This window comes from Spermophilus citellus (assembly GCF_964194105.1).
Source record: "Spermophilus citellus genome assembly, chromosome: 10".
Classification (NCBI taxonomy): Eukaryota; Metazoa; Chordata; class Mammalia; order Rodentia; family Sciuridae; genus Spermophilus; species Spermophilus citellus.
Window position 1 is genome coordinate 25,089,532 of NC_138197.1, and position 241,247 is coordinate 25,330,778.

The window sequence follows — 241,247 nt, forward strand, 5'->3', positions numbered from 1 at the left end:
CTGTTGGTTCCCTCTGTCTTCCCCCAGCCCACGCGTCCTTCCTAGGCCTCTCTGTACCCAGGGGTAGTTAATATGCATTTCAACCCCGTCAGATCCAATCAACTCTGGTTACTTCACCGAGCAAACAACCCAGAGGGAAGTCACATAGGCTCGGTCACCAGGGAACAGGGCATGTGAGGATAGAGGGCAGCAGGGACAGAGGCAACCAGATCTCACCTGCCTCTGAGCAAGGAGAAGAGGATAAATGGGGTTCAGGAGAGGGCTCTGGAGGGGCCAGAGGAGACAGAGATAAGGAGAAGGGCAAAAGGCTTGAGGACCAGAAGAGCAGGGGGAGTCATTCCTCTTCCCAGTGTGCTCAGAGACCCTCAGATAAGGGGCCATGCCTGCCCCTCAAAGTGGTAGCCTCTTGTACCCTGGAAGCCAAGGACAATGTTAGTTATTTACTGCTGCTTAACCAATTAGTCCAAAACATTGTGGCTTAAAACCACAGTACACATTTCTGATCCTTCACTATGGACGGGGGCCCTCCTGGCTGGGTGTTTGTAGCACAGGGCTTCTCATGAGGTCTCAGGCCCTATGTCAGCCAGCTACAGTCCCCCGAAGGCTTGCCTGGGACCGGAGGATCAACTTTCACAGTAGTCCGTCCAACTGGTCCACAAGTTGGTGATGGCCATTGCCAGGAGGCCTCACTTCCCTCCTCATGAACCTCTTTATTGGGTTCCATGAGTGTGCACATGGATGCTCCACTCTGAGTCCACTCCACCATATGGGAGCTGCTGTGGTCTGATACTTCCAATCTATCTTTGAAATTAAAGTTGGCCACCAGCCTTCTCTGGGAAAGGGAAGAGTCTGGGCAAGAAAGGGACTCTTTCCAGGGTAGATGATCAACATCGGAGGATCTGCAGAGTCCACATACCAGACATCCAGGGACCACCACTCCTGAGCCTCCTGTGGCCACTGCCCTCTGCTTTTCCCCTCCTGCTCAAGCCAGGGTCTAGCTTCCTCCACTGCCCAAAGTTCCACCCAGGTTAGGAATTCAGATCCACTCAAACATGAATGTGTGAAAAGGTCAAGAATGGCAGGGGGTGGTGGAGCCTGTGGCAAACCAGAGAGTGACTAAAGGCATTTGCTTAAAAACATTTTTCTAGGGCTGGGACTGTAGTTCAGTGGTAGAGTGCTTGCCTAGCACCATGTGTGAGGCACTGGGTTTGAGTCTCAGCACCACATAAAAATAAATAAGGTGAATGTACTGTGTCCATCTACAACATATATATTTTTTTTTTCTAAAAAATAATTTTTTTTCCTAAATGTTACACTAGGCCAAATAAACCACAGCTGACAGACTCAAACAGCCCTAGGAGATGAGATGAAAAGAGACCCCAAATCACAACTCACAGCTGGTCCTTATGCACACATGTGTATGTGCACACATGTATACACACACACGCACACACGCACGCACGCACGCACGCACGCACGCACACACACACACACACACACACACACCCCTGTACCAGTGCTCTGGCTGCTTGAAAGAGTAAAGTTGTTAGCCGGTCATAATGGCGTATGCCCGTAATCCCAGCGGCTCAGGACCCTGAAGCAGGAGGATTGTGAGTTCAAAGCCAGCCTCAGCAACAGTAAGATGCTAAGCAACTCAGTGAGAACCTGTCCCCAAATAAAATACAAAATAGGGCTGGGGATGTGGGCACAGGCGGGATGCAACCCTGCTCTCCTGGGCCACCAGGCGGCAATAGAGAGCACCCTGCCAGCTCCACAGTTGGTTTTCACATGGACCCTGGACTCAGCTATGGAGACCCTTTCTGTACCCTTCTCTTGGACCTCTTTCTTTCCCCACTACCCCGTCTAATAAGGGCAAGTACAGGTGTACAGAGCAGTCCAGAGGAATGCAGATGGGAGCTTCCGGAAGCCAGGAGCTGGGGCATCTGGTGTGCCCACTATACCAATGGACTCACCCTCTTGAATGGAAAAGCCCTCACAAGCCTGGGTGGAGAGTGGGAGACGCTCTGGGGATGGCTGGGGGCTCAGGGATGGAACTCGCCCTGGCCAGACTATAGATGATTATTCTGGCCACTGAACAGTGGCTCTGGGTGACATCTGTCTGCACACTGTTCCCCCCAGGGTGGCCTCCTGTGCCCCAGGACACTATCCTGAAGTGTCCCACCCCACTCTCTCCTCCTTTCCTTTCTGAACACAGGGACACCAACTTATCCACACCCTGCCCTCCTCCTCCTGGAAGCCTCCCCGCCAGGGAAGGAGCAGGTGTGGCTTGGTAGGGTTGTGGGGAGAGCAGGGAAAGGGGTGAGGAAGGGAAGCAACTGTGTGGGAGCAAACAAGAGGCCACCTCACATGCCCCTGTCTCAGTGAGACCCATGGCACCCCCAGGGCAGAGAACGTGGAAAGCAGCAAGATGCCCGGAAAGGAAATCCGTCAGTGGGTATGGGCTGGACGAGGGGATCCCAGGCAGGACGCAGTCTGGGGAGAGCCCCCACCCCACCCCTCCACAGAAGGGACCTCCCTTCCTCCCTCCCACCCCAAGACAGTGTGACTGGGCAGATATGGAGCAAGGCAAAGAACACCAGCAGGTGGCAAAGGTGGTCCACACGTGGTTGTTAATTAAGGCAGGGCATGGAGGGAGGGACACGGGCCTGAGCACAGGGACACCAGGTCTGAGTCATGACTCTGGCTCTAAGAAGCCAAACGAACTTGAAAGTCACTTTGCCTCTGGTCTTCGGTCTCCTCATCCGTGAAGTCAGGGGGTTGGGTCAGAAGTAGCTGACAGATACAGCCACGTGGCGCACTGCCAGGAGGACAGTGGGTAGCCTCCGGGTGCAGGTGCCCAGGGTTCCTTCCAAGGTTCTCAGCAGGACGGCGGCAGGGGTCAGAGGAGAGGGCTGTTCCCTCAGGGCGGAGGGTGGACACTTCCTACAAGGGGGTCTCCTTCTCCCCAGCAATCAGCCCTTCCTTCGTTAGGGGGAGCCTGTAGCCCCCGTTGGTGCCTCTGTCCGGATGTGTGTGCTGCTTGGGCTGTGGCAGGCTGGAGTCGGGGGTGACGAGCTGTCGCAGGCGCTGCGGAGAGGAGAGGCGGTGAGTGCCCACTTTTGGTGAGGGAGGAAAGGATGGCTCCTCGTGTGTGAGCCTGGGCTCAGCTCAGAGCAGGGCATACAGGGACAAAGAGTGTTTCAAGAGAAGAGTCAAGAGCACTGCCTGGCTTCCGGTGCAGGTCCTGCTCCCAACCACCTGCACACCCCTAGCAGCTCACTCAACTCCTCTGTTCATGTGATTGCCTCAGTTTCCTCATCTATAAAATGAGGATAACAGTAGAACACACTACACTGTTTAGTGATCAATAAGTGCATATTTCTGTTATTACTGTCACTACCATTCTTTTTATTACTCTTGGCATGTGCTCAAAAGTATCTGTTGTTTTTCCTGTTATCAGTGATACAACTATTACTATTGCTATTGACACTGGTCCTATCTCCTTCCCTTTTCTCTCTTTGAATGCAGATGTAACGACTGGAATCATAACTGCTTTTGTGTGACTATGGAGGGATAAGCATGATGAAATGACATTGTGTTCAGGATGGAAGCACAGAAATAAAGGAAGAGTCTGGTCTCTAAAGTCCCTTTTAAGCAGCCAAACCAAATGCTAGCAGCCCCTGATTGATTTCCTTGATATGTCAAAGAACAAATAAACCTATTTGCTTAAACTGTGATAGGGTGGATTTTCTATTACTTGTAGGCCAGACAGACTTTAACAGATGGAATGTCTTTGTGGGTCATTAGCCATAGCCTCCTCCAGGAAGGCATGTCCCAAACTCCCAAAAGGGAGCCTTTTTCAGTGTCTCCAAGCAGGCTTAAGATGAAAGGAAGTCAGGAGCCTGTGTGTGGAGTGAACCATGCTTACCAGTTTTCCAAGAGCAAGGTATCGATGCTCTTTAAGCTTCTGTGTCTAGGTCTCTCTATGTTCTTGTAACTTGGCTTCCCTTAACCCTTTACAGTTTACCCTTGATGATCTACCAGAGGTCAAGAAGGTTTCTGAAAGTAAAGCCATTGGACCGGTCAAAGCCCTTCTCTTTGAGATTCTGTGAGGCCACAGGCCCCCCCACCCCACCCCACGCAGAGCCTGTGTGTGCAACCAGCCCATCCTCTCTTGCGCCCGGAACCTACCTTCTTGAAGGAACCCTGGGTTCTCAGGAGGGTGATGACAATGAAGAGTGGGACACAGGCCATGGAGGAGAAAGCCAAGAACCAGCCGATGGAGTACCCCCAGGGAGGGTACACGTAGACGTTGTTGTATTTGAGAGGCGTGTACTTGGTCAAGGAGAAGACGAAAGTGGCCTGGGAAGAGGAAAGGGCAGATGCGGATGAGACAGAGGGACATTCAAAGTCCCTCCCTGGCCACTTGAACAGCCCAAGACAGAAGACAAGCAGGATGCACTTTTCCAGGTGGGACAGGAAAAGCCACCTGCAAATCGTGACCCAAGGCATCACTCACAAGAACTGAGGCAGGAGGAGACAGAGGTGGGGCAGGGGGAAGTGGGTGTCCATAAGTCAGGCATTGCCCCTCACCCCACAAGCCTTCTGGGGGCAGGAGGGAGGAAGGGGAAGTAGACTGGGCACATACCAGGCAAAGCCCTGGGGTCAGGAAGAGCCAGGAGATCTTCACCAGTGGCCAAGGCCGGTAGCCAATCATGTCCTCAATGTTGTCATAGAAACGGTCCGCCCCTGACCAGGTCCACCATGGGGAAAGAGGGTGAGAAGAACTTCATGGGTCTTTGGGAAAGACTGGCCTGGCTTCTTCCCCACCCACCCACCCACCCTGGGATGGGAGACAGGAACAGCTGTAAATGAGATGTGCCCCTGGAACCCCCGTCAGAGAGCAGGGAGCAGGGGCGGGTACCATCTCTGACTTCCTGTGTAAGGATGGAGTGGAGATCCCCACTGTCCTCATCACACAGGAAAGTGTGAGCCTGAAACGGGGCCCAGTGGCAGAGCAGGTGCTTGTTTACCTGTGCCGCAGACATGGATCTGACTGAGGTCGGAGCAGCGAGGAGCCCCGTGCTCACACATACTATACCAAACTCAGGGTTAGAAAATTACAGGACAAGGGTCAGGATCCCAGACTCCAGGGGAACTACCTCTGTGTTCCAAAGGAAGCGTGATAAGGTTGATTTCTGCTTTGGGAAAACACTGGTTTGGGTTTTGTTTTGTTTTAATGTCCATAGGTTTCTACATTTGCTTAGGCAGAGCTGGTCTTCTCGCAGTGAAGAACCAACTACTCCTTGGAAAAGCCACGTGGGGGACTCATCTCCCTGCACCCCTAGGACCTCCCCACTGATAACTGCCACGTGACATCCCACCATGAAAGAATCACAGCTTTCACTTCTAAAAGCCAAAGTTAAAAGCCAGATGTTGCCAGGTGGGTATCACAGTTTAAGACCTCACTGTGATTGAGTTTATCAGATCCTCTCTGAGAACAAGATTTGGAAAGGGGTAGAAGAAAAAACCAGAAAACATCAGAAGCTTCAAGGGAGAAGGTGAAGAGAGGAAAGGACACCAAGCAGGAAGACTTAGGGCAGCAAAATAATCAGCCCTCCTACTTGTAGCTTCACCTTGAGTCTTTTGACATTGGTACTGTGACCCCAACCTGGTGCAGTGGAGCTAGCAGACCTGGGGTATGACAATGGCCCTCCTACTTTCTAGCTGTGTGAGGTTAGGCAAGAGATGCAACCTCTCTGAACCTCCCTTTCCCCTGCAAAAGACTGTCATAGAGATTCTGAGATTGTGAGAGAGAAAGTGACCAGTACAGTGCCTGACAGAGAGCACACGGCTCAATAAAAAAGGTTTCTTTTCCTGGTAGTCAGGCATAGGGATGGCAGGGCATTAAGGCATTCCACAGCACTGTTAAAGGGCCCCCAGATGTTGGTGGAAATGCATGGAAGGCAGAATTCACTGCAGTGTGAGAAAGAAATGTGTAGCAGCCGCGACGGAAGAGGTTGCTTCAAAACCACGAGAATGAGCTTCCAGCCTGTGGAAGTATTCAAACAAAATCAGGTGACAACCTGGTTGTTTGAAAGGGAACACGGGAATTCGTGAAGGGTCAGACCAAGTGACCCTGACAGTCCCTTCCGACTGGGGTTCTATTGGCGAAGGGCCTCAGGCTGCCTCTGCGTCAAGAGCACCCTGCATGGCTATTGATCACTCCTCTCTCTGGTCAAGGAAATCTGTCTTGTCATTGTCCCAGCTCTCACTGCCCTCAGGAGAGATGCCAGGCTGTCTGGCCATGGCTCACCTTCCCAGGAAACAGGAACAGGACGGTGATGCAAAGGTTCTCGGGAAACACTCGCCTCTTGGTCCAAGCAGACCCTGTCCTTCGCCGGGGCCTCCCCTGCCCCAATCTCCTCCCACTCGGTCCTCAACCTCTCTGCCTCCTTACCGTACACCCAGCTGATGCAGATAACTTCGAACACGGAAAGGAAGAGCAGGCATATGCCACTGGAGGCATAGTAGTCAAACAGCTGGAAGATATACATCCCGCCCTGTGGAGCAGGGAGCAGGGCTGAGGCCTGGGGCCAGGGTGCTGGCTGCATGCTCCTCCAGGGTGGCAAATCCCCACCAGGGGTGCCATCCTGCCCTGCCCAGGGAAGTTACTCCTTGCATCTAAGAGGATGCTGGCCCTACCTTAGGTCCTTCGGTCAACATCCCAGCATCCCAGCATCCCATCCTCTGGGAATGGACACCCACCTCCCTCTGTTCCTTTTGGGTTGGGGTATGCCACTCCCTGCAGCAGGCCTGAGTTAAGTCATGACCCTGACTCCTGCCACACTCCGGAGAAAGCCCATTCTTTCCACTGGGGTTGGTTGGATGGGAAAAGGTCAGCTGGAAGTGGTACCAGCCTTCCTGGATATCACAGGAAGAAAACCTGCCTGAGGACAAAGTTACCAGAGGAAAGGGGAGCCAGGAGAAGGGACCGTGTCATTAATGCAGCTGGATCCAACTATGCCTAAAATCCAACTATCTCTAGACTTTGCAGCCACCCAACCCCCATTAATTCCCCTTTCTGCTTAACCCAGCTTGTATTTGGTTTCTTTGAGACCTAACTAATGTAGACAGATCCCATCAAGCAAGGCTGGTACCACTGCCAGCTTACCTTTTCCCATCCACCCAAGCCCTGCTAGAGAAACTGAGCAGGTGTCAATGCCCCTCTTAGCAGATAAGGAAAGAGTGGTTCTGAGAGGGGCCAGCAGTGACCCCAAGTCACCCTGTGATGAGCCTCAAAGCAGGCTAACCACCCCGCTCACCTCTGTGACCAGCAGGAGCCCTAACAGGTAGCACACCACAGCAATGGTGAGGATCAGCAGCTCGCGCCGCCTGCTCTTCCGAAGCTGCCTGGGGAACATGTCCATGGAGGCTGTCACCAGGCACTCCATACAGACAAACTGTGGGCCAGGAGGGGAGCTGGGGTGAGGGGAATGTGTGGGAGGCCGCCAGTCCCTGCCCAGCGCTGTCCCCGCCCGGCTCTGCCCTGGCCCTTCTCATCCCATTTGTCACGAGAAGGAGTCGGGGGTCTGGGTGAGGCCAGCCCTGCCCTTGTCCACAAGAACGGGTCCCAACAGGGAGGATGGAAGGGGAGATCTATCCTGCCCAAGGCAGGAGGCTGGCACTGTGCTGGTCCTGAGCATCTGGGAGAGGCTGGAGGGCGTTGGGGGACACCTGTGGATGTGGAAGGCTCAAGCCTGGAGAACAAAATGGGCACCCCCTCCCCCACCAACACAAACACAGAAGAGGGTCTCGAGGCCTGGGGCCACCGACCAACCACAAGAATGAGCCCCAGACTGTAGAGAAGGGCTCAGATTGATGGGTAGGAGGAAAGGAGTGAGAACAGTGAGGCCAAGACAAGCAGAAGCCCGACAGAAGGTCACCCGGGCAGGGCTGGGCTGGGTGACGTACCTGGCTGTCCAGCCCCAGGAATATGAGCATGAGGAAGAAAAGGCAGGACCATAGCTGGGACAAGGGCATCATGGTCACAGCCTTGGGGAACGCGATGAAGGCCAGACCGGGACCTGCCAGGCACACAGCATGCTCAGCTGATCCAGGGTCTCGCTACCCTCAGCAGAGCGCTGATCCCCTGCCCTGTCCTGTCTGTGTCATGTGCACGGCTAGCTCAAGACAGCAGGGTGAGTCCGCTATTCTACTCCCTGGGGACAAAGCCATTCCTTCATCCATGCACACACGCAGTCAGTCCATCCACTCCGCTCTTCCCCTCTCCCTCCTCCTTCCCGCGGTTCCGAAAGCCTTGCTTTGTGCCAAGCGCTGTCCTTCCAAGGCTAAAAGGTTCATGCCACTCAGTTTCTAGGGCTCCGGTCCTCTCTCCCTCCCCTCAGGTCCCAGGCAGACCGGGGCACCTACCTGACTCGGCCACTTCAGAAATGGGCACCCCCTGCTCTTGGGACATGAAGCCCAAGACGGAGAAGACGACAAACCCCGCCACAAAGCTGGTGGCGCTGTTGAGGAAGCAGAGGGCGATGGAGTCCCTGTGGGAGGAGATTGATGCAGACAAAGGTGGGGAGCAAGAGAGGAAGAGTCCCATCAGGGAGGAGAGGAGGGTAAAGAGGAAAGAAGAAGGCAGGAGGGGAAGCCCAGAGATGAGCCCGGGAGGGAGAAGGGAGAGAGAGACAAAAGTCAGGTGTCAGAGGAAGAGGAAAGGAAAGGAAGAGAGAAGGTGGGGAGAAAGAAAGTTAGCCTGGCAGAGTGTCAACTGGCACAATGTGCCCCTCCCTGGGCCCAGGACGGTGGGTCTTGGTCTCGGAGCCCACCTCCAGGACTGTGACCCTCTTCGGCTCCCAGAGAGGCAGGAGTCACTTCCGCCCTCCCCTGCCCCTGCCCCAGCCCTGCCAGTTCTCACTTGTAGCAGTTGTTGTGATACTTGTTGTAGCTGCCCAGGGCCGTGAGGCAGCCCTGGCAGATGGCAAAGGAGAAGAAGATCTGGGTGCCAGCGTCCATCCACACCTGCACGAGACCCCAAGAAAGTGCCAGGGTTAGGAGGGGGTGGCCACGGCCTAGAACCAGGGAAAACAGACCCCTGGCCACAGCATAGGTCCACCCCTCACTGTCCCCAAGACTGTCACACCCATGTAACATTAGTCCATGTGACATACTTCCCCTAGTGTCCTCCCTTCTCTCCACAGTGGACTTCTCACAGGCAGGGCCCATTTTCAGTCCTATAGACACTTAGGAAGCACCAAAGACATGTGTGTCCCTTGACTACCTCAGGTGTAGTCTGCAAACTCAAGCTGTACCCAAGATGGTGAGGCCCACCTGCAGGGCAGAGCTAAGAGTCACCTGCATTCATTCAAACAGTGTATTTACATCAAGCCTTAGGCAGCTGTGACCTGGGGCGAAGAGACTGCTTCATGAAAATAGAAAGAAAAACCACCAAGACTTCATGGGCATGCAAAAATGTGCTCAGACAAGTCCTAGAGGAGGAAATGCAGTTGGCCAGCAACCATGTGGGAGATGCCCAACCTTGCCCAGAGTTTAAAAAAAAAAAAAGCTAAATTAAAATCATAAAGTGACACTGCTTGGACCTTTCAAGTTATAAAAGATTAAAATAAATATTAATCAAATCTTGCAAAGGCCCTATAGGAAGAAGGGTATCCTCAAATACTGGTAGTAGAAATCTATATTTTTCTAAAGCCAGAACCAGCTGGGTGCAGTGGCACACACCTATAACCCTAGAGGCTCAGAAGGCTGAGGCAGGAGGATCACAAGTTCAAAGCCAGCCTCAGCAACTTAGCAAGGCCCTAAGCAACCCAGCAAGACTGTCTCTAAATAAAATATTAAAAAGGGATGGGGATGTGGCTCAGGGGTTAAACACCCTGGATTCAATCCCCAATACCAAAAAAAAAAAAAAAAAAAAAAAGGCTCTTTAAAGCCAGTACCAACCACAGGTTCAACCAACCACAGCAAAAACATTCACCCCAAAAATGTACCTCTACTGAACATGAACAGATTTTTTTCTTAAATAATACAGTATAACAACTAATTTTATAGCATTTATATTATAGTAACTACTGTAAATTATCTAGATATTATTTAAAGTATACAGAAAAATTGCATTGGATTATATGCAAACATTATGCCATTTTATATGCAACTTAAGCATCCAAAAAATTGGTATCTGTGGGGGCCATAGAACAAATCTCCCATGGATACTGAGGGATAACCCTATATTTAAAAATAGATATCACCACCAAGTGCAGTGGCACATGTCTAAAATCTCAGCAACTTGGAAGGCCAAGGCAGGAAGATCACAGGTTTGAGGCCAGCCTCAGCAACTTAGTGAAACCTTGTCTCAAAATCAAAAATGAAAAGAACTGGGGATGTAACTCAGTAGTAGAGTTTCTCTGGGCTCAATCCCCAGGAGTGGGGGAAAAAATAGATATCACCTAAATGTCCAAGGGCAGGATATGAGCTCTAAGAGGGCAGAGAGACTGCCCTCTATCCACTGACCTATCCCTGGCACTAGAACAGTACTTAGCACTTAATGGGTCCTCAGTATATTTTGTTGAATAAATAAACGACTAATGAATGGATGAGATATTATGCAGGTGTTAAAAATTACATTTACAGGTGAATTTGACAGCACGGAAAAGTCTCATAAGTGAGACAAGGATAGATGTGTCTTTATATATATATATGTCAAAACACACACATACGCCAACCACATAGTGAAAATGGTTGGAAGGAAATATACTAAAATGCTGACAGAAATTGTACCTGAATGGTGGGATTATAAGAGATTTTAAATCTTTTTCAATTTTCTTCCATGTTATCTAATTTTTCTCCAGTGGGCATCTCTTGCTTTTTTACCAAAAGAAAAGAAATAGAAGACTTTCAAATGCAGACTGGGTTTGGGGCAGGACCCTCCACCTCAAAGGTAAAAGGTCCCACATGGTGCCCACCTGGGGGTCCTTGAGGCGGAGCAGGTCTGGTCTCAAGTAGTAGATGATGCCCTCATAGGCTCCAGGGAGGGTGACACCTCGGATCAGTAGGATGACCAGCATCAGGTAGGGAAAAGTGGCTGTGAAATAAACAACCTGGAAGAGAAATAGGCCAAGCTCACTCCCGGTAAAGACCTGGCAGCCAGGCAGCCAGGACCCGGCAGAGAGTCTCCAGCGGTCCCCCCCACCCTCAGGTACCACCAGTCACACAGAGCTCACCACCAGGTTCCAACATCATAGAAACAGCCTGGGGGGAGAGCACAGGAAACTTTCCACACCTCCCCTACACATTCCAGTGGCTCTGCTCCCCAGCCCAGTGTGAGATACACATCAGCAGGGCAGGGGGAGGGGCAGGGAGGAGGGGGGGACAGGCACGGGTGAGAGTTTCTTGCCCACAACCCTTCAAAGACTCATCTGAAACCCAGAAACTGATTAGCCTTAATCCTTCAACCTGGCTGCTTTCCCCATGGCCATGGTGAGGGTGGGACCGTCCCTCACAGAAAAAGTGGCCAGATTTGGGCAGTGATTTGCAGGAAGATTCAGACTGTACTTTTCCAGGCTTAGGGTTGGGGAAGCAGCAGTGGCCTGAGCTCAGCAATCCTAGGGACTCACAAAAGGTGTTCCACTCTGTCCCTGACCACACTCAGCTCCTTACCAAGGGAGCGAGCGGCCTCATCTGTGTGGTTAGGACTACTATTATTCTTATCATTAGTATTGCTTTTATTTTTACAACAACCCAAAGAAGAGGAGGCTGCTAGGGGAACAGCCTAACTGTAGGGCTGATCAGAACAGTCAGCATCCTGCCATTCCTGGCTTTCAAAAACACGAAGCAGCATCTTAGGCTCTCTGTGTTGGAAATCAAGCTCAAACCCTAATTCTCTCTATATAATAAACCCACTGTTACCCAGTTTTGGCTTGAACCCCATCAGCAACTGGCAACTCACCACCCCAAAGACATTTCTGTTTGTGACTTGTGCTAAAAATATTCTCCGTATGTATTAAATTCAACAAGCAGTTGAGTTGATGTAAGAGTGTGTGTTCCTAATTTGTGCAATATATACACATAATGGCTACAGACACACACCTACATACCTATTAAAGGAACTAGGAGGCAACACAGAGAAAGTCAACAGGGATTAGCAGATCCAGCTGCCATCATGCTTGTGGCCTGTACAGTGATTAGCTCCAACAGTGGAACTTTTATGGTTCTTATTTTGTTCTGAATATTGCTTACATAAACAGGTCTTTTAAAGTCTGTTGAAAACATAAAGTGTTTCCTTGTATTGAGCTAAACTTTGCCTTCCTACAACTTCCCTCATCCTCACCATGCATCTCCCCTCTACCACTCTCTCAGTTCTCCTGAGGGCCCTCCAAGGGTCTCCATGGACTTTGGGGGCCACAGAGAGCCCAAGAGGAGCCTGAACACCTCACCTTGCCCGTGGACTTGACCCCCTTCCAGATGCAGAAGTAGCAGACGATCCAGGCAAGCAAGAGGCACAGGGCCAACTCCCAGCGCAGGGTCCCCAGGTCATGGATGCCCGAGGTGATGCCCAGAACCCGTCTCCTAATGGATTGGGAAAAATTAAAAACCAGGTGAAAAGCTAAAAAGGATGATTGTCTATCACCACGTGTCCTGATTCTTAGAGCTGACACCACAGGCCTCATATTCCAGGGCTTCCTCCGCTCCCAGCCCTGCTCACCTTCCCTGAGGTCATGCCATGTTCCCACCTGTGGTCTGTATGGCCCTGGCTGTTAGAAGACCAAATCATCATAATCCCATAGGTATCTGTGTCTTTCTAACTCATCCAGATTTCTCTGTTGTACAGATAGAGAAAGAGAGAGTGAGGATGGTGAGGAACGTAGAAACAACACGTCCATGGAGAGTAGATATTTGTATATGCAGGGTGATGGGCAAGAATGCGAGTATCTCAGGGAGGGGCTGAACCCTAAAGCGTTGGGCTCTAGAGATGTGTATGTGGAGACGGAGATGTGGGTATGACTGAGAGAGAACTTTAGGTAATCAAGGGCCTGCATGCGCGAGGGTGTGGGCAGACACAGGGTGTTGGTGAGCATGTGTGGGGACCTGTGAGAGAAGGGACGTGTGGCGTGGCGGAGGTGGAAGTGTGCGTAATCCCATGGTAAGGTGAACGTGTGAGCGGAGGGCCTGCCCATCTCTGTGGTATAAATACTCCCACATTGGCAGTGTCAGGTTGCCAATGTGACATCACTGAATACAGAGTTTGGAAGAGATGGTACAGTGGGCTCTCCTGGAGCTGTGGAGGCTGTTTCCAGCACACCATTGGACATGTGTGGGGTGGATGTGAGGGTGTAGGTGGATATTCGTGAGACTGTAAATGATGTGGAGAGAAAAATGTGAGTCTATGTGGACTCATGTGGGTTTAGGGTGAGTGTAAGGGGACAGGTGGACAAGCGTGGGTGGATGCGAGATTGTTCTCTCATCCTTCAGTGATGGGGGGTAGAAGGTGCATGAGTGCTAGAAAGCATGCACAGAGAGTCTTAAACTTGCACCCCAGACTTTCAAATTCGCACAATTCAGACATGCAGACTGTCTCTGCTTAGGGGCCCCTGGCATGTGACAACCAGGCCCAGCACCTACTCCCAGAATTCCATGACAGGTGAGGTGAAGTTCGCAGAATGGGTCACTTTGCTGGCTCCAGAGTGGTTCAGAAAGTCCATGCAATGCTCTGTTGGGGACAAGGTAGAGTGCATGTCAGTTAGGGACATGATGGGGAGAGATGTCCCCACATCCAATCCCCCCCAGCCTAGGGGTCCCCTAACATTCTAGTCGACCTTTGGACTCCCCACTTTCAGAGTATCAGAAGTGAACTTCTGAGGAGGTTCTTGGGACCAGCTTCTCCTCCTCATGTGGCCTGTGCTCACTGCTCTTGTTCTCAGTGAGTCTGGCCACTCAGCTGGCCACCCTACCAACCTCTGGCACCATCCAGACTGAAGATGATACAGCCCCAATATGAGTAGTTCACAAGGATAACTATCACCCCCATCTACAGACAAGGGACAAAGGCCAGGTGCAGCTCTTTCTGGCTTGATGCTGCTCACATGCTTCTCCCTCCCACTGTTACATAGTTAATTGTCTGTTTCTTCTACCCATAATGCTTTGTTCTTGTTGAACTATTTCTACAGCTCTACAGTAAGCTCAGAAGAGGGCTGGGTCCAGGTTGCCCTTGCTTGGCCTTGGAGCGGTGTTTGGCACAAAATAGGTGCCCAGTAAATATCGTTAAATGATGAATGATAACCTCTTGCTACAGGCCCACTGGGTTCTCACAACTGTACTTCATTCTCCCAGGGGCTGGTCTAAGGGTCCCCAGAAGGGTCAGCCAGCAGAATGGCACCAAAGCCCACATGGGGTGGCTTTGAGGCCAATTCTGACATATGCTGACCATCACCAGCCACCATGGCCCAACCTCAAGGGACAGACACCATCCCAGGGGCTGAAAGAATGGATACCTGTGTTCCAGTAATTGGTGCAGGTTGTCCAGGGTAGCTCAGAGGTGAAGGAGCTGAACAGGTAGAAGAGGGCCCAAGCGAGGATGATGATGTAGTAGATATTCAAATAGGACTCGATGACCACAGATGCCAGTCCAATGCCTTCCAGAGTGAACGGTGGGGGGGCAGGGAGAATCCAAGAGATAAACATTAGCAAAAAAGTCACAAAAAGCTGCCAGGTGTGGCTACAAGGGTCTTCTTAGAGTTGGGTTTATTCATTGACATGAGAAGCCATTTATAGCCTTTTTTCCAAGTAAGAAAAGCAGGTTATAAATCATCATCCTATATATTCTTCCATTTTTGTAAAACATATTTGAGAGTGTCTATTTTTTTTTATTTTAATTTGTTATATATGACAACAGAATGAGAGTGTCTATTTTTGTTTATGAGAAAACTCTGGAAAGATTTCCACCCAAAAGTTAAGCAAGAAGTTCTTGAAGTGATAGGATTTTGGATTTTAGTTTATTTTTTCAAGCTTTTTTTTTTTATTTTGCTTGTTGCATTTTCTGATGTAATTGTGTATTATTTGCAAAATGAAAAAAAAAAAAACAGGAAGGATAAAGGAGTAAGAAGAGGGAAATGGTAAAAATCTATCTCAGGATAAGAAAAAGAAAGCAGCCAGGAAGAGAGAAGTGGCCCTTGACATGATGTGCCTGGCCCAGCGTCCAGAGCCCCTGGCTGCAAAAGTTGAGCTTCCATTTTAACACTTATCAGGCAGGCTCTGGTTGGTGGGGTACACTTGGTCTCTTTAATGGAAACATGTGCTATAAAAGTGGAATCTTGCCAGGCGTGATGGTGCACACCTCTAATTCCAGCCACTCCAGAGGCTGAGTCAGGAGGATCACAAGTTCAAGGGCAGCCTCAGCAATTTAGCAAGGTTCTAAACAATTTAAGGAGACCCTGTCTCAAAAAAAAAAAAAAAAAAAAAAAAAAAAACATAAAGTGCTGGAGATGTGGCTAAATGGCTGAGCACCCCTGGGTTCAATTTCTGGTACCTAAAAAAATACCAAATTAATTAAATAAAAGTGGAATCTCCTCACAGTCATTTTAGAAGCAGCATTTTGCCAGGCTGAATGAAAGCCAGCTAGGAGGGGTGTGGGTGGCGCTCCCCCAGGCCAAAACCCACCCGGACTTTGTCCACCGGGACTGCGTTCTGGAGAACAGAGGACACAGGCTAATCAATGCTGTTTAACGAAGGCTGTGGCCTGTGTGGAACAACCCGTTAGCCTCAGGGCTGGCTCAGAAATCAATGCTGACCGTGAACCAAACTGCGCCTTTGCGGGAAGAACCCACTAGCGACTGTTCTGTCCCATCCTGGCAAAGGGCGGTCTGCAGGCGTCGTGGTCTCCCCGCGTCTGCGGCCAGGCTGGGGCGCTGCGGGGGCTGAAGAGCCAGGGCTGCCGTGGCCGAGGGCTCCCCCGGGAGCGGTGGGCCAGCCTGGGGGATATTTCCGGGCCACACAGACTCCCACTCAGACCACGAAAGCACAAACAAGCGGCCTCTGTGCCAGCCTCCTGAACGCTGTGCTCCCCGTGGCTTGGCGGGACCTGACAGGGCGAGGATCAGCGGGTCAACACCGAGGACCGGCGGGGGTACGGGGGCTCTGGTGGCGCCTGCAGAGCGAGGACGCGGGAGTGTGGGAGCGACCTGCGGTGATTCAGAAGCTTGAGTGAGTGCAGACTGGGGAGGGGGGGTGTGGGTGAGCACAGGGTGCGTTTCCTGTGCGTCCTTTTGTGCACAGGCTGCTGGGAGCTTGGGGGAGGAGGGGACAGTTAGGCAGGGAATGGGCAGGCAGTGAGCAGCTGGCACTCCCACCGCGCGCGGGGAGGGGCACACACCTTGAGCCAGCCTCTTCCGGAGCACCCAGGCCAGGGGAAGCCCAGTAACGTGGAAGAGGAAAGGAGCCGCAGTCTCACAGTCTCTTCCCCTACCCATCCAATGTCCACCTGCCAGGTACCCCTATAAGGGTGTTCTGCAGAGGCCAGGCTCTACTGCTGCTGCCCAGGAGCTTGCTTGGACCTGGGGTTAGAACTCAGCTGAATGGGACTTTTACACTACTGCTGAGTTCAGAGCAGAACACCCAGAAACTCCTGCAGTGCCCAGAACTTATTAGTAGAAACTGGTAGGCCAAGCTTTGCTCTGCTCTGCCCCTCACTGCTACCTCCACAAGGACCCCCCTGGATGTTCCAGAAGCACAGCATGAAACAGGCTTCAGTCTTCCCCAATGTGGTCAGGCACCCAGCCTACCCAGTAACCAAGATGTTCCTCATGACACCTCTATCCAATTTGAACTGTGCCCAGGAAACCCAAGAATGCCTAGTCCCCAGGGCTCCCTTAGTTACTGACATGAGGGGAAGAGTCCTCTCTGCATTTCAAAATGTGCAAAGAACCTTTGAAGGACAGGAAGACCCCTTGGGCATCCCACTATCCCCCAGGGGACTGGCCAATCAACTAAAGAGGGGTTGGGGCAGGATGCTCCAGGCCGCTCACATTAGTGCCAACAGATTCATTGAGAGAGGAACAGAAGCTGCCCCTGGTATAGTCAAGAGGGGAAGGGTTCAGGTAGATCTGGACTCAAATCCTTTGTGAATGACCCCATTTTCCTCATCTACAAAATGAAACCAATAGTTATCAGAGAATTCGGTGAGAAAGGTGCTTACAAGAGACCTGACACAGGGTAGTGCTCCATAGATGCTAGATATCCCCATCAGCATCATTCCTGTCACTACATGTGTTGTAGGCCCATCTGGGACCATGACATCAACTCAGAAACGCTTTCCATGAGGGCTGATGAAGCTTGAACTGTAGGGTTCCTCCCTTGCAGGGACCCCTCCCAAGCTCTGTACCTGATTTGGTCTTTGTCGTTTTGTCTGTTTTTCTTGAAGTGTACCCTCCTTCCCAAGCTTTGTAAGCTTGGGCCCTGAAAAGCCTGGTTCTCACTCAGTGCAGGAGGAGAGTGGATAAGCAAAGGGGACAGTGAGCACGGAGAGGATGATGACAGTGAAGGGAGGGACGCTGGAAGGAGGTGGGCATGAGGACCTCCCCATGTATTGGAAGGAGGAGGCAGAATACTCACCCTGGAAGAGGGGGCAGATCTTCCTCCAGGCAGTGACACTCCCTTGGCTGGTGTACTGGCCCAGGGCCACCTCTAGGAAGAACACGGGGACTCCACAGCTGAAGAAGAAGATGAAGTAGGGAACAAAGAAGGCCCCTGCAGGAGAGGAGAGGCAGAGGCTGAGCCACACCTTTCTGCTCTCAGCCCGGGGACCCTCCCAGACCTCCAGCACCTTCCTCCTTAGTGCCTTCCTCACCCCTCCCCAGAGCCCAAGATGGCCTCCTCCTTTCTCATGCTGTCAGGGGTGATGGGTGGAAATGTTCCAGACTAAACCCTGCGTGAGGTGGGCAAGGCCTTTGAAAGGAAATGAATGAATTAGGATTAGGAAATAGTATGTGCACTATTTATTTTCTTAGTGTGCTTCACGAATTTCATCAGTGTATTATTTTTGGAACCAAAACATGTGTTCTGTATAATTTGATATGCTCATTAAATTATCAAATTTGGAACATTTTAGAGAAAAACAAACAAACAAAAAAAAACACCTTGGAAACATTATTTTCACACTAATAATTTTTGGAGTGTTCCCCCACCCCATCAGGCTCTGGTCTGCAGGGGACTCGCAGCAGAGAAAGCTATCACATAATTAGGCACTGACCAGCAGCTACTGAGGGGAGGCCAGGCTAAGAGACGTTCAGCAAATGATGTGAAGGAATTGAAGACACCCTTCAGCCAGTGCCCACTTTGGTAGAAATCACCAAGGCCGCAACCTCACCTCAGAGGTTCAAATTGGGCAAGTGGCTTCTGGTTCATCACCTAATAATAACACCTGGCATTATTTGGTGCTGTGTGTCAGACCCTCTTCTAAATGCTTCACCAACATCAAAATCCTCACAAAACAACCTCCCATGTGGTAAGTACTATTGCTATCCCCTTTCACAGAAGAGAAAACTGAGGCTGGGTTTAAAAATGCAAAAAAACGGAGGCATAAATGAGGAAACAGAGGCACCAACCCGGGGGTTTTGATCCTGATCTTAACCACTACATCAAAATGCCTCTAAAGTCATCTCTCTCATGTGTAGAAAAAAATGGGAGGTATAAAGGAAAAAGCTCTGTGAATCCTTCTAGTTTTCTTATAAAGACACACATTCATTTCTCTTTTGCAAAATGAGAACCTACTATAGATTATTTGATAACCATTTTAAAAATCTTCATCATGAACCTGTTCATATCAACCAAAGAATCTATACCTATATCATTTATTGGCTGTATAGTATTCCACTATATGGAATTTTAGCATATTTCAAGTACCTTGTTGTTGGGTTTTCCAGTGTACATTAGAAACACCACCACGGTGAAGACCATTGTCCATAGCCTCATGCACTTGTCTAATTTTCTTCTTAATACAAATTTCCAGTAGAGGAATTGCTGAGTCCAAAGATAAACTTTTTTTGTTTTGTTTTGTTTTACATGCATGTGTATGTGTGTTAAAATACATACCACATGAATCATTCTAACCATTTCCAAGTGCACAGTTCAGGGGCACTAAGTCCATTCGAAGTGTTGTGTAACTATCACCCCATCCACCTCCTGAAACTTTTTCATCATCACAAACTGAAACTCTGTTCGTATTGAACAGCAACTCCCTATTCCTGTTCCTCCCCAGCCCCTGGCAACCACAGTTCTACTTTCTGTTTCTATGAACGTGCTTACTCTAGGTTCCTCATGAACGTGGGATCAGGGAGTATTTCTCCTGATGGATTTCATTTAACGTATCTTCAAGATGCATCATGTTGCAGCATATATCACGATTTCCTTCTCTATTAAGGCTAAATAATGTCCTTTGTGTGTATATGTCACACTTGGTTTATCCATTCATCCACTGTAGGACATCTGGGTTCTTTCCACCTTTGGGGATATACCTTGCCTAAAGGTCTTTGGCATGCATTTCACATTGCCCTCCATAACTCTTATACCAACACGTCCCCCCTAGTAACATGTGAGAGTGAAGAAGGATTTATGTCCTCTGGACCAGAGTGCCGCCTAACTCTCACCGAGCTACAGTCCTGTTGCCTCACGTTGGCCTCCCCAGCCTGAGTGCTACTAGAGCATTGGCGAGCACACTGCAATGACAGAACTGGCTCAGGTTTGGGTTTCGTGGATGATTGCCATGCCAGGGCTGAGGGCAGGATTCAGGAGAAAGGACGTAGCTCCAGGGTTCTCCCACGGGGCACTTTCTAGGAGAGCTATGGGGCATGTGGTCCACAGGCCCCTTCTGCCAGCTGTCAGATGTCCTTCTCTCTAATAAAGGAGACGGCTTCCATTCTGACTTTAAAATGTGGGCTTTGGTCCCACAGAAGCTGGGGACCTCAGAAGAGCCTCACCTCAGGCTGGTCACACGTTTAGACCTTGCAGCACAGAGGAGGACGTTGATTCCTCCATGTTTGGATTTCTCTCTGAGTTTCCAACACACCAGTTCTATAAATTAGCTTATCAAACCCTTACTTGGGTGGTTTAGCAACAGAGCTAAAGTGATACAGATATAATGTCTTTCTTTGATCCTGCCATCTTGGAGGTGACCTGGGCTCAGCTACCAGAGCCTGGGGCCCTGCCTCCTGCCCTCAGGCTCCCTCTTCCAGGTAGTAGGACAAGAATGTAAACAGTGAATTGAGGGCAGTCACCCAACCATAAGCATCGCACTAGCTGTGTTCTGGGGCAAGGCCTCCTCTGGGACTTGATAACCCTCAGCTCTGGCTCTCGCAACCTAGATTCATCCACAACACTATGTCCTGGGACAAAGAAAGAAAGCACACCTCTGCTGCTCCTAACTGTCTCCCCTAACTTCTGGCCGGTGTCAGTCTCCCACCATCATCCTGATCCACCCAAGAAATTCCATTTCCATTTCTTTGGAGTCATTAGTTTAAACAGTTCATGAAAACAACTGTAAGTTTTAAAACACATAGCAATTGGGGCTGGGGATGTGGCTCAAGCAGTAGCATGCTCGCCTGGCATGTGTGTAGCCCGGGTTCGATCCTCAGCACCACATACAAACAAACATGTTGTGTCCGAATAATTATTAAAAATTCTCTCTCTCTCTCTTTAAAAAAAATTAAAATAAAAATAAAACACATAGCAACATGTGTAGTGAATACTCAGTAAACATTTGTCAAATTACATATAAATAGTATTTAGAAGGATTTCCTAAACCATGGTTATCTCTCTATGTATTTCTTCTTTTTACCCACCTACAGTATTTCTAGCATTTATAATAAACATATATAATTTCTACCAAAAAAAAAAAAAAAAGGTGCCGGCCTTGGTGGTGCATGCCTGTAAACCCAGCAACTTGAGAGGCTAAGATGGGAGGATAGCAAGTTCAAGATCAGCTTAGAGAGACCCTGTCTCAAAATAAAAAATAAAAAAGGCTGACAATGTAGCTCAGTGGTAAAGTGCCCCTGGGTTCAACCTCCAGTATGACAAGAAAAAATATGAAAGAAAAAGGTAATTTCAAGAGGAAAAAAAATAATCAGATCGATCACAAAGGACTACATATTGAAGGGTTCCATTTACATGAAATACCCCAAGTAGGTAGATCCTTAGAGACAGCAGATAATGGTTTCCCAGGGCTGAAAGTGGGGAGGGGGTGAGGGAATGGGGAGTGACAGCTAGTAGACATGACTTTCTTTTTGAGACAATGAATATATTCTAAAATTGATTTTGGTGATGGTTGCACTATTCTGTGAATATACTAAAATCACTGAATGGCACACTTAAAAAAATAAATCTGGCCCTTCCCCACTGTGACCTTGTTAACTTTTACTACCGATGCCAAAAAAACAACCAAATACCTTTTCTTCATCTGAAAAAAATATATAGACAAGTTATTATTTCTCCAATCAAAATACTTCAATGGCTCCCATTTCACTTGGAACAAAGAATTCAAGATCTAAACCCATTACTTCTCTGAGCTCATCTCCTGTTATTCTCCTCTCTCATTCAGCTCCACACTGCCTCCTCAGTGTTCCTCAAACAGGTCATTGCTCTTTCACTCCAGGACCTTTGCACTCACCATTCCCAGTGTTGGGAATGTTCTTGATCCCGCATGCAACCATGGATTCACACTTTCACCTTCACATCTTTGCTCAAATATGGCCTTCTTGGCAAAACCTTTCCTGGTCTCCCATATCAAATCCCTCTACCTGTCCCAGTGATCCAGCACTTCCTGTCCCTTATCCCTGCTTTACTTCTTGCCACTCTGCTTATCACCACTTGACATAGTACACATTTTCTTGTCTGTAATCTGTCAGCCTTTGTCAAAATATAACACTCAGAGCGGGCTCTGTTTTGTATCGAGAACAGAGCCTGGCACAAGATAGACCTGTAGTGATATTAGTTGAATGAATGAATGGAGTGTGCATGGAGTAATGGAGGACCCAGATTTCTTGGTCCTGCGGTGGCCTCATTTAAAAGTCACCGGATCCCTGTGAGGTATCATCCCCATTTCGTAGAGGGAAACAATGAGGCTGGAGGTGGAGCTGGAGCTCTACCACAGGCCTCCAACTCGATGACAGCCCCCCTTCCATGTTACCGCACTGCCCGGGAAGGAGGGGCCCAGGTAGGCACTGCTCAGCCACAGTGCACGGCTCTCCCCACCACGCCTACCTCAGTGTGAACTCACCACCTCCATTTTTGTAGCAGAGATAGGGAAACCTCCAGACATTGCCTAGCCCAATGATCTCCCCGGCCACTGACAGCACAAACTCCATCTTGTTGTTCCATTGGCCCCGATCCTTCACCTGGTCCTCGCCTTCCTGGTCCGACGTCTCTCCCTCCTCCGGGACCCAGGAGACCATAGGAGGCCCATCCTCATGGACTGCCACTTTTTTGTCCATAGCCAGATAGTGAGTTGGGAGTCCCCGTGGGATGGAGCAAGATGTCAGAGAGGCAAAGTCTGGTGGGAGGAGGAGTGAACTATAAAACCCTGGCACAGACCCCACCGTCCTGCCCTCCCCAGCCTGGTCTTTGCTGTTGGAGTGTTGCTTTTCTTCTCCATGGCACCTCTCCATAGAGTTACACTTTGCTCTCAGAGTCATGAGACTAAACAAATGGGGAGCAAATCTCAGTTTGCAGATGTGCTGACAGGAAAGTCAAGCCTCCACAGATAAAGACCATGCAGGAGCAGAGCTGCCGTGAAAGTCCAAGCCTGGGGCATTATAGACCAAGTGGCTCTTGATCTCTATCACCAGTCACCATCACAGCTGGCCCGTGTGCCCAGATCCTCAGTATTTAGTGGGTGACACTAGCCTGGCCTCTGACCTCCGACCTCCAGGGCAGAAGGAATCAAAGGCTGCCAGAGGTGATGGGGGTCAAAGGGCAGTTTGTCCAAGGAGGCTGTATTGTCCCCCCCAGTTTTGTGCTCGTTCCTGTGCCAAGGTGATGGATCAACTCTGGGTAAACATGGGGCCAGCTAGCCCTGGGTGTCTGATTGGAAGGGCAGGAGAAGGTGGGACCTCAGAACAAAGCAGGATGGGGACTAGAACTGGCACCAGGGCCAAGTATAGGCCTTCAAAGGAACCCCATTTCTCTTCTCTCAGTTGCATTTCTGTCATGAGAAAACTTAGGAGGCTGTGTGCCAGGAGGGGTCACCAGAGCAATTGTTACTTGGGTAGTGATCATCTCCAGATGACTCCAAGATGACCAAATGGTCTCCTTAAGAGGGAAGCCAGGACTGGGGTTGTAGCTCAGTGGTAGAGCACTTGCCTTGCACGAGTGAGGTACTGGGGTCGATCCTCAGCACCACATAAAAATAAATAAATAAAAGTACTTATTTAAAAGGGTGATGACAAGCCTGGTAAGAACTGCCCATCATGGCAGATCACTGACCATCCTTTAATCCTTCCCCTCTTAAAGATCCCCAACTCCCTGGACCTCCAAAAGAATAATGTGGGCCCCTATCAGTTTTATTTTCCAATCCTCTCATCTGTCAATCACCAAGAGACAGATTGCAGCAGAGTTGTTTCTGCAGCCCATGTTTGCCTTCTCCTCTCTCCACCCATACAAACAATCAGCCTGAAGCCACTTGTGCCTTTATTCCCAGGCAAGTGCCAGGAGACATTGTCCCAGCCTACAGAGAGAAGCACCCATCCTGCCACCCCTCACCTCGGAGGGGTGTTGGGGGAATCAAAGTGACCAGGACTACCAAGTGCTCCATGCTCCTCCGAAGCTCTAGAGAAACACAAGGGAGTCTTTTTATTAAGGAAAAGTCTGTGTTTATTTGTTGGTCCTTTTAACCCAGGCAACAGCCCAAGCCCAAGTCAGTTAGAAAGGCGTGGGCAGGAGCCATTTGAGGTTATGGAAATTTTTGAAGGTGACTTGGAGGGTACAGGTTATCCCAGGAGCAGAAAGCATGTCAGGGTAAAATGCTGGGATTGGGTAATGCAAGCTCAATCCAGGAGGGAGAACAAGGAGTCACCTGGGAATTCAGAGGCCTTGAACCTCAGGTACAAGAGAGAAGGAGGAAAGAAGAGAAGAAAAGAGGGTTCCAGGTTGGGAGGAAGTGGCCAGTCCCAGGGGAACTTAAAGAACCAGAGCTTCAGGTTGAAAGAACAGGGGAGCTCGACCCAGGGGAAAGTCCATGACACCTGAACCCCAAAATGACCATTGCTGATGAGTTAGAACTGGAGCACCCTAAGGAACGGCCCTTGAATCATTATCAAACTAATGAACAAATAAGTGAATGAAAACTTGGAAACACAGACTCAAAAGCATCAGAGAGGAAACCCGAGATCTCATCCACATTTTGCTAATTACAATAACAGTAGAAGGTTAACATTTGAGGAAGCACTGAGTTAAAAACATACTAATCTCTATGTACATTATTGAATCTCTTCCTCATAAGTCTCTGAAGTAGGTGTTACTATTAGCTCCATCTTATGTATGAGGAAGTGAAGCTCAGAGATTAGAGAACAGTACCTGGCACCTAGCAGGTGCTCAGTAAAACTTTCTTGGAAGGGCGGAATACACTTACCAAGACAATAAGTGGTGGAGCTGGGTCTTGTGGTGTGACCTTAGTCAACTCACACTTCCTCTCTGAACTTTAAATCCTCCTGGAAGAGAGAAGGACCCCTGCTCAACAGGAATATTGCAAGAGTGGGAGAATGACAGTAAGATCCATAATAAGCAATCACTGTCTTTTTTAAATATTTGTTTTAGTTGTAGTTGGACACAATACCTTTATTTTATTTATTTTTTTAATGTGATGGTGCTGAGGATTGAACCCAGGGCCTGGCACATGCTAGGCGAGCACTCTACCACTGAGCCACAATCCCAGCCCCAGCAACTACTGTCTTTGCTTGCCAAGCCATAGGGTAGCTGAGCTCAGGGCAAGCCCAAGCACAAGGTCCCCAAGGGAATGGTCAGCAGAAAAGCCTGACTATTTCCAGACCAGAGGTGACTATTTTAAGACCATGGTGTTCTCAATAGGTGTAGGAGGGCAGACCTGATGGATAAAAGGAGTAACTGAAGGGATGAATGAAGGGAAAGCTGAAGGAGAGCAAGGACAGAACTCAGTTTGTGCCAAGGATTTGGGTTGTATCGAGGATGGGGGAGGAGACAGAAGAGAACATGAACTGACATGGGGTAATTCATTTTTTTGAAACAAAAATATTATTGGAAGAAGCATAACTTACAGGTAAGAATGAAAAACTGGAATGGCAGAATGAAAGCAAGAGCAAGTGAAAGGAAAAGTTGGCTCAGAGCCCTGGTAAGTTAAGGGGAAACAGACTGGAATTGAAGCAAGAGAGAGTTAAGTTAGACTAGGGGGAGAAATATCCTGGAGGACATTAGACGTAAAAACAAACCATATGTGGCTATCCTTTTGGGGTTATTTTTAAAAGCCAAAAGGACAGCATAGCCTACCCCCACTGCACCTTTCTACTTCTCATCTGTTAAGAATGGTTTAACATAAGTGTTGTCCACAGCAAAGATGACTTCTGGAAATCTTCCCAAGAATTCGCCCCAGCTCTGTCCCCTTGGCAGCCCCCAGCATCTCCTCCCCAGATTGTCTCCCTGCTTTATTAAAATGGGGCAGAAGATGGAGATAGGGGATGGTCCTCCCCGCCCCCAGAAGCAAAGACACCAATGCACACACTGGGCTCTAGTCTTTCAGAGATTAGAAAGTACAAAGCTACTTTCTGTTTGGGGTGCTGGGTGTGTAGACAGAAGGCTGGCCGGGCTCTAGCAGGTGAAGTCCAGAAATGCCGCTGCCTGCCAGTGGCCAGGTCCGGGCTCAGTCTCCTTGGCAGCCTATCCAGCGTGAGAGCTGCCTGACCACTGCTGCAGCCCACACCCACATACCAATACCCATTCCTACACGCACACTGGTGCCTTCCGTCACGTCTCTTTGCACACACATACCTGTGTGCATGGCACCAAAGCCTGGCTCTGTCTGTAGTCCTTCACACCCCGTGGGCGGCCTGGCTCTGCTGGTGGCTGCCCACGCCTTCCCTCACACCACCCCCAACCTTAGACACAAGAGCCAGGCTGCTTCCTTCTTTTGGGAGCCACTTGGCTTCCGGCTCACCAGTGACCCTGAAGGGAAGGACTGTCACCCCTCACCTGTGATTGTTAGTTCCCACCTCACTGGGCACTGCCTGCCTCCCCCCACCATCCGAGTCAGCTGACTGCCCCTCTTTTATCCACTGCCCAGGGCCAGCTCCGGTAATAGACTCTCCTGCTACACAGGTTTGTTCCTGAGCACCCAGTGCTGTGGATGTTGAGGGGCACTTGGTGGCACCCATTGTCCCAGCATTCCCAATACCAGACTTTCTCTTTGGCGTGGGGAATTGCAGTTGCCTACCCCCGCACCCCAAGCCCCCCCCCCATAGTTCTGTGAAGTCCAGCCCCACATCTTATCCCTCCAGCCCCAAGACCAAGCCAGCCCCTCGGCTTCCTACTCACCTCAGTGCCCTGCAGTCAGCTCAGCTCCATACATGGGTCGTTCCAGGGACCTGAAAGGGGAATGTTCTCCACCTTCACTCCTGTTCCTCTCAGCACGGACTCCCATCCAAGTTGTCCTGGGACTCCCAGACAGAAAGCCACTCTCTCTGTGTGTGTGAGACAAAGAGAGACAGAGTATTGGGAAGTGAAGGGACAGAAATACCACAAGTAACAGGAGGGATTGAGGCCAAAAGTCTACGAATCAGGATTACAACATCCAACCTCAGGAAGCCAAGCCCTCTGTCCCTGCCCCCAACCCATTACACTCGCGCTGTAGCCCCCTCCCTCCTGGCCTTTGCCCTCCCAGAGGCACTGTCCCAAGACGTCCTGTCCCCTCCGTAGCTGGGCTGAGCAGGGGAAGGGGCTTAGACCCTCACATCCTGCCCTCATCTCCCCTCTTGTTCTTTGCCCCTTCCCTTTCTCCCTCTGCCCCCCACCACAGTACCGTCCCCTTCTTAGGCGAGGGACAGCCCTCTCTTACCAGAGCAGCAGATGGAAGCCACCAACTCCCAGGCTGAAGACTGAAAACTCAGGAGGGGAGTTGGCCTCCCTGATGAGGGCATGGGAGGAGGGTGAATCACACACTGGAGTTTTCCACCAAGTACCTGCCCTCTGTGGCTTCCAGGCAGAGCTCTAGAACCACTACCTTCTCCTTGGGATTTTCCTAGAGAAAGCACCCAGAGCGTATGTATCTCAAGGTACATGATACAGAGAGGACTCGGGTCTGCAGCCAGACAGGGCTGGCTTTCCTCCTCTCCTCTAGCACCTACCAGTCTGGTCGGTTAGGTGAGGAGCCGAGCCTCAGTTTCCCACACTGGAAAAGTTAATAATCCATAGTTTGCAGGGATTATTACAGACAAGTTGGTCATTGCCTAGGCTAGCCCAAGAGCTCAAGGGAAGCTGTTGGTGTTCGTTATGATGCCTCTGGAAGCAGGGGCTCGGAACATGGAGGGTCTGGTCCTAAGCAGCACCTCTTGGCACTGATGTACACAGCTAGGATTTCTCTGGAATAGCCTGGCAGCCGGCAGTGCTGAAGGGCCTGTGTGGAGTATGTGCCTTGTGCTGCATGCCCCATGAGCTTCTCCAGAACGAGTCCCTCGTCATCTCTCTTGAGCATGCCCTCAAGGCACTGGGGACAAGACTGTCCCATGTCCCTTCATTCAGAAGGGACAGTGCCTTCTTCCAGACAAAGCTGTTTCTTCAGCTTCAGGTGGTGTGGGGGGAGGGGAAGTTGTGGGGAGAAGGGGAAATTTCCCTTTACATGTGCTTCCTCTTTGTCTTTTAGAACTTCCCAGCAGCAGAGGGGTGTGAAGTGAGAATCTTGGTTTGTAATTTTCCATCCAGCACCCCTACTCAACATCCCTCCAGCCCCTCTCAGCCTCTTCTGTGAGGTCCCTCATCAAAGGAAAGCTAGAGTGAGTCTAAGTTCTCGTGCCCTTTGCCTCTGTGATACTAGAAGTCAGGCTGAAGGTTGGCTCTGGCAGAGGAGGACCCGGTCCAGCCAGAATCCACACTTGTGTTACCCCCATGCCCAACTGTCATGGTGCCATCTGCATTGCTGTGCCTGCCCTGTCTCTGAATATTGGGTCCAACATGTATTGATCATAGTTTATCGCAAAGGGGTTACTGGAGTCCAGGAGACTACCTAGTTACCGTTATTAGAAAACAAAATATCCAGCTGCTCCAAACTCACCCTCTTGCCTAGCCTGACTCTCTTTCCCTCTCTCCCCAGGGAGTGGAGCTTGATTTTTCCCCCAAAGAGAAAGCCCTCTCTGCCTCATTCCTCCCTGCCCTTACCTGGATGCCTCTGGTCTGGGTCTCGTTGGCTTAACTTTGAGCCATCCTTTTCCCCTGGGTATTCAGACCAACTGGAAAATTCTGGAGGCCAGAAACCCTGTCTTTGCAAAAAGAAGGAATCCTAGAAATTCTAGCTAAGACTGGACTGTTTCCATACTGAGAAGAGTCCTGGATTGAGGGGAAATATGACCCAGTGAACAGTGATCTCACTGCAGTAAAAACTACTGTACCCCCTAGAATGTCCTCAACACCATCATCTTCTAACTCCAGGCATGCTTTTAGAGGACCCGGGGTGGAGCTTGTTTCATCAGCATCTAACTCAGGCTCAGTGCTTTACATGTTACCTCATGAAATCCCCTTAGAAATCTTGAAATGTAGGCATTATTAGCCCCATTTTACAGAAGAGAATGCTAGGGAGAATATATGCTAAGTGATTTGTCGCTTATCATTAGTCAACAATAGAACTGGGATTTGAATCTGGGTCTCTTGGTTCCAAAAATCTATGCAGTATGCAGCATACTATTTACCAGACCATACATATATAAATGTCAGGGGTTTCATTTCATGATTCTTTGTTTCTGCTGCTAGCATTTAATACAATACTGCCTCACAGTAGGCACTTGGTTTTTACTGATTACATGGATGTATGGATGAACTGACAGACAGATGGACAGATGAATGCAACTTGATGGGGAAAACATGATCCCCACCTTTCCTATCCTGGGAAGGCTTTGCTCTCCCAGGACCGGGGAATAAGCTAAAGCAGGGAGGCTCAGGTCCTGCTTTTCTTGGACAATACTACTGTGATGAGCAGGGCTGCTGGGCCACAGGCTGAATACTTTTTTAGGACTGCCTCTCCCTTGCCTCCTAACAAATAAGTTTAACTCAATAAATATGTATTCTCCTTCATGGAGCCCAATGCAACGTAATGTCTGGGGCGGGTGAAGCTAGTGGACAGCAAGGATGTCTCATTTCATCCTGGGCTTTTCTGTTATACTGACAGTCCAATGTGGGGTAAATACAAGGGATTTGCTTGAGTGTCCCCAGGGCAGCTGCCACTATTCTCTCTACTGGACGACAGTGACTTCTATGACATAAACAGTATTATCCTCATTTTTCAGAGGAGAAAACTAAGGATCCAAGAGGTTATCTTGCCCAAGGTCTTACAGCTAATAAGATCTAAGTCAGGACCGCAAGTCTCAGTAAAGGAGTGTGCTCAGCTGACTGTGGGGCCTCTAACTTTGTGCACGTGTGGACATTTGTCTAAGGATAGTGAGAAACTGTGTGTACACACATGTATGAATCAGAGACCTAAATATATCTGTTTGTAAGGTCTAAGGCATGAGGTCTGAGGCCCCAAGGCAGCTTGGTGAGCCAAGTGTCCAACAAGTGCTTGCTACCGCACTAAGCCTCAGTTTGGAAATCTCCAGTTATTCATGCTTCTGCTGTTTGCTATCACCTGCCCAAGACTCTCCCCACCTGCTTCTCTAACAGGTGTAGCCTTTGGACAAGGGAGGTTCCCCATCCTGTGGTGCTCTCTTCCTCTGGAAATTGTCTCTGCCATTCCAGGCAAGGAAAGCAGATGGGGACAAAAACAGCCCTCCTCCACCCCCACTCTCGTCTTGTCCCCTCCCTTGGCCTAAACCAAGTGCAGGAACTGCTGCTCTCAACTCTGACCTCAAACCAGCAGCATTTCTCACAGTAGTACCTGTCAGCTCCCCACTCCTGGATGGCCAGAGAACCTCCCCTCACCCATCTCCCCAAATGTTTAGTGACCTCACACTCATTGGCATCAAAAGACTGAAAGGACTCTCACACCCATGGCCTCATCTGAGCCCTACAACAGACAGATGCACAGATGAATGCAACTGGATGGGGTTGTAGGTGCAGTGCATGGTGCATCTGAAAAATGAACATGAAGTCCAAGGAGCTTCCACACAGACAAACGGCAAGTTAGAGGCAAGTCAGGACCAGAACCCTAGCTCCTGATTCTTGAGCCAGGCAGTGATTTTCACGCCATATTTTACCATTTGTGAATCTCCTGAAAGGGACTCAAATCACCATGACTGGACTTTGCCTTCCACCTGGACCCTCTTTGCAGCCTAACCCTAGGGGTTCATCTCTACAACTTAGGCTCTGACAGTGAAGTGGAGGTCATGGCAGTGCCACCCCCTTGTGGCCACATTTAATGGTGACAGCATCCTTTTGCAAAACATAAAAGGAGCAAGGCCATCCTGGGGCGGTGGGATCCCTCTACTGGCAGAGCTGGGGGAGTGCCCTCCTCTGCCAAGGCTCTCCCTTCCCTCCTCCCATGGGCAATGGCAAGGCCTGCTGGCCCTCTCTTAGTCCCCAGCACCAGGTCTTGGGTGGGCACGCACAGACCAACTTCAAGGGCAGGCAAGGACACAGCAAAGGGAATGCAGGCAAGAAGCTGCAACCAGGCTTTTACTTTCCTGTAGCTAGTGCCCAGGGCTCCCCTATCCTTGCCTCCATCTCCTTTCTTATCCTGCAAAGCAAAGGAGGAGAGAAGGGAAGCATGGGGGAGGTGTGGAAGCTTCCTCTCGTCCAAATGTCTGATAATGAAGGGTTGTGGCTTGGCCCTGTCACCCTCCCACCACAGCAATACCCTCTGCTATGTGGTCCACAAGGAGAACTCACCGAGGGAAGGTGAGGGAAGGGAGAGGAAGGGTCCAACAGCCCCAGATTCAAAGTGGGAAGGTGGCCAAGGCACAAGGCAGAGGGCAGAAACCAGACAGAACTGCGAGAGTCAGTGGGAAGATGGGTTTAATGGAATAAAGGGTAGAAGGCCGGACGCCAGCCATGCTCCCACCCCGCCAGCCCGCACCCAGCTAGCTTCCCAAGCTGCCTCATAGGGGTCCTCTTGGTACTGGCATCTCACAACTGTTCAGACCACCCCTGGAGCAGGGAAGTTGGAGTGGAAGGCCCCTAGTGCAGGAGCCAGATTCCCAAATATCTTTTGGGCTCTTTGGCAAATCTCTTTTGTCTTGTCTGCCCCAGGTGGGGAGCAGAGAAGCAGAGAAGGACTACATTTGCCCCCTGCTCCTGCAGTTGGCCCCACACCCCAGCTCACAGGCACCATCTGAGAGTCTGGACCCTAGCAGTGAGACTCAGGTTCTTTGAGTGACGTTCTGAGAAGTGACGTTGTGTGTGTGGCAGGGGCAGGGGGTCCTCCTTGGTTCCATTTGGGCAGGTCCTCAGCTGCACATGTGAGCTGGCGGATTCTCTGCAAGGACAGTGGAGGTAGTTGTCACATGGTGGAGTGGGGGGCTGTCTGCCAGAACCCCTGATCATCCAAGTCTGCCTGCAGCCCCATAAACTTACCTCCAGGTACCAGGCCTATCATCATAGTCTTGCACCCACACCAGCCACTGGCTCCTCTGTGCACCAGCTCCTACCCCTGCAGGCAGCCCACCGTCATCCAGGGGCCTTCCTCACCCAACAAGGTGCCGAGCTCTGACTGCTTTCCTCCATACCTCTCTGAAGGGGCCCTTGAGAGTGCTGAGTTTGTAGAAGCTCCAGGCAGGAATGCAGACCATGGAGGACAGAGCCAGGAGCCAGCCCAGGGCATCACCCCACCATGGGTATGTGTACTTCTTGTTGTAGGTCAGTGGAGTGTACTTGACCAGGGAGAACAGGAAGGTGGCCTTGGGGTGGAAGAGGAAAAGAAAGAGGATGTGGTGGAGGAGAAACCGTGTCTTCAGTCCTCATTCCCCTCTCCCCACAGCTGGCCTGTAGGATTTGCATCCAGGTTTATCTGGACCAGTCTCCAATCTCCACCCATATTCTGCTCAAAATCCACGTCCCCAATCTGTACTTCCAGGGCACACACCATGTCACTCCAGGGAGCTTGTGTCCCTGGGCACCTTTAGGACATGACTGTATGTCTGCTGGGTGCTTTAAGGTGTTTATATCTCCTACTCAGGAGTTTGGGCGATGAGTACCTCCTGGTAGTGATCATACCTCCCTCTCCCTCTTTCCTCATTTATATTGTACACACAGTGGGGGCTCTGGGGACTCCTGACAGAAGCAGATGAAGCCAGAGCACATCACATCATAGTTTAAGGCTCAAACTCTGGAGCAAGTTTGAGTCCTTGCTTTCTATGACTTTCTGGCTGAGTAAGGTGCTTCACCTCTTTAGCTTCAATTTCATCTGTAAAATGAGTGTCATTGGTAGTCAGGGTTCTTGTGCGAAACTCTTTGTGCCAGGCACAAAGTTCATGCTCTGTAACTACTGCTATTATGACCGCCATGGTTATCAACATTATTCCGAGTAGCCCAACCCTTGGGCTTCAGTTCTGACTGTGACTTGAGACTCGCACTGGGCTGTTGATCAAACTGTCTAACAGCCTGTACCTCAGTGTATCCCTCCTTGAAATGAAAAGGAAGAATCTATCTTGCTGTAGTTTTCTAAGCTCCAACAGGGGGGAGGAGTGAAAAATCTAAGGTGATTGTCAACTCCTAGGGAGAAGTCCACTCAAGAGCTAATGACCTCCACCCTGCAGCCACCACCATCTCTCGCTTCCTTCATCTGTCTTTACCTCTTGAGGACTACCTTACCGTGCACACAGCTGGCGTGAAAAAGAGCCAACCATATTTGATAAGAGGCCATGGCCTGTACCCAATCATATCTTCAATGTTGTCATAGAAGCGCCTGGCTCCTACCACGGAGAAGAGAAGAAGGAAGGGGGAGAAAGGACATTCTCCAGCATCTGAAGAGTCAGGAAAGGGGCCACAGACTAGGATGGGCCAGGACCAGTAAATAAAAGATATTATGGGAGCAGCCAGTAGTACTTGGCTCAGGGAGAGGCGACACTTCCTGGTTATTAAAGGTGGTTACAAGATGAGAAGGCTGGGATGAGACAGGATGTGGACCCATCTGAAATGGTCCAGGTGTGCTATGACAGGTGTGTGGGCAAGGTCCTTCCAAAGGCAGACTCTGGGGATTGAGACTTGAGGTTGGGTAGGGTGGAGTCTGGGGAAAGGTGGTGAGAGCTATAAATATCTCCCCTTGGTCTAAGGGCCCTGGGGTGAAGGAGAGCACTGGAGTTAGAGTTGGGACCCAGCGGGGAAAGCCACTCACCATAAACCCAAGCCACACAAAGAGACTCAAAGATGGCCACAAACAGGAGGCACATGCCACTGGCTGCGTAGTAGTCAAAGAGCTGAAACACGTACATGCCACCCTGGAAGGAAGGAGATTAGCCAGAGGAAACAATGGATTTACCCCCGGACGCCTCATCATACCCTCTTGCTAGAGAGGCCACTCTAGAGGACTTCCTGTCCATCCCTTCCATAAGTTTTCACCATGGAGCCAAGTTACCCTTCAGCCATCTCTTCTGGGTGGGGAGTGGGGGAGGGGGAAGAGGTGCCCTGACTCCCTTAAGAAGGCCTGTCCTGTGACCTGGAACCCTAGCAGCCTGCCCCACCTGACAGAAACGGTCCTCTTGGCTCCTCCTCCTCACCAGGTCCCCCCTCCCGGCCTTCCAGACCCTCACCTCTGTGAGCATGACCAGCCCAACCAGGAAGGAGACGACAGACACCGCAAGGATGAGGATCTCCCTTCGGTTCTTCTTGCGGAACATCCGGGGATACATGTCCACCAGCGCCGTCACCAGGCTCTCTACGCACACAAACTGGATGAGAGGGCAAAAGAATTGGAGGGAAAGAGAGCTCCCACAATAAGCCTGTCAGCCAGCTCTGGCTTCTTACTTCCTAGGGTCAGGCCTGCCAGCCTTCCTGTCACCAGTCCCCAGAGCTGCAGTCTTTGCGTGGTCAGTGTGGACCTACTCTACAAGCTCCTCTGGGTCCACTTCTGACATTTGCCCAGTCCCCAACTATCTTAAGGATCCTTGGGGAATAAAGCTCAACCTCATACTCTCTGTGCCCCCTGCCCCAGCGCCCCCATACCCACTCATCTCTCAGGCTCTGGGTGACCACCTCTTGATACCTGGCTATCTAGTCCCAGAAGAACGACCATGAAGAAGAAACAGCAGGCCCAGAGGGGAGAGAAGGGCAGCATCACCACAGCCCGAGGGTAGGCGATGAAGGCCAAGCCAGGGCCTACAACAGAAGCAGAGCGACATAGCTCCAGGCCTCAGTGTCCCAGGGCCTCCCAGTAGGGGACCTTGGAATAACAGAGTTGGAGGAAACCCCAAAGTTACCATCATCACCACCTTCCTGGCCCAGGACAAGCCACCCAAACCTCCACCGGAGCCCTGAATTTCCAGAGCACCACCCGTCACATTCTCACTGGCAAGAATAGAACCTAGAGACCCTAGATACAAAGGACTTTTTGTAAAAGAGTGATGGGCCTCCAGATCTACTGCTCCAAACCAGAGGTTCCAAACTTGGAGTGAGTTCAGGAACCAGCAGGCCATATAACTATGTGAAGCTAATTCACTGTAAAATAAGAGGAAGTTGTAGGTAGGGCCTGGTGAGAAAGGGAACAATCATGGTCCAGCTGAGGGCAATCACAATGTGTTTAGGAAGTAGATGGTACCAAAGAAAATACCTCTAGAGCTATATTTGGCCTGGGGCTTCTCACCCTACAGTAAGTAAACTGGCATTAATTTTAGAATACCATTGACACACATGGTATTCTCAAAATATGAATGTTGTTCTCAGTTGACTCAAATGGCAAAGAACAAATGCACATGCCAGAGCCTGGTTTGTCCATAAGAAACTTCCTCTGAAAAATAAAAAGTACCACTGTGATCTTGGACCATCATCTGCTTCTTCAAGTGTCAGTTCCCATACTGGGAACAGGTTTATATCACATGCTTCATGCAAATGCCTCACACCGTGCTTGACACATTCAGGTTGAGCATCCCTCAGATGAAATGCTAGGAACCAGAAGTGTTGGGATTTGGGGGATATTTGCATAAGCTTGACCAGTTGAATATCCCTAATTTGAATATCTAAAATCTAAAATGCTCCAAAATCTGAAACTTCTTGGCCATCACCTCTGGATCCTGATTGCCAAAGTTTCAAACCAGGCTCACAGAATCCAGTGCCTTCAGCGCTTCCCAGCAATACTCACCTGACTCAGCAACCTCAGAAATAGGCACCCCCTGCTCCTGAGACATGAATCCCAGGATGGAGAAGATGGCAAACCCGGCCACAAAGCTGGTGCCACTGTTGAGGAAGCAGAGGGCAATGCAGTCCCTGTGTGGGGGCAGATGGGAGAAGAAGGCAACAGGCCAGGTCAGAAAGGGGCTCTCAGAGTCTCAGTCTGCAACAGGATCCCCCGGGAAACACAACCCCTCCTGGCAGATACTCATCCTGGCATCTTCGCAGAGGCCTAGCAGAATTCAGATGACTATTCAAAGGGTCAGCTCTGCCCCACTCCCCTGGCCCCCCAAAGCTTGCTCAAATGTAGAGTAAATCAAGGTGGTCTGTTATCATTTGTACATGAAGTATCCCCCACAGACTCATGTGTTTAAAACCTTGGTTCCCAGTGCAGCAATGCTCAGAGGAGGGGTTTGGGGCAAGTGACTGCATCATGAGGGCTCTGACCTCACCAGTGGATTAATCCATTGATAGCTGAATGGACTACTGGGGACATGCCCTTGGTGTCTATATCTTGTCCCTAGTCGTTCCTCTCGTCCCCACACTCCTGCTCTCTCGGCTTCCTGGCTGCCACGTGCTGACAGCTTTCCTCTGCCATGCCTTTCCGCCATGATGCTCTGCTTCACCTCAGACACAAAGCAATGGAGCCTGCAAACCACCAACTGAAACCTCTGAAACCACAAACCAAAATAAATCTATCTTCCTCTGAGTTGTTTTTCTTAGGTGTTTGCCACAGCAACAAAAAGCTGACTAACACATCATCCTAAAAGAATGGTGCTCAGAGGAAGTAAAATGTAAATCTAAATATTACCAACTGCCACACAGCCTCCCCTCCCTGTCATACTGCTTCCACGCTTCTTGAAGTCATTGCAACTCTGATATAATTCCTTCTGACATGGACATGGATCATTTAAAACAAAGAAACAAACAAATAATTCTTGGGCATCTAGGTTTGATTTTGAAATGCATGATAGGATTTTTTTTCCTGCTATATTTCAGCTAAACTAAAATTGGCTTAGATTCTCTGAGCATGAACCAGGGAGGCAGGAAGGAATACTGGGGAGAGGACAGAAAGTGAGGGAGGGGCCTAGGGGAAGAATGCCCAAGAGATGAAGTGAAAATGGGTATTGATTCAGTGTCTGCTGGGGCAAACTAAGCAGGCAAGACCAGGGCTCCACTGTGTGATATTGCTTCTCAGTCTGGCTTAACTATAACTCCAGATCCCACTGACCTCTGAATCAGCCAGGATGGGCTAGGTCCCTCTTTTGGTCTCCCACTACTATTCCACCTTTTTCAGAAGCAATCCCTCTACACCTTCTAAACCCCCCCCCCATAGCTCTGTGGTATTGGAAACTGGGGGGTACAGATAGGGGGCAATGCAGGAGCTGGTGCAGCTCAACCCTGGTCTAGCATGGCTAGGGAGACATCAGAGATATAGGCGTGTGGTTCAGGTCCCACTCTCCCAATCACCTGTAGCAGTTGTTGTGATACTTGTTGTAGCTGCCCAGGGCTGTGAGGCAGCCCAAACAGATGGCAAAGGAGAAGAAGATCTGGGTGCCAGCGTCCATCCACACCTGCAAAGGCAGAAGAAAGCTGAACTCCAGGGAGCCAGGCCACTGGGCCTCCAAGGGAAGACACAGGCATGAGCCAGATGCTGCCTAGGGATGGTGAGAACCTGCTCTCAGTCATTGCCGGCACTTTCTGCCAACCCCACAGACCCAGTGGCTCTTCTCTCTGGGCCCCTGGATGGAGTATCTTGGGAACCACCAAGATGAAACAGGCACTAGGCATTCAAAGAACAAGACCACAGGACCCTGGTGGAAGGCCTAGGAGGATAGGGCAAAGCTCTAGAACAAAGCTAGGTTTGAGGTCAAGTGTTCTATAATGGGAAACAAAACCTGGGTTCTGCCCCCACTCTCTCCTATTCCAGGTTCTCATAGCACTGTGACCAGCAGGGAAGGGATCCAGGTACAGGCTCCCTAGGGCTGTGGGTCCTGGATATCAGGGCCATCTCAAGCATGTAGCTTTGTTCCTCCTTCTCAAAATCCTCTGTCTGAAAAGCAGGGAGAGTGATCCTCCACTCACAAGAAGTCTCAAGGAAGAACAGAAATGCATATGGAAAATACCTATCCAGCTAAGCCGAGGCATGGTTATTGCTGTTGTTATTGCAGCTGGCTGACCCCGCTTTGCATGTTGTGATTTAGTTCTAACAGCTAGAATAACATCCCGATGAGAAAGAATATCAAGGCAACAGGAGTAAGCAACTCTTCAGAGCTGCAGGAGATGGGGTCCTGTGGCTCCAGACCCTCCCCAGGCACCCTCCCTTCAGGAAACAGTGCACCACCAGGGAGCACCAACTGTGGATGCAGACATTGCCCAGGCAGGTGTCCTTACAGAGGGACACTGAACAGTCTTATCTGTGCCTTCTGCTTAGCCTACTCAGGACCCCCAAATCCTCCAGCCCCCATGGTTTTCTTCCACTAAAAGCAGCCTCCAGTTCCCCCATAAACCAATGCTCCACAGCCTTGGAGTTTCCCTGCCCTCTAACCATCACCACCACCCTCCATCTCTTTGCCTGTTGCTTCCCACATCATACTCAGCCATACCCAAGTGCCCATTTTCCTTCACATTGTAAGGTCGGGGGACCCATAGGCAAGTGAACTACCTCAGAGTCAGCATCCCCAATTGAGACAGAATATCAAGGGCTGGAGGAGAACCCAGAAACAGTACCATTTTCAAAGCTTCCTGGTGGTCCTAATGAACAGCAACCAGGTGTGGGAATCACAGCCCTTTAGCCCTGAGAACTGATATCAGGGAAACACCTAGGACATTCCTCTTGTTAGACATCCATTTCTGCAGGAATGGGGATCAAGCACAGAAAGATGGAGGAAAGGAGAGAATGTTTCCCATCTTCTGTGCTTTCACTCACTGGGAATCCTATCCCTGGTGTTCCCTGAGGCAGGAGTTGCCACCAAGGAAAAAGGATCATGTAAGAAGCACAAAAGAAGTACTAAGGGAAATCGTGACTTGGCTGTTCATCTCACCCCGCAGGGGTGGGAGGTGTAGGGGGCAGGCTGAGAAGGAGTTGGGAATACAGATTAATGAGAACAGAGAAACCTGCAGGAGGTTGCAGCCTTTAGAGCTCAAGGTCCAGTGGAGCCTTTGACCAAAGCCCTCTCCCCCGGGGGCTTGGCAGGCCCAGCTCTTCACAGAGCCACTGCCTGACAAGCCTGCTGGGATGGGAGATGGGAATGGGGTCAAAAGGAAGCTGAAGGAACACACAGAGCAAACTGTTCCATTCCCCACCACAGGCGATCTCCTCCCATCTGCCCATTCCAGGAGCCCCAGGTTCCAGAACAAAACTCTGATGTGTCTTTGGCTGGGGCAGAAGACAGATCAAGAAAAAACCAAGATTGAAAAACACTTGTAAGAATGTGGACGAAATGAGGCTGTTCACAGGAAAGAGGAAGAGAGAAACCTGTAGAAAAATCCAGGAAAGACGTTTTCAACCTTGAGTTCAGCCCCCAGGATTATGATTATCTATTAGTGTGAAATGGAAAAGCGTGGTCAGGACAATCCAGCTTTAATTTCCAACTCTATTAATTACTGGTTGTGTGATCTTAGACAAGTCACTTAACCTCTCAGAATGTCCCTTTCCTCATCAGAAAAATGGGTATAAATAAAATAATGTGTAAAAATGCCTAACACAGAAATAAATTAAATTAGTTTCCTATTGCCTCCTTTAGAAAACAGCTTTTTTTTTCTTTTTTTTTGGTACTGGGGATTGAACTCAGTGGGTGCTTACCCACTAAGCCACATCCCCAGCCCCCTTTTTTATTTTTACTTTGAGACAAGGTCTCACTAAGCTGCTTAGGGCCTTGCTAAATTGCTGAGGCTGGCCTTGAACTTGCAAATCCTCCTGAGTTGCTGGGATTACAGGCATGCACTACTGTGCTCAGGTTAGAAAACAGCATTTAAAACTTTTAAATAATTCATATCCTTTGGAAAAGATGTATCACATGATTAAGATAGCAGACTCCAAAAAGACTATTTGAGAGGAAACCCAAGCTCCCCAACATGCTAGTTTTGTGATTTTGGGCAAGTGTCTTTGAGTTTTCTAAGCATGTCTCTATCTGTAAAATGAGGCTAACCTCTGACTCACAGGGCTGGTGTGAATATTAAATTTTGTCAAGCACTCATGCAAGCTTTTGCTGCTGTTTATTGCTGCTACCATCTTACAGAGCAACTCACCTTTCAGTGATAATGAGATAGCATGGATTTCAATGTACCACGCTAAATAAGACTAGTTCTAATCTGTGGTTTCAACCTCCTCCCTAGATAAAACCTTCATCAGAATTACTTAACACAGAAATGTAAAAGATTCAACAGGGCTCTTTGGACACCCCACTGCCATCCCCCTGTCCCCATCCATGGACCAAAGTTCAGGAGAATGAAAGACAGGATGAGGGAAAGCATCATGCCACCTAAATGAAGCACACATCAGGTGGGGGGGGCGGGGGCCATTCCCTAGTATGAAAGGGAGGTGCCCTGGAGACCAGAAAAGGTAGCAACTCGCCCAAAGCACAGCAAGCCTGGCAGAGAAAAAGGCGGAAACAGGAGGGGAACCCAGCAGTGTCTCTGCCTGGCTCCCAGCCCCCAGCCTCCGTGCTTGGCAGAGGGAGATGTCTTTGGTCTTTGTGTTGGCTAACAGGGATTTTTGCACCTTTCTCAAGTGCCAGGCAAATGCCAGTTGGAATTATCACACTTCCTGGGGAGTGCCAACTAGATTCAATTAGGGCTCTGGCAGGGCATCCCACCCTGCAGGTGCTTCTCTGCTCACTGATGACAAAGGCCTGGCTTCAGCATGGGACCAGGACCAGGCTGCTCTTGAAACAGTTCCCTCCCTACAGCCTCAAAACACTTGGAAGACATATGCTCCCTGAACAGCCCACAGCTGGCTGGGGTTGGAAGGATGGTGTCCAGAGTGCAGATTAAAATAAGTCTTATTCCCTGCAGTAACCCAGACACAGACTCGTGGCCTTGTTAATTCTCAGAGTTGAAGGCTACCTGGCCCACTTTCAAGTTGGCTGGAAGCTATTATACACCAAATATGGTACCTAGAACAGGCCTGACACATAATAGATGCTCAACACATTTTTTGCTGAATGAGTGAGCTTGTGAAAGAAACAAATATGAGCAGACAGGAGCCTTGCCTTCAAGAGGAGATCACAAAAGTATATGGTATTTATCATCATTCAGACCTGGGTCCAGTTGCAGGTGTGAAGATGGAAAATCCTTTAAGCTCTCTAGGCCTCAATTTCGTTGTCTATAAAATGGAGATACCTCATTGATCTGCTGTGAGGATTATCTGAAACAATGCATTTAAACCTCTCAACAGTGCCAGGGACATAGTAAGCCCTCACCAATTGTTAGCTATAAATAGCTGATCAAGACAAAGCCCTCTTTCCTTTTCCTCTTTCAGCCTACCTGCATGTCTCCCTGCCCATTTCCCCTTTCTCTCAACCCAGCCCTATCTGCAAGGAAAGCTGAGTTTTAGCCACTGGTTCACAGCTCTGCAGCTCCAGAACCACAGTGCTTCCTCTTGCATGGCAGACCCACACCAGACTCTTTGCTTGACCTTCAAAGCCTTTCTCAAATATACTGCCCCCACAACCTCCTGCTTACTGCCTACTCTCTATCACAGCCCTTGGTTTCATATAAGTCAAAAGGGCTTATGATTTAGGAAACAAAATACACCTTTACATTGCTTTTTTTTTTTTTTTTTTTTTGCCCTGAGCTCACAGTTTACTCATTTGTGCAGCGAGGAGGCTGCACTAGATGATCTCCAGAATCCTTTTAGCTTCAACACATTTGTCTCTGTAATCTGGCTCCACAACCTTATTGCAGCCTGCATAAAATGAGGAATTAGCAATCTGCATTTCTATAATGTGTAAGAAATGGGAGAAGCCAGAATATGGTGGTGCACACCTGTAACCCCAGTGACTGGGGAGGTGAAGGCAGGAGGATTCCGAGTTTGAGGTCACACTGTCAAAAGGGAGAAAGGAGGGAGGAAGGAAAAATAAAGAAAAGAAATGGAAGAGCAAAAAGATAAGTTCTTCCCACTGGAAGACCATTGAGAAACACCCAGGACAAAGATCACTGGATTCTGTGGGGAGATTTCTGAGTAGGGCTGGTCTGGCTGCTTCTGGGAGCCACAACAGTACCAGGAGAAGTCAAGAGGGAAGCCTCACAATTCTGCCAGGGGGCTAGGAGATGAGAGTGGTTTAGCTTCTAGATCACCCCCAAATTCTTCCCAACAGAGAGCTGTTGCTTCTGGGGTAAACTGAGTTCCCGGGTCTTGAGGAGGAACTCTGGAGCTGCATGCCTGTCCTCGTCTCTTTCTCCCGCTGGGTGTCTTCAGTGACTGTGCTGGCGCTGTGCTATCAGAAAGGTCTGGAAGGCCATCTTACTGTCTCGTAAGCCTGGAAAGTCATCTGCCCTTGAGTCTCCTGGGGCCCCTTGCACAGTCACAGGGAACCTTGGATAATCCAGAGGAGCAGCTCTGAATTATACAATACTCCCCTCTGTGCCAGGGAGGCAGAGGCAGAGACATGGTTCTGAACTGGATAATACCACCTGGGAGGCTCTGGGGTGGAGCTTACCCATACTCCCATTGGCTTTGGCAGCTTTCAAAATGGCTCTCAAAGAGGAGAAAATAAGACAAGCAGCACCACCCCCTCCCTCCCTGTGGAGCTGTAAGGAAGCTGACTGTCTCTGAGGGAGTGTGGGCAACCAAGGAAGGGCGGAGGGGAGGGGAAAAGACCCAGCCAACTGACAGGAAACGTCACACCATCCCAGCTAGTGTGGGGAGGGGCTGGGAACTGCCCCCCCCCCCCCCCGCAAAGGGTCACATGGTGGAAGGAAGACACCAGACAAGAACTAGAGAGGAATTTTTGGAGAAGGAAATGGAGAAGAAGAAAAAAATGCAAACATGAGAAAAATGGGTAGACAAGAGGAAAGGAGCTCAGCTCATAAGAAAGCTGTTCAGTGACTGACATATTTTCAGTCCCTGAGAAATATAGCTAGGGCTTCAGGCCCCCTGGGTTCTCTGGAAGCTGTGGACCAAGAAGGGGCAGTGTCAGACACCTTATAACCACAAACCACTGCTAACACATGTCTGCAGAAGGAAGGGTGAACCCCACCATCTCCAGGGATGCCCTGGGATGAGCCAGGAACCAAGACTCTCCCAGAGCAAAGCCTCCAGAGCCCCTGCCTGTGGCTTCTTACCTGGGGATCCCACAGACGTGTGAGGTTGGGGTACAGATAAAACTGAATTCCTTGGGCGGCACCAGGTAGTGTCACTCCTCGAATTAACAGGACTACCAGCATGAGGTAAGGGAATGTGGCTGTGAAGTACACCACCTGGTCAAGAGCAGATGAGTGACAAGGAACTTGTGAGTTAGGAAGGAGGGACCCCAAGACTCAGCAGCAGAGACAAGAGGCAGAAGCTCCCACCCCACCAAAAAGGGCATGGGAGTTCCTCTCCTGCTCCCTCCCTCCACCATGCAGCTGTTCAGCTCAATCTCCCTGAAACCTTGGGTCACTACCTCTCTCACCCCTCCTCCCTCCAGTTTAAGTATTTACCCTCCCCAGCACATATTCAGTAAATATTTGTCAAGTGACTGAATGAATTTAGGCATTCTTCCAACAAGAGTGCTTGGAATTCTGGCAAGAGTTGTCAGGTATGAAAAGATCTGTAACATGTGATCTCTTCCTCACAAGAGTTTACGAGCTTAGCACAACCAGGCAGCCAAATTAGAAAAGAAGTCTTGTTAAAGCCTCCAGTGCGAGAGTCCAGCTTAGCATATCCTCTAGCACCTCAGACTCCCAAATTCTTGAGTTGGTTGGAAATCATTTGGAGGGGAACAGTCTTAATGGAATTCCTTATCCACAGAAATGTTGTATATGAAATAAGAAGCCACAAACAGTGTTCGGTATGCAGTGTGCTCACACACATGGAAAATTCCAAGATGAAACTCCTGGAAGTATTCTTCCTGCCTTTGTTTCTCCTGTTTCACTTCCCAGAAGCACATGGGATTGATTCCAGGAGAGGCACAGAATCAAGGAAGGGAAGCACATAAAATCTTCGCTGGATCATTCCCTCCCATTCCAGACTAGACCACAACTGGGTGACAGTCCCCAAACTAGGGCAGGGAGTCCCAGGATGGGGGGGGGGCTGTCTAATACAGACCTTGCCTGTGGACTTGACCCCCTTCCAGATGCAGAAGTAGCAGATGACCCATGCGAGCAGGAGACATAAGACCAACTCCCAGCGCAGGGCCCCCAGGTGCTGGATGCCATCAGAGATCTTCAGGACCCGCCTCCTGGGGAGAAAAGAGTGAGCCTGGTTCCACTTTGGATGTCAGCCTCAGGTCTCTCTCTGTTATGGTTTGGATATGAGGTGTCCCCCAAAAGCTCACGTGTGAGACAATGCAACAAGGTTTGGAGGAGAAATGATTGGGTCAGAACCTTAACCTAATCAGTGACTTGTTTCCCCCCCTGATGGGATTAACCGGGTTGTGGCTAGAGGAGGGAGGGGTGTGACTGGAAGAGGTGGTTCATGGGGGCTGTGGCTGAGGGGTATATATTTTGTATCTGGAGAGTGGAGTCTCTCTCTGCTTTCTCATCATCATGAGAGCTGCTTCCCTCTGCCACATTCTTCTGCCATGATGTCCTGCCTCACCCAGAGCCCTGAAAAATGGAGCCAGCCTTCTTTGGACTGAGACCTCTGAAACCAGGAGCTCCTAAGTAAACCTTCCCTCCTCTACCGTTGTTCTGGTCGGGTCTTTCGGTTGCAACAGTGAAAAAGTTGACTAAAATTCTCATTCTCTCTCTGTCTCTCTCTCTCTCTCTCTCTCTCCTTTCTTTCCTTCCTTCCTTCTTTTCTTCCTTCACTCCTTCCTTCCCTCTTTTCTTTCCTTCTTTCTTTTTTTGCAACATTGCATTCGGGGTGGAATCCAGGGCTTCACACATGCTAGTCAAGCACCCCGCCACTGAGCTGCACCCCAGCCCTGATTCTCAGTTTTATAGCCCTGTGGGTCTTGCAGAGCCACGCCTCCAGGCTCTCTCTGAAGGTAGGTCAACTCTTTTGACTGGGATTGTGAGGCTCTTCTTTGCCTGGAGATGGAGCTAGATTTAAAGGGTGGCAAGTAAAAATTGTGCCCAGGGAAGTTTGCTCTGAGTACTAACTTAACACAGGGAAAGAGGCGCAAGCATGCATTTTCTCAACCAGGATTTTAGGTTGTTTTGTTATCAGGGATCACACACTGGGTGAATATCAACATTTGGAGGAATGGGCTGGATAAGAGGCAACATAAAAGAGTCAAAGAGAGGAGGGTGTTAGCAGACTGAATACACATGTATGTTCCCTCTCTGACAAGAGGAGAAGGCCAGCACAGCCTGAGAAGAACTACAAAATTCTCATCTCTGAAACCAGTTCTGCATAACCACAAATACAGACACCACAGAAAAAGGCCACATAGGTGACAGGACCAGGAAAGAAGAAACTCTTCCTTGCTATCCAGTGAGAACTATACCCTCTACCCTTCTGTGGAACACACCTCCCACGTTCACATGGGGAAAGGGCCTCACTTACTCCCAGAACTCGATGACAGGGGACGTGGCATTCTCAGTGGTCACATTCAGGGATCCATTGGTCTTCTGGAACTCTACACAGTTCTCTACCCGTGGGTCCCAGGGAAGGAAGAAAGAGAAAGTTCATCAGCCAAAATTTGGCAAAACTAGAGAGAACGGTATGGAATTTTAGGAGAATGAAAGTAAGGTATCTGGAAAGAACTGGGCTATAGTTCTACAAAACCTCCTCATCCTCAACAAACCCACCTCACCTCCCCCCTGCACATTTACTGTGGGCTTATAGATGTTTGCCTGCATATTATCCTTAAAGCACGATCAGACAGCATTAGGTAAGATGCTCTGCATGCTAGCTGCTTCAAAAGATACACTAATTCCCAGGAAACCATCCTATGTAAAGTCACAGCCTTTGAGGAATAGTATAAATGCCTTCTAGAAAGTAATGTAGCACAGAGGCCAAGACCTCAGATACCAAGGCAAGGTCAGAAAGCTCTGGGTTGGATCCCAATGCTCTGGATATCTGCTGTGTGACCTTGTGAAAACTCTCTGCTCTAAGCGTCATTTCCCTGATCTCCAAAATGTAGACATTAATGTCTCTCTAGTAGGATTGATAGGGGGATTAAATTAAAATGTAAATCTAAAGTGCTCAATAAAGTGTTCTTTATTATTTGTTTGTCACTTTGGAGTTTCACATAGAGAGTTGACATTCTTTTTAATATTTTATCAGTATAATAATCCGAGGAAATATTAAGACAGAGACTGTTTTCCCCATTGTATATATGAAGAAAATCAATCTTCTTAGAAATTGCCTGTCAGAGTTCATAAATGATCAAGTGTGGGCTGGAATCCAGGTCAACAAACTGCCCGGGTTCTACTTTCAAAATACTTAGACTCTGACCTTTCTTGTTATCTCCACTACCACCTGGTACAGGTCACCATCACCTCACAGCTCCTAACTGGTTTCTACCTTCGCTTCCCTTGTCAAATCTCCATACAGCAGCCAAGATGATTATGTTAAATCCCACCTCCAACCCTATAATGGGTATCTTATCCCACTCCAAAAAAAAAACAAAACTGCTTCAGCTGCCTTCAACATCTTTCTCTAGCTCTCAACATCTCTGCCCGCATCTCCTAACACCCCTCCACTCTCCCTGTTCCAGCCACACTGGCTCCAGGCTCGTCCCTGGGCGTTTTGGGCACCACGCACCTCAGAGCCTTTGCATTTACTGTCCCACTAACTAGAATGGTTGTCCCCCTATCTTAACAGCTTATTCTCTCTCCTCCTTCAAATGAAAGTACAACCTCAGGAAGGCCTTTCCTGATTGTCCTATTAAAGTCCCCTACCCCTAAACTCCCAAACCCATTCCCTGTTTTATTTTTCTCCATAGCATTTCTTCTAACATAATGCACGGCCTTATTTCTCTCATAATACATACTACTTATTTATTTTGTTCATGGTCTGTCTTCCCTTGCTAGAATGACAATTCCAGGAAATACATTACCATATCCCCAGTGCTTAGAAGAGAGCCTGTTAAATGGTAGGTGCTCATGGAAGGCTCTCTCCACTGAACCATATCATTCTCCTTGAAGAAAAGCATTACTTCATATTGATGACAGGATGGCCTATGCCATTCAAGATGCCAGGCTCTGATTGAAACCAGACCCACTAAGAGAGGGGACAAAAAATGTCTGAAAACAAAAGACTCAGGTATTCAGCTTGCCTCAGACTTACCTCAGAGACTCAAAGACAGATAGGCCTACTCATGTCCTGAAACAAAAACTCTAGACAAAATTTCACCAAAATTCTTTCAAGAGACACTCTGCTAGGATCTGGATGAAATGGTTACTATCTGATAAGCTGGTTGTCAAAGATGATTCATGTGCAAAGATACAAAAAAAAAAGGAAATATTAGAATAAAAAAGATTTTTAAATCTTGCCTTCAACAACTCTTTCTTGAAAGCTAGTCAGCCCCATGCTAGACACAAAGGCTATGGAGAGAGAGTCTTTTCTGCCTTGAGATCCTGCCAACTAGTGGAAAAATGGAGCCAAGAAACACAAAAAATAAGGTAAGTGCCACAATAGGGCCAGGTCTCAATATACATACCAGTAGATACATCTGAGAAAAATCTAATCCAATCTTGGGGTGTCGGGGGAGATAACCTGACAATGGACAAATGACAGTAGAATAAAAGTAGTGAAAGAGATGGGCAAGGAATTGCCTGAAAGGAAATGTGAAGTATGAGAATGGTAATGGTGGGCTAGGGGTAGCTCAGCGGAAGAACACTTGCCTAGCATATGCAAGACCTCGCTTCATTCCCCAGCACTGAAAAAAAAAAAAAAAAAAAGGCAGGGGCAACATCATAAGGACATGAAGAATACCATGTTAACCCTGAAAAAATTTTTTCCTTGGTAAGTAAAGGATTTAAACTGAGTAACTTACCTGCACAAGAAAGAACTGATTGTGTCTGTTATGGTTTGGACCTGGAATGTCCCCTAAGGTTCATGTGTTGAAGTCTTGGTCCCCAAAGAAATGATGTTAAAAAGAGGTGGGGCTTTTGGGAGGTGATTGGATCATGAGGGCTCTGACCTCATCAGTGGATTAATACATTGAGGTAAAATTATTCAGAGCTGAATGGACTATTGGGAGGTGATGGAAACTTTAGAAAGCTGGGCCAGGTTGGAGGAAGTAGGTTACTGGAAGTGTGCCCTGGGGGACTATATCTTGTCCCTGGTACCTTCCTTGCTCTTTCTCTTCATCCTGGCTGCCATGAGCTGAGCATCTTTTCCATACCATGCCCTACTGCATGATATTCTGCCTCACCTCAGGCCCAAAGCAATAGAGCCAGCCTACCATGGACTGAAACCTCGGAAACCATGCACCCACAGTTTTAATTTTTAAGTTGTTTTTCTCAGGTATTTTGTCACAGTGATGAAAAGCTAACACAATGGCCATTCCCACTTCAAAAGCAGAGGTCTCACAGACAAGCTCTGAAAAATTTTTGGACAATCAAAGCAAGTTGTGTGATAAGAATCCAAGCAGAACAGTGGTCAACATGCTCCCCATCTGTACTCTCCAAAAGGATAGCTATTAGTCCACATAGGTATTTAAATTAAAATTAAGTAAAATAATTTAAAATTCTGTTCCTCAGAAGCTCTAGGCACATTTCAGATGCTCAATAGACACATGTAGCTGGTGCTACTGTATTGGACATGTGGAGAACATTTTCATCCTCATAGACAATTCCTTTGGACATCCTTACCCTAGATTTTTGTTGTTGCTGTTACTTTCAATATGCTAGATTCAGTGATTCTATTGCCATAGGTGGCTCACCTTGTGTTAGAAGCACAGGAGTTAATTGCTATTATAAATTTTATTGATGACATACAAAACAGCTCATTCCCTAGTTAAGTCCAGATAAATTATAATTTGAGAGATCTAAAGTAGTGTCAGAAAGAAGACATGAAAAACAAGTACATAAACAAATAATATATATATATATATATATATATATATATATATATCAAACACTATTTTTCACCTTGAAACAAATAAATGGATAAACTATATTTAAAAAGAAGTCAGTTCTATTTGCATAAAACATTAATCAAATACATGAATTTATTTTTTAAGCCTATGACATTTTTCTTGTGACATTGGTGAATTCTCAGTATTTAATTTAATTTTATTTTATTATTTATTTATTTACTTATTTATTGGCAGTGCTGGGACTGCATTGCCTGAATGTGGCAAATGCTTTTCCACTGAGCTACATCCTCAGCCCCTTGCAATCATTCTTTTTTTTTTAATTTTTTATTCATTCTTTTTAGTTATAAATGTAGAATGTATTTTCACTTATCATACATACATGGAGTTTAACTTCGCATTCTTGTGCTTGTACATGATGTGGATATATGAATACATGATGTGGTCATGTATTCATAAATGAACATAGAAAAGTTATGTCCCATTCATTCTACTGTCTTTCCTGTTCCCATCCTCCCTCCTGTCCCTTCATTCCCCTTTGTCTACTCCAGCCCTTGCACTTATTCTTTTTTTTTTAAAGAGAGAGAGAGAGAGGAGAGAGAGAGAGAGAGAGAGAGAATTTATATATATATATATATATATATATATATATATATATATATATATATATATATATATATATTAGTCTTTTTTTCGGCGGACACAACATCTTTGTTTGTATGTGGTGCTGAGGATCGAACCTGGGCCACACGCATGCCAGGGGAGCGCGCTACCGCTTGAGCCACATCCCCAGCCCCCTTGCACTTATTCTTGATGTGAGTTTTTCATGAACTAATTGGCTGATTTCTGTGAGTCCTGAGTTAAGACTGGGGATTGGGTTGCCTGGATATTGGGACAATCCCTTTCCTGGTTCATGTGGCAGAGCCAGAGAAGGAAGGGGACTCTCCAGTGGTGACCTTACCTGTATTCCACTCATGGTGGCAGCTTCCCCAGGGGAGGTCGGTGGTGAAGCTGCTGAAGAGGTAGAAGAGGGCCCAGGCCAGGACGATGATATAATAGATGTTAAGGAGGATGACGATCATCTGGGAGGCATAGCCAATACCTGGGGAGTAGGGGCTGCAGATTAGGCTGGGGATGGTACCCAGATTCTTCACATATCATCCACCCCTGTACAGGAAAGTGCTTGCACCCCACTGTCAGTCCCCTAAAGCAAACAGTGTTGGAGTAGAGACTCCTGATCCAGCTCTCCCACTCTGGCACCAAAAAGTGAAACTTCTGGGCTCCCACAGCCCTCCAGGGCAGACTAGGACCTTTCTCCTGTCTTCTGCTGCAATAGGTATGCTTCCTATGCACTTTAACTTCATCCTCCACCTTTTTTTGCTTTTGTTTTTGTTTTGTTTTTCTGTATTGAGGATTGAACCCAGGGTATTCAGTATACCAGACAAGTGCTCTATCACTGAGCTACATCCCCAGCCCTTTTTAATTTTCTTTTGAGACAAGCTCTTGCTAAGTTGCCCAGGCTAGCCTCAAACTTGTGATCCTCTTGCCTCAACCTCCTGAGTCACTGAGTCTACAGGCTTGTGCCATCACATCTGGTCAATTTTACCACATTCTCAAAGTTCATGAAGTCAGTTAGTTTTAAAATGTGTAAGATCAGCTTCATTCATGATCCTAATAGTTAATGTTCCCCAGAATTAAACTGATATGTTTCTTAAAAATAAAAGCACAAGAGCAGGAACATATGATTTTCATAAGGAGAAACACAGATAGTGAATGAACACTTTTATAATGTGTCCATTCTTTCTAATAATCACATGTGTGTAAAATGAAACACTAAATGAGGTACCGTTCTGCAGCTATAATCTTACTGCAAGTTTCTACAAATGATGTTAACTCAGTGTTTTCCATACTCGTCTGAGTATTAGAATGACCTTAGAATAGTTACAAAATTCCAAAGCCCAGGACAAAGCTCAGACTATTGAAATCACAACCTCTAGAAATGGGGCACAGCCACAGATAGGTTGAAGGGGCTCAGGAGATCCCAGTGTGCAGACAAGTTTGGGAACCGCTGATAGAACTCAGAGTTGTTCAAGATATGGAGAAAGATGCCTACTCACATCTAGTGACACTGTCAGTGATCATTTTCCTAGGACAATTTAATGAATCATATCAAGAAATATCAACCTAAATACCCGTTTGATCCAGTTATCCTAATCCTGGGAATTTATCCCCAGGAAATAATTCTGAAGTGGGGAACTATCTAAACAAATGTGTGAAGTATAAGAATATAAATTTTATGAGTACTTAAAAATAAGCAAAAAAGCCCCAGAGAACTGTTAATTAGGATATACCCACTTGATAGAATTTTATAAATCATTAAGTGATTATTGTGTAAAAAAATGGAAAATAAGAGTCTTGGTTGTAGCTCAGTGGTAGAGCACTTGCCTAGCATGTGTGAGGCCCTGGATTCAATTCTCAGCACTGCGTATAAATAGAAATAAAGGCCCATCGACAACTAAAAACAAATTTAAGAAAAAACCAGAAGCTGATTTTTTAAAAAATGAAAAATAAAATGAATTGAAGAGAGCATATGTGTGTACATTCCATGTTAATAAATTATAAAATATAGAAAGAGAAAGAAACTTTGAAATAAAGCCACAAAACTGTAAATGAACCAAATGCTTTCAGTAAATTAATGATTAAACAAACTGTGGTATATCCATACCAAGGAATACCACTCAGCAATGAAAAGGAAAGAACAAGTGATCCAGGATGTGAAGGGTATCGTGCTTAGTGTAAAAAACCACTCACAAAGGTTACATACTGCATCAGCCCATTCATATGAAATTCTCAAAATGACAAAATTATAGAGATAGAAAAAAGAATAGGGGAAGCCAGAAGTTAGGGATGGGGTGAGTCTGACCATAAGGGGGTGGCATAGAGACCACAGTGGTGATAGAACAGTGGGTGTCCTGATGGTGGTCACATAAACCTCCACATGTGATAAAATCACACAGACATACACAAAAGAAGTATGGAAAACTGCTGGAATACGAATAAGCTCTGTACCAGATTTTGCTATTATACTGTTCTTATAATAGTACACAGACCCCTCGGTACTATTTTTGTAACTTCCTGTGAATATATATAATCATTTCAAAATAAAAACTTAAAGAAAATCCTATACAGAGAGAAAATTCTTAAAACACTTTTTTTTTTTTTTGATACTAGGGATTGAACCTAGGGGTTCTTTACCAATGAGTTACATCCCCAGCCCTTTTTATTTTTTATTTTGAAGCAAGATCTCACTAAGTTGCTTAGTGCCTCACTAATTTACTAAGGCTAGCCTCAAACTTGCAATCCTCCTGCCTCAGCCTTCCGAGCAGCTGGAATTATAGGTGTGCACCACCACAGCCAACACAAAACATCCTAAGTTTTAAACTTATTATGTCAAGATGATAGAACTATTACTGAAAGAACTTTTCTCATTTTAAATTTTTTTAAAATGCTTTAATTAATTAAATGTCTTTTAAAATACAAAATTATGGCTATATATTTAAAAAATAATTATTGTTACATATGTAAAATATTCATAACTAAAATAACTTTGTACTCATTTAACCTAAAACCTTTGTCCCATCTTATCCTTATTTTTCCCTCATCCTCTAATGAACCAGGTGACCAGCTCAGTATTCAGTCCACAAACCAAAGGTTTAACATGGAGAATTAAAGTCTTATCTTAATCCCAGAACTGCTGCTCTTTACTCAGTCATCCCAAGTACGGTTTATAACCAACTAGAGCAGACACCTGGGAATCAGGCACAGAGTTACTCACCCTCGAAGATGGGGCAGATCTTCCTCCAGGCTGTGATACCTCCCTGGCTTGTGTACTGACCCAGCGCTGTCTCCAAGAGGAAGACAGGAATGCCACAGGTAAAGAGGAAAATGAGGTAGGGGATAAAGAAAGCACCTGTGGGTAGAAAACAGGCTGTTCATGATCTGTCCATATCCTCTCCATGAGTCACATTTGTGTCCTCCCGCTACCAGCCACACTGCCAGTCAGAATCCTGGGGGTTAGGAGCATGCACACTGCAGGAGAGACATCTGCCTCGATGTCTGCAGACACAACAGGAATCAAGAATGACCAAGTTACCTAGGATCTACAGTGTCCCAGGCCTTTTCATTGTGAGGTTTCAATCTATACCTGTACTCTGCCGAACACCAATCGCTCCCTAACATAAGTTGTGACAACAGCAAGGAGTTCATTGAATAATAAATATCCAGGAACATTAGCACAGCTCACAGTCTATAATTCTTTTCAAAAAAAAAATGGCTCTTAATGTCAGGTAGGGACTTTAAGCAGGCTGAATTCAGATTTCCCTTTAGTAATATTTCTACTTCCGTTTCTATTACCATTAACTAAGACCAACTATGAATGTCAAAAATGCTGGTATTTTTTTTTTTCTATCATGGACTTTAATCCACTACCAAAATGAACAGGGAACTTCAAAGGAAAGAGTACCAAGATAGGAGAATTGCACAGAGAAGGGAACCCTAATATCGTCATAGGGTTCCCTCAATCCCTTAACTCAGTCCTGGTCAGAACATATGTGTGAAGACACTAACTGAGACAAGGGAAAGAATTATCAAAAAGGTTAAAAGTGCCGGGCCAGGAGCAGTGGCGCACGTCTATAATCCCAGTGGTTCAGGAGGCTGAGATAGGAGGACCATGAGCTCAAAGCCAGCTTCAGCAAGGTAGTGAGGACCTAAGAAACTCAGTGAGGATCCTGTCTCTAAATAAAATACAAAAAAAAGGGGCTGGGGATGTGCCTCGGTGGTTAAGTGTCCCTGGGTTCAATCCTCGTTACAAAAAAAAAAAAAAGTGAAAGTAATGGTGCTCATATGGTACCTCTTCTCCCCAGCCATGCTGAATAATCTCAAGAATCACCTGGTATTAATAGAGTATGCAGAAGACCATTTCCTCATTCATGGGGAATAATCAGCCCTGGACTGAACACAACTCCCAGGCCTACCTAACAGATAAGCAAGATGCAAAAGGATCAAGAGAGGCTTTGCTGCTCACAGAACAGAGCTCAAGAATCTTTGTAGAAATCGTTTTCTATCTAGCAACCAATAAAGCAAAATTTTCACCAGGCTTGGAATCCAATTTCTTTGCCTCAGAGCAAAGAAGTGAAAAAATGTAACTCATAATAAGTAGATAAATCAATCAATTGAACCTTATCCATATTTAAGCAGATATTAGAATTAGCAGATGAGGGCATTTAAAAAGTTATCCTTCCAGATGTGGTGATGTATGCCTGTAATCCCAGAAACTTGGGAGGCTAGGGCAGGAGGATCACAAGTTCAAGGCCAGCCTCAGCAATTTAGTGAGGCCAGGAGTAGCTTAGCAAGACCTATCTCAAAAATATAAAGGACTAGGGATGTCGCTCAGTGGTTAAGCAGCCCTGGGTTTAATCGACAGTACCAAATAAATACATAAATAATACCATAACTATATTGCATATGTTTTTTAAATATTTATTTTTTAGCTTTAGGTGGACATAATATCTTTATTTTATTTTTATGTGGTGCTGAGAATCGAACCCAGTGCCTCACGCATGTCAAGCGAGCATGCTACTACTTGAGCCATATCCCCAGCCCCCTATTGCGTATGTTTTTAAAAGTTAAAGACATGAAAGAGAGGAAGGGAAGTTCCCTCCCTGGGGCCTGTTGTCCCTATCCTTCACTGTCTGCCAGACTTTAACCATCGTCCACGATCCAGGAGCCATCTTGGGACTACAACATGGCAGAGCCTACAGAAACTGAAACCTGGACTGGCAAGGTACTGGAAACCTTTAGGGGCACTACAAGTCTACAGAGTAGAAACTGCACTGCCTCAGATCCATGGCTAGGTGGGAAGACCACAAACAACGTGAAAAAACAAGGGAATAAAGTGCTCCAAATAAACCAAAATGCTCCAATCATAGAATCTGTTGAAAAAACAGTAGAAGAAATATCAGAGAAGGAGTTCAGAATCTACTTAGTAAAACTGCTCCTTAACTTATTAAATGAGTATATAAGGAGTGAAATCAGAGATATGTTTCAGGAAGTGAAAGATCACTTCAATAAAGAGGTAGAGATACTAAAAAAGAAATCAAGAAGAAATCCTTGAAATGAAGGACTCAAAAAACCAAATAAAAAATTCAGTGGAAAGTATCACCAACAGATGCGGCCACTTGGAAGACAGAACCTCAGGCAATGAAGACAAAAATATATAATCTTGAAAATAAAGTTGACCACACAGAGATGATAAATTGTGTGACATTCCCTCACCCAGACACCATGCCTGAACAGCAACTGCTAAAGCCAACAGAGTGGAGCTACTGTGACTACTTCTGGGCTGATAAGAAGGACCACCAAAGCAACGGCACCGTGGCTGGGTTCGAACTGGTACTCCAAAAGCAACTGAAAGGCAAACAAATGCAGAAAGAAATGTCTGAATTCGTCCAAGAGAGGACAAAGTTTGAAGAAGAACATGCAAAGAACTTGGCTAAGCTCTCTCAGAATTCCTTGGCTGCATAGGAGGAAGGCTCCCTGGGAGAAGTATGGGCCCAGGTGAAGCAGAGCCTGGCAGGTAAAGCCGAAGTTTATCTCAAGTTCTCTGCCAAGCTTCACAGTGAGATGGAGAAGCCCCTAATGAACTCTCATGAGAACTTCGAGAAAGACATGAAAAAGTATGACCACCATATTGCTGACCCCCACAAGCAACTCGCCAGTCTCTATGCGTCAGTGGAGAAGGCCCAGAACGCCCTCACAGAGTGGCAGAGAGACCTGGAGATGAAGGCTCAGCAGCTGGAGATCAAGCTGAGCAACAAGACAGAGGAGGACTTCAAGAAGGCACGGAGAAGTCCACACAGGCTGGCGTTGACCTCATGCCAGGCCCAGTCCAAGCGGTTTGAAGAGATGGTGGCCACCACTTTGAAGCTGGAGCAGCTGGAGGTGGAGAGGGTGGAGATGATCCGGCAACATCTGTGCCAATACACACAGCTACAGCATGAGACGGACATGTTCAACCAAAGCACAGTTGAGCATGTGGACCAACTGCTTCAAAAAGTAGACCTGGCCAAAGACAGAGAGCTGTGGGTCAGAGAGCACAAAATAGGCAACATTCACCCTGCGGACATGGAGATCTAAACACACTTGTGCGGCCCCAGGGGTCCTGCCCAGGAGACGGGTTGGGGGTCCCACAGAGAGGAGGTAGTGGCTCCTGCTGGGTGAAGTCGCCCTCCCACCCATTCTCCTGTTCACAGGGGAGAGAGGAAAGAACTAATTATTCCAGAAGGGGATCCCAAATGTTCCCAGGCCAAGAAGACAGACCTGCAACCCTGCCCTTGTCCAAGACCGAAGCCCCCCAAACCCCGAGCCATGCTTATTGCTCTGAAAACAAACTGAGGCTGGAACTTTGTGGTCCCTGATGAGTTCCATAGGAGTGGCCGTCACACTTGTGCCTCTGGATGCCCAAGGCCCATCCTCCAGCTGGTCCCTTTATCTGTGGGGCTTTGAAAGATCAGGAAAGGGCCATCTCTGCCTCAAAGCCAATATCAGGATCAGAATCATGAATAAAAGGTGTCATCAGCTCAGCCTGCACCTAGTAACCTTTACAGCCCTCTCTCTCTATTTTTCTCATTGCATTCTGGAAGCCCAAATCTAGCTTTTCTTGGCCACTTTTCATCCCTATGGGTCTTGGGAAGGCCTGTCTTCCCAGACCAACCCTGCCTACAGAGGTCAGGATGGAACGACCTCATTCGACAAATTAATCCCAAATCAGAGCATTGAACCATGGTTCCTATCAGACCAGACATCATCTCTGAAGTCTCTGGAAATCCCAATCCATCCATTCCTCAGCTGCTTTCTCAAGGCAGTCCCACCCCCACACTGCCACCCCTGCCTTGTCTCACCAGAGGGATCTTTCCAAAGTTCTCAGCCAGCAAGACTTCATTCAGCTGTGTGCATATACAAAAGCACACAGCTGAATGAATGGAGATGAATCAAAAACCAGATGGGGTCTGTCTACCATGGTATGCTGTCCAACACTGGGCTCCCCTGACCCCCATTCTCCCAGGCTGCCTGCCATGGGCTTAATAGGGCTGGGTCAGTCCCACATGGGAGACAGGTTAGGGCAAGTCTTTGTCATCCTCCATATGGCTCCATCTGCTTATGCATGATAGGGTTTGGGCTGCTGTCCCTTGTATGGGTATTGCAGACTCTTGTGGCCATAGGAGCTCGCTGCTACCCAGGCGTGTCCTGCCACCTGGGCCTCCAGCTCCTCTGAACTTTCCAGAGCCCTGTGCCAAGCCCCTACTTGGTGCCAGCACCTCTCTTCCCTCTGTCCATCTTCCCTGGAGAAGCCTGAGCCAAGTGTGACCCAGGAAGCTTTTCAGCACTGCCACTGGGTTCAGCCTGTCACTTCCTTTCCTTATTATAACAAACATGATCTCCACCATATCAACCTAGAGAATCAGCCTAAGGGGGCTGAGAGAGGGGAAAAAAAGACACAGTGAGCAAGGAATAGATTCTAGCCAGAAACTCATGCTCTCAGAGTCAATATTTCTTCATCTCTCCCATTAGCAACTTTGGACTTGACCCTTCCATCTCCCATGGGGTCAGAATTCTACAAGCACAATTCACTGATCTTTCCCTCAGTTTTACATGTTAATAATGGATATTAATCTTGAATCATTCGGCATCTCTTCCACTGAATCAGAATTTCTTAGCTGGGCGCAGTTTCACATGCCTGTAAGCCCAATGGCTCTGGAGGCTGAGGCCTGAGGATTGCAAGTTCAAAGCCAGCCTCAACAAAAGCAAGTCACTAAGCAATTAGTGAGACCCTGTCTCTAAATAAAATACAAAATAGGGTTAATGATGTGGCTCAGTGAGTTCAACCCCCAGTACCAAAAAAAAAAAAAAAAAAAAAAGATAATTGACTAGTTCAGCAAAAATAACAATAATGGAATGAGTTTATAACATATGAAAAAATAAAATGTATAACAAGAGGTCAAAAGGATAGAAATTTAGTTGTAGTATAAAGTTCTTATATATAAAGTGGTACAAAATAACTTGAAGATAAACTGTGGTAAGTTAAAGATGTATACTACAAAGTCTAAAGTAATACAACAAAGAATTTTAACTAATAAGCCAATAAGGGAAAAACCTAATAATGGAGTATTTTAAAAATCCAATTAATCTAAAAGAAGTCAGGAAAGGAAGAATGAACAAAGAAAGGAAAATAGGAGAAGAACAAAGAAGAATGAATAGGACAAATATAAAATGTGGAAAAGATGATGGATTTAAATCTAATCATATAGATAACTGTATTAAATGTAAATGGCCTAAATATCACAGTTAAAAGAGATCGTTAGATTGATTTTTTAAAAAAACTAGCAAGACTCAACTATATGCTGCCTAAAAAATGCACTTCAAATAAGAAAGACATGAAGAGGTTAAAAGTAAAAGGATATAAAAATATTTATCAAGGATGGGGATATAGCTCAGTTGGCAGAGTGCTTGCCTCGAATGCACAAGGCCCTGGGTTCAATCCCTAGCACCACAAAAACAAACAAACAAAAAAAGATTTGTCATGCTAGCTGGATGTGTCGGCTCAAGCCTGTAATTCTAGCAAGTCAGGAGGCTGAAGCAGGAGGATTGCAAGTTCAAGACAGCCTCAGCAACTTAGTAAAACCCTGTCTCAAAAAGGGGTGGGGATGTGGCTCAGTGGTAAAGATCCCTCGGTTAAATCCCCAGTACCCTCCTCCAAAAAAAGAAGATATGTCATGCTAATAATAATCAAAAGAAAGATGGAATGTTTACCTTAATTATCACATGAAGTAATTTCAGAACAAAGAATATTGCCAGGGGTAAAGAAGGTCATCTCGGTAATGACAAAGGAGTCAATTCATCAAGAGGACAGCATGTCTTAAACTCACATTCTCCTAAAAACAGAACTTTAAAATACATGAAGCAATCACTAATAGAACTGCAAGGAGAAATAATTTACTCATCAAAGTCAAAGATTTTAATATCCTCCTCTCAATAGTTTACATATACAAGGAGACAAAAAATCAATATGATATAAAAGATTTGAAAACCGTATCAACCAAATTGACTTACACAACATTTACAGAACATTCTAGCCAACAACAGTAGAATATAAATTATTTTCAAGTGTACATGAAATACTTACCAAGATAGACCACATCCTACTCCACAAAATGAATCTCAACAAGGTAAAAAGGATTCAAGTCATACAAAGTATGTTCTCTGACTAAATTAGAAATGGATAAGACAGGGGCTAGGGCTGTAGCTCAGTGGTAGAGCACCTGCAGAGCATGCATGAGGCACTGGGTTCAATCCTCAGCACATATAAATATAAATCAAATCAAATAAAGGTATAAAAAATATAATAATATTATTTTAAAAAATCAATAAGACAAATACCTCAGAAACTTTCCACGTATTTAGAAATTATGTAACACACTTCTAAATAACACAAGGGTCGAATAAAAAATGAAAAGAGAAATTAGAAAATATTTTGAGTGGGCTAAGTGTGGTGGTGCACGCCTGTAAGCCCAGTAGCTCAGGAGGCTGAGGCAGGAGGATTGCAAGTTCAAAGCCAGCCTCAGCAAAAGTGAGGCACTAAGCAATTCAGTGAGACCCTGTCTCTAAATAAAATACAAAATAGGCCTGGGGATGTGGCTCAGTAGTTGAGTGCCCCTGAGTTCAATCCCTGGTTACCACCCCTGGCCCCCCAAAAGAAGAAAGTATCTCAAGTGGAATTAAATAAAACACAACATATCCAAATTTGTAGATGCTGCTAAAGCAGATTTACAGAGAAAATTATAGTATTAAATGACTATTTCTACAAAAGAAGACAAATTTCAAATCAATTACCTCAGCTTCCACCTTAAGAAGTGAGAAAAATAAGGACAAATGAAACCCAAAATAAGTCAGAGGAAATAGTGAAAATCAATAAAATAGAAAATAATAGAGAAAATCAATAAACCAAAAGCTGAATCCTTGAAAAAACACAGTTTATAAACTCTGAGATGACATAAATTACCAGTCTGACAAGTGAGAGTCACGTCATCAATACAGATTCTATAGATATTAAAAGGATAATATGAACAACATGCATAAACAACTTTATGCCAATAACTGCAACAATTTAGGTAAAGTAAACAAATTCCTTGAAAAACACAAACTACCAAAGCTCACTCAATAAGAAACAACCTCAGTCTGAATTGCTGTATAACAATTAAAGAAATTGATTTTGTTGGGGGAGGGAGTAAAAAACATGAAGACAACTGTAGGCCCAAATGACTTCACTGTTGAATTTTCCAAACAAAGAAATAATTCCAATTCTACAAAAACTGTTAAGCTGTTTTAGAACATTGGGGAAGCAGGAAGGAAAGCTTTCCAGCTCATTCTATGAAGCCAACATTATTATAGATAACAAAAGCAGACTGAGACAGTAAAGGAAAAGAAAATAAAGACCAATATATTTCGTGAACATAGAACCAAAATTTTTACATCTAATATTAGCAAATCAAATCTAAAAAAGTATGTAAAAAGGACAATATATTACATAATGGAGTTTATCAGAGGAAAATAAGATAGGTTTAACATTTTTTTAAAATTTATGTAGGCCTGGGGTGTAGCTCAGTAATGAAGTGCTTGCCTAGTATGGTCCAATCCCCAACACCACAAAAAAACAAATCAATGTAATTTTTCATATTAACAAATTAAAAAGAAAGAATCATATGATCATTATATAGATGAAGAAAAAGTATTTGACTGAATACAACAGTCATTCCTGATTAAAAAAAAAAAAACTCTCAGCAAATGAAAAAAAAGAGAATTCCCTTCAACAATAGCATGCTTAATATTGAAAAACTGCTAAGACAGAAAAAGACAAGGGTGTCTTTTTCATTTGTACTAGGGATTAAACCCAGGAGTGCTTTACATCTGAGCCACATCCCCAATCCTTTTTATTTTGTATTTGGAGACAGGCTTTTACTAAGTTGTTGAGGCTGGTCTTGAACTTGTGATTCTCCTGCCTCTGCCTTGAATCACTGGGATTGCATATGTACGCCAACATACCCAGAAAGGGTGTCTATTTTTACCACTTCTATTCAACACTGTGCCAAAGACTTTAGTCAGGGAAATAAGACAAGATAAAGAACTAAAAGCTATTCAGATTGAAAAAGAAAAAATAAAACTGCTTTATTTGTAGATGACATGATATTATAGGCTGAAAATCCTCTGGAATGTGAAAAAATAAACCTACTAATTCGCCAATAAGTGAATTCAGTAAGGTTGCAGGATTACAAGATCAGAATACAAAAATCAATTGTACTCATATATTAGAAAAAAAAATCACAAGTTCAGAAATAACACATTCACAACAGCATCAAAAATATGAAAAATTTAATAAATCTGACAAAAGTCATAAAAGATTTGCGCAGTCACAACTACAAAACATTGCTAAGAAAAATTAAAGACCTAAATAAATGGAGTGACATATCACGTTCATGGTTCAGAAGAGTCAATTATTATCATTAACATGTCATTTCTTCCTAAATTGATCTATATCATAATCTGAGTGGGCTTTCTGATAGAAATTGACAAAACAATTCTAAAATTCTAGCCAAACAACTTTGAAAAAGAAGAAATTATAGTCTTAATTCAACTTTAGTATTTATATTATTATAAAGCTTCAGAAATTAAGATGATATGTTATTGGTATTAAACAAAGAGATAAATGGCACAAAAGAGAGCTCAACCTCAGGCTCACACATATAGAGACAATTTATTTTTCACAAAGACATAAAGGAATTCAATGGAAAGAGGATAACCTTTTCAACAAATGGTGCAGGGACAAGCAAACATCCATATACCAAAACAAAACTTCAATCCACAGCTTCACTGTACTACAGAAATCAATTCAAAATAAATCACAGACCAAAATGTAAAACCTTAAACTGTAAAACTTTTAGAATGAAATATAAGTTGGACAAAGATTTTTTTTTTAACATGACACCAAAAGTAGTTCATAAAAGAACAGTGATAAAATGGACCTCATGAAACTTAGAAGAACTGCTCTTCAAAAGACTATCAAGAAAAGGAAAAATTTGGCCAAGTGTGGTGGCACATGCCTGTAATCTCAGCTGAGACAGGAGGATCACGAGTTTAAAGCCAGCCTCAGCAACATAATGAGGCCCTAAGCAACTCAGGGAGACGATGTCTTCAAATAAAAAACAATAAAGGGCTGGGAATGTGGCTCAGTGGCTAAAGGCCCCTGGACTCACTCCCCAGTACCTAAATAAATAAATAATACACGACTCAGAATGAGTAAAAGTATTTGCAAAAGATATATTTGATAAAAGACTGTGCCTCAAATATATAAAGAAGTCTCAAAAGCAAGGGATGAACTACTGTCACAAAGAAACTATGGATGGATCTCAAAATGATTATGCTGAGCAAGAGAAACCAAATAAAGAAAAGTACACAGTTAATGATTACATTTATACAAAATTCCAAGCAAAACAAACTAATGTGTGATGATAGAAAACAAATCAGTGGTTGCATTGGGATGCCATAGCAGTGGGTGGTGGTGGGAGGAAGGGGTTAGAAAGAGATAGAAAAAAACTTCTGAGGGTGATGGATATGTTCATTATTTTTATTGTGGCCGTGGTTCTATGAGTACATATGTATGTCAAAATTTAACAAATTATACACTTTAAATATATTTTATATATTTATAGTTTATATTAAGTTAAAGGGAAACAGACTTCTCAAATTCTTCATCTTCTAAGTCTCCTTCCAAATCTCTAGTTTGTAGTCTACACATCCATGATTCAGATACCCAGGGGGCACTTGATTACTTTACTGGGCAAAGAAATAAAGGTTGTAAACACTTCATCCTAATAAGTCCATATATCAATCTAAGATGTATTGGATAAGAGGGAGAAATTAGGGAAGACAGAACCCAGTAGCTGATATGAACATATTCACTGAGAGACCTAATCCCTCCAGAAAGACTTATCAGCTCATCTCAAGCCCTTGCTCACATCTCTGCTCGCTGCTCTTTCCCAATAAACCAAGACAATGTTTAACTGCCTGGTCCCATGGTCAGCCCCGCTCCCCTCCTCCTCTGCCTCATTCAGCATCAGGGCAGCCTGCCACAAGGAACACACCTGCTAGGAAGAGCTATTGGCTCTAGAAGTATAGAAGGGACCAGGGGTGGGATGGAGCCTAAGAGGGATCCACCTGCAGACCAGGGAGCCCTGAAGCGCATTTTGCGTCTTTCATTCCCTCAGGTTTCACCATCAAAAGACGTAGTTAGTCCTGGAGATGGCAAATAGAGTTCACTTTACCTGTACTCTCTTATCACCAAGCTAATCTCATCAAAATTCTAAAATGTGCTGGCTTTTCCCCCCATGAGATAGGACAGACCACATTCCCATCCTAGGAAGGAATTGTTCAGCTGGCTACCCTTCTCAAAAGGAGTATCACTGCAATGTCCTAGGTACTTTTTAAAGATAAAACTGATATCCTACATGAGCAACAAAACATCGAGCCTACTTGAATGTTTATGTGCTATAATCAACATTAGCCTGACCAATAGTGGTCACTGAACAATCCACTAAAAATGGTAACAATTGTCAAGTACTGCTAAAATATTGACTATTGCTTCTCCAAGAAGAAAAGTCTCCCTTCTCTTTATTCTTTGGTATCTATAAACAGCATCAAGGCTAATGGTTTTCACTTAGTCCTCTTTACATTGCTGCCCATATTCATCTTCTCCTCTATTTCTTTATAGTCTAGAGCTAAGATTCATTTTATTACTGCCCTTCCCCTCTAAGATGTCTATTTCTGAGAAGTCTAGTTGTCACTCATTCTGCTGCGGCCTCACATGGCCAGGTCATGGCCCCAGGTATTCTGCTGAAGAGGTCCCAGCTAAAGGCCAAAGGCTGACAATGGCCAGCAAGGCCCTACCTGGTGTGCACCCCACACCCCACTTACTTCCCAATGGCACCTTCTATTCACTCCTCCTGCTCCAGGCTCCCTGGCCTCTTTGGGGCTTCTCAAATAAGACCTTCAACCTCTTCTTTAAGACCATTAAACCTTTATTTTCCTTTGTCTGAAAATTTTCATCCCCTACATCCTAAGGCCAACTCTCTCCTGGTGGCAAGGCTTTGCCCAGACACTCTCAATGAAGCTTCCCCGCCCACAACCAAGCTTTTTAAAATTTCCACCACCCACACCCACACTTCTGATCCCTTTTATCTAACTCTTTTTGTTCTTTTCCCATAGCACTCTTTGACTTCTGATATAATGTCTATTTTACTTGTTTACTTTGCTTATTGTTTATTTCCTGTCTCCCTCCTCTATTATGTAAGCCCCAAGGGCTGGGCCTTGGTCTGTTGTTTATAGATGTATCCCCTAGAACAATTCCTGCCTCAGGGAATATTTGTTGTTTAATGACTGTGAAAGTCAGGGCTTGGTTAGTTTTGTGCTGATCCAAGTGACAGACTGAAGACCTCAGAAAGCCTTTAGGGCCAGGCAGGCATGTGGGGATAAATGGGCCACAGGTCCTGGACACTGGGGGAGGGTCGCTCCAACCATGTCCCTGAAAATCCTACTGGTTGCTTTTTGTCTGAGATGGGCTTCATTATAGTACTCTCTCAGTCTCCCCGTTTTTCAGCTATACTTTTCAACTGTTCACCCATTCTTTTCTCTCTCTTGCCTTAGCTTCTTCCCTGCTCTGGAACTCATTTCAAATTAGATCTACCAAATGTTAAAGCTGAAATAAACCAAAGAAGACATCACTTATATGTTTAGTGTGGAACTAAAACTTGCTTTGGGGGACTTTTTCATCCCTGACCTTCTCACTGAACAAATACTATTACTAATAAAGTTCCTCCAAGTACAAAAGTGGTCGTGTGAATCTGTTAGTTCAAGATCTCAGAAGCAGGCTGATAGGATACATTAGCTGGGCTTGGTACATCCATGGAATATCCCAGCATCTTTCTCCAGGACTTGTTCAGAACATCCCTGTCATCCCCTGAACCCAAGCCACAATCTAGGAACCATGAATTTAAATAAAATCACTAAACCAGGAGTAAAGGGGTCAAACCAATCTGATGGTGTCCATTCTCTGAACACTCCTTCCCCAAATCAGCAGCAAAAGATTCTTTCAGGAAGAGGACTTAGTCTCTTCTTTGACAAAAAGATGACATGTTGAAGTTCTTGGGTCCATCCTCTGTAGAAGATTGTTTTCCTTGGGAGATGAGGGGAGTTAATTGGTGACTAAAAGGAACATAAAAAATCAGAAAAATAGGCAGGTGTAATTTCCTTTAATGACCATACATATTTTGATCAATCTTTGGCAAAGGAAACTTTTCATTAATTCACCCAATGGCCCTGGATGACTCATGCCCTTCTGAGCAAACTTGAGCATTAGCCTGTAGCTCCAAAGTCCTCATAACACTCCTCTCCAGTTGCTGTCATCCATCAGCAAATAGAGAGGAGGCGTGCTAAGACCTCATGCTGGATCAGGGGATAAAATTGTGAGAGGTTGCCTAAGGGTTAAATAAAGAACTTGACTAATCTGAGGACCCCTAAAAATGTCTCAACTATCTGTTGGGATCAGTGTGTGGAAGACAGGCTCTATTCATGGAAGGAAGAAGCCTCAGCAGCCACCCTACTGCCTGCCTCCACCTCCCCACACAGGCACCCACATGAGAAACCAAGGGCCATAGGTAATCTTTTCTTCCTGTGCCTGAATTTCAATACAAGACAGAGCCAGCATATTCTCAGGTCTACACAAACTTACCAAGAGACCCTTTTGCAGAACTTGGACCCAAAAGTTTCCAGACAAATGAAGCTGCTCCTGTCACTGCTCCCTTTTACTGCCCCTTCTTCAGCTTAGTGGTTTTTGCTTTAAACCTGTACATCACTATTTCCCATCTCTTCATGCCATTTCTACTAATTCCCAGGCCAATCCTTACCCAATTCCAGAGAGGCTTGGGGAAAGCTGCTCACCTCCTAATCTTTCTGCCACGTGAAGTGCTAAGCTGGTTATTAAGTTCCAGATACCAAGTCCCAGTGCCCAGCGTGGTCACCAACTTCTGCGTGTGCCCTGGGCCAACCTCATCCTTCCACTAAATTCTCTAAAGGGAAGGTGCTCTGGCCCAAATTCCTCAACAAACATGGGGAGTGTCCAGGGTTACAGAAGAAGTTGGAAGACCTTCCCTCCTTCCCTCACAATGCAGACTGAACAAAGTCCTGTGATTTCAGGCCACTGGCCAGAAATTCCTGTGGAGAAAGGACATTTTAGCTCATTCCCACCACTCTGGAAAAATACAAGTTAACTTTCAATCCCAGGGTCAATCCCCAATTGCCACAAACCTGGGAATAAGACTACGGATCCAGAACATACCTCTTGTGTTCTCCCTCAGACCTTCCACCTCCACTCTGGAATGGTGCTTTCTTTCTCTAAAATCACTGGGACCATCAAGCTTGATGGGTTTGGAGGCCCCTCCTCCCCTGAGAAAGGGTAGGTGTTTCGGTACAGTACCCTCTAATCCTTGTGGTCTGTGAAATGCCAGCTCCTCTAGGCTGCAGCCCCTCTATAAAACCAGATCCAGAATTCCCAACCCCTTCCTGTAAGGTTTGCACACCAACTAACCCACACTGATTATCCAAAACTCCAAAACTCTTACATACCTGGGAAATCCCTCTGGGGCTTCCCACAGGAATGAGGTGGGATTCCCTGAAAGTTAGCAGTAACAGAATGACCTCCACTGCTGTGGGGATGGCAGAGTTACTCCAAGAGGATGCAATGGAAGTCAGTGAAGATCCAACACACACACACACACACACACACACACACACACACGTTTGTAGTGAGAAAATTTTTAAAAAGCCTCTAAGGTCAAAGGTTATGTACTAGTGGCAGTTGAGCTTCAGGAATATATGATACCAGCTGAGTAGGGGGAAGAGACAAGGCCAAGACTGAGGAATCTCAAGACCACAGGTCAGTTTGGTATCAACATCACCATCAATGTAGCTACTATTTATTAAGCACTTTACATACATTAACTCTAGTCCTTACAATAACCTTGAAAAGCAGGTATTTACTGTAGCAGCCATTTGAGGTTCTGAGAGCTTAAGCAATTGCCCAAGATCACACAGAGAGTAAGTAACACAGCCAGAATCCAAACCCTGATCCATCTGGTTCCAAGCCTGTCTTCATACTTCTATGAGGCCATGCTATAATAAAAGAGCCCTAGAACATTCACATAACTTTTCTAGGTTTGTTTCCTGCAGAGTGTCCTCAATGACCTCTCAGGGTCCTTCCAATTCCAGCATTCTATGCATCTATGGGACTCCCCAGAGGGGCAGGGAATGCAGGAAATGGAATCATCCTCCTTCTGGGAGTGGGTGGGGTGGTGCAGTGGCTCTCACCTCCCCCATTTTTGTAGCAGAGATAGGGAAACCTCCAGACGTTGCCTAAGCCAACGATCTCCCCAGCCACTGACAGCACAAACTCCGTCTTGTTGTTCCAGTGCCCTCGCTCCAGGGTGCCATCTTCCTCCGCTTTTTCCATGACTGGATACACAGGTTTTGTCTCTCCATTACTGGTTGTGCCTGAGACCTTGCTATCCATCCCACCTGGAAAACAAGTGGGTGCTCTGTTACTGTTGGGAACCCCAAAAGAAAAGCCTCCTCTCTGCACCAGAAAATGTCCAAGAGCATAAATTGGAAGTAGACCCATGTCCTCCTTAGCATCTCTCATTGGTAGAACTAGGTAACAGCTACTGAGATATTATATTCCTTTCCCATTTTAGCAAACAAGCACTGAAGGAGAGCTGCTTCTTCCCCTACACAGGCTCTCTCAGGTTTAGGCTTTGGAGCACAGAAGGAATCACAGCCTCTGGATATTTCAGTTCTCCCCACCACCTACCCTTGGCCTCAGCTGGATCAGCTTGTGCTTCAGTTTTTTTACTCTATATTCTGGGAACCATTGAAAAGATGAGATTTTACATACCCTCAAAGCCACTGATTTGTGACTGTGGGAAAAAGATTTGGTATTATGTTTATTTTCTGTAACAGCAAAAAAATTATAAAGTATGTAAATGTTCAAAAATGGGCAGATGGGTTAATAAATCGATAGATATATACAACAAACTATAGTTATTAAAGACTTTGCTGCAAAAAAAGAATATTGAACCAAAGTGGTATTTATACTATATGAAGTAAAAACAGTATATATAATATAATTATTTTTGACAAATATTTTATAAAGTATTTACATGAATTGAAAGATTAGGATATACACAAAAATGTTTGTCTCTTAGGGGCTGGATTATAGTAATATTTTGCTTATATTTTATACTTTCATCAAATAATATGTTTTATTGAGTGAGACCAGTGACTGTGAATAAGATAAGCTGAGCTATCTAGGTACCGATTCCTCCGTTTCTCTCTGAAAGATAAACTAAGGACTTATTTTTGTTTTGTTTTCATGATGACAAATGTTACAGTAGAGAAGAGAGCAAAAATGAATAAAGAGTCATAGTTCTAAGTTTACACTGCCCAAAATGCTCTAGATTGCTATTGGGATCAAGGATAAGATTGGATATGACTCACTTTATTGAGCAATTACTATGGATTAGGCACTTTACCTATTTCTCGGGGTAGCATGCTATAATTGAAAGGTCATAGAGCCTGGGGAGCCTGGTTTCAACCTTTAGTTTTTAGTCTCATACCACTGCCTGGCTTCAGAAAAGTTAATTAATGACTCAGCCTTAGTCTACTCATCTGTGAAAGTGGGAATGATGTGACATGCATAGTTGTAAGGATTAAATAAGGATGCTTTTCACTGAATAGTAATTTCATTCAACAACCTGAGATGTAAGTATTATTACTGCCACTTTATAAATAAGGAAGCTGCTCAGAGAAGTTAAATGTGCCAAGCACAGTGGCGCACACCTGTAATCCCAGCAACTGGGTAGGCTGAGGAAGGAGAATGGCAAGTTCAAAGCCAGTCTCAGCAACTTAGCAAGGCCCTGAACAACTTAGGAAGATCTCAAAATAAAAAATAAAAAGGGATGGGGATGTGGCTCAATGGTTAAGCACCCCTGGGTTCAATCCCTAGTAGAGAGAGAGAGAGAGGAAGGGAGGGAGAATAATGTGACTGTTGCCACATAGCTAGCCAATTGCACAGCTAAGACTTGAACCCACTCTGTCCCTCCCGCTTTTCCAATTCCATCTCTTGAATTACACTGGCTGCCTAGGTTTATCAGCATGTCTGATGTGTCTTCTAATTACTTCCCGACCCTGATTTGATACATTGGCCCCTTCAGTAGAGAAGTGGACAGGTGGACTTTTTCATAAGCCTCAAAAAAGAGTTCATGTTAACAGAACTTTCTCAGCAGGAGCTCCTTCAGGCCACAGCTCTGCTCAGCCTTTTCCTCCCCAGTTGAGTTACCCAAGGGATCCAAAATGTCAGTGAGAAAGTCAGGGAACACAACATACATTTGCTCATTTGATAAATTAGGAATGGGCTTCAAGATTATTTGTGGGCTAAGAAGGAGAAATTCCAGCAACTGTCCCTAAGAGAGTTCCTCAGTCCTTTTGAGACAGTTGACAAAAGCCTTGTGCTGATTCTGGGCCTCCCTGACAGATGTCTTCCAGTGATAGAAAGCCATCTCCCTTTACTTCTTCACCTTCCCAGGCCCTAGGAGAAACAGTAGTCCCTTCCCCTGGCCTCAGTATAGTTTTCCTCAGGGGTAGCATGCTACAGTTGAAAGGACATGAGCATAGAATCAGAGGAGCCTGGTTTCAACTCTTAGTTTTTTCTCACACCACTGCCTGGCTTCAGAGAAGTTAATGAATAACTCAGCCTTAGTCTGCTCATCTGCAGAAGTGGGAATGATGTGACATATGTAGGTATAAGGATTAAATAAGGAGATACTTCTTCATGCAGTAAAATATCAGGCTCTCTCTTTTTAAAAAAATTTTAGTTTCTCTCAATTCTGTTGAAGAGTTGATCATTTTCTCATTTCACAAAGAATTAAACCTTCATTTTCTGGGAATTGAACCCACATGTATTTCCTCTCATTCTAGTATTCTTTTTCTCCAACTCGCATTATCCCTTTTAAGTTATCAGCCATGCGGATTTCAGAAAATCAAGAAAATAGCATTCAGTCTTTGCATATGCACACCTAAGTGTCAGAAACATTTTCTAGAAGATCAAAAACCCTTTGGTCATAGTTTCTATGGATCCCACCAACCTGCAGTCTGAGACCCAGAAACAGAAAAAAAAAAAAAAAAAGAAGAAGAAAATATTCCGAACCTTAGTGAAGTTTCTGCCAGAAGTCCAGTCAGGGGAGAAGAATTATCTAGAGGGAAGGGGAAGGTGCTGGCTATTTAAAGTGTGGCTGGAGAATGCCTCTGTGGCACTTGTAATCCTAAACTTGGCCCAGCCCACATTCCGCCCTCCTGCCTCCCGCCCTCCTGTTCTCCCCTCCCCTAGGCCACCAGACAATCCACACATGAGTGATTTCACAGCCTGGGGACTGTGTACACACCCTGGCAGGTCAAGCCAGTTGCTTGTGAGCTCATCACACATCATGTCTCTTCCGTAGCTCACAGGCCCTCCCCTTTTAGTGACTTCGGAATCTCTCTAGAGGGATCTGGCCTTCCACGCCCCTCCCCAACTCAAGAATAGGTGCTTTTTTTTTTGGCCAGGTACAGCACAGATTGATTTAAAAGTACATTTATCTTACCATTTTGCATCTAACAATCTGGAATGGTGAATGATTTAGAAAAAAGATACACCAACTACAGAACTCTGAAAAGTCACAAAAACTTCCCAAACACACACATACACACACACACACACACATTTAAATACATATAGAAAAAGTCGGAAAAAAATTCACTCAATGGTTAACAGTAGTTATATTCAGAGTAAGATTGGGATCAAGCGATGACAATAATGCTAGTATATTGTGTGAATTTTTACATAGTGTACTAGAATTTTTTTTTTCTTTTTGATACTTGGAATTGAACCCAGGGGTGCTCAGCCACTGAGCCACATCCCCAGACCTTTTTATTTTACTTAAAGACAGGGTCTTTTCATCAACTAAGTTGATGAAGCTGGCTTTGAACTCAGGTCCTCCTGCCTCAGCTTCCTACCTGGCAATATATATACTAGAATTCTTTTTGTTTGTTTTTTCCTGTGGTGCTGGGGATCAAACCCAGGGCTTTGTGCATGCAAGGCAAGCACTCTACCAACTGAGAGCTATATCCCCAGCCCACTAGAATTCTTTTTTTTAAGTTGTTTTTTTTTTTTTTTTTGTACTTGTAGATGGACAGCATGCCTTTATTTGTTTATTTTTTATGTGATACTAAGGATCAAACCCTTACTCATGCTAGGCAAGCACTCTGCCCCTGGGCTACAGCCCCAGCCCCTATATGCTAGAATTTTTTAAAAAATGTTTTTGAAAAATAGGGCTGGAGCTGGGGCTCAGTGGCAGAGTACTTGCCTATCATGTGTGAGGCACTGGCTTCGATCCTCAGCAGAACCAAATAAATAAATAAACAAACAAACAAATAAATAAAATGTATCCTGTCCATCTACACCAAGAAAATTTTTTTAATATTTAAAAAAAAACAAACACAGAAAAGGAAATGCCAAGATTTAAAACCAAAGCAAAATCCTGTCCCAAAAGGAGTTGGTGGCAAGCATAAGGTAGACAGAGTTAACCACAGGAACTTCAATTTTAGGCAGGAATGACCCAAGGAAGCCACCATAGAGAGTAAGCATCATTCTCTAGGCATGGGGCTGAACTTTGGTTGGGAAACTGCTTAGGCTTCCACACCAGCCAAGTACAGGGCCCGAGAGCTGATTCTATCACTTTGTAAGTCAGGGTCTTAAGCAAGGTACCCAACTTCCTTTTTGTTTTGTTTTGTTTTTATTATGGGGTATCCAACTTCTCTTTTTTTTCTCATCTATAAATGGGGAGTATATTCCTTATCTTGAAAAATTGTGTGACATTTCAGGAAATAATGATTATTAGCAAGTTGCTAAGCAGTAGCCATTATTGATGCTTGAGGAATTATTGAGCAGAAAATGCTTCTTGAAGCCAATGGAATCGCGAGACCTCTGAGCAAAACTGGGATCTGGTCAGACTGTTAGGATGAGGGATCGCAGTGGATGACTGCCTGAGGTCATAGAAATATGACTGCCATGACAGACAGCAGTGAAAAGGAAGCAAAATCAGAGGCTCTAAGGGTCTTTCTAGATTGCTGAGGCTGGCTTTGAACTTGCAATCTTCCTGCCTCAGCCTCCCAAACTGCTGGGATTACAAATGAGTGCCACCACACCCAGCTGGTTCTTGATTTCTGACCCATCTATAGGGTATGGGATGGGCAGGGAAGCAGGCCAGGATAATCCTTCATTGGAGCTTCAATGCAGCTTAACATAATCTTATGTTTTAGCTGTCCCTTTTCTCTTCCCTTCCCTTTCCATCTATCTCTCTGATTAACTGTATAAAGCAAAAGACCAAAAGAGTTCTTCAAGAAGGGCTGTAAACTCAAGATGAAAAAGCTTACCTTTATAACAATGCTATTGACTTCTGTTTTTACTTATCATCGAGTGGTAGTTACTAATGGCCTACTAATTGAACTCTTCAGCATTATAAACTTGGAGTTCACTTAGGACTCAAATTCACTACTTTAAGACTCCAGAATACCATATAGCCTTGGGCAATGTTACTCAACCCTCTGTGTTGGCAGTGTGCAAGTGATTGGAACTTTCAGGAAAGACTCCCAGAGATCAAGTCATCATCCGAGTTATCTAGAGTTGGTCTTGAGTTACTGTCCTATCTTTTGGTGTTTATGTAACTTCTGCTTTATTACTATTTTGATTGTTATTTTGTTTCTTTCCAAATTTTTGTTACCCATAATTTCTTCTTTTGCTCTATGGAGTGAAATGAATATGATAGATATTTTTCCCTGCTTAGGTTAACCAAAATGAAAGAATAAAGAAGAAATAGTTTGAGAACCATTGGTAGATAGGTGTTGGTGACAGACCCTCACCACTGCCTGGCTGGGGTTCAGCACATATCAGTCAGGATAAGCCTTGCATTTATCTCATGTTTCTATCATCCTCTGGTCTCCTGGGTATAAGGTCAAGAAACATGGAAAGAGATAATACCAGAATCAGTATTCAAGAGTTCTTACTCAAGAGGCTGCATCCCAGGGGCTCAGGGACTGAGGCAGGAGGATCCCAAGTTCAAACAGCAACAATAACTAGGTGAGGCTCCAAGCAATTTAGCGAGACCCTGTCTCAAAATAAAAAATAGAGCTGGGATGTGACTCAGTAGTAGTGGTTAAATACCCCTGAATTTAATCCTTGGTACCAAGAGACAGAGAGAGAGAGAGAGAGAGAGAGAGAGAGAGAGAGAGAGAGAGAGACTGCCATCAGAGATTGATGTTGAGGATGACTGAAGGCTGTACTTCCCTAAACATGGCTTACATGACAGATGTCATCAGTGCTTCTTGTGGGTCAGGAGCAACAACAACCAGGCATGAACTGGAAAGAAGTTTTGACTCCTGTTTAACCTCACAACCCTGTACCAAGATGACCCTTTCTGCAATGCAATCTATAATCTATTTGAAACAAAGTGAGCCATGGAAAAAGCAGGCCTGGGAGATCTTGGTTTGTATTAAATTGATCCTGGGCATATTTAAATGCCAGTATGCCCTGATACACTCTTAAAAATATTTTGTGTCCACTAAGAATAGAACAAGAACAAATAAATTTTAAAAGAAGAACAATTTGTTTCAAAAGTTACATTTCTAAGCAACATCAGTTTCAACTCTGGAATGGAGGATGGAATGGCAGTAAAGGAAGTGGTGGTTATATTCTTTGGAGACCTTTAAATTAAAAGGTACAGTTCTTTTTAACAATAGAAGTGAGGAACCTGTTGGCTTTTTAGATCCCTTTTCAAATATCACACTGAAAGAAAAGAAAGAAGCAAGCGGAATAAACTAAAAAATTATGACTTGGAAGAACTGAAACAATTTGAGCAACAAAATGAATAATTAGAGTATTGGACTATAACTCAATAAAATACATGCTAACATAAATAATAAATTAAATAAATAAATGGTGGAAAGTAGGATAGCTGTTCCTTACAGAATTCCAATTAATAAATGTAGAAGAAAAAATAAAACTAAAAAAAATCACCATTAGATAAACAGTGCTATAACAATAGTTGCAGATAAAATCCACCAATGAATATTAAAAATCAGGGAATTTTTTGAGGAGGAACAGAATGTAAGAGTTACAAAGCATCTCTCCCAAGATATTAATAACTACAAAGGGAAAGATAATAACTTTATAATAGAGAAACCTGATCAACATTCCTAGTAATAAGACAACACCAGTAATAAGACATATCAAGATCCATAACATTAACCATGTAATATGATGTACAAAGGATACAGCAACATTTATGTGGTATCCTTGCCAAAAATGCAGTTCAATCATAAGAAAACATGACAAACCCAAAGTGAGGGACATTCAGCAAATAACTAATCATTGTTTCTCATTGTCCAAGTTATGAATGACAATGGAAAACTGAGGATCTGTTCGGACTTCAGGAGACTAAGGAAAATTAACAACTGAAGGCAACATGGGATCCTAGATAAGATGGTATACAGGAGTGTGGAATAGAAAGGGCATCCATGTAAAAACTGGTGAAATATGAATAAGATCTTTAATGGTACTCTACCAATATTAATATTCTAGTTCTGATAGTGCAACTATGATTATATGAAATGTTAACATTAGGGAAAGCTGGATAAAGCATATGTGGAAACTATCAGTTTTGCAAGTTTTCTGTAAGTCCAAAATTAGTTTAGAATTTAAGGTTGAGGGTGTTGCTGTTCTTAAGATTGTTTCACTGGGTTATGTTTTACTATTATGACCATCTCTTAGTCATAGAGATGACTTACAGAGGCTTGGAGAGAATTAAATGACATGTTCAACATCACACAAGAATCAGAATTTGAGAGACAGAAGCTGTTGGGGTCCTTGAAGACAGTCCCCCTATGCCCTTCCCCCAAGTCCTTGGGACCACTTGGGTCCCCATAGCTGGGGAGATAGTTTGAGGAGGCTTTGCCTGCTCCAAGAATGTGCTGTGTGGAGCTGGGGTTGTGGATCAGAGGAAGAGCGCTGGCCCAGCTTGCATGAGGCACTGGGTTCGATCCTCAGCACCACATAAAAATAAAGGTATTGTGTCCACCTACAACTAAAAAAAAAAAAAAAAGAATGTGCTGTGCACTCTCAACATGGTCTACATGACAGATGTCATCAGTGCTTCTTGTGGGTCAGGAGCAACAACAACCAGGCATGAACTGGAAAGAAGTTTTGACTCTTGTGGCTTGTTTAACTTCACAACCCTGTACCAAGATGACCCTTTCTGCAATGCAATCTATAAGAAGAAGAGGTCTACATGCCAGGTATGCAGAGAAAAATGTCTTAAGCATTCAGGTGAAGCCCTGAAAATCCTAGCGAGTGTTGTATTATTCCTTAGTTTGACTTGGTGTTTGGGATAGCGATGAAATTTCAGAATCAGAAAGATCCTCACACCAAACCCGGTGCCTTTCTATGAGCCTATGGATCTTTCTGACTTTTCCCTGTTCTCTCTCAGCTTTTTATTCCTCCCTTTGGGAATACCTAGGGTCTATAGACCTTTTTGTTTAAGAAAAAGGAAAGGCCCTGTGCCACATTCCCTAAAGCTAATTGAGTGACTAGGCTTTATATCCTGACAGGTTTTGGAGCAAGATTAAGTAAGGAAGAGCAAAACTCCTTGTCTCTCCAGGTGGACATAGACAGAGCCTGGGAATGCATGGATGTGGGGTAGAGTCATCCACAGGTGTTTCCCTTTTTCACTCTTCTACATGCTGGACTACCTCAACACGCCTTGGCCTGGCTCCAAGACTAAATCGGAGAAAACCAAGGAGAAAACCAAAAACCCTTATAATATGCAAGACCCAGTTTGGAAAAGCTTAGTGAACATAAGCCACCTTAACCTCCAGTCAAAGGGCTCCATAGACAGCATAGGCCCTATGTAACTTAAGGAACGAGCATTTATGGTTGTGCAGGAAAGTTCCTTTTTTCAAGTGGTTTTTCAAATCACCTAGTGGGAAAGCTAATCGGAGTAAGAAACATTTTTAAAAAAAAAAAAAACATAAAAAATTAATTCAAGTTTGTAAGATTTTCTAGAGTCCATGGTTTATAAATACCATGCTACCTTTAACTCAAGTGGAGGAAAATATGAGAAAAAAACTAAAACTCTAGTGCTGTGTTTACTTTGGGAAAGAGGCAAGTAGAGAAAATGACAAGAAAAAAAAATGTTTCTTTTACTAAAAATTTCATCAGGCTTGAAGAAGAGTTTAAAAATCGAACTAGAAGGCTCTTTCCTATCCCAATGTATTCTACTATCATCCTTTGCTACCACTCTGCCCTCTTCAGTAAAGGAGGAAAATCAGCCCTTTCTCTTTAACTCCAGAAAAGTAACTGTAGTTATTTTCCAATCTTATCTAGTTTTTTCCAATCCCTGTTTCCCTGATTTCTTGTATGATTCTCAAAGTACAGAATTTGCAACATCTATGTAATTAGTCTCAGCAGGAAGCTCTTGGCTGATTAACAGTGAGCAGGGGCTCTGAGTAAATGGGGAGATCTCAGTACAGCTCCCACACTCTGTACTACTGAGCCAGGGTGAAGGATTAGGGCAGGATGACAACATTGCAAAAGAGCAACTTCAATCGTTGGACAGCCTTTTATCCTCAACATTTTTGAACATCACCTCAGGAGTTCATTTGTGATGACTAAGAAAATATATAGATGTGCTGATCCCTTAGCTGACTGATGTGGAACACAAAGTGTGGCCTGAGTCTCATCTCTCACTGCTCATGGGTCTTTTCCAGTCCAGAGGGAGAGGAGACCTAGAAGTAGGAACATGAATACTTCACTCTGTGTTAATCAGATTTCTGTTGCTGTGACAAAATACCAGAGAAAATCAACTTTAAAGGCTCACAGTTTCAGAGGTTTCAGTCCATGGTCACTTGGCCACTTGGCTTTGGGTCTGTGACAGCAGAATATCATGGTGGAAAGCAAATGGCAGAACAAAACTGCTCACCTCATGACAGCTGGAAGCAGAGAGAGAGGAAGGAGCTGGAATCTTAATATGCCCTTCAAGGGCCCACTCCCCATGACCTACTTCCTCCAACTTGTCCCCATCTTGTAAAGTTTCCACCACCTCTCAATATCGCCATCAACTAGGGACTAAGCCTTTAACACATGAGCCTTTAGGGACATTTACGATTCAAACCATAACAGGCTCTCATCTGCCCTGGTTTCTCCAAACAAGAGAAAAATAGGGCACATTCAAACTGTATGGTGCCAATGTCCACCAGCTAAAGACCACAAGGACATGCCTACAGTTAATCAAGTTGAGTTTATCACTCATTGCCATAAGGGAGAAAGAATGTACAAGAAAGGAACCATGCAGTAAGAGGGTATTGGTATGGATTTATTACAGGATGAGCTTATGTTAGGCAATTCCAAGGAGGGTTCAGTAAGCAGGGTTTTGCTCTAGATTGAATGTTTTTAGGAAGCAGAGCTAGTTTTATGATTTGCTTTGTTGTTGTTATGTTTTGGTACCAGGGATTGAACCCAGAGGTGTTTAATCACTGAGCTACATCCCTAGCCCTTTTTATTTTTTATTTTGAGACAGGGTCTCACTCCCTAAGTTGCTGAAGCTGGCTTTGAACTTGCAATTCTCCTGCCTCAGAGATGCAAAGGAGCCTCTGGAGCCAAAAGGATTATAGGCATGCACCACTGCACCCAGTGGGTTTTTAAATGAATCTTATCCAGAAGCAAGAAAAATAAAATAAAGTTAAAAGCTATAGTTGGTTAAAAAAAAAAAGTAGCAGTCACCTGTGTTAGCACAAGGTGGTGTTTGGTCATTTTTTGTGGTTTGAACAATGTTCATTTTTTGTCTCTGTTCAGACATGATCACAGAGTAGTGTTATTTGTGTCTTGATCTATCCTGCTCACAAAGTGGCCTGTCTGATGTTTGTGTCCAACAGAGCACAAGACCCAGCTGTGTGGGCCCAGCTGTTGGCAGTACCAAGGCCTAACTGATAGTATCCAGGTCTCAGCTGTCAGGGACTTCTATTTCTCAGCCATAGTAGACACACACCGAGAGAAATTAAATATAAAGAAGGGATGTAGCTCAGTAGTTAAGTGCCCCTGGGTTCAATCCCCAATACAAGAATGTGTGTATGTATGTGTGGGTGTGTGTGTGTGAGAGAGAGGGAGAGAGAGAGAGAGGAATATGAACTGAGATAATAGAAGATAATGACCCTAGGAAGAAGAAGGATCCTTAAGCTTACTTATTCTCAAGGCCTTGGCCATAGGCCCACTTCATTTTCCCTATATTTTCTATCCTTCAAAGTAAGCCCAACCCCAACTTTCTTTACTCTTATATTTTACCCCTATTACTTCAATTTTTAAAAAAGTATATATATATATATATATATATATATATATATATATGCCTAGATTGAAATCATTGGGCCATTTTCCTCCCCATTCTTTCAATTTTTTAATGTTCAGAATCAGAAGTCCCAAAGCATTAACTGGAAGTCTGAAGGAAGCTTGTTTCAGTGGGCCTTTACCAAATGGGAATGAAAGATTTCAGTGAAGTGTTGCTGACCCTTCTTTTACACTACCTCACCTGTCCCAGTGAATCGCCTGTTTTATTAAGAATTTTAGATTATGAATGACCCAGCATAATAACCTGGCTTTTGGCCCCTTCCACCCCACTGGACTTGACTTCTTTTTACTCTCCCACATGTTCTTTCTCTCTAGCCAAACTCTTTTCCTCAGGGTTTCCCAAAGATATCCTATTTGTTCCAGTCTCACCTGGCGTGGCTCCTTCACTCACTCTCATTTTGAATCCTACTGTTCCTCAAGACCCAGCTCAAACCCACACTTTCCATGAAGTCATCACGAGTCATTTCAGCCCTTGCTGACTTCCCTTTCAACGGAATTTCTGTGGAGATTAGTACAAAACACACACAAACACACACACACACACACACACACACACACACACTTAGTCTTTCTTGTGTAGTTCCCTAATTGGTCTCAATGCAGGAGTTTGTGAACTCCTTAAGAAGAAGAGGAGGAGAAGGAGGAGGAGGAGGAAGGAATCTCAGTATTATGTATTTCCAAGGGATACAATAGTATTAAACAAATAAAAAGGTGCTTAATACATGTTTGCTGATTGATTGGTGTTAGGCTTCTGCCTCAAGTTAGTACATGAGTGTGTTTACTAGGAAGGTAGAAAAATAAAGGTGAAGGTACATTTCTTCCTAAGCATTCTACTCATAATGTTTTTCAAGACAAAGTTAACCCTGTCAAATCTGCAAGGCTGGCAGGAGTGGGGAGGAATGGGAATAGGAAAGACAGTAGAATGAATTGGACATAAGTTTCCTATGTTCATGTATGAATACACCACCAGTGAAACTCCGCATCTTGTACAACCACAAGAATGGGATCCTAATTAGAATAAGTTATACTCCATGTGCATATAATATGTCAAAATGCACTCTACTCTAATGTATCTCTAAAAAGAACAAATAAAAAAGGAAGAAAAAAAATCTGCAATGCCTTTCAGAGTGGATGTTAGTGAGAGGAACAGCTTACCTAGGAAATCAGTATATGATCTTTCCCTACTCATGATTCTCAACACTAACAGTGTGTCAGAATCACATCTAAAGCTATATATAAAGAGATATGGATAGATTTATATCTAACTATATCTATTTATACATATTACATATAATTTAAGTATACATTTGTTAAAAATGTGTATTAAATGTACATTAAGTGGGTCTGGGCCCCACCTAAGAGATTTGGATTCTGTATCTTTGGGTGGGATCCAGAAAACTATGTTTTTAAAGTTCCACAGGTGATTCTGATGTATAGCCAGGACTAAGAACTATTGCACCTAAAGAAGTCTACCATACGAAAATCTGCCTCTAAAGAAAATCCTAAATACCCCCAAGAAGCTAAGAGTTGAGGATGTACTTCAACCATTTCCAAGTAGGAAGATCATACATCCCACTCAGTGACTGCTGTAGCTTGGCTCCTGTGTGTTTCCCAAATGCCCATGTGTTGAAGGCTTGGTGCCCAGCCCATAGTGAGAGCAGGAGCCAGAAATATATGCTAGACAGAGCAGAGACCTCCATTGCAATAATTCCATATTTCTTATCCTGGCATGCCCAATGTCAAGTACAAAGTATCTGATGAGCCAGAGAGCACATGATGAGGCACTTGATCAACATCCTGATTAGACCAGGGACACTTGATTTCCAAATGTCTCATTCTGATGGGATGTAGAAATTCCCTGCACAGTGTGGGTTCTCTGGCTTGCAGATGGGAAGAATGAGACCCATGGACAATGGATGGTGACAGCAAAAAGTCACAGAATTTATTTTTGAAACAGAAAGAAAGTGAGCTGCCACAAGAGAGAACCCACATCTCAATGGAACCTTGAAACCTGCATCTCAATGGCAATCTTGGGAGGTGGTAGAACCTGTAGGAAGTGGGGCCTGACGAAAGGGAGTGAAGCAAGTGCGGGGGGGGGGGGGATGTGTATTTGAGATGCTATTGGAATCTCTGCCCCTCCTCTTTTTCTGTTTCCAGGTCACCATGATGTGGCAGATGCTGCCATGTGCTGCCTCACCACCAGAGCAAAGCCACAAGGCCAGCTGATCATGGACTGAAAACCTCTGAGTAAAAATAAAACTTTCCTTTTTTTGATTATCTTAGATATTTTGTTAATGGAAAACTGACCAACACAGTGACTCTTTCCCAAATCACATAAACCTCACCAATTAAAGAGCTTTTATCTTCACCTTTGGTTCAAGGGTTCTCAGTCTTGGCTACTCTTCAAAACCACCTGGGAAACATTAAATGACTTTTGTTTGGCTCCCACTCTGAAAGATTCTGATGTAGTTATCCTGAGTTGCAGCTTGGACACTGAGACGTTTTTATAAAGCTCCCTGGATAGCTCTAACAGGTGGCTAAGTTTGAAAACCTCTGTACCCTAAAGTTTCTTGCTGCTGTTAGCTAAATTTTCACTGTAGCCTCAGGAAGATGTTCTACAGCTGGTTTCTTTCTCAAAGCCACCTCAGCCATCTCTTCTCCAAAATAAATACTCCCAAATCCTTTCATCTTTCCTAAGAGTTTTTATTTCTCACCCCACCCACTGTTTTCATAGCTCTTCTCTGGATGCTCTCCAGGTTCTTAACATCTCTGTCCAGCTGCAGCGTCCAAAGTTTCCCCATGCTTCTCTCATGCTGCTTTCTTGTTGACTGGCTAATGGGGTCTTGGCTTTAACAATGCCCTGCATTGCCAACTTAATTCTTAGTTTCCACTAGTCAAGAAGTTCAGCAACTGAGAGAACTCTACCTACACACTAGGAGGCTAAGAGAAACCTAAAGAAGGTCTAATAGCTGACTATTAGAATAGGGTGGCCTTCCATAGAGTTTTGCAAGGTGGCCAAAGCAGGGTGGGGAGTAAAAGAAAAGGGCATGGAGAATAATATCAAAGTAAATTTCAAGTGTGAAAAAATAAAGGACAATTGGGAAGCAATTCCAAATTTCCCTTCAACTCTGGGTCTTCCATAGCTGATCTCAGGCTCTGAGAGAGAAGAGAGACAGCTGATCTAATCCTTCTCCTTTCTACTTCCTCTACCCACAATTCTTTCTCCAAGCAACACCAGTCATTCCAAGAGTTCTTATTTTCCCAATTCCCATAATCAATAGTTACAGCTCAGATCCACCACCACAATATTATAAGCTTCTTGAAGACAGTATAATGTTATCTTGTGAATATAGATAAATTGAGGAGCACTCAGAAGATAGTTGAAAGATTTAATCAAGTTAAAGTTTTTTGTTTTCCCCTGGGCTGGGGTTGTAGCTGAGTGGCAGAGCGCTTGCCTAGCATGTGTGAGGCACTGGGTTCAATTCTAAGTAACACATATAAATAAATAAAGTAAAGGTCTATCAACAACAACAACAAAAAAGAAAAACATTTTAAAAAAGTGTTTTTCCCTTGACCTCTGTCATGCAGGGACCCTCCTGACACAGGAAAGAGATTCGGGGTTCAGCAGGTGCAAGAAGACCAAAGGCACAGTGAGAATATTGGTCATGCTTTATTCATAGGCAGCCATAGCCATTAGCCAACCCCCCAAGTCATTTTCATAGGCCCTTTTTATATACAGCTCAAACAAAAAAAGCATACTGCCAACAGGTAGCATAAGGGGAGAGGCACATGCTCACTAGTTAATGTTTATGACCTTGAGTCTATATGCTGAGTCACAGTGTTTCTGGCCTTGACTAACCGTAACATAGTTAGTTCTCAGCCCTGGCTACACACTGAAAACATAACATAGAAGTCTTAATAAGGGAATCTAGCTATAGCCATTTGGGGCCTGCCCCCAACAACCTCCTAAATTAGAAGCTATAAACAATAATGACCAAGATGATCAATATTTACCTCTCTTCAACATCCATACTTACCAAAATTCAGCACCACATAGTTTCAATACTAACAGTATGACACTGTGCAAGGCAACTTCACATACATTCTCTCACTTTTAGTCTTCAGTGACAACCCAGAAATATTGGCATTATCCATCCCTACTTCATAGGTAAGAACTTGAGCTTCAGATAGGAAAAATAAATTGCCCAAGATTTCAAAGCTATTAAGAAACACAGGGGGCTGGGGATGTGGCTCAAGCGGTAGCGCGCTTGCCTGGCATATGTGCGGCCCGGGTTCAATCCTCAGCACCACATACCAACAAAGATGTTGTGTCCGCCAAAAACTAAACAATAAATATTAAAAACACTCTCTCTTGAAGATGTGAGGGAAGGGGAGGGGGGATAGTAGGGGATAGGAAAGGTAGCAGAATACAACAATTACTAATAGGGCATCATGTAAAATTGTGGATGTGTAACTGACATGATTCTGCAATCTGCATTTGGGGTAAAATTGGGAGTTCATAACCCACTTCAATCTAATGTATGAAATATGATATGTCAAGAGCTTTGTAATGTTGTGAACAACCAATAAAAAAAAAAACACTCTCTCTCTTTAAAAAAAAAGAAACACAGTATTTAGCAGATCCTTCTACTTCACCCAACAGAGGTCCCATTTACCTTGAAGTTAATAAAGCATAAACTCCAAGGCCCCTTACTCACATGTGTGCCTTCTAGTCTACTGTTCCTAGTTTCAAATTCTTCAGTTTGTGCTATTTTTCATAGAGAGCCCCCACAATTGTCTAAACTTCAAGGCTTATGAAGCCTAGATCCACTCCTGAACTCAGCTTCCCAGGTTAACATAAACACTACTATCTTGTTTAGTAATTTCAGTCTGAAGATCTATTTCCAACATGAAGTTAAGAAGAATCCTCTAGCTTTCTGCTCTGGGAACCTATGCCGGTACTTTAAAGAAATAGCAGAGTATGGTTTTGCCTTGCGCCATGTGAACATGGGTCACTTATTATCCATTCCTTCCCCACTTACTTTGTACTCTTCTCCCAAGTCAGACCATGGAGTGTCCCCTCCCTCATGACAGGCCTTGCTGATCTAGTTTCATCCTGTACCTTGTGTTTCCATTCTGGTTCTCAGATCACCTCACTTTGCATGAATGTGTGGTGATGGCTCTGTTCTATCCCTCCTGCTGCCTCTTTCACAGTCTGCTCTTTGGACCAGAGCCTGAAGCTGCTCTGGTACAGGCCCCAGCTGCCTTTTGCAGCCAACAAAGCAGTGCTGTTGTTCACTTGGAAAGGAATGACCTGAAAAGAGGGGGTGAAAGAGGGAGTCTTTTTTAAAAAATATTTATTCCTAAGTTTTAGGTGGACACAATATCTTTATTTTACATTTATGTGGTGTTGAGGACCGAAATAGTGCCTCATGCATGCTAGGCGAGCACTCTACCACTGAGCCACAACCCCAGCCCGAGGGAGTCTTTTATACCTCGATTTCTGTTAGATAGGCCCTAATACCAGAATTCACATTTCATTCTAGCTTCTTCCTATAACTCTTCATTTTCATCCATCAAAATATTCTAACACCATTTTTTACCTACTATTTCTTCCCTTCATCTTCACCTTAGTTACTGGATCCCTGTTCTTTAGTTTTGTTTTAAATAAATCATAGTGTGTGTGAGTGTGTGTGTGTGTGTGTGTATGTGTACGTGTGTGTGTTATACAAAATGTTATGAGATATGGAGAGAAAATAAAATGGCTTATATAGTGAAGCAGATTAACATCTATCATCTCACATCTTTAGATTTTATATATATAAAGTATCTTTTTTTCCCTCCTCTACAAACTAGAGAGGATGCAGGTACAGCTTTAGAAAAACACAGCAAAGAAATAAATACCTGGGAAGTTGGGAATTTCAGTGAACTTAGCACATCATTTCTTCTCCCTCTAGTCTGTCCATTAGCCATCTCCCAGTCTCAATACCACCCATATAGCAGCAACCATCTCACAAATGAGAAAAATCTGCTCAGTAAACAAATATTTTATCGTGCAGTTGTAGATTAATTAATAATATTAGAAAAAATGGAGTTGGAACTAGCTGTTATTCATAATATTTCCCAGACACACTTTTTCCATGCAGATATTAGGCATCTTTTAGGAATGGTTTAATTATATTCCTAAATGTGGATAGTTTAGATCCTAGACATAGCAGAAGCATAGGAAAGTTCATACATTAAAATACCATGAACCTAGATCAGTTAGAATATTAAATATGCCCCAGAAAAGAACTGTAGGGCCAGGTGTAGTGGCACACTCCTGTAATCCCAGAGGCTGGGGAAGCAGAGGCAGGAGGATCACAAGTTCAAAGCCAGCCTCAGCAAATTAGCAAGGTGCCAAGCAACTCAGTGAGACCCTGTCTCTAATAAAATACAAAATAGGGCTAGGGATGTGGCTTGGTGGTTGTGTGCCCTGAGTTTGATCCCCAGTATTTGCCCCCCGCCCCTCCCCCCCAAAAAAGAACTGCAAAGCAAACATACAAAGCCAAACATACAAACCCATGCCTTTGCTGAGGTATAAATGAGTCTGTTGGCAAATGGATACACACAGGAATTACTTATCACTAGCAGAACTGGCAATTTTATCTTGTAAAGGTATTAATTATTAACATACAAACTTGGGATGAGACAATTTAAAACTCTGAAATTTGCTCTTGGTTTCTCTTGCCTCCTATACCAAATATCCTATTCATTAAGAAATCAATTTTCTAAAGCTTCAATTGACTCGTCCCTTAGGAACAAAACAGATACACAGGAAAGATAAGAAGAGATTAATATCAACTCTGAGAGAATCCTCACATTTCTGTATTTGTGAATGGAAAATAGAACGATTTTTGCTGACAGATCCCAAAACACTAGGCTGCAGAAGGGGGTTGGGGGAAACCCTGTATGGAGAGGAAACAAACTTGCAAATACTTATCACCATGCATACTGTGAATGTTATAAATTTTTAAAGCCAAGGAGGTAAGATTCCTTCATCTACAGTTGTAGTTTGAAGACTAAAATAATACTTTGATTTGATATTAAAAAAGGATATGAACAATCTGGTGTTCAGAAGAGAACAACCAGTGAAATTAAGGATCTCAGAACATGTAGAAATAGACTTGAGATTTGGAGACTTCTTTTTTTTTTTTAAAGTAGACTTTTAAAAATCAGACTTTTCCAATCTAATGTATGAAATATGATATGTCAAGAGCTTTGTAATGTTGTGAACAACCAATAAAAAAATTAAAAAAAATCAGACTTTTCTACTGAGTGCAGGTACTGACCAAAGGGCAGTTATAAATGGCCCAAATTGTAATAGTATTATACAATTTTAGCACCTTGAAAAAGCTACTGCTTTTCTTCTTACAAACATTAGAAAAAGAAAGACATGCCAGGCATGGTGGCTCATACTTATAATTCCAGCAACTTGGGAGACTGAAGTAGGAGGAGGATCGGAAGTTTGAGGTCAACCTCAGCAACTTAAGGAGACTCTGTCCCAAAAGTGTAGCTCAGTAGTAAAACACCCCTGGATTCAATCCCCAATAAAAAATGCATTACACTTTTCCTTTTCAATCCAACTTCAATAGGAAAGTATGAATAGAGAGTGTTTTAAGTCTAAGGAAGTTAATTTCTTTTTTTCAGGCACTTGTTTTAATGTGGTATGGTGTATTTCTCATACTATGAATGTGGCAGAAAAAGTTTAAGTTGGCCTCCCATGACCTCTGCCTCCTGGTATTTACCACCTTCTGTGAACTCCTCCTAGTATTAACTAACACAGTTGGATATACTGAATGTCTACACATGTGTTAAGTGTTTGCTTTACAGGTTTTGGAATTACTTTATGTACACATGCATACAAATGCAAAGCATGGGGCTGGGGATATAGCTCAGTTAGTAGAGTGCTTGCCTAGCATTCACAAGGTTCTGGATTCAATCCCTAGCACCACTAAATAAATAAACAAACAAATAAATGCAAAGCATATGCCAAATACTGTAAAGGGTAAATAAGTATGCTGGAAGAAATGTAAAAAGTGTAGCAAGAAGAGAAACAGTCTAAAGAAATTTGGCATTCTTCACACCTTAATTCAAGATAGAACAAAAATTTAATGTAAAGAATAAAACTGTAAAAATATTAAGCAACTACCATGTAGTACTTTTATTATCTTGTAATGGGCAGGACATTTCTAAGCATGTCAGGAAAACCAGGAATTACAATGGAATTTTACTCAGCATTAAAAGAGAATAAAATCATGGCAAAATCAGGTAAATGGATGGCATTGGAGAAGATAATGCTAAGTGAAGTTAGCCAATCCCCAAAAAACAAATGCTGAATGTTTTCTCTGCTATAAGGAGGATGACTCATAGTGGGGTAGGGAGGGGGAGCATGGGAGGATTAGATGAATTCTAGATAGGGAAGAGAGGTGGGAGGGGAAGGGAGGGGGCAGGAGATTAGCAAGGATGGTGGGATGTGATGGACATCATTATCCAAAGTACATATATGAAGACTCAAATTGGATGTCAACATACTTTATAAACAGAGATATGAAAAATTGTGGTATATATGTGTAATAAGAATTGTAATGCAAAACAAAACAAAAAAGTACATGTATAAAGGCATGAATGGGTGTGAACATACTCTATATACAAAGATATGAAAAACTGTATTCTATATGTGTATTGTAATGCATTCTGCTGTCATGTATTTAAAAAAATAATAAAACTAAAAAATTGGAATTGGAAAACTAAAGAAATTTATATTCTAAAACTTAATAATTTCTATAAAGAAACCAATATAAATAACATTGAAAGATGTGAAATAAGATGATCAAAATTTGCAACACAACACAAGGAAATAATGTCCTCAATATATGTAGCTCTTAAAAATCATTAAGATTCCATATAATGCAAACCTTCATAGCCATTAAAATGATACAAGTTGGGTTGAGGCTGTAGCTCAGTGGTAGAGCACTTGCCTAGCACATGTGAGGCCCTGGGTTGGATCTTTAGCACCGAATAAAAATAAATAGAATAAAGGTATTGTGAAAAAAATTCTTTAAAAAAATGATGCAAGCATATTATGATATTGTGAAAAGTTGGAGTAGGAGAATCCCCTCTTCATCACTGGACAAATTATTTTATTTCTCTATGTGTCAATTTCTTCCTTTGTAAAATAGGAATAAAAATAATTCTAATGGACAAAAAAATGATACAAATTGGTGTTTATGGTCATGTTTTCAATATTAACAAAGGAAAGGAAGTTACAAAGCAGTTCACAGAGTGTGATCTCACTTAGGTAAAGGTTTACAAATTTTCATATATGCATAAGTATGCACAGAAAGTTGCCTCAAAATAAATTCAGTTAAATCTTAACAGTAGTCATTTTGGGGTGAAAGATGATTTTTCCATTATTTTAGTTTTTTTAAAAACAAATATGCATGCATAAAACAAAGAAATATATTTTTAAAGTTTTGAAAATATTAGCATATCTATGAAGCAAATCTATTATTTGACACAGAAGTTAATCAGGTAGCAATGAAACAGAGAAATACAGAGCTTTGGGGCTGGGGATGTGGCTCAAGCGGTAGCATGCTCGCCTGGCATGCGTGCGGCCCGGGTTGGATCCTCAGCACCACATACAAACAAAGATGTTGTGTCCGCCGAGAACTAAGAAAAAATAAATATTAAAATTCTCTCTCTCTCTCTCTTAAAAAAAAAAAGAAATACAGAGCTTTGGCTTATCTTTGGTTTCCACTGTATACCTCCAACTATACAAATGGAATGCTAACCATGTTCTTTTGTGAATTCTGTCTTGTTGGGGGTGATTATGCTGACAGATAGTACTTCTATTCAGAATTGTAGTTTGAAAGCCAATATGATGCCATGAATATATATTTAAGATGGATATAAAGTTGTAATCTGCTCAATGAGTAAAGTGAAGGGATTCAATCATAGCACATGAGGAAGAATAATGATTATAATTAATGATATTAATCCAAGAGTTGAGGATGAGGGCTGGGGTGGGGCAGAGACAATGGAATATTCAAAATGGATAATTTGAGGATAAAGATATCCTCAAATGTGAAAAGGCTGTCAGGAACTTGAATTAGTTGTTCACATCCTCACAAGAACTTGGATGGATGAGGCTTCAAGACAATGGATTTCAGGTCTTTGTAATAATCTTGTTCTAGGTATTTTCCTGGAAACATACGGTTACTATACTCTTGTGGTTCTCAAACTTTACCGGCAGGTATCACAATCACCTGGAGGGCTTGTTAAAATGCAGTTTGTTGGCACCACTCCCAGTTTTTGAGTTAAGATGTCTTGGGTCAGGTCCAATAATGTGATTTTTCTAACAAACTACCCTGTTGTGCTGGTGCTGCTGATTCAGAAACCACACTTTGAGAACCATTATATATTCTAAATGGTGTCAGAGTGCCAGGAAAAAACATTTAAATCAGATTAAGAAAAGAGTAACCTAGAAAACTTAAGTTTGTGGATAAGCTGAATTTTGAAAAATGAGGAGGTAGTAGTTGAGGGTGTAGCAGTTTGCAGAAAGGACCAGGTAAAATGGCACCCGCCTGTAATCCAAGCCATTCAGGAGGCTAGGGCAGGAGGATCACAACTTCAAGGCCAGCTTGGCAATTTAGTGAGACCCTCAGCAACTTAGGGAGACCTTGTATCAAAATAGAAATAAATAAGTAGAAAGGACTTGAGTAGCCCAGTGGTAAAGTGTTCAATTCCTAATACCAAATGAAAAACAAACAAAAATTAGAAAGGGATAATGATATTTAGGGAGGAACAAGCACAAACCAACGTTCATTCAGTATTTATTTATTAAATGTCTACTATATGCATAGTATTGTTCTAGTTGCTAGGTATAGAGAGATAAAGGAAGGTAAGGCCCCTGCTCTCATAAATATATCACATATTACATAGTCCTACAAAAGAACAGAACAGGTTATTGTGAGAGAATAAGAGGGCCTTTGAAGAGAGCATTTAAGTGAGTATCTCTCAAAGAATAAAGCTACAGGGCTGAGGTTGTGGTTCAGTGGTAGAGTGCTCACCTAGTATATGTGAGGCACTGGGTTTGATCCTCAGCATCACATAGAAATAAATAAAATAACGCCATTGTATCCACCTACAACTAAAGAAAATATTTTTTTTTTAAAAAAAGAATAAAACTAGAAGGCATTACAGAAAGTAAGCCTGGTAGCCTGGTACATGTAAAGTGAAAATCCAATAAGGCTGAAGCACAGTAACAGAAGGTGTTAGGTGGAAAATGAACCTAGAAGACAGGTAAACAGGGCAGATCGCATAGGATAAAGAACGTAATGAATAGATTGGCTCTTTGGGCAATTTGTTCTGGTAGTAATTTGAAAAATAAACTAGAGTCACAAGACTGAAGGCTGGTTTATGAAAGTCATGTGAAAAGCGATGGCAACAGAGGAGATGGAGATGAAAGGTAAGTGAATAAAAAGAATTTAGTTGCATCTAATTGCATATGAAAAATGAGTAGTAAGAAATAATAGGATGGTTCAAAGTATATTGCCTGGCAAATAGCCATTCTTTTGAACAAAGAATAAAGAACTGGTTTGGGGGCAGGAAGGAGGTAAGTTTGGTTTTTGACAATGATTTGGATTGAATAAAACAAATAAAAGTGGAAATGTCTCCTACTGTTGAGTAAAGAACTTATTTTAAAAAGCATGGGCCGGTGATAGAGACATGGGAATCATCTGAATAAAAGTGGTAATTGGAAGAAGACTAGGGTAGCCACAGTGTATAAAGAAGGGTCCCTGATGACATTACTTTAAGCATTAAAGAAGAAAAAAAAGTTTTAGAATGACCAAGAAGCCAATAAAGAAGAGAGTGAACAGTGTCAAATGCTGAAGAGAGGTGAGAAAAGCATCCACTAGCCTTAGTAATATGGAGTTCATTGGTGACTTTAGTAGGAATAATTTGAATGAAATGTTGAAAATCCAGATTACCATCAACTGAGTGATGTGAAAGTGAAATAGAACAGATGGGCTTGGCTATAATGGAAAGATAAAGAGCAAGAAAAAGAGGGAAAAAGGTTAAAAGGAGAGTACCAATATAGGAGAGAACTGAGCATGTTTATATGCTAAAGTGAGACACTGACTAGCTCATTCACATACATATTCCTAGTGTTGATACCTTTTCTGGGATAGATGAAGATGCTTATGGTATTTATAATTAAGGAAGCTTAGAGTTCTCATTAGTTCAACTTCTGCTGTGTTAGGTGGGCCTAGCAGGCCTCTGCTGAGGGAGGAGAAATGTTTGTGTATTTGACAAGAAGTGAAAGTCTGAAATGCCCTTTAAAAATGGGAGAGGTTTCAGGTTCCTTAAAGGCCCCCTTGCCCAATGGCTTTGAGAGTATTACCCACCTGAGTCAATGTGTGGTGCCACCAATCAATGGTGTGTTGTAAGCAGACACAGCAACCCACGAAAGCGAAGTCATATGGCTACACCTATCCAAGGATAAGGTTCTGCAGAGCCAGACTGAAGGAAAAACAACAGACCATGAGTGAGTGACAGGTCATAATCTAAACTAAGTGGAGGAATGAAGCCTGAGTGAACTAAACGGATTGGAAGAAAAAAAGTGATTAAGGAATTGGAGGTTGCTTGAAGTCAAATGCCTTGTGAAAGGGATCAAAGGACAAAGCATTAAAATCAGTTTTATGAAGAGGATCCTACAATTTAATATTTCAGAAATAAGTTTTTGACAAGAATCTAAGGTGTGGCCTGATTGGTTTACTAAATGGAGTGAAAACGCTATTGGAGATGGAGATCTAGAAACTTAAGGTCATCCATGATGAATGAAATTGCCCAAAATGATGGCAGAGCTGGAGATAAAGGGTTCAACAAACCATCGAAGTCCTTCAATGGACGTAGAGGAGGAACAAGAGATGACAGCAATGAGGACAGATGATACAGATGGGTAGCAGAGGCCTCACAGTGAAAAACAAAACCCAATGGTTTTATAATGGCAGTCAAGAACAGGGGTAAAAGACCCTGTACCCTATCCATGCTCACCTACTTATTCACAGTCAAGTGAATGAGCACTTTCCATGTGAAATAGCCCTAAAGTAAATGTAGCTCAGGAAGACCCAATTTCCAGTTAGGAAGTAGATAAATCTAGTCTCTACTTCTTAGAATAGCAAAGGAAGAGCTTTTTAATGCAAAGAATTGGCAGGAAGGATAGCAATGGTAAATTGAGGAAAGCAGTAACAGTCCTAGAATATGACCAAGTATTGATGACTGGATGGGCTTCTATTTTAGAAGACAGCAATACATACAGTGATGAGAAGCAGAGTGAATTAAACCAGCCTTAATGTTCCAACTGGAACTCTACAATGAAGATGCTTCTATGACAAACAGAAGCCTGGGGCACTGACCAAGACTAGGGGTGCTTGAATTGTTGTGCTGGATTCCCAAGAAACTACTAGAGATAAGTTATTTTTCATCTCAACAAAGCTTAGCGCCAGAGAGGGTTGCAGGACAAGGTCAGAAAGACTAAAGTTGTTCAGTGCCCAAGTGCCTACTGGTTTCAGCACAGCAGTACAGTATGCAGAAGGGAGCCAAGTCCTGATTTGGAGTGGGGGAAGGAGTGGGAATTACTTACTAGGGTTAGGTACCAATTCAGAATTGGCAAAGACATGGTTAGGTTTCTCAAAATGTCTTTCACTTTCACCGTACCTCCACAGAGATACAGAACATGCTGGTTTGGGAATATACATGGAAGTGCTTGATGAACTCTGCAAAACTCAGACCTAAGCGGAGGTAAAACTACACCGTAAGCTTGAGGATGGTTTTGTGACTCAAGGTTTTGTTTGTGTGTGTGTGTTTGTGTACTGGAAATTGAAACTAGGGACATTCTACCACTAAGTTATATCCCATAGTCCGTTTTTTTTGTTTGTTTGTTTGTTGTTTTACTTTGATACAGGGGCTCACTACCTTATCCAGATTGTACTCAAACTTGCAATCTTACTGCCTCAACCTTTCAAGTTGCTGGGATTACAGGCACCCAAGCAACAGATCTTATGAAAACAGGATAGTCAAGTATAGGTTATAGGTCATATGTTCCCTCCTCAGGAATACTGAGTAAATTTTTTTAATCATTAAGTGGGGACTTGGACTACATAACCTCTACTATTTTGTTAAATTCTATGAACTATTAATAAGGAAAATCCTTAAAAATTGTCCTTTAAGGCCCCCAAATCCAGTGTTCTTCACATTATGTAATTCTAGGGTTCTTGTCTGGATTTCTGGAAAGAAAAAAAAAAACTTTTCTAATATACATTAGATTTTTACTTCATCTTTCTTACTTCATTCCTGACAACTCAAAAAGTTTTCTTTAAGTTCTCCAGCAGGAACCAACTATCCACTTCAAGGCTTCTTGTGATGGTCTTTTCCCCCTACTGACAAGATTCACAGGCCAGTTTTAAAGATAAGGTCAGAGAAAAGTCTTCCTAGTAAATTTCATAGAATACTATGTAGAAATATTTTCTTTCTTCCTGCCAGAGTATGAGTGGAAATACACCTTAAAGAGCAAACAGGTGAGAAGAGTCAAGAAATTCCAAAATCAAACTGAAGTTTATTCATACAATATGCTACTCAGATGCATTCTTTTGTATTGTTCTCTCCTTTTATCATGTATGATCTCCCAATGAATGGCCCATAAAGGAAATCTGGATCTTCTATTTATTGGTATCAACCATAATGTCAAGGCCCCAAGAAATATTTGATATAAATTGTGAGGATTTTACAGTTTTACATAGGAAAGTATTTGTCATTTTATGAAATTTCAGACATCTTTTTTTGTTGGCAAGAAAATTATCTTCTAAGTTAAAAGATAACCAGATTTTTTCTTCCCTTTTCCTACCAACTTTCTTCCCAACCTATACATATGAATCATACACTTCATGAAACCAGGACTAAATTCACTATAAGCAAAACTTTACTATTTTCAGCAATTATCTGTCCTTCATGTTTGCAAAACCTGGTGACCTTGGCAATCTGGATAAAGTGCCATTTACTTTTCTGAAGTAACTTGGGGTTTGAACTAGTTCTGAGCATTAGGAGGCCAAAAGAAAAAGGAGAATATTTCTTCTTGTCCCTACCACTGGTTGGCAGCAAAAGTATACAGTTCTCAAAATCTAAAGGTGAGGACATGTCTAAGTTGATCATCACTGGTTGGTTTCTTGCTTAAAAATAAAGGACAAGGGGCTAGGGTTGTGGTTCAGAGGTAGAACACTCACCCAGCATGTGTGAGGCACTGGGTTCAGCCTCAGCACCACATAAAAATAAAACAAAGATACTGTATCCACCTATAACTAAAAAATAAATATTTTTTAAAAATAGAGGACAGGTGAAATCTTCAGGAATTAATCTCACACTTTCCCCCAAATGCTACTGTCAGCATAATAGGCTAATCACTTCACTCATAAAATTATTTGAGCCCAGTTCTTTTATTTTATAGTTAGAGGGCAAATAAAATACTAGGAACTGCTTTGGCACAGATTAAAAGTGGCTCCCATATACTTGCTAAATTTCCTCAGAATTGTCAAAACTCATCACTAATATTTACCTTTACTTTGTTACTATTTAAAGTTCTACCAATGTAAATGACAGGAGTTGGGTTGGGAGTGGAGATTGGGAACTGAGTGCACACACTTTTATTATTTTTTAGATGTGATGCAATTAGCCATATGTAATATGCTTTCAGAAAGCAAAAAAAATGTAAAACATACTTAAAATCAGGGAATTAATTTATACTTTCCATAAGGCACCACCAATAACCCTGGTAAATTGTAAATAAATACGTAAGGGAATAATAATAGGGGGCCTTGAGGTTTACAAAAGAGTAAGAGCAAGCAGGATACATCTTTCAAAACCTATCATATCATTTTCCAGTGCATATCCTCTGTTGCATAGTGGTGACTAGATATGATCCAGGCCAAGAGAAGACTGCAATTCCAAAAATATACTAACACCCATTCCTTCCCTCTCAGGCTGTAAATACCACTTGGCACATTCAGAGGCAAAGAAGTAACTATGCTTTAATTAAACAGAGGGGGGATTTCAAAAGGAATTATACTTAAGGACCTACCGCAAAAGCAACTTTCTCCACACATATGAAGCTAATTCACATGTGAAATTTTATTGAACCTAATTATGTGTGGAACTTCAACAGCTCCATTTTTCCACAATTTACAATTTTCAAATCCCACTCCAAACTGTCACTTTCTCCTTTTAAAAAATGTATAATCCCACCCTTTTAAAGAGGGGTTTTTAATTTTTCTTTTTATCCTCCTACTTTAAGTACTGGCTGATAATGTATACAAATGTACTATAGAATTAAAATAGTGGAAAGCAGGGAGTTTGTTCACATGCACTGAACTACATCCAGAATCCAACAATTAAGAAAAACAAATTGACAATTCCTGGACACATGGTAAAGACAAAAGTAGAGAAGAACAGAAGTGAAACACAGGTAAAATCATGCAGATCTTAAAGTTCTGTCAGCATTTGCCATGTTTCTGATTACTAGATTGTGGGCAATCATAGATTTAATGTTTGCCTTTTCAAAGTACGACATGCAGTATAATTTATAATTGTATTGAGGCACAAGTTTGAACCATGCAGGCAAAGATGGTTTGCAACAGCTTAGTAAGCCCAGCATCTATATCAACATGGCTTTTTGCAGTAACAATAGAAAGTAAAATAAACATTTGTAAGGAAAAGTCCCTCTTCTTTCCCCAACTAGAAAGCTAACTACTAATGCTATTTGGGAATTTGCACAGTTCTAATGACTTTACCCTTTTAAGAATTATCAAAGACCTACCATTTCCCCCCCATGTTTCTTTTCTACTACCTTTGTCAAAATATTTGAAATGAAGGCAATGAGAAAAACTTTAGAAAGAATTAAACACAAGTTAAAATATGGTGAAGAATGGCAAATTTGAGGAGCCAGGAAGGATACAGAAACATTTTAAATAAAGTTTTAATACAAAATGTTAACACAGAAGTATGAAGTAAGTTGTAAATGAGTAATTTTCTTGAAGTGGCATTAAAGCTTTATATCAGAATACCAACATTTCTTTAACTAGATGAATCTTACTTAGTGAATTCCAAAACTTTAGATTTGTACATTTGGGTGAGGGAAGAGGGCACTAATTTTTCTCTTCTGTTCTCCTCAGTTTAAATCTGTGGTCAACGCAGACCAAATCTTTCAAATAAATTCAGAAATCCCACAGTTCTCAATTAAATAATATTTTTAAGCTTTAAAATGTCAGAAGGACAGGCAACTTATTCATGGGTAGAAAACTGCCTTGTATTTTCCCTAGGTCTCCAACAAGCAAATACAATTATCACACACACAAATTATTCCCAAACAGCCAACTTTATCCACTATACACTTCAAGAAGCCAAGCACCCGAACGGCCACTCTTCTCAGCATTCTTATGATTCTCCATTGTTAATGACATAATTAACAGATGATTTGGAAGGAGAAATCAAATCTTAAAACGTATTCTAGGCATCCATTGCTTACATCTCGAATTTTTGAAAAACTGAATTACATTCAATTTTTAACCACAAGTACTGGAAGACTTTTACAAAGACCAAAAGGCAAAAAATATTGTGCTTTCTTCTATAATATACCCAGATGAACTTCTTAACCGATGGTCTTTAGTTTGGCAAAATGAAAACATAAAATTGGATAATTAGTTACCTTGCAATGTCCACTGAAATCTTAAATCATACATACACTTGAAATCTTAAGACACACACAAAGCAACATTTACAAATCTAACAGGTTGAAACACTCAAAATATTGTCAAGTACTATGGAAAGAGTGACCAAAAAGTAGGTAGTATGAACCATACAGAAAGCATTTATAGAAACTGGATTTTATAAGAAAGCTTTTGCTGTTTTTAAGTAAGATGACTTTTGAGTTAAATCTCATACCCACTCAAACTGTAACTGGACAGTACATTTCACTTCTAGTTACTAGAAGACATTTCTTTAAAAGAGACTGGGGCAAAAAGGGAAAAGGAGACTATAAGCTGTTTCTAGGCCCACCCCACCCGCTTTTAAAAGGACAACTGATGAATTTAAGTCAAACCACAGATTTGTAAATCAAAATGAAGGACACAAGATAGTGAAGACAAAACGCTATTTTTTGTAATTATTTCGTCCTTTTAAAAATTTTAGTCCCCTTCTAGTAAGAGCTTACACACTGCTCACCTAACCCTTTAACAAGAACAGAGAATGCAACAGCAGGGAAGAGGACACAGCACCATAGTTTCAAACATTTACAAACAAAAGAAAAAACAGCCAGCACAGACTAGAGTAAGACCAAATTTCCCAAAAGACAGGAATAAATCCCAACACAAAAAGGAAATACATCTCATTGGAACAAAAGCAAAATGGAAGATCTGGTCAAGCTAGGATAGAGAAGGGAGTGATAACTCCTTGTACTACAAGGAAGGAACTGGGATTTATCAAAAAGCAACAAAGAAAAAGCAAGTTCCCAAATGGATTTTTGATGTTGAAACTGTCATATGCTGCTGGTAACAGTAAATATATATATTTATATATTCATATATGTATATTAAAAAAGGAAAAATAATCTATTTATAGAACAGTAAGTAGTCAGAGACATTTAGAAAAAAGTAAAAACAAGTCCTTTTTTTCTTTTTAAAAATGGATTTACTAAAACAACTTCATCACCCAGAAGTACTATAACCCCACATCCTCTGATGAAGCCATGGTGTTATTCAACAGCATCCTGCTGTAGGCTATGTTCAGAGTTGCCATGTTCAGAGTTGCCATGTTGGAGACAGCAGACAACATTGGGGTCAGAGCTGCAAGGCAAAAAGCTGTTATTTGCTGGTCTTGCTCATGGCCATGCCTGAAGCCTGGTGGTGTCTGGAATACTTGTAAATGAAGGTTTTCCCGAAAAGCATGCATCACTGTGGCTCAGTTAAGACATTCTGACTGATTGTCCTTGTCGTCGTCATCATTTTCATCATCATCATCATCTTTTTTTTTTTTTTTTTTTGGGTGGTGGTGGGGGGTGCAGAAGCCTGGATCCATGTACCTGCTCTTCTCTAAAATGTAGATCCAGAATCCAATCTAACTAGATGACATCCTCCTCCTTAGGAAGGTAAGGTGATCTGCCTCAGATGGTGCAAGGTTCTCTTATTTGGGTTTCCTTCTTGGTTCAAACAAGCACAAGTGGCTGAGGCCTACAGACTGGGCTATAATCCCAAGACTTCTAACAGGAGTAACTCTAGCCTGTACCTCCTCGTTATATTGGTAGAGCATTAAATGCCAGGTGATAGAAGGAAAATGGTTCTCTAACTTCAATTACCCCAACTAAGAAGATTCAAGCAATCAACACCTTCTCATGGTGCTTGCCCCTAGGTTGTAAGCCTCTAACTAATATCAACTGGCTATAAGCCACATCCTACATGCCTTACTAGCGCACCAATGTATTAATGCCAACCAGCCGCCTAAGAGCTCCATCAAGTGTCTGACTTAAGTGCAGTAAACCATACTCAAAGGAGACATGAGTTGAAATACTGGCTACTGTGCCAAGAAGACATTCTTTGCACAAATGTGTAGACAGGGAATGTAGCCCACACAATCCATGCAAAGAGGAAGCCAGAACTCAGAGGACTGTCTCTGAAGGCCATCTTTGGAAGCAACATTACGAGTGGATCTAAACCACTCTACTTGATGACTAAGGTCTCAATGTGGTCCATTTCCCCCCATGTCCCAAACTAAGCAAGCATTTGCTAACTGGTCTCTTTAAGATCCTCCACTGGTAGTTTGTAGCTCATTATGTAGGAAGGAGGTGGTAATTGACCTGGGCTATCTGGCCCCTGCTTCTTTGCACAGTTTATACAGATGTAATCTTCATTTTCAGCCATCTCTGGAGATACACCCACACAAACTTGATGAAACCACTCATCACAGCCACCATCACATTGTACCCAGTCTACCTGTAGAAGACAAGATTGGGGAATGTTTAGGTTACACAACATTAAGCCCAGAATAAAAGCAAACCAAAGAGCTTTCTTGGCTTAAATGATAGCAAACAACTGGAATGTCCAGAGATAGACAATGACTTCTTATGGGGTTATTTTTCAAAGAAAGAAGCTGAGAAGTTAATACCCCCAAATTACATTTTACCACAGTATGTTCACAAAATTAGGCCTCTTAGGTACTTCATTACCTCATGAATACCTGGGGCTCCTTGTGAGGCAGAAACATGTTTGGGAAAAACTTGACAAAAAAGAAACTTCTACTAGAGCAGCCAAGTAGTTTAGCTAATATTAACAATGTCTAGGCTCTAAGACAATGCAATTAACAATCAAGAAAGGAAGAGTACAACAATGTGAAGGCAATCCTGTGTATTAGCTTTATTTCAAAGAGATAAGCCAAAGTACTAAGAGCATTAAATACCTTTTTAGAAAAGCAGTCACATAGGCCACTTTTAAAACTAATATTTTTTATTCTTCTCTTCTTCCGTTACAAATACAACTCCCTATAAAAAGTTAGCAAATATCAGAGGTCAAATCTTACAAATTAACCAATTATAACAGTCAAAGACATAGGTAAATAGGATCACTCTGGTGTTTAAAATTAAGTCTGGAAAACTGATAAGTGTCAGTGGCAAATGCCAAGCAAACTACAACTCTACAGGGAAAATTCTGTGATTACGGGAGGCTGGAGAAACACTGTAGTTTGGCAACATTTTAAGCCTTAGACCTACAGTTAACAATAAAGTGACTTTTATATTTGGAGGGTGATTGTGGTAGTTTTTATGTTAAGGCAGATGAGAACCTTTAAGATCAAAAGAGCTTATTCTCCCATACAAACACTGATCATTTCATTGGCAATATAGGAAGCCACTTAAACCATGAGCTTCATCATTTATCAGAGCAAAGTAAGGAATACAAAGGGATCAAAGAAGCACTTCAGCATAGCTTATGAGAAAGAACAATGGAAGTTTTGGCTAGATAAATGAGTTTCATTCTGGGAAAGTGAGAAATTTTCAAAATTAGTTTCCATGTCCTATAAAAATTACCAAAACCATGATAGTCGTGTCTGTAATATTAGACTTATAACAAAGGATAGAGAAGATAATTTGTACAATAATTTTTTTGGTCTTTATTATTCCTATTTTAGAGTTCTAGATCTTAAGAGACAATATTAAAAGTATAAAGATTACTGCACTCAGAAGTTCTGAACTCTGGTATATATAATTTTAGTCTAGCCATTTAACCTCACTCAATTTCCCTGCCTATAAAACTGCCTGTAGCATTGAGTCACCTCTTCCATCAGAATCACTTGATTGTTCATTAAAAATGTAGCTGGGAGGCTGGAGTTGTAGGTCAGTGGTGGAACACTTTCCTTGCATGTGTGAGGAATTAGGATTTATCCTCCGCATCACATAAGCAAATAATATAAAATAAAAATATTGTGTCCATCTACAACTTAAAAAAAAAAAAGTAGCTGGGACCCATCCCAGACTCAAAGTATATGGGCATTATGAATCAGAAGCCTACATTTTTAATAAGTTCCCCACCTGATTCTTTGTTTGCTTGTCTGCTTTTGTGACACAGTCTTGCTATATTGTCCAGGCTAGTCTTAAAACTTCTGATATGCCTGCCTCAGCCTCCTAAGTAGCTGAAACTGCAAGTATATAACACTGCACCTGGCTTCCAAGTGGTTCTTATATATTCTAAATTTGACTATCACTATTGCCTCTTTGTAATACCTTCTTCCTGTAAATTGAAACATCAATTACTTCCTAAATCCATTTTTACTGTATAACTGTATAATGTTTCACTTCTGAAGTCTGTTCAATAAATAAATTAATCATAATATTCTTTTTGGAGCACACTAATCAAAGACAAACTAGGGAAATAATGGCTCAAATACAGCAAAGTAGAAATAAAGATACTGCAAGCAGGTAAAGGCTTACAAAGTGCTCACTGTATAAAAGGTGAACTCAGGATAAGTGTTTTGTTTGGAACTGGTAAAGGGGATTGAAAAGATGAGTTGTTTTTCTTTAGATGCTTAGATCTGAGATACTATGCTGTTTCATAATGCTACCCCTAAACCAATAGATAATTCAATTATAATTCATGCTAATCCAAAAAAAAGTTACCGATTTATCTATCAGTATTCATTATCAAGAAAAATGTCCTGTGTCCTTTTTTTCTGGTACCAGGGGTTGAACCCAGAAGCATTTTACCACTGAGTTGCATCCAAAGCCCTTTTCATTTTTTATTTTGGGAAAGAGTCTCATTAAGTTGCTTAGGGCCTCATTAAGTTGCAAAGGCTGGCTTTGAACTTGTGATCCTTTTCCTCATCCTCCCAAGTAGCTGTGATTATAGGCATGTGCCAGTGTGCCCAGCTTTCTCATGTCTTTTTAAATCTACTTTTGCATTACAGTCATTGGTCAATAAAACCATTCTTTTTCAAGAATGAAGATGTTATTTTCCCTTTTGTGATATGGACTGCAAGTTCCCTCCTAAGCCTAGCTCTCCCATGATTTCAAAAGAAAATATATGTACACAATTTTCTACCTGTACACAAAAACCTATTTATAATGTAATATAAAGTCTGTGATCTGTAAATTGAACACATCCCAGACATTTTTTATGTTGTTGTTATTTTAAGAGATGGGGTCTTGCTATATGCCCAGGCTGGATAAAGTGATCCTCCTATGTCAGCCTCCCAAACAGTTGGGACTATAGGCATGGCCACCACATCAGGCTTTCTGTTAAGTTTTTTTTTATAATTATTTTGTGACTCACTAAGCACCTTTTCTAGTGAAGGGGAAAATGACTATTAGAACTCACATGCAGTTACCCAAATTATAATTATTATTTTGGTTTTTATGGTGCTGGGGATTGAACTCAGGGCCTTATACATGCTAGGCAAGCACTCTTAACAACTGAGCTATATCCCCAAACCCCAGTTAGCCAAACTGTGTGTTTTTGAGTTTTCAAGTTACTAAGTAATCTGTTGCCCCTGTGTCAAAATCTTCTGTGGATTCAGTTGACATTCCAAACTTTAGTGTGCTTTATGATTCTATAGGCTTTTTCAAACAAAAGTGAAACTCAAGTTTGATTAATAGATTGTTATGATAAAAATATTGAGAAGAGAAGGACTATTTTTTGTTTCTTTCCTTGCTTTATCATCAAGAAAAATTATTATACAACCTAGTGTCTGGGGTAGATTCCCAGTTGCCCAGGAATGATAAATTTGCCAGTAGGTGGAATAACAGTGTTTATCTGGTAAAGTCCCTGGTGAATTAGAATAGTTAATAACCCTATCTCAAATGTGTGTGTGTGTGTGTGTGTGTGTGTGTGTGTGTGTTAGTTACACATTTACTTAATCCAGGCTTTGATAATCTATGCTATCAGAGTTATGAACAGGTCAAGTCACTAAAAATGCAAATACTTTGGTTAAGGAAACACCCCATGAAAATCTTCTTTAAAATCTGAGTGGCTAACAAACAGTAAATGTGAGGGGCACAAATTAATAAATTTAAATCTTTTAACTTACCATAACAAACTTGTTATGGAAGGAAGTAGTAATGGGTAAAGAAAAACACCACAGTAAGAGAATAAAAAAGTAGAAGAGGAGGGAAAATCTATTTGTATATATAAAATGATTAAGTATTTAACACTAAAAAAAAGTGCTACTTAAGGATCAGCCCCAAAGAAGTTGTTCTCTCAATGTCAATTTGTTTTATTCTTTGTACCAATAAGATTGAAGAAGTAGCAGATTTCGGGGAGAAAATACTTGCTTTTTAAACTAATTTTTTGAAAACAGTTATTGTTTTAAAGTTAATTTCATCTTGAATTTGGTAATTGGTGGAAGAGATAGTTTTAAAAACCATTTTATCATATTCTGGTATTATGTTTTTTTATTCTTTCTAAAACATCTTAAAAATGAGGCTTGGGCTGAGGATGTGGCTCAAGTGGTAATGCGCTCACCTGGCATGCGTGGGGCGCTGAGTTCGATCCTCAGCACCACATAAAAATAAAATAAAGTTGTGTGTCCACCGAAAACTGAAAAATAAATATTAAAAAATTCTCTCTCTCTTTAAAAAAAATGAGGCTAGGTAACCATTCTTGAGTAACCATTCTTCTGATTTTTAAAAGAATATTTCTCAATCTGCAAAATTTTAGGACAAAGTAATAGTAATTACAGGTTAGAAAAATGTCCTAAAAATGAACCCTAGAAGTTATTTCTTGCTGCATGATATTTAAAGAACAGACTTCCCTAAAAAGCATTCTTGTCATCATTTTGTTCTAAAGATGTGTGCTGTGCATTAATTACATTTTCATAGAAAAATGCTACAAACTGAGAAATTTTAAAATTCTTTTTAAAAAATTTAAAAGAAATGTACCAAATATTTAGTGAAGCTAATGTCAAGAATAAACAGAGAACCACAAAAGTTTCTAACTAGCAATGACAGGTGAAACATTTACAATCTGTAATAATCTGTTTAAAATTCAACAGAGAGGGGCTAGGGTTGTAGCTCAGTTAGAGTGCTTACTTAGCATGTGTGAGGCATTGGGTTCAATCCTCAGCACCACATATAAATAAATAAATTAAATAAAGGTACTGTGTCCACCTACAACTTAAAAAAAAAAATTCAACAATCGGGGAGGTGGCACACACCTGTAGCCTCAGCAGCTCAGGAGTCTGAGGCAGAAGGATCAAGAGTTCAAAGCCAGCCTCAGCAAAAGCAAGGTACTATGCAACTCAGTGAGACCCTGTCTCTAAATAAATACAAAAAATAGGGCTGGGGATGTGGCTCAGTGATTGAGTGCCCCTGAGTTCAATCTCTGGTAACCTCCAGCAAAAAAAAAAAAAAATTCAACAGAGAAAAACAACACTAAGTATAATTTATATAAGCTAGTGACATGGCAAGGGTTAGAGTTAAAATAGACATTTTCTCTGAACACTCCACTAAATCTTTGCTCCATCAAAATGTTCCTATAAAAATATCTATAATGTCAAGAATAACTTTCAGGATTTATGGAAAAGTAATGATCACCTCTTAACACACTGCATTTTTTGTTAACAAGTGCATTCACAGAGATAATTTCATGTTTTTCCAGGCATGTGTTAATTTATATTTAATTTTAGAGCAAATGACAACAAAAACTGCCTGTAGTGTTTATATGTTACAGGAAAATGATAGGGATAATAGATGAAAAGAATCATATTTAAGTGTGAGCAGAGAAGAGAGGAAAGATAACTGACAAAGACAAAAAAGAGAAGACAAAGGGTTCATGACGTATATAAAAATTATAGGAAGAATGATTTTAAAAGCTTATAAGAGAAATACCTTATCTCACCACTAGTCCTGAAACTGCCATAAAATTAAATAAAAGAAAAAGGTTCTGCCAACACTGAGCTGTTAATACTTTAGTACCCAAAGAGAAACAGTTGACCCTCTCATCAGTCTTTTAAGTAACAACTCTGGAAGAAAATAGATTCAAAATGAAAGATTAAAATAATTCATACATATATTAACAAATCTAATGAATCTTTAAAATGTTTATAATATAGAAAAATGTTTATGAAATTAATAAAGCAAGGAAGTGAAGAGACAGTATGACAATGATATAAAATAAACTATAGAAAATTGAGGAAGCAAACACATTTAAGTATTTATAGCTGCTATCCTTGAAAAATTAGATTATGGGATAAATATTTTACTCTTAATTCATTTTCCAAAAGTGAATGGAAAGCCCCTAAAATAAAACTAAGTATTAAGTGTCATTTTAGGAATGTGTTGCTGTACTTGCATCTTAGGACTTATCCACAGAGCTGGGATACTAGTGGAAAACCTAGTTTGGGACCAGAGAGGCAGGGTTCTTGCTTTATGACTTTGGTCACAGGATTTATCTTTTCTGAGTTCCCAATTCCATCATTTGTAAAATGAGGAGCCTGAACAAAGTGACCTCTTGGTCCCTTCAGTCTTTAAAAATGTGTAAGTACCTGACTGAGAAGATAAGTTGGGATACAACCTGTAGGGAATAGTGATGCAGTTTTATTTATTCTGCTCAGACTTTAAAATTGAAGAGCTATTAAAATTCTAAATACCAAGAGTATATTGAGCATAATAAATAAAACTATGAATTTGTTAATATTCTTGATGAGAATAATAGATGCCTCTAATCATTTAAAGAACTGAGATTTTTCATAAATTCTGTCCATTTTTCTCATAAGTTCACATCAATATTAACTAAAGAATGCCAATACTGAATTACTATATTAAAATTTAAGACTGAAAAAATTTTAAATAATACCTATAAAGGTCTGAATTATTTGTTACAAAGGATTTTTTTAAAAAATCATATTCTGGGGCTGGGGCTGTAGCTCAATGGTAAAGCACTTGCCTCACATGTGTGATGCACTGGGTTCAATCCTCAGCACCACATAAAAATAAATAAAAATATTGTATGTCCATCCACAACTTAAAAAATATTTTTTAAAAAATCATATTCTATTCAGTCACAAATACACATGAGCCTGAGTGTGGATAAGAAATGAAAAGTTTTAGGTCTTTGGAAAAAAAATATTACTGCAATTTGCTAAAGCTCTTAAAATACTGGCCCGTGATTTTTTTCAGGCTGCCGTAGCTAACCGAAAAGTTCTAAGTTGCCCTACAAGAAAGATATAAGACTTATTTTAAAATTTGTTCTGCCCACTATATGTGAAATGCTCTGTTTCCCAGGAAATGTCATATACCTTCTCTATGTTCCTATCTATTATGTTCACTAAGTATGTAATTTTTTAATAAAAACATTTCTTCTATTAAACACAATGATCTAGGAGCCTCACCATTCAAACATTTTATAGAAATTAAAAAAACACATATGTTGGAAATCCAAATCCTGGATCATAATTATATTATTAACACATCAAACATAAGTCTCTATAACTTGTTTTTGACCTGTCTCACACCTATAAAAAGTTGGAACTCACCTTGTCCTTACAGGGCCTTTGGCAGTTTTGTGCAGCACATACAGCATTCTCATCATCAGATTCCTCTGCTCCTGACCAGTCATACTTTGAGGGGATGTCCAGCACTTTTTTCTCTCTTTTCTTTTCAGTATTCTCTTTAACAAGTTCAACTTTGGCTGCAGCAGCCTTTTCTTTCTTTTTCTTTCTCTCTTCTTCTTTTGCCAGTTTCTTGGCCAGTTTGTTCAGCTCCTTCGATTTGTCTGCATTTAACTTTAATTTCTTCTTTTTAGGTTTGTCCATTTTCTTCAGCTCCTTGGATTTTTGTTTTCCTTCTCCGAAAAGTTGTTCTGCCTTTTCTAGCTTCCGCTTACGTTTCTTCTCTGAAGAGTCCTTCCCTTTCATTTTTAATGGTTTCTCTTCCATGCTATCATCCTTCAAAGATATAAAATCAGAAACAATTTTAAAGCAGGACATTTAAAATCAGTGTCATTCTCTTACATGAGGTACTTAGAACAGGCAAAGTCAGAGACACAAAGTAGAATTGATGTTACTGGGGGTGAGGGAAGAAGAAATGGAAATTTGTTGTTTAATGTGTATAGAGTTTGTTTGCAAAAAGTTCTTTATTAACTCAATAAATTCTTGGTGGTTAAGTATCAAAAATACCAGGAAAATAGATAAGTCTGTCTCCATGATCTCATTACAAAGGGTATTTAGTGACTTCGGCAAGGATTAGAAACTAGTTTATGTGACAATACAAAAAACTGTCACTTTATGCTGGGTATAGTGGCACATGCCTATAATCCCCGTGACTCAGGAGGATAAGGCAGGAGGACTGCAAGTTTGAAACCAGTCTCAGCACCTTACCAAGACCCTATACAACTTAGTGAGATCCTGTCTCAAAAAATAAAAGGGCTGGGGATGTAGCTCAGCAGTTCAGCACCCTTGGGTTTAATCAAGAGTACCAAAACAAAAACAAAAACAAAATTTCAGTTTTCAACTTTCTAATACTGTTGCCATTATTCACCAATGTAATAAACATTAAAAATTTTAACAGGGCTGGGGATGTGGCTCAAGCGGTAGCGCGCTCGCCTGGCATGCGTGCGGCCCGGGTTCGATCCTCAGCACCACATACCAACAAAGATGTTGTGTCTGCCAAGAACTAAAAAAATAAATAAATATTAAAAAAATCTCTCTCTCTCTCTCTCTCTCTCTCTCTCTCTCTCTCTCTCTCTCTCCTCTCTCACTCTCTCTTAAAAAAAAAAAATTTAACAGAAAAAATATGTCTGATAACAGAAAGAACTGCAGGGGTTAGAAAAAGAAATACCTAAAAATGTAAACTTGATTATTCCTAAGGTAAACATTGAGAATTCATTTTTCTGCAGATGTGAGACTTGAGAATCTTTGACAGGAACCTAAGAATTGTAGAATCTGCTGTATTATAAATGCCTCAAGTTTATTACACCTCGAACAACATATGTAACCTCATAATACTTTGAGTTTCCTTGTATGTAATAAAGAAGACCATATGAGATAATGGATGTGAAGAAAATGATCTGTAGACTAGAAAACACTATTTAAATTAGGCTACCTTAGATTTTTCCTCCAAACCAAAACCAAATTATAGTACCCTAAATGCATTTGTATCAACAATTGGTGTCACTATACCACTGACTCCAGTACATGGAAACCAGGAGGCTAATGAAAAGAATATTAGGAGTTAGACACCACAGTTAGAAATTAATTATGTTAATTTTTATTAGATGTGTGATCTTAACTTTCCATCTCTCTGATTGTTAATTTCTCCATATGAAGAATGGGGTTAATACTTTCCCTATTCTTCCCCTGCCTCTTCAGGATTATGGTAAAAATCAAATGAGATCATGCATGTAAAAACACTATATGAATTACAAACTGCTATGAAAGTATATATACAAATATGAACTCTCTCTCCCATCCAATCCAGTTCTGTTTAACCATTCCCTTGATTCTTTTTTTTTTTAACCACTACATTTTCTTGCCTAATATTGGGCATTCCAAAAGTGGAAGGCTGGGCTAAGGAGACTGTTTTAAACTAGTTGTTTTCAATTGCCCTAAGGGGAAAAAAAAGAATTTTTACAAAAATAGCCTTTTATAGAAAATTTTAAAAACCAATAGTAATAAAACAAACACCATAATCACAAAAATTAATATTACATAAAATAGCAATAAAGAAAATCATAAAGCAGAATTATTCTGGCTTAAGTGGGAGAGCATGACAGCCAGATTACTCCCCCTCAGTCATCCTCCAGTTTACTATCTAAGGAATCGGGGCATTTTAATGGTTTTAAAATCATTATTTAAGTTAGCAGTAAATCCGTACCTCCATGATATGTAGGAATCTGTCTTCTGAGGGTGGGTGTGTGGCCTGCAAAATCCTCCATATGTGTTGTGTTTCATCTAGAGATACTTCTAGGAGGTCTCCAACCATCATGAGCTCTTCTAGCTGGGCTTTAGCTCCAGGTGACAACTCCAACACCGGAGGTTCCAAACTTCGAGGAACCAAAGGGCTCTTCCGAGGTTGTTTTCTTGGAGTGCTAGAACCTTTTATAAAAAAGTACCACAAGACAGAAAACTGAGAACCATGGACAAATGTAATTTTTTCAAAGTAAATGTCGAACAAAATGGGTCTCCCCGTCCTCCTACACTGACTTTAGATATCTGGACTCATTATATCAGTACAAGAGTAAAATAAAGTTTGTTTTGTTTTTTATTTTTAAATAACTATTTATTTACTTACATGTGGTGCTGAAGATTGAACCCAGTGCCTCACCCATGCTTAGACAAGTGCTCTATCACTGAGCCACAAACGCAGTCCTTTTTTTGTTGGTACCAGGGCTTGAACTCAATTTAACCACTGAACCACATCCCCAGCCCCTCTGTATTTTATTTAGAGACAGGGTCTCACTGAGTTGCTTAGGGCCTCACTAAATAGCTGAGGCTGGCTTTGAATTTAAGATCCTCCTATCTCAGCCTCCCAAGTCATTGGGATTACAGGCGTGCACAACTGCACCGGGCGTTTTCTTATTTTTTGAGATGAGGTTTTACAATGTTTCTGAGAATGGCCTCAAACTCTTAAGATCAAGTGATCTTTCTGCCTCAGCCTCCCTAGTAGTTGGGATTACAAGCACACACCACTACATCTTAGAAAGTGAAAATGAAATTTAAAACAAATACAAAAAAGATCTACAATGCCAAAGCCCACTTTAAAATTGTTTTTTTATCCTGACTACTGCACAATCTCTTACCCCAGTCTCCATTTTAGACTATACCAAAAGATTAAGCAGTCAGCTGCCCTACATAAATAAATGGTTGGCTAGTCACAGTGGCAGATGCTTGTAATCTCAGATACTCAGGAGGTTAATCTCAGACACTCAGGAGGTGGAGGCAGGAGAATTTCAAGTCTGAGACCAGTTTTGGCAACTTAGTGAGACCCCCATCTCAAAAAATTTTTAAAAAGGGGTGTGTGGGGAGCCAGGGGTAGGGAGGGAGCTCAATGTTAGAGTGCTTGCCTAGCATGCGTGACACCCTATATTCAATCACCAGTGCTGCATATATACAAAAAAATTAAAAATTAAAAATAATTTTAAAAAATGGTTATCTTCCAAATGAATAGACTGTAATATGTTTTTCCATAAAACCTTAAAAATTTATTAGAGAGAGAGACATTTTCCATATTACAGTGTTGTAACACAAAGCAGGATGAATTTATTTTTACTAGGCAAAAGAAAAGCAAACATCATGGAGAAATCATCCACCAAGGAAAGGAAGAACTTTTCTAACAATTAAAGCTACCCAACCCAAAATGAATATTCTTAGAGAGTAGTGAATCTTTCAACAATTGGTAATGATCAAATGGAGGCTAAAATGCCTAACAGCAATTTTATAAAAATGATCATATGGAATTTAAAGTTCTCATTAGAACTCTATAATTCTATATTCATTTTTAGATTATCTAATGATAGAAAATGCAAATAGAGAATAGATTTCCCAAAATAGGATTTTCAGGTTCTATTAGTATTTCATGGTACCCATCATACTCAATTCAAGAGGGATTCACAGTCTTGAATAATACAACCCTTCTTCTCATTTTAGACTTATTTTCTCTGGATTTTTTTTTTTTAAAGGTAATACCTTGAGAACAACTCTTAGAAGCAGAAGAATAAGCATGTTCTGCACAGAATGAAGGTGCAGTCCACATGTGAGTTACTACTTCCTCAGACTTGATGGGAATTTCTTCATCACAAAAAAGATTGGGTTCTAGACTACTAGAGGACTTCACACTGGCTGTGTCCTGAAGAAGAAACAATAAGAGGTGTTCAGAATTAGTTAACCACATAGCTTATCCTAATGCAAGAATCTAAAAATGGCTTTTAGGAAGCTTTTAACATAACATACTAAAAATATGACATTAAAATTAATTATATGACATTAAATAAAATATAAAATGTTCATGGAGTAGTAAAAAAAAGTAAAAATTACAATTCAAACCAAAAGGGAAAGTAAAGCTAAAAAACAATAATCCATAGAGATAATACACCTACAAAAAATATACAATTAAGTAGAAAGTTTAGAGGTGACATTATTTTTTAATTTATTATTTTTTAAATTGTAGATGGACACAATACCTTTGTTTTATGTTTTTCTCTTCTTTTTTTTTGTGGTGGTGGTGGGGGGGTGTGTGTGGCAAGGGATAACCAGGGATTGAACTAAGGGGCACTCAACTATGGAGCCACAGCCTTATTTTGTATTTTCTTTTTTTTAAGACAGGATCTAAGTTGTTTAGCACCTCCCTTTTGCTGAAGGTGGCTTTGAACTCACAATCCTCCTGCATCAGCCTCCCAAGCCACTGGGATTACAGGCATGCGCCACTGCACCTGGCTTATTTATTTGCTTTTATGTGGTGTTGAGGATCGAACTCAGTGCCTCACACATGCTAGGCAAGCGCTCTACCCCTGAGCCACAACCCCAGCCCTAGAGGTGACATCTTAAGACACCATTTAATCCTAAGTTTCCAAACCCTACTACCTTCCAATTTGTTCTTTTTTTTTTCTTTGGGGGGGGGGAGGGAGGGAGAAAGAATTTTTTAATATTTATTTTTTAGTTTTCGGCGGACACAACATCTTTGTATGTGGTGCTGAGGATGGAACCCGGACCGCACGCATGCTAGACGAGCGCGCTACAGCTTGAGCCACATCCCCAGCCCCCCATTTGTTCTTAAGATAATAAAGAGACTGACAATATATAAACTATACAACTCTGACAGCTCTAATTAGGTCTCAGATGATTTTTCACAGAATTTGTTTTCACAAGCTCACCTATATAGCTTAAAGGTCAGAGAGTAGTCAGGAAGACAGAAATCACACTAGGTATTTAGACAGAGGTTTCTGTTTCTTTGTTTATTCAATATACTGGAAATTGAACCCAGGACTGCCCTACCACTGAACTACATCCCTAGCCCTTTTTATTTTTATTTTGAGACAGAGTCTCCCTAAGTTGCTGAGACTGGCCTCAAACTTAAATAAACTATCATCTCTAGGGTTGGTGGAGTTATAAAAACCTAAAGGCTTAAGGAAGCAGCCCTACAGAGTTGGAATGCAGACTTCTGAGGAGGAACTACTGGCCAGTTAAGTTCTGCTACCTCTGACAGAAGACAATAATGTTGGTTTGGGGAAGGGGAAAGACAGGGAAGGGAGGTAAGGGTTAGAAATTTCTATCAGTTGCCTATGCCAGGATTAAAAAATATACACATGCACATACACAAAATGATTATAACAAAAACATGGAATAACATTTTCTAATGTCTCCTACTGTCAAAAGAGTCATCTGGCAAAGGACAAATGTGTAAAGCAAGGGTTGGCAAACTATTGCCTGTGGGCTAGACCCAGTTGGCAGCCTATTTTTGTATGGACTGTCTTTTTGTATGGATCATGAGGTAAAAGTAATTTGAAGATTTTTAAAGAGGAAAAGAAGGAAGGGAGAAAGGGAAAAAAAGGAGGGAGGGAGGAGTGGGAAGCAGCAGCAACAACAGAGACCTTAAAATTTACTATCTAGTCCTTTATAGAAAAAGCTTGGCAATCCCTGGTGTGGATTCCAGTCCCAGAATTATAAATCAGAATATAAAAGAGTGTGTTAGAAGTTCAGCAAAAATAGCTTAATGACTAACCTAAAACCTGATTCTCTTTTAGGGTACACGACAGGAAGATCTATTGTTCATCATGAAGCTATCCTTAAACCAGGATACTTTCTAAAGCCTGTAAGTTTCAAAGTAATGGTTAGTTATGAAAAGGACTACTTAGAATAAATTAAATGGTTCATAAGAGAAATCTGTAAAACAATGCCACTTGCTAAGAATTTAAAAATAGTCCACAGTCTTCTTTCCTACTCAAGAATTTAAAACCTAAAAGACAAAATAGTAAGACTTTCTACTTCTGTTCCCAGATGCTTCTTCTCACTGACTGAAATTATTTTTCTTACTTGGACACTATTCATTTCATTTTAACGCATACAGGAAAGCTTTCAAAATGAAAAGCCAGGCATGTTGGTGCACACCTGTAATTTCAGTAACTTGGGAGGGTAAGGCAGGATGATCACAAGTTCAAGGCCAGCCTCAGCAACTTAAGCCCTAAGCAACATAGCAAGACCCTGTTTCAAAATAAAAAAGGGCTGAGGATGTATAAGTGGTAAAGTGTCCATTAGGTTCAATCCCTAGTACCAAAAAGACAAATAAATAAATAAATAGTGTTTTAGTACCAAAAAGACAAAAAAAAAAAAATAGTGATTAGAAAACAATGAAGAAAACTAATGAAAGGATAAACAAATTTGCTTTCAATTCCTTTCCCAGGGTGAAGTATGAAACATGAGAAGTACCATGTATGTGTGTGTGTGTGTGTGTGTGTGTATCAAAGGATCATATTATATATCATAAATATGTGTAATTTCTGTTGGTCAATTTTAAAATTACTTTTTAAAAAAATTACTCTCCCTAAAAGGAAATTTACAGTTTGGTCCCAATCATGGCAAATCAGCAAGCAAGGCAGAATGGTCTCTCACCAAGAAATTGTTTTACACAAAGATCTGTCACTGCCCTGTAATATTAAGTCAACATCTCAGTCAGGTGTGCCTATAATCTCAGCCACATGGAAAGCTGAGCAGGATAACAGGTTTGAGACCAGCCTCAGCAACTTAGAGACCCTGTCTCAAAAAAAAGCGCATTGCAGGGGGGGGGGGGTGTTATGCAAAGCCAGAGATGTAGCTCACTGGTTAGTGCCCTTGGTTTCAATTCCCTGAAGCCCCCCAAAACAAACTAACTACAATAACAACAACAAAATAACCTCTGGCAAACTCCACTATATTTCCACCCAAGTTCAAGCTACCCCAAAGTATTAACCAGTGTGAAGAAAAAAATGTGAAAGAATCTAAATGCTTAACTTACCTTTCTCTAAAATGAGCAGTTACTAGGATACATTAAAGAACACTCTGGGAGGTAATACCTACTTCTATTCTATATCCTCCTTTCTGATGTGTATTTGCAAAATATAAACTGTAATATGGACAAAGAGTTTCAGTAAAGGTAAATAATATACTTTAAAAGGAAATAATCATGGATAATTTCCAAAAAGGTTACCCAGACACAATTCCAAAAGATCCATGAGACTTTGCTTCAACATTAAATAAATGATTTCCTAAGTAATGATTTTCTTAATGCTGCTCAAAGTATTTTAGTGGTGATTCATTTTACATTCAAATGAAGTAATTAAATAATACAAAGGACAAACCACCTGTTTTAATTTTTAAATGGTAACTAAAATTGAATAACTCATTTTATTTTATAATAATTATTTTACTTTATTCCTAAACTGATAGGGACTCTTCTTCAAGCAAATATATTAAATTCAAAGTATTTTAAGTCTGAATTCATGATCATAGCAGGGGACATCATGCAAAGGGGAAAAACATCAAGCCAAATGCAAATAATTCTGCAAATAAAATTTTCATCACACAAGCCAGTTTGTGACTGGACAACACAGCAGGCATTTGTCTCCAAAAAAAGAGAATGTCATTACACAGTAAGCACATATTCTATGAGAAAATTCTCTGAGAGAATGTCATTACACAGTAAGCACATATTCTATGAGAAAATGAATGATCAAGTGTTTTTTTTCATGTACAGATACCAACATCAATGTAAATTTAATCTTAGATTACTGTAAGTCTTGCCTCTATTCTTCCACTTTTCTAGGTTGTCAAATACATTGTTGACACTACAAAACTCCACAGTATTGTTTTTCTACCCTGCCAATACCCTCTCCAAAGAGACTGTAAACTAACTCTCATATAAATTCTGCAAAAAAATAGAACTAATCGGGGCTGGAGTTGTAACTCAGTGGTAGAGCGCTTGCCTAGCATGTGTGAAGCACTGGGTTTGATTCTCAGCACCACATTAAATAAACAAACAAACAAACAAATAAATAAATAAGCAAGGTCCATAGACAACTAAAAAAATAGAATTATTTCACATAACCACATCAAACCTGTTTTGTTTTGTTTTGGGGGAGGGGACCAGGGATTGAGGGGTACTCGACCACAGAACCACATCTCCAGCCCTATTTTGTATTTTATTTAGAGACAGGGTCTCACTGAGTTCTTAGAGTTCATCATTGCTGAGACTAACTTTGAACTCGCGATCCTCCTGTCTCAGCCTCCCAAGCCACTGGAATTACAGGCATGTGCCACCACGTCAGGTTTCAAACCAGTTTTGATCCATGCAATACTTTTGATGTTTTGTTTTCATAGGTTATTGATGTGCTTCAAAGCAAAGCCCTCCACGTTTCATTCTAGTGCAGTGGCTGATAATTAATGTTCTAGAAAGCAAACAACATAAGTACTGGAGGTCTCTTGTCTATATGACAAACAGTGATTCTAGTATTCAAGTAAAAAGCTAACTTATATATGTGGCATAGGCTGCATTCCCATTCAGCTGCTCCCAGTCATTCTATTCAACTCTGCAAACAAAAATAGTCATTAACTTCTGGATAATAAGGTGCTTTAGAAGCTTAACTGATGAGGCTAACCCAAGTTTCAACTTCTTTCAAGTCTTTAATTCATGCAACTGAAAATTCCCTCATTAAAACATTCCCTGGATCCATTTTTATCTTGAGAAAAATATTTTCCAGTAGATGAATTTACAAGTGTCTCTCATAGATGATTTTAATTTTACATCCTTAAGAGTGTCTTATGCTCATGGGATTCATGCTATAAGAATAAGGAGTACCGACCAGAGCTACATGCTGAAAAGATAAATAAAAGGTAGTCAAGGGTTAGGGATGAAGTTTATGATATCAAAAAGGTAGTCAAGGGGTAGAGATGAAATTCTCTCATGTTCTATGGAAACAGTCTCAGATACAAACTCCCAGGTTACCAACACATATTCTAAACAGAGCAACTGAGTATCATATTAAACAATTCAGGCAAAAAGTAAACGACTTGTACCTAATACTAAGTGACAATACAAGGCCAACTGGATCCAATACAAACTTGCCAAAACCTTCTCTTCACCACCAGTGTGGTGTCATTATCAAAATAATCATACTGATAATAAATAGTTAACTGCTACAACTCTTCAAATTCTAATGATGAGCCCAAGTATTACCTATCTCTGAATTATTATATTTATTACCATCATACTTAGTACTATCCAGACAAGAAAGCAAAAGACTCATAGTATAGCTAGAATAGGATTCTTTTTTTTTTTTTTTTTGAGAGAGAGAGAGAGAGAATTTTAATATTTATTTTTTAGTTATCGGCGGACACAACATCTTTGTTTGTATGTGGTGCTGAGGATCGAACCCAGGCCGCATGCATGCCAGGCAATCGCGCTACCGCTTGAGCCACATCCCTAGCCCTAGAATAGGATTCTTATACATGAATAGGTACACTTTAGTAACTCAAAGAAAAAAATCTTTCAATAACATCCAGGCATATTTCTTCTAGTCCCTCTAGGTCACAAGGAATTATGAAGGAAAAGGAAAAAACCACAGTTTTTAAAAAATTCTTTTTAAAAAGTTGTTTTAGCAATATATCTTTGTTTTCCCCCTTAGAGTTTTAAAGACTGTAATCACCATAAACTCAGGACAAATAAATGACTCACTTTTTCTTCCCCTTTCAGGCCTCATCAGCATTCAATAGCTTTTTTACAGACAAACTTGCCCAGCACAGCAGCACTGCGCCGGTAATCCCAGAAATTCATGAACTGATGCAGGAGGATCACAAACTTGAGGGCCAGCCTCAGCAACTTACAAGCCCCAAGCAATTTAGTGAGATCCTATCCCCAAATAAAAAATGAAAAGGGCTGAGGATGTGGCTCAGTGGTTAAATGCCCCTGGGTTCAGTCCCTGGTATATACATACATACATAAATAAAAATAAAAACAAACTCACTGGACAGGTATGTACTCAGACCGCTTATCTGTATAATTACCTTCATGTCATAGCCATATGTCTCCCGAATGTCTTCATCAGAATCTGTTTCTTCATCATCGTAGTCCATTGTTTGTCGAGGGGAAGATGATACACTGCTTACCGCCCGGTTAAACGCAGACTGCTGGAAACTGGGTAAGTGTCCCTAAATAGCAAAAATTCCAAGATGAACAGAGAGATAGACTAAAAATGGGTAATTAGTAAGTGCTAGAGATAACAAAATGTATTGAACCTGCAAAGCCTAATAGTTCCTCAGTTAGTAGAAATTAGATTATTTGATTATGTTGCTAATGTCTACCTGAATGATATTTCAGATAATATTTCACTAAAAGGACCTAAATAGGTACTCAAAGAAAATACTACGAATGTATGTAGAAGGAAGATGCTAAGAATAATACAATTACTGACAAATTACTGTTATTTCCCAGTCAATTGGTACAATTGATTTACTGTTCACACACTGACAAACACTACCATATAAAATTGAAAAAGAATATAAATGCTAAACTTGCCTGTAAGTCTGGATTGGCGGCTGCTTTTTGGAGTTCTGCACTGATGATCTTTTCAGTTTTTTCCCGAGCTGCCTGTTCCACCATACGCTGGCTTAACACAGAGAGCTTGGCTAAGGCAGAGGATAGTTCATCTGTGGCTAGGGCCTGCCGTGCCCGATCTTGCCAACTCATGGCACGTTCTGTCAAACATTGTAGGGCCTCTCCTTCAGGCAACCGTACAGGCAACTTCTGAAGGGATACAAGCAGTGACAGAATAGTCTCTAGCCTGGGCCTTCGAGAACGCATACAAAGAGGGCAAAGGAATTTTACTTCTTTAGCCTGCCAGCTGGAACCTTTTTTCTGGGAACCTGATTTAGGAAGGGGAACACAGCTGTTATGGAACCAGTCTTTGCAGAGCTCACACTGTAGCATAAACCCACTGGCTGTCTTGCGACAAATGCAAAATTTTACTTCTTCTATGCGGTCCACCATTGTCATCTTGGCTAGGTTGGCTGCTCTGAGAGAATGCATGGCTTCAATCTCTTTTTGTTCTCGTTCTTTGAAAACTGCCACCTGTATATGACAAACATTTCACTGAAAGAAGTCACTACAATACACCCCATAATAACAAATATTTATGGCTGAGGAATCTTCCTCCAAATGTGGCCTCATGATAACAAAGCATATCTTAAAAAAAAAAAATCAGTTGTAAACAATTTCCTGAAATTTGGGTACCCAGCCAGTATCCACACAAACATTCCTCATCTGGGAAATAGGCAAAGTGCAACCAGATTTGACAATTTACTTCAATAGAATACTTTAAATTCTTCTGTAGGGCAGAACAGAAAGAGGGTACTTCTTGCTCAGTGTGATTAGCACATATCTGAAAACCCAGCAACTCCGGAGGCTGAGGCAGGAGAATCACAAGTTTGAGGGCAGCCTCTGCAACTTAGTAAAACCTTGTCTCAAATACATAAAGAACAGGGCTGGGAATGTAGCTAAGAGATAAAGTGCCCTTGGGTTAAATCCCTAGTACCACAAAAGTGAGGAGAAAGAAGTATGCCTTGAAATCAAACATCTTGGGTATGAAGCCAGCAACTCTAGTTATAAGATTAATCAAGAGTAGGAAAATAATTTTTAAAATGTAAGAACTACACAAAGAAGTTCACTTTCTTACTTATAACAGGAAACTTAGTATCAGGTAAATTATTTAATATTAGAAAACTATTCAACAGACTAAGGGTGCAGCTAAGTGGTAGAATACTTGCCTAGCATATGAGAGACATGTCTTGGGTTTGATGCCCAGAGTCCCGAAAAAAATAAGAAAGAAAACAACTTAGCAAATTATGGGCAACTTTGTGAAATATGACACAACTATTAAAATAAAAATAAAGGGGGCTGGGATTGTGTCTCAGTAGTAGAGTGCTCGCCTAGCATGTATGAGGCATTGGGTACGATCCTTAGCACCACATAAATGTAAAATAAAGACACTGTGTCCACCTAAAACTAAAATAACAAAGAATAGAGCTATGGGGACTGGGATTGTGGCTCAGCGGTAGAGCTCTTGCCTAGCAGGTGCAAGGCACTGGGTTCAATCCTCAGTACCACATAAAAATAAAATAAATAAAATAAAGGTGTGTATGTGTGTGTGTGTGTGTGTGTGTGTGTGTGTATATATATGTGTATATATATATATATATATATATATATATATATATATATAGAGAGAGAGAGAGAGAGAGAGAGAGAGAGAGAGAGAGAGAGAGAAAGAGAGAGAGAGATGTGAAAAAGATAAAACAATTTTGGGAAGAAAGCAGAGCACTACCCTTTTCTGTACTACCATTACAAACATATACATACACACACACACACAAAGAGAAAGTATATGAAAGTAAAAATAGTTAAAAACAGTAAACCTGCTAATATCTTCACAGATTTTTGCATTCAGAAAGCAAACTCACTATGTATTACACAGTTTCTTACCACCATAGCTGTGTCTCTGGTTTCTTCCAGTCCTTCCTCCAGATCACTCAAAGGTTCAAGGTCCAGGTCCTTTTCTTTTTCTTTTTCTATTAGTTCTTTTACTTTTTTCCTTCTGTTTTTACCACTCCCATATATACCAATGTCAGTCCGGGGACTTAGCACCTACAAAAATAAAATCAAATATGAACTATCATTTTCAAAACAATGTTAAAAAGTGAAACTAATAGAAGGAACTATTTATAGACAACTCACCATGTCCCAGGCACTTTCTTAAGGACTTAATACAACTTACCTAATTCAATCTTCAGAACAACTTTATGTGGGAGGTATTATATTCCACATTTTACAAATAAGAGAAACTAAGAGTCAGAAAGGAAGCAACTTATCCAAGGACATAGGGTTGGTAATTAGGGAGCCAGTCCTCAAATCTGAAACTCTTATTCCAAAGCCTATGCTCTTAACTACTATGTTCAACTGTGCAAGACAAAAAGGACAGTGAGTTTTAGTTTAAATGTGTGCTTCTGAGAAAGACAACCTTCCAGTGACAGACTTTAATAACAATAGATATATGAGCCAGGTTGGTTGCTTTTTCTGAACACTGCATGAAATTAACCAGAAATGAGTCTTAACAAAGGCTTTAGATTTCAGGTCAACATTCAATATTACTAATAGCAATCACTTGTCATAATGACCAGATACACTGAAAACAACCCTTACCAAATACTATTACCTCCCTTACCAAACACTACTACCTATAGGTATTTATTTATCAGCTGCTGATTATAGTGCTGAAGTGTATATAAAGTATTCTTTACCTGTAACAACGTATGGCTGGAATTCTTCTTAAGAAAGGTCCGCCCAGTCCGTTCTCTCCATGCCCGTGCTGCTGCTACCTGTGATTCCACTTGGGGCAGTGCATCAAGGCGCACAGGGATAGGGCGCCCTTTAGCAGATAAACACTCAAGCTGCTCCAAATAAGCATAGTTGCTGCCACTCTGCAAAACAAAAATAGATTCTCATACAATGTGAGTTCTATTAGGGAGCCTAGCAATATACTATTTGAAGAATTTACAAAAAGTTTACTGTTGATTTTTGTATAAATAAAACTAATTGTATCTCTTGAATTAATATAACTTTCAATGCCCTATTTTTAAAAGTTATACATTAATTTTAAAGTTTTAAATTTTAATTGGTGCATTATAATTATACATAACAGTGGGAATCCTTATGCCATTTTTGTAAATACACGTAATATAATTTGACCAACATCATTCCCTAGTACCTTCCCAATCTGTTTGCTCTATTCTATTAACTGCCTTCTATTATTAAAGTTATCCTTTTTTTTGGCTGGGCAGAGGGGTACTGGGGATTAAACCCAGGACCATACCCCAGCTCATTTTGTATTTTTTGAGACAGTTTTACTAAGCTTCTGAGGCTGGCCTTGAACATGAAATCCTCCTGCCTTGGCCTCCCAAGCCACTGAGATTAATGTTATTTTAATTAGTGTGATATATAATCGTGTGTGAGATATATATATACACACATACACGTGATTCACACATATGTACATATATAACATATATAGAGCATAATTTGTAGGTGTCATTCCTGTATTCAGGCCCTTCCCTCCTCCCTTCCTCTACTCTATTGGTCTTCTATATACTTTTTTTTTTTTTGGTACTGGGTTTTGACTCGGGGGCACTCGACCACTGAGCCACATCCCCAGCCCTATTTTTATTTTATTTAGAGACAGGGTCTCACTGAATTGCTTAGCACCTCACTTTTGCTGAGGCTGGCTTGGAACCTGCGATCCTCTTGCCTTAGCTTCTCGAGCTGCTGATATTACAGGAGTGTACCACTGTGCCTGGCATACATTCATTTTTTAATGACATGTAATCAAAGATCTTATTTACTTTATTAATAAGAGAACAAGATATAAAAATTTATTCAAAGGACAATCTGAGGAACAGATAGCATAAATACAATTAGGAATGAGGAAATGAATTTGCTAATTGATGGAAACAAATATTTAATGTTATCTAGGACAATGGACTCATCATTTCAACAGTGTTGAAATCAAGTGTACCATTATAGACAAATTTAATTTTCTATGAACACAAACCTAAAAGCAGGATTTTAGTTTTAATAACCACTTCCATTTTATGTTATATAATCTGAGTTTTAGAATGAGTACTTTCTTTCTAAGTTAACAATGTTTCTATATTGCCATATAACAAAACCATTATTATCTCTAGAACTTAAATACTACATTCCAGTAAAAAGTTATTTCTCATGTATCTAATGAAGCATTTGCCTGTAAACTCATTTTGAGAAATACACGGAAGCATATGGGTAACAAACAGAAAAAAGACCGATGAATTAAAAAAAAATAACAAAGAGGTTCTAGTCCCATGAGATATTTTAATGACATAATTAAATCATTATGGTACCAAGATAAGGATAGCTAAATGGAATAGATCAAAAAGCTCACATTTTAGGACCGAGAAATAACATTTATATTCAGGCATGGTGGCAAACACCTGTAATCCCAGTGACTCGGAGCTGAGGCAGGAGGATTGTAAGATGAAAGTCAGCCTAAGCAATTCTGTGAGACCTTGTCTCTAAATAAAATATAAGAAGGATTAGGGATGTGGCTCAATGGTTAAGTGCCCAAGTGCAATCCCAGAAGAAAAAGAAAGAAAAGAAGAAAATAAAGAAAAAGAATTACAATTATTACTATTATCCCCCTTGTGCCCAACCATAGCTATTTGTCTATAGAACACCTTCTAGACCCAGCCTACTCCAAACCCAAGTATTTTAAAGAAAAGTCTGCCTATCAACAGAATCTTATACAGAGCCTAAAAATTAATACTCCAATGAAGGGAAGAGCCTAAGAGAAATAATTATTTCAAAATTACAAAGGAGATGCAGGACAGCTTGTCAACTAGGTCTTTCAATCATAAATCATGTTTAAGGATTATCAGATTTTCAGGACAACCAACTGCCTGAGACAGGTCAAAGGCAAAACAAAGAAACTACCCTGATGAAAACAGAGGTAATTTTTAAAAGAAAAAACAAACAAACAAACAAACAAACAAACCAGTGGCAGGTAAGTCAACTGAAAATTCAGATAGTAAAAGAGAAGTCATTAAAACTTAACACCTAGCACATGTTCTTTGTTGGGTTAGCAGTTTACTGAAAGTGATTTGATTCTCCTTTCCTTTGAATATATTTCTACAACTAAGAATATTTACACATATAGTACTGTAGATGCTACTTAATGGTTTTTTACAGTCTAAGCATACTTTTTAGCACTGACTTCACTGTTTTAATATGTCGTTCCACCTAGAAAATTTGCTATTTTGAAGCCAAAGCCCTATATTTCTTTCTTCTCTATTTTTTTTTTTACTCCATCTGCTGTTACTTTTATTTATTTACTTTTATGTGGTGCTAAGGACCAAACCCATGCCTCATATGTGCTAGGTGAGCACTCTACCACTGAGCTACAAAACCCCATCCCCAGAGTCCTATCTTTCTTTTTTTTTTTTTTTTTGCCACTTGAATCTCTTAATCGTTGTTTTTATTTTATTTTATTTTTAATTTTTTTTATTATTAGTTGTTCAAAACATTACAAAGCTCTTGACATATCATATTTTATACATTTGATTCACGCGGATTATGAACTCCCAGAGTCCTATCTTTCTTTATACCCTTCCCAGTATATTCCTGTTCCCAAACACCTTTTTAGGTATTTTAGTACACAAGAGTATTGTGGTAAATGTTAATTTCATTTTATTTTTCTGCCTCTTATTTTAACAGTAATTCATATTTAGACAGCAGGTTAAAAAACAAAAAAACCTACTAGTAAGAGTTGAATAGCTAAGTTTTATCACTTTTCAGAACAAAACTTATTAATGTTTAAGTAGGTAATATTTATTACAAAATCAAACAAAGTAAGTGAATTTTAAGTACCATTATTATTTTACTGTGATTATTCTATTTTAAATAATTAAAGGTATAAAGGTTTCAATTCTGAGATAGGTACTACATGATGGGTAGGTTAATACAAAAGTCTGCTTACCTGAATAGCTTCTACTTTAGCTGTCCATTCTCGAGCCTTTTGTAAGGCTTCTTTCAGGGACAACACATTGGGTAGAAAGGCTGGAATGTTCTTAGCTTCATTCACAATGCTTTCTAAACTTGCCACACTGTGCCTAGGTCTAAAAGAACAATAAAAATAGGGTGAGATGCATGAGGAAAATTTCAAATGATACCAACATTTGAACAGTTCTTTATAATGTATAGACAATGCTGATATACATGATTTCATTTAATCCCTACCACAATTCTATAAAGGAGGCAAATCAGTTATCATCTTTATTTTCACTTTATACATAAGAAAACTTTAACTCAAAGAAGATAAATTGTTTTCTCCAAAGTCATTTAATGTAATAAATGACACACCTGAAGTACTGATTCAGAATGAGTTTCAGCACCAAGCTCCTTTTACTACCCAGCACTGGACTGCCTCTACTCTAGCTCTCTATAATACCTGAAATGGTCAAAGATGCATATTTATTAGCAGTGCAGAAGGCAATAGACTAGAAATCTATTAATGTTAACCATGTACATTTAATTTACTACATTCATTAATAACTAGTTAAACAAGATGAATAAAACATAGACCTTATTCTCAATTAATCAGAATACAAGATAAGAATTATACTAAGAATAAAATTACTATGGACTCACAACTGTAGGAAGTAGTAATTACTTCTGCCCAGAAGAATTAAGAGCTTTGACCAGGCCTTAAAGAAGTATGATTTTATCAAATGAAAGGTTAAAGAAACAAAACCAGGAGAACAAAGGTATGGACAACCATTTAAAAAGAGGTTGAGGTAGTGGCTATGAAGCTGGCCTCATGAAGATAGAACTGTTCACAGATGTGCCTAAGATGGCTGAGAGCTATAGGCAGTTCTGCAGTGGAGAATTCAAAAGAGTCCTTTTGGCTCTACCTATAGGTATTTATAAACTAAAAAGGCTTGTGATTACCTGTCATCATTCCACATCTATTTCTTTTTGAAAATATGGGGTGTCAGTAAGATACAAAGGGATTACATTCCACAGGAAAAATCACTCATGTGATGAGAAAGACCGAGAATGTACCCACAGACCCCAACAATAAGCAATTTGCCTGTGGTAATATCACAGTGTGGGGAAATGTAGTTCAGAACAAAACTGAATCAGATTATCCCTTGCTCTGAGTGATTTTTTTTTTTTGAGTCAAATAAACTGACCTAGCCTCTGTGTTTGCTCTCCTGCCAGCTATGACCCCATTTGATCAAGCGAGACCCTGAAAGTATCACAGATTCAGAACCATGATTATCTGTTTACATTTTCAACTGTAAATAAAGTTTTTTGTGTGTGGAAAACAAAGAAGCTGGTAGTTCAGTTTCAGATGGGGGCAATGTGGTGGATGCAAGGAGGCAGGTGGAGTGAGGGGATTTGGCAAGAAAAAAAGATGCAAGCAGATTAGAAATTTTGAGAGCCATGAATTTCACTATGTAAAGCAACAGACAGCTTCAAAGTCAGAGTGGTTTCATCATTCATGAAACTTTTTAATCTTGTGGTGAGGATTATTCATAAGGAGTTATGATGCACTGTGATACCTGCAATGATAAAGAAAAGTGAAGGTGCTACCAAAACACATAGTAGAAGGATCTAATTGACTTAACAAGTGAAAGAAGCCTTGCTGACATTTAAGCTTTCTCATCCTTTCTGAATAGAAGCAAATCAGAAAAGGTGGGGAAAGGACAGGGCAGGAGTGGTAAGAAGCACACCACAGAGAATGAGCAGAGGTAACAGTGCTCCACAGAAGAAAAAAATAAACACACACAAAGATCTTGAGAAAGAAATAACATGATATGTTTGAGGAACTGGGGTGGGAAGGTACTATATTGGAACATAGAATATGAGGAAGAATGACAAAAGATGAGGCAACATGTAATTAAGCAAGGAGTTAGATAACAAATGGCCTTATAAACTAGGTGGAGGAATTTGGACTGCATCCTGAGGGCATTGGGAAAATAGGGAAAGGCTCTAAACAAGGAAATGAAAAAGGGACACCATTAGCACAACACTAGTGACAATGTAGAGAACAGATCAGAGAGGGTTAGACCACTGGCAGAACCTGATGCTAATGACCTAAACTACTATGACAGCAGTCCAAGGGGAAGGAAAGGTAAAAAAAAAAAAATCCTACAAGCAGCCCAAGCAAAATGATTCTCTTCAAAACAGCAGACAAGATATATTCAAAGGGACTGGAGTTGTGGCCCAGCGGTAGAGCTCTCACCTCGCACGTGTGAGACCCTGAGTTCAATCCTCAGCACCACATAAAAATAAATAAACAAAATAAGATATAAAAAAAAAAGTTAAAAAAAAAGAGATATATTCAAAGTACTGAGACAAAATAATTATCAAGCCGGGCCCAGTGGTATACGCCTGTAGTCCCAACAGCCCCGGAGGCTAAGGCAGGAAGATCTTGAGTTCAAAGCCTGTCTCAGAGGAGGGGAGGAATAGGGGGGATAGGAAGGGCAGCAGAATAGAATAGACATTATGACTGATGTATGTGCATTCCATGTATATATTATATGTCAAAATACATTCTGCTGTCATGTATGACAAAAAAAATAAATAAATAAAACATGAGGGAAAAAAAAAAAGCCAGTCTCAGCAATTTATACCCTGTCTCTAAATCAAATATTTAAAAAAGCTGGGGATGTGGCTCAGTTGTTTAGCATCCCTAAGTGCAATCCCTGTACCAAAAAAAAAAAAAAAGTTATCAACCTAGAATAATTCTACACCTAATGAAGAAAAATATAATTCATATGATTGACTCTAAGGGTAAGGAATAAAAAAGGTAGCTACTAAAGTACTTGCTTGTTCAAATTTGTGCAAGATGTTATAATTCACAGAATAAAGAAACAAAAAAGAGGGCTGGTATGAGGATTTAATCCAATTTGGATACAGGGAATTTGAGGTACCTGCCAGGGACATCTACTGGAATTATCTAAAAAGCAGAGGTTATCTATGAAAGACATTTATATTACTGATGAGAATTTAAGAGTTATTCACTATAAAGATATATAATAGAGCCAATGAAATTTCCAAGGAGATTACAGAGAGTGAAAAAAGAAAAAGATCTAGTTTAGAATCTTGAGGAAAGCCATTATTTGAAAGGCAGAGAGAAGGCCAAAGGCAAAGAATACAAATACCAAGAATGATAAGGACTTAATAACCAATGCTGTGAGATCAAGAATATTAAGGATGTGTTTCAGAAAGATAATTCTAACAGAAGATGGAAAAGATTCTATCTCCAACTATCTCCACTAACCTGTTTCTTCATTAATTTTATTTTCTTCATGACACTTATTATCTGAAATTAACCTATTTATCCCTCTCTCTCTCTCTCTCTCTCTCTCTCTCCACTAGAATGTTAATTCTATGACAGAAGAGAGACTTTATGTGTCTTATTTACTACTGTCTCCACAGAACTTAGAAATAGTGCAGATACATGGTAGGTACTCTATAATATTTACTGAACAGCAAAGATAAAGGGAAAATATAAAAGGACTATAATTAGGTCAGTGACATTGGAGTTAAAAAAGAGAGATGAGATATTTTGTTTGCAAAAACATCAGAACTTGGTGACTAATTAAATACAGGAGATTGGGAAAAGAAAATTTTCAAATATTACTCCCAATAAAACTTTATTTCAGTAGACTACTATCAGTTGCATCAAGTATACCAAATCATAGTTTTATATTCCAAAATCATTTAGATTTACCCAATTAATATGCTTCCATCTAGTTCAGAATAAAGCTATGAATAAACTTTAACACATTCTGCATGGCACCTGAAGAGCAAAGAATCCAGCAACCATGGAGACTCCTCTTAAGAAAGTAGAGCTGTGTTAATTAAGTCACCTAAAGAGTTTCCTACAAATACTTCCAAAGTAAGTGGCTGACAAAGTAGTTAAGTGCATAGATACTTTGGGAGGATTACAAGAGGCTTTAAATTTTAGCTATGTCACTTAATAACCATGTAACTACTCTGAGCACCCATTGTCTTATCCTCATAATAGAAAATTATGTAGCTATTAATCAGCTGCTGGAGAAATGCTTTCACCAAAAAACTCCATGATTAATTACTAGCCAAATTAACTGAAATACAGTCAAATATGATGTCCCCTTTACTTAAGTCCAAAGGGGTACCAATGCTAATGCAACTCTAACCTAATTCCTATCTCTTATTATTTTCCTGCAAAAGTCTTCCACTCTGGTATCATTTATTTTCTGTCATCTGAACATAGTCCTTAAACTTTGCTTACATCATTTCTCATATTTCCCCCTACCTTACTTCAATCCTACTCATTCTTCAAGATTCTCCTCAAATTCTTACTTTTCTCATAAGCTTTTTAACTCACCATCCAAGCTCAGATCTCTCCTTGTTCCTATAAGATTTTTCCAAACCTCTCGATTAATAAAAAGATATTTCAATGAGCTTTATAACTATTATTTCCTAATTATATCATTAATTGTGGCTCTTAACAAAACACTACTTTGTATCATTTAAAGATACCATACAAAGTACTCAACACAATAGTTTGCACATATGTGAAACAGTCTACCTACTTACAGCACCATTTGATAACTCAGTGACTGGTAAAGGAGACACAAAACATTTAAATAAACATGTAATGAAACAGGCCCTTATGTTTCTCCTTCCCATTCTTCCTTCTATCTTGGTTATTAAAGAGGCAGCAGTCACCAAAATATGTGTTCACCTTGCCTGTAGGCAGACCTTAGCCTTTTCTTCCCATCGTTCAGAGACAGTGAGAAGCTCTTGTAGTTCAGCCATGGCTTTCTCCACAGCATGGTGGGGTGCTAACCCTACTCCAGAGTCAATCAGTTTCTTCATGACATCCAAAGTGACTTGTTGTGGATCTGACAGGGTCAGTCTTACTTCATCCAGCCACCGAGCCTGCTGTAGCTCTTGCTTAAGTTGAGGCAATTCAGGTAGCTCCACATAGAGACTAGAACCCATGTCTATCAACATCTGAAGTTTGGAAGAGTCTGGCGTTTCATCCATCATGGCCTCCTGAGCACGTTCGTGAAATTCTTCTACATCATCCAGCAAATTCTGAATAGGTGAAAAAAAATAAAAATGAAAAGAAAATTTTGATTGTGGCTATAGCTCAGTTGGAGAACACTTCCCTAGAATGTACAAGGCCCCGAGTTCCATCCCCACAATGTGAAAAAAAAAAAAGGCAAATTAAAGATACCAAATAAGCATGGAATAGAATAGAGTTCAGATAAGCTATCAATTCTAGACTCTCTTATAAATCTCACCATCATAGCATCAAATATTCAGATATAATAGTTAAAAGCATTATGCTTCTCAGTAATTCTATCCATAATCTTATTTTTAAAATACAATTGATTCGTTTAATAAATACTTAATGACTACTAACTTAGATGTAGCCACTGCTCTAGGCACACAATACTAAAGACATAAAAAAGTCCTTGTCTTCAGGAAACCATATACTCTAATATATGTGGACAGACAATAAACATGAAAAAAAAAGTTTGTTAATATTAGGTATTCTGAAAATAAAATAAGGCAACACAAAACACAGAATGACCAGAGGAGCAGGAGGCACATTTATTAGCAATGGTAGTCACAGAAGACAGTGAACCAAATCTAAAACAAGGGAGTGAGAGTGGGAACTATATGCAGATTCTAGTAGAAAAATAGTTCAGGCAGGACAAATATTATTACAAAAGCTTTTAAAAAGGAATAAGCTTGATGTCCTGTTACAAGTGGATAAGAGAGATGTAAAGAATAAGCAGAGCTCAGATTACATAATGTTTTATGGATTATGAGTTTGGATTTCATTCTAATGGCTTTGGGAAACCACTGGATGATTTTAACCACAAGTGAGTTCTATGATTTGAGTTATATTTTAGATAAACACTCCGGCTTCCAAAACAAATAATAAACTGCCAAGAACAAAAGCAGAAGAGAAAGCAGCTAGGAGGCTATTGCGGTAATACAAGACACAGATGCAACTGCCACAGAGCAATTTCAAGCAATGATGATACTAGAGCAATTTTAATCAGAGATCATGATAAAAACATGGTTCACTGTGGGATATATTTTGGAGGTAATTGCAGCACTTATTTAGAGATTGGACATGGAGTATAGGAATATAAAGGAATCAAGGGTTTTGATTCATTTGACTAATTAAAATGTTTTTCAGATATCTATTAGTCTGCCAAGAAATGTAGAGTATGCATCTGAATATACAAAATCCGTAGAAAAGAAATACAGTGAAAGCTGGAGATCTGGGAATCAACCAGTTGCAGATAACATTTAATGACACTCGACAAAACAAGAAGATATCAGGAGACGTTACACCTAGAGTAAAGAAATGGCTGATGAGGCCCTAAGCAACTCAGTGTTATCCTGTCTCTAAATAAAATACCAAATGCACTGGGGATGTAGCTTAGTGGTTAAGCACCCCGGGGTTCAATCCCTGGTACCAAAAAGAAAAAAAAAACTGAGACTCCTAATACACTCCAACACTTACTAGTGAAAAAAAAAACAACAAAGAGAAGTAAAAGAAGGAATGTGTGGTATCACAATTGATTACAGAAAAAAGCCATTGAAAAAAGAAAGTAGCTAACTACCAAAATGAAAATGTTCTTATGAAATGAAGTAAGATCATAAATTATACTAGATTTTACAAGTTGATGGCCTTCTTAAGAGCTATTTTAAACATCCTAGCCACTTCCCAAACACAAAAACTATCAAAATATTACAAAACATACAAACTAACATACTTTTGAGATTTTACATATTCATTAAATCATTGGAACCTGAATAATTTCAGAGCTCTGTATTTTTAAAAGCTCATGTGTATTAGAAACTTCCTGCTATACTCAAATTTTAAAACCAATTTACTGTGTTTCAGTTACCTTTATTTAAATAAAGTCTCAGCCAGGTGCAGTGGTGCATGTTTGTAATACCAGCAACTCGGGAGACAGAGGCAAAAGGACTGCAAGTTCAAAGCAAGCCTCAGCAACTTAGCAAGGCTCTAAGCAACTTAGAAAGACCCTGTCTCAAAATAGAAATAAAAAGGGCCAGGGATGTGGCTCAGTGGTTAAGCACCCAAGGGTTCACTCCTTGATACCAAAAATAAATAAATACATAAATAAATGTATAGAAGCTCTGACCCAAATTTAATATTAAAATATTTTTTTAGTTTACTTAGTTCCAGAATGTTAAAAGGTATGAAGGCTAAGAATAAAACTAAGAAACTGCCTACTAAATAACCTTAAATAACAGTATATATATAAGAAAAGAAGCCAACAGAACAAAAAAACAGACATACAATTTTGTTAAACCAAAATAGCTGTCCATATTACAAAGGATATTACTCAAGAAAAGAATTTTACACTTCACCTTTACTTGTCGAGCTTGGCTGATGACACATGGAAGACTAAATAGTTGTTGGACAAAGGCTTTCAATTCTTCTACTGTCAGTTTGGTCCTAGTCCTCCCACCATCTGAGCTTTGCCTGTTGTGAAATAATATTGAGCCATAAGTAAGAATAACTCAGTCATTCTGATATAAAATAGGGCTCTTACTCTAATTCAGAACTCAAACCTAAGCAATCTTAGAATCCTGGTGTTAGAATCCATTATAAAGGTAATCACTTCAAAATAAAATTTTAAGCTCTTCAGTTAATGATTCTAAGATTCAACACTCCAAGTCACATTTCTTCCAATCTGTAAGTGCTAAATATCTCCAACATTAAATAAATTCACCCATGTTAAGTTTATTAATAAAACTAAATCCTGTATGTTAAAATGTTTACAATCTGAAACAAGGGCCTTTAACCTACCTTAGAATAACAAATCACCTGAAATTGTTTCAAAATCTTGTGTGTACATGCACTTTTCTAAAAGGTTCCCTAAGCTTTTATTAGATTTCCCAAGGGATTCAATGATCATTTAGTGACAAGGTAAGATCTACTGGGCAATGTCTCTTAAGAGACAGGAACAGTAGTACATTCCTGTGTTCCCAGCAACTTGGAAGGCCAAGGAAGGAGGATCCCAAGTTTGAGGTCAGCCTTAACAACTGAGGCTCTAAGCAATGTAGCAAAACCCTATCTCAAAATCAAAATTTAAAAAAAAGTCTGGGGATGTAGTTCAGTGCGGTAAACACTCTTGGGTTCAATTCCCAGTACCAAAAAAAAAAAAAAAAGTCTCAAAGATTCTCTGATAAATTGGTAGGTTTAAAAAAACAAAACAAAACTTCACAAAGTAATTTAGAACTCAATGTGAAGTATTATAGACAAAAGCTATTCAGATATAAGGAATATGTTGGAATGACTATGAAATAATACTACAGAAAAGTTAATGCATATGAATTGCATTAAATCAGGCATAACCCTTCTATGCTCCTTAACCAACCACAACCTCTTCCACATCCATCAAGGTTACTCTTTGCTGCCACCTGCCTTTAGCCTGTAGTATCATTTATTTATTTACAAATATTTACTGTGCACCTGCTATATGCTGTTTTTGTAAGCACAAGAAATATAGCAATGAAAATCAAAATCTTTGACATTCTGGTGGAGAGAGGGAAGAATGGAGGAGATAGACATGTGTGGTGGCATAGTCTATAATCCCAGCAACTCAGAAGGCTGAGGCAGGAAAATGACAAGTTCAAAGCCAGACCAATAACTTAGCAAGGCTCAAAACAACTTAACAAGACCCTGTCTCAAAAAATAAAAAAGAGCTGGGAGTGCTGAGGTTGTGGCTCAGTGGTAGAGTGCTTTGTAGCATGTGTGAGGCACTGGGTTCAATTCTTAGCACCACTTATAAATAAGTAAATAAAATAAAGGTCCATGAACAAATGGGGATGTGCCTCTGGGTTCAATTCCCAGTGCTCACCACCACCACCCCCCACCCACCTAGAGAGAGAGAGAGAATATGGAAGAAATGACATTAAATAAATAAATTGGTGTATCAAAAGGTGACAGAGTTAGAATAAAAACAAAGTAGGAAAGGATAGGGTTGCAATTTCATAAAGGACTATGAGAAAAGGCCTGTCCAAGAAAGTGATTCTTCTTTTTTGGAGTACTGGGGATTGAACCCAGGGACACTTAACCACTGAGCCACATCCCTAGCTATTTTTTGTGTTGTATTTAGAACAGGGTCTCACTGAGTTGCTTAGGGCCCTGCCAACTTGCTGAGGCTGGCTTTGAACTCACAATCCTTTTGCTTCAGTCTCCCAAGCCACTGGGATTACAGGTGTATGCCACCATACCTGGCCTAAAAGTGATAGTTTTAAAGGACCTAAAAGAAGTACAAAACAAGCACCTGGATATGGTGGAAAGAGAACTCTGAGTGAAGAGAAGTGAGAATGCAAGAGCATGCCTGGTATGTATGAAGAACACCAAGAATGCTCTAGAGTGGAACAAAAATGGAGAGTTTTTGAGGGAAAAAATGTGAAATAATATATATCACCCCCTTTAGTAAAGCTAACAGTTCTTATAAAAAGTAGATTATGAAGTTACCCAAACTCAAAATACTTTATTCAGATCCTGTGTTAGGGAAAAAATGTGAAATAATATATATCACCCCCTTTAGTAAAGCTAACAGTTCTAATAAAAAGTAGATTATGAAGTTACCCAAACTCAAAATACTTTATTCAGATCCTGTGTTATTAAATATTCCTGATCTATGTTGTTAAGAAATTTGAATTTGGGACCTGAATGAATGAATCAATTAGCTACTATCAATTTAGGGTGGATGGTCTTGAACTAAGTATGTTCTTTTCTTCTTCGATAAGTGATATATTTTTTTTCTGGGTTTTCCCTCCACATAAGAAAACAATACTACTGCTTTCCAATTATCCACAGGCATCTGCTTCATCTACCTTTTTTTTTAATATTTATTTTTTAGTTTTAGGTGGACACAATATCTTTATTTTTGTTTTTATGTGATGCTGAGAATTGAACCCAGTGCCTCACGCATGCTAGGCAAGCACGCTACCACTTGAGTCACATCCCCAGCCCCTCATCTACCTTTTTGAAAAAGTAAACTTTCATATTTTCATAAGCTTGTGGACTTGTGGACCATGTTTCACAAATCTCATCTGAAAAGTCATTAAACATGTCTAAGAAGGAAGAGAATGCTAGGTCATAAACTGCACATGCTGTTAATTCCCTCAGATACAAATGAATATAAAATAAACTTAGTGGGTCTTCAAAAATTATTTTCCTGGCTACAGGTAGGTCTTTGTCCCATAGATACTATATAACTTCAGTGCTGATTTCCAGCATTGAACCCAGCAGGTCTGTCTGTTGTCTTCCTGATACAGCTATTTACAACTAACTTATACTATTACAGTTTTAAAAGTTTCTGACAATTTGAGGGAGGGAGAGAAGGAATAGCAGAAGACCCAGGCACTACTGGGTAAGACGTGGCCATAAGAGGTCAGTGATAACATAGGATTTCATAGGCCAGTTAAAACTCTGGCTTTTAATCTGAGAGAAACAGGAAACCACTGGAAAATCAAACTCTTTTTAGGTTTACCTATGTTTTTGTTTTTTGCTCAGAAGCAGCTGAGCCACAGAAGCGCAAGTCTCAGCTTCTTTTACAGCATCCCTGAGTTTTCGAAAGAGATCATTCTCTGGGTATTTTCTATCCTCAGCATCCTCCAGCATTACTCGCAATTCAATCAAATCTGTAAAAATAAATAAAAAGCCATATGCTATGATCACAGACAAAACCATTCTAAAATCCTCACTAATCTCACTCAAGTGAGTCATCAACTTACTAGTAGAAATGTAACTGCAGCTATGAAAATCTCTCCAATGCAATAAAAACTTCTGATCAGAAGCCCATTCCAAATGCCTATAGATGACTTCTCTCAGATAAGGTTACTTCATTTTCAAAAAAGCCTTCGGCGTTGGTCCACTGGTTAGCAAAGGCTCCACCAAATATATATCTACTCCAAGTTATCTGTTCCATTTTGTCAGTTTTTTCATTTAAATGAAGATTCTCAAGTACAAAATTAAGCCTATATTCAACTAACCCATTAGTCTCAAAACAAAAACATCCTTAAAATTTTGCCTCTTTAAAAGTGACAGTGATTTCAGTATATTATACAAAAGAAGAAAACTTAACCTTTTTTGTGGCTGAAGTTAGCAGATAATGCTTCTGTAACTCGACTGACCCAAGTGTCATAGGACTGTGCCCTGACTTTTACACCATAAAGAAGAGAAGGGAGGTCTTCTAGTGGGTAGCGATATCTACAAAAAAACAAGAAAGAAACAGACATACACAAACACACACAAATAAAAACTTCAAAATCCAACAACTTGAAAACAAATTAAATTTTAAGTACAATCAGCTTAAGAAAAGTACAATGGCCAAGGGAATGGAATCTTGGTTCACATTAAGTGAAAACTGAACCAGGTGTGGTGATGCAGGCCTATAATCCCAGTTATTAGGAGACTGAGACAAGAGTATCGAAAGTTCAAGGCCAGCCTGGACAATAAAGGGAGACCTGGGTTTCAAAGAAGAGAGAGGGAAACAATAAAAAAAAAAAAAAAAAGCCCACAGCTTTAACGCAGAGAAAAACAAGGAACATATGGAATTAACTAGTAAAAAAACACTAATTTTAGCTGCCACTTTTAGGGCCAACTTTAAAAGAATGAACCTCAAGTAGGAAAGTGAATACAGAAGTTGTTAACAGCTGGGCACTGCGGCACACGCCTTTAATTCCAGCAGCTTGGGAGGCTGAGGCAGAGGGTCGTGAGTTTAAGGCCAGCCTCAGCAACCTAGTAGCCCTAAGTAACTTAGCGAAACTCTGTCTCTAAATAAAATACAAAAAGGGTGGTGTAAGGTTGTCAGGTCAGTGGTAAAGCGCCCCTGAGTTCAATCCCTGGTACCAAAAAAAAAAAAAAAAATACGAGCAGTTTAGGGTCAGGGAAGGGAATAACTAAGAACAACATTAAGATTTGTTGTTGTTGTTTAAAAGGTAATATAAGTTTTACAAATTCCTTTTGGATACCTAAGACATTTCTTCTGCATGGGGCAGGGACACAAATCGGTTGGATGGTAGAGACATACAAGCCGCTCAGGATTACAGGAGCACGTGAGAGCAGAAAGAAAACATGTAGTTCTGCATGCTGAACACTGTCGCTCATCATCAGGAACAAGTTCAAACACTTCTTCTTCTGACATCAAAACACCCTGAAATATAATTTATGTCACCAGATCAAGTCTTTCTAGTCTTTAAAGCAAAGAACTTAAACTGTGTTTTTCTACAGATAAATCTCCAATTTAAGGCATAAATATGGAAGGTACAATGGTATGACATCAAAATGCTCCCTAAAACATGGCTACTTTTTTTAATGGTACTGGAGATGACTAGATCTTTAAAACTGTGCAAAACTTAAACTTTGCGTGTTGAATAATATATGTTTGAGTGATAAAACTATACAAACATGCAAGGAAATAATTACTATAAAAGTCAAGATAGTTTTTTGAGGGAAGGGAAGTTTGAATTGGGAGGTTAAGAAATGTAAGGTTGTCAGGTCAAGAAATATAAGTTTGTCAGTTTTGGGGGTAGCTGACTTTTCTTTCTTGACCTGAGTGATGATGAAAAGAAGTTTTACCACATAATTCAGAAAGATACACACAGAACACAGGTTTTATGTGGTTTTGTCTTCTCCTTAAAATAATAAAAAGATTAACCTTTTTTTAAATTACTGCTCCAATAACTTGAACCAAATAAATTAGTAATCTGAAAATAACACTGACGTGTACAAACATATGCAAGGACAAGGAAGTATAAAATTACTGAATTATAAAAATCAAAATACTTCAACAAGATGTCAACAGAAAAAAGTTAAATCAAATAGAAAGTAACAGCATATGAAGTGTATTATACAAACACTTGCATTTATTACACAAGAGTTCCCTTTATGGTTTCTGCTTATTTGAGAAAAGCACTTGTAAACCCAATTTTGCTATAAGAGCAATTTTTATTTTCATTTAAACAAGATTGAAACCTGATAATTTGGCAACTAATAAGATTTCTGGCTGCTTCAAAAAATTCTACGCCATTTGGCAAAGTGTATACACAAAGTGTATACTCCAAGGACTACTAATCCTAAAAGACACCCTAAATGCCAAATTCTTTTTTGGATAATGCCATAGATTATGTCCTTAACACTTTAGAGATAAACTGTTAGCACAAGGATATTAAGGGACCAGATAAGTTATGTAGTAAAGAACCCAATGTATCTTCCTAACCCCCATTTCTCCAAATTTTCTAACAAACAATTTTTTCTTGAAATATATTCTAACATACTCCAAAACTTACACTTTCCTGAGAATGTTTTGAAAAATCATAAATTATCAGAAACAAAAAGAGAGAAGAAGCAAGACAGAGATACTAATTAAAAGGCTACTTTGAATAATCCAGATGAGAAACTTATAGAATTGAACCAGAATGACATAGCAATAAGAAAAAAGAGGGGTGAGGAGAGTGATAAGAGACACTGTCAAAGCAACACCAACAAAAAAACCTTAAATAAGATAAGAGAGGGCTGGGGTCATGGCTCAGTGGTAGAGTGCTTGCCTAGCATGTGTGAGGCACTGGGTTCGATTCTCAGCACCATATATAAATAAATAAAATAAAGGTCCATCAACAACTAAAAAAGTATTTAAAAAAACAAAAAGTTATCTCTTAAATACGAACGAAATGGACAAGTCAAATCTATACCAACTTTTTTATTATATTGATCCTGGCACTTAGTGCACAATTAAGAAAGGAAAATAGTTTGTAAAAGGGTGCAAGCAGTGGAGATATAGTATTTTCAGGTGAGAAAAGTGAGATGACAACTATATGCAACAATAAGTATATGGGCCAAGCATGGCAGGGCACATCCATAAACCCAGCAACTCAGGAAGCTGAGGAAGAAGGATTGCAAGTCTGAAGCAAGCCTGGGCAACTTAAACTTAGCCAGACTCCGTCTCAAAAAATAAAGTAAAATAAAAAGGGCTGGGGATGTAAACCAGTGATAAAGCACCCTTGGGTCCAATCCCCAGTAATTATCATGTAGGAAGAGACTACAAATGATGGGCACATGGCCTCTTTTTTTTTCTTTTTCTTTTTTTCTGGTGTGGTACTAGGGACTGAACCCAAGAGTGCTCTACCACTGAGCTACATTCCTAGCCCTTTTTATTTTTTATTTTGAGACAGGGTCTTCCGAGACTCCAGTCCCAAAGCCTGCAGTTTGAGCACACCCGCGACTCCATCTTGGAAAACCTTTCTCGCCATCTTTTGGTGGGCATGGCTACCAGAGCAGATCTGTGACTGAATAGGTGATATATTGTTGATATTGGGAACTGTCAACATTGTCCTTCCCCACAAAGGAGGGATCTTGGAACTATACAAGAGCACTACAAATCTATAGGGTAAAAACAATAACACACCAGTCCCACAGAGCAGGAAAGAAAATTGAGCAATATGAAAAGACAAGGGAAGAAAGTACCACAAACAATTCAAGACAACACATCATTAGAAGAACTAACAGAAACAGCAGAAAAAATGACAGAGAAAGACTTCAGGATTTACATGATTCAGATGTTTTGGAATCTCAAAGAAAACATTAGACAACAAATACAGACAGTGAAAGATCACTTTGACAATGAGCTACATAAACAAATCCAAGAAGGAAGCAAAAAGATCACCTCTATAGGAAGATAGAGGTTATAAAAAAAAATCCTTGAAATGAAAGAAATAATAAAACAAATTAAAAACACAAATGAGAGCATCACCAGCAAACTAGACAACTGAGAAGATAGGACATCATACATCGAAGACAAAGAATATCATCTTGAAAAGAACGTAAACAGCAGAGCAAAAATGATAAGAAACCATGAGCAGAACATCCAAGAAATATGGGATAGCATAAAAAGACCAAATTTAAGAGTTATTGAGATAATGGAGGGCATAGAGATCCAAACCAAAGGAATGAGCAATCTGTTCAATGATATAATATCAGAAAATTTTTCAGACATAAAGAATGAAACAGAAACCCAAATCCAAGAAGCCTACAGGACACCGAATGTGCAAAATCACAACAGATCCATACCAAGACACATTATAATGAAAATGCCCAACACACAGAATAAGGAGAGAATTTTAAAAGCCACAAGAGAAAGGAATCAGATTACATATAGGGGTAAACAAATTAGGATAACGGCGGATTTTTCAACACAGACCCTGAAAGCTAGAAGATCCTAGAACAACATATTTCTCTGAAAGATAATGGGTTCCAACTAAGAATCTTGTATCCAGAAAAACTAAGCTTCAGATTTGAAGATGAAATAAAAACTTTCCACAATAAACAAAAGTTAAAAGAATTTACAGCTAGAAAACCGGCACTACAAAATATCCTTGGCAAATGTATTTCATGAAGAGGAAATGAAAAACAACAATGAAAACCAGCAGAGGGAGGTAGTACACTAAAAGAAAAACTAATCAAAGAAGAAAACCAACAAAATAAATAACAAAAATAAACAAATATGGCGGAAATACAAACCATGACTCAATAGTAACCCTAAATGTTAATGGCTTAAACTCACCAATCAAAAGACATAGGCTAGCAGACTGGATTAAAAAAAGATCCAACAATATGCTGCCTACAGGAGACTTATTTGATAGGAAAAAACATAAACAGACTGAAGGTGAAAGGTTGGGAAAAATCATACCACTCACATGGACTGCAGAAGCAAGCAGGGGTCTCCATACTCATCAAATAAAGTAGACTTCAAGTCAAAGTTAATCAAAAGGGATAAAGATGGACATTACATACTGCTCAAGGGAACCACACACCAATAAGACATAACAATCATAAATATATATGCCCCAAACAATGGTGCAGCTATGTTCACTAAACAAACTCTTCTCAAGTTCAAGAATCAAATTGACCACAACACAATAATCTTGGGTGACTTTAATATACCTCTCTCACTACTGGACAGATCTTCCAAACAAAAGTTGAATAAAGAAACTACAGAGCTCAATAACACAATTAATAACTTAGACTTAAGTGACATATATAGAATATATCAACCAGCATCAAGCGGATACACTTTCTTCTCAGCAGCACATGGATCCTTCTCAAAAATCGACCATATACTATGCCACAGGGCAACTCTTAGCAAATACAAAGGAGTAGAGATACTACCATGCATTTTATCAGATCAAAATGGAATGAAATTAGAAATCAATGACAAAATAAAGAATAAAAAATTCTGCATCACATGGAGACTGAACAATATGCTACTGAATGAACAATGGTTACAGAAGACATAAAGGAGATTAAAAATTTCTTAGAGGTAAATGAGAACACAGACATATGAAATCTCTGGGACACTATGAAAGCAGTACTAAGGAAAATTCACTGCATGGAGTTCATTTCTTAAAAGAAGAAAAAGTCAACAAATAAATGACCTCACACTACATCTCAAAGCCCTAGGAAAAAAAAGAATAAATCAGCAGCAAAAGCAGTAGAAGGCAAGAAATAATTAAAATCAAGAGCTGAAATCAATGAAATTGAAACGAAAGAAACAATTGGAAAAAATAGACAAAACATTAATAAAATTGAGATAGGGTCTTCCTAAATTGATAATATTGACTTTGAATCTGTGATTCTTCTGCCTTAGTCTCCCAAGTGGCTGGGATTACAAGCATGCAATACTGCACCTAGCTTATGTTGCCTCTTTCAAAGTAACAATTCCTGTGTTTTCATAAAATAGGAGGAAACATTACAAGTTAAAACTAAAACCTCAAGTTAATACTTTAAAGAAAGTTAAAATCCTAATGGACAAAGGTGGGCAAAGTGGTTCACACCTATAATTCTGTTGACTCAAGAGGTTGAGGCAGGAGGATCACAAGTTCAAGGCCAACCTCAGCAACTTATCGAGATCCTGTCTCAAAATAAAAAATAAAAAACAGGTTGGGGATGTAGCTCAGTGGTTGAGTGCCTGTGGATTCAATGCTCAGTGCCAAAACAAAAACAAAAACAAATCCTAATGGATGACAATTCCTTGAAAAGTAAGTAGCAAAAAAGGGGAAACAAAAGATCAAAGGTTGAACCCTGCAAACACTGGCAGCTGAGGAGATAAGAAAAAAGATAATTTGAGGAAAACGATAGGCAAGGTGATCAAAAAGTCTGGAGAAAAGAGTAGAGCAAATGTTAGGAAAAACATGTATCTCAAGATAATACATAATGCAATGAAATGGCAGAAGTACCTGGAGCAAAGCTTAAGAGGAAGGTAAATTTAAAGAAAAAGGGTCTATAAAGAAATTTGATGAAAGTGTCACAAATAATATGATAGAGGATCAGGAAATGTGATGTGTATTCAATTTATCATAAAAAATAAAAAATAACGCACCATCAAAACTCAGGTTAGCTGGGCACAGCAGTGCCATGCCTATAATCCCAGAGACTTGGAAGGCTGAAACAGGAGGAACCCAAGTTTGAGGCCATGCTCAGCACCTTAGGCCCTAGGCAACTTCGCGAAACCCTGTCTCAAAATAAAAAATATAAAGAGCTAGGGACATAGCTCAGTGGCAAAGGATCACTGGGTTCAATCCCTAGTACCCAAACAAACACACACAAAAACAAAAAACCTCAGGTTAAATGTGAAATGTGAGAAGATGAGTTTCAACCCAATACCCAATATATTTAAATTTCAAAATTAAGACTCTCATAAATAGAAAAGGAATTCATTTTTTTAAAAAAGTACAATAAAATCAAATTTTAAGAACAAAGGTATAAAGGGAATATTTTAAAGTAGGAATATTAATTACCAAACAAACTGTCATACATCTTCAAAAAAGTAAAGTTTTGTAAAAATCAACTTGTATATTGTGTTTTTCTTATTTCTATCATAGGTAATTCAAACAACTAGAAAAAAGAAATCTAGCCATTTAGTTCTCTAAGCTAATGTAAATTCTTAAAATAATGAGCTTTGAATATTTTGTGGTAATAATATTTTCACTATGTCAGCTTTATATTTTGATTCATTGATATTTTCCCATATATGCCTATTAAAAAAAGTGAAACTATCAGTTTTATTTTTCAGATCCAAATTACTATATCATTTTCCCTTAGCTTAAACCTATACTCAATCCTCTCAAGATCCTTCAAATCGTACAATATATATTATTCATCATTTGAAATAAATTTGGATATACAAACTTCTTAATTTTTTGATTAAACAAACTTCCCAAATTGAAGTGTTACTTTCAAAAAAACTTGATTTCATTCAAAGGAAAACAAATTTCTATTGTTAAGCATCTCAGGTATGTCAAAAAATAAAATGTCTGCATAACATACCAGTTTTTTTGTTTTTGTTTTTGTTTTAGCTATTAAATATCTATCCTTCTAAAAAAAAAAAAAGGAGATCTCAAATTAGTATCCTACACTAAGTGAACTTGAAAGAATAAGTGATGTATACAAGGAAATAAACTTTGATCCATACCTTGCTCCACATACGAAACTAAACTGAAATAAGTCAAATTCCTTAATATGAAAGCTAAAATTATAAAACTTCTAGAAAACATTGGAGAAAATCTTTGTGACTTTGGGTTAGGCAAAGATTGGGGTTTTTTGGGTTGGTTTTTTAGATACAACCAAATGTCCAACCCATAAAAGAAAAACAAAGCTAAACTTCATAAAAATGAAGAATGTTTATTCTTCAAAAAGATACTATTAAGAAAATAAAAGGTCAAAGTACAGACCAGAGGAAAATGTTTTCAAATCACATATCTGACATAGAATGTGTATCTGGAATATATAAAGAACTCTGAAAAATTCAATAAGAAAACACCCTAATTATAAATTCAGCAAAAGATACATACATGGCAAATAAGTATACTTAAAAATGATAAACATCGTTATACATTAGGGAAATTAAAATTAAAATCACAATGAAATACCACTACAAACCTATCAAAATGTCTAAAGTTAAAAAAACTAACCATACCAAGTAACAGTGAGGATGTAAGGCAAGTGGAACTCTCATACACTGCTGGTGGAAATGTAAAATACTACTACTACTTTACGGTTTGGCTGTTGTTTGGAAAAAAAATTAAAACATACACATACTACGTGACTCAACCATTCCACTCTTACTATTTATCCAAGAGAAAATCTTGCACCCAAATGTCTAGAGCAGTTTAAAACATTAATAGCCAAAATCTGGAAACAATTCAAATGGATATTTACAAGTGAATGAATAACCTTCATGGTACATCCACTCAGTGAAAAACTACTCAGCTATATACATATATATGCAACAACATGAATGAATTGCAGAGGAATTAAGCAGAGTGACAGAAGCTAGATAAATGGGCACAATGGCATATGCCTATAGTCCCAGTTACTTGGAAGCCTGAGGTTGGAGGATCATTTGCGCCAATGAGTTCTAGACCAGTATAGGAAACATATTGAGACCCTATTTCAAAAAAACAAACAAACAAAAAAACACAAGACAAAAACACAAATTGTAGGAATTGTGTGATTCAATGTAAGTTAAACTCTAATAAAAACCCAAAGAAAGATTAGTGGGTTTGGGGTAGGATGGCATGTGGCAAGAGAAAAGGAACACAAAGGGACATGAGGAAACTTTTAGAGGTGATAGATATATTCACAATCTTTTTTTTAAATTTTTTTTTTAGTTGTAGATAGACACAATATCTTTATTTCACTTTTATATTGTGCTGAGGATCAAACCTAGTGTCTTCCACATGCAAGGCGAACACTCTACCCTACCACTAAGCTACAACTCCAGCCCTATATTCATGATATTGACAGTGGCAACAGTTTCTTGGACACAGAGAGAATCAAACTTTATCAAATTGTATATATTAAACGTGTAACTTACTGCATATCAATTACACCTCAACAGAACTGTTTTTAAAGTGGGGATAGAATATAAGGCAAAGAGGAAAGAGTGATATTACAAAAGCAGGAGGGAGAGCTGGGATGCAGCTCAGTGACTGAGCACTTCCGTAGCATGTACAAGGCCCTGAATTTGATCCCCAATACTAAGAGGGCGAGGGAGGAGACAGCATAGTAGACGCTAGCTATTTAGGAAAGATTACGGAGAATGGGCCAATATGAGGCTGATGATACAGATTTTTCTCATTTATTTCAATGTTTCAAATGTTTAATTTATTCTAAGCATTCAAAATCTTAATCCTTGCCAAGCATGGTGGCACATGCTTATAATTCTATATACTCGGTAAGCTGAAGCAAGATCCCAACTTTAAGGTCAACCTGCACAATATAGTATAAGATCCTGTCTCAAAATAAAATTTCTAGAAAAGGCTGAATGTAACTCTGTGGTAGAACACTTACCTAGCGTGCAAGAGGCCCTCATTTCAATCACCAGTATTAGGGGGTTGAGGGGAGGATAGGTGACAGACTCTCGGTTTTTCAGTCTTCCCTATTCATTAAATTACTAAATTACTTACAAGGAGGAAAGATAGATTAATGTAATCACTAAAAATGTAACTTTTATCAAATGTAAGGCTAGAGGAAAAAGAATTGAATTTTCTTGTCTAAAAAAATAACACTATATGTGGGATTTTGCTGGGGGGTAACTAGGCATGAACCCAGGGGTGCTTTATCAATGAACTATACTCCCAATCCTTTTTAAAATTTTGAGACATGGTCTCACTAAGTTGCCCAGGCTGACCTTGAACTGTGATCCTCCTACCTTAGCCTCATGAATAGTTGGGATTACAGGCATGTACCACCACAGTCAGCTTAGAAAATTTAAAAAGATAAATACATACCTAAGGAATTCAACCTGATAGAATTCTAATTTTAAAAAGTTAGAGATGATAAAAATATAAAACTTTCAAAATTAGTGACTTCTGTGTTCAACACCTAAAGGGAACTCTTTTCATAGGTTCAGTTTTTTTCTTATTCCATAAGTAATATCAAATACAAGAAATGTAGAAAAAAAGAAAAACTATATAGGATGTGTTCAGGAAACTCACCATTTGTACAACAGATTCCCTTAAACGTGTTTCTTCTTCAGTCATAAGAGTCAATTCTTTGCAGACCATAGCAGCCAGCCCCACATCTAAGCATTCTGGATCTGCTGCCATCTTGAAAATGAGCTCCTCATGTGAAAAGACACAATGACGCCTTAGCCGGCGGTAATGATTTACACACTGACGTCCAATAGGCAACTAAAAACAAGAGATTTCCAAATTAATTACTTACTTATAACATATTCCAATATGGAACCATTACTTATCCTTCAAATCTTCCTTTTTCACATAAATAAGACAGAATAAAAATCCCATCTAAGAGGGGATTATAAATAAGCATGCTATGAACCAGTTAGAATTTCAAAGGCCCATCCCACAGAAAATTTCCATAATTTGAGATGCTAAACTTTGGATCTAACATGCTAATTTTCTTCTTATTGTGTACATCAAGAAGCAGGGTTCCAAACAACAGTAAGTGTTAGCGAGGATATGAGGATATGAAAAGGCACACTCATACATTGCTTGTGGGAATGTAAATGGGTACAACCAATCTGGAAAGCAGTATAGAGGTTCCTTAGAAAACTTGGAATGGAACCACCATTAGACCCAGCTATCCCATTCTTCTTAAAAACAGGATACTACAATGACGCAGTCACTTCAATGTTTATAGCTGTATAATTCACCATAGCTAAACTGAAGAACCAACCTAGATGTTCTTCAATAATGAATGGATAAAGAAACTGTGGTATGTCGCCCTCGGAGCCATCGCTGCCGCCGCCATGTCTTCCGGGACCAGCGTGAGCGCCCTGCAGCGCCTGGTGGAGCAGCTCAAGCTGGAGGCCAGCGTGGAGAGGATCAAGGTCTCTCAGGCTGCAGCAGAGCTTCAGCAGTACTGCATGCAGAATGCCTGTAAGGATGCTCTGCTGGTTGGAGTTCCAGCCGGAAGCAACCCCTTCCGAGAGCCCAGATCCTGCATTTTACTCTGAAATCTTGATCGAACCCAGGGCCTCACACATGCCAGGCAAGCACTCTACCACTGAACCGCGACTCCAGCTCCTTCATTATTATTTTTTAAGAGGAAAAGGACCTAGATTTAGTCTTTTTGGGCTAACATATTTCAAATGATATGTTCTACATGATGTTTATACTGGAAGAAGTTTGTTGAGAAATGCCTTCGAGCACAAAGTAATGAATGACTGACTCCAAGTCTCAAGAAAACACTTTTCTTTAGCCAAATGACTGAGATATTTCAGACCTTTCCAGTGTCCTGATCTTACAGCCAAAATTCTACAGAAATTAATGATTTTCTACTCAAATAAGGAAACTGAGTGAAGAAATAGAATTGTTTTAAGTAATAATGGCTTGGTTCTTCTGAAGAAGTGCTTTGTATTAAGATAAAAACCTTACCACCAAATATACCAAAATACACCTCTTTAATAAGTGAATTACTGGTGTTGCTATACCTAAAATATCATGTATGTTTTATTAACTGGATGTTTACATTTTAGGAAGGAAAACACTTTTGTTTATTAAAAAAAATGGAGTATTTGTAATTTGTTGTTCCTAAGATTTTTATACTATAATAAAATTTGTTCTATCATAAATTTACAATTACTAAATGAAGACAAGAAAGTATAAAATTGTGGGGGAAGAATAGACTTTACTAATCAAATGATGCCTTGATTTTTTCTAAATAAGATTGTTTTATTTAACACAAGAGGTGTTGTTTAGAAAGATTCATGTTATGATATATATTAGGTTGTCCCATTTTATGTATGAAGCAGATTTTATCTCTTTTTAAGTTCCTTTACTTTATAGTTGTGGTTGCACTTTTAAAAAGATACTACATTATTTCATGCCTTTAAAAAAATGTTTAAAGTAGGACCTACATACAGAACATTGCAAAAGATTGAAAACAAAGTAATGTGAAAATATTATGACCTAAAAGAATTCTTCATGTCACAAGGGTTTGACTTTGATGATGTGCCTTTGATTTAATTTGGGATACTTTAGAAGGATACTTAGTGTTTGTAATAATCTTTGAAGATCTTGGAAATAAATTCTGTTTAATTCATCAAAAAAAAAAAAAAGAAACTGTGGTATATATACACAATATATCACTCAGCATAAAAAGAGAATAAGATTGTGGCATTTGCAGGTAAATGGATGAAGTTGGAGAATATCATGCTAAGCAAAGTAAGCCAATCCCAAAAAACCAAAGGCCAAATGTTTTCTCTGGTAAGTGGATGCTGATCCACAATGGGGGTTGTAGAGGGGTGGGGGGAACTTTGGGCCAAGGGGAGGGAGGGAAATGGAGGGGGTATGCGGGTAAGAAAGATTGTGGAATGAGACAAACATCATTACTCTAGGTACATGTATGATTGCACACGTGGTGTGATTCTACATCGTGTTCAACCAGAAAAATAAAAAGTTGTGCTCCATTTGTGTGTAATGAATTGAAAAGCTTTCTGCTGTCATATATAACTGATTAGAACTAATAAAAAATAAAGTTAAAAAAAGAAGCAGGGTTCCTTGGCATATAAATGAAGCAGCAAACTCTATTAGACCAGTGTAACATGGCTACTCTGATAAGAAAATTAAAGTATTGTAAAAATAAGTAAAGAATTGTAAAATTTCAGGCCATAAAGGATTAGATGTCCTAGAACAAAAAGAACAGATGCAATTAGAAGAAAAAAAGAGAAATGGAAAGAAAAAGGGGGTAAGTACTACTAAAGCATTCCACACTAACTTTTTATATTTTTGTAAGAAAAAAAAAAAACGATAGTTTAAATTTTTGCATTTCTAGAAATCCTTTTAAAAACGGCCAGCCTATTCAAGAAAGTGAAATTCAAATTCAAGAAAGTGAAATAATGAGATTAAATACTTTGTTTCCATAATAAAAAGAAATAAATGGCTAAAAGAACAATTTTCATAAATCAAATACTAAGTTTATAGCTCAGCAGAAAAGCGTGGGCTTAACATGCTGGAGGATCTGGGTTAGAACCCCAGCACCACAAAACAAAGAACAACAAAAAAAAAATACACTCTTTAAGGTAATTTCTGCAAATTTCTACAATGATCAAGGTATAAATCAAATTATGATATGAGCCACACACTGCACCATGCACCTGCACACCCACTCTAACTTCAACCTCTTTCTTATAGCTAAAAATTGTTCTGTTTGTATTTTAAAACTATAATATAAAAGAAAGAAAATAAGAAAAAGAATCTTTAAAAACCTTTTCAAATTCACTTCCTTTTTGAGAAAAGCAGAGAGGAATCAGGAAACTCAAAGAGCATGAGGTTATCTCTGAATCAGGCATGCTTTTCAAAGAAACAATTACTTCCAAAAATATGTATTTTTAATGTATGATTAGGAGTCATATTGTCTATTAAAAACATACAACTCTTTCATGTCTTCATTCTTAAATGTTTACTTTTTAAACATTTCTCACACAGTTAAAATACAAGAGCAAATAGGGAAAAAAACAAACTATGAAGACTAGGGATGTAGCTCAGTGGTAGAGTGCTTGCCTACCATGCAGAAGGCCCTGGGCTCAATCCCCAGTATAGAAAAAAACAAAAATTAAAAAATTAAAACTGGAGATTTCAGTTCTTAATTATTATAAGGAATTCACATAAAATAGAACTGCAGCTTATAAAAATTAGTCTCACTGCCTTATTCCAGAGATAAAGCTATTTTAACTTTTCATTGTATCACTATCTTCTTCTAAAGAGTATTAAGGACCCTCACCCACAACATTTGACCTGCTTGAGATTATTCAATGAATTTATTAGCACATTACATATCAGGTAAAAAACTTAGGCCCAGTGAAATTAAGAGCTACTCAAGATCAAATTCAGTTACAGTAAGCATGTTAAAGGCAGAAACAATCCCTAACTCTTGAATCATCCTGCTTCCTACCATACACCTAGCCAAGTACCAGGTGAATAAAAAACAGGCAATAAATATTAGCTGAATTTTTTAAAACAAATAAAGCTCAAACTCAAAGGCAAATCCTAAATTTAGTCTTGTTCATGCTAAATTATGCTGTTTCCAAAGCTCAATAAGAAGTTTAAAATTACTGAACTTAAATACAACTGTTCACAAGGTAGGCATGATGTACACACGTATAGTCCTAGGTACTCTGGAGGCTGAAGCTAAATTGAGCCAAGGAACTTGAGGACAATCTGGGCAACAGACCAAGATCCTGTCTCAAAACCAAATTAAAGCCAGGCATGTGGTCGCACACCTGTAATCCCAGCAGCCAAGGTGCTAAGGAACTCAATGAGACCCTGTCTCTAAATATAATACAAAAAAGGGCCGGGGATATGGCTCAGTGACTGAATGCCCTGAGTACAATTCCCAGTACCCCCTACCCCCAAAAAGGAAAGAAATTTAAATAAATAAGACAAGACTGCTCTTATTTCATCTTATTCATTAGCCAAGAAAACAAAAATTCTCCATGGTTAATCATATAATTTAATAAATTAAGGTACCTACAGAAAACATAAGATTCACTATTACTTAATAATTTTCCCCATAACATTGAGAGGCATCAAAAAACAGCATTACTAAAAGAAAAATGAAGTCAGGGAGTGAGTATTATAAATATGCAGTCTTTTCCCAATTGATATAATGTAACCATAACTAATTATGTTTTGATATCTATCTCATACAAAAGCACAGCAACAATCACTGACATTGTCCTTTACACATTTTAAGATTCCAAAGTGCTCAGATAAAGCAAAGTCTAAAGGAACCATATACTCCCTCAAAAAGGGCTCAGACTGTCCATTTAAAGTTCAACAGAATGGGGGGAAATAGTGAACAGAGAAGTAAAAAATCATAAAATCTTCCAAATAATGTGACAGACTCTCTACTTTTAACTTTCTAAATTACAAGAGCCACTCCAGTTTCTACTGAAATATTCATAGACCTTACTCAGAACCCAGTTAAGCAAATATGACAACTAAGCTACATTTTATAGGGGTGTTAGTGGACGTACAACAGCCACTTGCTATAGAACAGACCCAGTCAGCAGTACAGAAGTTCACAGCTTCAGCAAAGTTGTAGCCCTGGTTAAATCCAGAGTGATAGGCACGAGGAAATGTCACAACAAACTCGCCAGCACACTGATTGGTCCTGTACACCTAAATGCAAATTGAGAACAGGAATACAAAAATGAAAAAAAAAAATAAAACAACAAAAAGAAGACAGATTTTATCAGTCACATAGATCCAGAAGCACTTTCTAACCTAAAAATAATAAAGCATTATCTTAAGGCATATCAAAAATAAAATTAGAGTTTAAGAAAGAGCTAGAATTCTACCTTCTTAAAATAGTCACTGATAATACATTATAATTTATAAAAATTAGCAACCAAAAGAAACTGAAAATGTTACTCTCACTGAATGACTAGTCTTCTAACATAATAAACTTTTTATAATTAATAGAAATTTTTTTATTCATCTATTATAAATACCATGAAAGCATGAAGTTTTCTACTACCTTGAGATAAGTTTTGGGAAACTGATTAACTTATACATTATAAAATAAGCCCCAAATTAGTCTTCCTGAATCTTACTTTGTTTTACAATACTATGGGTATCTTGAAAAGTTACAGATTCAATTAGAAATTTACTCTTTAGGGACAAAGTAACACTATAAATGTTAATCTACTTTTCTCATTAAAGTTATAACAAATATTTAATTTTATGTAACATTTAATTTATATTTTATCAGGTTTTAGTAAGTTGATAATCATTTTTCAAAACAAGTTTAAATGAGAAAATCTATTTAGAATATATTTTTACTTCATTATCTCATATATTAAAAGCTGTTAAATCTTTACATAATAGCACTGGGGTTGTTGCTCAGTAGTAGAGTGCTAGCCTAGTGCATACAAGGCCCTGGGTTCAATCCTTAGCACCACATAAAAAATAAATTAATTAATTAAAAAGGTATTGACAACTACATCTAAAAAATAAATATTTAAAAAAATATTTATGGGCTGGGGATGTGGCTCAAGCGGTAGGGCGCTCGCCTGGCATGCGTGCGGCCCGGGTTCGATCCTCAGCACCACATACCAACAAAGATGTTGTGTCTGCCGAGAACTAAAATAAATAAATAAATAAATATTAAAAATTCTCTCTCTCTCTCTCTCTCTCTCCTCTCTCTCTTTAAAAAAAAATAAAAAATAAAATAAAAAAATAAAAAAATATTTATATATAAAAAAACAAGGATAAGAATTAGTCACTAGAGCTAACACTTCAAATACCTATATCCTAGCTAAACAGGGATAATAAGAAAAAATAAGAAAAAAAAATGGTTACCTGAAACAGAAGGCTGTTTGAATAAGTAGCTATATATAAAGTATGATTCATATCTTAAAATTTTCCTACTGGGTTGAGGATGAAGTTCAGTGGTGGCCTAGCACATGAGGCCTTAGGTTCAATCCCAAGCACCACAAAAAAATTAAAAATAAAAATAAAACACATCCCTTCTTACTCAAATAAGCTGTTCCCTAATTTAGCTAGAAAACAACAGAATCTTTCACTTCCAGGTACAAAAAAAATGTGATTCTTTCCAATCAAGAGCTAAAATAACTTTAAAAATACTGAAGGGAGATACAAAAACTCACAGGTACACCATGCTCCATTAGCACATTGGGGTTCATGATGGTGACTAACTGATGTAGGAGATCAGGCTGGGATTCAAATAACTCAGGTGCCAACTCCCTCATCACCTCCTCCAGTTGTTCTGCAGCATGAGATGGCACACCATACCATGTCTTTGGCTCCCCCCTAGCAAATGAAATAACTTGTTAGCCAGGTAGAGTATAGCTCCCAGGAAGTCAGGGCCTGAATCAACCCACTAAATTATAATCAACTATGTCTCATTCCATGGCCAGATTAAAGCCCTGAATCCTGACAAGCACCTCACAAATATGTTCTATTATTTGTAATAGGAAGTAGTGCAAGTATATGAATAGGTAGGTGCACTACCTCCTATCACCACTATTATAGGAACAACTCTAAGTACATGAACTTTTCAAGGGAGATCGGTAATAGTATCTTTGAACAGGAAAGACACTACATGAAAACCACTGTTCTAAATTATATTGACGAGCTATCTCAAATCACTAGTCCACTGTACATTCCTATTCTCCCCACAATGATCAAAATAAAAAGTCAATGGCTTCTAGAATAACTCTAAGTTTAATTTATTTCTAGGTATTTCTTTAATTTTGTTGTCCAAAGAAAAAGCCAAGATTAGGAATTGTTGAAACCTTGAATATGGTTGTCCATAAATCTATGGACCAAAAACTTGGCATCACTGAAACCCTAGACCACTACTCTCCCCCATAAAACTGAGATGATAAAAATATTTTGTTTGTGATAGCCAATACAGTGACCCCTAGTCATATGATCATAGAGCACAAAAAAGTAGCTACTGCAATTAAGAAAATAAATTTTTAATTTTACTTACTCTTAATTAATTTAAGTAGCCACATGTGGCCAGCAGTTATCACACTATACAGCACAGAAATGGAATAAGAAAATCACTAGTTTTCCACTGTATTCTGTGATCTAAGTACTATCTTCTAAGTGAAGACAAAAATATCACATAGTTAAGATATCAAAATAGTAGGTAAGAAACTAAGTAAATAAATAAAAGCTGTGAGATACAAAAAAAAATTCATCAAATGAACTGAATGACTGCACATGTAACTTGGGCAATTTGAAGGAAAATGTTATCGTAAAGAAAAACATTATTTGAATATTTCAACTACTAAAGGTCAGTCATATCTTCAAATTATATTTGAACTATATATTTGAGCTTTAAACACCATATTTTGCCTATCAAGATATATTAAAACTGGGTTGGTGATATAGCTCAGAGATATGGGACTTGCCTAGCATGTATTAGGTCCTGGGTTTGATCTCCAGCACCACCAAAAAAAAAAAAAAAAAAAAAAAAAAAAAAGATATCAGTAATTTTCATGTATACCAAATAACCATCATTTCAGCTACAACTTTAGATTAAACTATGTGCACATACTTTACAAGGGGACAACCTGAGGCACCTCCCCTTTCCTCCCCAATATGCTATCCTACTTTTGGGTAGAAAATACTTTTGAAGTGAGTTTTCCCTAATATATTAACTACTATTATTAAATCTTAAAAAAATAATTATTATCAGGGCTTGAGATAGAGTTGAATGGTAGAACATTGGTGCTCAGCTTGTGCATGGCCCTGGATTTGATCCCTAGCACATTCCTGCCTCAAAAAAAAAAAATCACTAAGTACATATGCTATACTGAAGACCATACATACCAATGCAAGTAGTTAATGGAATAACTCCAATGATCTTCAATGTGCCAACAAAAAGAAGAGAAACACATTCCTACATAGAGCCATGGCACCTTCATACCAGAAATGTCCACATTAATATGTGCAAGAACAGATTGCTCCAGGACAGGCATGTTATTCAAATTCCAACCACAAAGTGCATATTCCTTAAAAAAGAAAAAAGTTAAATGAAAAATCAGAAATGATGAGAGCTCAATAGAAATCTCAAGAGAATCTTTCCAAGAGAAAGTATGTTATAATATCTACCAAAAATTCTATGCTGTTATCTAACACTTGTAATTAATCTAGCTATATATTTAATCCTGTCTTCTTTTTAGGTACTATTTAGATTTCCCTTTATTTCAGATACCTTGTTTAAAAATATGAGTAAGGATTCAGTCTGCAATTAAAATAGCGTAAGATCCATTTTTATAGATCACTACTATATTTCTACTTTATCTCCAGCAACATAAGTTCCCAAATGTTTATATTATATGTATTGAATGATGCTAGACACAGTGTGAAGACAAAACATAAGATACATAATCATGAATTTGTGGCAAAAACTGAAGGCCAATGATGTAGAAAGTCACCACCATCATCCATCACTACAGACTCATCTATAAATATTAGATGAATTATAACAGTAATAAAGAAACTTGATTCACGGTTAAATTTGAAAAAAAGGGGGGGGGGATTCCTAGTTTTAAAACCAGGTGAAACAATGCCAGAATGGAAAAGAAAGCTACTCTCAGAGTGTCTTGGGGGTTTCCAATGGGACATAACTGCATAACTGAGTTTCAAACACTAACCCCTGCATATAGAGACTTAGAATGCTTATCAACCTTATGCTGAGCAATTCTCAACAGTGAGGATGACAGGATCCATGAAGTCAAAGCATTTTCATAATATTATAAAATGATATTTGCTTTTTTCACTAAAATCCTTACAGCAATGTGTGAGCTTTCCAGAGAAACCATGGTATGTGACAAAACATTGAATGCAAAGGCAGAGATGAGATGATGTTGCTGTTGTTATTATTGAGGCACTTTATCCTCTGACCTTTTCTTTTTTTATTTTGAGACAGGGTCTCACTAAAACTCTTAAGTTAAATAGCCAATGAAAAAGCTAAAGAGAAAATCTGTTAATGAGAAAACAAGATTTGAGGAAATGACTCATAATACAGCACAAGGAAACTACAAAGTGTAGTTAAGAGTCATGAAGGACAGAATAATCAAGTTAACTAGAAACTCCAATAAAAAATAACAAATCAGACATGGTGGCACACACCTGTAATCCCAGTGGCTTGGGAGGCTGAGGCAGGAGGAGTGCAAGTCCAAAGCCAGCCTCACAACAGCAAGGCACTAAGCAACTCAATCTCTAAATAAAATACAAAATAGGGCAAGGGATGTGGCTCAGTGTTCAAGTGCCCATGAGTTCAATCTCTGGTACAAAAAAAAAAAAGAAAAGGAACAACAAGGATCCCCCAACTTCGCCCTCCTTCAGCAGGAAGCATAGAAATGGAATGTAGAAAATTGGCAGTGGGGAAATGTAACAGTCCACTTTATGCTTTGAATATAGCCCTTGCTGCTATACAAAAATAAAAAAATAACAGGGAGATACAATTTCTACCCAATAGGCTAAAATTAGGAAGAAGAAAAAAAGAATGAAAGATAAAAGGATTAACAGATACTATTCGACTACTCGATTTCTTTTTTTTTTTGGGGGGGGGGCGTTGGTTAGTTAGACACCTGGTTGGCTGAAAAAAATAATCTAGTTAAAGACATGAGGTCTACATATAAAAAAGTTACAGGTCAAGGCAATATATATTAAATTCCAAATGTAGACATAAGGGTAAATTATATAGTTCTTCGGGGGACAATAAAATAGTAGTCATCATGAGTTTGAATTACTGAGAAAACATCATGGAAAAGGAAGAACCTGAGTTGAGCTTTCAAGGATAGCTAAGATATGGATATGGATTAAAGTGATAGGATTAAAGCGATTGTTCAGTGATACAGCACATGTTAATCATGTATGAGTCCCTGGGTTCAAGCCATGGCACCAAAGACAACAAAAAAGATTTCAAGAAACATTCTAAGAGGCAGAGCTACAGGAATGTAAAAGTAAATTGCAGAGAGAGAGAATATACTAGTCTGGCTGGTGAAGGGGCAAAGTGAAAGACTAATACTTAGAAATATAGAAAATAAGACTAGAAAGAAGGATTGATCTTAAATTTTGGACTAAAAAGCTCAGATTTCATCCTTTACTCAGTAGGAAAATTTCAAACATAAACAAAAATAGAGTTCCATGGTAAATTCCCAACAGTCTTCTACACTAATATAGAACTTTTCCCAAATGATTCAAAAATGGCTCACAGTGCCCAGACTGTCACTAGCTACCAATAAAAACCTTGGGCACTAAGTCTCTAATGATTTTTCTTGGTAGAAAACACTTCACACTTGTTGCCACATTTTGATTCTGGAGTGATTAAACACTTTTTGCGGGGAGAGAAGGGGCAGTTCTAAGACTTGCATCCAGGGCCTCATATGCTAGATAAGTGCTCTATAACTGAACTACATCCCCAGCTTTTTAATTTCATTTTGAGACAGTCATGCCAATTAACCCAGGCTGGCCTTGAACTTGAGATCCTCTTAGCTCCTGCATTAGCCTCCTGAGTAGCTGGGATTGTAAGTGTATACTAACATACCCAGCCCCATGTACTGGGGATTGAACCCAGGGCACTCTACTACTGAGTTACACCCCTGGCCCTTTTTATTTTGAGACAGGTTCTTGATAAGAAGCTGAAGCTGGCCTCGGACTTGCAATCCTTCTGCCTCAGCCTCCCAAGTAAACAGGATTACAGGTGTGCATTACTGCATCCAGCAGTACATTATTTCAACAAGAGATAAAATTATTAAATTACTACCAATTATAAAGGGAAAGAAAAAGTGGCAAGGACCAAAATAAAGAAAAATGAATGATCACCTCAATTCAGTTTTACATATCTCTGTGACAGGACTTCTCTATATATCACAATTTAAATATCTAGATTGAAAACCAACTTGCCTGGATATAGAAAGAAACATTTCAGGACCCATCAATAAATGTAATTTTTTAAAAATTATAAATCACTTTCTAGTTTTTACAACAGAAAAAGCTAGGCAAATTTTCAGCACAGTTAAAGCTTTAAGCTAATTATTTTGAAATGAAGAACTATATAGTTTTTAAAGATATTTTAAATTCATTGTTTTTAAAACTATGACTAACATTCAAAAATAAATAATAAAAAAAATAAATCCTACATACTTAATATTTTTAAAGAATATGTCCCTTAAAATTAGAGAAGGGGTGGGGTGTGGGGGCAGGAAAGATGACGGAACAAGATGGCCATCCATTACCCAGGTACATGTATGACTGCACATCTGGTGTGATGCTACATCATGTACATTCAGAGAAATGAAAAGTTGTGCTCCATTTATGTACAATGAATTAAAATGCATTCATATACACTTAATTAGAACAAATAAATCCAAAGAAAGAAAAAGTTGTCCCAGAAGGCTGGGGAAATTTGTGGATACTTTGATTGTACCTTTAAAAAAAATTAGAGCAGAGCAGTTTTCTATGAAAAAACTAAATCAGTTTGGGGCTAAGCACAAGTTTAGACAATATTATTTATACCTCTTCTTCTGGCAACATCTTTCTCCGACCATCCTTCACAGGAAATCCACTTCCAAAGTCTTTTGAGGAGATATCAGCTCCATACTCTACAATAACATCTTCTTCAATGCTGCTGACCAGGCGCCAGAATTCCTTTTCTACTAGTTCTGTAGGAACCATCTACAAAAGAAAACAAAGTTAAAAGATTATTAACCCACTGTAACTATAAATCTACTATAACATAATACACAGGCCAAGTGAACACAAACTCATAACTAAAACTTTCTCATTTCCCAAAACAGGAATGACTAGGGTCTTAGCTTTTCCCACAAAGAATGGGGAACTAAGAATAGGGAAAAGTTAAGAAAATTTGGATAGTCAGAAAAAAACATAATGAACTTGGACAGTTTTTTTTCTGAAAGAAGCTACTTCCCAAGAAAGATGAAATTGAACTAGGACATCAAGTAGAAAGAAGAAAATGAAAATGACAACAAAACTGAATTTTTAACAGCTTCGGCAAAATGTTTTAATAGAAACTAAAAAACCCAAGATCCTCCAGGAAAAGCAGCAAACCCCATAATACAAGTAACTAAACAAAAGCAGTAATAACCAAATTGCTTCATATTTTTCTGTAAAGAATTTTTCACATGCACATTAAAACAGATTTCTTAGTAGAAGATGACAAACTGCCACATTAAGAGTTAAAAGTGCTGGGGTTGTGGCTCAGTGGTAACACGCTTGCCTAGCATGCGTGAAGCAATGGGTTCAATACTCAGCACCACATACAAATAAATAAAATAAAGGTCTATCAACAACTAAAAAAAATATATTAAAAAAATTAAAATAAACAGAATAGATGATAGGTCCCTAATTTCTCAAGATTTAGTGTTATCTCATCTTTTTTATTCTGCCCATTTCCCACACAATCTTAAAAGTAAAAAGCAAACCAAAAGCTTTAGACTCAGATAAATCTTTGTAACTCTCCAAACTAACCTACTGTTGCTACTCACATGGACTGGCATATTAAAATAATCAGACTTAAAATTATCTGCCATCTCTCCAAAGCTCTGAAGTGTATATTCTCGTACAGCTTGTTCAAATCCAAAGGCTTCTCGAGGTTTGTTACATTCCTGAAAAGGAAGCAAAAATAAATAAGATTAATTCACTTGAACCACAACTGGAGAAAATATTAAAAACTCATAGATAGGGAAATGATCAAGGAAGGTAGTACCTAAATGAAACATATCCAATTAATCCTAGCCAGCAAAGCAAGTATCAGTTACTTGCAATTGGTATCATAAAATAATATTCTGGAACCTCAACTACATTTTCACAATCTTTCAGCAGGAAGGTGGTAATGAGATAGCTTTAGACTCTGAAGTTGGTGTTATCCTCTGCTACCACAACAAGCACCTGGGACTAACAACTTGGAATCAAGCCCAGGAATGCCTATCATTTTTAAAAGTATATATTTTTAGTTGTAGATGGACACAGTACCTTTATTTTATTTATATACAGTACTAAGAATCGAACCCAGTGCCTTACACATGCAAGGCAAGTGCTCTACCACTGAGCCACAAACCCTAGGCCCTGCCTATCATTCTTAGGATTCAGTGGATCTGGCCAAGGAGAAGATAAATATTCACAGAGGAAGGAAAAGTTATGGATAATGAAATAACCAATAAGTAGTTAAGATATCTGGCTAGGAGAATGATTTGTTCATAATATCAATCACCATAACAAAACTTAAAATATTTATAGTAAAAATGCCATAGAATAGACATTATGATTGATGTATGTATATAGGTGACTCTATGACCAGTGTGATTCTGCAATCTGTACAATTAGAAAAATTATACCCCAATTCATACAAATGTATGAATTGCCAAGATCATTGTAATGTCATGTGTAGATAATAAAAAAAAAGTAAAAATGCCTCTGAGTCTATTAACCTTGAACACAGTAACAAATAAATAATAATTCAAAGGCTATAAAAGATCTTTGAAGTACTTGGATATACCCAGCCAACTCCACTTTAATGCCCTACCATGACATTTTGTTAAAATAAGTAACAGACTATGTATTTCATAATGACACCATTATTTTTTAATAAGAAAAATTTAGTACAATCAAATCAAAATCTGGACAAATAAAAAGATATCATTCTTTATTTAACAGCATAAAAAGTGGATGTATGACACCTAAGCTCTAGAATTTCATGACTAATTACAGTTTTCATTTTTAAAAAAATCCCATAGCTTTTATTCATTTTTATTCCAGCAATATGAATAATCTGAGAAGAAATCTCATTCAACTGTAGCAATAAGTAGAATTACTTAAGGAATAGTCAGAAAAAGAAAATCTGAGAGCAAGCTGCCACAACAAAGCTGTTACATTCCCATTTAACAGAGCTCTTCTCAAAATCGACAAAAATTTTTTACTGAAGAACAAACAGAGCAGGACAAGCTTTCCAGGAATTTTACATATGTATATATGCATGCATTACTGTTTTTAGTTTAAAAAGGGCCCAAAAAGGTTAGGCTTGTACCTCAGCAACACACTTAGGACACCTCCAGTCTCCTTTGGGTACATCAGGTAGTGGTGGAATTAGACAAAATGTATGATAGCTGTCATCACATCCATCACACAAAAGCAATTTATCCTCATTGTTTCCTCGACCACAAAACATACAAACATAGAGATCAACCTGTTAAAATAAATAAATGAAATAAAAGTCTATTTTCTATAATAAAGAATTCTATATTTTTACCAGGAGCTCCATAGTTAAAACACAATAATGTACTCTAAAAAGTAAATGTAGCTTAAGTCCTGCATATCTATTTCAAATTATTTAAATGGCTCTTCATAAAACTTCCTAAATTTCCCTCCAGAGCTTCTACGAGCAAATTAATAAAAGCATATCAAGTTGTTAAAATAAATAAAACCTACAAATCTAGGATATATAAAAATTAACTTTTATTTTTTTAAAAATGTCAGTTTTCCTACATATAAATATACTTTGGTAGAGAACAAATATTGAGAACTGCTTATAATAATACATCTAGGTAATTTACAAGTATTCTTGTTATCTGCCAGGAATTGACTCCAGGATCTACGCCCCCACCCAGTCCCAGGGATACCAAACTCCACAAATACTCAAGACCCTTCTATAAAACAGCTTAGTATTTGCATATCTATGCATATTCTCCCTTATACACTTTATACTTTAATTCCTAGATTACTTATAATACCTAATTACAATGTAAATGCTATGTAGTCGTTATACTATATTGTTAGGGAATAATGTTAGGTCTTGTTTTGTAAAGATACCTTTTTTTTTTTGGCGGTACTGGGTATTGAACCCGGTGATGCTCTATCTCTGAACTACGTACGTCCCCAACCCCTTTTTAAATTTTACTTTTGAGACAGGGTCTCACTAAGTTGTCAGGCTGGCCTCAAATCTTGTGACGTTCCTGCCTCAACCTCCCAAATTGTTGGGGTTATAGGCAAGTGCAACCAAGCCTGTCCACAATTTTTTAAAACTATATTCTGCGCTTTGAAACAAAGAATGTGGAACCTGAGGATATAGAGGGCTGACTGCTCACAGATTCACATTTAATTCTTTCACACAATTACATAGAAAGCATATGATTTAGGGGAAACAGTCTACATACAAAAGACAAAGCAAGGTTAACATTGTATAAACAATAACTGCAACTTTAGATATGTCATCAAGTTTCCTAATCAACAGCAAACCAAGATAAAAAGTGCAAAACTGAAATTAAAATAAATCCTTTCCCTCCTGACACATCCCAAAGCACTTACAAAGTTAACAGAGAGAGTTCCTTTCCGTTGTCTCATTTGCATGTTAAATGCGTCTGACCTGTTGGTAACTTTTCTTCTTCGGGTGACCTCATCTTGAAATAAAAAGTTATATGATAATAGTAAAAACTAATGTTGAGAGCTTACTATGGACCAGACACTATTTAAAATTATTTAAATTAGTAAAAATCTCAAAACACTATGAGGTAGATATCATCTCTGGTTGAAGATAAAGAACCTAAGGTATAGAAAAGTTAGATAACTTGCTCAGAATCACATAGCCAGTCAGTGGCAGATTTGGGATTCTAATCCAGGCAATCAAGCTCCAGAGAGTTTAACCATTAATACTATTCTACCTGATGTAGGACTTATAGGGTCTCTCAAATTAGTCAGGGATTAATTTTTAAGATCATTGCCAGCCAAAACAGTTATAAAGTTTAAAATCACTGCCAGCCAATACAATAATTATAAGAATGACAAAGATGAAGTACTTAATTCTCAAAAGGGTAATTAAAAAACATAATATACATATTTAGTAAATCCTATTACAATGAATCCTTTGAGTGATAGAACAATACTTTCTGATCCTCTACCGTTCAGATGACAATCTGAATTATATGATTTAACTATCATATCATAAAATGAATAATTAATGATATGTGACTGCAACATTTTGTTAAATTCTTATAGAGTAAAACATGTCCAGTCTATTCTTTGTTAAATGTTACATAGGGAGAAGAGTGGGAACTTGATTTTTCTATTAGCAATTCTACTCCCAAAAGTTTCAAACATTCGAAGCCAAAGAAAATTAGGCTTTCTGAAGAAAGCACAAGAGTTTATTTAAATGGTGTTGTAATACATTGAGGGAAATTATTTAAAAAACATCAAATGGTTAGAATGTAAAAGTTCTGAGTTCTTCCCAGTAGATTTTCATACTACAGGTCAGAGAATCCTCTATTTCATTTTAATTTAAAAGTCATAATAAGCTTTAGCTCACTAGGTGAAAACCAATCATTTTACCATTATTGGTAAAACTAAACTATCCTTTAGAAACTGCAATTAATTTCTGTGTAGCATATTAGACATGGAGAAGGAAAAGTCTCTCTTCTAAAATCATAAAAATTCAACATTATATTGTTCCTCACACCTTAAAGATATCTGACAATAAAAAAGGTGATTTGCCTAGAAACCATGTAGCAAGTTTACATTTCTTAAGAAATTCCCAGTACAGGCTGAAATTCAAGTTTCATTTGAATTTTTTTATAACCATATTACTTGCAATTCATTTCTTTTCACAACCAATAACAGATTTTACCTTCTTTATCTTTTGTTCCCATTGCCAGGCCCACAACCTTGGGTCCAGCTCCAAAAATCTGAAGCTTCTTCAGTTCTGTGTTTCTAGTCAGTTCTCCAGATTCTGACTAAAAAATAACAAGAAAAATTCACATTAGCATAAATATACCAATTTAAGCTTCCCCAGACCTCGCCCCCAGTACTGGGGATTGAATTCAGGGGTGCTTTATCACTAAACTACACCCCCAGACCCTTATATTTTGAGAGAGGGTCTTGCTAAGTCATTGAATTTGTGATCCTCCTTCCCCAGCCTCAAGAGTGCTGGAATAATAGGCATTGTGTCCCCATGCCCAGCTCATGCATTTATTTATTTTATTTTTTTAAATATTTTTTAGTTGTCGATATACCTTTATTTAATTTATTTATATGTGGTGCTGAGAATTGAACTCAGTGTCTCACACATGCTTAGGCAAGCACTCTACCACTGACCTACAGCCCCAGCCCAGCCCATGCATTTATTTTCAAGACAGGGTTTTGCTATGTTTTCCAGGCTTGCTACAACTTCTATGCTTGCCTCTCGAAGCAGCTGAGACAACAGGCATGTGCCCACACATCTGGATGGCTTATGTATTTATTTTATTACCCAAGAAAAGTTTCTTGATCCTCTTCAAAGTGAAGGAAAATACTATTTGATTTCTTTTAAATCCACACACCCCTCATTCACCAAAGTACCATGCAACACCCAGATTCCTTTCAACAAAATAAAATTCACCTATGTCTCAGAAAAGCTTAATTATCAATTTGGTTCTGTCTAGAGACACTATTGGTTATCATAAAATAGAAATTCCCACTTCTAACCTTCTAATGAATACCTGTCTTTGAGTAGAGAGTAGTATGACTATCTCAGGTGATGAATCATAACTACCTTAAGATAATCATACAAATCTCATATCTCTTTATTGGTGATGACCTATCTAGGGGTGGGAATGTGTTCCACTTTTGGCCTATTATAGAAAGTTCACCCAACATCACTGGGAAATATTTTTAATCTTCTAATAAAAAAGAAAGTTTCTCAAAGAGTAAATCCTTTTGACCCACCCCCTTCCTGCTAGGAGACTCAGCCTAGCACACTGCTAGACTCTGTAGAAATCACACAACAATTAATAGGGAACTTATCACCCACACATTAAAACAAGCAAGACAGAAAGATGGAAAGACCCTGGATCCTTAATGACAATGTTAACATGCTATACCAATCGTAAAAAGTTTCATGTTGAAATTATGTTCTTATGTGGAAACTTTATTGTTAATGTTTAAGTTTCACATGGCATTCTATTATGTAAGCGCATGCTGACAAATCAATATTAAATCTTGAAGTTAGATAATCATAATCTCCAAATGTAGTCTAATAGCCAAAATTTATTTTAAATGTATAAATAAATAAGAATAAAAATAAATCTGAATAAAATATAGACTACTTGATAGTGTACAGCTTGGTAACAAATGATGTACGCAATAAAGATTAATAAAAATAATCTAAAAACAAAACCAACCTAAAATCGCATTTCAAAATTTTCTTTAAAACTTTAATAAGACTTTTTTTGCAAAGTTAGTTCAATGATAAACAACAATATACATAATTTACCATTATTAAAACAGAGTACATAATAATAAAAGCTAACATGCTAATTATATACTAAGTGCCACAACTAAGTATTTTAATCAATTACTCCAAACAACCATATTATCATACAGGCAATAATGTTCTAAAAAGTAAAATAAAAACAACATTCTCTCATCTTAATGGAATGAAATTATAAGCAACAAAATTATAACTCAAAAGGACCCTTTCACCTGGAAATTTCTACCTCTTAAAAGTAACATTAAAAACTACACATCAAATCTCTGGAACAAATTAAAATAGTGATTGTAGGAAACTTTATACACATCAATAAAACCAAAGAAGAGAAATAAATGATTAGATTCCCAACTCAAAATGCTAGAAAAAGAACTACAAAATAAACTGTGTGGTGCTAGATCAGAATTGGACTTTTCAGTACAAAATCAAAATATGAAGTCACAATTTTTTAAAAAATTACCTACCCCTGACCATTAAACAATGGTCATCAAGCTAGGAAATATTGAAGGAAAGAGATTCAGAAAGGGTGGTAATAAATTGAGATACACTGAATTTGACATACCTGTGCTCTGGCCAAAAGAATTACACATAAATACAAAGATACACACACACCTGGTAAACAGAAAAGCTATGTGGATGTCAACACATATTCAGGAGTCCTGAGTGTATAGGCAGTAACTGAAATCACAGAGTAGATGAGATGACAATAAGGAGAGTGACAATAGGGGAAAAAATTAATAAATATACAAAATAAAGCATAGAAAGAAGAGACAACAAAGATGATAGAGAATGGTCAGAGGGTAGAGATGAATACCAGAAGAGAGATTAAAGAAGCCAAAGAAAAAAAAAGTCAAGCTAAGTGAATTTCAAGGAGAAGTGTCAACAACCATGACAGGAAATCAAATAAGATACAAAATGGAAAGGGGCCTCAGAATTTGACAAAATGTTACAGTTTTTTTTTTTTTTAAATCACCTCAATTGTCACTTGGACAGTGTAATTTAAATGAAATTATTTAGCTCAAAGTCAGATTAGAGTATAAAAACTAAACAGGGTGTTGAGGAAACTGACACAATATAGAGTTTTTCCAAGAAACTTTTCTGTGAAAAAAGATAGGAAATAAATTTTATTTTTTTAAGATGACACAAACTTGAAAACATGTATGTGGTTGCAGAGCAAGATAGAAATTCAGCAGACAGGGCTGGGGATGTGGCTCAAGCGGTAGCACGCTCGCCTGGCATGCGTGCGGCCCGGGTTCGATCCTCAGCACCACATACCAACAAAGATGTTGTGTCCGCCAAGAACTAAAAAATAAATATTAAAAATTCTCTCTCTCTCTCTCCTCTCTCACTCTCTCTTTAAAAAAAAAAAAAAAGAAAAAGAAATTCAGCAGACAAAAGCAGAAAATATTTTTCAACTGATACACTGAAATCACTGAAGAAGCCAAAAGGGGTGGTGATGGAGGGATTATCCCTGGAAAGAAAGGTACACCTTTGCCACCAAAGATAGGCAGAGACTAAGGATGAATGTTAGTAGTTTTGTGCAAAAGAAAAAAAGAAGAAGAAGTTCTACAAAATGTTTTTATTTCCGTTCTGAAATACAACACTAGAATGAGAGGCAAACTGGCAATACAGTAATTAAGTACAAATTTGAGTTAAAAAATTTTTTTTGCTGGGCACCACCAGGCCATATACCTATAATTCCAACTTTGAGGAAGCTGAGGCAGGAAAGATTCCAAGTTTGAGACAAGCTTGGGCAACCTAGCAAGACCCTGTTTAAAAAATAAAGAAGCTGGGATATAGCTCAGTGGTAAAGTGCCTCTGGATTCATTTCCCAGTGATGGAAAAAACAATCTTAATTTCAAATCCTGAATTAACTCTAGTAACTACAAACTGATTTCTATGACAATGACAATTACTACAACAAGCAAGAAAATTCTATATGGTTGTTATTTTTATACATACATAAAGAAAAGGAATTAGAAATAGGCAAAGGGAGGGTGGTGTAACTCAGTGATAGAGCACTTGCCTAGCATGCATAAGGTCCTAAATTCCAGTCCAAGAAAAAAAAAAAAGAACAAATGAATGAATGAGGCAAGCCTTTCATGATTTCAGAAAGAACATCAAAAATAATTTCATCACAACCTGGCAATTGGTTAGAGAGAGTGGGCAACTCTTAAAAGCTGAGTCACTTAAGTCAAAGAGAATAGTCTACAGTGTTCCAGGTCCTAAAATGGAATCATAATTGTATACCCAACAATGATCAGAACTTTTGAAATCAAGCACACTAATAAAAAAATCTCTTAATGACTAAACCAAAGTTTATAAGTTTATAATGGGCTAACAGTTTCCCATGAATTTCTATTAAATCCACATTCCTATCCAGGACACCTAATTTTCTGCGATCAAAGTATCGAAAAGGCAGAATTCCTCAGTGAGCATAAACTCAGAACAAGAAGAGCAGGAATGGCCTGATGGAGAGATAGCCCATAAGCTCTAGAAAAGCAAAAAATATAATTAGCCTACTTATGACAAGACTACATACAACCCTGGATCCAATGTTTCATCTTGCTTCTGATTCCTACTTACAATATCAACCATTCCCATTTTTTGTTTTATTCTTCTAAATATTAAAACAATATATGAAATCCAGTTAAGTTGCTATTCCTCTCTCTTTATAAGTTAATTTAAACATTAGAATTCTAAGGGCACCTCACTCTCTAATCTAAAGACTTATCTTTATTAACAACCTTAAAAAATAAAACCCTTAAGACCTCAAAGAAAATAGGAGAAAAAAAGAAATTATGGAGTTTTTCTTCTTTAGATTATGTGAACACTATAGAAGTTACACTATAATTGCTCAAACATTAAGAAATTTATAACCGGGACTGGGGATGTGGCTCAAGCGCTAGCGCGCTCGCCTGGCATGCGTGCGGCCCGGGTTTGATCCTCAGCACCACATACCAACAAAGATGTTGTGTCCGCCAAGAACTAAAAAATAAATATTAAAAATTCTCTCTCTGTGTCTCTCTCTCTCCTCTCTCTCCTCTCTCACTCTCTCTTAAAAAAAGAAAAAAGAAATTTATAACCTTGTTTTTAAAGGACTAGTGAGTAAAAAATAAAACCATTCTTTTTTACTCCTCTCTGCTAATGATGAAAATAAAATGTACTAGAATTCAACAACATGACTTCCAGATGTAGTGGTGCATGCGCGTAATCCCAGCAGCTCAGGAGGCTGAGGCAGGAGAATCACAAATTCAAAGTCAGCCTCAGCAACTTAGTAAGACCCAGCCTCAAAATATTTCTTCTCTATTCACCTGAAAGGTGAACAGAAGCAGTGATGTAGTTTAGTGGTACAGAGTCTACCTAGCATGCATAAGACCCTGGCTTCTATCTTCAACACCTCTTTGAAAACAAAACAAAAGGGAATAGAAGCTATGTCTCCTCGAGTGTTAAACAACAACTGTAGGCTGGGCATGGTGGTGCACACCTGTAATCCCAGTGGTTTGGGAGACTGGAGGCAAGAGGATAGGAAGTTCAAAGCCAGCTTCAGCAAAAGCAAGGTGCTAAGCAACTCAATGAGACTCTGTCTCTAAATAAAATACAAAATAGGACTGAGAATGTGGCTCAGTGATTGCATGTCTTTGAGTTTAATCTTCAGTACCAAAAAAAAAAAAAAAAAAAAAAAACACAACAGTATATGAATGGCCTCCTATGACCACAGAACTATTCTGTCAATAAATGCACTTGAAATTTCTATTAAAAACAGCCATGGACATTAATACCTGAGACTTGACACGTCTTGTTCTCTTTGGCAGAATGTTCATTCTTGTGCCCGGCTCTGGGGAGGTTTGGATATCACTGCTGAGAACTTCAGACGCCACTTTTTCCTTAAGATCTAAATTGGGCATCTGTACACCCTAAAAGATCAGACACAGAAAGAGAACAGATTCACTGATAAGAAATAAGAGAATCAGTAGAAAAATAAAATAATAAATTTCCAGTAAATCCCTACAATTATACAAAACCATATAGCAATTCTTCCTTCAAATGATCTAAAGAAGGCAATCCTATCAAAATCCCAACATGCAGCTGAGCACGGTGGCAACCTGGGAGACTGAGGCAGGAAGATATCAAGCTCAAGGCTACCCTCAGCAACTTAGCAAGTCTCAAAACTAAAGTAAAAGGGCTGGAGATATAGTTCAGAGGTACAGCACACCTGGGTTCAATTCCCAGTACAACAAAACAAACAAAAAAATCCCAATACACTTTATTTCTGTGCAAACTGAAAGCTGATTCTAAAACTGATGTGGAAACAAATTGTTTCAAAATTCTGAAAAAGAGCCATGAGGTCTTATATAATGAATATCAAAATTTACTATAAAGCTACAACACTCAAGACAGTGTGGTAATAGTGTTAGGGTAGACATTTAGAGTCCATTCCAAGATCCCCAATGGATGCCTGAACTAGAAGATAGTATTAAACCCTATGAATACTATGTTTTTTTCCTGTGACAGTTTAATTTAAAATTAAGCACAGTAAGAGACTAATAACCAAAACAGAGCAATAATAGGCAACACACTGTAATTTTAAGAAGTTAATGGTATTTCTCATTCAAAATAGCTTATTGTACTTTTTCCTTTTCTTCCACCCCCGCCCCTTTCTTGGTACTGAGGAATTAAACCAGGGGAGCATTACCTTTGAGCTATATCCCCATCCCTTTTTATTTTTTTTTATTTTGAGACAGAGTCTCACTAAGTTGCTTAAAGCACACTAAATCACCAAAGCTGGCCTCAAATTTGTAATCCTCCTCCCTCAGCCTCCTGGGTCTCCGGATTACAGGAATGTACTAAAATGTACACCCGCCTAATGTTTGCCTTTTTAACTTTACAGCTTCTCTTTAGCATATCTGAAGGGCGAACAGTATTACTCTTGCTCTTGGGAACCATTATCAAGTAAAACAGAATTACATGAATACACTGTGAAACTGTGACAGGAGAACTAACAACCAAGATGGCTACTAAGTAACTAAGGGGTGGGAACAAAGCAAGAAGGCATGTTATTTCATCATCCTACTAGAAATAGTATAAGCTTTTAAACTTACAAATTATTTCTAGAATTTTTCATTTAATACTTTCAGACAACAATTAAGCACAGACGCTAACTGAAACCACAAAACGTTAAACCACAAAGTAGGGACTACTGTACATCAATGAAACAATACAGAACTCAGAAATAAACTCACACATTTACGGTCAACTGATTTTCAATAAAGTGCCAAGTCAAATCAATGGAATGGATAGTCTTTTCAGAAAAATGATGCTGGTACAACTGAGTATTCATATACCGCTCCCGAAAAATGAATCTACACCTTTACCTCACTTTATACATGGAGGGAAAAAACTGAAAGTGCATCACAAAACTAAATCTAAAAGCTAAAATTATAAAACTTACAGATGAAAAAGAAGAAACATCTTTGTGACCTTGTGTTAGGAAAAGATTTTTTAAATATGATGCTAAACACAATTTTTAAAGGAAAAAAATCATGAATTATTCTTCAAAGAGATACCATTATGAAAATGAAAATAAAAATTACAGGTTAGAAGAAAACATTTGCAAAATATATCTGATGAAGGACTTACATCCAGAATATAGAACGAATTCTTACAAGTATAAGACAAATTACCAATAAAAAAAAATTTCTGAAGGGACATTTTGTTTATATTAACATTTTGTTATATGAGACACTAATATAAACATGATAAGATGCAAAACATCATTAGTCTTTGGAAAATAAATATTAAAACCACAATGAACTATCACTATATACCTAGTAAAATAGCTATAAGCCAAAAAACAGACAATATCAACTGCTGGTAAGGAAATGGACAAACTGGAAGCCTCTCCATTATGGTGGGAATTTATAATAGTTCAGCCAGTTCAGAAAATAATTTGGCAGTTTCTTAAAAAGTTAAGCATAAACTTACCATATAATCCAGCAATTCCATTCCTAGGTATCTACCCAAGAAAAATAAAAACACATGTCCACACAAAGACTTGTACATGAATGGTCATAGTATTATTCATAATAACCATAAAATGGAAAAAATACAGCTGCCCATCAACTGACAAATGGATAAACAAAATGTGGTATATTCATACAACAGAACAGTATTCAGCCATAACACTTAAGTACTAATACATCCTATGATATGGATGAACCTTGAAAACCTTTAGATAAAGAAGCCAGACACAAAACCTTACTGTATGATTTCCTCTATGTGAAATTTCTTAGACAAACCTAGAGCAAGAAAGTAGACGAGAAGTTGCTTGGGTTTGAGGATAGGGAATAGGAACCAATGTGGTGACTGCTGCTTAAACATATAAATTTATTGAAGCTTAATGTAAACTTTTTTTTTATGGGTACTGAGCATTGAATCCATGGGTGCTAAACTACTGAGCCACACCCCCGGCCCTATCTATCTATCTATCTATCTCTCTATCTATTTTGAGGCAAGGTCTTGCTAAATTGCTTAGGACATTATTATTAAGTTCCAAAGCCAACCTCAAACTTAACCTCCTGCCTCAGCCTCCCAAGTTGCTGGGATTATAGGCATGCATCACCACATCTAGCACAATAGGTGAATTCTATAGCATGTATATTATACCTCAATAAAATTATTAAAAGATATATGAGCTAGACATGGTGGTACATGCCTATAATCCCAGCAACTTGGAAGGCTGAGGCAGGGTGATCGCAAGTTCAAGGTTAGCCTCAACAAATTATAGAACTTCCTTTTGTCTCAAAAGAAAGAGTAAAAAAGGTTGGGTATATAGTCAGTGGTAAAGCACCCCTGGGTTAATCCCCGGCACCCCAATACATAAATATGTGGAAAAAAAACAGGAAGAATTTTTCAAAAAGCTTGAAGCATAAAGATTTATTTTAAATAAATAAAAAAACATCCTTTGTACCCATTATCCTTTATCTTATAAATCATTAAGTATAGCTATAATTTTTAAAACTAGGATATACACCTTGCCTTCGCACATTTGAGTGCCTGGAGAAATCTATTACACTTTGTTATGCATAAACAACCACAACCATATAATGAATAAGGTCTAAAGTTTTTAACTGGATTTACCGACTCTAAGAACAATAATTCGGGCTGGGGTTGTGGCTCATCAGTAGAGTTCTCGCCTAGCACGTGTGAAGTCCTGGGTTCGATCCTCAGCACCATGTAAATTAATAAAAACTAGATGCTGTGTCCAAGTACAACAAAAAACAAAATATTAAAAAAAAAAGAACAATAATGCATCTCACCATAAGGCTGACACCGGATTGGAAAAGCTCGTAAGGGTATAGAATCCTTTCATAGTGTGACTTCAAAAGAGACCCAGTTCCTTTTCCTGGCAGATATCCCAAGCGGCTACCCACTTTAGACCATTTCTTCTCTTTGGTGACCATTTCAAAACCTCCTTTGCTGGCCACAATCTAAAAAGAAGGTAAAAATTATTTAGGGAAAGAAGGCAGATTCAAGCATTCTGACTCTGTATTTTGTCCACTAAATATAAAATTTATTCTGGGCTTAGATTATAAATTTCTTTTCAACAAATATAACCAAACTACTTGTCAACATTTAAAAGAATAGAGAAAATTATTTTTGTAGGTTTTAAACTCTAAAATTTAATAAACATTATTGTGCCTACTTTCAAACAAAATTTGTTCAAAAACATTTAATAATTTATACTTTACAATTATGCACTGTAAGAAAACCAAACACACATATATATGCCATACTCTTAGGAACTAACAATATGAAATAAGAATAAAACTAGACATGAGAATAAATACAAGTAATGCAAAACAAAATGAACAAAAAAAGTCCTAAAATTACAAAATGTACCAAGAAATTTACAGAACTTAAAAAAATGTCAACCAAACCACAAATGGAGAGGACAGTTTCAAAAAATGAGGCTATAATTCTTCAAAAAGAAAAAAATGGTTGGGAGTGTACTTCAATGATGAAGCATTTGCCCTGCATGCATGATGCCCTGGGTTCAATCTCCTGCATCACAAAAAAAAAAAGGAAGGGGGGGGCACTTTTATATGGAAGACTATGAAGGGAATGATAGACAAAGATCAGACTGCAGTAGATTTACCAGCACATAACATATACTAATAGCACATAATATATTAAGGTGGGAAGTGATAAGATGAACTGGTAACTTGGCTAAATGCTCACATCAAACCAGATACTTATCATGTCCCTCTATCTTCCTAAAACTGTAAATGAACATTTATCACACCCTAAAATATAGGCAGTTTTCAGCTTCACTGAGAACAAAGAGGACTGTGACACAGTATTTGAAATCAATTTCTCCTCTATAAATATATACTACTATATCTTACTACATGGACAAGGTGAAAAATTAAACATAAAGTTAACATGTGGTCCACAGCAGTATCACTCGTTAAGAGTCAAAAGGTGGAAACAACCCAAATGTCCACCAAGAGATAAATGCACACACAAAACATAGTGTTTATGCACACACACACACAATGGAATTATTATTCAACCTACAAAAAAAGGAGAAGCCAGGCACAGTGGCACATGCCTGTATCCCAGCAACTCAACAGGCTGAGGTACAAAGATCTCAAGTTCAAAGCCAGCCTCAGCAACTCAGTGAGGCCCTAAGTAACTTATCAAGGCCCTGTCTCAAAAGAAAAAATAAAAAGGGCTAGGGATGTAGATCAGTAGTTAAGCATCCCTGGGTTCAATCCCTAGTACCAAAAAAAAAAAAAAAAAAAACCTAAGAGGATGATGATTTCTGAAACCAGATTGTCAATGCTCAAAGTATAACTCTATCACTACACAGTTATATGACATCAAATTATATAAATTGAGGCTCAGTTTCCTCACTATTATGAAAATAGTTACACCTCAATGTAAGAGTTTATAAGGTGTGAAGCAGCATGAGAAGCAGCAATCTCACAATGACATTTAAGAACAATTACAAAGTATAAAACAACTCAAAATTTGTCTTCTTTTGAGCTTTAAATCTCAGTTTTTAAGCATTTTTACAAGTTAGGGAAAACAGACGTCCAATATATCCTTGGATAAACAGATCTAACCTTTAATCACAACCTACTTTTAGTAAGTTTTCTTAAGTATTTAAACAAGGTATACTTTGTTAGTATTCCCATTTTTTCATAATGTTTTTATCTGAACATTAAAGTTACACTTAATACTAGGGTTTATTTTGACATAATCATACATGCATAGAATGCAATTTCAGTCCTCTATTATTAGATTCACAATCTAATATTTTACTTACAGTATAATAGTCACCATTACTACTTCTTTCACTTCCCCACTTCCTGCCCTGTTCTTCTTCCTCTACTCTACTGTCTTCCTTCAATTTACTTATTGGTTGTTTAATTGGTGATTCATAGATACACATAAAGTTGAGATTCACTGCGGTATATTCATATATTTACATAGTATATACTTCCATCAAATTCATTCCACAGCTCTTCAGTATTTCCCTTTTAACAAAAAGGAACTGGTGGTCCTCTTTGGAATTAAACAATACAACTGACAAATATTATATGAACTATATTACAGATATTCTGATTAGGTCTAAAGTCCTTCCTGATTTTGAAATTCTACAACTTTTGAACAGTAATGCACTGGATTCCTTGCCACAGGCCTATAATCCCAGCAACTCGGGAGGCTGAGGCAGGAGGATCACAAGTTTGAGGTCAGCCTCAGTAATTTAGTAAGATCCCTATCTCAAAATAAAAAAGGGATGGGGATACAGCTTGGTAAAGTAGTAAAGCACCCCAGGTTCTATCCCCAGCACCAAAAAAAAAAAAAAAAAAAAAAAAAAAAAACAGGAATGCAATCTAATCTTCAGATTAAGTCCAATGTTGTTTACCTTTGAATTTGAAAAATCTCGGGCTGGGGTTGCAGCTTAGTGGTAGAGTGCTCGCCTAGCATGCATGAGGCACTGAGTTCGAACCTCAGCACCACATAAATGTAAATTAAAATATTGTGTCCACCTAAAGCTAAAAAATAAATATTTGAAAAAAAGAAAAAGAAAAAAGAAAAATCTCTGGAACAGAAAGTTCCAATTTCATAAATTAACTTAATTAGTTATTCTAGAAAATTGTACAAAGTATTTATAAAAATAAAGTAGGTATGTGGAATGAGTTTTGGCTGGAAATCACCACAATAGTGTTGTTATGAATAATAAAATAATTTTTGAAAATATTTTTTGCATTTTATTCACGCTAGGAATCAAGTCACATTTAAAACCTTAAGCATTATATAGCAAAACTTAGATTAAGTTTTGGCTGAATAAAAATGTCAAAAAGATAATTTTTAAAATAATTTTTTATACTAATGGTTCCCTGCAAAATGACAATCTCAACTCTCAAATTTATTATAAAATTCTCTTCAGTATCACAGGTTTTCATATAACTGCACTAGATAATTCTTGACAGTGCTTTACTATTGACTGACAAAAACAACTGAGCCCATAATCTCAGTGGCTCAGGAAGCTAAGGCAGGATGATTTTGAGTTCAAGGCCAGCCTCAGCAACTTAGCAAGACCCTGTCTCTAAATAAAATATAAAAAAGGGCTGGGTATGTGACTCAGTGGTTGAGGATGCTGGTCAATCCCTGCTACCAAAAAAAAAAAACGAAAGTTGTATTTTATCATAAGACTATGGCCAGGTACAGTGGCACACACCTATAATCCTAGAGGCTCAACAGGCTCAGTCAGAAGGATCGAAAATTCAAAGCCAGCCTCAGTTAAAAAAAAAAAAAAAAAAAAAAAGTGAGGTGCTAAGCAACTCAGTGAGACCCTGTCTCTAAATAAAATATGAAATAGGGCTGGGGATGTGGCTCAGTGGTTGAGTGCCCCTGAGTTCAATCCTGGTACCCAAAAACAAAAAGACTATACTTTTTAGAATTTTTAGGGAGAATTCCGGACTGACACTAACTTTAAAATGAAATCATAAAATAATTCAAATATAATTTAAACACAGGCAAGGTGGCACATGAATGCAACTCCAGTGACTCAGGAGGCTGAGGCAGGAGGTTCACAAGTTTGAGGCCAGCCTGGGCAATTCAGCAAGACCTTATCTCAAAAGAAAACATAAAAAGGCTGGGAATGTAGCTCAGCAGTTAAGCGCCCCGGGTTCAAAATCCCCAGTACTAAATAAATAAATAAGGGCTTGGGGTATGGGTCAGTAGTAAAGCTCTTGTCTAGAATGCACAAGGCCCAGGATTCAATCCCCAGTATCAGAAAAAATGATAACAATTTTTATATATATCATTATTCTCACTTTTTTTCTTAGAAGTAAAATCTTCAAAAACTAACTACAATATAAATAAGAATATTATCAATTATTATTTCAAAATAACATAGCAATCTTAAGATATCAAAGGCCACAAAAAGTGCTGCAAAATGTCTCAAATAATAAAGCTATCTTCACTCACAATCAGAGCAGAGATTTTAATTATCATATTAACAAAACATATTTTCAAGGTAATTATTATAATCTGTTGTTGGTCAGTTGGTTATGTTCACTTCAGGAAATGTAATATTAAAACCTAAATGCAAATTTGGGCAAAAAGGAGTCTAAACTTTTCATCTTTAAGTTTCTAAGCTATGATTCATTATACTGGATAAAGCTGGCTTCAGCCTTTAACATTATATTAGTGCTAAACTGATAATTACACTGATTAATGTAATTAATAAAACTGATACATACATCACATACAAGAATGCTCAGTATCATGAATCCCTATAATACACTATATTTTCAGTTAAACGGAAAAGATGACGAGCTCCATACAGAATACTATACACTCAGCACACTCCAATATCAGTAAATAGGTATTTCTTTTGTATATTGTACACCATGGAGCCAATTAATCTGAATCATTAATTCCATAACAAATTATAAGATAGCTTTTTTTGAGCAGTACTAGAGGTTGAATCCAGGGATATGCTACCACTACACTACATCCTCAGTCCTTTATTACTTTTTATTTTGAGACAGGGTCTCACTGGTCTTGAGCTTATGATCCTCCTGCCTCAGGCTCTTGAGTAGCTATAATAAAACAGCTTTTAAAGATAAGTCTGAGGGGCCAGGGTTATGGCTTAGCAGTAGAGCACTAGCCTAGCACGTGCGAGGCCCTAGGTTCGATCCTCAGCACCACATAAAAATAAATAAATAAATAAATAAAGATATTGTGTCTGACTATAACCAAAAAATAAATGTTAAAAAAATAATTTAGGGGCTGGGGATGTGGCTCAAGCGGTAGCGCGCTCGCCTGGTGTGCGTGTGGCCCGGGTTCGATCCTCAGCACCACATACCAACAAAGATGTTGTGTCCGCCGAGAACTAAAAAATAAATATTAAAAATTCTCTCTCTCTCTCCTTTAAAAAAAAAAATAATAATAATTAAAAAAAAAAAAAAAGTCTGAGGCCAGTCATGGTGGCACACACCTCGGGAGGCTAAGGCAGTTACTCAGGAGGCTAAGGCAGGAGGACTGCAAGTTCAAAGTCAGCCTCAGCAACTCAGTGAGGCCCTAAGCATAATATATCATAATACACACACACACACACACATATATATATCTCATAATATACTGTGAGACCCTGTCTCAAAAAATAAAAAGGGCTGGGGATGTAACTCAATGGTAAAATACACCTGGGTTCAATCCCCAGTATTAAAAAAAAAAAAAAAAAAAAAAAAAAAAAAAAATCCCACTAACAAACAAACCTTTGAGATCTGTTTCCATTTATTCATTGCCAAACAAATCCTACATAGAAAGCAATGTTTCCCTCCAAGTTTCTTTGAAATTCTTTATCATAAATTTCCAGACTTGTGCTCAATTTCTTGGTACACGTATATGTATGTAAGGCTTGGGATCAGACCCAGGCCCTTCCACATACTAAGCATGTACTCTATATCCCAGACCCTCTGTTCAATTTCTAAACGAAGTACAAAAATGAATCTAAACTTTTCACTTTTAAGTTTCAAAGCTATTATTCACTGTACTGGATAAAGTTGGCTTCCGCCATTAAATTACATCATAAGTGCCTCACCTTGCTCAAAGCATACAGATCCAGGATTTTTCTCTCCACCACAGGAATTTTCAGAGTAGACCCTTGAAGTTCCCAAAATTTTGCCAGTTGATCCAAGAAGTCCAGTCTCACTCTGGTCATTGCCTAAGATTAATAAAATATAGATATTGGCCATAGGAACTGGTATGGCTGAAAATAAATCAATGTGTCTTAATCTAGAGTAATTTAAAGACTTCTTTACTGTTTAGCTCAACTGTGTTAAAAAAAAAAAAAAGAGCCAATAGTGTAAAGAGGTTAAATACTTCTAATGAGCTTTATTCACCAAGGCAAAAACAAGATACTCTAAAGCAGGGATGGTAGTATATACCTGTAATCCAAAACCTTGGGAGGTGGACAGAGGCAGGAGGATTACAAGTTTGAGGCAGCCTGGGCAATTTAGCAAGATCCTCTCTCAAAATACAATTTACAGATCAGTGGTAGAATGCTTGCTTAGTGTGGGCAAGGCCCTGGGTTCAACCCATAGAGCAACATCAACAAAAAACAAAAAAAAATCATTTTAACATATGTAAAAAGTTCTCACTAGCAACTAAAAGAATTCTTTTAATTTGCTTAACTTTATGCTAACCAAAATATGCAGTAAATTATTTCTAGTCTCTAAGCATCCTAATTCCATCATTTCATCTGTAGGTATTATGCACACTTTTAGTACACCAACTCTACCTCAGTGATATTAAGATGCTTCATCAAGTATTTAATTACAATAGTTTAAAAGAAAAATATGTATTAAAATCTCAGAAAATACATGTTTTGGTTTTTCTTATCTTGAGAGGGGTGGGTGCGTGTGTGGTACTGGGGATTGAACTGAGAGCCTCACCCATGCCAGGAAAACCCTCTTACTACTGACCTGCATCCCCAGGCCATCAAATAATATAAGCACAATCCAAGAGAATTAGTAATATTTAAAGGGAAATCTTATAAATAAAATTAACTGGAGCTCAGTGGTAGACCGCTTGCCTAGCACCTGTGAGGCACTGGGTTCGATTCTCAGCACCACATAAAAAATTTAATAAAATAAAGATATTGTGTCCATCTACAGCTAAAAATGCTTAAAAATAAATAAACAAAATTAATAGTCCCGGAGAAATTCTGCCAAAACAAAACCACTTGAAAACTAGGTTTTCAAATGAAAATTTATAGAATTAAAAAAAAAAACCTATCTTCCAGGCTGGGTTGTGGCTCAGTGGTAGAGTGCTTGCCTAGCATGCATGGGGCACTCGGTTCGATGCCCAGCACCACAATAAATAAATAAATAAATAATAAATAAATATTTTGCGTCCATCTACAACTAAAAAAAAAAAAAAAAAAAAAAAAAAGAACTATCCTCCAAGGACACAAGAGGCAGAAATCTTCTGAGATTAGTCCCTGAAAAAAATTAGAATAGGGCTGGGAATGTGGCTCAAGCAGTAGCGCGCTCGCCTGGCATGCGTGCGGCCCAGGTTCGATCCTCAGCACCACATACCAACAAAGATGTTGTGTCCGCCGAGAACTAAAAAATAAATATTAAAAATTCTCTCTCTCACTCTCTCTCCTCTCTCACTCTCTCTTTAAAAAAAATTAGAATAATAAACATTGGAGAAAGTGGAATTTAAGAATTTCAGATCTCCAAAGCTGGACATTCCCATGATGAAAAATATAGTAAGAAACAATTTCCCATAATCTCAGCTAAATAAAAAAACTCTAACCATAAGCTTTTAAAAATCAGACACTTCTTCCAAACACTAAATAACTATTCTATTCAATCCCAATTAACACAAACTCTGGGCCTCAGTACATAAGCTAATCAAAGTTCTCTACCTAGAGGCCTAACATAAAAAATCAGGAAGGAGAACTGTTAATATAACACTTACCTCAAGTTCATTCAGGCGCTGTACTCTTGGAGTGAATCGAAAGCTTTTTACTTCACACGCAAATGGAGGTTGCCAATCCTAAACAGAAAGGACATGCGTATATGTATATATGTTTGTTTCTATATATACAAAAATATATGTTTTTTTTAACACAGTAATATGGGTTGGGAATGTAGCTCAGTGGTAGAGCACTTGCCTAGCATGTGCAAGGCCCCAGGTTCAATACTCAGCACCAAAAAATAATAATGGTATGTAAGCAAGGAGTGCATTATTCATTACTTTAAGGGGTGAGTTGCCAAAAATCAGTGACAATAGAACTTGTACGTCTTCTTTATTGTAGAAACAGAATAATATTTTTCACATAAAATAATTTTAATTTTAACATCACTTAGAGTGTTCTCAAATCTCACCAGTCTCGCTATTCACATCCCACAGTTATGCTTTCTCAAATTACTCATGCAGAAAGCAATGAGTTCATGTACCACAGAACAGTGTCCAATAAACATACAGGTTTACCAAATTAAAAAAAAAATCAAAAAGGGTAAAACTAAAGATTAGAAGGAAATTTATAGGGCTGGTGATGTAGCTCAGTGATAGAACACTTGGCTAGCATATGCAAGACTTGAGTTTGACTCCCAGCAATGCAAGAAAGAGAAAAGAAATTTTTAAGTATTTATTAACCAGTTATAGTGGCACCTGCCAATAGTTTGTTATTCAGGAGGCTGAGATAGAAAGATCACTTGAGCCAGGAATTCTAGATCAGCCTGGGCAACATAGAGAGACCCGGTTTCCCTCCCACTCCCCCAAAAGTCAATTTTGTCAATAATTTTTTAAAATATTTTTTATTTATGTGTAAATATAAGCACTTTACAGTCTATGTTATATAAATGTTTTGATCAAAGCCCAGCTTCTGGGGACCCAAACATACATATATGTATACATATACACATATATATATATACTTTTTTTTTTAAATAAGTAAATCCACAGAACAAAGACAACTTCCAGACAGATATAACTAATGTGAGGTCAGATATTTCAAGTGGCATTCTAAAGAACATAGTTTGACTTGGCCTAAACAATAGCATTTAAAGATATGAGAAGTTTTAATAAACCTTATTTAATATGCATACTCTTTCAGCCTTTTTAATAAAAATATAACTTTGTTTTACCAAAACAATCCTTCAATAGAATTTCTAATGAATAAATACAACATAAATAGATGAAAATATGGTTTAGAAAAAAACTTCAATGCTTAAATCTTGGTCAGCATTAGATAATTTTGATAAAGAAAAAGTAGAAGCTTTTGGAGGATGGCAATGCATATCATCACAACAATTATTTGTTAATCCTTTGCTTGCAACTGATAATCTTACAGTATTCAGCATAGTGGGAGTAAGACCTGCTTTATAATCAGAAAACTTTAAGTTCAAAATCTACTTTGCTATTTGCCCAAGATAACACATTTGATTGTTTTTTAACTTATTCAGACATGCCTCATCTGTAAAATGAGAAATTTATTTACCTACTAGGTCTTCAAAGATTAAATAAAACATTCTATAGATGCTAAATTAACTACTCCTTTTCCCCCTTTCATCTAAGTTTTTAGTTCACTGTGGTATGAACTATCATGGTAATCCTGGTGAGGGTGGATGATTTCTTAAATGCAACACTGGTAACAGGGCTTAGTTTTATCTTTACTACCTCTAGACAAAACATAAAGCAAAATGTCTTTAAGAAGCAAAGGTTCTATCCACAGCAAAAATTCACAAACTTAATCTGCATTAAGAATCATCTAAGCGGGCTGGGGATGTGGCTCAAGTGGTAGCGAGCTCGCCTGGCATGCGTGCGGCCCGGGTTCCATCCTCAGCACCACATACCAACAAAGATGTTGTGTCCGCCGAGAACTAAAAAATAAATATTAAAAAAAAAATTCTCTCTCTCTCTCTCTCTCCTCTCTCACTCTCTCTTAAAAAAAAAAAAAAAAGAATCATCTAAGCATTTGCTAGAAAAGCAGATTACAAACATTCCAGATCCAGAAACAGATTTCACCCTTTTTTCTTCCCCCCCTTTTTTTTAATCCCCACTCTTTTGGCAGTTTCAGAGATATAGAACCCAAGGCTTACACACACTAGGCAAATGCTATACCACTGAATTACATACTCAGCCTGATTCTAGTCCTTTTTTTTTAACTTTTTTTTTTTTTTAGTTGTTGATGGACCTTTATTTTATTCATTTATACACATGCAGTGTTGAGAATAGAACCCAGAGCCTCACACATGCTAGGCAAGTGCTCTACGATGAGGTACAACCCCAGCCCAGATTCTAGTCTTAATAAGGCCTAGCAATCTGCAGTTTAATAAACATCCAGTCAACCAGGGTACAGGTTGTCCAGCAACAGTATTTGTAAAGCACTGGTGTAATGGGTAAAGTAAAACCCTTTTGACCTTGAGCATATCACTGAAACTCTTGGGGCATTAATTGCACCCATAGGAGTAATATCTGCGATCCTTAAAGATTGAGAATTATAATTATCCAACTTTAGGCAAACCTAATTATTTGCAATCATTGCAATTCTAAAATCTTTGCTCCTTGGTTCCTTATATCAAGGGTTTTCAACGTTTTTTTCCACTTCCACTATTGACCAAGTCTTCCTAAACCTCTGAATTTCAAAAATCACTGATGCTCTTTCTCTTCCCCATGTAAGATTTTTCCATCACAGCAGTAATCGGCCTGAAATTCTTGCCTATTGATACCATTGTGGGAAACAACTAAAGCTCAAATTACCTTTTAAGAAACCCAAGACCTATCCGGGCGATAGAACAAGCCTGTAATCCCAGCGACTCGGGAGGCTGAGGCAGGAGGATCACAAATTTGAAGCCAGCCTCAGCAATTTAGCGAATACCTAAGCAACTTAGCGAGACCCCTTTGAAAATTAAAATATCAAACTCAAAGGGCTGGGGATGTAGCTCAGAGCTAGGGCGACCCTAGGTTCAAACCTCGGCGCTCCCCCCACAAAAGTAAAAAAAGAAAAAAGAAAAAAACCCCACTTAACCCTGAGAGATGACCTGCAAACATTTAACAAACTAAACATTAGCAGGGCTTGGATGCAGCAGAAATAGCCGACGGACAGGTAGTTTCTACTGTAGAAGCATAATGAGGATTGTACATAAGGGGAAGGCACATCAGGTCACAACACTTTAAACACCTTTCCAGACATCAAAAGGCCTGAAGCCTTTTGTTACCCTTTCCCCCAATTCCAGAGAAAAGTATCAGTGCCCAAGTTCTAAATGGAAAAGACCCTAGGAAGACCACTTTCTGGCGTTCACACCCACCGAAATTAAACTGCAGAAGAAACTAAGGTAAAAATATACAGAAACGTAGCCTTCAGTTGTTCAGAAATGAGGAAGAGTATACATGAAAAGACAGAAGAACCTGAGAAGTAAAGCCACACCAAGCGTATCGAATCCCCTATACTCCCTTCTCCCCGTCTCTCCTCACAGACTCCGGTACCTTGGGCGGTCGGATTTTGCAGATGCCAGTTTTCTCGGCCAAAGGCCGGATGCGGCCGATGAAGCTGAGGGGGTCTGTGAACTCCTCCCAGCTGGGCTCAAAGACCGGACACTCCGGGGGTGGCACGAACTCTGCCGCGTAGCCCCCCGGCCCCATGCCCGCCATGGCAATAGCCAGGGGACCCCCTTAGGAGAACAAGTGGAGAAAGGCTGGCTGAAGCCCACCACGCCTTTTCACGTCCCCTGACAGGGGCCGAAGCGCATCTTTTTGAACATGAAGTGCGGGACGCAGAAACCCCAGAATCGCTTCCTCCAGTCGTTTGTTATTGTTTCCTTCAGGGCTTTTCCTCTCAGGGACAGGACCTTTCCGGAAGTTAACGTACTGTCAAATTCCTCCGCCACCGCAGGAAACAGAATTCCTCCGCCGCGACGCCTCGATGTACGACGCTTTTCTTCTTCCTCCCTTTCGGGAGAGTCTGGTGTCGCTATTTCTCTGCTTGCCCGTCGCAGTTTTGGGCAGCTGATGACTCCGGGAGGGTCACCCTCAAGGGTCCTACGGTCTCCTCTAGGCGAGGTAAGAGTGAGGAGAAGTATTCGGGGCGAGGCAGAACGCGCTCTTCCGGCGCGGAGGAATGTGTAATGCCCCAGAGGGCAGAGGTTCTCTTCCGGCGAGGAGGGCGCAGTTCCCCTTTGTGTATTAGTGGACGCGCAAACAAACCCGGCCTAACGGTAGCCACCCAACCTCGCTGCAGGTTCGCCGTCATTTGTTTTATCCTGCTTGTCTACATTTGACCAAGTAACTAACATTTCCGGCGTATTTCTCACACTCTCTTTTTTCATCCTTTGCTAGTATCTTACGAACAATTGTATTTGGTCGTTTTATACCCGCCTCGTTTGCACGATAAGTTCTAAATGGAACCGATCCCCCAAATCCTGCAGAGCGGCTTTAGCCACCACCTAAGAATTCTTTTCACTCTCCTAATCCTTCTTTTCTAGCATTTGTCATTCAACCCTAAATTATCTCATTTTAACAGTAACTAGCTCCCTTTGGCATCACATAATGTATTAAACCTTTTTCAGTTTATTTAAAAAAAAAAAAAAAAACTACGGTAATCGTTTTGAACTTGTCGGAAAATCTCTAAGCCAGGGCTCAGTGGTAGAGTGCATAAGGGACACTCTGAGTTCAATCCCCAGAACCGCAAAAAGAAAAAGAAAAAATCTCTATGCCAGTGTCCATTTCTTACTTCCTCCAAATTGTGGGAAGTTACATAGACAGGATTAATGGAGAAATCGTGAAAATGTGCTTTTTAGTATTAAGTATCAATATGGCTGGACATGTTGGCACACACCTGTTAGCCCAAGGACTCTGAAAGCTGAGGCAGGAACTTAGCAAATTCAAAGCCAACACAGCACTTAGAGAGACCCTGTCTCAAAATAAAAATGGTTGGGGATGTGTCTCATTGCTTAAGTCCAATCTCTTTTACCAAAAAAAAAAAAAAAAATTCAATGACTTCAAATTTTTTTTTTATTTACTGCCACTTTCAAGCTTCATCTCTTCTGCTTTACTGTATAATCTACAAACTTTTTGGTGGCTTTGATGCACCATTCTTTGCCTTAACTCTGAATCTTCACAGATTATTTCCTGTGGAACATTTTTGTAGTCTCCTGACCCAACCTTGTCCCTACAAGTTCATGTATGTCTTTCCAACTTATCTTCCTTCTAATTCAATTAAATATCACTTGCTCTGGAAAGACTTCCATAATCATCAAAGTTAGTCATCAGCAACTAGTACTTCCTTCTCAAATATTTTGTTTATTATAGTTGTTTTTGGTATCAGGGATTGAACTCACAAACCCTCAACCACTGAGCCACATTCCCAGCCCTTTTTATTTTTTTGAGATGGGGTCTTGCTAAGTTCAGGACCTCAATAAATTGCTGAGGCTGGCTTTGAACTTGGGATCTTCCTGCCTCACCTCCTGAGCCACTGAGATTACAGGCTTTTGCCACCATGCTCAGCTCCTTGTCAAAACATTTTGAAATAATTTCCTCCCTTTCTCAGACTGTAAGCTGCACAAAGACAGGGGCATTGTCCATATATTGGCCATTGTTTTCCAGGCTCCTTGAATAGTCTTGGGATATGGGGAGTATGCGATGAGACTGTTAAAATAAATGGATTCACCCAATAAATAAATGAATTGGATCCACAAAACAATTTCCCTTGTGTTTTATTGCCTCATCTTATATTTGCATGCACTAAATTTTGTTTTGAGACTTCCAAGAATGACATTGATAATATCCCTTCATTTTATTTATAGCATCCACAAAGATAATGCCCAATTATTCATATCTACCAGCCTAAACCTCACACAGACACTTTGAGGAGATAGTTCTATTTCAGTTACCCTTTGTTGAATAGCATACTACCTCAAAACTGAAAATAAAAATTATTTATCAATTCTGTGGGTTTGCAATCTGATAGATTCATGGCCTCACCTGGGTTTACTCATGCAGTCACAGTCATCTGACAGCTTGACTGGTTTAATGTTTAAATTTATGTACCAATTTGGCTGGCCCACAGTAGCCAGATATGTGGTCAAACATTCTGGATGTTTGTGCTGGGTGCGGTGGCACATGTGAACCAAAGTTTCCCAGAAGCTATAGAGACTGAAACAGGAGGATTGTGAGTTCAAAGCCAGCCTCAGCAAAAGCAAGGAACTAAGCAACTTAGTGAGACCAGTGTCTCTAAATTAAAAAATAATAAGGCTGGAGATGTGGCTCAGTGGTCCAATTCCCCTGAATTCAATCCCCAGTAAGGCAGGGGCGGCATTCTGGGTGTTTGTGATAGGGCATTTGGGGATGAAATTAACATTTAAATCAGAGCCCTCTGAATAAAGCAGATTGCCCTCTATGAAGCAAGTGAGCTTCATCCAATCAACTGAAGACCTGAATAGAACAAAATACTGACCCCTGAGCAATAAGGAATGTTGCCATTTGTTTTGGACCTCAACTGCAGCATCAGCTTTTTCTTGGTCTCCAGCCTGCCAGCCTTCCCTGCAGATTTTGGACTTGCCAGCCTCTATAATCTTGTAAGCCAATTCCTTAAAGAGAAATCTCATATCCTACTGGTTTATTTTCCAGAAGAAGCTAATACACAATTAGGGTGGGAGAGTGCAAAATGTTCTCATATGTCTAGCAATTGGTACTAGTTGTTGGCTGGGAAACTTTGGTTCACATGGTTTCTAATTTTTTTTTTAAAGAGAGAGAGAGAATTTTAATATTTATTTTTTAGTTTTCGGCGGACACAACATCTTTGTTTGTATGTGGTGCTGAGGATCGAACCCGGGCCGCACGCATGCCAGGCGAGCGCGCCACCGCTTGAGCCACATCCCCAGCCCTGGTTTCTAATTTTAAAATAGTAAACTGGGCTTTTTCACAGCATGGTGGTCTTAGCATTCCAATAGGATAAGACTGGAAGCAAAAGCCTAAGGTCTAGACTCCAAAATGTATCAAACACTCTCTCAAATTCTGTTGGTCAAAGCATGTCAAAAGAAAGGCCCAGAATCAGAAAGGTGGGGAAATAGCTGGGCACATGATGCATGCCTATAATCCCAGTGACTCAGGAAGCTGAGGCAGGAAGATCCCAAATTCCAGTCCAGTCTCAACAATTTAGCAAGACCATGTCTCAAAATTTAAAATAAAAAAGAACCAAGGATTTAACTCAGTGGTAAACCTCCCCTGGGTTCAATCCCAGTATCAGAAAAGGAGCATAGTGAAATAGACTTCATTGTATTTTATTTATTATTTTTCTTTTTTTTCCCCCTCTGTACTGGAAATCAAATTTAGTACCTTGTGTAGACTAGGCAAGCTCTCTACCCAGTAAGCTACATCTTCAGCCTAGACTGCATTTCTTTTTTTTTTTTTTTAAAGAGAGAGTGAGAGAGGAGAGAGAGAGAGAGAGAATTTTTTTTTTAATATTTATTTTTTAGTTCTTGGCGGACACAACATCTTTGTTGGTATGTGGTGCTGAGGATCGAACCCGGGCCGCACGCATGCCAGGCGAGTGCGCTACCGCTTGAGCCACATCCCCAGCCCCTAGACTGCATTTCTTGATGGAAAGTGACAGAATCACATTGCAAAGGGATGTGGACACAGGAAAGCATGACTCATTGTATACAATTATAATGACTTACAGAAGCCTTAGGTTTTCTACTACTTAAATCTGGAAAACCACATGATTCCAAAAAAAGGGAGAAATGCTGAGGCTAGGGCCATAGCTCAGTGGCAGAGCACTTGCCTAGCATGTCTGAGGCACTGGGTTTGACCCTTAGCACCACATAAAAAAATAAACAAAGGCATTCTGTCCATCTACAACTAAAAAAAATTTTTTTTAATTAAAAAAAAGGAAGAAATGGCCAATGAGGTGGCACACTTATGTAATTCCAGAGACTGGAAGGCTGAGGAAGGAGAATTGCAAGTTGAGGCCAGCCACTCTTAGCAATTTAACATGATCCTGACTCAAAAATTTAAAAGGGCTGGGCTCTTGTCTCCCTCTAGAGCTTGTCTACATTCTCCCTTGAATGTATATTCCTTACTTTACCCCAAACGATGGTGTGTGTTGTCTCTCTCTCTCTCTCTCTCTCTCTCACCACTATTCTCCCTTGAATATGTATCTACTTTCCTTAAAAACAAAAACTCTCTTTGGGGAGAAAACAAAGAGTCTGGGGCTGGATCTCCATGGTGGCAGAAGTAGAGCACCCCTGGGTTCAACCCCCCAGTACTGAAAAAAAAGTAGGGGGTGAGGCAATGAAATTCTAACTAAAAAGAGTCAATGAGCCAGGTGTGATGGTGCACACTTGTAATCCCAGTGGTTTGGGAGGTTGAGGCAGGAGGATGGCAAATTCAAAATCAAACCCAGCAATTTAAGGAGGCCCTAAGCAACTTAGCAAGAACTTGTCTCAAAATAAAATATAAAACCAGGGGGGGATTTGGCTCAGTGGTAAGTAAGTGCCTCTGGATTTCATCCAAAGAGTTAATGAGGGGCTGGGGAGGTGGCTCAAGCGGTAGCGCGCTCGCCTGGCATGCGTGCGGCCCGGGTTCGATCCTCAGCACCACATACAAACAAAGATGTTGTGTCCGCCGAAAACTAAAAAATAAATATTAAAATTCTCTCTCTCTTAAAAAAAAAAGTTTAAAAAAAAGAGTTAATGAAATAATTTGTTTTGCCAGGAACAGTGGTGCAAACCTATAATCCCAGTTATTCTGGAGGCTGAGCCAGTAGGATCAGAAGTTCAAAGCCAGCTTCAGCAATTTAGAAAGCCCTAAGCAAATTACCAAGACCTATCTCAAAAAATAAAAGGGGCTGGAGTTAAGCACCCCCAGGTCCAATCCCTGGTACCAAAAATTTTTTTTGTTGTTTTGCCAAACATTAAATTAAAATATAAAATGGGCGTAGTTGGTACATGCCTGTAATCCCCGTGGCTCAGGGAGGCTGAGACAGGAGGATTGCGAGTTCAAAGCCAGCCTCAGCAATTTAGCAAGGCACTAAACAACTCAGTGAGACCCTTCTCTAAATAAAAATACAAAATTGGGCTAGAGATGTGGTTCAGCGGTTGAATGCCCCTGAGTTCAATTCCCAGTGCCTATATATATATGGTTTTGAGGCTGGGGATGTGGTTCAGTGGAAAGTGCTTGCTTAGCATACATGAAGCCCTAGGTTCCATGTCCAGTGCTGCAAAAAAAAATAAAATAAAATTGTTTAACTTTATAATTAATAGACAAATGAGGCCCTGGAAGACTCTCAGTCTAAGCATGAGCCCCTAAATACTTTTTTTGTGTGTGTGGTGCTGGGGACTGAACCCAGAGTCTTGCACATATGAAGCAAGCATTCTACCAATTAAGCTATATCCCCAGCCCCTCTAAAAAGCTTTTATTGTATGGGTTATATATATTGATATTTACTACATATTAGCAATTAAAACTAATAAACATTTATTCATTTAAAATAAAACAAGGGGGATGGGAATAAGAAAGAGTAGAATGAATCAGACATAACTTTCCTATGTTCATATATGAATACAAGACCAATGAAACTCCACACCATGTACAACCACAAGAATGGGATCCTAATTAGAATAATTTATACTCCATGTATATATAAACGTCAAAATATACTCTACTGTCATGTACATCTAAATAGAACAAAATAACAATGAAAAAATAAAATAATAAGCTACAACATGTTTGCATAAATGCATTTTCAGAATAAGAACTATATTTTCCAAAACAAAAAAATATATATGAGAAAAGTGGCAATGGTTTTTTGTTTGAAAATTTCTTAATGTTTCAAACTGGATTCTCATATCTGTTTCTGAATTTAATCTTTTGCGATATGTTATCTTCATTGAAGTACATGAAGAAAATTCAGCTTGACCTAGACACATAGTTGGGAAACAAAGAAGCTTTTTTTTTTTTTTTTAATTTTTGGTAATTGAGCCCTGGGGCACTTGACCGGTGAGCCATGTCCCCAGTCCTTTTTTTTTTTTTTTTTTTTTTTTTGAGACAGGGTCTTACTAAGTTGCTTAGGGCTCCACTAGGCCCCACAGAGTTGGTGAGACTGGCCTTGAACTTGAAATCCTCCTGATTTACCAGATTTAGCCTCCTGAGTTGCCAGGATTATAAGCATGCACCACTATTCCTGGCAATCACTATGATTTCTTAAAGCCTAGTTATTCAAAAACAAAACTTTTATCAATTGACTTTTTTTCTTTTTCTTTTCTTTTTGACACTGGGGATTGAACTTGGGTGTGTTTTACCACTGAGCTCCATCCCTAGCCCTTTTTATTTTTTTTTTAATTTTGCAACAGGGACTCATTAAATTGCACAAACTGGCCCTGAATTTGTAGTCCTTTTACCTCAGCCTTCCAAATTGCTGGGCTTACAGATTTGTCTCCCACACCCAATTCAACTGACTTTTTTTGTGGGGTGGGAGGTTACCAGGGATTGAACTCAGGGACACTTGACCACTGAGCCACATCCCCAGCCTATTTTGTATTTTATTTAGAGACAGGGTCTCACTAAATTACTAAGGCTGGCTTTGAACTAGTGATCCTCTTGCCTCAGCCTCCAGAGCTGCTGGGATTACGGACATATACCACTGCGCCCAGCACAACTCAATTGCTTTTTGTGTACTCTGTTAGAGTAAAATGATAGTTAACTTGTACTTGAATTGATTTTTTAATCCAGTCATGATTTTGTATCATCATGCATTAGTCATTTGGAAAATATTGATTCACTGACTTATACAGATCTTCCAAATTTGGCATGTTATATAATATCAAAATCACAAAAATATCACCATTGATAACATGATACAATTGGAAAGCTGTCAAACTCAAGATGTCAGAAACAAGTTTTCTAAAGTTATAATTTTCACTTGAAAGTTCAAATATTGTCATTGCCAACAAATAGTATCAATTGTTTCCATTTCAACAAAATGACTGTCAAATTCCTAAGTCTGAATAATCATCGATTGTTATACCTCTGTGTTCTATGAAAAAAGTGGCTAGTTCAGCTGGTATGTGCTTTTCCTTGGGAAAAAAAAACTGTATTTCTGTATGCAATAGAAGCACTTTATGTGAATTTCCTATTTCAGCACAAAGGCTATTCAAAGACATAACAGCCAAGCACAGTGGTGGATGCCTATAATCCCAGCAACTCAGGAGGCTGGGGTAGGAGGACTGCAAGTTCCAAGATAGCCTCAGCAATTTAGTGAGGCCCTAAATGACTTAGGGAGACCATTCTCAAAAAATACAATAAAATAAAAAGGATTAGAAATGGAGCTCAGTGGGCTGGGGATGTGGCTCAAGCGATAGCTCGCTCACCTGGCATGCCCGAGGGCGCTGGGTTCCATCCTCGGCACCACATAAAAATAAAAATAAAGATGTTGCACCTAAAACTAAAAAATAAATATTAAAAAATTCTCTCTCCTCCCTCTCTCCCTCTCCCTCTCTCTCTCTCTCTCTCTCTCTCTCTCTCTCTCTCTCTCTCTCTCTTTCTCTCTTTCTCTTAAGAAAAAAAAAAGAAATGGAGCTTAGTGGTAATATGCCCCTTTACCTAGACAATGACTACTAGTTTAGTTTGGTGTCACTACCACATTTATTCTAACTTCACTTAGCATTATCTGAGGGACCAGAATTTTACCCATCGTTGCTTTTGTACCATCAGTTCAAATGTCAACAGTGGAAAAGGCAAGTAACATCTTAGTGTGAACTATTAAAATAATTTTGACCTCAAGACATTCAGAAAATGCTTTGGGGACAAAAAAGTCTGAAATCTCTGGGTCACACTTTAAAAACTATTGTTTATACTATTATTTATTCTTAATTGACAAAGAATTGTGACTCTAGAGTTTGAATTAGCATGATAAAAGATGGGAGAGTTAGAAGAGACCCACTGTAAAGGGAAGAAAGAAAAATTAAATAACCTTGCCAAGGAATAGTCTCAACCACAGATCTTATTTAATAAATATTTAAGCATTTAAATTTCAACAGTGTAGGGTTGTAGCTCAGTGGTTGAGCACTTACCTCGCATGTGAGGCACTGGGTTCAATCCTCAGCACCATGTAAAAATAAATAAATAAATAAAAATATTGTATCCATCTACAACTAAAAAAAAATTTTTGTAAAGAGAGAGAGAGAATTTTTTAATATTTATTTATTTTTCTTTTTTTAGTTTTCGATGGACACAACATCTTTATTTTATTTGTATGTGGTGCTGAGGATCGAACCTAGTGCCCTGCGCATGCCAGGCGAGCACGCTACCGCTTGAGCCACATTCCCAGCCCCCTAAAAATTTTTTTTTTTAAATTTTAATGCTGTAGGGCTGGGGATGTGGCTCAAGCGGTAGTGCGCTCGCCTCGCATGCGTGTGGCATGCTCCCCCTCCCTACCCCACGATGAATCAGCCTCCTTATATCAGAGAAAACATTCAGCATTTGGTTTTTTGGGATTGGGTAACTTCCCTTAGCATTATCTTCTCTAACTCCATCCATTTACCTGCAAATGCATGATTTAATTCTCTTTTGTTGCTGAGTAATATTCCATTGTGTATCCTTCTCCTCAGTCTATATCCAAAGGACTTAAAAACAGCATACTACAGGGACACGGTCACATCAATGTTTGTACAGCACAATTCACAATAGCTAAATTGTGGAACCAACCTAGATGCCCTTCAATAGATGAATGGATAAAAAAAAAGTGGTATATATACACAAGTAGTTCTTTTTAAATGCTACAGTTCCCAGAATACACACACACAATGTTTGTTTGTTTGTTTGTCTTTTAAGTTGGTTCTTTTGTACACTTTATTTTTTTGCAGTCCTGGGAATGGAACTTAGGACCTCAAGCATGCCAAGCACAGGCTTTTATGACTAAGTTCCCTTAGTCCTATGAATTTAACATTGCAAGAAATCAGTATAATTAATAAACTCTAGTGCTGGCCATGTAGCTTCTCTGCCCCACAACCAAGTATGCACACAGACACACAATGAACAAATTTAAAAAAATCCTCTCAACTTTACTTAGGCCAAAATAATGATAGTTTTATTCTGTATCTGATGATCTGATTGAATTTATTCACTTCAAGAATTCAGTTAACATTTAGGGTTTTTATTACTCGGCCATAAAGAAGAATGAAACCATGGCATTTGTTGGTAAATGGATAGAACTGAAGACTGTCATGCTAAGTGAAATAAGCCAATTCCAAAAAACCAAAGTGGGGGCAGTTTCACTGGATTGGACAGGGCAGAGTGGAAGAAGGGAAGGGCTGTGGGGGGGGGGGTGCCACCATGCCTAGCAAACATTCTTATTGAGTGCTCACCCAGTCCAATGTTTGAACAACTCTTTTTTTCTTTTTCTCTTTGATTTATTTTTTGTGCTGCTGGGAAACAAAAGCAGGGCCTCACTCATGCTAGTCAAGTGATACCACTGAGCTACATTTTCAGCCCTGGATTTCACTTTCAATCTGTGTTGTTTGTTGTCAACATGGGTTTGAGGATAGATATTGTTTTGAACTCATATTCAGTGTTCAGAAAACAGAAAATAATTGATATCTGTACTACAAACTAAAAAGTAGGAATACATATACAGTACTTTTGAGATGGATTTTTTGTAGGCAGGGCAGGTACTATGGATTGAATCCCAGGGGCACTCAACCATTGAGCCCCATCCCCAGCCCTATTTTGTAGTTTATTTAGAGACAGGGTCTCACTGAGTTGCTTAGTGCCTCACCATTGCTGAGGCTGGCTTTGAACTCACAATCTTTCTGTCTAGCCTCCCAAACCACTGGGATTACAGGTGTATGCCACTGCATCTGGACTTTTATTTTTCATTTCATTTTTTATGAAATGAAACCAGGGATTGAACCTAGGGGCACTCAACGACTGAGCCACATCCCCAGCCCTTTTTTTGAGACAAGACCTCCCTAGATTGTTTAGGACCTCACTAAGTTGCAGAGGCTGGCTTTGAACTCATAATTCTCCTGCCTCAGCTTCCCAAGCCTCTGGGAATTCAGGCGAACGCCACCATACCTGGCTCAATCTTCTTTTGATTGATTGAGAGAAAGGGATAGACTGAAAATGACCCTATGTTTTTTGCTTTGTTTGGTACTGGAATTGAACCGGCTGAGCCACATCCTCAGCCTTTTAATTTTTTTTTAAGTTGTTGAAGGACCTTTTATTTATTTATATGTGATGCTGAGACTAAAACTCAGTGCCTCATGCATGCTAGGCAAGTGCTCCACCACTGAGTCCCAGCCCCAGTCCCCCAGCCCTTTTTAAATTTTAATTTAGAGACAGGGTCTCACTGAGTTGCTTATGGCCTCGCCAAATTGCTAAGGCTGGATCCTCCTATCTCAGCCTCCCAAGCTACTTGGATTTTAGGCATGCGTGTTGCATTAACTTAGATATAGAATGGAAGAAAAGCAATCTATTAGGGGGTCAGTACACATGTAGGGAGGAGTTATGCATTCATTCAACGTTTATTGAGCATCTGCTATGTGTTAGGTACTCTTCAAAATGATGGATATATGATAGTGAACAAAAAAAAGGATCAAATATCTATTCTCGCAGAGCTCACATTCTAGTAGTGAGGGAAACAAAACAATAAGCACAAGCAAATAAGTATACATTATTTTAGCTGGGTACAATTGTATGTTTCTATAGTCCCAGCTACTTGGGAAGCAGAAAGATGGCTTGAGCCCTGGAGTTCTGGGCTAGATTGCTAAATGAATATTGGATCATAAGGGATTCTTCCAATTAGGGAAATAAATCAATGTTATGTAAGTGATGATATTTGAGTTGGCCTTGGTAGGAACTTTATGGGTGAAGATTTATGGAAAGGACTAACCCAGATCAAAAGAAGAATGTGAGCAAAAGCTGAAAAATGCATGCTATGTTCAGTAAATGTAGTCAGTAATTTATAATAGAGACAAGCAGGGTCCAATTGTGGCAGTCTTTGAATGCCACATTATTACCTGGACTTCATTCTGTATTCCATGGTATCTATGATTAGGAGTATGTAGAGAATTGTGCTTTAAAAAAAAAATCTTTTGAGCTGGTGCATTGGAGCCCACATGTAATACCAGTGACTGGAGAGGCTTAAAGACCCTGTCTCGGGCTGGGGATGTGGCTCAAGCGGTAGTGCACTCACCTGGCATGCGTGCGGCCCGGGTTCGATCCTCAGCACCACATACAAACAAAGATGTTGTGTCCGCCGAAAAACTAAAATAAATAAATAAATACTAAAATTCTCTCTCACTCTCTCTTAAAAAAAAAAAAAAAAAAAGACCCTGTCTCAAAAATGAAATGGATTGGGGATGGAGCTCACTGGCAGAGCTCCCCTGGGTTCAATCCCAGTACTGAAACAAGGAAAAAAATTGCCTTTTTGGAACTGGGGGTGTAGCTCCATTGTGGAACATTAGTCTATTATGTGTTTGATCCATAGCACTGAAAAAAGCACTTTTTGGGCTGAGCATGTAGCTCAGTGATAGAGCTTAGCAAGGCCTACCAAGTGTTAGCATACACAAGATCCTGGGTTACTAACAGAGAAAATTACAAGAGGGGTGGTGAGAAACAGGGTTGGGAGGAGAAGATGGCAAGTGCCATTTAGATATCCTTAGGACTTATACCAGTGAAGTCTCAGCCTTTCCATAGTTGTAACTGTTAAGTCTGGGATTAAACTGTCTTTCCTCTACTCCTCTTTCTGACTCTCCTGGAAAAAAAAAAAAAAAAAGAGAGAGACCATAATTGAGTTTTGAACTTACATGACTTAAGTCCATTTCCCACAACTCTCAAGAAGAGGAAGCAATGGGCTGGGACTGTAGCTCAGTGGCAGAGCTGTGTGAGGGACTGGGTTTGATCCTTAGCACCAAATACAAATAAGCAAATAAAATTATTTTTAAAAAAGAGGAGCTGGGGTTGTGGATCAGTGGTAGAGCACTTGCATAACATGTGTGAGGCACTGGATTCGATTCTTAGTACCACATAAAAATAAAAGTTCATCTACAACCATATATATATATATATATATATATATATATATATATATATATATATATAGGGGAGGGGAGGAAAGGAAACAGCTAAAATGTTCCTAAACAGCATATTCTTTTTTATTTTTTAATATATTTATTTATGTATGTATCTTTAGTTTTAAGTGGATACATTAGTTTGTTTTTATGTGGCGCGAAGGATCAAACCCAGTACCTCATGCATCGTATGCGAGCACTCCACCTCTAAGCCACCACTCCAGCCCCACATATTCATTTTGTAAAAGAAGCAATATCTGCTATCAGACAAACAGTAACATAACATTTAAATATATAATGCCCTGAGTGGAGAAATTGAACTCTAGGTCCTATCCTGGCTCTATGCTACCAGGTTATTGAAGGAGAAACTTTTTAAGAAGATATTTTTAAAAGTTTACTTACTTATTTATATGCGGTGCTGAGAATCGAACCCAGTGCCTCACACAGGCTAGACAAGAGCGCTACCACTGAACCACAATCCTAGCCCTGAGAAACTTCTTTTACTCTTCACATTCTTGAGACAAGCTTGTTAATTACACCATAGTAACAAGACATGATGGCTTTTTCCTGTAAACAATACCATGATTATGCATGGCATTTATGCAACATTCTTCATAAGAGCAAAGTTGTTGGACGAAAGTTTAAACCGGAGCCGGAGGCACGCGCACCTGTACTCCCCGTGACCTGGGAGGCTGAGGTAGGAAAATCGCGAGCTTCAGGCTAGCTCAGGAATTTAGCAAGGCCCCAGGTAATTTAGTGAGACCATTAATGCCCCCCGCCCTCCAACCACCACCAACACCACGAAATAAAAAGGACTGAGGCTGTAGCTCAATGTTTAAATGCCTTGGGTTCAATCCTCCGAACAACAATAGAAGCTTAAACCGATAGCTTCCAGAACTAGCGTTTTGTGACAGGGAATTGCTGTACCGGGGCGCTACATACTCCTGGCCTAGGGCTACGTGCAGAAGCCAAACTACATTTCCCGGCGACTTTGGCGCGGTGAGAGGCCAGACGGGATGAGCTGTGCTTCTGCGTGGGACCAGCCTTCTTATTGGTGCGCAATGCAAAGGGTCGTGTAAACTCGCGGGTGATTGGACGGATTCTTGAACGCTCAGTGGCTCCGCTGTTTTTGACTTTTGTTTTTCAGTTGAGTTCCCACGCGCCGGCTTAGTGTGTGGTGAGTCTGGGGGTTTCGGGTTTAGGAGGAAGAGGGTTTAGATAGGAGGCTTTGAGAAGAAGACCCAGTGAGGAAGAAGTTAACTGTGGAAGCAGTGCGGAAGGGAGGAATAGAATCCTGGAACCTGGGGATACTTAGACGAGCCGGGGGCCGGAAAAGCAGTTAGTATCTGCAAAGGAGAGACCCGCGGCTCGGCCGCCCTGGGAAGCTACGGCAGCGAGGGTCAAGGACGGGATGAAGTGAAAAAGGAATTTTGATTTGAACGTACCGGAAGTGGGTTCCGGTATTCCCTCACCCCAGGCTAGTCCAAATCTGTCTCCTCATTTGTAAAATAAGGAAAAGTAAAACTACCTAACAGAGTTGTGGTGGGTGTAAATAAAATAGTAAGTTTCGGGTTGGGGGGTGTAGTGTTAGAGTGCGCGAGACCCTGGTTGGATCCCCAGCACTGCAAATAATAATTAAGATACGTATACAAAAACTCCGGTGATTTTTTTTTTTTAATTTTAGTTGTAGTTGGACACAATACCTTTATTTTACTTATTTTTATGTGGCGCTGAGGATCGAACCCAGCGCCTTGCACGTGCTAGGCAAACAGTCTACCGCTGAGCCACAGCCCTCCAGTGTTTGTTTGGGTTTGTTTGTTTTTGTTGTTTGTTTTTAAGAATTTCAAGTTAATTTATTTTGCAGTTAGAACATTCTGGATGGAGAAAGTCAGAAAAGAATGAGGAGATAGTATTTAAAATGAATTTTCCAGGATGATCTTAAGTTTGAGGCTACCCTCCACAATTTAGTAAGACCCTAAGCAACTTAGTGTCTCAAAAAATAAAAAGGGATGGAAATGGAGCACAGTGGTAGACTACACCTGGGTTCAATCCCCTGTATCAAGTACAAAAAAAAAAAAAAAGGTTCAGAGGACCTGTACAGGGGTGGGTAGAACAGTTAAACTGTTGTAGTGGTCCTGGTAAGAATGTTTTGAGATTCTAATCAGGTGAAGTGGTGCACTTAGCAACTCTGGAGGCTGAGGCAGGAGGATCAAAAGGCCATCCTGGGCAATTTAGTGAGACCCTGTCTCAAAATAAAAAGAGGGTTGGGGTTTGGGCTCAGTGGTAGGCACTTGTCTACCACATGTGAGGCACTAGGTTCAATCCTTAGCACCATATAAAAATAAATAAAGGTACTGTGTCCATCTACAACTAAAAAAAAGTATTAAATAAATAGCCAGGATTGGTGGCAAGTTCAAAGCCAGCCTCAGCAAAAGCAAGACGCTAAGCAACTCAATGAGACCCTGTCAGTAAATAAAATACAAAATAGGGCTGGGGATGTGGCAAAAAACCCCTGGGTTCAGTACACAGCACTGGAATGAAAAAAAGAATATCTTGATGGTCTGACTTAGCATGATCATTGTAAAGATAAAATATACAAAATTTTCTTTTTTCTTTGTACACAGGGATTGAACCCAAGGGCACTTAACCACTGAGCCACATTCCCATCCTCCTTTTTTTTTTTTTTTTTTTTTTTTTTTTTGAGACAAGATTTCACTAAGTTGTTTAGGGCCTGGCTAAATTTCTGAGGCTGGCTTTGAACTTGTGATCCTCCTGCCTCAGCCTCTCCAGTTGCCCAGAAAAATATACAAAATTTTCATATGGTTCTATGGGAGGTTCAAGATAAGTAGTGATTATGTGAAGTAGCATGAACCTACAGTCCCAGGTACTGACAGGTACTTAGGAGAATTGCTTGAGCCCAAAAGTTTGTGATTGGTTTAAGCAACATAGCAAGACCCCTTCTCAAAAAAAAGAAAGAAAAATAATCAAGTGATGAATTTAAATTGCCAAACCCAGGTTGTTTGGAAATGCTGAATTAGTAACTAATGGGAAAGTCAGAAGGGGCATGATTGGGTGGAAAAGGTTTGGGAAATATGAGCTGAGTGATTTCTGCTTTTAGTTCTTTTTTTTAAGCTCTAATGGGAAATATAGGTGAAAATCTCCAGAACATAATTGAGAATTCAGATCAGGAGTTTGAAAGAGATGTCATTTATTCATATTCAACAGATAGTTGTGAATTATTTGCCAAGTCAGATTTATATATTTATTTTTCAGTCTGGGGATTGAACACAGGGACAGTCTAACTCTGAGCCACGTCCCCAGCCCTTGTTTAAAAATTTAAAAAAAAAAAAATATATAAGCTCTACTGGGAATTACATCCAGGACCTTGTATATGTTAGACAAGTGCTCTACTACTGAGCTACACCCACAGCCCTTTATTAATTTTACTTTGAGACAGGGTCTTACTGAGATGTTGAGGCTTGCCTTGAACTTGCAATCTTCCTTGGCCTCCAGAGTAGCTGGGATTATAGATATGAACCTGCGTCCTGGACCAAGTCAGATTTTAGATGATAGAGAAAAAAGCAGTAGGAATAATGATGTCCTTCAAGAAATGGATGGAGAAATGGTAAATAAAAAAAAAAAAAAACACTTAAAGACAGAACTATTTGAAGCAAGGGAGTAAAATCTTCAGTAATAGTAGGCTGCTTTGAGTTCTCATGTGTCAAACATGGTGCTCAACCCATTTATTTGCTGTTTCATTTAATCCTTACCCTACCTGTGACCTGCAGCTGAGGTTTAGAGATGATCATGTGCCTCCGATACATAACTAATAAGGGGCAAAGCTTTCACTCAAACCTAAGTCTGGGGTCTCGGTATATAGCTCTGTTGGTAGAGTGCTTGCTGCAAATGCACTAGGGCCCTGGATTCAATCACCAGCACCACAAAAACAACAACAACAAAAAAAAAAAAAACACTCTAAGTCTGATTTCAGGGCCCATCCTTGCAATAACAAAGCCATATTTTTAGAAAAGGTGTTCAGCGCTTTCAAATAAACAACTTCTTAGCAAGACCCTGTATTCAAAATAAAAAGGGCTGGGGTGGCTCGGTGATTAAGTGCCCCTGGGTTCTCTAGTACCAATAAATACATACATACATACAAAAGATATCTCCCATAATCCTACCATACCAATTCAATAACTTTTTATTTTCTGGATTTTTTGAGGGGTGGGGGTACCAGGGATTGAACATAGGGGCACTTGGCAGTGAGCCACATCCCCAGCCCTATCTTATATTTTATTTAGAGACAGGGTCTCACTGGGCTACTTAGCGCCTCGCTTTTCCTGAAGCTGGCTTTGAACTCGAGATCCTCTTGCCTCAGCCTGCCAAGCCACTGGGATTACAGGTAAGCACTACCATGCCTGGTTTTCCTGGATTATTTTTTGACAGGAGGCAAATCAACCCAATTTGGAGATGTTGGTGGAAAGAGATGTGTTTAAAGGAAATTAATTAATCATTTCTATTTATTTATTTTTTCATGGTACTAGAGATTGAATCCAGGGATGCTTTACCACTGAGCTATATTATAGCCCTTTTTTATTTTTTATTTTGAGATAGGGTCTCAGTAAAATGCTGAGGCTGGCTTTGAATTTGTAATCCTTCTGCCTCAGCCTCCCAAGCAGCTGGGAATACAGGTGTGTACCACTGTGCCTGATGGGGTTTTGTTTTTTGACTTGTACTTTAAAGAATCCCTAGAACTACTGTATTGAAAATACACTACAAGCCAGGCATAGTGGCATGTACCTGTAATCCCAGTAGTTTGAGAGACTGAGGCAGGAGTATCACAAGTTTGAAGACTGCCTCAACAATTTAGCAAAGCCCTAAGCAACTCAGTGAGACCCTGCCTCTAAATAAAAAATAAAAAGGGCTGGAAAAGTAGTTCACTGGTACAGCACTTACCTAGTATGTGTGAGGGCCTTGGTTTGATCCCCAGTGTCACCAGAAAAAAGAAAGAAAACTTTTCTGCATCTCCCTTATGTAATTTCAGAGAGAGGATTGTAGGGTTTTTGGTTTTTGTTTTCCACTACTGCCAGTAACATTGATAGTAAGGAGACTTTGTGTTTTGTTTCTTTTCCCCAGTACTGGGGATTGAATCCAGGGGCACTATACCTCTGAGCTACATCCTCGTCCCTTTTTATTTTGAGACAGGGTCTTCCTAAATTGCCCACACTAGCTTCAAGCTTGTCTTAGCCTCCTGAGTAGCGTGGATTACAGGTGTGTGCCTCCATGCCTGGCAAGGAGACTTTTCTTGCTATCTCCCAAATATTCAATATCATTTTGATTTTATTTGAAAATAATAATAAGGAAGAGTACTTTATGATACTTCAAAATGCATGAAATTTTAGGAGTTGGAATTACTTTAAAAAATACTACATTTAAAAGCATCACATTCTCTTTAGGAGGCAAATATAATGTTGGAGAGAGGACCAACCTCCATATCCTATAGTATTCTTAATGTCTTCTAATCATGAATTTTTTTGTATTTCATAGGTGTGAATAAGACAGCATGAACTTTACCCCGACACACAGCCCTGTCTGCAGAAAGTAAGATATTTACTTATTTTTGAATTGTTAAAATAAGAATTCAAGACTTCCATAGCCTTAATCCAAGGTAGTATAGGACCTAGAAGGTTTGGGAAATGTACTTCCTAAATTTCAGTTTGAGCTATATTATAGATCTCATTTCACTATTTTGTTCAGAATTTAGATTTAAAACCCTTTTATCTGGTAATACCAGGACTCATTTAGTGTGAAAGAGCTAGGCACATTGCTAGTAGATCCTGGATGACAGGGAACAACCAGTATATAAACATGGAACTTCTAATTCTGGTTCTGCTACCAATTTGCTATATGCCACATCATTGTCATCTTGGTGTGATAGCTCCCATCTGCTGAATCTCAGGAGTACCTTTTAGTTCAATTAACCTATTTCCGGGAGTTGTTATTAGGCAACCACCTTTGAAGATATGAAACATTAAATAAAATAGTATTTCTGTTTCAAGCCCCCCAACTTCTTTTGTGGTGTTACTGTGGATCTAACTCAAGGCCTTGTGCTTACCAAATATATGCTGTGTCTGCCATTGAGCTATAACTCCAGCCCCCTAAAACTTCAGTGGTTGAGAAGATATTAGGTATTTTGTTCATGAAGTTGAGTGTTTTTTGTTTGTTTTTTTGTTAAGAAGGATTGAATCCAGAGACTCAGGTGCATGTCTTTACCACTAAGCTACACTTACACCCCCAGCCAAGAATAAATGTCAATGTCTACTGTATGTGCTTACTTACTTAGATGTGAACATGTATATTAACAACATTTCATTAACTATATAACTGTAGGCTTCTGGTATAAAGTTTATTCACTCTGATGTGCACTTTGTTTTGTTGTAAATTACAGACAATCAAATTGGATTGATTTTTCAAATGAGTGTTTTTCTTCTGTACCATTTGTTTTCTGGCTTTCATTGTATAGCTTAAGTCTCTTGTTTGCTAAAAACAAATAAACAAAAACTTCCTGGACATTCATATTATCTAGTCCTAATCTGCACAATTCAAGTCTCAGATGCTAGTTTAGTTATTTTTTGTGAGTGGTTTTTTGGTTTTTGGTTTTTGGTTTTATGTTTTGGTGCCGCTGATTGAACCCTGGGATGCTTAACTACAAAGCCGCATCAGCCCTTTTTCTTTTTTATTTTGAAACAGTCTCACTAAGTTGCTTAGGGTTTTGCTAAGTTGCTGAGACTGGTCTCAAACTTGAGATCCTCCTGCCTCATCCTCCCAAGCTGTTGGGATTACAAGCAAGTACCACTACACCTGGCTCAGGCTCAGGCTAGAGTTTAGGATCTATGTGGTTGTTCCTGTTGCTGTATGTCTTCATGAATCTTTTGGTGGGCAGTGGTACTGGAATTGAATGCCAGGGTGCTGTACAACTGACCTACATCCCAGTCTCTTTTTATTTTTATTTGAGACAGGGGTCTCACTGAGTTGCTTAGGGCTTTGCCAAGTTGGTGAGGCTGACCTCAAATTTGTGATCCTCCTACCTCAGCCTCCTGAGTCTCTGAGATTACAGGGATGTACCATCGTGTCCAAATATCTTGATAAATTTCTAATTGTTACTAGGTGGTCTTTTTTTTTTTTTTTTTTTTTTTTTTTTTTTTTTTTTTTTTGGTACCAAGGATTGAACTCAGGGCTGCTTAACCACTGAATCTATATCCCCAGACCGCTTTATTCTTTATTTTTGAAACAGGCCCTTGTTAAGTTGCTCAGGGCCTCTATAAGTTGTTGAGGCTGGTTTTGAACTTGCAGTCCTCATGCCTCAGCTTCCCAAGCCACTGGGATTATAGGCATGCACCACTGCACCTGGTCATTAGGTGTTTTTCTAATTTTATGTTCCATTTTTTAAGTGATTTTTTTATAAATATATATATATTTAGTTGTCAGTGGATCTTTTATTTTTTTATATGTGGTGCTGAGGATCGAACCCAGGGCCTCACACATGCCAGGCAAGCTCTGTACCACTGAGCCATAACCCCAGCCCTCTTTATAGTCTTTAATATCTTTTGAATTTAGCTTTAAACCATTGACACTTAGAAGACATTTATAAGTTTATTCACTAACCACTTTCAATATATATAAAAACCTTAATTGTAAGCACTTTTAGAACACAAGTCCCCTTTTATTTAAACATTATAAGACTTTATAAATGTTTAGAGAATTTAACAAATACATCCTTTCTAATTTCATAGACCAAAAATTGCCTCCAAATACAGTGTTGCTTCTGGCATCAATGGTCCCACCAGGAGGAGTAGAATGGCCGATTCAGTGGAGTCTACTCCCTTGCCTTCAATCAGAGATCGTCTGGCTGTCCTGTGCCCTTCTCAGGAGCTTCTGGAATATTATCAAAAGAAGATGGCTGACTGTGATGAAGAAAATGAGGACCTATTGAAGAAGCTGGAGTTCTACAAAGAAGCCTGTGAAGGACAGGTAAAAAAGAGAGAGAGAGATAATGTCTTCATGTGGTGGTGCAGAACTGTACCTAGTTACTTGGATGACTGAGGTGGGAGGGTGGCTGGAGCCTTTCCATTTGACTACTCTGACTACTCTAACTTTTTTGTTCATTCTATAGCTGCTGGTGCTTTTTTTTTTTTTTTAAGTGCTTGGGGAACCTTGTGCCCTCCATAGTTTTCTTAACTTTTCAGTTTTCTAAGTGCTGCATATCAGCTTCTGACATGTCCTTCTCTTCTAACCTAAATCTTGTCATGCATTATTTCCATAGTAACTGTACCACCTACAATTGTGCGATTATTCTTTTGCTCCACCTGCATAGTGAAACCCAACTGCACCTTAATCCATTTCTCTGCAACCTATTCTCCTGGTGCAGGATTTCTCAACTTTGGCATTACTGACATCTGCCCTGGATATTTCTTTGTCCTGGGGGAGGCTATTCTTTGTCCAGTAGGATATTTAGTGTGTTCCCTGGCTTCTATCCACTAGATATCAGTAGCATAATTTCCTTAGTTGTGACAATCAAGAATGTCTATAGCTACATGTGGTGGTACATGCCTGTGACCCCAGCAACTTGCAAGGATGAGGCCAGAGGATTGCGAGTTTGAGACCAGCCTGGGTAACTTAGCAAAAGCTGTCTCAAAATAAAAAAGGACAACTGGGCACATGCCTGTAATCCCAGCAGCTTGGGAGACTAAGGCAGGAGGATTGTGTTTTTTTTTGTTTTGTTTTGTTTTTAAAGAGAGAGTGAGAGAGGAGAGAGAGAGAGAATTTTTAATATTTATTTTTTAGTTCTCGGTGGACACAACATCTTTGTTGGTATGTGGTGCTGAGGATCGAACCCGGGCCGCATGCATGTCAGGCGAGCGCGCTACCGCTTGAGCCACATCCCCAGCCCGGCAGGAGGATTGTTGAATTCAAAGCCAGCCTCAGCAATTTAGTGAGGCCCTAAGCAACTTAGTGAGACCCTGTCTCTAAATAAAATATTTAAAAGGGCTGGGAATGTGGCTCTGTGATTAAAGTGCCCCTGGATTCAATCCTTAGTACCAAATAATAATAATAAAATTATAAAAAGGGTTAGGGATGTAGCACAGTGGTAAAATGTTTGCCTAGCATGTGTGAGGCCCTGAGTTCAATCCCAAAGTACTGTAGGGAAAGGAAAAAAAGGATGTCTCCAGACATTGCCAAATATTTCTGGGGCAGGGGTTGGGGAGTGGAGGTAAAGGTATATGTGCAGAATCCCTCCTGATTGAGAACCATTGTTCTAGAAAGGTCACTAAGCATTACAGAATGAGTTGATGGTAAACAAATTCAGCTGTACCTCAATCATCATACAGAAGTTTTCTTACTCATCTCTCTCTTTCTCCTCTCCCTCACATCTGTGCCATACCTTTACTACTCTCCTGTAGCCCACAACTTGTCTTAGCCTTCTTCCCCCAACAGGTAATTTACTTTCTAGTTCCTGGAGGAATACTAATTTTCATACATGAACTACCTTCTTGCCCGTCTACATAGCTAAAGACATCTAATTCTGTCTTGCCTTTTCTGTTGTTGCAGTGCTGGGGATTAAGTTCAGGACCTCACATATGCTGGGCAACTGCTCTAACCACTGAACCATATCCCTAACCCCATGTCTTATTCTTCAGGAATAAGCATCTTTACCTATTCAAGTTTGCTTAACATGAACTTTTTCTCCTCAGTATATAAACATACTCAAGTCTTTCCCAACCCAAAAGGGGGGAAAAAAAAGCCCTTCTTGACTTGTGCTTTCCCCTCTGGCTACTCTTTTTATCTAGATGGCTGTCTTTTCCCAACAACACTTAGAGTATTTTCACTTTTCCTCTCAGTGACTCCTTCACTGCATCTTCATCTCTGTCCTCACAAGTCCACTCAAATTTTTCTTTCTGTGTTCTCCAGCTACCTATTTGCCAAACTCTTCTCTTTTTGACTTTGCAATATTTGTCATTATTGACCTATCCTTTCCTAAAATTCCCTTCCTGTCTTGATTTCTGTCATTTTTTCCTTCTTGGTTGCTACCTAGCCTCTCTGATCAGGTTTTTTGTTTTGCTTTGCTTTGTTTTTTTTTTTTTTCCAGTCTCTATCAACAACTCCTCTTCCTTAGTCTTAAATGTCAAATTTCCTACTATATGTGATCCTATTTAATCCATGCATTATGCTACTATAGTGATGATACCCAGATAACTAACCTAACTCAATTTTCTCCTGAGCCCAAGTGAAAATATCCATATCTGAACTGACTTTCCTTTATCTATACTACCCGTTCCCCATACATATATACCATATATTTCCCCTCTCTCCATACCTTATCCCTTAACTTTTTCTTCATTTTGATTCTTAGTAAATGGTTTCATTGCCTACAGTTCTGCTCAGCCCCACTTGATCAAGTTCTGTGAATTCTGCTTCTAAAATATTACTTAATCGATTCCCACATCTCCATCACTATTGCCAGAATAGTAGTTCAGACCCTCATAGTTCAATTGAGCTATATATTATAATATTCTTGGCAGTATCTCAGCCTCTCCAACCTGCACCATGCTTTTCACTCTAACAGTGTGAAATACTATAGTTATCCAAACATGTGAGACTTTTTTGGTGTGTGTGGGAGGGGCACATAACTGTCACATAATGCTAGATTTTTTTTTAATAGTCAGAATTGAGCCAAATGCCATAAGCAGGCCACAGTATGACTTAGGGTTGGGTGTGTGCTCCATGGGGGTGGTGAGCATTTTTTGTTTCCTCCCTTGCATGGTTATATCTAGCATGCCCTGACAGATCAACCATGTCCTCAGTTTTGGAAGAGCTACAGGAAGTTACAGAAGAGATGACTATGTTGTGGGAAAAGGTTAGAGAAACATGATGCCTTAAGAGCTGGAAAATACAAGACAGACAGAATCAAGAACATGATGCAGTAGAAATCACAGAAAAAGCAAAATGTCTTTTTTTTTTTTTTTTTGGCCATGGGTGGGGGGCGTTGAATCCAGGTGTCCTTTACCACTGATCTATATCCCAGGTCTTTGTATTTTTTATTTTGAAACAGGGTCTCACTAAGTTGCTTAGGGCCTCACTAAGTTGCTGAGGCTAGTCTTGAACTTGGGATCCTCTTGCCTCAGTCTCCTGAGTCACTAGGATCACAGATGTGTGTCACTATACCTAGCTAGCAGAATTCCTTGGCAAGGAAAAGTCAACCATGGTTGCTTCCATTATAACAGGACGTATAGTGAAGATCAGTTACTTGTGAATGGGATCAGGCAGATATGTTTCTGAAAATCTACATTACCATAACTGAAGCAAATCTGCACTGAGAATGAGCTGATATATTTCACAGAGAGATCATTTGATCTTTTGGTAAACAGTCTAAATGGGATCCGACCCGCCCGCCCGCCAGCGTGGTAGGCAGACACCCGGCCTGGAGACCAGAGGGGGCCCATCCGCCCATCTGCCCGCCCAGCAGGCAGAAGACCCAACCCGGAGGAGGGGCCCAGCAGCCCGTCCGTCCGACCAGGAGGAGGGGCTGGCGTGGGGCATGGGGGTGCAGACCGGAGGAGGCACAAAACGCGGAAGCTTGGCTTGCAGGACACCAGACTGAGCTCTGGACAAACATAAGGTCTCTCCAACACCCCCCACCTCATCAAACACGTGAGAAAAACAGATGGAACTCATCTTGGAAAATCCCACCAACCCTTAAAACCCATCAACCGGTGGGCGTGGCTACCAGCTCAGTTCTGCAATGGATCAGGCACCTGGTTTCCATCTCAGAGACTAAAAGTAGAGAGGCTACAGGTGGAAGCTCAAGTCCTCTCACACTGGCTACCTCCACCACCCTCAACGCAGAGACTCAAGCTAGGAATAGGCAACACCACCTACTGGAAGAAAAAAAAATAAGAGTTCTGAAAGACTTATTTTTTAAATTTTTTTTCTTTTTCCCTCTCTCTTTTTTCTCTTTCTTTCCTTGTTATTTTTTTTCTTTCCTTCTTACTCCCTCTATCCCACTTTCAACCCCCTAAATTTTACTAACTATAAGTAGGTATCTAAATACAGATAGGAGTTTGAATCTATACATTCCTCTATAAATTACCCGTCTATTGGTTAGAGCTCTCCAAAGTTGCTAAGTTGGATTAACCCCATACCCTCACTCTTTTCCCCCTAAACATAGCATCCTACACCTGAAATTCAGTTTTCTTCATGCTACCAGAAATGGTATGCCTTTTATAAAACTAATGACTATATTTTTTAAATGATAATTGAAGCCAACATAGGTAGACATAGAGGCTATCTATAATTGTATTAATAATGAAAACTTGTGCTTAGATGATGTACTATTGATATTGGGAACTGTTAACATTGTCTTTTCTCCACAAAAGAGAGACTTTGGAACTATACAAAAGCAATATAAATATATAGGGGGAAAATCAATAACACAACAGTTTCACAAAGCTGGAAAGAAACGTGAGCAGTATAAAAAGATAAGAGAAGAAAGGACCAAAAACAATGCAGGTCAATTCAACATTAGAAGAGGTAATATCTGCAGCAGATGGAATGTCAGATAAAGAGTTCAGGATATACATGCTACAGATGATCTGGAGTCTCAAGGAAGACCTTAGACATCAAAATTAGACAATGAAAGATCACTTTGACAATGAATTACATAAACAAATCCAAGAAGCAAAAGATCGACTCTACAGGGAGATAGAGGATATATTAAAAAAAAACAACCAGAAATTCTGGAAATGAAGGAAACAATAAACCAAATTAAAAACTCAAATGAGAGTATTACCAGCAGAGTAGAACACTTAGAAGATAGAACATCAGACAACGAAGACAAAGTATTTCAACTTGAAAAGAGCATAGACAGCTCAGTGAGACTGTTAAGAAACCATGAGCAGAACATCCAAGACATATGGGATAACATAAAGAGACCAAACTTAAGAGTCATTGGGATACAGGAAGGTATAGAGGTCCAAACCAAAGGAATGAGCAATCTGTTCAATGAAATAATACTAGAAAACTTCCCAGACTTGAAGAATGAAACAGAATCCCAAATCCTAGAAGCCTACAGGATGCTGAATGTGCAAAATCACAAGAGATCCACACTAAGACACATTATAATGAAGATGCCTAACATAGAGAATAAGGAGAGAATTTTAAAAGCTACAAGAGAAAGGAAGCAGATTACATTTAGGGGTAAACCAATCAGGTTAATGGCTGATCTCTCAACACAGACTCTGAAAGCTAGAAGATCCTGGAACAACATATTTCAAACGCTGAAAGAAAATGGATTCCAACCAAGAATCGTGTATCCAGCGAAATAAAGCTTCACGATTGAAGATGAAGTTAAAACCTTCCACGATAAACAAAAGTTCAAAGAATTTGCAGCTAGAAATCCGGCGCTTCAAAACATCCTTGGCAAAACATTGCATGAAGAAGAAATGAAAAATAACAATGAAAACCAACAGTGGGAGGTAAGTACAGTAAAGGAAAAACTAACCAAAGAGGAAAAACAAATGTTAAGTAGCAAAGACAAACAAATATGGATGGAAGTACAAACCATATCTCAATAGTAACCCTAAATGTTAATGGCTTAAACTCACCAGTCAAGAGACATAGGCTAGTAGAATAGATAAAAAAAAAAAAGATCCAACAATATGCTGCCTACAGGAGACTCATCTGTTAGGAAAAGACATACATAGACTGAAGGTGAAGGGTTGGGGAAAATCATACCACTCACATGGGCCTCGGAAGCAAGCAGTAGTGTCCATACTCATACCAAATAAAATAGACATCAAGCCAAAGTTAATCAAAAGGGATAAAGAAGGACACTACATACTGCTCAAGGGAACCATACACCAACAAGACATAACAATCATTAATATATATGCACCAAACAGTGGTGCAACTATGTTCATCTAACAAACTCTTCTCAAGTTCAAGAGTCAAATAAACCACAATACAATAATTATGGACAAATCTTCCAAACAAAAGTTGAATAAAGAAACTATAAAAATCAATAATACAATTAATAACTTAGACTTAATTGACATATGTAGAATATACCACCCAACATCAAGCAGTTACACTTTTTTCTCAGCAGCACATGGATCCTTCTCAAAAATTGACCATATATTATGTCACAGGGCAACTCTTAGAAATTATAAAGGAGTAGAGATAATACCATGCATCTTATCTGATCATAATGGAATGAAACTGAAAATCAACGATAAAAGAAGGAAGGAAAATCCCTATATCACTTAAAGAATGAACAATATGTTACTGAATGATCAATGGGTTACAGAAGACATCAAGGAGGAAATTAAAAAATTCTTAGAGATAAATGAAAACAGACACGACATATCAGAATCTATGGGACACAATGAAAGCAGTTCTAAGAGGAAAATTCATTGCTTGGAGTTCGTTCCTCAAAAAAAGAAAAAAACAACAACAAATAAATGATCTCACACTTCATCTCAAAACCCTAAAAAAAGAAGAGCAAAACAACAGCAAAAGTAGTAGAAGGCAAGAAATAATTAAAATCAGAGATGAAATCGAAACAGTAGACAAAATTGACAAAACTAAAAGTTGGTTCTTTGAAAAAATAAATAAGATCGACAGACCCTTAGCCATGCTAAAGAAGAGAAGGAGAGAACTCAAATTACTAGCATATGGGATGAAAAAGGCAATATCACAACAGATACTACAGAAATACAGAAGATAATGAAACCTTATACTCCAATAAAATAGAATATAGTGAAGACATCGATAAATTTCTTAAGTCATATGATCTGCCCAGATTGAGTCAGGAGGATATACACAACTTAAACAGACCAATATCAATTGAGGAAATAGAAGAAGCCATCAAAAGACTACCAACCAAGAAAAGCCCAGGACTGGATGTGTATACAGCAGAGTTTTACAAAACCTTTAAAGAAGAACTAATACCAATACTTTTCAAGCTTTTTCAGGAAATTGAAAAAGAAGGAGCACTTCCATATTCATTCTACGAGGCCAACATCACCCTGATTATTAAACCAGACAAAGACACTTCAAAGAAAGAAAACCACAGACCAATATCTCTAATGAACTTAGATGCAAAAATCCTCAATAAAATTCTGGCAAATCAGATACAAAAGCATATTAAAAAGATTGTGCATCATGATCAAGTAGGATTCATCCCTGGTATGCAAGTCTGGTTCAATATACAGAAATCAATAAATGTTATTCACCACATCAATAGACTTAAAGATAAGAACCATATGATCATCTTGATAGATGCAGAAAAAGCATTTGACAAAGTATCGCATCCCTTTATGTTCAAAACGCTAGAAAAACTAGGGATAATGGGAACATACCTCAACATTGTAAAAGCTGTTTATGCTAAGCCTCAAGCTAGTAGCATCATTCTAAACGGAGAAAAATTGAAGGCATTCCCTCTAAAATCTGGAACAAGACAGGGATGCCCTCTCTCACCACTTCTAATCAACATAGTTCTCGAAACACTGGCCAGAGCAATTAGACAAAAGAAATTAAAGGCATAAAGATAGGAAAAGAAGAACTTAAATTAGCACTATTTGCGGATGACATGATCCTATACCTAGCAGACCCAAAAGGTTCTACCAAGAAACTTCTAGAGCTAGTAAATGAATTTAGCAAAGTGGCAGGATATAAAATCAACACACATAAATCAAAGTTGTTCCTATATATCAGTGACAAATCCTCTGAAATGGAAATGAGAACAACCACCCCATTCACAATATCCTCAAAAAAAAAAACTACTTGGGAATTAACCTAACAAAAGAGGTGAAAGAACTCTACAAAGAAAACTACAAAACACCAAAGAGAGAAATAGAAGAAGACCTTAGAAGATGGAAAGATATACCTTGTTCATGGATAGGCAGAACTAACATCATTAAAATGGCCATATTACCAAAAGTACTCTATAGGTTTAAAGCAATGCCAATCAAAATCCCAACGGCATTCCTAGATTAGCAAAAGCAATTCTAAGCAGGAAGAGTGAAACTGGCGGTATAGCGATACCAGATTTTAAACTATACTACAGAGCAATAGTAACAAAAACAACATAGTACTAAAACGGGTAGGTAGACCAATGGTACAGAATAGAGGACACAGACCAATCCACAAAATTACAACTACCTTATATTAGACAAAGGTCCTAAAAGCATGCAATGGAGAAAGGATAGCATCTTCAACAAATGGTGCTGGGAGAGCTGGAAATCCATATGCAACAAAATGAAACTGAATCCCTTTCTCTCACCATGCACAAAAGTTAACTCAAAATGGATCAAGGAGCTTGATATCAAACCAGAGACTCTGCGTCTGATAGAAGAAAAAGTTGGCTCTAATCTCCATCTCATGGGGTCGGGCTCCAAATTTCTTAATAAGACATCTATAGCACAAGAGTTAAAATCAAGAATCAAGGGGCTGGGGATGTGGCTCATCCTGTAGTGCGCTCTCGCCTGGCATGCGTGTGGCCCAGGTTCGATCCTCAGCACCACATACAAAGATGTTGTGTCTGCCGAAAACTAAAAAATAAATATTAAAAAAATTCTCCCTCTCTCTCTCTCTCTTAAAAAGAAAGAAAAAAAAAGAATCAACAAATGGGACATACTTAAACTAAAAAGCTTTCTCTCAGCAGGAGAAACAATAAGAGAGGTAAATAGGGAGCCTACATCCTGGGAACAAATATTTACCCCTCACACTTCAGATAGACCTCTAATCTCCAGAGTATACAAAGAACTCAAAAAATTAAACAACAAGAAAACAAATAACCCAATCAACAAATGGGCCAAGGATCTGAACAGACACTTCTCAGAGGAGGATATACAATCAATCAACAAATATACCAAAAAATGCTCACTATCTCTAGCAATCAGAGAAATGCAAATTAAAACCACTCTAAGATACCATCTCACTCCAGTAAGAATGGCAGCCATTATGAAGTCAAACAATAATAAGTACTGGCGAGGATGTGGGGAAAAGGGTACACTTGTGCATTTCCAATTCTTTGGAAAGCTGGGAATGGAACCATCTTTTGACCAGCTATTCCCCTTTTCAGACTATACCCAAAAGACCTTAAAAGAGCATACTACAGGGACACAGCTACATCAGTGTTCATAGCAGCACAATTCACAATAGCTAGACTGTGGAATCAAACCAGGTGCCCTTCAATAGATGAATGGATAAAAAAAAATGTGGCATTTATACACAATGGAATATTACTCAGCACTAAAAAATAACAAAATCAAGACATTTGCAGGGAAATGGATGGCATTAGAGCAGATTATGCTGAGTGAGCTAGCCAATCCCTAAGGAGCAAATGCCGAATGTCTTCTTTGATATAAGGGGGGCGACTCAAAAAAGAGCAGGGAGGAAGAGCATGAGAAGAAGATTACCATTAAATAGGGCCGAGAGGTGCGTGGGAATGGGGGAGAGAAGGGGAATCGCAAGGAAGATGGAAGGAGACCCTCATTGTTATGCAAAATTACATATAAGATGGTGTGAGGGGGAAGAAAAAAGAGAGAAAAGTGTCACAGTAGAGTGGGTAGAGAGAGGTGATGAGAGTGGAGGGGAAGGGAGGGGGACAGGAAGGGTAGCAGAATACAGTAGACACTAGTATGGCTGTATGTATAAATGTGGCTGTATAACCAATGTGATACTGCAATCTGTACACATGAAAAAATAAGAATTCACACCCCATTTGAATCAAATGTATAATATGTCAAGATCATTGTAATGTTTTGAGCAACTAATTTAAAAAATTGAAAAAAAAAAAGAGTCTAAATGGGAGCTGGTATGGTGGCACATATCTGTAATCCTGCAAATTCAAAGCCAGCCTCAGCAATTTGGACCAGGGATGTAACTCAGTGGTTGAGAACTTCTGGGTTCACTCTCTAGTACCAAGAAAAACTTTAAAAAGAGTCTAAATGGGAAAAGTTAGTCCATGATTGTAAGCAACCTCTTGAAATCCATTTCTCTGTAGGGCAAGACTTGATATAGTTTTTGTTGTTTTGTTACTGGGGATTGATCTCAGGGGCACTTTACCACTAAACTGTATCTCCAGACCTATTTATTTATTTGGTACTGGAGTTTGAACCCAGGGTGCTTAACCATTGAGCCACATCCCCAACCCCCCCTTTTTTTTAATGTTTATTTTATTTTTTATTTTTTTGGTTTTTGTAATTGTAGATGGACAGAATGCCTTTATTTTATTTATTTTTATGTGGTGCTAAGGATTGAACCCAGTACCTCACACATGGTAGGCAGGCACTTTGCCACTGAGCTACAGCCCCAGCCCCAACTCTCGTTTTGAAAAATTTGAGACAGATTCTTGCTTTTCTGAGGCTGGTCTTAAACTTGGGATCCTCCTGCCTCAGCCTCACTAGTTGCTGGGGATTACGCCCAGCTGATGTAGTTATCATGTAGAAACAAAACATACACAAAATACTTGGTAGGACTTCCTGCCTCATTTTGAAGACAGTAAAAAAAAACCCTCCTGTGAAACTGATGCAGACCCTAAAGAGAGATTGATGAGTGTTCTAAAGAACTATGAATAGCCCCAAAAGAGAGATTAATGAGTGTTCTAAAGAAAATTTATGAAGACAGAGGTAATGATATGGAATCATTAATAAAGCATAGGCAGAATCAAGACAAAAGCATGTCAAGAGAGACATTGACACTTTAAGGACTGGGGTTTAGCTCAGTGGTAGGATGCATTCTTTTTTTTTTTTTTTTGATTTTTTAATATTTATTTATTTTTTTTAGTTCTCGGCAGACACAACATCTTTGTTGGTATGTGGTGCTGAGGATCGAACCCGGGCCGCACGCATTCCAGGCGAGCACGCTACCGCTTGAGCCACATCCCCAGCCCAGGATGCATTCTTTGTGTATAGTAGGCCCTGGGTTTGATCCCCATCATTGAAAAAAAAAAAAGAATTGTAACATTTTAAGTTCTTTTTGGAACATTTCTACTATGGAAATGTAGGTAAGCTATACAGATCAATTTGATAACTATTCATGTAGCCTTCTTCTAAGTAAAAGAACAAATTCTCTATTTCCTACTAGAAGATTTATATAAATAAAATATGCTTAGGACTGGGGATATTCTTAAATGGTAGAGAATTAGTATGCATAAGGCCCTGAGTTCAATTCCCCAGCACTGTAAAAATAAATAAATATATTTATTAAACACTGTCTCATAAGATGGTTTTGTTAGTACCTGATCTTTTTTGTTGCTGTTAAAGAAACAGAAATCCATTTGGTAAGTTTTACCAGAGATCATCATGACTTGGAAAAGCAATAATCAAAAAGCAAAAATAATTAATATATTGCTGGGCATGGTGGCACATGCCTGTATTTCACTGGCTTGGGATGCTGAGACAGGAGGATCACAAGTTCAAAGCCAGCTTCAGCAACTGAATGAGGCCCTAAAGCAACTTATTGAGATCCAGTCTTGTAATAAAAAAACAATAAAAAGGGCTGGGGATGTGGCTAAGTGGTTAAGCACCCCTGGGTTCAACTCCCAGTGCCAAAAAAAAAAAAAAGTATTTGCTTGCCTTTTAAGTTACTGATAGAAACTCCTACCAATCAATGTAAGAATAAGTAAAACCTGAATTTTTGCATAAAATGCAAATTTATACCTGTGCTTTAAGATATAGAGTTTAATCTATTTTCTATAAATAGCTTAAATGATGTACTTACCATGCACTAATTGTCCAATTACAAATATTTTCTCTAGATTTAAATGTATTTATTTAAGAATGTATAATTGGCTAAAATTTTGCCAAGAATAAATATGTTTGTATAGTACCATTTACTCATTAAGGTTTTTTTGTTTTTGTTTTGGCACCAGTGACTGAACCCAGGGGTGCTTAGCTATTGAGCCACATCCCCAACCCTTTTTATTTTTTATTTTGAGACAGGGTCTTACTGAGTTGCTTAGGGTCTTGCCAAATTGCTGAGGTTGGCCTTGAACTTACAATCCTCTTGCCCCAGCCTCCCATTGCTGGGATTGCAGGCATGTGGCAGCATGCCCAGCTCCATTTGGTATGTTTTACCAGAGATCATCATGACTTGGAAAAGCAATAATCAAAAAGCAAAAATAATTAATTTGAAAATCCATCTATTCTGTGTTCAATAAAATTAGATTTTTATTCAAAAAGAACCATCTTAAGTGAGCTGTGGTAGTGATGTCTATAATCCTAGTGACTCAGGAAGCTAAGACAGGAGGATCACAAGTTCAAAACCAGCCCCCAAGTTAGCAAGAACTTTAGTAACTTAGTTCTAAAACAAAATTGCTGATGTTGTAGCTCAGTGGTAAAGTAACCCTGGGTTCAGTCCCCAGTACCAAAAAAAAAAAAAAAAAAGTAATAACTTCTTTTAGACCCAATATCTTTCTGATTACCTTATTATTTGTTGTTTTCTTTCCTTTTTGCAGCATAGACTTGAATGGGATTTACAGCAGAAGGATGAAGAGATTGCTGAATTGCAGAAAGCTCTGAGTGATATGCAGGTCTGTCTCTTCCAAGAACGGGAACATGTTTTACGCCTGTACTCTGAAAATGACCGACTAAGAATCAGGTACCAAGTAGCTTAAGGGGAATTGTTGGAGTTGTAACTCTAAATTACATTTAAAATGATAAATGTATCTGCAATTATTCTCTTAGGTTATATTCCTTAGGAAACAAACTGAGATGGAGATTTGCCTGCAGACCAGTTATTGGGGAAATTCTCAGGAGTAATATCTCTTAGCAGATATTTTGACATATACTATCTATGAGAGAATTTGAACTGTGATATATTGATAAAAAAGCCATCCCAACAGGGAGCTCTAAGGCTAGGGTGGCCTTTCAGAGGCAGAGGATTCAGACTTTTATGTCTCCCTATTGACCAGTCATTGAATGCAGGTTGCCTTAAGGAGAGAGAATAAACTTGGGAGAAGCAGCCCCCTTCTCCCAAGCACAGTTCTTGAGAAGGAGTTGGCTCCTGGGAGATGGTTATCGTGATTCTAAAAGGTACATTTAAGCAGTGTACTATGGCATCTTCTACAGTGTACTTCTCTCCTCCCCACCCCCGATAAAATTTACCATTTCAAGCAGGGCATGGTGGCACACACCTGTTATGATCCTAGTGGCTGGGGAGGCTGAGACAGAAGAATCACAAGTTCAAAGCCAGTCTTAGCAACTTAGCAATTCTTCAAGACCCTGCTTTCAGTGCTTATGGGTATATATCCAGAAATGGCATTACAGAATTATTTGGTAATTCTGTTTTACATTTTTTGAGGAACTGCCATTCTGTTCTCCATAGTGGCTATGCCAGTTTACATTCCTACTAATAATACACATGGGTTCTAATTTCTTTACATCCTTGCCTACATTTGTTAATATTTGTCTTGTTTTGTTTTTTGGTACCAGGGATTGAACCTAGGGGTTCTTAACCACTGAGCCACATCCCCAATGCCCCCTCCCTTTTTTTTTAAATTTTGAGATAGGATCTTGCTAAGTTGCTTAGGGCCTCACTCAGTTGCTGAGGCTTACTTTGAACTTGCCATCCTCCAGCCTCAGCCTCCTGAATTGCTAGGATTATAGGCATGTGAAACCATGCTTGGCAATATTTTCTGATATTTTTAGTTATAGATATACACAATATCTTTATTTTATTTTATTTATTTGTTTGTTTGTTTGATTTTTATGTGGTGCTGAGGCTTGAATCCAGTGCCTCACATAATGCTAGGCAAGCGCTCTATCACTGAGCTCCAGCCCCATCCCTAGCCCCATTTTCTAATATTTTTGACAGTTGCCATCTTAATGGATATGAGTAAGTATTTCATTATGATTTTGTTTTCACTTCCTTAATGACAATGTTGAGCATTTTTTCATGTGTTTATTGGCTATTTTTGTATCTCTGAAGAGATGTCAGTTCATGTCCTTAGCCCATTTTTTTGGGGGGGGGGGGTTACTGGGGATTGAACTCAGGGGCACTCAACCACTGAGCCACATTCTCAGCCCTATTTTGTATTAGAGACAGAATCTGACTGTGCTGCTTAGCACCTCGGTAAATTGCTGAGGCTAGCTTTAAACTTGCAATCCTCTTGCCTCTACTTCCTAAGCTGCTGGGATTATAGTCGTGTGCACCCAGCCACTGTCCATTTTTTAATTGGGTGGTTTTGTTGTCATTGTTGGGTTGTAGAAGTTCTTTATATGTTCTGGATATCAAACCCTTATTGGATTCATAATTTGCTAATATTTTCTCCAATTCTGTAGATTGCCTTTTTACTCTCTTATTGGCATCCTTTGATGCACAAGTTTTAAATTTGTTGTAGTCCAATTTATTTATTTATTTTTTAGTTATTTCTGCTTTTGGTTTCTACAAGAAACCACTGCCAAATCCAATATCAAAAGCTTTTCCTCTAGATTTTCTTCTAGGAATTTCATAGCCTTAACACTTAAATTTGGATGTTTGATCCATTTTGAGTAAAATTTACTCTTTTATTTTATTGATTTTTTAAAAATTTTTTTGGCATTAGAGATTGAACCCGGGAGCTCCTAACCGCTGAGCCACATCTCCAGCCTTTTTTTTTTTTTTTTTTTTTTTTTTTGGTATCTGGGATTGAACTCAAAAGCACTTAACCACTGAGCACATCCCCAGTCCTTTTTCTATTTTATTTAGAGTCAAGGTCTCACCAAGTTATTGAAGCTGGCTTTGAACTCGTAATCCTCCTGCCTCAGCTTCCCAAGCCACTGGGATTATAGGCGTGCATCACTGTGCCCAGCTTTGAATAAATTTTATAGATTATATTGAGAGTCCAGTATCATTCTTTGCATGTAGATATCCAGTCCCCGTCTCCACCATCATTATCATCATTATTTTAGTACTAGGGCTTGAACCCAGGGGCACTTTATCACTGATATGTATATGCAGTTCTGACAATGAAACCCAGTACCTCACACATGCTAGGCAAATGCTCTACCACTGAGCTACAACCCCAGCCGCCTTTTTATTTTTTGTTTGTGACAGGGTCTCACTAAATTGCTGAGGGTCTCCTTAAGTTGCTGAGGCTGGCTTTGAACTTGAAATCCTTCTGCCTGGGCCTCCCAATTTGCTGGGAATTATAGGTGTGCATTACCATGCCTAGCTCCTACCATCTTTTGTGGGTCTGTATGTGGTACTAGAGATTGAACCCATGGCCTCATGCATTCTAGGCAGGTACTCTACCACTGAACCTCATCCCCAGCCCCAGCATCATTTTAAAAGGAGTTAGCTGTGTGGTTTCTGGATATCTCATAGTTAAGCACTTCATCTTGGCAGGATCTAGCAGCATGACAAAAGCTGCTTTTCAAAATGTTCTAATTCTTACTTCTAGATGGTATGGTTTTGCTCCAGATTCTGAGAGGATCTATTGTGATTCTTATAATAAGGTCAACCAAAACTCCTCATGATTCCTGTTCTAACCACAGGTACTATAAGATCTTTCAGGTCATATGACCTGAGTTGCTTGTACCAAAGTTTTGACCCAATGCAGAACCTCCTTTCTGCCCTGGCCATACTGAAAGCTCACTTTTCATGTTACTTTATACATGGGTTACTTTATACAGTATCCCAAAGTACAGAATATGTGTCTCCAAGGCCTTTCAGGCATTCCATTTCCTTCTTGATGGCAGTAGCTATAAGGTTCAATAATTTTGTCTTTTACTTTGAAGGGATTGTTCTGGCATGTGAGATCAGATCCCTAAAATCTTTACTAATGTCTTTGTCAGGTTTATCTCCAATCCTCTAGAACACACTTATCTTACTAGGGATTTCAGTGCATTTGCTATCTCTTTTCCATGCTTTCTAACTTAATATATTATCCATAGTGAAAAAAAATGTGATCTGTGGAATGACCATAACCAGATCCTTTTATACTGTACTGACAAAGATCAAAGGAGTTAACATGGCACTAGGGAAAGACTATAAAAGTATACTCTTGCCCACCTCACATGAATGTGAACTGCTTTTGGTCGTTGGAGGGATGAAAAAAATGCATTCACCTTTATCAGTGGCCACATTCCATGTACCTCAGATCACATTAATCTGCTCTAGCAAAGATACTACATCTGGCACAGTGATTGAAATTGGAAGTTACCTGGTTAGAATTTGCTATTTATTCTCCAGAATCCATACTTCTTTTGTATAAGTCATACTAATGAATGAAATGAGGGGTTGATAAGGCTCTCCTCGTTGCATTGTTTAAGTCTTTTTACCATCTTGACTGAGTATGGTGTCAAAGGCTTCTGACCCCAGAGGCCAAGAAACAAATTTGGAGGTTCTACCAACTACCAAGGATGTGCATTCTATTTATATATTTGGTAACTGGGAAAGTGTCTGTTGATTGGATCTGTGAATCTATTAGAACCACTGTAAGCTGCACCAAAATTCTATTTATCCCATGGTCCCCATATGCCTTGTGCTATGGTGATGTTTCACATTAACCAGGTATCAGTGTCACCTCAGATCATGTATACAGCAATCCCTGAAGTGCCAGGGTATTCTTTTTACCCTGGTGTAACTACTTGAATGAATGACTGCAGGCCTTGTGGTGAAGAATTAGGGGCAATCATTTACCTTGTACACTTGCTGTAGTGTCACAGGTCTTTGCCTTCTAGGAGATCCAGCCTCTTCTTCAGCTAATAGTCTGGAAAAAAGCACCCAAGGTTATGACTTCTTATGGAGCACAGCCCTTGGCCTCTTCTCCATCTTTGGTTATTTTGATTATTTAAGCTGTACCTTGTTAACTCCCCATCTATCTTGCTCTTTTTCCTAGGAACACTTTGTTCTATGAACTGTCTCCATATCACTAGCTCTGAAGTTCCTCTTTAGAGTTTGCTTCCTTGGCAGATCTGCTATCAGCTGTCTGGTATCAGTTTGGGTTCCCTGGGAAACAAATTGCACAATGAAGATTTGCTTGCAGGAAGTTTTTGGGGGAGTGCTCTAAGGAATAGCCACCTCTGAGGAAATAAGGAAAAAGCCTAATTGGACAGATGGAGAATTTCCACTGTGATTCAGTTACAGCACATCTCAGCCAACACCACACAGGGCTCCAAGGCAAGGAGATTGGGTGTTTATACTCCCTCATTGACCAGGTATTGGATGTGGGCCGTCCCTGAGGAATGGGAGGCATGAGTCAGTGAAGTAGTTCCCCTTGGCTGAGGGCAGTTCTGGAGAGATTCTACTGTAAATCATCTGTGGGCAACATTCCTGGCAGTCGGGGAATGAGCCCATCAGTACTGAAGAAAAGGATCTAGGCAGTGCACCTCTCCATCCACAAGTTACTGTCTAAGACCAGCTGAGAAATGATTTTCTATCCCTTATCTCTGACTTCCTTGATAAAAATACCTGATGTCTTAACTATAGCTGAGGTCTAGGTAAGTCTTATTTAATTTTAATTTGAGATTACTGTTTTAAAAACAAGTCAGAGGGAAGATCCTTGAAACAGAAAAGGTTACTTACTTGGGATCCATGATGTGTGCTAATTTTCTGTGACAATTGCAGAGAACTAGAAGACAAGAAAAAGATTCAGAATCTCTTGGCTCTTGTGGAAACGGACACTGGAGAAGTGACCTATTTTTATAAGGAGCCTCCCCACAAAGTAAGTAATCTTTGGGTATTGAATGGGGGTCAGTAATTCAGCCCTTGCTAAAGAAAACTTATGGAGAGTAGTTAACCAGTACAGTACCGTGTTGACCTAAGTTTGCAAAGCATTTTCCTTCAGAAACCTTGGGAAGTAGTGTTGTTTACTCCATTTCCCCATTTAGAAACCTAAAGCCATTGTAGAATGCTTGATTAGCATGCATGCATGAGGCCCTGGGTTCTATCCCCAGCATCACAAAAAAGAGAAAGAAACATAAAGCCCAGAGGGGTAGATATTTTAGATATTTTAAAGAGGAAAATGGGCAGACTGTGGAAAGAAAGTTTCAGTATTTAAGATTTTTAAAAATCTTGATTTATACTGATTAAAAATGTAATACATGGTATTTATTAAAAAAACAGTACAGAGGGCTGGGACTGGGGCACTTGGCCTGGTATGTGTGAGGCACGGGGTTCGATTCTCAGCACCACATGTAGATAATAAAGATCTATCAACAACTAAAAAAAATTAAAAAAAAAAAAACAATACAGAGATCTATCATATAAAAATGACAGTTTCCCCTAATCCTCTAACCCAGAAATGAACCATTATTAATAGTTTTGTTTGTTTGTTGTGCTGGGGATTAAACCCAGGACCTTGTGCATGTGAGGCAAGCATGCTACCAACTGAGCTATATCCCCAGCCCCCATTATTAATAGTTTAATATAGCAGGGCATGGTGGAGCACACCTGTAATTTCTACAACTCAGGAGGCTAAGCCAAGAGGATTGCAAGTTGAAGGCCAGCCAAAGCAACTTAGCAAGACCCTGTCTCAAAATATAAAGAGCTGGGGATGCAGCTTGAGTTTAAGTTCCCCTGGGTTCAATCCCCAGTACCAAAAAAAAAAAAAAAAAAAGTTTGGTATATATGCTTCCAGTTCTTTTTTCCATTTTTATAGAAATGTTTATGTGGGAGCCTGGATGGTGGCACATGCCTATAATCCCAGTGGTTTGGGAAGCTGAGGCAGGAGGATCGAAAGTTCAAAGCCAGCCTTAGCAGCTTACCGAGGTCCTAAGCAATTTAGTGAGACCTGTTTCAAAATAAAAAAATTTTTAAAAGGCTGGGATGTAGCTCAGTTTTAAAGCGTCCCTGGGTTCAAACTCCAGTACCAAAAAACAAAATTAAAAAAAAAAAAAGTATTTATATAGGACTGGACTGGAGATAGATCTCAGTGATAAAGTACTTGCCTTGCATGCAGGAGGCTCCGAGTTCTCAGCACTGCAAAAAAAAAAAAAGAAAGAAAGAAAGAAAGAAATGTTTACATGTATGTATATACTATTTACTATTTCTATTTTTTCACTTTTTTTTTCCCCCTATACTGGGGATTGAACCCAGGGATGTTTTGCCACTCAACTACAACCCCAGTTCTTTTTATTTTATTTTGAAACAGGGTCTCCCTAAGTTGCCTAACTGGCTTTGAACCTGATCTGCTGCTTTTGCCTCCCAAGTCACTGGAACCACTGTGCCCAGTTCCTTTTTTTCACTTTTCATAGGTAATTTTTCATTAGCGTTTTTACTTATATTTACATATGAATATTTCTGTAATATATAATATTTCTATTACTTTCTTTAAAGGCCCTTGTAAAAGAGCACTTTTTTTAAGCATGTTTTGTGAAATATCCCTATAATTTTATTTTTTAGTTTATATCAACACTAGGTTTTATCTAAAAAAAAACTTTGTGTTGCCTCTCACATGCATAACATCCTTATTACATAATTATTCAGTTTTGACAAATTTAATATAAAAATAGTGTGGAATCGGCAGAATTAAGGCTAAAAAGTAAAATTTCACACTTACAGGAAAGCTACTTAACCTTTTTTGGTTCTTTAGGTCAGCATTTTTCAAAACACTATTCAGGCTGCTGGTGTATGTGAACAGAATGATTCTTCAGCTCCTAAACCAGGTAACAACCATGTTATTAGAAAGTCTCATTGATGCAGAATTAAAAATCACAGCACAAATAATTTGAAATTTCTCCTACTAAACAAGTGATAATTGATGTTCATAATGATGCCTCTGGTGGTCTAAGATCTTACCGAGCTTCTTGAATCATCTAAGAATCTGCACTTTATTCAGTACATATTTTCTTTTATTCTTTGTTTTAATATTTTTTAAATTGATACATAACAATCATATATATTTATGGAGCACAGGGTGGCATTTCAGTAGTGTATATGATGTATAGTGATCAGATCAGAAAAAATGAACATATAAATCACCTATCATTTCTTAGTTTGGGGAACATTTAAAATCTTCTGCATTGGCTGTTTTGAAATATACAATTGATTGCCATCAACCATAGTTATCCCACTTTGCTTTTGAACATTAGAAATCATCCTCTGATCCAGCAATACCCCTGCATCTGTTTTCCTTTCTATATACTTCCCAGGCTCCGGCAACCTCAGTGTAATTTTTTTTTAAATACCTTTACTTTTTTATTTTTTATGTGGTGCTGAGGATCGAACCCAGGGCCTCGCACGTGCCAGGTGAGCACTCTACCTCTGAGCCACAATCCCAGCCCCCTCAGTATAATTTTCAGTGTTGCTTATTTTATTTTTAAATTTTTTATTATTTTTAGTTATGCATGACAGTAGGATGTATTTTGATATACACACATGGAATATAACTTCCCATGTTTGTGGTTGTAACTACATGATGTGGATTTACATTGGTTGTATATTCATGTAAGAACATAAGAAAGTTATGTCCAGTTCATTCTACTGTCTCTCCTTATCCCATCCTTCCTCCTTCCCTTCATTCCCCTTTGTCTAATTCAGTGAATTTCTATTCTCCCCCAACCCCACCTTATTGTGAGTTAGCATCCACATATCAGAGAGAATATTCAGCCTTTGGTTTTTTTGGAATTGGCCCATTTCACTTACCATAATAGTCTCCAGTTCCATCCATTTACTGGCAAATGCCATAATTTCATCCTTCTTTATGGCTGAGTGATCTTCCATTGTGTGTATGTACTAATGTTGCTTTTATTTGGTTGTCAATGGACCTTTATTCATTTATTTATTTATCTATCTATTTATTTATCTACAGTACTGAGAATGGAACCCAGTTCCTTGCACATGCTAGGCAAGCACTCTACCACTGAGCTACAACCCTAGCCCATAGTGTTGCTTATTTTAAAAATAACTTGGAGCTGGGGTTGCAGCTCAGTGATAGAGCACTGGCGTAGCATGCGTGAGGCACTAGGTTTAATCCTCAGCACCTCATAACAATAAAATAAAGGTATTGTGTCCATCTACAACTAAAAAAATATATAATTAAAAAATTAAAACAATAACTTTGTGTTTTGAAGATTGTTTAATATGTCATAACCAAAATATTTGAATTTAGTTTTTCTTATTCCTTATGCATTCTGATTAAGTAAGATCTCACTAAGAAAATAGACAGCTGAGCCTGGTGGTATATGCCTGTAATCCCAGCAACTTTGGAGGCTGAGGCAATTCAAGGACAGCCTCAGGAATTTAGTGAGGCCCTACGCAACTTAGTGAGACCCTGTCTTTTTTTTTTTTAAGAAAGAGTGAGAGACAGAGAATTTTTAAAATATTTATTTTTTAGTTTTCAGCGGGCACAACATCTTTGTTTGTATGTGGTGCTGAGGATCGAACCCGGGCCGCACGCATGCCAGGCGAGCGCGCTACCGCTTGAGCCACATCCCCAGCCCGAGACCCTGTCTTGAAATAAAAAATAAAAAAGGTCTGAGGATGTGGCTCAGTGGTTAAGTGCCTCTGGTTTCAATTTCTAGTACAATCAATCAGTCAATCAATAATATTAATGAACAAAATAGGGATGTAGCTCAGTGGTAGAACATGCCTGGGTTCAATCCCTAGTACCAAAAATAAAAGAAAGTAGACGCAATGCAAAGGAACATTAGTAGTTGATTCTGCTGAAAGGTAAATCTGATTATCTAGGAGAACTCCTATAGAGTTTACTTACAGAAATTCCCACTTGAAAAAATAAGCATTATAAGTATTGTGTGTTTGCCTTCCTTTCCTTCTGTCATAGGTTAAAGAAACTGAACTCCTCTGCATGGATAATGCTGAAACTTTTTCTTTTTGTAATGTTGAAAATTAAATAGCAGAAAGAAAAGTTGAGTAGTCTTGTTGATGGATATTTGTTTTCTAATTTAGATTCTAAAGAAGAAAAAAAAAGATCATCAATAAGAGAGAAGGAATATGGTTCTAAGCATTACCAAGGAGACATAGAAACACTCATCCTACAGGTAATGGATTTATTTTGGCAGACCAAGATGATTTCTGTCCACACGTTTAGCTTTGTAAAATGTTCCTTCAGTATCATGCAAGTATTTCATTTCACATGGGTTTTATTTAGGCATCGTGTGATTTTAAAAATTGAGGTTTTCCTAATTTCTAAGTGCTTATTGGCGGGTACCAGGGATTAAACTCAGGAGCACTTGACTACTGAGCCACATCCCCAGCCCTATTTCATATTTTATTTAGAGACAGGGTCTCACTGAGTTGCTCAATACCTTGCTTTTGCTGAGGCTAGCTTTGAACTCATGATCCTCCTGCCTAAGCCTCCCGAGCCTCTGGGATTACAGGCATGTGCCACTGCGCCCGGCTCTTCTAAGTGTTTATAGTTTAAAACCATTATTCTCTATTTGAACATTCTAGAAGTACTTTTCTAAACCTTCAGTTCATATTGCTAAGCTCTACCCAACAAAACCATCTTAAAGTAAGAATTCAGTTTGTGGTTGGCCTAGGAGGAACACAAGAGAATTATAGAGGGAAGTTTTTCTGTGCTGACAGATCAACATTTGCAGTTATATCCATTTATTTAGTTCATGAGTTCTAAAGTCTAGGAAAGTAATAAATCATTTTCTTGTTACCTGGTAATTATATGTCCTTTGGTGTCATCTTTTATCTTATTGCACTGAAGTTTCTATCCTTCTCCCATTGATTTAAATGACAGTTTCTACCTTTGGCCGGTATTTTCAGAATCAGAGAAGGAAATTACATTACATTCCTTTTGCTCTATTTTTTTAAATCAAAAACTCAGAGTCATTCTGTTTCTATGCATGCAGTACCTCTTAAAAGGGAGACAGTGAAAAGGCAAGATAGGGTTGGGGAAATAAAATTTTGTTGCCTTCTCTGTGTGATGTAGATATGGGCTTTAGTGTAGACAAAGAGTCTGCTCTTCTGTAGCCTAACCTCACATGAATAAAGAGATTAGAGTTGAGACTTTTCTCCTGTTTGTTTTGCTGCTGTGCTTTAGGTTTGTTTTACTTTAGCTTTCTTTATGGGAAAGGCTTTTTTTTTTTTTTTTTAGTGTTATGAACTAAGTGCACACAGGAGTGGATCCCTCACCCCTGTCGCCTGTCTAGGTGGAAGCACTGCAGGTGCAGCTAAAAGAGCAGTCCAAGTTTTCTAGAGAACAAGTCGAAGGGCTCATGGAGGACAGACGGATTCGCATCGAGGAGATACAAGTTCAGCACCAGAGAAATCAGGACAAAATTAAAGAACTAACGAAAAGGTGAATGCTCAAGAAACATGTACCTAACAGGTGTCCTGTTTTTCTGAGTAGCTTAAAAGTTAACAATTCTTGGGCTGGAGACATAACTAAGTGGTAATGTGCTTGCCTGACATGCACAAGGCCCTGGTTTTATGATCCCAGCACTCAAAAAAAGCCAACATTTCTGTACTGTAGCATCTGTACTGGGGATTGAGCCCAGAGGAGCTTTGCCACTGAGGTACATCCTCAGCCCTATTAATTTTTTACTTTGACACAGGGTCTCACTAAGTTGCTTAGGGCTTTGCTAAATTGCTAAGGCTGGCCTAGAACTTGGGATCCTCCTGCTTCAGCCTTCTAAGCCTCTGGAATTACAGATGTACACCACCAAATCCACACCCAGCTCTCTTGTTCTTTGATTTAACCATCTTTAGTCTTTTGTTTAGTTCCAGTGGCCAGATTTGTGCCATAGAGATATCCTTTGGGGGCCAAGGTTGTGGCTCAGTGGTCGAGCACTTGCCTAGCATGTGTGAGGCACTGGGTTCGATCCCTGGCACCACATAAAAATAAAATAAAGGGTAAAATAAAAGCGGGGGAGAAATTTTTAAAAATTAGGCCTGGGGTTGTGGCTCGGTGGTAGAGTACTTGCATTGCATGTGTGAGCCACTGAGTTCAATTCCCAGCACCACATAAAAAAATAAAGATATTGTGTCCATCTACAACTAAAAGTATTAAAAAAAAAAAAAAAGACATCCTTTGTTGAATATGTTTTTTTTTTGAGAGAGAATTTCTTTTAATATTTTTTTTTTTTTTAATTTTCAGCGGACACAACATCTTTGTTTGTATGTGGTGCTGAGGATCGAACCCGGGCCGCTCGCATGCTAGGCGAGCGCACTACCGCTTGAGCCACATCCCCAGCCCTGTTGAATATGTTTGAACACCTCAAATTTACCACTACTGAAACCAAACTATTTATGTCTCTCCATAAATCCTCCCTCCCCCAACCTCAAACTTACTAATTCACTCTTTTTCCCATTTAATTTCATATCATTATATCCATCTAGTTTGCCGACCTTGAAACCTCAGGATCATCCTCAACTCCCAGGTCTCTCATTTCTTAATTACAAACCATATATTTAGAAGACAACAAGTCTTCTAAATTCATTCTCTGGCTAGGCATGGTGTGTAATCCTGTAATCCCAGCTATTTGAGAGGCTGAGGCAGAAGGATTGCAAGTTCAAGGACAGCCTGGGCAATTTAGCAAGACCCTGTCTCAAAATAAAAAAGGACTGGGCTGGGGATGAAGCTCAGTGATAAAGTGCCCCTGGGTTCAATCCCCCATACCAAAAAAAAGAAAAGAAATTCTCTGCTTTTCATTTCTGTTGATTCAATTGTATTGTTTAAATTCTTGTAATAATCTAACTATTCTTCCTATCACTTTTCTCTTTGTATTTTATAACCTTCCTTATGAATTAATTCCTCTATTAGAAGTTACCAACTGCTTAAAAACATTTGAACCAGGTATAGTGGCACACAATTATAGTCCCAGTAACTCAGGAGGCTGGGGCAAGAAGATTGCAAGTTCAAGGCCAGCCTTAACAACTTTGTGAGATGCTATCGCAAAATAAAATTTTAAGAAGTGCTGGGTATTATAACTCAATGGTCGAATGCTTGTCTAGCATACACAAGGCCTTGCAGCTCAATCCCTAGTCCCATAAAAGAAAAAATAAATAAAAACCACATTTGGTAGCTCTCCCATTTACTGTGTTATAAAGCATAAATTCTTAGGGACTCCATTGTCTAACATCAAATAATCTTTGAGCTTCAACTCTTTCCCTCTTGCTTTAGTTCACATTGTGCTTCAGCCGGACTAATAACTCTTGTTTATATAGCAGGCACCTTGATAATAAGCATTGTCACTCCTTCTCTGAAGACATCCAGGCCAAATTAAGTTCTTCCTTTCCACATTCCCTTAATGATTACTGTTCCTCCATAATGACTTATCACCTCATAGTAGATTGTCTTTTGTTTCCTCAGGTCTTGATATATAGCCTGTGTCCTACCCTGTGTACACAGTAGCCACACACAAGTTGCACCTTGCCATTTCTTTTCTACATTAAACATCTTTTTAAAAAATTTTCTTCTGGGGTCTGGGGCTGTGGCTCAGTGGTAGAGCGCTTGCCTAGCATGTGTGTGGCCTGGATTCCATCCTCAGCACCATATAAAGATAAATAAATAAAGGAATTTGGTCCATCTACAACTAAAAAAAAAAAAATATTAAAAAAAAAATTTTTTTCTGTGCTTGGGATCAAACCCAGGGCTTCATACATGCTAGGCAAATACTCTTCCACTGAGCCACGACTCCAGCCCATAATTTGTAATTTGGTTTAGCATTATTTGCATATATAAGCTTGGTCAATTTTGTCCATTAGATAGATCTTTTTTTTTTTCTTTTCTTTTTTTTTTTTTTTTTTTTTTGGTAAATGGACATAATACCTTTATTTTATTTTATTTTTATGCGGACGTGGTGCTGAGGATCAAACCCAGTGCCTCACACATGCTAGGCAGGTACTCTACCACTGAGCTACAACCCCAGCCCTAGATAGATCATTCTAAGGTTATTGAATAGCCTAAAATCCTAGGTCATTAATGATTGTCCTTTGGGTGTCACTCTCAAATCATTGTATATTAACTGGACAATACTTTCCTAATTTGTAATTGAGAATATAATGTAAAATAGAATAAAATTACTCACTGAAAACAGGAGAGATCCTTGTGGTAACTGACTCAGTCTATCCCCGTGTGTTTACTTTTTTTTCTTTTTTCTCTCTGTGTACACACATATACCCTAATACATATATATATTCATCTGGTTACATTTGCTTTACTTTGTGCCTGGCACTGTGCTATCATTTTCCTCTATCTGTGTACCCTGTTAATCATAAAAAGAATTAAGTGAATATAGCAATAGGTTTTCATTGGAAAACTAGTTATTGCTGCATGGTACTTAATATTCTTGTAGGTATTTGAATCATTCAGTATAGAATTTTTCTAGGTGGTGGTGTTAAATTAATGAGTTGCTGATTTCCAGGGATTTCTGGGGACTTGTTTACTGGGGATCGAACCCAGGAGTGCTTTACCAGTGACCTACATCCAGAGTCCTTTTTATTTTTTATTTGATGTAGGATCTCAGTAGTTTGTGAGGCTGGCCTCAAACTTGTGATCTTCCTGCCTCAGCTTCCCAAGTTGCTGTGATTACTGGTGTGCACCACAATGCTGGCAGGGATATTCATTTTCAAAACTACAAACATCATTTTTGAATTTCTAAATCTTGAGAATAGTTATCAGGAATCTGTGTAGTGCCTGTATATGTCTAGTAGTTGATAGTATTCTTGCAAATCTATTCATAGTAGCATAAAAATACATTATAAATAAGGTATATACTTTGGGGAACATCCTGCAGGTTGATATTTAAAATCTAATATATATATATATATATAAACAAGTGTTGAATTATGAGACAAGGTATATATTAAAATTAATAATAAGAGAGCTGGGATTGTGGCTCAGTGGTAGAGCACTTGCCTATCATATGTGAGGCATTAGGTTCAATCCTCAGCACCACATTAAAAAAAAGTAAACTAATAAAGTTTAAAAAAGTTTTTTAAAAAAATAAGAAATGGGAAATTAAAATGGACTTAAGTATTGAGATGACTTCATAGAGAAAGTTTATAAAGGCTAATCTATGAACCTGGGAGCACGGGTAGATACATTACCCTTACCCAGTAAAATGGCATGGTGGCACACACCCATAATCCCAGCAGCTCAGGAGGATCTCAAGTTCAAAGTCAGCCTCAGCAACTTAGCCAGGCCCTACACAACTTGGCAAGACCCTCTCTCAAAATAAAAAATGAAAAGGGCTGATGATGTGGCTAAGTGGTAGAGCACCCCTGGGTTTGATCCCTGGTTAAAAAAAATAAGGTTGCCAATGATCAAAATAAGTGTGGTTTTAAGACTGCTAATATTTTACAAAATTCATATATTGTACAATAGGAAAAGAATTCCTTTTTGGAATAACCCTATATTTCAGATGTACTGTATAAGCATTTTCATGTCCATGCTTGTCCTCTCTTTCATAGTCTCCATCATACCCAAGAACTGCTCTATGAGAGCACCAAAGACTTTTTGAAATTGAGATTTGAAAACCAAACTAAAGAGAAGACATGGATGCTTGAAAAAGATCAGTTGATGTCAAAGATTAAGCAATACAGGATGCAGAATAAGAAGAAAGATGATAAAATTGGAAAAGTTATGCCAGTTTTACATGACAGTCATCATACCCAAAATGAATATATTAAGGTAATGCCCTGATACCTTAGAGAAATGTTTATTTTTCTAGAACACCACAAGAATTCAGAGAATTCCAAAGAACCTACATATTATCATATATAATCCATTCAGTCAAGGAAGCTGGGGTAGCAGCAGCCCAAAATAGCTGATCATTAACAAATGGGCTAGACTTTGTGGCTACAGCAGTACATAGGCTAGACAAGATCTGTCCATGTGGTATTTACTGGGTTTTTTTTGCAGTACTGATGATTGAACCCAAGGGCACAACCACTGAACTACATCTCCATCCCACTTTATTTTGTTTAGGTGCTGGGGATTGAACTCAGGAGTGCTTTATCACAGGGTCTTGCTAAGTTGCTGAGGGTCTCACCAAGTTGCTGAGGTTAGCCTCCAACTTGCGGTCTTCCTGCCTTAGCCTCCCAAGTCACTGGGATCACAGGTGTGTGTACCACACCAGGCTTGGTGTTTATATTTAATGAAAAAAACAAACAATAGCAAATAAGCAAGAAAATTATAGATTATAAAAAGTGATAGATATTAAGGAATAGAGAAGTATATGAAGATTTCATATAATCACTGGAAGCCCATTTCAGAAGGGGAGCACAGGGACACTCTTATGTCTGATGTTTCTGGAACTAAGCTTGCCAAGGAGACCTAGGGAAGGAGCATTCCAGGCAAAGGGAGAAGAAGTTTAAAGGCCCTCGGGTACATTCAAGGAAGAGGAAAGATATCACGGTTGTAGAAGATTAAGCAAGGAGGAAATGATAGGCAAGAAGCTTACAAGAGTGGGCAGATAGGTCATGGTAAAAAATATGAACTTAGTGCCAACTGTTGTCTTCTAAGGATTGTGTTTACGTAAGTAACATCTGATTTAAGATTTTTTTGTTTTGTTTTTGAGATAGCTTCACTATATTACCCAGGTTGACCTTGAACCCTTGGGCTTTAAGTAATCCTCCTGCCTTAGCCTCCTGAGTAGCTGGAACTACAGGTATACACTACTGCACCAAACTCTATTTTAAAGTTTTTAAAAGGTCATTTTGCTATTCAATGAAACACATATAAAAACATGTTATTATTGTTAGTTAATGTTTTTTCTTCAGAAGCGTGGCCCAAAACATATATTGTAACATTTTATTTGGGACAAATTCTGAGCTCCATTATGTGACCCCATTTGTCTTTATTTTAAAGGATTTCTTTCAAAAAGGGGCTAAAAAAGTAATCTAGAAATTGGAAGTTTGGAGCTGGGAATGTGGCTCCATGGTAGAGCAACTTGTTTAGCACGCTTAAGGTCCTTAATTCAGTCTCCATCCAAAAAAGAAAAAAGAAATTGTAAGTTTCCATATGTTCTCCAAGGTTCCTTGCCATCTTGTTCCTTAACTCATTTTGTATTTCTAGAAATCCCTTCTTTCTTTTCTTTCATTACCTAAGTGCTAATTGAATCATCTAATTTGTAGAACTTAGTATTAATGCTTTTTGTCCTTTCAATCTGAAGTCCCTAAAGGATAAGTTGGCACAAGAGAAAAAGTTGTCGAACATGTACCAAGAGCAGTGCATTGCTCTAGAAGAAGAACTTGCCAAAATTCGAGAGGAGGAGGGAGTGAGGAGAGAGATCTTCAAGGTACAAAATTCTCTGCCACTTAAAATGGAGTGGAAAGTGTAGGTGACTGGGGAATGCTTCCTTCCTCTTAAATGCCTTCCTATTCTCCATATATAGGATCGCTCTAACAAGATGAGTAAGCGTTTACAGATAATGACAAAACGCTATGAGGCCTTAGAGCACAGACGTATGTTGGAAGTAGAAGGCTTTAAGACAGATATCAAGGTTCTCCGACAGAGACTGAAAGACTTGGAGCAAATGCTCTATAAGGTAATCTCTGGTCCTGAATTACCACAAAAGAGAAAGGGTAGAAGTGTGGGAACATGATCATGAGGGCTCCATTGTAGCTCAGTGGTAGGGCAAGTGCTTAGCTTCCACAAGGCCCTGGGTTCAATCCTCAGCACCACAAAAAAAAAAAAAAGATATGCCATTTCCCTGCTGGTAGACACTAGGATCACCACCCTTCTAGTCTCCCTGAAAATCAGTTCAACAAGTACACACTACAGAGAAAACCAAAATAGACTGAAATAATTGAATGAATGTATCATTAATACTTCTATCTAAACAAAACTTAGAAATTGTCATCCCTGGTGCCAGGTACGGTGGTACACGCCGTAATCCCAGCAGCTCAGGAGGCTGAGGCAGGAGAATCCTGAGTTTAAAGCCAGCAGCAGCAAGGTGCTAAACAACTCAGTGAGACCCTGTCTCTAAATAAAATACAAAATAGGGCTGGAGGTGTGGCTCAGTGGTTAAGTGCCCCTGAGTTCAATCCCCAGTACCCCCCCCCCGAAAAAAAAAAAGAAACAAACAAAAGAAATTGTCATCCCTCCCAATTCATGAAGTAAATTTAAAGAATTATGTCTGTTGGACAAATGGGAAAAGTGAGTAATTAATAAAGTAATTTTCCCAGACAGACAGACAGCTTTTTAGAAGCCAAGTTGCATCAAGAGCCTTCTTAGAGATTTAACTAGTCATTCATATATCCAAAATGATAACTATGTTCTGAACAAGGTTAATAATAAAAAAAAAAGAGGAGGTATTTCCTCTTATTCTTTAGCAGATTTACCAATAATGTTGTTTATATAGATCTCTTCTTTTTACCCATTTTTGTTTATTGCACTCTTTTTTCGAGGCTTCTCTACTGTTGTATGGGAAATAATCTCTTGCCTTTAATGAAAAACTAAGAATTGAATTTATTCTGTGTACTAAATATCCCATAAAAAGATGCCATTCAGCACAGTCTGCTCTTTTTGAAATCTCTTCCCTGTCTTATGCCATAATTGTTTCTTCTTTTTTCAAATCTTTAGGCAACAATTAATACCCGGGCAAACCAGGACCTTGCCATTCTGTGTGAGGTCCGGGACAGCAATAGACGGGCACACAAGATACAAGGAGAACTGAAGAACATCAAATCCAAAGTGTTCGGTCTAGAGAATGAACTTAGGCTCTGTTGATGTCTACTTTCAGAGGCGGTCAGTTTCCTGAAATCTAGGAAAAGGTTATCTGCTCCCAAAAAGACTTACAGTTGGCGCTGGGGATGTGGCTCAAGCAGTAGCGCACTCGCCTGGCATGCGTGCGGCCCGGGTTCGATCCTCAGCACCACATACAAACAAAGATGTTGTGTCCACCGAGAACTAAAAAAAATTAAAAATATTAAAAATTCTCTCTCTCTCTCTCTCCCCCCTCTCTTTAAAAAAAAAAAAAAAAAAAGACAGTTGACTGGAGTATCCGTTTTTATAAAGACAAAGAGAAGAATCAAAGTGAGCACTAAAAAGCTTATCTTGTATACTAAGCCTTATTCGTAATTTTCACTCTCCTGTTAACCTTTTGAGGAGTCTGGATTATAGCCTGAATTACTCTGCGGCTTTCCTACATTATTTCTCCTGTTTGTTTTAACAGGTTTTGTTTTTTAAAACAAAAATGAAAATTTAGGAGAAAGTGTTTTTTGCTAAGAACTTGGCTGAGTGTCATTAGGAAGAACACTTTCTAAAGGAATAAAGACATTCATTAAAGTTGCCTTCCTCCTATGCAGAGAAAGCTGCAGCACTTGGCAAATTTGCACTACTCAGGTATGGAACTTTGGAATTCTTCCATCATGAGCATCTCCTGAATTACCACCAGAGGGCAGTAGAGACCCTACTCCTAGGCAAATGATTCTAGAAAAATAGAGGTGCCACTTTGGCAAGAGTGAGATTGAAATGATCCTTAAGTTTGACATTGTATCAATAACATGTTTTTTAAATAATGTATATATTTCAAATTAACTATTTTCAATAAAATAAGTAATCAAAAATATTTGAGTTTTCTATATGTCTTGTTAAAACCATGTTTATATTTTGTTAATGTCTCATTTATCTCAAAAGTGCTTTCTTGTTCCCTGGCCTCTGCAGTTTTGTACAAGTTTTTCCAAATTAAATCTCTTGATCATCTGGTATTGGAGGTAGTAAGAATAATACAAGGGCAATGACACTAAAACTTTCTTTTTTTTTTTTTTTGTACTGAGTATTGAATTCAGGGATGCTTAACCACTGAGCCACATCCCAGCCCTTTTTTTGCTTAGGGCCTTACTTAGTTGCTGAGGCTGACTTTTGTTGTGATCCTCTTGCTTCAGTCTTCCAAGCTGCTGAGATTATAGGCATGCACCATTGTGCCCAGCAACTTTACCCATTTTTAGCTAAATTACTGTGTACTTTAATACAAGGGTGAATTTTATGGTATGTGAGTTATATGTCAGGTTTTTTTGTTGTTGGGTTCCAGGGATTGAACTCAGCCTTATTTTGTATTATTTAAGACAAGGTCTCACTGAGTTGCTAAGCACCTCACCATTGCTGAGGCTGGCTTTGAACTTGGGATCCTCCTGTCTCAGCCTCTGGAGCTGATGGTATTATATGTTAGTTTTTAAAAATACGTATACGTGAATTACTCAGTCTGGTGCCTAGCATATAGTATATTCAATTGTAGTTAAATATTATCAATATTTTGGCTTTAATTTCTACCAGTTGTTTACCATTGTCATTTAGGTTCCAAGATGTAGTAAATACCATTCATTCCTTCATTCAAAATCTTAAGCCAGACATGGTGGTGTACACCTATAATCCCTGTCTCAAAATTAAAAAGCTCATTGGTAAAACACGCTTTGGTTAAATCCCCAGTACCAGAGAAAATAAAAATAATTATTATGGTATTAGAAATGTGCTGGTTCTTCTGTATAAAAACCCCAAAGCTGGGGCTGGGGATGTGGCTCAAGCGGTAGCACGCTCGCCTGGCATGCGTGCAGCCCGGGTTCAATCCTCAGCACCACATTCAAACAAAGATGCTGTGTCCGCTGAAAACTAAAAAATAAATATTAAAATTCTCTCTCTCTCTCTTAAAAAAAAAAAACTAAAACTGGGCATGGTGGCACATGCATATGTCTATAAGGCTAGCTCAGCAACTTAGCAAGACCCCATCTCAAAATTTTAAAAAGGGTTGGGGATGTAGCTCAGTGGTAAAGCACCATTAGGTTAAATCCCTAGTACAAAAAATAAATAAAAACACTGAAACAGTCTTTGTTCTCCAATGGTTGGTGATGATGGTAAAAAGAAAAAACTCAAGTTAGTAATGAATGAAAAGTAGTGCCATAGGTGCATAGGATAGAAGCAGCAGAGAATATGACTCAAGGAGGTATCTTTGAGCAGAATCTTTCCATTTTTTGTTTGTTTTGTTTGCTTTGTTGTTGCTGCTGTTGTTTTGGTACTGGGGTTTGAACACAGGGGCACTGAGCTAATAGTCCTTTTTATTTTTTATTTTGAAACAGGGTCTCCCTGTTGCTGAGGCTGACCTCAGATTTACAATCCTTGGCCTCAGCCTCCTAAGCTGCTGGGATTTCAGGTGTGTGTGACCATGCCTGGCTCAAGCAGAATCATAAAAGTGAATTCAAGGCCAGGCGTGATGGTTCACACCTGTAATTGCAGTGGTTCAGGTGGCTGAAACAGGATCACGAGTTCAAAGCCTTAGCAATTTAGCAAGGCCCTAAGCAACTCAGCAAGACCCTGTCTCAAAATATTTTTTTAAAAAGGCTGTGGATGTGGCTCAGTGGTTAAGTGCCTTGGTACCAAAAGTGGGGGAAAAGGATCATAAGTTCAAAGCCAGCCTCAGCAACTAAGTGAGGTTCTAAACCTACCCCTTTCTCAAAAAATAAAAAGGACTGGGGATGTGACTCAGTGGTTAAGCACCCCTGAGTTTAATCCCTGGTACCAAATAAAAAAAGTAAATTCAAGCTAGGATATGGTGGTGCACCCTGTAACCCAAACTACTTGGGAAGCCGAGGCAGAGGATCATAAGTTCGAGGCAATTTAGGGAGACCATGTATCAGAATTAATAATAGAATGGGGTTGTAGCCCATTAGAACACTCCTGGATTCAATCTCCAGTACCAGGGGGGAAAAGGAAGTGAATTCAGAATCAATCTGGGCATTCTAGGTAGAGGAGAAATAACATGCAAAAGCAAAAAAGAACAGAGTAGGGAATTGCAAGAACAGGAGACAGTATGCAATGTACATTAGAAGTTGTATGAAATTTCAATAAATACAATTATGCAATTCTTAAATTCAAGACTTTTGCATCAATTGAAAACATTTGGGTTTACTTTAAAATGGGGCGAGGAGCCAGGCATGGTGGTATGTGCCTCTAGTACCTACTACTCCAAGACTGAGATGGGAGAATGGCTTGAGCCCAAGAGTTTGTGGCTGGCCTGTGCAACATAGCAAGACCCCATCTCAGAAAACAAAACTGCAAAAAAAAAAAAAAAAAAAGCGGGGGGGGGGGGGCGGGGAATAACCAAAATTTGAAACAGCTGGTGGTAACAATCCACATGTAAAAAGAAAATTGGAAATACAAACTCACTTTCTTAAAAATTAGGGATGGACGAGAAGCATCATGCAATAATAAATCTGTGAGATGTTTATTTCCTAGGAATTCTTTCTACTGCAGACCAGAGTAATGTGTAATCACTACCAGGATTTATTGCTGTATCTATAGGAACAATGAAAAAGATGGTACAAAAGATCTGAAAGCAGCCATCAGTGTCATCTGCTTTGCCTTTTAAAATTTCTCTTTTAGCCTATATACATGAGTAACTTAGCAATGTCACCTTTTTATCCATAAAATGTATGTGATTTTTCACAACATAAAATAGCCTCTGGCTGTTATTTTGGGTCCAGTCTTGTGATTCTCACTGCCTCTCCACCCACACCACACTACTTGGGCTACCAAGATTTACTGTAATATTTGCAACGCAGCAGATTGTACTGTTACCACTCACTGCATACAGGATCAGAGAGAAGATGGCTACTGTCTTTATCCAAGAGAGAAATTCAAGGGTAAACTAAAGAAAGACATTGAGAATAGAGAGGAAGGGACAGATTTGAGAAATAAAAGAATAGAAATGGGCTCTTTGTGATAGATGAGATGTGAGGGTTAGGGGAAAAGATACTTTCTGATACCAAAGCCTTTGTGTTGGGGCTGGGGATGTGGCTCAAGCCGTGGCGCGCTCACCTGGCATGAGTGCGGCCCGGGTTCGATCCTCAGCACCACATACCAACAAAGATGTTGTGTCCGCCGAGAACTAAGAAATAAATATTAAAAATTCTCTCTCTCTCTCTCTCTCCTCTCTCACTCTCTCTAAAAAAAAAAAAAAAAAAAAAAAAGCCTTTGTGTTTTGTTTGTTTTGGTTTAGTTTTTGTTGATGTTTTAACTTCCCTGGGGATTGAACCCAGGAGGACCTCTGGGGATCCTAGGCAAGTCCTCTGCCAACTAAGCTACATCCCCAGCCTTTTTTTTTTTTTAACTCCAAAGTTTCCAGTTTGGAGAACCATGTTATAGTAACAGCATTAACTGAGATTCAGTGTGTGTGAGAGCTAGGCGTGGTGGCACACACCTGTAATCCCAGCGGCTCAGGAGGCTGAGACAGGAGAATCTTGAGTTCAAAGCCAGCCTCAGCAAAAAATTAGGCATTAAGAAATTCAGTGAGACCCTGTCTCTAAATAAAATATGAATTAGGGCTGGGGATGTTGCTCAGTGATCAAGTGCCCCTGAGTTTAATCCCTGGTAACCATCCCCACCAAAAAAAAAAAAAAAAAAAAAAAAAAAAAAAATCAGTGTGTATGAGAACAAGTAGATTTCCAACAAATTTGGGAATATGGATATGGGAGTCAGGAGAAAAGTTAGGAATATAGAGATTTCAAATTATTAACATATAAAAGATAACTGATTACTGTGGATAAGATTAGAGATGGAAAGCACATATAGAACAAGAAAATAAGAGAACCAAAGTGGAGAAAACTAATGGTTGGAGGAGGGGTAGCTAGTATTGTCTGAACAACAATAAGAAAAAAGTGTTCTGGAACCTAGGGGAATGTGAATTCAAAAAGTAAGAGGTTAAATTGTGTGTGCCGACATCAGTTGCATATAAATTTCTAATCATTTAAAAAAAAAAAAGAGGTTGAGACAATTGTCAAATACTGTAGAGAAATAAGGTAAATTAGGATCGGGGATTTGACAATTCAGTAGCAAGTGAATTTAGAGGGATTTCAGGTACTTGTGGGTGGAAGTTGGCCTATATTAAATTGAGGAATGAGGCAAGATGAGAAGTACCTTTAGACCTGTAGAAACCGCCGTGTTGTATTACATATTTTTTTGTTTTTTGTCCATGATTCCTGGCTCATTAACTTCTTCCAAAAGTGGGTCATAAAAATCCTTATCTTCCCCTGCTGTTCTATCTTAGATCTGGTCACAAAGAAATTCTCCAACCCACCCTTCCCTGATAGTCATTCCAGAGGAATCCTATGCCATATCCTGGCGAGAAGCCAAGAAGAATTTGAATAGGCCCTTGCTGGCTTTCCCCACCTAGTCTACTAGCAGTAGCAATCACGCCTATGCAATGAAGTCTCCCACCACCACCACCAAAAAAGAAAAAAGAAAGAAAAACTAAAAAGATAGGGTTCTGAGCATATCCACACAGCTGAACACGTGGAAGCTTGCAGGAAGGCTGATGAGAATTCATCCATATGCTGGGAAGGTGGTGCACCCTAACTCCATAGAGATGAGAGCTCCCAAACTCAGCCTGTGCGTGGGACCCTTTCAGACCTTGCTCTGTATATCTCCATCTGGTTGCTTATTTGTATCCTTTAAAATATCTTTTATAGTAAACCATTAAATGTAAGCAGAGTGCTTTCCTGAGTTCTGTAAGCCACTCTAGCAAGCAAATCAAACAAGAGGAGGGGGTCTTGGGAACCCCAGTCTATAATCAATTTCCAGAAGCCCAGACTTGCAACTGGGTCAGAAGTGGGGGCAGTCTTGGGGATCAAACCCTCAACCTGTGTGGTCTGACATAGTGTCTAAGCAGATAGTGTTAGAAATGAATTATAGGACACCCAACTGGTGTCTGCTGCAGCATTCATTGCTTACTTGCTGGTAGGGAGAAATCCTTGTCACCTTTGAGGTTGCAAACGTCTTCTATGTTGAATGTGAAAGCAGAGGAAACACAACATACTTTGTTTTTGCTTCACACACATTTGGTGTCAAGAGTGGGGGTTGTTATCCGCCCTGGTTCACAGAAGCATGTGGTTTGGGAAGAGAAAGTATGATGGAGTGGGAGATGAGAAAACTTTGATCTCTGGGTGGCTACCTAGTCACCCATGATGTGAAATCATAACTGTATTGTTCAGTTACTTAAGGTAAAAGTTATCAACGGAATTTAGAGATGGTGATAGACCTAACCCCAAGGAATTGTCTCATTGGCTATGAAAGGAAATGCAAAATAACAAGAGGCACGCTACACTCACAATCCCTTGGTTATGGCCTTTGGTAATGACTAAAATGAAAGTGAAAAAGAGCCATGTGAGCAGGGCACCATGGTGCATACCTACAATCCCAGCGGCTCAGGAAGCTGAGGCAGGGGGGTCACAAGTTCTAGAGCAGCCCAGCCTCGCCTAAATTTAGCGAGGTCTTCAGTAATGTAGTAAGACCCTGTCTCAAATTTAAAAATGCTGGGGATTCTGGGTTCAACCTCAGTATTAAAATAAAAAAGTGGTTTTAAATGCTGCAGAGTAGAAGAACATATTTGGGTTGACTGTTGCTCACTACTTTTTTTCTTTTTTCCTTCTTGATTCTAGGAATTGAACCTAGGGGCACCCTACCATAGAGCCACATCCCCATTCCTGTTTGTTTTTTTGAGACAGGGTCTCATTAAATGGACCAAGTTGGCCTCAAACTCATAATTCTCCTTCCTTCGCCTCCTGAATTACTGGGATTACAGGTGCCTGAGATAGACAACCACTGAATATGCCCATTTCCCAGGTTATGGTAAATGCTGTGATTAAGGGAACACTTTCTACAGGAGCGCCCTATGTGACATTATTCACAAAAGTGAACATTTCAAGAAACATATCTGATTTGCTGTCTCAACTTCCATGTGTGGGTCTTACTAATACCAAGGACATTAAAATGATTAAAAATAGAATAGGGAGATGGAGGAAATCATCCCAGAAGTATAGAAGTCTTTAGATGGTTATTGGAAGTCAGGCTGAATATGGCAGACATCATGATGTTGTTAGTACCTACCAAAGGTTGGGTGGGTCAATAGGGACTCTCCACGAACCCCCTCCCCACCCCGAAACTTGAAAGGTCACAAGAAAGTCCACTCCATTTATCCAAGTTTTAAGGAATTCAAGAAGCCAGAAGGCAAAGATAGCGATAAGAAACACTGCCTGAAATTGCCAGGGGGAGAGGTTAGACTGGTTAATCAAGGTTAAAACTGACAGAAAGGCCCTATCGCTGGTAGGAACACGAGGCCCTATGCACATGTGTGGGTATGGCCAGATGGGGAAGAGGAAAAACCTTTTTCTTTTTTTACTCCCTTATGCAGGAATACAAAACAATGTGATTCCAAGGCACAATCTTTTAGGGGAGGGATACCGGGGATTGAATCCTAGGGCGCTCTACCTCTTGGCTATATCCCCAATCCTTTTTATTTTTAATTTTGTGACAGGGTCCAGCTAAATTGCCCAGGCTAGCCTCAAATTTGCAATCCTCCTGCCTTAGCCTCCTGAATCACTGAGATTATAGGCATGTACCACCAAATCCATCAAAGCCTGTTGGTGTGATCTTAATGGGAGTTGAGGCTAGGTTGGGAGAATGTGAAAAGGCAACAAATGATGGAATTGAAGGCAAAAGTTGGAATAAAAATTGGGGTTTTTGAACAAGCTTTATGTGAAGTGGTTATGGCTCCTTTACCTATTTTACCAATGGATAATGTGTCTGGCTGGGGACCACTTCCCCTACCTAGTACTATAACACAGAAGACATAAATCTGCCTTTCAGGCCATATTAACCAAACACACTAAACGGAAACCAGTAACATCCCCTAACCCCACATTGGGCAAAATATAAGCTGGAAAAGCTGGACAGGGGGGAGTGCATGTCTGAAGTCCCAGCTACTTTGCAGGTAGAGGCAGGATAGCTTGAGACCAGAGGCCTGTTCTCAAATAAGAGAGAGCAAGCCAGGCTTGATGGCACATGCCTATAATCTCAGTGACTGTGGAGGCTGTGGCAAGAGGATCACAAGTTCAAGGCTAACCTCAGTACCTTAGCAAGATCCTGCACTTTCAAAATAAAAATTAAAAAGGACTGAGGATGTAGTTCAGTGGTAGAATACCCCTGCATTCAATCCCCAGTACAAGCAAACAAACAAACAAAACAAAAAGGGAAGGCAGAGAAATAGAAACTGGAATGGTGGTAGAGACAAATTATCTATTGGATAGCCCTATGTGGATCCTAAAGTGGGGCTTATGGTATAACCCTATGAGTGCTTCCCAGCAATGAGGCACTGAGACTTTGGACTAATGAATTTCCACTTAAAGGGCATTTACTACCTTGCTATGAGAACAATCCCATGACTAAAGGACACAAAATCGCCTTAAAACTCTAACTTGCTCACATACTCTGGGACAAGAGTCCTCTGTGTTTTTCCTTTGCTAGCAAAGCAATAAAACTTCTTTTTTCCTTTTTCTCAAAACAAACAAACAAAAACACTCCCCACAATATCTTAGATGATGTCAGAAAAGCTCTCTAATGGGGATGGCAGTGCCCTGGGAGTTTCAGTAATGAAATGGAAAATGCAAGGAGATACTGGACCAGGAGGACTCTTTCCCCCAGGACTGACTCTGGATTCTACAGTGCCTTATACACACCTCTCAGATGGCCAGCAAAGAGCTACTTGATGTGTGGATGAGAGTTCCTATGTAGTTCAGTGGTGGAGCACTCCTGTGTTCAATCCCCAGTACCTTCCCCCATTCTCCAACCCACCCAAAAGGATGACATTTTATTTTAAAGGATAGAAGGTAAAAACAAAATAGAAGCCCCTGTGTTTGGGTTTTTACTGACTCATGGACAATGAACAATGTCCTGGTCATCTCAGACAGAAATGCAATAAAAATAGCCTGAGCTATTAAAGGGATGTCTATATGGGGCACAGCCGTTTGGAAGTTTGAGGGAGCATTACAGTAGGACTCGTTGATGCCCATCAGAAGAATGCCCTTCCAAGTTTGGAAGGTGACTGAAATTGACAAGAAGATATGGGGATACTGCAGCAAT

The 241,247-nt window shown here is 39.8% G+C and overlaps 5 protein-coding genes and 1 pseudogene across 14 annotated transcripts; 3 read left to right on the forward strand and 3 right to left on the reverse strand.

The window, feature by feature from the left end:
* Positions 1 to 2,599: 2,599 nt before the first annotated feature.
* Positions 2,600 to 26,767, reverse strand: SLC6A12 (solute carrier family 6 member 12). Of its 4 annotated transcripts, XR_014024079.1 has the most exons (17): positions 26,566 to 26,767; positions 24,635 to 24,713; positions 22,286 to 22,558; positions 17,629 to 17,763; positions 14,514 to 14,654; positions 13,645 to 13,732; positions 12,459 to 12,591; positions 10,989 to 11,123; positions 8,930 to 9,033; positions 8,434 to 8,558; positions 7,975 to 8,087; positions 7,326 to 7,463; positions 6,461 to 6,563; positions 4,649 to 4,749; positions 4,192 to 4,362; positions 3,929 to 4,059; positions 2,959 to 3,087 (listed from the first exon to the last, which is right to left on the reverse strand). XR_014024079.1 is itself a non-coding variant. In XM_081310055.1 (16 exons), exons 3-16 carry the CDS (start codon positions 22,497 to 22,499, stop codon positions 2,944 to 2,946), a joined length of 1,815 nt encoding a protein of 604 aa, XP_081166181.1. In that variant the 5' UTR covers positions 22,500 to 22,558; positions 24,635 to 24,713; positions 26,566 to 26,767; the 3' UTR covers positions 2,600 to 2,943. The 4 variants fall into 4 exon arrangements, 3 of the variants coding, with proteins under 3 accessions (XP_081166181.1, XP_081166179.1, XP_081166180.1); XM_081310055.1 differs by lacking the exon at positions 3,929 to 4,059 and having other exon boundaries at positions 2,600 to 3,087; positions 8,434 to 8,528; XM_081310053.1 differs by lacking the exon at positions 3,929 to 4,059 and having other exon boundaries at positions 2,600 to 3,087.
* Positions 26,768 to 30,733: 3,966 nt separating this feature from the next.
* SLC6A13 (solute carrier family 6 member 13) lies at positions 30,734 to 70,113 on the reverse strand. The gene is made up of 15 exons (XM_081310057.1): positions 70,048 to 70,113; positions 67,155 to 67,361; positions 52,462 to 52,596; positions 49,588 to 49,728; positions 45,146 to 45,230; positions 43,742 to 43,874; positions 42,778 to 42,912; positions 36,961 to 37,064; positions 35,462 to 35,586; positions 34,370 to 34,482; positions 33,918 to 34,055; positions 33,503 to 33,605; positions 32,980 to 33,080; positions 31,896 to 32,066; positions 30,734 to 31,645 (listed from the first exon to the last, which is right to left on the reverse strand). Exons 2-15 carry the CDS (start codon positions 67,354 to 67,356, stop codon positions 31,517 to 31,519), a joined length of 1,815 nt encoding a protein of 604 aa, XP_081166183.1. The 5' UTR covers positions 67,357 to 67,361; positions 70,048 to 70,113; the 3' UTR covers positions 30,734 to 31,516.
* On the forward strand, positions 54,933 to 55,820 carry LOC308659020 (growth arrest-specific protein 7-like; annotated as a pseudogene). Its single transcript has one exon. The product of its transcript is annotated as a growth arrest-specific protein 7-like (transcript).
* Positions 70,114 to 92,842: 22,729 nt separating the features above from the next.
* KDM5A (lysine demethylase 5A) lies at positions 92,843 to 181,266 on the reverse strand. 2 transcript variants are annotated; one of them, XM_081309799.1, is made up of 29 exons: positions 180,858 to 181,266; positions 177,345 to 177,422; positions 175,459 to 175,581; positions 169,655 to 169,825; positions 166,118 to 166,252; positions 160,719 to 160,824; positions 159,407 to 159,498; positions 158,130 to 158,288; positions 156,592 to 156,711; positions 155,603 to 155,761; positions 151,907 to 152,088; positions 150,211 to 150,373; positions 148,601 to 148,720; positions 143,570 to 143,764; positions 134,549 to 134,730; positions 133,660 to 133,784; positions 133,066 to 133,216; positions 129,923 to 130,037; positions 127,242 to 127,597; positions 122,478 to 122,616; positions 119,212 to 119,391; positions 118,397 to 118,558; positions 116,435 to 116,986; positions 115,924 to 116,067; positions 109,579 to 109,738; positions 107,768 to 107,988; positions 105,430 to 105,840; positions 98,869 to 98,950; positions 98,269 to 98,405 (listed from the first exon to the last, which is right to left on the reverse strand). In XM_081309799.1, exons 1-28 carry the CDS (start codon positions 181,020 to 181,022, stop codon positions 98,906 to 98,908), a joined length of 4,911 nt encoding a protein of 1,636 aa, XP_081165925.1. In that variant the 5' UTR covers positions 181,023 to 181,266; the 3' UTR covers positions 98,269 to 98,405; positions 98,869 to 98,905. The 2 variants fall into 2 exon arrangements, with proteins under 2 accessions (XP_081165924.1, XP_081165925.1); XM_081309798.1 differs by lacking the exon at positions 98,869 to 98,950 and having other exon boundaries at positions 92,843 to 98,405; positions 180,858 to 181,263.
* On the forward strand, positions 144,346 to 145,564 carry LOC308657564 (guanine nucleotide-binding protein G(I)/G(S)/G(O) subunit gamma-10-like; the record flags this gene model as incomplete). Its single annotated transcript, XM_081309364.1, has 1 exon — positions 144,346 to 145,564. The coding sequence occupies one exon, from the start codon at positions 144,346 to 144,348 to the stop codon at positions 144,550 to 144,552; it is 207 nt and encodes a 68-aa protein (XP_081165490.1). The 3' UTR covers positions 144,553 to 145,564.
* Positions 181,267 to 181,304: 38 nt separating the features above from the next.
* CCDC77 (coiled-coil domain containing 77) lies at positions 181,305 to 232,628 on the forward strand. 5 transcript variants are annotated; one of them, XM_081309803.1, is made up of 14 exons: positions 194,474 to 194,615; positions 197,740 to 197,840; positions 198,986 to 199,039; positions 201,232 to 201,469; positions 213,957 to 214,099; positions 219,050 to 219,146; positions 221,016 to 221,088; positions 223,331 to 223,422; positions 224,545 to 224,693; positions 228,809 to 229,028; positions 230,512 to 230,637; positions 230,734 to 230,886; positions 231,924 to 232,092; positions 232,328 to 232,628. In XM_081309803.1, exons 3-13 carry the CDS (start codon positions 199,002 to 199,004, stop codon positions 232,068 to 232,070), a joined length of 1,476 nt encoding a protein of 491 aa, XP_081165929.1. In that variant the 5' UTR covers positions 194,474 to 194,615; positions 197,740 to 197,840; positions 198,986 to 199,001; the 3' UTR covers positions 232,071 to 232,092; positions 232,328 to 232,628. The 5 variants fall into 5 exon arrangements, with proteins under 5 accessions (XP_081165927.1, XP_081165930.1, XP_081165929.1 ...); XM_081309800.1 differs by lacking the exon at positions 232,328 to 232,628 and having other exon boundaries at positions 231,924 to 232,261; XM_081309801.1 differs by lacking the exons at positions 194,474 to 194,615; positions 197,740 to 197,840; positions 232,328 to 232,628 and adding an exon at positions 181,305 to 181,430 and having other exon boundaries at positions 231,924 to 232,261.
* The last annotated feature ends 8,619 nt before the right edge of the window (positions 232,629 to 241,247 follow it).

Coding starts and splice junctions, on each gene's coding strand:
- SLC6A12 (XM_081310054.1), bottom strand. CDS start 22,499: ATGGACAAAAAAGTGGCAGTCCATGAGGATGGGCCTCCTATGGTCTCC. Junction 7,464..7,974: donor TCCTGGGGCTGGACAGCCAG/GTACGTCACCCA, acceptor CCTGGCCCACAG/TTTGTCTGTATGGAGTGCCT. Junction 6,564..7,325: donor GGCTCCTGCTGGTCACAGAG/GTGAGCGGGGTG, acceptor CCTGCTCCACAG/GGCGGGATGTATATCTTCCA.
- SLC6A13 (XM_081310057.1), bottom strand. CDS start 67,356: ATGGATAGCAAGGTCTCAGGCACAACCAGTAATGGAGAGACAAAACCT. Junction 34,483..35,461: donor TTCTGAGGTTGCTGAGTCAG/GTGAGTATTGCT, acceptor CTTCTGTTGTAG/GCCCTGGCTTGGCCTTCATC. Junction 31,646..31,895: donor TCAAGGGCCCCTTCAGAGAG/GTATGGAGGAAA, acceptor CTGTCCTTGCAG/AGAATCCGCCAGCTCACATG.
- KDM5A (XM_081309798.1), bottom strand. CDS start 181,022: ATGGCGGGCATGGGGCCGGGGGGCTACGCGGCAGAGTTCGTGCCACCC. Junction 175,582..177,344: donor AGCGCCTGAATGAACTTGAG/GTAAGTGTTATA, acceptor TATTAATCTTAG/GCAATGACCAGAGTGAGACT. Junction 169,826..175,458: donor ATCTGTATGCTTTGAGCAAG/GTGAGGCACTTA, acceptor CCTTCTTTTTAG/ATTGTGGCCAGCAAAGGAGG.
- CCDC77 (XM_081309801.1), top strand. CDS start 199,002: ATGAACTTTACCCCGACACACAGCCCTGTCTGCAGAAA. Junction 201,470..213,956: donor AAGAAGCCTGTGAAGGACAG/GTAAAAAAGAGA, acceptor TCCTTTTTGCAG/CATAGACTTGAATGGGATTT. Junction 223,423..224,544: donor TAGAAACACTCATCCTACAG/GTAATGGATTTA, acceptor TCGCCTGTCTAG/GTGGAAGCACTGCAGGTGCA.